The following is a 249,412-nucleotide window of genomic DNA, read 5'->3' as shown; positions in this document are numbered from 1 at the left end:
TAAATTGTGTCATATATTCCATGCTCTGAGAATGGAAATCCTACCACTTAATGCTAAGAAACATGTCCACAACCTTGACCACTTGACTCGCACATTAATTGACCTTATAATTGCAAATCAGCCCCAGTCATTAAGCACGGTCAGATTCCAGCTTCTGGGATTTCAACTTGTGACTTACTGTACTTATGTTATTCTATCCAAGGACCAAAGTATAAAGCACGGTATGTTATTTTAAGAGATATAAAACATACGGTATTGAATTAGATGACCTAAGCAATGACGCATATAACTTACCATGGGATGACTTACGTAATCTTCATGACATTGACTTAAAAGTTAACAGATTCAACTCATTAGTGCTGAACATGTATGACAAACATGCTTCGGAGAGGCGAAATAATAATTTTACCCAAACCTGGAAGAAGCTACGATCTTTGGGCATAGGCAAAGACGTAGAAGAGCACATTCCCATCATACCTCTAGATACGTTAAACAATTACTTTTCTCAGCAAAAAATGGGACCAGTTCCATTACAGCCTAATTCCAGAAACTCTGCATGCCGTTCCGAGCGTGACCAGTTCTCTTTCCGCACAGTTACCGCGAATACTATTAAATGTGTGCTGTACTCTATATCACTTCTGATGTGATAGGTAATGATGGTATCTCAATAAAATTTATTAAAAACATTGTCGGGGCTGTACTACCAATACTTACTCAACTACTGCCTGACCAATGGAGTATTCCTTAATGTCTGGAAAGACGCACTAATAAGGCCAATCCCAAAAAACACTACCTTGGATTCTCCATTAGATTACCACCCTGTGTCCATTCTACCACCCCTCGCAAAAGCATCTGAACGTTTGATTCATGCACAAATCACTGCATACCTGATACAGAGTTTCCTCCTTGACCGTTTTCAATCCGGCTTTATAAAAGGACACAGTACCGCGACAGCATTAGCGAGTTACGGACGATATCAGACATGCACTAGACCAACGATATGTGACTGTAGCAACACTACTAGACCTAAGCAATGCCTCTGACACAATTAGCCCTGGGTTACCACTACTCAAACCCGCGGTCTCAACTTTAATGGGACATCTCTTCAATTTTTTAGCTTCTACCAGACTGTTGGCAACAATTATCAATAGAAATGATGTACTCAGGATGGCATAACAAGTCTATAGGTGTCCTACAGGGGTATGTTTTTAGCCCATTTTTATTCGTTAGTGTGAACAACATAGGGGACGCACTGAAATATAGCAAGTACCACTCTATGCAGATGATCTTCAGATTTATTATCACTCATACCCACAAGACATAAATGTAGCCACTGACAGAGTAAATTTTGACTTACAATGACTGAATGACTATGCCAAAAATAACAGCTTGTTATTAAATCCTAACAAAACTCAGACTGTAATATTTGGTACCAAAAGAAACCTGAACTTGTTAAAACGTAGACATGTACCCCCAAATATTTTAAATAATATTGTCGTGCCCTATTTCACGTCAGTAAGAAACTTAGGTGTTATAATGACTGAGATGCTAAATTGGACCGAAAAAGTGACAAATATATGCTGTAAAGTTCAGAAATCCCCTTTTCCTCTCAGATGCTACTCTACTATATTTCCAAAACATCTTAAATACAATGGGTAAAATCCTTAATCTTACCTGTTCTAGACTACTGTGACACTCTTCTTACGGACATATCTCAGGACAGTAATAAGATGCTCAAATGGAGTTTAAATACCTGTATTTAATTTATATTTAAGCTGTGATACGATTCTCATATTTCACCTTATTATAGGGCTTCGTGTTCATGAGCGTCGCAGTTTCCACGTTATGCCTGTTGCAGGGAGTTCTAAACTCAGGTGTACAGGATTCTCTCTTATCAAACTTTAATACCTCTCCTCCTATCATAACCACGATACACGATCTGGCTCTTCTTTAACTATACCTCTCAATCACTCAAGGGATTACAAACGCTCCTTTGTAGTCACTCCCACTAGGCTGTGGAATACCCTCCCACTGCTACCATTAGGGATTTGCGTTCTCGTAGGAGATTTAAGATGGATTACTAAAATCACTTAATGCTTCTACCTTCTACTTTTACCTGCCCTGCTCCCTGCATGGTCATCCAATCATATCCTATTAGTTTCCAGTTTCTTTGACAAAGCCCAAATGGTGGACTTGGTCATCTGACACTGGCCTTTAAACTTTTTCATCAAGTGCTGTTGACATGATTTTATCGACTATGTTTTCAAATAAATGCAGGCAATAAACATTTGCTCCTCTAGAGTATACTGATTAATTTTCCAACTACCCTAACCATGCACATTGTACTGCACTAACACTCATGAACAACAGAGGCAGACTGCCTGGCAGCTACTGTGATGCAATAATAGGGAACATGCATGATCTGGGGTTTTAATTAAAAATATGCTAATCTGATTCAAAATTGCATGCAGAATTCAAAAATGTGATCAGAATGTACAAATAATAACTCCAAACATGATAAAAATCTACGAAAATGTCACGTCACGCAAGTACGCGATCTCAATGGCCTGACGTCATCGTACAGGTTGACTGAATTAGCAGACGAAATAACACATAGTGTGCTGTGAGAAGCAGGATACACTTTGCGTATTTCTACTTTACGTTAGTGTCTAGTATGGTTAAATTCGAGGTCTATACATTGGATAATAATTGGATAATAACAAATTGTTTATAAACATTCCAAAGACGCTAAAACTAGGGAGAAATGGATTTTGGCGAGCTGAAGAAATGCTGGTGATATATCGGAAAAGTCTACAGTTTATTTTTTTGAAGATTTTAACGTAAGATGAATTTGTTTGAATTTTCAAATCACTTTTCCATGTCAGCTGTTCTAGTGGTAAAACTTTAAATTTTAATGTATGATGCTTTATTTAAATGCTTCAATTACATCTTGGAATATGAAAGTAATAAACAGTGCATTAAATAATGCTGATTATTAAAGTATTCTCCAAACCTAACCTATGTTTTGGGTGATCCATGTCAAGATAATAAATCGAAGGGGTAATGAACCATTTTGACAGCTCTAATTCTACCAATATATCTTGGCATGGGACAGTTATGTATGTCTTTATTGAAGAGCTTAATTGGTAAAGAAATTTAGGCTATATCTAAATACTCTATAATGTAACAAAGAATAGGCGTGTACATCATGAAAGGAAACAATGTGAATTTAACAAATGTATAACTCTACACAAAACCAATGCTTGTCTGTTGGGGTCTTGTAAGTTAACAATGCTCAATTATAATAATTATCATAATATTAATGAAATAAATAACATAATTGCACACAGGTGAAAATAGTGATGTAGGTGTTTAAAATATTATCCAACTTAGCCTAAGTTTTAGGTTATACAAGCCAAGTCAATAAACCGAAGGGTAAAAATACTGCGCGAGTTGGCCGTGCGGTTAGGAGCGCGCAGCTGTGAGCTCACATCTGGGAGATAGTGGGTTTTGAACCGCACTACCGGCAGCCCTGAAGATGGTTTTCCATGGTTTCCCATTTTCACACCAGGCAAATGCTGAGGCTGTATCTAAGGCCACGGCCGCTTTGTTCCCATTCCTAGGCCTTTCCTGTCCCATCGTTGCCATAAGACCTATATGCGACGGTGTGACGTAAAGCAAACAGCAAAAAAAAGTCACAGCACCCAAAGACATTCCTGTATTGAGCGACTAAAATGTCACCAGGACACTTTTCTTTCCTAATATGCTCAGCTTGTTAAAAGCCAAATGTAATTAATGTTACTGGCTTCACGCCCCGCTAACTACTTCTACGATTTTCGGAGACGCCGATGTGCAGGAATTTAGTCCTGCAGGAGTTATTTTACGTGCCAGTAAATCTACCGACATGAGGCTGACGTATTTGAGCACCTTCAACTACCACCGGACTGAACCAGGATCGAACCTGCCAAGTTGGGGTCAGAAGGCCAGCACCTCAACAGTCTGAACCACTCAGCCCGACTTGTGAAAACTAGATGAAGTCACATTTATCTTTATCAAGTTTAACTTTTTCCCTCCACAAAGAAATTTAATTCTCTTTCATGGGCCCCGGAAGTGGGTAGGCCAGTTGTCCCAACCATAAATATATATTTTTTGGGGAATGATAGATTATAGCCCTATAGTACTATGATCTTTCTTTCTTTCTTAATCAGTTTATCCTTCAGGGTTGGTTTTATCTCGGACCCAGCGAGGGATTTCACCTCTACCACTTCAAGGGCAGTGTCCTGGAACGTGAGACTTTGAGTATGGTGATGAAACTGGTGAGGAGGGCCATTACCTCGCCCAGGCGGCCTCACCTGTTATGCTCAACAGGGGCCTTGTTGGAGGATGGGAGGATCGGAGGGGATAGACAAGGAAGAGAGAAGGAAACGGCCGTGGCCTTAGGTGCCTGGAGGAGAAGTAGGAAAATACGAAAAACCACTTCGAGGATGGCTGAGGTGGGATTCGAAACCCTTCTACTCAGTTGACCTCCCAAGGCTGAGTAGACCCCGTTCCAGCCCTCGTACTATTTGTTTTCAACTTTCATGGCAGAGCCGGGAATCGAAACCGGGCCTCCGGGAGTGGCACACATTAACCACTACACCACAGAAGTGGACTAGTACTATAATGCTACCTATATGTTTATGTTAGTGCTGAAATCCGATTTCTTACTTTACTAATGCTGAAAGCCCGAAAATGTAATGTTATTCTTTAATAGGGGAATCAGTCTAGAAGGAAATGTTGAAAGTGATGTGATATCTATCCAGGTTCGTTGTTATCCTAATACTATGGGTTACAGTACATCGCACGTATATAAAAGACACCACTTACAAACTTGCTTGTTATCCGCGAATTTCTGCGGCCATAAAAGTCACTATTTTTCAAGAATGATGACATTTACACATGATAGATTGTCTGATTGTGCTGTTTTGAACCTTTCTTCTGTCATTTTGAAGTTATTCACGATCATGAATAATAAACAATCGGCTTTTAGCAACGGCTGATAGAGCTCCATGCGGTACTGGATCGTGACGTCACAGCGCGCCGCTTACGTCAGAGGCCGTTTCACTCGCCTTGCGGAAAGACACTATTAAATATTTTTTTAATGGTAGAAAACAAGGCAACATACCACAATGTAATACGTTTACGTACTATTTCATTGGTGTACTTTTTTAAAAAAATATTTTTGAAAATGATGCATGTTCCCAATTAGGTGCAAGACACATTTTCACTGAATGTATTCTTGTTCAAATTTAGTTTCAATATTTTCATTGGTGCTGGAATTATTGAGAAAATGCTGGGTTTGTTAGCGAGTGCGACTCATACTATTTTCCTTTCTTAAATTCTGATAGAATATTTTGAAGTGTGTATTGATGCTAGTGATGGGCAACGCTCTCGCTCGATACTCTCGAGACTGACGTCATGGATCTCGAGTTTCTTGTCAGAATCTTGAGACCGATTCTCCTGTGTTGCAATCTGTACCACGTCCCAGCAACTACGAGTGTAAACTTTATAGTATACCATAAGCAGTTATTGCGTGAAATAACATTTCCATATGGAAACGTGTGAATCTATAATTTCTTTTCAAAAGCCTGGAAAAGTACTACATGTTCAGCTATGGCCCCCTTAATACCATTAACGAAAGTGAAAAGAGAATGTCAATATCTTAAACTGTTCACGACTTATTTGAGGTGGACATCGTAGCTGAATAATCCGGTATAATTTGTGAAAGATGTACACCTACCCGGATTACTCATGAGTGGAATGTATAATCTAAAATGCCCAATTTGCTCCAATTCTTTCGACAGGGGTAATGGGCAATGCTCTCGAGACCGATTCTTCTGTGCTGCAAGCTGTGTGACGTCCAAGTAACTACGAGCATAAGCTTGATAGTATATCATCAGCAGTTCTCATTTGGAAACGTGTGTGCCGATCAATTTTGTCAAAAGTCTGGAAAAACCGGGCGAGTTGGCCGTGCGATTAAGGGCCTGCAGCTGTGAGCTTGCATCCGGGAGATAGTGGGTTCGAATCCCACTGTCGGCAGCCCTGAAGATGGTTTTCCATGGTTTCCCATTTTCACACCAGGGAAATGCTGGGGCTGTACCTTAATTAAGGCCACGGCCGCTTCCAACGCCTAGCCCTTTCCTATCCTATCGTCGCCATAAGACCTATCTGTGTCGGTGCGACATAAAGCCACTAGCAACAACAAAAGCCTGGAAAAGTACTGCATGTTGAACAATAAGCCCCTTAATACCATTAACGAAAGTGAAAACAGAATGTCAGCATATTAAACGGTTCAAGAGTTTTTTCAGATGGACATCTTAGCTGAATAACCCTTACGTTATAATTTGTTAATAACTGTAGATAGGACGTACACATGCCTGGATACCTCGCAGTTGTTGTCGGCAGAGTAGCTTCTTGTGGTGCAGACCAAGCCGGAGGTGTTCTGTGACAACTGGTGGTGATGGTGATTATTTTTTAAAAGAGGAAGTACAACTAGGCAACTATCCCCAACTAGGCAACTATCCCCTATACAGCACTAATCAGAGAGAAAAAATGGAAGGGATCCGACATTCGACAGATGAAGATGTCGGCCAAAGGAAGACAAGGGCCACGAAGGGCGTGAAAATGAAAAACGCCCTAGTCCTCTAGTGCTGTAAAACCGTCGGGGTTGGAAAAGAACAAGAGTTGACCGAGGGAAGTCGGATAGGATAGATGAAAGTGAGGAGCCTGGCACAAGTAAGTGGAAGCAATATCATGACTCAACTGAGGGCCCCGTGGTCGCCAACCCACACTCCCAAGTTAAGAGCCACTTTTAGTCGCCTCTTACAACAGGCAGAAGATGCCGTGGGTATTACTGTACCACCCCCATCCACAGGAAGTTTCTGTGACAATTTCCCTTCATAGATATGAGTTTTTAAGCAGTAGCGGCGATTGGGAATTAGAAGTGAGGGGGCAAAAAGATGCACAGAGAACAAGAAGTACCCGGGATTGTGGGATAATGCCACGGGGGGTGTACATAAAAGTAAAAAAAATCTACCAAACGGTAAGTTTTTGAAGCTCTCTAAGCAAATTTCGACAAAGAGTTAACAGTTTACGAACTTAAGTGTGGTAATAAGAGTTTTGTTTTGTTTTGAGATTTTGATTCAATACTATAAAACTTTCATCAAAGGAACAATTACACATGTATTACAATTTAATAGAAGCAAGGCGTGATAATAAAATTAAAATCATTTATTAATTGACTACATACTAAGAAACTAACAGACACTAAAGTGACTGTCAGACTGATTAATGTGGACGGCAAGCGGGTGAATCATACCTCATTGTCCATAACTTTGTTAAATACAAGACTGCTACCCTTCCTGACAGCATATACAAATGCAAAGTCTTCATTACTTGCTGTGGCACTATACAAATCGGTTAGCCGCGACAAACAACATTTTGTGCGTATTTCTGCCAAAACGTTTGTAATAATTTAAGAAAATAGAGTAAGAGCTGAAAAGACAACAGGGCTTGAATAAATTGCTTAAAAAATAATTACCAGTTTCAGCCGGCTAAAATGGAATACAAATGCGATGTTTTCTCCACAAAGTGGGGGCAACTGCCTCCCCCCTATCACCGCTACTGTTTTTAAGTGCTGGATCATCCCAGAAGTATTTTTGCTGACGTATTTTACTCCTTTTGAATAAACAACACAGCTGGCTGTACTATGTGGCATCTCTTCAAAATAACGTACATTCATGACTTACGTTGCCTTTCGGACATCGTCTTAAAGTTGTCGCGTACAATTAGACACAATTACGCATTGCACCATCATATACCGAAGTACCTAATTATGACGCGAATATTCTATGACGTAAGGAATTATTTCCTTCGTCACCAAAATATCGGTAAACACAAACAGTAGTCATAAGATATTGAATGTGGGGTCTGATAACGATATACACCTACATCTTCTTATACACCTACCTGTCGAAAGAACTGGAGGAAACTCGGGCATTTTAGATTACACGTTCCACTCATGCGTAATGGTGGTTACATATGCAGAAAGGCGCATCTTGTCCCGTCTCGAGTTCGAATAATTCACGTCTCTAGTATCCAGGTAGGGGGTACCTACAGCAGCCGTCAGTTTCTGTACTTAGCCTGCTCATTCGTGTACTCACTGCTGCGTACAATGCCAGAATGCTTATCCTTTATAATTATGCTATACTGCATTGAAATAGACCTCAGTAGAAATGAAACAAATGAACGCCCTAGCCACTTTTTGAGACGTATTGACGGCATGGAGAAGGCCCGTGGTTGACTATTCGCATACTCGGCACAAACAACATTAAGCTCAGGCTACTCGTAGGCCTACGACACGCTGCTCGCCACACAATGCGGGGACAACGCTCTCGAGATCTCTAGAAATTTCTCGCGAGAAATAGTATCTGCGCTAGTCTCGAGAAATTTCGAGAAGTCTCGAGACCTCGTCTCAGACTGTCCATCACTAATTGATGCCGAAAATATGAAGGGATAAAAAATAATTGTGTACTTAAACATGTCTTGCCATGTATATATGAGTAGTTTTATTTCTGAAGCAACTTAAATATTACTGAAAACAGGATATAAGGGGACAATACTACATAATACACTAGTGTCCAAAAGTTAGGCATAAGTTACGAGTAGGCAGGGCATCAGAAAATAGACAGCAAATCACACGACATATGCACCTACTAACATTATGCGTTCGCTCTGTATAGGAAAGGAGTGTTCCCTGCTTTGACTAGTGGCATAACCACAAGGTAAACGCAGCCAGTTTCTTTACAAATAATGACTTATCTTCCACTGAAGATGGCCTTGAGATTAGGCTGAAACATGTATAGACATTGTCCCATGAAACAAATGGTTTGTTTTGTATTGAAAAGGAGGATCTTATAAATACTTTTTATATGTAAAGTGATAACCGTCAATACGGAATGAGATTTATAACATGCAACACAGCCAGTGCCTGCGCCTCACACTCCCCCAGTCGTGTTTGCCCTTTTATAGTGTGCGGAGTGTAGCCTCGCGGTGAACGCGACAACATAATGGCACAACGCCGCCATTTGGACCCCATTTTGCTGGGTAGAATATTCGACCACCTGGAAGCAGGCCAGACACAGACCGAAGTCGCCATATCCTTGAATGTGCCACAAAGTGTCATTTCTAGGCTTTGGAGACAATTTCCAGACACAGGAGATGTTAGTCGTAGGCCAGTACCAGGTTGACCAAGGGTAACAACCCCACAGCAGGACCAATATCTGGCCTTAAACGCCCAACAAAATCGGAGTGCACCTGCAAGACAATTGTCGGCGGAGCTTAAAGCCATCTCAGGGATTAGGCTCAGAACAGCAGGGCTGTTTGCCCGACGTCCAGCGGTGTGCGTCCCGCTCACTCCAGCACAGAGACAGGCCCGTTTACTGTGGAGCCGTCAACATCGGAACTGGACCATAAATGAATGGAGGCATGTGCTCTTCACAGATGAATCCCGCTTCAGTTTGCAGAACGATTCCCGTTGCACATTAATCTGGAGAGAACCGGGTAACCGATACAACCACAGGAACATCGTGGAACGGGACCTCTAAAGTGGTGGCGGAGTCATGGTGTGGAGCGGCATCAAGTTGAATGGCCGTACGGACCTGCACATCTTCACGGGTGGTCCGAGGAACACTGTTAACGCTCGGAGATACAGGGATGAGGTACCGAGACCACATGTTCGACTCTTCAGAGGTGCGGTTGGCCCAGGCTTCCTCTTAATGGACAATAATGCCCGACCACGCCACGCTGTTGTGATGGATGAATTTCTGGCTGGGGAAGACATTCATCGCATGGATTGGCCAGTGAGGTCCGCAGTTCTGAATCCTATTGTACATGTCTGGAATGCATTGGAGAGGCAAATTGCATCCCATCAGCCTCCACCAAGGACCCTCCAAGACCTTCGCATTGCCCTTTTGTAAGAATGGGATCGACTGCCACAAGAGCTCTTGGACCACTCGATAGAGAGCATGCCACATTGCTGTGAAGCACGTGTGGCCGTTAGGGGTAACCATACACCCCATTAACAGCATATTTTGTTGTGGAAGACACTGTCAAGTTTTGTTAGTTGTTGTCAACTTGTCAGAACCTTTCTACAACTGTTTTCTTTTTGGACACGTTGTGTGACATTATGGTGTGAGAGTCAGCTTCCGTTTGTTCAGCAATCCGTCTGACATTCCTATCAGGCGGTATGGCCTCGTTTAGTGATTATGCTTAACTTTTGGACACTAGTGTATAAAAGAACACACCAAACATTTTTTATAAAATTAATTATTACTGCAAAAAAGAAAAAAAGAAAACAATATTTAATAAAGGTTAAAACTTGTTTATGAATTATACAGTACATTCAATTTTTACAAAGGAAATTAGCCTATTCCTTCAAAAGGTTTTTCAAAGAAAGTTGTAAAAAGGTACAGATTTTAAAATTTGCATATAGACAACTACTTCCTTTCCATTTGAGCTTTGATAACAGCAGTTACATCTTCTAAGAAGTAGATATTGCACATACAGTTTGCCGATCTTGATTGTGCTAAGTCACAAACAGCAGCATATCACCAATCTCCAACTTTCCAAAGAGCACTGGAAACAGATTTCTGGTTGATGATTTAGCTTATGGAACACACATTTACATTGCAATTAAATGGAAGCAGCAACCATATTAAGTTAAAAAAAAAATACATACATACACTGATACATGAAAGAGTGGTGCAAAAGAAACTTTACACTTGGTGAAATTAACTTCTTCTTTATTTTAATTTGTGTTTATGCCTATGTTTCTATGTTGGTGATACATCATACTGTCAGCGAGAATAAATAGCAAATGGATCAGACCCATCAGCAACAATGAGAACTTTTACATTTGTTTTATTAAAGTTACTTTTGCATCATCTTGTATCTTTCAATTTTTGGTTTGCAAAGTGCCTACAGCAGATTTGCAATGAGGCTTCTTCTATGCCTCCTACCTTAAAATTGTTAGAAACGGAGTTTGCCCGTCATGTCTTCTCTTATCTTCCATGGTTTATTAACCTCCAAGGGAAACGTATCCTCATCCATTCCTATCACCTACACCAAAGCTGGTTCACAAACACAGCACCATCGAAAGAATTCATGGCTAACTTGGCTTTTATTTCTTTATAAAAAATACAATTCAATGATTTTTCCACCTGTTTGTATCAGAAATATTCCTTACTACCATTTGCCGATGATATCTTAATAACTTAAAAAGACTAAGTGAAACACAAATTATGGAAGATATACATTGTGACTTGAACAAGTTATCGGACTGGGCTTTATCTCAAAATATGATCATAAATGTGACTAACACAAAATACTTAATCTTTCATAAAACAGCCCATAAAATCACAGCGGCTAACACTGTTATCCTAAAGAACCAAGTAATACAGAGAGTCAACTCAGCTATGTAGCTTGGTACAGTAAAATGTCATTGTAACGAACGCCAGTTTAATGAAATGTTCAGAATAGCAAAATTATTTTTAGGCCTCTTCCCTTTTCTCTATTTAATGTCTGTTAAAATATTTCAGTGTATCAAATTTCGAACTTTCCATATAATGAACTAAAATGTAGCTACTTTCTTCAAAATATAATCGCCGGGTATTTCGTACAACATGTCTTTATACAGCTAATACCAGACGGCACACACTATACAACAAAGGCGAAACTACCCAATTACAAATCACAGGAAAGTAAGCAAGCACATCACAATTCTCATGAGCAGGTTGCCTTCCAAACAGCTCGTGAAGAATATCTTATTCAGTTATGGTGTACCAGTACTGAACGTCATTACAGTAAAACCTCGTTAATTCAAAGTCGTTGGGATGCAAAATTAGACTTTGAATTAACCGTCAACTTGTAATTCAGAAATGCCAACTCTTGCCGCACCACAAAATATTCGAAGACCCGTTATTGCATTCAATTAACCTCGATTCACAGTTTAAAAAAACTTTCGAATGTCATGAAAAATACTATTTCCAAAATGTACCGACAAGGTGCATTTACAGTATTCAGATAATGCACTCATATAATTCACTGACAAAAATAACCTCACACAATGAAAGAAAAACAAAGCATGATTCAAAGACGAGGAGAAATCTATGCTGGCTCTTGTTTGCAAGTGCTTTATTCATTGGATTACTGTAATGTATGCATTTTATATGCCCTGTACTTGCATGGAAAGTGCCTGACACCCTTAAAACATCGTGGTTTATCTAAGTTTCCTATGACGAGGGAATAAAGTCTCACACTTCTGTGTGCATTGTAACACAGTACAATGACCTCAACCCTTGTACGATTTCTCGACTGACACTTCTCTCTTTTAAAATCATAAGTCTGTTTGGGCTTGGCATAAAAAGAAACAACGCAGTTTCATCGGCAATGACAATATTGTTCGGTGCATACGAATTGATTATATGAGCCATGGTTTTTGCCTACTGTCAGCATCGCCAGTGTTCGCGGATTCTACTTCTCTGCACACTGCCTGCTATGTGATATTGTAGCATTCCTTGCAACCCTTAATACAAAAGAATTACAATTTCACTTGAACCTAGCAAACACGAAGCACACTGTAGACTCACCAAAGTCAGTGAAAGTGTGGAAGACGTGGATAAATTTTGAATTTAAGTTACTCTGTAAAATACAATCTTTTTAAAACGTAAAGGCAGTTTTGAATTAAAAGCCTGAATTTTGGCAATGGGCCTGACAGGTCGTAACCGGTACAGTATTAAGGTTTTTTAATGTGTAAACTCATGTTGAAATAACGAAGATTCTTCAAGAAGTTTAGCAATAGGTGAGTTCTTAAGAATTGACTTATTTCAGTATAACAAAATATCAATATAACAAATTAATTTCTGAGGTCCTCAAAATTTTGTTATACTGGTATTTTACTGTTTTTAGACTCAACAGTTTCCTGGGAAAACCATATTGATTATGCAATCAGCAACATTACACCTTTGATAGGAATAATGCACAGATTAAGATACAGGAATTTCTCTCACCAACAACTGAAGTGTATATATTAAGTAATGATCCACCCACATCTAACATACATAAGCTTCATTTGTGGAAGCTGTAGGAAAGATTATGTTAATAATTTGGAAATCCTACAAAAAAGAGCCATCAAAATCATGTATGGATTCCCCTTCCTGAAACTGCCACAAGAAGATTTTTCAGAAAGCAATTCCATAAGCAAATTGCATTTTCATCATCAGTCTTTATGTACAAGCAAGACAGGAAATTAACCCACTCTCCCATTTTAGTGAAATTCATAGATATAGAAACTAGAGGATCATTAAGGATATATCCCTCTCACTCCAATTCAGTAAAGTATGTAGTGAAAGGCATAGAATAATCAATATTTTGGGAATATAAATGCATTGCCTCCTATTATAAAGAACTCTAAATCGATTAAATGTTCTAAGAAAAAAGGAATATTACTCTTATACAGATATCTTAATATAAGCTCTATATAAACTTACTTTAATTATTACATAAATATATTGTCCATATTTAATATCTGAATATACTTCTGAGAAACTATGATGCTAACATGTTAAAACAACAACTATGTCTTAGTTATCCAAAAATGTACTTGTCACTTAACTGAAAGAAGAGTTATTAGAACTTGCATAAATAAAAAGTACCAGGTTGAAGGAGTCTGGAGAATCCTCCCCAATGAAACTGTCTATCGAGGGATTGACCCAGTTACCAGCACGATGAAGAAGAACAGAAACTCTTTTTCTTTCACATCTTACGATTACCAGAAAACAGGATTTTACGACAACTAGTGATCAGAAATCTGGGAACGAAGACAGGAGGGCATTGGATCAAAGAAATTCAAGAGGATCTCCGAACAGTTGGACTCAAAATTACAGATGCAGAGAACAAAAATAAAATTACCACCCTTCTTAAGAATCACAAATTTTCAACTGAAATGATGCACAGAAGGCCTATAGAGATTTCAGACGAATTAAGAACACTGCGATCAGAACGAATGAAGAAGTACTGGGCAGATAAGAAGAATCAAACAGTACAACCTTCAAAGAAAAAGTGTACATGGAAGACTCAAGTTGCCCAATGTGGCCAATAAAGTTAATAATAATTTGAAATGTAATTATTGTGTTGCCTGAAGAAGAGTATGTACTGCACTGTCCCTATCACGAGTCCAAGGCTCATGGGACCTTCTGTCACCAATAAATAAGTAATTAAATAAATATGTGAACGAGTCGTATCCATAAAATTTCATTGTATATTTTGTCCTAAATGGAGGGAAATAATTGCTTTCATGTAAATCAACAGTAAAATTAGCAATAAATTGATGAAAACCTACAATCTGTTTTCCAGTCAATGACCGGGTCAGGGATGGAATGAATGAAGCCGCCATCTTGCAGCGAGGACAGGAATTATGCCGGCTGCCGAAGCCTGTCACACTCCTCTGGGGCAATGATCAATGACTGACAGATGATTTGAAATGATATTGGAGAGTGTTGCTGGAATGAAAGATGACGGAAAACGGAGTACCCGGAGAAAAATCTGTCACGCCTCCACTTTGTCCAGCACAAATCTCACATGGAGCGATCGAGATTTGAACCACGGAACCCAGCGGTGAGAGGCCAACGCGCTGCCACCTGAGCCATGGAGGCTTAGCGGTAAATTGATAAATACCATTATTACTAGAGAAATATGCACACGTAATTACGGCAACTATTTTGCTGTAGGCACGACTCTCTTCTGTGGCATTCAGCTTGATCTTGCCGTCTTTTGTTTCCTTCCTGAGGTTCAGGGCTAACACCGATGAATGGAAGTGCTGTGTCTGTGAATTCTCAATATGTTTGTCCAGCGCGAGCAGTTCAAAGGGGAAAATAGAAGTGAAAAGTACACCGTAGATAGCACAAAAATGATATTTTTGGAAAGAAAAATAGCTTGATCCCTGGTCCAATAATTATATTAATTAATGAGTTATGTGCACATGCCAACAACTCGCTCCACTAAGTAACATCAAGCAAAACAAAAAAATCCAAAGAAGTGAGCAAAGACTTCACACACTAAAGTGTTACATGAACAAAAGACATACTGAAGCGCTGTGACGTAGTAGAATTCATAGTGGTAATGGAGCAATGTATGTATGCATATATTTCTATAGTAATAATGGTAGTGTATTTATTAATTTACTGCTAATTTTACACTTAATTTGCGTAAAAGAAATTATTATATTCTATTTAGGACAAAATTTATAATGAAATTTCATGGATACAATTCGTTTATGTACCCCTTACTACCTCTTCTGATTGCCTCCAGCAAAATTTTTCAAAATGAAGCCATACTTTCCAGTGTCGACTCAGTTAATGTAACTTTAATGCTTTTCAGTCTGTCAAACACTAATTATAACACCTACAACATTATAGCATACCTGTAAAAAAAAAAAACACTATTAATAAAGTTACATTGCCTCCACTTAATGTTGATGTAAGTTCACTTAATTTAATTTCTCTACACCAAAATCAGCCTTGAAATGGAATATCTGAAAATCTTGGTCTATAAACTTACTTCCTTTCTACAAAACATCAATAAATGCAAATTAATTCACTGTTAGCTTTGCTTTGTTCTGCCTTGATTTTGCCACTACACAACTATCCTGGCAGCATACATTTCCACATAACTGAATCCCAGCATGCCATTTTATGCCTTTCAGTAGATGTAAACTATGAAAAATAAATATGTGAATGAATCGTATCCATGAAATTTCATTGTATATTTTGTCCTAAATGGAGGAATGCACTTGAAGAAAATGTTAAAATATCAGCCTTTCATAACTCCCAATTTCCATTACAATTTTTCCATACAGGATGATTTTGTATCTAATTGCATGGATTCAGCATACTGTAAATGAATGATTATTTCTTAGAGATTCTTCTTAAGTTAGTCAGAAGGCTATATAATCACACAATGGCAATAAATTACCAACCATTCCTACTGAGTGTGTGTGCTTTGTACGGATACACATGATAATACAAGAATTGTAAGTAAAATAGTGGCAACATTGTCGGGACAATGTTACAATACCATGCATTCATTAATAGGAAAAGAAGGGCATGAGTTGGAACTTGGAATCATTGCATAGAACACCTGAAATAGGCAACGTGTTCTATATAACCCTAACACATCTTCACAAAGGTAGAACAGCGTGGCCCATGACAAAAATGCACGGGAATGTCATTAAAGGTTATATGAAACCTATAGCAACCATGTATTACCATAACGGACTGTTGCACGGTGGGTAATTGTGTTCAATGGAGATTGGGATGTGCCCATAGATTTACCCCACATAGACTTAGTGCAAGGCCTCATGTCTTCAGGCCACCAAACATTATCCTGGACATCCGCTCTGATTCACCCCTGGCACCAGAAGAGCGACTTGACCAACATCAATAATTATTACTGGTGGATTTCTTTCGTACCCATCACCTGCAAGATATTCTCAAAGTCCTTACTGAACAGAGCCGTACCTCAACTGAACCCCCAACAGGGAGAATGCTAAGGAGGATTCAGAAAAGGATATTCCTGTGCTGTACAGATCCTTAATCTGAAGTCAGTATTAACACAGGTTAAGTTACTGGACAAAAAGAATGTAGTTACCTTTATTGATTTTAAAAAGGCATGTAACTCAGTTGACAGGCCTACCCTTCCGAGAATTCTGCAGGAAGTGGGCCAGGACAGAAAACTCGCAGCCTTATCCAACAGACTTTGTGTAATACCAGATTACGGGAAGTTCAGAGGAACATTATTGGAAAGTTTTGGGATCAAAACGAGAGTTAGGCAAGGGGGCGGACTCTTCTCTCCTTTCTTCAACTGTGCACTAGAGGTCATCTGAGAGTGGTGAAAGGAATTAGATGGGCAGAAGCTCCAAAATGGTATTTACCTGGGACAACAGCATCAAGAATCAAGAATGCCATTGACCATATACAATGAAATAGGCTTCGTCAACTGATAATAATTTAGTACTTAATATTACTAAGGCTAAATGAACATACACCTTTTATTAAAACTTAATACTAACATTATGCATTTCTAAGAATTCAGAGGTATTATAAAATGGATTTTCTATTAACCAATCATACATTTCTTCTTCTTTCTTCTTTTCCTGCCGCTTTTCCCACACCTGTGGGGTCGCGGGTGCGAACTGCGTCGGACATGTGGATCTGGCCCTGTTTTACGGCCGGATGCCCTTCCTGACGCCAACCCTCTATGGAGGGATGTAAGCACTATTGCGTGTTTCTGTGGTGGTTGGTAGTGTAGTATGTTGTCTGAATATGATGAGGAGAGTGTTGGGACGGACATATACACCCAGTCCCCGACCCAGAAGAATTAATCAGAAGCGATTAAAATCCCCGACCCGGCCGGGAATCGAACCCGGGACCCTCTGAACCGAAGGCCAGGACGCTGACCATTCAGCCAACGAGTCGGACTAACTAATCATACATTTCTCTTTTAAAATTACTAGGAGGGGACTGTGCAGAATGTGGTAATTTATTAAATAATCTTAAACAACTGATTTTATGTGAGTGAGCAGTTTTTGACAGCCAGTGAAATGGGATGTCAATGTCTGCCTTGCCCCGAGTATCATGAAGGTGAATGTTTTCCCTAGTACTGAATTCATTTATGTTGTTTTTAACATATGTTAAAGATATATAAATTGTCACAGGTGAACATGTAGTGGAAGTGGAAAGTGTTTTTAGAAGACTTTATTTGTAAAGTATGATATAATGTTTTATTTGTAATGACCTAACCTGTACTGTGTAATATTTGTAACATATGTATTTGTAAATAGTAGATTTCAGTTCTGTACTTACTGGAAGTATCTAGAAAATTGTTGAACAGGGTGTGTTGCCCTTTGTGGGTTATGTGTTCTAGAAGGAATTTTCGAATTATTCTGGAAATGGAAGATTCGCGAACGTGTGTATTCGAGAATGTTAAAGTTCGCGACGGGAGTAGGAATTGTGATTGGTGAACCTAGGAGGGGATGGGCGGACTCATGCATTCTGATTGGCTACTCCAAAGCCAGGGTTTACCTATATATAGAGAGCGAGGCAGCGTTCGTGATAATTCGGTCTTGTCTTGGCCTGATCTGCCTTAGTCTGTGTTGGTCTGTCTGAAGTTTTGCGTCATGTGCGACGTCTCGCTACCGGGATGGCCCACCTTCGGGTAAGCATTCTTGAATTCCGTTCCGGCTAAAATTTCCGTAATGTTCGGTTGCTATTTCGTATAGGAGTCTGCCCTAGCCTAACCTAGATTCGTCAAATTAATTATTTATGCCTTAGCTTTTCAGCTGGGCTTGCCTGTTTGTTTTCGAGGCATTTCCATTTTTTGTTTCACTAAATATGCAGATTGTAGTTTAATATATTTACCTTGGGGTTTGCCTCTGGTAGTTCAGTGCCACTTGATGTACGCTGGAGTCTTGGAGAATACGTTTACTTCACTGTAAATTGCATTGTACAACTGGATTTGTAACTAGATGTATAGTTGGTTTGAAATTCGAACTTGTAGAAAGATATTTACAAAGAACCTCTAAGTTATGTGTATCACAGAGAATATAGTTCGTAAGTTGCAAGTTGGTGGATTTTGTTCGGAATGTACTTGTAAAATTTCACTTGTAAATAATATTTTTCAAATTTAAGGATCACGGCGAATTATTTCGGAAACCGCAACCTAAGCCATGTCCATGCCCTCGGTAGGTCGTAGTTCCTTCCACTTTCCTGGTTTATTGTCCACTAGTTGGCCCTACTGATATTTACGTACGTTTTGGTCGGCGGAGATCCGCGTAATCTCAGCTAATGTTTCTCTGAGTGTGTAGTTGCTCTTACCTTCCTCCCCTTTATTGTGTTTAGTGCTTTGTTTTGTGTAACAACTGTAGTAAAGGTTACATAAATATACAAATTTATAACTGTCAGTATTTTAAGCTTAATGAAGAGAGGTCGACAATGGTCTAATACAGAAAAAATATCTGCAGTTTCTCACGAAATGCTGTATTTTAAATGAGAAATAGCCGCAGCACATGGAATCAGTGTCTCGGATTTGAAGGTTAGCTGAGGCTCGATTAATTTTGTGAAGAGAAATGGACTTTCTCTTCGACGATGAACAACATTATGCCAAAAAATGACGAATGATTTCAACCACTTGCATCGTTTTGTGATTGAGAAGTGTCAAGTGAAGGAATATTTGATCTCCCTTATAGGAACCGCAGGTCAGATGCCAATCAGTTTGCATATGCCACAAAGTCAAACAACCGATAAGAAAGGAACATACAGTGTTATCGTATGCACTACCGGAGGCAAAAAACAACGATGTACTGCAATTCTTGCTGTAACAGCTGACGGCAGAAAGCTTGCACCTTACATTGCTCTAAAACGAGAAACAATGCCAAAAGCAAATTTTCCGCGAGTGATCCATGTTCGTATTCAAGAAAAAGTGGATGGACATGTCACTCGAACAAGATTGGATACGAACGGTTTGGGGTAATGTAGCAGGGTCCCTCCTTTGATGCCCGGCGCTTCTCATGTTGGATCGTTTTCTTTTTTTCCCGGTATATCATTGTTATGACATTACATGAATTGTACTTTTATTAGTTCATGTTTATTTCAGTTCAGGTCGTATTGTCAGCTCTTAATGGCAAGAATATTTTCCAGTGTCAGTACTTCAAACCCACGTCTCTAACTTACCTGATGTACCCTATTTGACTTTATAGAAAAAATCTCACACCAGAATTTCATGCCAAATGACGATAACCGCAAATAAGTTGAACCAGTTGTGTTTATATTACATTTGATGTATTTTAAATGTAAATGAATTGTAAATAATTTGTTAATATCTGAATTCCTTGAGTAATTTACGCATTTGAAGTTTTCTCCTGTATTTTTCCTCAAAAAGTGCATTAATTACGCGAGAAAATATGGTATTATGCATTTTGTTGCATTAATTTTATGAAGATAAATGTATGTGGCATAAATGAGAATGATGGGTACATTTTCTTGTAACCATTTTTATGTTTTCTTAGTTTAAGATTTTAAATTTAATGGTCAGTTCGCATTGTAACTGTAGATATGTATGCCTTTTATCCTGACCTTTTTTCACCTAGACCGTGGTGGAATATATGTGATGAAATCCAAGAATTAAAAAATCTTTCTATTTGTGGTTTGGTTGTCCGAACAATGCGTAGGGCTGGTGCAACTGACCAGATATTTTTGGACACACTGCTTTTGGATGAAAATTCCTGTAAGCCTCATGACAGCTAGGAATGAGGAAAGTGTCCCAATAGGATTGAACGAATAAAATAAATGCCACACCACTACAGTTCTAGAAATCCTAAACCAAGACAAGCTATTAAGGCAATTCCTGGAAATCCTTTCCACTAGTATGCTATGAACAGTAAGGAATGACCCCTTACACAACATTTCATGTCCTCATCTTGCAACACACCACAAGCTAAATGAACCTCACTATCAATACCATTACATGCTATGTGACAATATTTAATAATTATATACAAATTCTATCTATTAGTAATAATAATGATTAAAAACTTAGACACTATATAAATAATATACCGTATAATCTCGAATACCACCCGCCACCGAATAAGACCCGCACCCTTATTTTGAAAGAACAAAATTTTTAAAAAAAGTTAAGCCAAAATTATTTACAATCTTTACTAACCCACATCAAATGATTAGAAAATACAAATAAAACAAACATTTCCAGAATGATATACGAGTTCATTCATCATCATCATCATCATCATCATCATCATCAGTACCAACTTCGGAACTTTCATCACCATCACCTTCCCACAAAATATCGTCTGTCACATATTTATAAAGTTTTTTTTCGATTTCTGGAAACTGTACACTCAGTCTACGAAAAGTTCTACGATCACCACTACATGTTAATAGCACATTTTTCTTCTTTCTCCAATTGCGAATACACGACTCATCAATATCGTATTTCCTACTGGCGGCACGATTTTCAATAATTTCAGATTCCGGAACTACTTTCAGTTTCTCACTCGCAGAAAAAGATCGCAAACGCTTTGTGGAATTCAAGTTGATACTCTGAGAACGTGCGTGAGACTGACACCAAGCGTGGAAGTAGCGTATACTGAGAGCGGAGAGAGCACTGTTGCCAAGCTGCGTCAGCGGTGATGCCCAATTTACGCGCATTCAGAAAGATAAATTTCCCAAAATTTTAAATAAGACCCGTACCCAATTTTGCAAGCAATATTTTTGAAAAAACAGTGTGGGTGGTATTCGAGATTACATGGTATGTTAATGGCAGATAAATTATACCATTGCATACCATTCAGCCATGGAGAGGAGTGGTAAGAAACAGAGTAAGAGGGAGCCGAAGCAGTAGATCTCATCACACGAGTGTTAGCTTTCCAAGAGGTACACTTGCCAACACAGAAAGTGAGCACGCTGATAAATCTAAGCCCAACATGTACAGTAACGAGCAATGTCACATGAAACCCTCATGTTGTGGTTCCTAGTTCGATACTTAGGGGCAATGAAACATTATTCATACCGAAGTTGTCATCTTAACTGGAGTATCTACGGATGTGGGAAGCATTTAGATAGCACTGTTTCCTGTAAATGGCAGTATGGGCAAGGTGGAAGGTAGCAGGTAGACTAATGGGGAACGTGCAAGTCACTAGGTTCAGAGTGCTCTAGCAGTCTAGCGCTGCGAGGTATTAATGAAAATAATGAGCAAGGAGCTGTCATTGAGCGATATTTTAATTTGTGATGGATTTAACGCCGTCGGTAAACCTACCGACACAGGGTTGACGTGTTTGAGTACCTTCAAATACCACCAGGCTGAGCCAGGATCGAACCTGCCAAGTTGGGTTCTGAAGGCCAGCACCTCAACTGTCTGGGGCGAAGAAACGTTAGCCGGGCTGAGTGGCTCAGATGGTTGAAGCACTGGCCTTCTGACCCCAACATGGCGGGTTCGATCCTGGTTCAGTCCGGTGGTATTTGAAGGTGCTCAAATACGTCAGCCTCATGTTGGTAGATTTATTGGCATGTAAAAGAAATCTCATGGGACTGAATTCCAGCACCTCGGCGTCTCCGAAAGCCATAAAAGTAGTTCATGGGACAAAGCTAATAACATTATTATTATTATTATTATTATTATTATTATTATTATTAAAAAAGATTCATCCCTAAGGGTGTTAAATGGGGGTTAAGACCCGAAAACAAAAATACTCATTCCTCTGAAACTATTTATGCATGAAGACAAAATTCCAAATTGCGGTATATATTTTTAAATCCAAGCAGATGTAAAATAGGAAATATTTTAAAACATTCCACTCCTAAGTCATTCATTATATGCGATTAGCGCCGGAAACAAATTTATTCAACCCTCCAAAACTGTTTGACGTATAAAGTTCTAATTTTACAAGTAGGTTATTCATTTATGTCCTAGGTGTCAAATTTGATATACTTCAAAATGTTTTTAATAAAAACAATAATAATAATAATAATAATAATAATAATAATAATAATAATAATAATAATAATAATAATAATAATAATTTTATTGATTTTATGACCCACTAGCTACTTTTATGGTATTCGGAGATGCCGAGGTGTCGGAGTTTTGTCCCGCGGAAGTTCTTTTAGGTGCTGATAAATCTACCGACATGGGGTTGACGTGTTTGAGTACCTTCAAATACCACCGGGCTGAGCCAGGATCGAACCTGCCAAGTTGGGTTCTGAAGGCCAGCACCTCAACTGTCTGAGCAAAAATCACTAACTAGAATCAAAACTGAAAAAATTTAAAAATGCAGTCATAACTTCTCTTAATATTTTTTGCGGGAAGAATTCGGATTTATTTCCAGCAAGAGAGAAATCTGAAATCAGCACAAAATTAATTACTGGATTATATGAATTTAACATTGTAATAAACAAGGACAAGGAACTTATGAGATGTTATTGCTGTCTGCTGTCGGGCTCCATGGCTAAATGGTTAGCGTGCTGGCCTTTGGTCACAGGGGTCCTGGGTTCGATTCCCGGCAGGATTGGGAATTTTAACCATCATTGGTTAATTTCTCTGGCATGGGGGCTGGGTGTATGTGTTGTCCCCATCACCATTTAATCCTCACCACGACGTGCAGGTTGCCTACGGGCGTCAAATCAAAAGACCTGCACCTGGCGAGCCGAACATGTCCTCGGACACTCCCGGCACTAAAAGCCATACGCCATTTCATTTCAATGTCTGCTTTAATAATGACTTACACCACTGTCATTATCAAGGTGCCAAATAAATTTCAACTATACTTCGGGTATTATTTCATGATACTTATTTCATTCGATTCACTGCCAATATCCATTTTTGTCTTTTCTTTTTTTTTTTTTTTTTCATATTCAATGCAAAAAGCTTCACATTAGGATTGCTATAACGTTCTAAATTATAGCAGTTCACGACACAACAGTGTCGTTTAGCATGATGAGGACGTTCCATATTGCCTCTATATGTAAATTACATGTTATGGTATACTATTGTACAGACAAATATAAAATCTTCCCGTGAATCAACACCACAGTCATGCGTTAGTTAAATCAGCATGGCCTGCTCCATACCTCACTGTTTCACCACCTTTAGCGCTGATGGTCACTTGCACGCACTCCATAGGTGTGTTAAGCATACCTGTCCGTAAAGCATCGTAGTCCAGTGGGTATGGACTCAAGTTTACAGTGGGAAAGTGGCTGGTCTGAATCTGCTTGGGATTCTTTTTTTCACTCTGCCAGTGGCAACAGCAGGTAAACAAATCAGTCTGCAGGATGCCCCTGCTGTGCTTATTACACACAGGTAGCCATTCTACTGGCAACGATGGCACATGAGAACTAGGAGATGTAAGGTGGCTTGGGTTTGTGGTAGGTCTTGAACCGGAAACAGGACAATCGCTTGATTTCTGATGACTATTCAACCCCGTTTGTGAATGCCGTGCAGCTACACCAGGCCATACATTTCCTGGGAGCTTGAGGCAGCCATGAGGTGCCTGAATGAGGCAGGGTTACAGTCCCAGTGAGTGGCTAAGAAACAAAAGTTCACTGTTGAACAGGGTGTGTATCACCTTGCATTTGTTAAAGATGTATGAGATTCGTGAAGTGGCACATTTTATGATGAGAGGATGTTTTCCTTGGTGAAAACGGTACACAAGTTTCGCCCTTGAGGCATCTGACACAATCCAGCATATGTGACCAAGCATCGATGCTCTGGCCATGTATCTGTTGTGTGTTGGAGTTGGATGAGCCCGAGCCTTTGTGGGGTAGAAATGCCGCACAGAATTTAACAATGTCTCACCAACAGGCAATATGAGCATATTTTAGAGAATATTATGGTCCCTTCCATGTGGGTCCTTCATCCTACTAGTGTTATATACAATTTTAGCAGGACCTGTCTTTGATCCACACATCCTGATTAGTTCAGGAACAATTTGCAAGGCAAGGTCAGGTTGAGGTTATTGACTGACCTCCTTGTGGAAAAATGGGAATCCCAATCCCATCGAGAATGTGTGGGCTGAGACGAAGAGACTAATAGTGGAGACCTAGCTCAATCTTGTGCCAAATACAATCAATTTTCTCTGGGATGTTGTCAGTACAGCCTGGGATAAGGTGGCAGGTGATGACAATAACTATCCTTCTGAACTAATCGATTCCATGGTCACACGCGTGGAAGAGGTCATACACAATGAAGGTGCATGGTCCTCTTACTAAGAGGACCAGTCAATGGCCCGTTTCAGGGCTACAAATATGCCCATTCACTATCAATAATGGCATGATACAACAAAGGAAGTTATGTGATTCAACATATAAGTCAGTGTAGGAATAAAAATATACTAAAAATATTTTATTCTACCAAGACTCAAACTCTTGACACCAGAGCTAAACAGCAGAACTCATAAATTAGCACACATGGCTATCACCTAGACCGACAGAGCCTGCATGTTTGGAGGCATTTGAAAGTACCATAACATCACCATCAGGCAAAATAATAGTACATAAATTACAACATAATGCTAATGTGGCCACTGAGCGGATATATTATGTTTCAGGCTGAGAGATGTAACAAGCCATGTCCTGTGGCCAAATAAGAACAACGAAATAGAACATAACTCAGCACGGCCAGTTGCATATTCTATCCTGCTACCTGAATGTGTTGTGGCTATCATACCTTCATTGTCAGCAAATGTACCTAGGGTTTAAGGAGTATATTGTTCATTATCATTATTTTCTGACTTCAGTTTCTCAGTGTGGTGTATAAACATTCGCCATCTCCTCCTGTCTTCATACATCTGTTCCTGGACATCTTTCCATCTGCAACCTATCTTTTCAACATCTGCTTATACTGTCTCTATCCAGCATTTCCATGGCCTTCTCCTTGATCTTTTTCCTTGGACAGTAACATCAAAGTATTTTGTGGCAGGTGTTTTGCTGTTCATTCTCTTAATGTTCCCATACCACTGAAGTCTGCACTTCATTACTACACTGGTAATAGGGACCTCAATGTGGCTAACTACTTATTTACTTTATTCCTGATTTTCTTCCTTTATAGTAGTTTGATTCATAGTTCTAATGAATAACAAATAGGGACCTTGATGCTGGCTAACTTTTTATTTACTTCATTCCTGATTTGTCCTTTCTAGTACTGTAGTTTGATTCATAGCTCTAATGAATCTCATTTCTGTTGCCAGAATTCTGCTCTAGACATTGTTCAATAGAGTACATGCCTCTAAACAATACATGAGAACTGGACTGAAGTAGGAGTGGTACACGGCTGTTTTTGCGTTTTGTGGTATTTTACAGTTTCAGAGTAGGTTTCTGACTTGATTATGAAAGGTTTGATGCTCTCCGTTTCCTGTCTTCTACTGAGTATTTCCTGCTTTAGTGTTGTTTCTCGAGATGAGCTTCTGAGGTACCTGAAGTGAGAAACTGATTCTAAATTGGTCCCTTCCAAAAAGAGGTTTGAGTTTGTTCGTTCCATTCTGTTGAGGTTAATTTCTATGGTCTTTTCTCTACTTATCTTCAGCACTAAATTATTGAATATATCATTCCATTCATTCAGTATTTTAAGTATTTCAGCTTCTATTTCTCTTCAGAAAAGCACATCATCAGCAAATACCACGACATTTGGTTCACTGTCCATTTTCTTGATAGACTTTCTGATCTTGTCCGTTACTATTATGAACAAGAGTGGTGAAGGAACACTTCCTTGTTGGACATCTCCCTTTGTCTCAAATAATTTTGATTGTCTACTACACTAGCAACCACCACAGGAACACGCTATCGTGAATACATTTCCCAGAGGGATGATGTCAGGGTGCCTATCTGAACACTGCAGTAACAATTCTGGTATAGCTTTACTTTGTCAATCAGGTACTTTGGCACCTTGTGGCCTTCCAGACATTCCCAGATCTTGTTCTGAGGTACACTACAGTAGGCCTTATCAATGTAAAAAAATGTAATCAAAAAAATCTTTGATGTTCCCAGTACTTTTCTGTAAGCATTATTATGGTATAAATGAGATCCAGAGAACAATCTTTCTTGAATCTGTATTGTTCTTCATCAAACAAAGGTTTCACTATCTTCTTAAGTCTCAACATTTCCCAACAGCTTAAGGATGTATGACAGCGTGATACCCCTGTATTTTTCACATTTCCATCAGTTGCCCTTTTTGAACAATGGGATAATAGCTCTTAATCTCAGCAGTATATAAGAATAAAAAGAAATCAGGTGTATTACAGAGATAATGAATGAGAAATGTATCACTGAATCACTAATACCTGAACAAAGAGAGACACAAAACTTACCAACATAGAAGACTGACAAGAACTGTTACTCACTCCAACCACTCTTTCATATAAATACATTTCTTGGGATTTACGGCACCTATGTCATCACAGATTCTTAAAACCTGAAAGATAAAGCAATAACATGCAGAAATGGAACTCAATATTTTTTATACCATCTGTTTACTGTTCATAATTCACACAACATTGTTACAGAAAGGCTGCATACGAACATTATACTAAAACATAGGAAAGAAAAAGTAGAATGTTCTCTCGTTCTACCTGAACAACGTAAAATCAATCATGGAGGATAGTCATTTCTATTGAATAGCCGACATCTTAGCTTTACATTATTCTTCCCTATTAATAGTGGGGAGAATGATAATAAAGCAGCAACAGTGGATAAAATTTGACCAAAAATTGTTTTTCTTAATTTTTATAATTTGTTTTACATTGCACCGACACAGATAGGTCTTATGGCGAAAGTGGGATAGGAAAGGCCTAGGAGTGGGAAGGAAGCAGCCATGGCCTTAATTAAGGTACAGCCCCAGGATTTGCCTGGTGTGAAAATGGGAAACCATGGAAAACATCTTGAGGGCTGCCGACAGTGGGGTTCGAACCCACTATCTCCCTGTTGCAAGCTCATAGCTGCACACTCCTAACCGCACGGCCAACTCGCCAGGTAAAATGGTAAAATACAATGGCAAGGCATTTATAAAATGACCCCTTGGAGTAATAGAATTAGCATTAGGATTTGGGTACAGGAAAGTGGTGAAAGAAAAGAAGACAGCCTGGTGAGAATGGAACTGAGATCAAACAGAAGAAAGCAAAAGGAAGTATCTCAACAGCAAACGGAGATGTAAGAAGGTGGTAGGAGAAGAAAAGGAGTTGGGAAGAATTTGCACAAAAAATGGAAGTGGATGTAAGTGGCTGTAAAAGGCACTGTATGGACTTAGAAGAAGTAAGAGGACAGAAAGAGTTAGCACAAAGCTAATGAAAAAGGAGGATGGGGAATTGTTAACACACCCAGAAGAGATAAAGAGGAGATGGAAGAAGTAGCTTGATAAGCTATTGAATGTGAACAACTGTATAGGGAAGACAGAAGCAATACAGTGCGAGGACTCAGCAACAGAGGATGATATAACAATGCTGGAGGTGTAGTTAGCAGTACAAAAGATGAAGATGGGAAAAGCAACAGCGATGGATGAAATCAGTGTGGAGATGATAAAGGCTACTGGACCTGTTGGTATGCAATGGTTGTACCGACTACTAAAGTGTATATGGAAACACAAATGTGTATCAGAAGACTGGAAAAAAGGTATAATAATACCAGTGTTTAAGACAGGGGACAAGAAAGTTTGTGGTAACTATTAAAGGAATCACATTTATATCGCAGGTAGTTAAAATAATGGAAAGGATATTAGAAAGAAGAATGAGAGGAAAGATTGAAGGAGAGTTACAAGAGGATATGGCTTCAGGAGTGGAAGATGTACAGTGGACCCAATCTTTAACATGAGACAGCTGATGGAAAAGAACTAGATATATGGAAAGGATCTGGTCATGACTTTCATAGATACAGAAAACGTATATGATGGTGTCCCCAGAGAGAAGGTTTGGGAAATCATGGTTAAAAAGAGACGCAGAAGAGAAATGTTAGAAATGGTGCAAGCAATGTACAACAACTGTGTTAGCAGAGTACAGACCCCAGTTGGAAAGAATGGTTTAGGAATAAGACTGGACTAAGACAGGGGAGTATGCTGTCACTCTTTTGTTTATTATGGTCATGTACAAAATTATAAAGGAAACAAAGGAAGCATATGGAGATACGGCTATTTGCAGATGATGATGTGATCTGGGGAAAGAACAGCAAAGAAGTACAACAACAATTAGATGTACTGAATGAAAAAATTGAGAAGTATGGCATGGAAATCAGTACAGAGAAAAGCAAGACTATGGTGATGTTGAGAGGGGAAAGGCAAGGAAAGGGCACTGTGAAAATTGGAAGTCAGAGTCTGGAAATTGTGGACAGCTTTAAATACCTAGGAAGTGAATTAATGCAAAATGCTAAGGTGGATATGGAGATCAGCAAGAGGGTACAGCAGAGTAATGCATACTACTAAAGTGTAAGAAAACGTGTTTGGAGCAGAGAAGTACCACAAAAAAGTGAAAAGATAATGTACAAAATGTATTATGTACCCATACTGACTTATGCAGCTGAGACTTGGACTTTGAATAGCAGGCAAGAGAGTAGAATTCAAGCCAGTGGGATGAAATTCCTAACAAGTATGATAGGAAAGACAAGGAAAGACAGTGAGAAATGAAGATGTTAGGAAGGAAGTTGGGATAGGAAAGCTAAATGGGAGAGTTGAAAAAAATAAACTAAGGTGGTTTGGACATGCAAAGAGGATGGAGGAGAACAGAATTCCAAGACAGATGCCGGAGGCAAAGTACGAGGGCAAGAGAGCAAAAGGAAGACCTAGCACAAGGTGGATTGCATCAGTGAAGAGTGGCGTAAAAAGACAAAATTTAGACTGGGACAAGATTGTGGAAGAGGAATGGTGGAAGGAAAGAGGAAGATGGGGAAGTGTCATAAGTACCAAACTACAAGCAAGGAAAGGGAAAAAACTGCAATAACTGGAGAATGAGATGATGGAAACCAGGATGATTTTAGACCATAAAGTGGCCATCAGAACCAGATTTTTTTTTGGTATGTGGCCTCCAGAGAGGTTTCTGTAGGTCTTTCAAGCTGATACCCTATAGGCAACCTGCATGTCTGTGAGGATGGGTCCCTATCTACAATGAATTCTAATGCACAAACACCCAACTCCAGACCAAGAGGAATCAACCAATGAAAGGTGAACCAGCTAGGACCTCTTGGACCAACGACCAGCAAGCTAACAGAGAGGGCTTCTGCAGGTCTTTCAAGCTGATGCCCTATAGGCGACTTGCATGTCTGTGAGGATGGGGCCCTATCTAACCACAGAGCTGGACATTTTCAGTATGCTCCACGTAAATGAAGAATGCTATGGGAGGAATAGACAGTAATGCCACAGAGATCTAAAAAATTGTATTTTTTTGCTAGTGGTTTAAACGTTGCACTAACACATCAAAGATTTCTGGCGCCACAAGGGTAGGAAAAGGCTAAGATTGAGAAGGTAGTAGTCGTGGCCTTAATTAAGGTACAGCCGCAGCATTTACCTGGTGTGAAAATGGGGAAACCATGGAGAAACATCTTCAGGGCTGCTGACGGTGGGATTCAAATGCATCAACTCCCAAATGCAAGCTTACAGCTATGCGACCCTAACTGCAAAGCCAACTCGCTTGGTGAGATCTAAAAAAAGTGCATGTTAAACTAGTAAGAGTCGGCCCCGTGCTGTAGGGGTAGCGTGCTCACCTCTTACCCGGAGGCCCCGGGTTCGATTCCTGGCCAGGCCAGGGATTTTTACCTGGATCTGAGGGCTGGTTCGAGGTCCACTCAGCCTATGTTATTACAACTGAGGAGCCATCTGATGGCGAGATGGTGGCCCCGGTTTTGAAAGCCAAGAATAATGGCCGAAAGGATTCGTCATGCTGACCACACGGCACCTCATAATCTGGAAGCCTTCAGGCTGAGCAGCGGTCGCTTGGTAGACCAAGGCCCTTCCAGGGCTGTTGCACCATGGTTTTTTTTTTTTTTTTTTTTTTTTTTTAAGTAGTTGGAGAAAGGATGTTGGCCACACCAAGGGATCAAGGGTAGATTATTACAGGCAATCAAATATGTTTACAGTGAAAATCAGACTGCAGTGATAGTTGATGGATGAATGGATGGATGAACTGGCTGCTGGGATTATGCAAGGCTGTAAAGATTCATCATTTGCACAGATAATTACTGAAAGGCATTTACATGGCTAGAGGGGACAGAACTGGGTGAGAATATTAGTAAGCAGTTTGAGTCATGACTTAATGGTTCTGCTGAAATTTTGCTATTTAAATTCTTGGAATAATACAATAAATAAAAAATATGCAATGAGTATGATAGGAAAATGAGCATTTTCAAGACTAAAAGGACATTCTTTGGGAAAGAAACTATGAGCATTAAATGCTAGGCAGCAAATATAAAACTAGAACAGGCAGACCAGTTGAATAAGAACATCAAAAATACATTTTAAAAAGGATTCACAGTTCAAGAAAACAAAATCATAACTCTTTAAGATTTTTCAATGTCATATTTGTTTTATTGCTATTTGCTTTACGTCGCAGCAACATAGATAGGTCTTATGGCGATGATGGGAGAGGAAAGGCCTAGGAGTTGGAAGGAAGTGGCCGTGGCCTTAATTAGGGTACAGCCCCAGCATTTGCCTGGTGTGACAATGGAAAACCACGGAAAACCATCTTTAGGGCTGCCGACAGTGGGGTTTGAAACCATTATCTCCTGGATGCAAGCTCACAGCTGTGCGACCCTAACTGCACGGCCAACTCGCCCGGTAATGTCATATTTGTTATACTGTTCGATGATCAGGAGAAGTTTCTGAATTGTATGATCACAGCCTTGGAGAAGGTGTACAAGACGAAAATATATCTTGAATAAAAGTGTTAGAATACAGTTCAATGAAGTCAAGTAATGCAGGAAATATCAGATGAAGAAATGGTCTTAAAGGAAGTAGATCAATATTGGTATATCTGATGGAGAAAATAAATAATGGCAGTAATACAAGTCATTCATAAAATTATTTTTATGTATACATAGCTCAAGAACCTACTTTATTTACCTAAAACATAAAACAATATCATGGTGCATGATAGCTCACACTTGGATGTAAAGTACAATATACCAGAACAAAGCAGAGAGGAAAAACAAAGAAAAAAACAGTTGTGAGGACTTGAGTTACGGTAGAAAAATATGGCAATGGGAATTAGCAGTAGAACTGTTATTAACAAATCATTAGGTATATTAAAACACACTGACATGACGTGGCTGTTTTAGAAATGATTATTTTATAGTATATGTATTTTAATTAAATAAACAGCATGTCTCCATACCGGACAAACTCCACACGGCATGCAAACAAATCCCGGGGTGGGCAGAAGTGACTGTATAGCTCTGTATAAGTGACGGCCATCTGACGTAAGAATACGTTCAACTTTGCCATCGTACACTAAAGTGTCCAGAATTGTTTCCATATCTTCTGGTGATAACTGAACCTGAAACAGCACATTAAATAGAGATATAGCAGTAAGTTACAGAAATATAATTAGAATACATATTGCTTACTCCTACATCAAGACAGCAGATATTCTTACTAGGTGATAATGATTAAAAATAATTACAAGGTAAAAAATAATAGAATCTCAAGTAGCCACAAACAAGTCACGTAGAGAGAGGCACAGGAAAAGAAATACATAACAAGATACACAATGACGGTCAGTGTGAGAAGAGGGAAACAATGACAAACATGAAAACAGAAAAGGACAAGGACAATCTCCACATCTTCAAATAGACTGGTCCTCTTCTCATCAATCCCAGATAAGCTGTTTCCCAGCTTCAAGAGATATAAGATGTGGGTTGAGTTCTTATATTTAACTTTACTGGTGGTCTAACATTTGGGGAACATATATATGAAGAGAAAGGAAACCTTATGGTAGGGTGAAAAAACAGCTACATATAAACATGGCTTAAAACATGAGATTTATTGTACTAAGGCACTATACATATTAAAAAGAACTCAAATTATTCCAGTGTCTGAAGGGCATTGAAATGGCTGGCCACGCAACGATTTATTTAAACTTATTCGGCAAGTAAATTTCATCGCATTTTCGTGTCACACCATGGTGAGATCCTAACCACTGCTTGTCTAAGCACCTGGAAACTATCTACAGTATTTCTAATTCCTATCGCTAAGAGAGTGGGTCAATAAATTATGTTAACACTTAAAATACAGCTTGAATACAGAGGATAAATCACACACAACTTAGACTGAGGGATTCAAACCACTGACGCAACACTTAAATTCACAACAAAAATAAAACACTCAAATTCATAAAATATACAACTGCTGAAACATGTCACCAATATTAACATTTCATGTGAATGTCAACTGACACCCAAACATCTGATCAAAGTCGACAGCTATACTATGATCCATCGTTATATGACATAAGGAAACGTCTCCTTCACATTCACAATGTCCCAAGTGGGTTTGCACAACACCGTATCATTGCCATCTCTGCAATTCCATCAAATGGAACCAATCACAATGCAATTTTTCTCATGCTGAAGGAATATTTCACGATATGCAACACAGTCATAGGTGCTAAGCCTTTCTCTTGGGCAAACTCACGAACCATCTGGGTAGTATCTGTCCTCAGCAATCCTCTAACAAGCTACATATCTTCATCACTCACATCAGGGTGTCCTGGCCAAGGCATGTCAAACACGTGATGTCGTCTGTGATTGAAGGCTTTGACTCGCCGTGCTATGGTTCTGTAAGGCAATGCTGAATCCTTGCATGCCTCACGAAGACTGTCATGCCGCAAAGCCACAGGAACATTCAATTTTAATCCAGCTGTGGTGTTCCTGTTTTGAGTATATCTCTGATACTAACAGTTCGACTGGTCTCTCACAGATGAAGAAGCTATACTTCACACAGGGAGGTGCATGTGTAGAGATATGGTAGGTTGGGTATCACCCTAACGTGTGTATACAAGAGAAACACCGGTTCTGTTTTCTGGTGTAAATACACCAGTTTAGCCACTAATACAGAAACAGCCTTCGTAAATGAATTATACATTCAGAAAAGTGATAAAGTTTGCAATACATGCAGCACGAGGTCCCTGGGCCTATGTAGTTCTGTGATGTAATGCACGTCTTGTTTCCCCTCATCATTCTTATGTAACAGGCTGTACTCACTTATTTGTCATTTCACGGGATTTCTTGCTTTATCACAAACGCTTTCATTCATATCCATGTTGACATTAATAATGGCTGTTTTAACAAGTCAAACATCGAGATCACTGGTCTCATACTATATCTATATGCCTCTCTTGTATGTATTCAATCGCATGCTGCCCCAAATTGTCAAACTTTCCTTCTTTAGTTCTGATAAAAGATCTGCAATGATACAAATTTTCTACTCACTGTGAAGTTGTTTGAGATCTGTTTCATTGATAATCATTAACTTAAAATTTGTATCATAATGTCAGTGAACTTCCTGAGCTGCCTCTGTCAATAAACTCACGCCATCTAATATTAATTGGACTTAGTTTTGTAATACTGATTCCATCAAAAAATCCCATTCTTACTTCCTTTACGACTTTGATAATAAAAGCAAACTGACTGTTTAAATTAGTCATTATTTGATCTTCATTTTATCATTAACAGTTGGTTTTCATTTTCACTAAGCTGCATGTGTGAACATTATTGAGTTGGTTACCTTTATTGTGACAGACTTCTATGCAAAGCAGAGGCATAATCCTGACTGGGTATAATGGTATGCCTTAGCCTGTGGTTCTAGATGAACTTAGCAGCTGTAATTTCCCTAATTTTCCCCAGCTTTCTAAGCCAAAAGCAAGGATTGAGTTAGTTTGAAAGTTACTGTTTCATAGGTACACAGCATCAGCAGCAACAGCAGCAGCGGTGACAAGTAAAAGAATAACAGCAAACACTCAAACACGAGTAGGTTGATTTTTCAACTTCATCTGTTAATCTTCAGATGGCCGCATAGCCCAATCCAGGAAGCATACAATTTGTCACTATGAGTACAGGTACAATTGGGATGTTGAATGAGAAACTTTCCATTTACAAAATACTTTGTTAATTACCTGAATTTTTCAGGTATAACTCTGTTATCAAATGTTTTCTTTTTTTTTCCAGGTAGTTTCTAAATTTTGTATTGATTAGGTTGACCTTAATTAACAGAGTATTTTGTAGCCGGTAACTGTCAATATGGATCATAATGAAATTTGTAATGATTAAACCTTTCATTTCTTCTGAGAACTTCCTTTTCTTTCCTTCATTGCCTCCCATCAATCTCAGCCTGATGCCATATTTTTTCCAAATGGGAGTGTACCATCACATACCAATGCCCTCCAAGATGTACAGTCTAGGGCTGATGTCTCCCAGTTATTAATATTGATGTTGCAACTTTAAGCACATCTTTAAAGTCTTTCCTTGGAGCTCTGATAGCATGTTAACCCAGTGATAGCAACAGAATACAACATTTGTTCGGGAAGGTGGTCGTTAGGCATGCGGACCACATGCCCCAGCCAAAGTAATTATACTATTGGACAATCATACCTCCAATACTTGAGGAATTTGCCCCATCCAAGATACTGATTTTTGTATGCCTGTATTATAATAATAATAATAATAATAATAATAATAATAATAATAATAATAATAATAATAATAATAATAATAATAATAATAATAATAATAATAATAACAATAATAACAATAATAATAACAATAATAATAATAATAATAATAATAATAATAATAACAACAACAACAACAACAACATCTTCATCTACGCATGACTAGAAAACATCAAGGCTATAGAAGATCCTTTCACAGTCTAATCTTGTTGCAGCCCGACTTAGAATTTTGAAAACCACAAGGCAAGGAATTTCATCCACTAAATATCAGCAAGTTATGGCAATCTATGAGGAATGTAGGCTAGAAATACATACTTTACTAATTCCAAGATCACTGATGAACTTCCAAACATCATTGCACGAAGCAAATGACATAGTACGTGAAGCCATGGGTCCTCCTTTACAATCTTTCGCCGATTCTGATTTCTGTTCAAGATATCTAAAGCACTGTTGATTCAAGACATCAACAAACTCAACTTCAAAATCATGATCACAGTACCAGGCACCACCAGTCACTGAGGGATGAGCTTCCAAGTTATACAGCATGTACACCTTCTTCTTGCTGGCCTGAGAACAAAGTTTTGCAGTGAAAATCTATAGCAATTGCAGGGACAGTTAACACATCTTAATTAAGTTTAATTATTCTAAGTTTAATAGGTTTAAAGGCCATAAAAGATTGCTGTATATAAATATACATATAAGACTTGGAGCTATCAGAATATACAGGGTGTATAATAATTAATAGCACAAACTGAAATAGCTGTAAGTACACGATATTAGAAGCAAAAAAAAAAAAAAAGTAAACATGGGTCTCAAACGAGCCGTTTGTGAGATAATTTAGAATTTGTGGTTACCAGCCAACACTGACTTCATTGTGTGTAAACATTACCCTAGTCAGGAAAAGGTACCAATACAACATTAAGAAAAGTTATTTAAATATTTTGGTGGAAGTGCAGTTGTTTTTAATGAACAAGAAAACAGTCTTACTTAGTGTGTTACAATTACATGTTACAATGACTGTACAGTGTACTTACTCGTAGTAAATGAAAGTGTTAAAAGTGTCATCCTTGTACCTGGATGCAGGCAATCCTGGAAGATGATGCCGCAGAAACTGAAGGTAATTCCGTCCATTGAGTGTGTTTGGTAAAATGTACGGCCCAATAGGACGATACCCAGTTCCCCTAACCACACATTCAACGAGAAATGTCATTGATGTGGTGACACATGCATGCTTGTCAAGAATTTCAAAATGATCCAGGTGTGTTTGAAAGAATTTGAAACTTAACGCGGCAATGAGTACAGGCCTGCATTCGGGTACAAGGATGACACTTTGAACACTTCTTTTAATTACGAGTAAATACACAGTACAGTCATTGTAACTGTAACATACTATGTAAGACTGTTTTCTTGGTCATTGAAACAACTGCACTTCTACCAAAATATCTAATAACTTTTCTTAATGTTGTATTGGTACTCTTCCTAACTAGGTTAGGGTTTACACACAATCAAGTCAGTGGTGACTGGTAACCACAAATTCTAAATTATCTCGCAAACGGCTCATTTGCGGACCCATGTTTACTAAGACTTTTTTGCTTCTAGTATTGTGTACTTACAGCTCTTTCAATTTGTACTATTAATTATGATACAGTCTGTATCATACCTCATAATTTGACAGACATTCAGAAACCAGTCTTGGATTTTAAAAAAATAATTCAAGAGTAGACAGAATCTGATGACTACTGGTACCACAAAATGTTGACTGTAATGGAAGAAACTGAAGAAAGAAATGAAATTAAAGAGATGGCACGTAACTACAATGAAGGAAACCAAAGTAAGGGAAAGTTTCATCAAGAAATGTGGTATACCAAGAAAAATGAAAGAGAGTGATATAATCAGTCACTACAAATGGACAGGATAAGTAAGGCTAGAGATGAAAAAATAGAAAAGGAAATATCTAATACTAATCAATGAATTACTCTTTTGTTACTAGATCTGACTTGAATGACAGAGGTATATGAATGGGACAAGAAAAGAGTGAGGTAACATGAAGTGTACGAAGAGAGCAAAAGGGGAATGGCTAAGACTTAAGCATTAAAATATTAAAGATTGCATGGTTTACATACAAAGAAATAGGAGAAGTACTAACATGAATATTTGAAGCTCAGATGAGAAACCCCTTCTAGGAAAAGAAGGCAAGGCACATAGGTGGCAGGAATATACGGTATGGAGGCACAGCACTAGATTATTATGTACAGGAAAAAGAAGAGGTTATTAATGATCATAAGGTCAGAGTCTGAAAGAGCAGAGAAAAATTTAAGAAAGAACAAGGAGCTAGAATTGATGATAAACGCACATAATTACATGCTGCCATCATGTGATTGTGGAGCAGCTCAACAGACCACTCAGAACATCCTTGAGTGTCCTGTCAAAACCCATTTTAGGACAATTTGCAGAACTACATCTTGCTATTTCAAAATCTGAAGAATTCCTCAAACATCTAGATATTGTGCTTAGCCAAACCTCTCTGACTCTTATTGTATTCTTGTTTTTATGTTGTCGTCGTCGTCATCATCATCATCATCACTTTCCCATTTCCAGTTTCAGCCAGGTCAGGACTTTAATAGGTTTGTTCTAACATGCAGTTTGCATACTACTCATTTACCAATCCATGGATCACTGTAAGCGCAGCATGCTTTAACCAAGGACTAGTTTGCAACTGATCTGTATGTCATAATGTTGGAACAGTTCTGAGACCAGTCAGTCACTTGAATACTTGGAAGTTGGCACTCATCGATTACGATTATACTTTTCATCATACTGTCAATCAATCAATTTATCAATTTATACTGATCTGCATTTAAGGCAGTCGCTCAGGTGCAGGATTCCCTATTTGTTGTTTTCCTAGCCTTTTCGTAAATGATTTCAATGACAATGGAAATTTATTGAACATCTCCCTTGGTAAGTTATTCCAATCCCTAACTCCCCTTCCTATAAATGAATATTTTCCCCAATTTATCCTCTTGTATTCCACCTTTATCTTCATATTGTGATCTTTCATAGTTTTAAAGATGCCACTCAAACTTATTTGTCCACTAATGTCATTCCACGCCATCTCTCCAGTGACAGCTCGGAACATACCATTCATTACACGTAACTAATTTCATGTTTAGACCCGTATTGAAATTTGCTATAATTTAAATTGTTAAACGGTCCATTGTGTTTACAAATGCCTATGATTACGTATTTTACCACTTAGTTTTTAGAATCATAATTAAGTACAAATTAGTTATAAGCAAATTAACAATGGTGGGTCTTAATCTTGAGATAAATTACAAAGGCTGGGGATGCTTGAAACCAAGCGAAACATGTCCCTTTTAATGTAGTGTTGTAGCAATATGAATTTCTAACAACACAAAATCAATTGTATTGAAAAGGTGGAATAGAAAAAATAAAAAATACAAATTTGTATGCAAATTATATACATATCATTCAGTCGAGCAGCTCGTCTCCTTTCTCCCAGTTCATCCCAGCCCAAACTTTGCAACATTTTTGTAACGCTACTCTTTTGTCGGAAATCAAGCCAATTGCAAAAAAAAAAAAAAAGAGAAAAGAGAAATCACCCAGAACAAATCGAGCTGCTTTTCTTTGGATTTTTTTCCAGTTCTTGAATCAAGTAATCCTGGTGAGGGTCCCATACACTGGAACCATACTCTAGTTGGGGTCTTACCAGAGACTTATATGCCCTCTCCTTTACATCCTTACTACAACCCCTAAACACCCTCATAACCATGTGCAGAGATCTGTACCCTTTATTTACAATCCCATTTATGTGATTACCCCAATGAAGATCTTTCCTTATATTAACACCTAGATATTTACAATGATCCCCAAAAGGAACTTTCACCCCATCAACGCAGTAATTAAAACTGAGAGGACTTTTCCTATTTGTGAAACTCACAATCTGACTTTTAACCCCGCTTATCAACATACCATTGCCTGCTGTCCATCTCACAACATTTTCGAGGTCACGTTGCAGTTGCTCACAATCTTGTAACTTATTTATCACTCTATAGAGAATAACATCATCCGCAAAAAGCCTTACCTCCGATTCCACTCCTTTACTCATATCATTTATGTATATAAGAAAACATAAAGGTCCGATAATACTGCCTTGAGGAATTCCCCTCTTAATTATTACAGGGTCAGATAAAGCTTCACCTACTCTAATTCTCTGAGATCTATTTTCTAGAAATATAGCAACCCATTCAGTCACTCTTTTTCTAGTCCAATTTCACTAATTTTTGCCAGTAGTCTCCCATGATCCACCCTATCAAATGCTTTAGACAGGTCAATCGCGATACAGTCCATTTGACCTCCAGAATCCAAAATATCTGCTATATCTTGCTGGAATCCTAGAAATTGAGCTTCAGTGAAATAAACTTTCCTAAAACCGAATTGCCTTCTATCAAACCAGTGATTAATTTTGCAAACATGTCTAATATAATCAGAAAGAATGCCTTCCCAAAGCTTACATACAACACATGTCAAACTTACTGGCCTGTAATTTTCAGCTTTATGTTTATCACCCCTTCCTTTATGCACAGGGTCTACTATAGCAACTCTCCATTCATCTGGTATAGCTCCTTCGACCAAACAATAATCAAATAAGTACTTCAGATATGGTACTATATCCCAATCCATTGTGTTTAGTACATCCCCAGAAATCTTATCAATTCCAGCTGCTTTTCTAGTTTTCAACTTTTGTATCTTATTGTAAATATCATTGATATCATATGTAAATTTGAATACTTCTTTAGCATTAGTCACCTCCTCTATCTGGACATTTTCCTTGTAACCAACAATCTTTACATATTGCTGACTGAATACTTCTGCCTTTTGAAGATCCTCACATACACACTCTCCTTGTTCATTAATTATTCCTGGAATGTCCTTCTTGGAACCTGTTTCTGCCTTAGAGTACCTATACATACCCTTCGCTTGTGTTTATTTAACTGTATTTATAAACCACAGATCTCTTCATAATAATTCTCACTTGATTTACTTTCAACACTATGTTAATACCATAAACATAGGCCTATTATTGAAATGTACTATTTTTATTTTTGGACTGTAGTCACGTCCTAGTTCGTGAACCATGGGCAACGGCTGAGTGGCCTAGTAAGTGGTCCTGAGAGTCGGGATACCAGTTGCTATGGAATGGGAGTGGGCATCTCGGACATATTCTGAGTCGTGGCCCTCCTTGTGCTCAGGCGGCTAGGACTATACAATTCACCGGTGGTCCATAACCCGTTAGAGGAGAGATCCTCACTTGGACTATGTGCAAGTAGGGCAGCATCCTGCTTCATGAATTAACCGAGCTCAGAACACTTTAAGCAAGCCTCGGACCTATGGGAGTAATGGAGCCCCACTCCCATTTGACAGGCGAGGGACTCCTTGGAAACAACTTGGCGAACGAAATGGAATTCGATGGGGAGCTATCAATATTAATGGGGCTTATGGAAGAAAGAAGGTAGAACTGGCTGAGTCAGCAAAGAGGATGCATCTGGATGTGCTAGGAGTAAGTGATATTCGGGTAAGGGGAGATAATGAGGAAGAGATAGGAGATTATAAAGCGTACTTGACGGGTGTTAGAAAGGGAAGGGCAGAGTCTGGGGTAGGGCTCTTTATCAGGAATACCATTGCACGCAACATAGTTTCTGTTAGGCACGTAAATGAGCGAATGATGTGGGTAGATTTGTCAGTGGGAGGAATCAGGACAAGAATTGTGTCCGTGTATTCACCATGTGAGGATGCAGATGAGGATGCAGTTGACAAGTTTTATGAAGCATTGAGTGACATCGTGGTCAGGGTGAACAGCAAGGATAGAATAGTGCTAATGGGCGATTTCAATGCGAGAGTTGGGAATAGAACTGAAGGATACGAAAGGGTGACTGGTAAATGTGGGGAAGATATGGAAGCTAATGGGAATGGGAAGCGTTTGCTGGACTTCTGTGCTAGTATGGGTTTAGCTGTTACGAATACATTCTTCAAGCATAATCTTGTCAATCTTATGTTAATTTTAAGGACACTTCCTCTAAAGCATTACTTTGTCAATTTTATATATTTTTCATCTAAACAGTGTTATGTGGCTGAAGATGTTGATAATATACGAAACATGTACCACTTTTGACCATTAAAAATTGCCTTAAGCAATCATTGTATCGACTAGGTGGAAAATAAATAAATACTTAATTGTGAACACATGGGAGGCTCGGGGCACCAGATCCATAATAGACTATATCTTAACGGACTTTGGATTCAGGAAATCTGTTAGGAATGTAAGAGTTTTTCGCGGATTTTTCGATGATACAGACCACTATCTGATCTGTAGTGAACTAAGTATCTCTAGGCCTAGGGTAGAGAAAGTGAAATCTGTCTGCAAACGAATAAGAGTAGAAAATCTCCAGGACGAGGGAATTAGACAGAAGTACATGGATATGATTAGTGAGAAGTTTCGAACAGTTGACAGTAAGCAGGTTCAGGATATAGAAAGTGAATGGGTGGCATACAGGGATGCTGTAGTAGAAACAGCAAGGGAATGCCTAGGAACAACTGTGTGTAAAGATGGGAAAAGGCAAACATCTTGGTGGAATGATGAAGTGAGAGCAGCCTGTAAACGTAAAAAGAACGTTTATCAGAAATGGCTCCAAACAAGGGCCGAGGCAGACAGGGATTTGTACGTAGATGAAAGAAACAGAGCGAAACAAATAGTTGTTGAATCCAAAAAGAAGTCATGGGAAGATTTTGTTAATAACCTGGAAAGGCTAGGTCAAGCAGCAGGGAAACCTTTCTGGACAGTAATAAAGAATCTTAGGAAGGGAGGGAAAAAGGAAATGAACAGTGTTTTGAGTAATTCAGGTGAACTCATAATAGATCCCAGGGAATCACTGGAGAGGTGAAGGGAATATTTTGAACATCTTCTCAATGTAAAAGGAAATCATCCTGGTGGTGTTGCAAACAGCCAAGCTCATGGGGAGGAGGAAAATGATGTTGGTGAAATTATGCTTGAGGAAGTGGAAAGGATAGTAAATAAACTCCATTGTCATAAGGCAGCAGGAATAGATGAAATTAGACCTGAAATGGTGAAGTATAGTGGGAAGGCAGGGATGAAATGGCTTCATAGAGTAGTAAAATTAGCGTGGAGTGTTGGTAAGGTACCTTCAGATTGGACAAAAGTAGTAATTGCACCTATCTATAAGCAAGGAAACAGGAAGGATTGCAACAACTATCGAGGTATCTCATTGATTAGTATACCAGGCAAAGTATTCACTGGCATCTTGGAAGGGAGGGTGCGATCAGTCGTTGAGAGGAAGTTGGATGAAAACCAGTGTGGTTTCAGACCACAGAGAGGCTGTCAGAATCAATTTTCAGTATGCGCCAGGTAATTGAAAAATGCTACGAGAGGAATAGGAAGTTGTGTTTATGTTTCGTACATCTAGAGAAAGCATATGACAGGGTACCGAGGGAAGAGATGTTCGCCATACTGGGGGACTATGGAATTAAAGGTAGATTATTAAAATCAATCAAAGGCATTTATGTTGACAATTGGGCTTCAGTGAGAATTGATGGTAGAATGAGTTCTTGGTTCAGGGTACTTACAGGAGTTAGACAAGGCTGTAATCTTTCACCTTTGCTGTTCGTAGTTTACATGGATCATCTGCTGAAAGGTATAAAATGGCAGGGAGGGATTTAGTTAGGTGGAAATGTAGTAAGCAGTTTAGCCTATGCTGACGACTTGGTCTTAATGGCAGACTGTGCCGAAAGCCTGCAGTCTAATATCTTGGAACTTGAAAATAGGTGCAATGAGTATGGTATGAAAATTAGCCTCTCGAAGACTAAATTGATGTCAGTAGGTAAGAAATTCAACAGAACTGAATGTCAGATTGGTGATACAAAGCTAGAACAGGTCGATAATTTCAAGTATTTAGGTTGTGTGTTCTCCCAGGATGGTAATATATTAAGTGAGATTGAATCAAGGTGTAGTAAAGCTAATGCAGTGAGCTCGCAGTTGCGATCAACAGTATTCTGTAAGAAGGAAGTCAGCTCCCAGACGAAACTATCTTTACATCGGTCTGTTTTCAGACCAACTTTGCTTTACGGGAGCGAAAGCTGGGTGGACTCAGGATATCTTATTCATAAGTTAGAAGTAACAGATATGAAAGTAGCGAGAATGATTGCTGGTACAAACAGGTGGGAACAATGGCAGGAGGGTACTTGGAATAAGGAGATAAAGGCTAATTTAGGAATGAACTCGATGGATGAAGCTGTACGCATAAACCGGCTACGGTGGTGGGGTCATGTGAGGCGAATGGAGGAGGATAGGTTACTTAGGAGAATAATGGACTCTGTTATGGAGGGTAAGAGAAGTAGAGGGAGACCAAGACGACGATAATTAGACTCGGTTTCTAACGATTTAAAGATAAGAGGTATAGAACTAAATGAGGCCACAACACTAGTTGCAAATCGAGGATTGTGGCGACGTTTAGTAAATTCTCAGAGGTTTGCAGACTGAACGCTGAAAGGCATAACAGTCTATAATGATGATGTATGTATAAGAACAATTGCAGCAGGAATACTTTCTCAAACTCTCCTTGTATCCCTGTCTACTTCTTCCAGAAAACCATGTTATCCTGTGGAGGTATCACGTCAGCCATCAAATTAACGGGCTCACTGAAAACAAACTCATCACTGATAGATATTGTACCAGGAAAAATTATGGATATGGGCATGAGAATCTTGCAAAGGGGTGTATGGTCCTTACAGATCCAGTACAGAGAGAGGTAGATGCAGAGCAAAATAATGGATAGATTTTAAAACTTAATTTATTCAGCTTGAGAATTAGATTAATAAGTTCCCTATTATTTCTGACTTGTAGCATTAAATCAAATTAAAATACTTTCTGAACAAGTTAACGTCGCCTGGCTAATTGAAATAAAATCATTTCTTATCATTGTCCATCTTGTAACATGAAACAATTATCTTTTGTTGAAAATCAATTTCTTTCCTGATAAAGTTCATAAAGTTCTTCAAGTATTTGTTTAAATGACAAAAAATGAAATTCAAAATAACATATTTTCACTTGAAAAATTAATTTCCCTAGTCTTTTTAATATTTTAACACTTCAAAATATCGTAAATTTTATCTTCTTCTCAAGTTCTGTGATATAGTCTATTTTAGAATTGTCATTCAACACTTATAAAATGTAAATGTGAATTCCAATGAACAAAATAGTTTGTTGAATTATGAATGAAATCAGTGATTCTAAAGTTCAACTTGTAATAAAGTTAGTCTGTTTAAATCTCAAGGTTGTTTAGAGAGGCACTCATATCACCTGAATTATCTGGATATCAGGACTGGAAATGTAGAGGAATGCGTTCAACGAACAGCATATGAAGTCCTTGGCAGGGTGTTGTGATGCCATCACCATGTTCTTCTTCTTCTTTTCTTCATGGGGCCTTCAAATATTAGTTCCTAATTAGCGTCGACCTCTAAGATCTTTTGCTACTATTATTTTCCTTCATTCCCACCTAGATATACCTGCTCCCTTCACAAAGTTGCAGGTTGTTCTTATTGGGTCTTCTTGGATTTTTTCTCTCTCTTCACCTGGTAGTCTTAGAGTGGGAGTCTGATTCTACCCAGCACCTCACATTCGAAAAGTATGTGTTCAGCTGATTCCTCTTCTTCATTGCATTTCCTACATATGTTGTCTCTTATTACTCCAATTCATGTAGGTGTTTTTTCAGATGGCAGTGTCCTGTCAACAGTCCTACTACCCATCTTATATTTTCTCTGCTGAGTTTCAACAGTTCTTTAGAATGCTTCTTGTTTGGTCCTTTTATCAGTTCCTTTGCAAGCCTGCGTCCTGGAGTATTTTTCCAGTTTTCCATTTGTTTCTTTTGTACCCATTTTCGTATGTAGTGTCGGGCTTGTCCATAGGAAATCCCGCATACCAGTTCTGGGCCTACAAAATGTGTTTCTGCCCCTTTCCTGGCCAGTTTATCTACCTTTTCATTTCCTTCTATACCTGCATGCCCTGGTACCCATATTATTTTGACAATGTTGTACTTTGAGAGCTTCAGGAGAAGTGAGTGGCAATACCAGACAATTCTGGATATTACCGGACTGCCTCTGGTGCCTTAAAGGACGCTTGGCTGTCTGTAAATTAAAAAAATTTAAAAAAAAGTTCTTATTCCTATACTTCATTTTCAAATTTTCTTGAAGACATGTTGTGACAGCTATCATTTCAGCTTGAAAGACTGTAGTGTGTCTGCCCAGGCTCATCTGGATTGATCTCTCAAGTCTTCCCCCGTTGATCCTTCCTCCTGTGCCATCCACAGTCTTTGAGCCATCAGTCCACCACACTATATCTTCTTTTTCAGTATTCCATTTGTTGCTATCCCAGTCTTCTTTTTTTATTATCTGGGTCTCAAATGGTTTTTCAAAGCTGTACTTTGGTATCAGATAATCAGAAGGCATATGTAGAACTTCCTCTGTTATTACTCTGTTAATTTTACAGTGTCCTAGATTGGGTCTTTGTGCATTCCAGCACTCTGATTGTGCCAGTCTATATGAACTCATTCTAGCCTGTCCTTTTATGAAACTGCATAGTGATGGGAGGTCTAGTAAAGAATTCAAGGCTTCTGTCGGCATAGTTCTCATAGCCCCAGTTATGGCTATGCATGCCATTCTCTGTAGGCTATCCAATCTACTACCGACTTTTCCTTGAATGGTACCACGTTTGATTCCCGCATAGTAACCACGTTCCAAATCCAGCGTCGAACCACGTTCCATTTCCCGCGTAGCAACCACGTTTAAATTCCATGGAGTCACTACGTTCCAACTCCCACGTAGTCGAAATGATAGCAGGTTGATAAGACAAAATAGGCACTCGGTCAGGGTTTCAACGTGTCACTTATAAACTATATAAACACGAGAAAGTTCAACTGACCAGATTAACTTGTAAGTGTCTTATGCTTGTAAACTGGAAAATTGGCACTGTATATTACTAGGTGCATTTCCTTTAATGTTTAATCACTGGTAGAAAATTGTTATTGCTCATTAGATTGGATTCATTGTTCATGTTGAAGCACAGTAATAACATATTTAAACACAAAAATCAAAGTCTTATTCACCATAACAAAATACTTAATTTGCGGATATTTACAAGTTCCTATGATGGCAATGTCATACAATGTCAAATACTGTTCACGTTTGATGAAGGTTTAGCCTTATTATAACTTCAACCAATAGTTATTACACACGTATTTAAGGTAATATCATGAAATAGATTAGTTTGACAGATTAAGGGCTGGTATTATAATAGAGGTTTAAACTTTAGGTTGAGTTTAAACTTCGGTTTATCTCTTAGTTGCGTATTATAAAATTTAATCTTAAGTTTAACTAGAGATTAATTTTACTGCCACTCATCTACCATTTAAACTGAAGTTTACAAATACATAACCTTACAACATGGCAGAACGAATGGATCTAGAAGATATTTTTGAGGTGTTTGAAGAAATACTAAGCGATGATGAAGAAGTGGTTCAAATCATTGAATGACCACGGGCACCACGAGTTTTTCGAGCAAGGGCACGTCACTTTCAAATAAGGAATGAAACAGAGTTTTTAAATAGGTTTAGGCTTACAAAACAGACTGTCATAACCCTATTTCAGCAAACTGGTGCTAGAATAAAACATGCAATGAAAAGGTAAGAATGTAAAAATGACTTTTTCGACTGTTTGAATATCAAAAGTGTAAATTTTAGAAAATAATGTAACTTCCTTCTATTTCAGAAATCATGCTGTAGAACCCCTCAGTCAGCTACTAATAGCATTGCAGTTTTATGCCACCGGTAGTATGTTTATTATAATGTTTATTGTTTTTATCCGCCATTTTACCTACAAGAAGTAAACAAAACATTATCGATAGTCATCTTTTCTTGCAAGTCACTGCAAAACATTATCGACAGTCTTCTTTTCTCATAAGTCACTGCTACCAAGATCGTATATTTCCTTCTTCATCTCTGTTTAACTTAGGCCGGCCATTATAAGACTCAACATTGGTTTAAATTCAAGTTACAGTTTAACTCAATCTTCAGTTTAAACCTTCATTATAATACCGGCCCTAAATGTTCAATTATTTCATTTGAAAATCGTCTTAATATTCACACGCTTATTTCTCATAAATGTTTGAAGTCGGTTTAATTTAAATATGAATACAAGTTTAAATCAATTCAATTTGTTCGATTTTCAGTTGAAAATACTGAGGGCCGGTATTATAATGAGGGTTTAAACTGAAGATTGAGTTAAACTGTAACCTGAGTTTAAACCAATGTTGAGTCTTATAACTGCCGGCCTAAGTTAAACTGAGGTGAAGAAGGAAATATACAATCTTGGTAGCAATAACTTCCGAAAAAAGCTGACTGTCGATAATGTTTTGCAGTGACTTGCAAGAAAAGATGACTATCGATAATGTTTTGTTTACTCCTTGTAGGTAAAATGGCAGATAAAAGCAACAAACGTTGTCCTAATTTTACCTGTAAGGAAATAGAATTGCTTGTGCAATTAGTACATAAATAATTATGTAGTTCGTGAAACAGTGGCCTCCGAAATCTCCCATTTTAATAAACATACTATGGGAGGCATAAGACCGCAATGTTAGTAGTAGCTGACTGAGGGGTTCTACAGCATGATTTCTGAAATAGAAGGAAGTTACTTCGTTTTGTTTTTTTGTTATTTGTTTTACGTCGCACTGACACGGATAGGTCTTATGGCGACGATGAGGGAGGAAGGGGCCGTGGCCTTAATTAAGGTACAGCCCCAGCATTTGCTTGATGTGAAAATGGGAAACCACGGAAAACCATCTTCAGGGCTGCCGACAGTGGGGTTCGAACCCACGATGTCCTGAATACTGGATACTGGCCGCACTTAAGCGACTGCAGCTATCGAGCTCGGTACTTTATTTTCTAAAGTTTACACTTTTGACATTCAAACAGTTCAAAAGTAATTTTTATATTCTTACCTTTTCCTTGCATGTTTTATTCTAGCACCAATTTGCTGAAATAGGGTTATGACAGTCTGTTTTGTAAGCCTAAACCTATTTAAAAACTATTTTTAATTCCATATATGAAGGTGACGTCCCTTGCTTGGAAAACTCGCAGTGCCCATGGTCTTCAATAATTTGAACCACTTCTTCGTCATAGCTTAGTATTTCTTGAAACACCTCAAAAATATCTTCGAGATCTATTCGCACAGCCATATTGTAAGGTTATGTATTCTTAAGCTTCAGTTTAAACGGTAGATGAGTGGCAGTAAAATTAATAATAATAATAATGCTATTTGCTTTACGTCCCACTAACTACTTTTACGGTCTTCGGAGACGAGGCAGTAAAATTAATGTCTAGTTAAACTAAGATTAAGTTTTATAATACACAACTAACAGATAAACCGAAGTTTAAACTGAACCAACAGTTTAAACCTTTATTATAATACCAGCCCTGAGTCTGTAAAATGATTGAATATCTTGCTGATGATCATGCTTGTTGTTTAAAGGGGCCTAACATCTGATGACCTAGATGTTTATCAGGGCCCTGATTAAATATCATAAGTCTTTGACAACACTTTGAAATTATTAAGTTAGTATCATATCACTCAAAAAGTTTCTAAGTTCCAACACAATTATAGTTTTATAAGTCTTGTCTAAAACTTTACCATAGAGTTCGTACGATGTGATGTCTTGAGTTCGAACCTCGCAGACCCGTTTACGTGAGACAGCATGACTACAGGATGGCAGTGGGTTGAGAATTGAACTGACTTGACCTAGCAGAACCCCATTCCTTTATACCAATCTGTCGAAGTTAGTTTCCTCCCCTCGTGGAAAAATCAAGTTTCTTTACGTCTGAATTACTCTTAAGTCCATAAGCCGATATCAATGAAATTGCAGTTTGTCTTTAAATAATGGGGGATACGATGGCGTATCTCATTAATTGATATCTCAATGGGTTCCAAAGTTAGTAAAATTTATTCTAGTATGTTCGACAATATCAGGTGGTGTTCACGTAATAATTGCATCAGCCTTCTTTCAAAATGGCGCCCGGTAATGACGACGTAGTGTTTTATTCTCCGAGTAAATTAACCGTAAAATGTGACGAAAAGTGCGGAAAATGTCGAAAATTAGTGAAAAATGGTATGTTGTGTGATTCATGTGATCGATGGTGGCATTATAAGTGCGGAAATTGCCCTAGAGACGTAAAAACTAATGAAAATGTTGACTGGATTTGTGAGCAGTGTGTTCGGAATGTTGTTGTTGGGGACGGCGTTGACGAAGCACCGAAAACAGTCGATGAGGAATATAAAAGTGCATTAGAAATTATAAACATTCTAAAAAAGGACAATGAGACTCTTAAAGTTGAAAATCAAGAATTAAAAGAAAGACTGCGATCGCTAGAATTTGGGACTGACCATTCTTCGAGTGATATACCGGTACAAGTAACAAACTCGAGCACGTGGTGTCAAGTAGTTCGTGGATGGCCGGCTAAGAAGAAATCTACAACTGAATTTCCGGAAATAAACATTAGAAATAGGTTTTCTGCCCTAAATAATTTAATCCTGGAAGAAAGTGATCGCGCGCGTGAAACCAAATCATCGCGATCCGTTGCCGTGCCGAGTTTAAAATTTAGGCCTAGAATTCAGATTCAAGACCCAGTTAGGCCTAAATCAGCGAAGGTAGCTGTGTTTGGTGATAGCCAAGGAAGGGGAATTGCGGGAGTGATTAACGACGAGAATATAGCAGCAACCGGAGAAATATATCCAGGAGCTTCTATCAGCAGTGTTGTGGAAAACGTAGAAGCAGCACCTAGAAACTTCGGGAGCGGCGATGCAGTGCTTATCATCGGTGGGACGAACGACGTAGCTCGCGACGACGCCAAGAATGTAAGATCACAACTTAAACATACACTAGGGAAGCTGACCCACACTAACGTTTTTGTAGTGAACGTGCCCCACAGGCATGATTTGAGTAGAGACTCGTGTGTGAATATTGAAGTGGACAAGGTCAATACAGATATTGTTAAAATTTGTAAACATTTTCGGAATACTCAGGTTATTGAATGCAGCAGTTTTGAGAGATACTGTTATACAAAACATGGCCTCCATCTAAACAATTCAGGTAAACGAAAGATAGCAAATATTGTTCTAGATTTTATTAATCTTAAGATATGTACTGTAAAACAGGCAACTCCCTTGAGTTATAATACTGACCAGGAAAACTAGTAGAAAGAGCCAGCTGTACTTCAAGCTGGCTCAGTCAACTAGAAAAAGAAACTCAGGATAGTAAGGAATTTCAAGTTACCCAATTGCAACAGTCATGTTTTAGGGAGGAAGGGGGTCTGAGACTGCTCTTGGTAAACTGTCAAAGTGTAGTAAATAAACAATTAAAATTCGGTACATTGATGGAATCTTATGAGACTGATGTGGTGATAGGAGTGGAATCGTGGTTGAAAGAAGGGGTGGGTAATAGAGAAGTATTTCCAGAAGGGTACACAGTCTATCGTAGAGACCGAGGAGATAAAAAGGGAGGGGGGGTGTTTATTCTGGTGAAGGAAACTTACTGTTCACATGAATGGTTTACCGATGAAAGGGATGAAATATTAGGGATAAAATTAGTTTGTGATAATATGAAGGAGGTGGGAATTATAGGAACATACAGGCCTGGAAGAGAGGAAAGAGACATGGAAATCTTTGAAAAAATAATAGATTATACTCATAAAAACAATAATAATGATATGGTAATAATTGGGGGAGATCTAAATTTGCCTGAAGTTGAATGGAAAGGAGCTGCAAGTGAAGCCCATGAACAGAAACTGGCAAATAAGTTAATTTGGGAGGGAGGATTTACACAAGTAGTACAAGAACCGACTCGTCTCAATAACTTACTAGATGTATTCTTGGTTAAACCATGGGAAATTGTTGATAAAACTGAGGTAATTGAAGGAATAGGAGACCATAAGGCTGTAATAATGGATGTAGGACTCGTACCAAAAAGGCTTAATAAGAGGGTTACACAAGACAAGAAATTGTACAGAAAAACTAAAGTTGATAAATTTGGGACTTACCTTAAATCACAATTCAGTTGTTGGATAAGTGAAGGGAGTAACGTGGATACACTTTGGGCTAAATTTAAAGGAATTATTTGGGAAGGAGAGAAGAGATTTGTACCTGTTAAGAAGGGTAAAATGACCTCAGACCCTGTTTATTATACAAGGGAAATAAGAAAATTAAAAAGAAAATGTAGAATAGTAAACAGGAAAATCAAAGAGGGTAGGGAGAGTAGAGAAACTAGAAAACAGCTAATGAGGGAACTGAATAGAGTGAAAAAGGAAGCAAAAGAGAATTATATGAATGGCATACTTCAAGAGGGTAATGACCACAAAGGGAAATGGAAAAAGCTGTATTCATATATCAGGAATCAAAAAGGAAAAGGAGTCCAAATTCCTACAATGGTGGGAGAAGGGGGTGAACACTATTTAACAGATACTGAGAAAGCAAACCTATTTAGTAGGGAATTTAGAGATTCAGTAGATGATTGTCAAGAGTTGGAAACCGAAACAGAAGATAGAGAGGGAGAGAGACAGAGGGAAACAAGAAGCTTCTCATTCACAAACGAAGATATTTTCAGAGAAATCCAACTGCTTCAGCAAGGAAAAGCTGCAGGAAGTGATCAAATTACTGGGGAGGTATTAAAGACAATGGGGTGGTACATAGTGCCTTATTTAAAATTTCTCTTTGACTATGTCATAAATAATAGTGTAATACCAAAGGAATGGAAGGAATCTATAATAATACCAATTTATAAAGGAAAGGGTGATAAAAGGAAACCAGAGAACTACAGACCAATCACCCTGACCAGTATAGTTTGTAAAATTCTGGAGAGTTTAATATCGAAGTACATCAGAGGGATATGTGATGATAAAAATTGGTTCATGAGGAGCCAGTATGGATTTAGAAAGAAATTTTCTTGTGAGGCACAACTGGTGGGATTTCAGCAGGACATATCAGATCAGTTGGATTCAGGAGGTCAGTTAGATTGCATAGCCATAGATCTTTCCAAAGCCTTTGATAGAGTGGAACATGGAATATTATTAAAGAAATTGGAGGGAATAGGATTGGACGTAAGGGTTACACGTTGGATAAAAGCATTTCTAAATTCAAGGGTTCAGAAAGTCAAAGTAGGAAATAATGTATCGCAGGAAGAGAAAGTTTGGAAGGGAATTGCACAGGGTAGTATAATCGGTCCGTTACTTTTCTTAATATACGCAAATGATTTAGGGAACAATATAACATCAAAAATAAGATTGTATGCAGATGACATAATCTATATATATAAAATAGCTTGTCCTGACTGACTGACTGACTGATTCATCATCGCCGAGCCAAAACTACTGGACATAATGAAATGAAATTTTGGGGATACATTCATATTGAGATGTAGGTGCTCGCTAAGAGAGGATATTTGGATATTCCGTTGCTAAGGGGGTGAAAAGGGGGGTGAAATTTTAAAATGTGTGTATCTATATCTCAAAACTTTAAAAGTTTACAAATGTAAAAATTGGTATTTAGAGTCTTCTTTGAAAATAAGGAAACACGTATTTTTTTGTTTTCAGAAAATCCCAACACGACGGGTGAAAAAGGGTGAAAAAAGGGTTGAATGCCTTTAATCAGGATACCAGTACTTACATCTCAGAAACTGAAGATATTACAGACCTGAAAATTGGTACTTTTGATCTCTTTTAAAAATAAAGAAACACGTATTTTTTTGTTTTTGGAGAATCCAATTAATGGGGGGGGGGGGGGGGGGGAAAGGGGGGTGAATTTTTAAAATGAGGGTATGTATATCTCAAAACTTTGAAAGTTTACACATGTAAACATTGGTATTTAGAATCTCCATTAAGAATAAACAAACACGTATTTTTTTGTTTTCGGAAAATCCCAATAGGAGGGGTGGAGAGGGCTGAAAAAGGGGTTGAATGCATTTAATGAGGATACTTATATCTCAGAAACTGAAGATATTATAAACATGAAAATTGGTGTTTTGGATCTCCTTTAAAAATAAAGAAACATGTATTTTTATTGTTTTTGGAAAATCCAATTAATCCGGGGGTGAAAAGGGGTGAATTTTGAAAATGAGTGTATCTATATCTCAAAACTTTGAAAGTTTACAGATGTAAAAATTGGTATTTAGAATCATCATTAAAAATAAAGAAACACGTATTTTTTTGTTTGCAGAAAATCCCTATAGGACGGGTTTAAAAGGCTGAAAAAGGGGGTTGAATGCCTTTAATCGGGATACCGGTACTTATATCTCAGAAACTGAAGATATTACAGACCTGAAAATTGGTACTTTTGATCTCTTTTAAAAATAAAGGAAAACGTATTTTTTTGTTTTTGGAAAATCCAATTAATGGGAGGGGGATAAAGGGGGTGAATTTTTAAAATGAGTGTATCTATATCTCAAAACTTTAAAAGTTTGCACATGTAAAAATTGATATTTAGAATCTCATTTAAAAATAAAGGAACACGTATTTTTTGTTTTCTGTAAATCCGAATAGGAGGGGTGTAAAAGGGTGAATAATGGGTTGAATGCTTTTAATTATGATACATATATCTCAGAAACTGAAGATATTACAGAACTGAAAATTTGTACATGGGATCTCCTTTGAGAATAAAGAAACACGTATTTTTTAATTTTTTTTTTTGGAAATTCCAATTAATGGCGGTTAAACAGGAGTGACATATTGGGGTGAATTTTTTGAAAGACTATATCTACAGAATATCTGAGAAACATAGAATGATACAGACGTAAAAAGTGGTATTTGGAATCTCCTGTAAATGTAAAGAAACATAGGTGATTTGATTTTGGAAACTCCTCTTAAGGGGAACTAAAAAGGGGGTGAAATTTTAAAATGAGAATTTATACAGTATATCTTAAAAAAAAAATGAACATGTTACAGAAGTGAAAAATGGTATTTTTTATCTGTATTAAAAATAAAGTTTTCAGAAATACGCCTTGGGTAGAGGGGGGAGGGGGTAAAGCGACTGAAAATGGTGTTGAATTCTTTTCATTAGGCTACTGTTATCTCAAAAATGAAGACGTTACAGACGTGAAATTTGATATTTGGAATCTGCTTTAAAAGTAAAGAAACACGTATTCTCGGAAAATACAATTAACGGGCGGGGGGGGGGGGGAGGTGAAAGAATTGAAAAATTAATTGACTTAATTGTATGAGAATACTTACATCTATTAAAAGCTAAAGTTGTTAGGGCCTACTGACGTGAAAATTGGTATTTGGAACTCCTTTAAAAACAAAGATAAACGCGTTGGGGGGGGCAAATCATCTTGGTGGCGGGAGTGAAAAGGAGATGAATTCCTTTCATGTGGACACATAAATCAGAAACTGAAGAAGTTACAGTCGTGATAATTGGTATTTAGAGGATCCTTTACTATTAAAGAAACAAGTACTTTTTGCCGGAAATTTACTTTGGGGGGGGGGAGGAGTGTGAAAGTGAAAAAAAGTGAATTATTTTAATCTCATAACTGAAGGTAATAGACCTGAACATTAGTGTTTGGAATCTCCTTTAACATAAAGAAACACGCCATCTTTTGTTTTTCTTTTGTGGGGGGGGGGGGGTTGGCTAAATAAACTTAACGGCGGTGGGGTGTAAAAGGAGGTGAGACCAATTGATTTTACTGTTCATAATGTATTTATAAGGAGCCTCCGTTGCTCAGCGGCAGCGCGCTGGCCTCTCACAGCTGGGTTCCGTGGTTCAAATCCCGGTCTCTCCATGTGACATTCGTGCTGGACAAAACAAAGGCGGGATAGGTTTTTCTCCGGATACTCCGGTTTTCCCTGTCATCATTCACTCCAACAACACTGTCCAATATAATTTCATTTCATTTGTCATCCATTAATGATTGCCCCAGAGTGCGACAGGTTTCGGCTGCCGGCACAATTCCTATTGTCGCCGCTATATGGGGGCTTTATTCATTCCATTCCTGACCCTGTCGAATGACTGGAAACAGGCTGTAGATTTTCGATGTACTTATTCTGATCATAAACCGATCATTTTTAATATTTCCTGGGATCGTTTTCAAGAGCCATCTTTTCCTTCGGAGAACGTTCTTAGATTACAGTAGATTCTCCTGGCATATAAATAAAAATTTAAACACATTTGAAATAAATGATAGGAATGAGATTGACCGTCCAATTTTTCACCTCCATAATAAGGTCAATAATTCACGGAAGTATGTCGTTCGTATGGCCAGAAATCCAGCACTCTTGCCTACGCGCGACAATGGTGTTGGTCACATTTTCAACAATGACAACGACAGCAGATGTAATTTACCGCCAAGTAGCGGTCTTGCATCTTGCTGTGGGGTCCAGAACATCTATAATAATAATAATAATAATAATAATAATAATAATAATAATAATAATCATGTTCTGGACCGTCGTCAAATGTGCGGACCGCGCTGAAAACGGTTCCTGGACGGGTAATGACTAAGAATGCAGTCCCGCCGCGGGGTCAGTATCGCCAAGGCACCCAAGACGACACCACGCTGGATCTCCTGAAGGATTTGACCCATATTATAAATGCTTATAGGAAAAGATGGCAAAGATTATAGACCCAACTGACCGGGTGGAATACCTGGACTTAGCACGGGAAGTACGAAATCGATTGCTGGAAAGAAAGATTGAAAAATGGGAGGAAACTTGCCATAATCTATTAGAAAACGAGTCAGATCGCGAATTTCAGCGGATTATATATAAAACAATAAGCATTCAATTCTAAATTTCAGTATAATACCGTAGCGAAGCACGGGTATCTTGCTAGTTGTTTATAGAGAAATAAACAACATTGAGGATTGTTCAGAATTACAAAGGGACCTTGAAAGTATTCAACAATGGGTTGAAGAAAATAATATGAAGGTTAATGGAGGCAAATCAACTGTTACAACTTTTACAAACAGGAGCTTTAAAACTGAATTTGAATATACTTTGGATGAGGTAGTTATCCCAAAAGAAGGCAAGTGCAAATACTTAGGTGTGAGATTTGAAAGTAATTTGCACTGGAAGGGTCATATTGATGACATTGTTGGGAAAGCATACAGATCATTACATGTCATAATGAGGCTACTTAAAGGATGCAACAAAGAATTAAAAGAAAAAAGTTACTTGAGTATGGTTCGTCCATTATTGGAATATGCAAACAGTGTTTGGGATCCTCACCAAGAATACCTAATAAAAGAAATAGATAGTGTGCAGAGGAAAGCAGCAAGATTTGTAACAGGGGATTTCAGGAGAAAGAGTAGTGTATCAGAAATGTTAAAGGAACTTGGGTGGGAAACTTTAAGTAAGAGAAGGGAGAAAACTAGACTTACAGGATTATATAGAGCCTATACAGGAGAAGAAGCATGGGGAGATATCCGTGAGAGGCTTCAGTTGGAAAATAATTATATCGGCAGGACTGACCACAAATATAAAATTAGAAGGAATTTTAGCAGAAGCGATTGGGGTAAATTTTCATTCATTGGGAAGGGTGTGAAGGAGTGGAACAGTTTACCAGCGGTAGTGTTTGATCCTTTTCCAAAATCTGTACAGATATTCAAGAAGAGAATAAACAGCAACAGAGAAAATAAATGAAGTGTTAGAGGGCATTCGACCGGTGCAGGTTATTGTAAATAAAAAAAATGTGTGTGAATAAATTAATTCCATCCCCTGCTCTAAGGAGTTTGGACAGCCAAAGTAGGAGACTGCCTGTAGGGGTGAAGTACAGTGGGGACTTCGAGGGCCCTGGGACCGCTACGGTAGCTGTGAAGGCCCTTCAGGAACTCTGAAAAGTGGTGGCAAAAGGGGCTCTGGTTAAGACGCAGCAGGTCGTTATGCTACTTAGGTGGTGGTGGTGATTATTGTTTCAAGAGGAAGTACAACTAGGCAACCATCCTCTATATAACACTAATCAGAGTGAAAAAAGGAAGGGGTCCGACACTTCGAAAAATGAAGATATCGGCCAAAGGAAGACAAGGGCCACGAAGGGCATGAAAATGAAAGACTCCCTAGCCCTCGCAAACCTAATAGCGTCGGGGTCGGAAAAGAACAAGAGTTGACCAAGAGAGGTCGGATAGGATAGATGAAAGTGAGGAGCCTGGCACAAGTAAGTGGAAGCAATGCCAGGACTCAGCTAAGGGCCCCGTGGTCGCCAACCCACGCTCCAAAGTTCAGAGCCCCTGGGGCCCCTTTTAGTCGCCTCTTACGACAGGCAGAGGATACCGTGGGTGTTATTCTACCGCCCCCACCCACAGGGGGATATGCTACTTAGGATCCAGAACGGGTAAAAAAAAAAAAAAAAAAAAAAATATATAGTAAATAAATAAATGCAATGTAAATATTAATGTTATACCAGTTTTATAGTATCATTTGAAGCAATTCCACATACTGTATATCAGTTGACTATATTTGTAAGTAGTACAGGAGATATTATAATTAGAATTTTGTAAACAATATAAATTTATTAAGGATGAGCTGTGTGTTAATAGAAAACATTGTTAGCGTAAATTGTATAATATTGTATTATAGGAAAAATTTTCTTCTCTTGTTAATTTAATATTTAGTGCTTGACAATAATGTATTTTAGTGTACCATTTGCCACCGAGGTAGACACCTCATTTGCAAATAAAGAGATTTTGATTTGATTTGATGTAGCTTGCCTGCTGTATGCACGCCCGAGCCGTTCTGTTGCACTACTTTGCATGCTAGGGTCATCCCGCTGCGCTGACTTCCATTAAATAAAATTATGTCCCAGGCCATACATGGTTCCTGGTACAATATGTTATGCAACATGCAGGGTGCTCTGATCAAATGAGCAACGTATGATATATCTCGCAATTTAATATGGTATAGCTGCTGAAATTTTGTTTTAGTATACCAAAATAATGTTCAATAATGCAGCGACTTTGTGATAGTTTCACACTGTAGTTCAATTGCCTACACGTGAGTTGGCCTCTGTCTTTAAATGGTGTAAGTAAATTCTACCTAAGAAGGTACCTACTATCTCTAAGTAAATAATAATGTCCACATTTCTGCTCCAAATTAGTGGACAGTGGAGAATTCCTGGACACTCTACTCTCATGAACAGTATATGGATAGCCCACAAATATGTCTCGAATGTTTGTTGTATGGTCACATACAACTTGCACCTGGAAAGAGAAAAAGAAATATGTATATGTATCTAATAATTGAATCATGGAAATAAAAAAACCACCTAACTCCACTTTTTGTCATTTTCGTGGTTATGAAGGAAGATATTGCAAGAGTAGCCTACTATCCATGTAGAGCAAATACCGCCTAAATCCGAATGTAACCAGTCAGCTATACGCTGTTTATTATTTTGTGGAAATCACAAACCAAGTTATTCCATGGAGTTAGTGAATTTCCACTTTCCATAAATATTCTACCATTAGCTGTCAGCAATACTGCATATCGATGGAAGATGAGAACGACACAGAAACCATAAATTTTGACTTCCAGCGAAATCTCCCTGTTCCCTTCACAAACGTTTGTGATGAATTCTACCTCAGGTACATCGAATGTCAGACAATAAACAATTAATGTATATGTACAGTGAAGCAGATGGCCACAAAGGGTGTTGTGATGTTTGCAGTTTGTTAAGGCACTATGGAAATCAAAAACCACCCAATTCCAGGCCTGTATAACTTTTTAAAAACAAAAACCTACCCAAATATTGTTATTTTGATATTCATAGTTTGTTTATATTAAGGTAATACTGCAATTTTAAAAATATCAAGATGATTTAATGGGGAACATGGCCATAAAATAGTTTTTTGTCCATCCTGCAAAATTTGCTTTTACTGGAGTTGGTGGGTTTTGGATTTCCATGATTCAATTATTAAACTAATTATATGTGTCCATTGATAATCACACATAAATATGCCTAACCTGTATTGAATAAAAACCTTTCCTGTTTATGTATGAATCTGGATCATAATCCAATTTATCAATCCTTACATGGCATCCGTCAATACTTCCAATTACTCCTGGAAATCCATTTCCTCTGAAATGGTTTTCTATAGTCATCTTTTTGCCTACTGTAGGCCATGTGATAAACTGAGGTGAAAGGTTGCTTACAAATATGACCACCCTTCTAATAATTCTACACAAGGTGCTCAAAAAGATGTCAAACCTATCTGCGACATTGCAAAAGCTTGAGGTCTGATGGTCAATACACCACAGAAATACTAGAACCTACAAACATAAGACTTACTGTTAAAAGTGAACAAAATATAGACCTATATTATTATACTGCAATCAAAATGCTAAATCTTGGTGCAACTACCCTGGCTCAAAGTGGGAAACCACTCTTATATTGCTCACTTTGTTCATATCTAACAGCAATAATTGCTGTTAACTAGCTATTTTGCTGATGCAAAAATTTTCTATGAATTGGTTCTCATCGTAACTGGGTACTGTCTCATCTGAAATGTATCTTTAAAATAGAATGGATGCCAGGTAATGAAGACTTCCACGACCACTAAACATAATCTAAAACGCATTTGGAGGTTATTAGTGTTGAAAATACTAGCCTTAAGATACCATACACCTTAAATTTAAAGTGAATTAATATTTGCTGTGCAACAATTATGCAATCACATATTACCTAAGTAATTCTCATTGCTCTTCCTTGGCATATTAATTTGCATTTCCAGATCATCACTTGAGTCTGAAGTCATGAAATCCGAGTCATCCCCCAAATCACTGAGTTTAATATGAAATATTTTACTTCCGAGTGCAATCAATTGTGTAAAACATGGTCTTCATGTCTGACAAATAGTTCAATCAGCTGTGTAAAACTTGGCCTTCATTACACATGCTTCTGACAAATAGTTCACGCTTTGATTTGTGGACTGTTCCGACCATACGCAAAGCAGTTCACGCACCAGTCCTCAGTTTGTTGGAACAGTCAACTAGCAGTACCGATTTGCATTCGGAGCACGTTCGAATGCTATGGTTGTACTGCACAGACTCCTGACAGTACATGAACCTGTCAGGGAGTGTGTTGGAACAAAGCTAATCATACCTTTCCATCTTCCTCTATAAAACCATCGTTGCTGTTCCCCTCAACTGTGTTTCAATCCGGGTTCCTTCTTATTATGCTGTTCATGATCGATTCCAACCAATTTAGTCTGGGATCTCCTTCTTCCAGTCTTAGCCTCCCTAATTTGCTTTGGTATCCTTCCATTTTCCAAACCAAACCAAACCAAACCATCTTAGTTTATTTCTGTCCATTTTCCCTGAAAGATTTTCTACTCCAAACCACCTGGCCAACTCGCTGAGTTAACCTGTATTCTAAGTAGGGTGATATCTACTAATGATGATTACAATGTTGTTACTTGGGTTATCCGACCATAAATCAGTATGATACAATTCCCGATGATGAAACTCTGTTCTATGCTTATCTTGCATCTATACGTAAATACTGCAGACCTACATTTACTTTAATCTGCTTGTTATATTCTAGTTTTGGCCTCCTACTGTCACACTGTCTACTTCCATACCATAAGAGCACTATTAACTGCCACCCTCGGGGGATGGGGTTTGATTCCCAGTACTGCAAGAGATTTCAGGAGGGCAGGTATGTGGTTAAAACAGTACATGCAGCTCACCTCCACTGGGGGTGTGTCTAAAAAGAGCTGCACAATTTAGGTGTGAGGACATGCTTTTTACTACCATACTTGCCACTTCAGTATCTTTTACTGCCTAAAAGATGGAGAAACACAGTTTGCTATAAACCTGCCTCACTCCTTTCTGGATAATTAGTTCTTTTTTATATCCCTCTGTAGTTTGATTCTTGTACAAAACATGGAAAACCATCTTCAGGGCTGCCAACAGTGGGGTTCGAACCCATTATCTCCTGAATAGTGGCAGCATTTAAGCGACTGCAGCTATCGAGTTTGGTACCCTTCTTTATAATTGATTTGCTTTGGTGACTTAAATTGAAGCAGGGTGATTGAGGACTTGGTTCTTGGACAAGGTGGTCATTTGTGCGTAGTGAAGCATTCCACATTTCCTTCCATTGGTCTTTGATTTGGAAAAAAACACCCGACATGGCAGGATCTGCTCACCATGGTAGTCTTCCTGAACATAGTCTGAGAGATGGAAGAACTACTAGTTCTTCCAATAATAATGAATTTCTAGACAATCATTTTACTTCTACAATCACTGCTGGAAAGACACACAGATTTAGCTATACAGTAGTACAGTATCCAGCTGTTGAGGTATTCCAGATGTTTGAGACACTCTTCATCTTCAAGTGGTGAAAGAAATTGCTAAACTTTAATTAACTTTAATTCAGGTGATACATATTTATATACTAAGCAAATGATGATTCCCATCTATATAATTTAATCATCTTAATTCAGTCAGGAGACCATGCATACTGTAGTTAGTTTTATTTCTGACATGGCTTTCCAATCTGGCAACTATTTTACTGAGGTATTTTGCCTCTTAGGACAATAATCACTATTTACCGTGATTTATACCATCTGCTGAGAGCAATATAACAAATTCATTTTTCAATATATTAACCATGAAGAAGGTTCAGCAAGGTAGAAATATTAATAATTAAGGCATGATCTACTACTCCTAGATTATATTTATGGACTTTAAGGCTGCGAAAGTTTGGAGAATAAAATTATATGTGAATTATCAAGGGTTTACAATACGGATAGAAATGAAAATATTGCAATTAATTAATTTTCAATCAAGCAATTATCATAAACATTGCTGTTTTATTCAACACTACTTAAAAAAGACTCACTCAGTAAATATACAACCTGGGTTAAAAAAGGAAAAATACTTACTGCAACAGATTTAACTGCTTTGATGAGTTTCTTATTTTCAAGTACTTTTATGATCTTGTTAAGCTGTGTAGGAATCAGGTTGGACTTATTCCTAATGTCACGTATCCATATGCCCATATTTCCAGCCTCCTCAATAATACGATACACAATCTTTTCTTCATTATCAGCGCCTTCAACCTTCTGAGTCTTTGAAGGATCTCTCACTCTGTAGATCAGGGTTCCTGCTTGATTAAACAAATCGATCAGTCCCTATAACAAAGGTAAATTTGCACAGTTAAATGTAGAAAGGAATTTAACAAAAAGAAACCACAATCTCTCATGGTGTATCTCAACTAAATTTATATTTTCTTTGTTCCTCTTACTTGCTAGGATATATTGTCCTTGGGATAATAGTTTTATAAAATAGTTTTGATGCTTGTTGTTTAAAGGGGCCTAAAATCTAAGGTCATCGGCCCAGAAAAACAGTTTTCATAGTAATAATAATTATACTGATGTTATTGGTTTTATGTCCCACTAACTACTTTTACGGTTTTTGGAGATGCTGGGGTGCCGGAATTTAGCCCTGCAGGAGTTCTTTTATGTGCAGTAAATCTGTCAACACAAGGCTGACACATTTGAGCATCTTAGGACTGAGCCAGGATCGAACCTGCCAAGTTGGGTTCAGAAGGCCAGCGCCTCAACCATCTGAGCCACTCAGCCCAGCTAAAACAATAGTAAACATGTAACAAAATGTTATTAACATGCCTGTTACAGTTTCTTATTTTTCTTATTCACTGAGGACCTGCTCCTCTGTCCAACAATGTTCAGGAAGTACAACAAGTTAAATCACTACAGGAAATAGTGCAGAAAACTGGACAGGATATCCTTCAAAAAGACAGAAATCATGTTAACTGATCCACCACTCATAAATAAAATCACGGTTGTTGACAAATTTAAATACAGTATTTAGGAGAAATAATAACATTTAACCTCAATGAAAAGCAGACATGGTATGACAGAATAAATAAACTGATCAGAGAACAAAAAAATCACCAAGAACACATACAATAGCCACAACATTAAACCACTATAAAACAGTTACAAAAGAAAGAAAGAAAGAAAGAAAGAAAGAAAGAAAGAAAGAAAGAAAGAAAGAAAAAGTTGTCTACCTTCACTTTATTTAAAGTGCTACTACCTAGTTTTTTTAAATAGTGAACTTGCTGGCAATAGTGTATTTCAGTTTTTCAGATTTGGTAGACAGGAAAAGGAAACAGGAAGGTCTCCAAAGAAAACTTATCACAAATTGTTACTGATAAACAATTGAAAATCCTCTACTGTGTACAGAATTTATATCTCTTGGATGTTTCTTATTTGACATTTAATGGTGGAATAAAATAATGCTTTTTGTTGTTAAACATGAACATGCAAAGGAGTTACTGTATTTTCTAGTGTATAAGACAGTCATGCTTTTTTTTTTTTTTACCCTTAAAAATAGAACTTTGAAATGGGATATGTCTTATATAACGAAGGTACATATTTATTGTTCTTTATATTTTCTTTTCTTTCAAAACTTTACAAATCTGAAATGGGACAGATAATGAATAAGGATGAAATGCTGCTCATCTTTAATGTACCCTCAAATACGATTGCTGCTCAGGAAGGTGAAAAAAGCATTACAGTGAAAACAAGCAGGCAGGACAATACAATACAATACAATAATCAATATACGTATTGATTAGGCTGACTTAATTAATATTTTATTTCTTAAATGAGAAAGCACACTTCACTGTACTACTTGGCTGCTGTGACTTATATTACATGCAATGTTGTGTTCATGGTACTAAGCTGTCACCAATGATAATCTTCAAGCAAAAGACTCAGCCTAAGGAAAAGATACCAGCAAGCGTGAGGATGCATATAGGCCTACACGGAAAGTGTTGGATGAATGAAAATGGTATGAAAGTATGTATTGATAATGTGGGGATGGAATCCAGTTACTCACTTAACATAACAACTGCTCCTCATTCATATTCTGGTGGGACACTAGTGACAGCCACCACCAGTGTCACCCTCAGTCCAGCCATCAAACCTCAACACACCGAGTCCAGCTCCGACTCCAACTTTGAGTCCCACATTGACCGACTGTTTGGGGCTAGCCTCCTTTTTATAGCTCGGGCGATGAGTACCAGAATGTTCACGACGTGGCTAGAGATGGAACATTCAGGAACACATGGGGAAACCAGACGAAGAGAACAAATAAATGGAAAGGCTGGCCATGCCCTCCAAGCTGGCTGGAAGCTCCCAGGTCATCTGAATCACTAGTTCCTTCCAGGAAGTACTGAAAGGGGCCACGACAGGGCTCGCACGTAACAATATGTGGAAATATTTGAACAACAGAAGCACATCACCGAACAATGTTGTATGGCACTTTCATCAAAATGTACAGGAACAAAGAAAAACGTTTCTTCATTGCACAAAATTTTCGACTTTAAAACAATTAAACGTACGGTAATTGGTGAATAACAAATCAAGTTCAACCATGAGATACCATAATGCTGATCCAACGACAGTGCGGCACCTATTTGAAATCTCAATATAGTGGAACAATGCTGTATACAATTGCCCATACAGCGTAGTTCCATAGCAAACACAACACGTGTGAACATGATATCAGAAATCGTTTTCTAATGTACTTCAATACACATAAAATACATTTATTACATGGACATAACACACACTGCACTATATTTCCCAGTTAATATATCTAGTAAAATTATTGACATTACTTTGAAAATAATTGAAAATATCATCATACTTCAACCAGACAGTCTGACTAAAATTGAAAAAACAGATAAACCATTAAAAATTGACAAGAAAATCAAATAAAAATGAAAGAATGCAACTATGTCAAGGTATACAATACTTCACAAAGTCAAAACAGCAATGCTAGTCTTCAGAGAGGAGATTTTCATGAAAATTCCTGTATTCTGTGCTCAGATACTTGCACATGTCTAGTAAACAAATTTTCTTCTCTCTGGTGATGGGAAGTGGACTTACATATAAGGCAGGAAGATTCTGTGACAGAGTACCTGCTGAAACACTGTTCCATGATGTTGCTTTGTTCTTGATTAATATAGTGTATCTCATCCATGGTCGAAGAATGTTACAGGACTCACGAGCACTCAGTGCAATTGGATCATCTCTGGTCAATTTTAACCACATAACCTTCATTATTTTTACGCTACAGTTTCTGTTTATGGATGCTTCGACCTCATTTAAATCCTTAAAATCAGTTTGTTCAAGTTCAGTCATTGTGAAGGGTTTGTTTCCAGCACGTTTCGTATTCGACTGCATAGGAATCATCACTTGAGAAACCATACAGTGTTGTTCCATTTACTTGGTTGAGACGCTGTTTAGCAGCGATATTTCTTCCATGTTGATTTATATATGCCTTCCCCTGATCCCTCAATGTTTTGCGCGTAATATCCTTCCACTCACTTTACGTTTTCTTGATCTGTTCAGTCGCTTTACACTACTAGGACACAACACAGCATCTCCTGCGTTCGCCATGTTACAGACTCCACTATGCCATACAGGGGTGTTCCATCTAGCACCAAACTTGTAGACTCACAACAAAGTGCTTGTAAATAACATCCTACCTTGTTTCATGTATCAGCATGCACATAATGCTCTATATATCAGTGTTCGGCCTTAAACTCAACTTGACCAAAAATGTGCTATATGGCGTTGTTCAGAGGTGTATTTCAATTTAGAGATGGTGAGATTGTTGAACATTCACATGATGAGACCAGGAAATATATCTCAGGCACTATCTCGTCAGGATCCTTTTCGCATGTTGTATTTGTCCTGTGTTTTTAATCTTTTGCCACCTGTATTCATCTTTACATTTTTCCTATATTTATCTGGTTTTCTTCTTATTCTATGATCTGTGAAGATGGGCCCTCACAGAGTATTAATGCCCACCCTCCTGAAGAAGCTAGGAAGCAGAAACAAGCTCATCAGAGGCTGAGAAGAGATGGATGTAAAAGAAGCGGGACTGATGAGTAGAAAATTTATCTACAGATGGTTGATTAATTTATACCCAACTGATTTTCAAGAGTACTCACCTTACGAGATACTTCGCAAACACCACCAGTCGCATATTCTATTGGACCCCCAGCCCTGTGGACTATAGCCCGATATCAAAGTTTCCAATGAAGCAAACTCTGGCGGAGCACAGGCACTGAAATTTTGTCACATTCTTCTTTGCAAGCTTTCCACAGACCAAATGCTCAGAAATTCCATGGACTGGCAACAGGGCTCTTTACAGGAATGTCTTGAAATGGAATTACACAATTCCTATATCTATATCAATCTGCACCTTGTTTGGATCTGCTTCATATAAGTGTGGAATATTTGCCTAATAGATAGGTGTCATACTGGATTTCTGGAAGTATCTTATATTCACAATAAATAATATCATTTGCTTTACGTCCCACTAACTATTTTAATGGTTTTCAGAGATGCTGAGGTGCGGGAATTTAGTCCCACAGGAGCTCTTTCACGTGCCAGTCAATTTACTGAGGACCTTCAAATACCACCGGACTGAACCAGGATCGAACCTGCCACGTTGGGGTCAGAAGGCCAGCGCCTCAACCGTTTGAGCCACTCAACCCAGCTCTTGTATTCACTTTCAGGTTTCTTTCAGCCTTGCATATCATCAACTTACCATGCTGGGTCGACAAATTTTCTTGGCACGTCAATCAGTGAATCCTCCGAAGCACTACAGACAACAATTTTTTTGGATCTCTCTTCCTAGTGATCATCATGGGCAAATGTTTCACAAAGACTTCTGTTGTTCGTAATAGGCCACAATAGCTTACGTAATAGACACCCTGAGTGTTAACCCATTTTCTCAATGGTGTTTCACTACGTGTGTGTACAAAAAAAATGAGCATGGAAAGGGGCCATAATATACCCGTCCCAATAACTGGTGATTTTTGGTGCCATTTCATAACACTCAGACACCTACAAGATCAGACACAACACACTTATGACAGTAGATTTGTAGGTCCAACGGTCACTTGCTACATGGCAGCAAGCTAGTGTTACACAAACAGTTGGATATAAACTGAATGGTCTTCTGTATTTGAAGACACCAGAGTATAAAGATATGGAGATTTTCCTTGGCCTTTTGTGTTTCATGTTTGTCCTTGTCTCCTCTTTATTGTTCCCTCTTCCCACAGTGAACAGTTATTGCGTTCATCCTATTACATGTTCCTTTTCATGTTTCTATCTCTCCATGGCATGACTTAAAACTAGAAGATGAGGTATGTTTTTGAACAAGCAGGATCACTGTGGAAGAAACCTGTTCTTTCATTGCAATTTTTTTTTTTTTTCTTTCTGCTAGTTGCTTTACGTCGCACCGACACAGATAGATCTTATGGCGACGATGGGACAGGGAAGGGCTAGGAGTGGGAAGGAAGCGGCCATGGCCTTAATGAAGGTACAGCCCCAGCATTTGCCTGGTGTGAAAATGGGAAACCACGGAAAACCATTTTCAGGGCTGCCGACAGTGGGGTTCAAACCTACTATCTCCCGAATACTGGATACTGGCCGCACTTAAGCGACTGCAGCTATCGAGCTCGGTGCAGTATTTTTAGTAGGTACAATAATATGCCATCTAAGCAGAACTAATGAGTCTCAAAAGAAAACATAAAGAATTTGGCCATGTCACAAGGTAGACTTCTTCAGATCTGTTGTTTCCTACACTGTGCAGACAATCCAGGAGGGTAAGTGATAATGATCTAATTACAAGATAAATTTGGTCCCCAAAGACCATCTGGCATTTGATGAAAGCAGGGTGAAGTATTTTCAGCAGTATGGCTGCAAACATTTCATCTGCAGCAAGCCAGTTTGATTTGATACAAGATCTGGAACCTCAACATCAAAAATGTTGACATTAAATTTTTAACTTTTTTTAGGGCACAGGACCTTAGTGTAATGCAGGTTATGAGAAGTCATTAGACAAGGGAGCTTTCCCATTACTAGAGCTATTGGATTAGTTTCCAGATGAAAAGAAGAGCTTCTATTAACATTTCTACATGGATTATTTATTTTCCTGCCCTCCACTATTCTGGTACTTCATATTCTGTGGCCATTCAAACATTATAAGCATCAGAGAAAACAGAATTTCAAAAAGATGTCCCTTTTCAAAGGAAGCGGTGTTCTTCAAGCATTTGAGACTGTAATTGAGGTGAACTGAGGACATCCATATGCGAGATGGATGAACAATGGTTCTTTGAGTAGCTGTGAGCTTGCAATCAGGATATGGTAGATTTGAATCTCACTGTCAGCAACCCTGAATGTATTTTTCCATGGTTTCCCCTTTTTTAAAGTTTTCTTATATATTTTTCGTTTTACAATTTTGCTTTACGTCGCACTGCCATAGATAGTACTAGTTTCGGCCCTGAAATCTTGGGCCATCTTCAGCCATGACTTATTTCCTTTAATTCCAGGTGGAACATAGGGCCTCGACGAAATTTCTCCAGCTTGTTCTATCTACCGCCAATGCTTTCACCTCCCTTCATGTCTTGTTAACTGCAGCAATCTCCCTATCTATGGTTCTCTTCGAGGTAATCATCAGTCTGCCTTGCCTGCGACTACCTTGAGGATTCCAGCTCAATGCCTGGCTTGTGATACTTTCTTGATCTTCAGCCATACAACCATAATAATATTGAAAACTACTTAGCCTATACAAATATCTTACAATATCAATTGTTCTTTGAGTGCACTGATACCCACATCACAGTTGGTTTCTTGCAGAAATGCAGATAACAGCAGATCATTGGACGTATCTTCAGTTCTGGCAGCATTTATTTCTTCTATTGATGAGATTCTGGCATGGTGGAAACAGTCCTGGATCGTTTTGGTAGTGACCCATTTCAATGCTTTTGTAACGCATCCGATTGCATCTATCAGTGTTATAATAGAATAATCCTGCTTTTCCTCGAGTCATTATCATTTTCATCAATATCAGCTTACAACAGCGATATTTAAGACTCATAATTACCCCTTGATCCATAGGCTGCAATATGCTTGTCTTTTTTGCAGGAAGAAAAACAAGCTTCATGTTCTCCAGATCTGAGATTACAGGGTGTGCTGGACAGTTGTCAATAAGAACCAGGATCTTTCTTTTCTGAATTCCAAGCCCCCAACTCCAACACTTCATTTCAGCTTCAAACAATTCAGAAGTCATCCAAGATTTTTTATTAGCACTGTAGTGTATCTGTAGATTTTTTACATGCCTAAGGAATCTAGGATTTTTTTATTTGCCAATCACGAACAGTTTTCTCTTTTCAGTTCTGTCTGCATTAGCACAAACCAGAACTGTTATTCACTCCTTAGATAACTTGCCACCAACACATTTGAATTTCAGAGTTTTGTCTGGTGTCAATCTAAAGAAATTGCCAGTCTCGTCTGCATTAAACATGTCACAATCAGCATTTCCTTCATGCATATTAGGTCACACGGTAGTAAGCCATTCTGGGGTTGTTTCGGCATTCACACTATATGCTTCGCCGCTCACTTTGCCAAAACTAATATTGTGACACTGCTTGATCCAGCCACTGCTGCACACAAATTCTTCATCTTTTAATTTCCTGGCTAGTTCTGCTTTCACCATAAGGAGAGGTCCGCTAATGGGTACATTGTAGCTTCTCTGTCATTTGAACCACTTAAGTAGAACTTCATCCATGTCAGTAATGAACGTAGGTTTTTGTGGCCCATAGTATTAATGTAAATAAATAAATGATTACTGGATTAAAGCCACTATGTTTATTTAATGAAGCCGAGCTTTCAGCCAAATTGCATTGGCCTTCATCACGGCAAGTTAAATTCTGCTTCCGACAGTGAGCAAAGAAATTCAAAGAAACATGGAAGTCATGGCCATACTATCCACAGCCTACCCCACTAATAGGTCTCAAGGATCTTCATGCTATAATTCACCGCCTTCTGTCGATGGTTTCGTGAGCGTGTCCCGCTGTTCCATGGTGGTGTTATACAATGGGTTCACCTCTGTCACCAGTGGCTGCTAATATTTTTATGGAACACTTTGAGTCTGCTGCATTAACTACAGTGCCATTGAAACCTAAGTACTTCTATCGTTACGTGGATGACACATTTTCGGTCTGGCCACATGGAAGTGAAACATTAAGTGAATTTTTGGAACACCTAAATTCCATTAACAGTAAGATCAAATTCACGATGGAAGTAGAAAATGAAGGTAAATTACCTTTTCTTGATGTGCTAGTATACGAGAAGAATGATTGTAATGTACAGGAAACCTACACATTCTGAAAGATACCTTCATAAGTCCTCACATCACCACCCGTGCAAAAAAGCAGCTCTCCTTCGAACGTTATTTACTAGAGTGAATAACGTTGCAGATGCTGATAACTGCTCAAGTGCATTAAGAGAACTGACAACATCCATGAAGGAAAACAGCTATACGTCAGGAGACATCGCACGAGCTGTGAAGATCAGGGAACCTAACAGGGATAGTACCAACCAGGACTACAGTAAAAAGAAGAAAGTATTCCTTCCTTATGTGGCAGGTATAACTTACAGAATAGGGCGCATTCTTAGGAAGCACAATATAATTCCAGTTTTCACCATAGACCGGAAGCTCAAATCCCTGTTTTGACCATTCAAAGAAAAACCACATCTTGAAACACTGGGCGTGTATGAAGTTCCATGTGGTTGTGGTTGCTCATATATAGGCACGACAAAAAGGCTTGTCAGTTCCAGGGTGAAAGAACACATTAGATTGGTAAAGAATGTCGCTCTTTCATTCTCCACAGAGAATGCCATAAGCCAGTCTGCCACAGCAAAACATTTCTACAGCACAGACCATGAAATCCTCTTTGACCAGGCGAAGGTCATCACGTCTGTAAAAGACTATGCTCGACTGGTAAGAGAAGCCATAGAGATAGAGCTGTGCCCAAATAACATCAACAGGGAAGATGGCTTCAAGTTATCAAATACATGGAGACCTGTACTGCAGAAATACATGCATAACACCACCATGGAACAGCGGGAGACGCTCATGAAACCGTCGACAGAGGGCGGTGAATTACAGCACGAAGATCCTTGAGATCTATTAGTGGGGTAGGCCATGGATAGTACGGCCGTGACTTCCACGTTTCTTTGAATTTCTTTGCTCACTGTCAGAAGCAGAATTTAACTTGCCCTGATGAAGGCCAATGCAATTTGGCTGAAAGCTCAGCTTCATTAAATAAACATAGTGGCTTTAATCCAGTAATCATTTATTTATTCATCCATGTCACTCCGTTCAGGTTTTTTTGTTGCCGCTTAATTTTCGAACCATTCTGATCAAATGCAGCAACAATTTTATCCTTGCTCTTCCAAATTTTATGGACTGTACAATTAACAAGGCCAAAATCATGACACACTCAGCTTTTTAAATTCTATTCTCAATTTGGTGAATTACGTTAACTTTTTTTTCCAACGTCATAACTTTTCTTTTAGCAGTCATACTGCGTTAAAATGCGTGCACCTTGAGGAAACTTCCAGTCGAAGCTGACAGCAAGTAGGTACCGTTAATATTGTACCACAAGAATTTGGGTGGGTTGCAATGGGGTTGGGAATCTGCCTGCATTCCCGAGGTCTATGACAAAAGGAGACTGGAAAGAATTTGCCAGGCTGTCCGATTTCCACAAAATATTTCTTAAAATACTTTAGTTCTTAGAAAATTTTATTTGAAACTGAGGTTGAAAATGACGTTATATGCGAGGTAGACGCATATACATTTGTTGTAAAAAGCAAGGCTGAAAAACACATTTCCTATGAGGAATATGTCCATACCACAGAAAACATGATGTTATAGACGAGTTGTTGCTGAAAACAATGTCATTATAACAAAGGTCAACTGTAGTTTTATAAAACTTTAATGTGCACACATTATTTTAATACTATCAAGTACAGACTTATGCAATAGTCAATATGTATTAATGCAACAGACTGACAGGATAATTTATATGGTTATATTGAGAGACATGTGTTTGTATGGTGAAATCAAAAGACCCCATCTTACTTCTTATAAACAACAACGATCAAGAAGTGTCATCAACATGATGTACAATACTGTAACCAACTTACATTAGTTTTATAAGAATTTTAATGTGCGCAAGTTATTTTAATACATCAAGTTGTAGACTTGATTTATACAACATGCATCAATGATGAACTCAAAGAACAACTGACAAGATGATTATGTGTATAATTTGTAAGATATTTGTATAGGCTACTTCGTTCTTAATATTATTATGGTTGTATGGCTGAAGATGGCCCATAATTTCAGGGCTGAAACTTGTACCATGTGTATATTTAACATATAACTGTGTCCCAATTTGAATTGTATTGATTACAAGGAATAACCTCTAATACTATATTCGTTAACAAATTACATCAACATGGATCATAAAGCTCATAAATTATGAGAGACCAGGTAAGTTGGCTGTGTGGATAGGGATGCGCAGCTGTGAGCTTGCATCCGGAAGATGGTGGATTCAAACCCTACTGTCGGCAGCTCTGAAGATGGTTTTCCGTGGTTTCCCATTTTCACACCAGGCGAATGCTGCGGCTGTACCTTAATTAAGACCATGGCCACTTTCTTCCCACTCCTAGGCCTCCCCTATCCCATTGTCACCATAAGACCTATCTGTGTCGGTGCGACGTAAAGCAAATAGAAAAAAAAAAAAAAAAAAAAAGACAGTTTGGTGTTACGGCGACAATGTGACAGGCAAAGGTTAGGAGTGGGAAGGAAGTGACCGTTGCCTTAATTAACGTACAGCCCCCAGTATTTGCCTGGCGTGAAGATGGGAAACCATGGAAAACCATCTTCGAGGCTACCGACAGTGGGGTTCGAACCCACTATCTCCCGAATGCATGCTCATAGCTGCGCGCCCCTAACTGCATGGCCAACTTACCTGGTTTTCCCATTTTCACACCAAGCAAATGTTGGGGCTGTACCTTAATTAAGGCCACGGCCGCTTCCTTCCCACTCCTAGGCCTTTTGTATTCCATCATTACCTATCCGTGTTGGTGCGACATAAAGCAAATTATAAAATTAAAAAAAAAAAAAAAAAAAAAAAACTCTAGGGCACAAGAGGAAAGCGTCTTACCAGCAGCACCCCATAGTCAATTCATTCTTCTCTGATTTAACTATTTTGTGCTGTGTGAAGTGGTATATTATTAAGAATTTTCAGATGCAATTAGAAAAGTAAGCACGAATTAGTAACAATACAGCATTTTGAGTAACAACTGTCAGACTCCAATACCATTCCAGTTGATTGGTGAAACTTACTATTTTTAACAGCATATCACCACTAAATAAATCTGTATATTCATTCAGATACTCATTAAGCAACAACCAATCAGAGATGAGATGAAAATATTAGCAACTGTACCTGTGCCAATAATGTGTTGATTGCCTTAGCTCTTTCAGCTGGCAGTAGATCAGGAATTTCTGCTGTAATATCCTTGTCTGTAATGCCTTTCGCTGCTGCTTGTGCAAGGGCTATGATCCTGAAAACAACGTTTGGATGTAATTTAATAAAACTCAGTGAACATAAATATTACTATAATGAAAAGAGTTAGTCCCACTTCATATATGAAATGCAACAGGGACACTTTAATAGAATTAAGATAAATTAATTATTGAATATGGACTAACAAAAGCACAATAACAAAAGTTCATGTAAATTGGATCAGCATTTTCACATGTTGGTATGGTCGCAGTTGTTGTAGAATGATACAAAACGTTTAGAAAGGCAAATTTCTGGTGAAAATAACCAACAGACAGACAGATGCTTCAATTTTTTTTATACAGTGTATGGAGAGAGATCAGTTGTTAAATTACTGATTTGTGAAATTCATATCATAGATTGCTCTGAAAGGCATTCAACAATCTCATAAAAGTGTAGGCCTATATGAAGACCAACTCAAAACTAGCTCAGTTACTGAAGTATTCTTTGAATTAATAATCATTTGGTGATTTCAATACTACTGATGTCTTACAACTTCAGGCCAGCCTAGTTTTATGCAGATGGAATTCTAAAAATTGCCAGAAAGATGGACTGAAGTACTTGAAAAAAAAAAAAAGAGAGGATAATTTAAAGAAGAATGATTCTTAAATATATAAAAATGTAATTTCTGTCAATAAAACCTACCCAATAAAACATGCTCAGATTGTTTTGAATAACCTATAAAATGGTGTACCACTCCTAATTGATTTTAAATCCCTCTATAGGTCTACCTCAATACATTTTCTGAGTTTTAAAGTTAGTGACAGATATACATAGACATACATAGAGCTGCATGCTACTGTTGCATCCCTGATGGGTGACGAAGTGTTCGCCGTGCAATGTTTATTCTCCTTTTACTCACGTTATATCCACTAGATCAAGCTGAAATTTTGAAGACAAGCTCTGCCTTGTACTGCCAACTCATGGGTATACACTGAATACCACAGTCAAACCCCAGACTTTTTGAAGCAGTATTTGCTACATGTGCTTACTGTAAGCACAGTTGTGCCAGTCGAGTGTTTGTGAATGTTTGGATGTGTGACATTTTCTTGGTCAGATATGTTGCTCTCGTGCTATTTGGAGGAGCATAAAAACTTGAAAGACAAAATTAATATGGCATATACTAAGACATCACAGCTTGCTTAAACTGTTATTAGAAGGAATGATTGAAGGGGAGAGGTACCAAGGGAGACCCCATATCTAGTATATTGAGCAGATAATGGGAGACGTTAAATGTGGAAGCTATACTGAACTCAAGCAATACTGACAGTCCCAAAATTGAAACATCTAACGATAGGTGGAGACCTGAACTCTATGATCGACTGTCTACAAGAAAATCCAATGCTGTTATTAAATACTTGGAAAGACAAGGACTCTCCCTGCTCAGCACCAAATAGGACAAAACCTATAGCCTACAGTATCATCCACAATGGCAGTTGCACCACCAACATCTTCACTGACCTGAAAAATACCAAGGCCTCTCTCCTGCCAGTCACTAGTAGGAAACATGTACCAACAGAACTGATTTAGACCCTATGCACTGACATTCCACATAATACCCCTCGTAACTCAACCAAGTCTAGAAATCTGGATCTCGACAAGCTCCAAACACATATGCATGAGATAACAGGGATTCTAAGAAGCATCTAATAAGATAATATGAACAAAGTAGAAGAGGGATTAGAGGCAGTCGTGAAGGAATCTGCCATACCTAGAAGGGAACGCCTTAAGAAAGCACAATTCGACATGTTACATAGCCTAGAAAGAAGGTCTTGAGGAGCTCTGAACAAAGCAAAACAATCGAAGTCTGATGAAGCATTACTGAAGTATTTGAATAAGAGAAGGCAGTACAAGACTATAACAAAGGAGTAAACCCTGTGTTTTATCAGGATGAAGAAAAGAATCCTCAAACTTTCAGAAATAGAACCGTCTTCCATTATAAAACCAAGACCCCTGAAATCCTGAAAGACATCTCAATGGACGAGAGAGACATTTCATATCAGTTCTGCAAAACAAACAGACCAGAATATCATCAAATCCTGTTGAATCAGAAGAATATTCCCTGTTCTCAACGGAAGAAGTTGAAGGAGTCATTCGAAATTGCTATTACAGGAAAGCTAGTATATCTGACAAGATCTTGTACGAACACATAAAAAAGGAGTTAGTACTGGAAAATATTACCTTCCTTTTCAAGCAATGTTTTTAGCAAGGCACTGCCCCAGGCTGATGGAGTGAGGCCACACATTCAATATCTTATACAAAGGAAATCATGATTCTAGAATTCTTACAGCAGAACTGCTCTTGAATGTGTACTCTTCAAAATAACAAAGCTACTAACAAACAGACTCATGGCTGGCTTCAGTAAATAAGATTATCCCTGACAAATAATTTGGCTTCCGACCAGGAAGGTTCACAATTCAGGCTGCCAGAAGCTTGCAGAGAATATACTGGAAGCAACAAAAGTTTTCTGCGGGAAATTGTATACCATCTTTGGTGATTTTACCAAAGTGCCTGGTTCTTTTAACAGGTCGTACCTACCCTCCAAGCTACAAGACTCGGGGACACATCCCCATTTACTAATAGAATTCTTGCACAATATTGTGTGTTCCAGACCAATAATCCAAACACTGGGGATACTATAGGGAAATCCCATAAGTCAATTATTATTCAATATTGCAACATATGATCATATCAAGATTTACTGTCTTTGCATTATATCTCTGCTGCTGAGTGACCATTGCATTTCTAAGGAAGCGAAAGATCTAGTTACTATCTGTACAACTTCTATTCCTATTCCCGAGCCCCACAATGTGGAGAAATGTCAGCGCTGACAGTACTGTAAGGCAGAAACAGGTTCGAGGAAGGATATTCCACCTAATCCAAGGAAGATACAAGTTTCTGCTTACCATCTTTGCACAGGGAGGCCCAATGAAAGTTGAACATCATTTGGAGAAGATTCACCCTTGCCTACTGACATGCCCTGGTATCTGGGCATCAAACTCGATCACACACTGACTTTCAGGAAGCACGGCCAAGAACTGAAGGGCAAGATCAGTTCAAGAGATTCTCCCGTAAGTCCAATATTGTTCAACATTGCAATAAGGAGTGTTGCTGAATCAGTCATCAGGAAGGAAGTTTCCACTGACAATATAGCTTTAGTATTAACAGCTTCAAGATTTCTCCTATCATTACATACACATTAGACATTATCTGGGAGCACCTGTTGAAGGATAACCTAGCTACACTAAGAAGAGTGAAGGCCACGTACATCAAAAAGCTCTCTTTGGCAAGAAACACCTCTGCGAGATTAACCAATGAGCTCATATGGCAGCCATTCTACAGAGGAAATGTGATTAAGAAGACCATTGTCCTCCACGACACAATACTAAGCTTTACTTTAGCAACTAAAGGAAAAGAAAGCGAATATTATTATTAAATGAAAAGCGCACAATGTGCAAAAACAGTTTTTGTACAGATGGTCAACTATGCTAATGCCATTCTTATTTCTGAGGTTGTCCTCATTTTGCAGTTTTGTGCATGGTATCTTTCACAATGATCGTTGCACAGGTTACATATACAGTCTTCGTTCGACTGGCGGAAGTTTTTGGTTTGGCAGAATCTGTGGTGAAATCCATGAGTGGCGTAACATGTAATTACGTCAAAAACATATCAGATGTAAGGCTTTTCAGGCATTTGCTCTATTAACCAGCGTTTCGTCTTAGGTCTGACACTAGACTCATCAGAGTGGGATGTGTCAGACCCTACCCACTGAAGCTGGGGTGTATGCAGGTGAACTTATCAGAAGCCCTTATAAGAGGCACAGTCTGATAACTGCATACGGGAGATAAATCTCCACAATGGAATTATTGCCTGCCTAGCAATTCCGAATGGAAAATTCTAAATTCCCATGGAGGGAATTAGATACTTTTCACCAATAGAGCATGTCAAAAATGTCAAAACTATATCAGATATAAGGCTTTTCAGGCGTTTGCTCTATTTGTCAATGGTGCCATGCAAATTATGTGTCAAAAGAACAGTGTCCTTAGTTCAACTGTGTACTTCAGTTTTTATGTATGCACACTATGCGATATTCCATTATTAAAGTAAGTAAGATCAATGAAGCACAATCAACAGTTGAAACGCTGGTTAATAGAGCAAACGCCTGAAAAGCCTTACATCTGATATGTTTTTGACATTTTTGACATGCTCTATTGGTGAAAAATATCTAATTCCCTCCATGGGAATTTAGAATTTTACATGTGTAATTACATGCCATAGCTCGTAATTTGCTTGCTTCCACTCTTCTGTTATTATGGTGTCCATGGAATAAAAGTCGGACCAAATAGCATTTCTTTTCTCGTTTAAAGTTTGGCGTGCATTGAAAGAAAGTGAATATATGGATAGATTTCTATTGAACTGACGCCACGATGATGTCAGAATGGGTGAATCTGGCTATGAACTGCGGCATACCATAACCCGCTTAGCAGTCCATGGGTTTCATTACAAGCTGTGCTTCAGATAGTACTTCCACGAACCAGATGCAGATTGTTTGCAAACTGTATGGGAAAATTTGTCAATGGTGCCATGCATATTATGTGCCAAAAGAACAGTGTCCTTAGTTCAACTGTGTACTTCAGTTTTTATGTATGCACACTGTGCGATATTCCATTATTAAAGTAAGTAAGATCAATGAAGCACAATCAACAGTTGACGCCGTGCTACCCAATAATAACTACATTCAGCTGCACGGGAATGACTGTCATTTGTTTACTTTTCATGGTCTTCTCGCTGAGGACATGAGTACGTGCTTGAGCGGTCAGCAATGCTGCCAACTTGTTTAGTTGGAAACTAAGACTAGTGACAAAACCATTGGACTGTGACCAAGCAAAGGGGGTGGCTTTTAGGTCTCTAGCATTCTGTAGGGCGATAAGAGCAGATTCTATTTCGCCGAAGACGAAAGGCGAATCCCTATTTAAGAATTCCTTATGGGGTGCATGAATTCTTTAAGGCTGTCGCAGCCCTGTATCCGCCACTGCATTAAGGTAAGTTTCATATAAAATTATTGCTGTTATGTATTTCACATTGTTTCCTTTACATGGTGTTTTTATTTGTGCTTTTATTCAGCCGACGATTGGTAACGCAATCTAGTTATCATCATTGATGGCAATGATGTTACATTCTTTTCACGTTGGCCAATAGGATTGCAAGTAGCAACTTTAGCAACGGACAATGGTGGGTGCTGCTCTTTATAAGGTTATAAAAGTGAATGTACTTCTGGGGGGCGGGATGGTGGGTTCCTAGACATTGCATAGAACACATCTCTTCTCTAAAAGCAATTTCAAGTAAGATTTGCATAATTTCCACTTCCTTCAACTTCAACTTCGGGTTGCTTGGTGTCAATATTTGCCAAAGCACATAAATTAATATGACTTCAAACAAGACCAGATTCCTCGCACAATTTTGCCTTAGCAGACATTAACACTACAACTTTTAGTTGTCTAATGATATATTTGAGATACATTCTGACAGTAACCAGAACTTTATTAGGACTTCCCACCTAATCAACACTGTACAAATATAATTGAATTTTTATTCTACCTCATTAAAAGTAGGACTAGTCTTGGTCCACTATTGGATCATCCTCATCTACAATATAATAATCTTAAAAACTATGCACACAACACGTAAACTGTGATATAAAATTCTTGTTGAAATTACATTCCTCTTTGGTAATGTCCTTATGAGTTATGAAGTTCAACTAAAAATGTCAACACTTTATTACAGTAAAAGCTTCTTTAAGATTTGTCCTGCAAATTTTGGTGAAACACTTTGAAATACCATATTTAAAAGAGTCTTTAGCGTAACATTTTAAAATAAAGACTTGAAAAAGTCATATGATTATCACAAAAATTTACACCGTCCTAATATTAACTGAGGGAAATTAGTGCTGCATGTTTATGACTTAAAATAGAAACGAACACCTTATTTACATACAATACTGCCAGTGAGTCACTGGATTTATAATATAGCCTACCTTATTATGTATTATGTGAAAAGCAGTTATCTCTGATTGTTACTTGCTTTTTGAAGCATATGCATTCAGCATAAAAAAAGGTGGACTGAATGTTTTTTTTTTTGTATTGGCTTTATGTCTCACCAACACAGATAGGTCTTATGGCGACGATGGGACAGGGAAGGGCTATGAATGGGAAGGAAGTGGCCGTGGCCTTAATTAAGGTACAGCCCCAGCATTTGCCTGGTGTGAAAATGGAAAACCACGAAAAACCATCTTCAGGGCTGCCGACAGTGGGGTTCAAACCCACTATCTCCCAAATACTGGTTACTGGCCGCACTTAAGCGACTGCAGCTATCAAGCTCGGTGGACTGAATGTTGTGAGAGGGAGATATCCTAAATCGTCACTGTTTGTTGCCACTGATGCTTTCACAGCCCGTACTTATAGACATGTCCCTGCTTGTTGTTTACGGAAGTCAAATGAACTGGTGTGAAACTGGGAAATCAATTCAGTTTCAACTCGTTAAAAGTACTGGTTTGAAGAAGTCCTAATACAGTTCTGGTTACTGAAACTCGAAAATCAACACGGTAAATGAAAATAATAAATTATGATACATTAAAACTAAATTGGCAAACCTAATTCGTGAAACCCGTAGAGACACTATCTCGAAAGTAAAATTTAAGGGTGAAATATCTCGACCTTTCAAAATAAATAGGCCTACAGGTGTCAGGCAGAGGATGGTGTATCCCCACTCCTTTTCAGCTGTGTCATGGAGAAAATTGTAAGAATTTGGAATGAAAAACTGAAAGAATCCAAAATATTGCCACTCGTACAGGGGAAAAAGAACAAAGGTGTTGCAATAAATTGCCTAGCATTTGCAGATGACTTTGCCATACTTTCAGAAAGCCTTACAGATGCAGCAATGCAAGTTAATCTCCTTGAAAAGATAGGCAACATGACAGGCTTGAGAATCTCTGCCGAGAAAACAACATTTTTGACGAATATAAAAAGTGCCCGTAAGTTTTTAGTAACAGATATTGGTCAAATAGAAAAGGTAAATAAATTCAAATATTTGGGTGAGACAATTCAAGAAAATGGTTTAGAAAAATCTGCTATAGAGGAAAGGATACAAAAGATGGAAAGATTTTACGGTATAACTAAGAATACTTACAACAAAAAGTGCTTATCAACAAAAGTTAAAATAAAGCACTACATACAACACAGCAGTGAAACCAGAATGCCTGTATGCCAGTGAATGTCTAGCACTGCACTACAAGCTTGATCACTATCATAAGTCGTGTAACTCATTGCTGAGCTTCGTGACCCCATTTGACTTCACACAATATTCTGGATTAAGCGGCGCCAACTTTGACGATGTTAGCTTCTCTTAAAGCCTGCTGAAGAGTCAGACCGGTGGTATGCAGAACCTGATCAATCCACCTACTCGATGTCCTTCCTCGTGGTCTTCTGCCGAAAATTTGCCCTCCATGATACATTTCTCCAGATTTTCACTATCACGTCTTACAATATGTCCGAAGAATTGGACGATTCTCTTTATGACACGAGAGGAAAGACGTTCGGAGATATTCAGTTCTTGAATAATAGATGCATTAGTTCTTCTTTCCGTCCAAGGTACACGGAGCATCCTTCTCCAACACCACATCTGAAAGGTGTCGATACGGTAGTTATCTCTTGCCTTGAGGGTCCAGGTCTCGGAACCATAAAGGAAGACAGAGAACACAAGAGAATCAACTAGTCTAATCTTTGTACTGTTTGTAATTGCTCTGCTCTGCCATATTTTTGTGAGTTTGCTCATGGCAACGCGCCCTAAGGTGATACGTCTCCTAATCTCTTTGTCAGAACTTCCAGTATCACAGATGGTCGACCCAAGGTATATAAAGTCATTTACCATTTCCAGTTCCCTGAATCGACCTGTCAGCTGGATATGTGCCACTCTGATAATTATTAGAAATTATTAGAATTATTAGAAAGAATAATATTAAGTTCTCTAAGAATTGCAGAGTTCTGGAAATTAAGAAGTAACAATGAAATTTACCAGAACATAGAAAACATATCAGAAACAATAAGAAAAAGGAGATTGCTATTTCTTGGACACATTTACAGAATGGATGACAATAGACTAACTAAACGAATCTTCGAGTACGGTACCTTTGGGAAAAGAAATCAACCATCACCTGGATTCAAGAAGTCAAGAAAGACCTGGAAAGGAACAACATACAAGAAGAATAATTATTGGAAAGAAAGATTTTTAGAAGAAAGTCTTACAAATGGAAGGATTCCAAGGGAGGAAAGAACTGAAGTTGTAATGTGGTCCTTAGAAGGCCGGAACGCAAGAAGAAGAAATTATGATACATTCTGACAGTTGCACCTAGAATTAAGGTTAGGCCTAATATCTAAACATTAACTTAACATTGTTTCCTGTTTCCTAAACTAATCTCTCTGACAAAAGCTTCTCATCATAGGATCCTATAATCTGGGCACACTATTTAATTAGGCCTTCTGTAGGCCTACTGATGGTGATAACATATTATCAAGGCCTATAACAAAAGAACTAACCTGTGTTCAATTTCTACACTAGCAACATCAGCCGAGGAGGACTCGTTATCTGTACCAGACATTATGAAATTGGAAACGTAAACCAAAGTCCACACATGATTTCAAATTAAATGCTCACTGGAAGAAATACTGAACCACGGCAACCACACTTTAATAAAATTTATCATTATAGCAATACACTGTGTCCACTTATAACTACTGTAAAATGGCTATGAAGCACTATAGAATAATCAGTATCGCTTAGTACATCGAGTACTTTATCAACAAACTAACACTACCCTCAGAAGTGTACTTCTATTCATCTTGTTCAGAAGTTAGAAAAATATTTATTTTTTTGATTGTTTTTGTTTACATTGGTTTGACAATACCAATATCACGAGTTGAGTTATCCTTGGAATGATAATGTTTGGCAATGTTGTTGGTACCACTTCGTATTTTTCTTGCTCACAAAAAAGAAAAAAAGAAAAAACCAAGCTCTTTAGTCTGTTTTAAAAAAATTTCGTAGAGTTTACTTTTCTCTTCTTTTCTGGGAACATAACAACATACTGAAAAATTGACATGAATTAATTTTTGTTACCCTTTAAGTAAATAATGTGTTTTAATGTGCATTTGATTTGATTTTCATGTCAACTTCATTATTCTCACGTTGGGTAACTTGCATTTCACGCATGCGCCTGGACTACCGGCCACGTCCATTCTGTAACATCAACATTGTGCTACGTATTGGTTGCTGTCAGCTAACTTGTCTTAAAATTCTGTAACTTGACATTTCAGAATGGTAGGTAGAAGCAGTCTCAAAATATTTATATCTTAACAATTTCCTTATAGCTTTCTTCACATCGTATTCGCTAAGAATACGTTTGACAACCTCAAAGGCAATACCTAACCTAACATGTTTTATTATACAGGGGCGTGTTAACATTTATTGATTCAAGTGTTTGAAGTACTCTATGTTGCTCTAGCTTAGTCACTTGCCAGGAAATGTTAAATGATAGGTGTAGTTGCAGTTTCTGGTCCTCTTTTGTTGTTTACTTGTCATTAATCGTTGAAGTTTTAAGCAAATACAGTGATGTTCTTTTAGTGCAGTCTGATCATCGTTTCTAGTTTCCCCTCTACACTCTGTTTCAGTGCAACTGAATTAACAATATAACAGAATATGTCAGCGTGTATTTTATTTGAATGTTTCTGACTTGATTTAGGCTACTAATATTCAGTAGTTTTGATGGTGGTGACTGATGACATTTAGGGGGAATGCTTCCGGAATCTGTGAGAGGGTACCTATTTGTACTTTTTGGTACCGGTATGTCGTTTTTGCTATTAGTCAATATTGCAATGTCGTCATCAAATTGGTATGACTTCCATTTGTTGTGTCTGTCTGGCTATTTGGGTGGATGGTTAACATGGAGGCCTTCAGTTTGGAGCATCTCAGAATTTTAATTACATCTAGTTAATAAATAATAAATGAAATGCGCACAAATGTGCAAAGAGTTTAATAGTTATTTGTTTTTATTGTACTTGTTGATTGACCTTGTTCTTTTTTTTGCACTTGAGTATGTGGTAGCGATCACACACTTCCTCACACAGAGAGCACACACACTCGTCGTTCACCTCATGGAATCGCTTAGTGGCACACAGCTTATGGTGGAAGCCATGGACTGCCATCCTTGTAACTACATGTCACTGTTTGTAGTTCGCTTCTGTCCATTTTCGCACCAGCATGGCGTCGGTGGCATAGAATTAGAGCTCGATTTGGGCTCATTTCATTCTTCTCTCTTCAATTATCTTTGCACTTTGTTTTGTGAATGTCAGAACTAGATTGATTCTTAGATCCTCAATATAAAATGGCTCTTTACAAAGTTCGTACACTAATCTGGACTTCGTGTACGTAGGCACACCTAATACTCGCTTTAGAAATCTGGCTTTTAGTTTCTCTAGAGCCCTAAGGTCAGCCACGGATAACTTTTCCCACATGATTTCGATGCCATAGGTGGCAATTGGGCTCTGTCTTGGGGACGTGTATCACAGAATGTTCAAGATTCCATGGGTAGACCATGTCACCAAATGATGAGGTACTCCGTCATGCTGGAAAATTGTGTGAAATCTTAACACTTGCAAAATGCAGAAAAACAGCCTATTTTGGTCACATCTTCAGAAATGCCAAATACAGCTTGATATTACTGACCATAGAAGGCAAGATAGAAGGAAAATGAGAAAATTATCCTGGATGCAGAACCTCTTATGGTGGCTCAGCTTCCACAGGATGACAACTCTGGTGTGGGTTGTACAGTATAGGAAAAATTACTCCATGATAGTTTCCATATCTTGCAAGCCTGCATGGCTCAGGTGGCAGCGTGTCGGCCTCTCACCGCTAGGTTCCGTTGTTCAAATCCCGGTCTCTCCATGTGACATTTGTGCTGGACAAAGTGGAGGCAGGACAGGGTTTTCTCTGGGTATTCCGGTTTTATAATACCAATATAAATGGTCCGTAATTGGACATTATAAATTTTCCAGCGAACTCATTCCTGGTTGCCAGCGTTTTACCCCTGTTTTCTAATTTGGGCTCATCAGTTAGTAAATAGCACACCCACCAAGATGCATGGCTAGTGCATACCGTGGAAGCTACTGCATAGGCTACTTGAAGCCACCGGCAATGCCAATGCACTATGAGAGACTTGGTTTCATTATCAAAAATTGATGCCTGCCTGGCCATGAGATGATATAGATGTTAATTCCCATAGGGAACCTGAAATATTTGTCCCAAATGAGTAAATTTATAATAAATGGTCCGTTATCGGACATTATAAATTTTTCAGCTAACTCATTCCCCAACTCTACTTAGCACACTGGGGCGAAATGCTGGCAACCGGGAATGAGTTGGCTGGAAAATTTATAATGTCCAATAATGGACCATTTATATTGGTATTATAAATTTTCTCATTCGGGACAAATATTTCAGGTTTCCTATGGGAATCAACATCTTATATCATACTCCGGTTTTCCCTGTCATCTTTTATTCCAGCAACACTCTCCAATATCATTTCATTTCATCTGTCGGTCATTAATCATTGCCCCAGAGGAGTGTGACAGGCTTTGGCAGCTGGCACAATTCCTGTCCTCGCCGCAAGATTGGGGCTTCATTCGTTCCATGCCTGATCCAGTCAATGACTGGAAAACAGGTTGTAGGTTTTCATTTTCAGTTGCCATCCTCCTCTGATGATATGACACTATAATAATAATAATAATAATAATAATAATAATAATAATAATAATAATAATAATAATGCTGTACTGTCATAATAATGATTAGAGTCAGCTGCAGTGTTGCAGTGCTTGGAATATGATTACAAATATTTCAGTTTTGCCTCCGGAATCACAGTCCAAGGAGAGGAAATCAAAACCTTGAGATTTGCCGATGATATTGTTATTTTATCTGAGACTGCAGAAGATCTCAAGAAGTTGCTGAATGGTATGGATAAAGTCTTGGGTAAGGAGTACAAGATGAAAATCAATAAGTCCAAAACAAAAGTAATGGAGTGCAGTCGAACGAAGGCAGGTGATGTAGGAAATATTAGATTAGGAAATGAAGTCTTAAAAGGAAGTAGATGAATATTGTTACTTGGGTAATAAAATAACTAACGATGGCAGAAGTAAGGAGGACATAAAATGCAGACTAGCACAAGCAAGGAAGAGCTTTCTTTAAAAAAAAAGAAATTTGCTCACTTCAAACATTGATATCGGAATTAGAAAGATGTTTTTGAAGACTTTCGTGTGGAGCGTGGCATTGTATGTAAGTGAAACATGGACGATAACTAGCTCAGAAAGAAAGAGAATAGAAGGTTTTGAAATGTGGTGTTACAGAAGAATGCTGAAGGTGAGATGGATAGATCGAATCACGAATGAAGAGATACTGAATCGAATTGGTGAGAGGAGATCGATTTGGCTAAATTTTCACAATTAAGTATTTATTTATTTGTGAATCTATTGAAGTGCGATACGGACCATGAAGCTGATTTTATTGGCTAAATTTGACGAGAAGAAGAGATAGAATGATAGGACACATATTAAAACACCCAGGACTTGTTCAGTTGGTTTTTGAAGGAAGTGTAGGTGGTAAGAACTGTAGGGGTAGACCAAGGTATGAATATGACAAGCAGATTAGAGCAGATGTAGGATGCAATAGTTACATAGAAATGAAAAGGTTAGCACAGGATAGGGTGGCATGGAGAGCTGCATCAAACCAGTCTATGGACTGATGACTCAAACAACAACATTTGAACTCTGATAACATTACTGATGAGTAGTTGACTTTGCTTCATGTTTATTATACTTTTTGTTTTTGCAGCCTCTTCGTTTGGACATCAAGCGTAAACTGACAGCTCGGTCAGACAGAGTAAAATGTGTTGACCTTCATCCGACCGAACCTTGGATGTTGGCATCTCTGTACAATGGCAATGTTCATGTTTGGAATCATGAAAGTCAACAGCTTGTCAAGTCATTTGAGGTTTGTAATTGACTGTTTATATGTTTAAAAATTAAGTTATATAACATAATTTGTTATTTGTACATGTAGTGTGAAATTTTTCAGAGAAATGACCAAATATTCAATTACAGACAGTGTAAGTTTGTAGAAAACACTGGAGAAGCGACAGTGGCTAAGAGTTAACCTACTTAGTAACTACAGGGTGGTACAAAAAAATAAAATAAAAACTACTGGTACTTAATTATGTTAATTTTATACTCTCTACTGTAGAAGTTAAGACTCTCTATCATACAGTTACATGTTCTAATATCTTCTTTCATTGTGAAGAACAAATTTCATGCAATCCTTTATTTTGGAAACCATATCTGTGCTCTGCTCGGGTGCTATCTCGGAGACAACTGATTCATTGTTCATGCGAAGATCATATAGAGTTTGTGGGGTTGGTCTAAGAGAGCTCTCTTTTAACAACCCCCTCAGAAATGCATCAGGTGTTTGAGGACTGGACTTTGAGATGGAAAAGGAAATTCACAACCTCTTGACATAAGCCGGTGTGCAAACAGTTCTTTTAAAAGCACCCAGTTTCCTTGGCCTAAGAGTGTGCTGGCTCCATCCTGCTGGAACATTTGCTTGTCAAAATGCAAAGTTTTTGTGTATCATAGTTTTACATTTATACCATATGTATCCTCTATAAAATAGGGGTCAGTAAAACCAAAGCTTGAAACTGTTACCCACATTGTTACCTTCTCTGAGTGAAGTGGTTTTTGTGTGTACTCATCTGACTCTTTCCAGCACGTTTTGTTTGTTCACATGTCCACAGAGGAGAACATTACATTCATCAGACCACCATCAATTGTTGATGTAATGTTGGTCTTCTTAAAGATTCACCATCACATGTCCACAAGCAAGTGTGGAAATCCTGAGGCCCCAACTTATGAAGCACCTGTATGAGATAGGAGTGTTCTCCAATGTCCTTTGCCATATGTGTGAAACTGGTTCTTCCTATAGACGACACTTTTGACATGCTGTACCATAAATTCAGAAATAATGTTCCACTTTCCAAGTGCAATGTTCTACCGTATACCATGCCATGATTAGTAATGATTAGGCATGAATTAATATTATTAATGACAAAACTTCCCTCACTTGAAGGTTGCCACAATGGACAAAATATAACTAAACAATAAAATGTATAATTTTGGCTTATAATGATCATTTTTTTGGTTACATTACTCTTATAATGTTGTTAAATTACAAAATTTATAGCTCACAGCAACGATTTCTGCTACCACCTGGTGGCCATGATTGTTGAGGCAAGGAGTAAATAACCGAAGATGGTGTGCTAATAAATGAGGATTGCAAACTGCCCATCATGAATTAGAATTTTGGTTACCTCTTTTTACACCACTCTGTACAGTCTAAATCAGTATCGTGAGAAACAACACAAGATATTTTGAAAGTGCAAGTATGTCATAACTAACATCTATTGTAGAGTTGCAAGAAATTCCTTTATTTTTATTCTTGCCTGATTCCTCCCATCTGAGTTATTTCAGACATGTTTCTAGCTTTCGTGAATGTAGCATTACTGTTTTTATTTGTCATATAAATGTATAATTTGGCCATATTTTAACCAAAGCATGATATAAATGCATAATGTTGGTAATATCAATGTTACTTGTAACATTTCCCTAAAAAATCTTTGTAAGACATAATTTGGTAAATAATTTTCATACTGCAATATCACACAGATATCAGACTGGATTCACATTTCAGTGGTGAAGAACTCGTGTATAAATTTTGTATTGAAAACTATATTTTTTGACTGAACTGTACTTGCAGTTACAAAAGTGAAAATTTGAGGAATGTATGATAACTGGCAGGTATTTTTCCCGTGAGGATGTAGCAGTGGGCTTCGTAATATTTAGTAATCCTACTGAGTAGTCTTGGACTGATTTGTAGTACATTCCATTCTTTTTGGATGTGTAGTGCAGGTTATTGCATTTGCAACTTTGTTGTTTGATTTCAAAATGCCTTAAGTGCAAAACTTGAAAAGCAAGAAACTGTATAAGTTAGTTTTCTTGTGAAAATCGATCACCATTGACCTGTATTCGGGGCTATTGCCCAGATGGCAGATTCCCCAACAGTCATTTACCTAGTATTTTCCCAAATAATTTCAAAGGAGTTGGAAATTTATTGAAGATCTCCCAGGGTAAATTACTCCAACCCCTAATATCCCTTCCTTTAAATGAGTTTGTTTGTTTATCCAATTCTTGTTCCGTTTCTCTACGAGATCGAGTATGAGGTGAGATGGATCTCTCGTGGCGGTTTTTTGTAACGACCGGATGCCCTTCCTGACGTCAACTTCATCAGTGGAATTAATGAGATGAAATGAATGATGTGATACATGATAAAGGGAGGGGGGGGGGGGGAACCCGGTGCCGGCATGTAGCCAAGGGGTCCACTCATGGCTTAACGTCCCCATCCGACGGATGAATCACCATCAATAGTGTCATATGCCTTCACTCCATATGAGCACTGCGGAAGGTTTGGAATTTAATCCCCAGGCTTTTGGCACTCAATCTAGTGATTAGAAATTGTATACCACCACCACCCCTACCCTGCCGGCCAACATTCTGATGGTGACATTTTTTCGACCAACGGGACTCGAACCGGCTAACCACGGTGTCAGACCGTTCAGACTCCAATACCTTAACGATCATGGCCACCAGGCTTGCTCCTTCCTTTAAATGAGTCTTTGCCCTATTTGACCTATTGAATTCCAACTTCATGTGACTATCCTACTTTAAAAAACTCCATTCAAACTTATTCATTTACTGTCATTCTACGCCATCTCTCTGTTGACAGCTTGTAACATACTGGTTAGTTGAGTAGCTCATCTCTTTATTCCCAAACCTTCCTCGACCAAAGTTTGCAACATTTTCATAATGCTACTCTTTTGTTGAAAATCACCAAGGGGCCGATGATTTGAATGTTAGGCCCCTTTAAACAACAACAGCAACATTCATTATATAAAATCACGAAGAACAAAATCTTGTTGCTTTCCTTTGGATCATTTCTAGTATCAAGTAATCCTGGTGAGGGTCCCATGCACTACAACCATACTGTAATTGGGGTCTTACCAATGACTTGTTTACCCTCTCCTTTACATCCTTACTAACAAACAAAAATCCCATGGCAGTACAGTCCTGAAGGGCCTTGGCCTACCAAGTGACTGCTGTTCAGCCTGAAGGCCTGCAGATTACAAGATGTTATGTGGTCAGCATGACAAATCCTCTCGGCCGTTATTCTTGGCTTTCTAGACCGGGGAGGCTATCTTACCGTCAGAGAGCTCCTCAGTTGTAATCACGTAGGCTGAGTGGACCTCGAACCAGACCTCAGATCCAGGTAAAAATCCCTGACCTAGCTGGGATTCAAACGCTACCCCTACACACGGGGCCAGTTTTACATCCTTATTACAGCCCCTAAATACCCTCATAGCCATATGAAGAGATCTGTAACCTTTATGTATAACCTTGTTAATGTGGTTACCCCAATTAAGATCCTTCCTTATATTAACATCTACCTGTAGGTTCTTACAATGGTCTTCATGAAGTCCTTTACTCCTTCAACACAGTAATTAAAACTGTTTGTACCGGGCGAGTTGGCTGTGTGCGTAGTGGCACGCGGCTGTGAGCTTGCATCCGGTAGATAGTAGGTTCGAATCCCACTATCGGCAGCCCTGAAGATGGTTTTCCGTGGTTTCCCATTTTCACACCAGGCAAATGCTGGGACTGTACCTTAATTAAGGCCACGGCCGCTTCCTTCCAATCCTAGGCCTTTCCTATCCCATCGTCGCCATAAGACCTATCTGTGTCGGTGCGACGTAAAGCCCCTAGCAAAAAAAACAAAACAAAAAAACAAAACTGTTTGTGAAACTTACAGGCTGACTTTTCACTCAATTTATCATCATACCATTGTCTGCTGTCCATCTTGCAGTATTGTTGAGGTCCTTTTAGTCATTCACAATCCTGCAACTTATTTATTACTATATCTATATAATATTATTTGCAAAAAGCCTTATCTGTAATTCCAGTTCTTTACTCATATAGAAAACATAAAGGTACAATAGTACTACCTTGCAGAACCCCTCCCCCCCCTTCTCATTACATGATCAGATAGTGCTTCACCTACTCTGATTCTCTGAGTTTTACTTTTTAGGAATTTAAACACTCATTCAGTCAAGCTTTTGTCTAGTCCAGTAGCCATCATTTTGGTCAGTAATCTCCCATGATCTGCCCTGTTAAAAGCCTTCAATAGGTTAGTAGCAATAGAGTCCACTTGACCACCTGAGTCTAAAATATTTGTTATATCTTACTGGAATCCTACAAGTTGAGCTTCAGCGGAATAACTTTTTCTGAACCTGTATTGTCTTCTCAGTATTTTAACAAATGTGTCTAATATAATTAGAAGGAATACTTTCCCAGAGCTTAGGAGCAACACTAAAGCTGGCTCTCCTGTAATTATCCGCGTTATGTTTATTACCCTTTCCTTTGTACACTGGTTCTGCTATAGCAATTTTCAATTCATTTCGTATAACTCCTTCATGCAAACAGTGATCAAATAAGTGCTTCAGATATCTTACTATATCCCAACTGATTGCCTTTAGTATATCCCCAGAAATATTTTCAAATCCAGCTGCTTTTCTAGTTTTCAACTTTTGCATCATTTTATAAATATCCTTGTTATTATAAGTAAATTTTAGTATTGTGCTAGTATTAGCCACCTCATATACCCAAACATTGTCCTTGTATCCAGCTGTCTTTCATAATGCTGACTATATACTTCTGCCTTCTGTGAATCCTCACATATACACTCCACTTTTTTTAATTAATTCTGCTGTAATAGTTTGAAGAATTTTTAGAAAACCATTGTATTTTCTGAACCTAACAGTACTAGTGTTATTTTATGATGTATTTTATCAATATCATTAAGAATAATACCTATCGAAGACTGTCATTTAAATTAACGTGTTGGAAAGCCTTACATCTAGTTATTAATAATATCCATCAAAGACTTTAGAATTTGCTTTACGTCGCACCGACACAGAGAGGTCTTATGGCGACAATGGGATAGGAAAAGGCTAGGAGTGGGAAGGAAGCGGCCATGGTCTTCATTAAGGTACAGCCCCAGCATTTGTCTTGTGTGAAAATGGGAAACCACGGAAAACCATCTTCAGGGCTCCCAACAGTAGGGTTCAAACCTACTATCTCCCGGATGCAAGCTCACAGCTCCGGGCCCCTAACCGCACAGCCAACTAGCACGATCCATCAAAGACTACCAATTAAAAGAACATATTGATGACCTGGAACACACCAGTTATCTGTTAATGGTGGTGCTAGTGCTGCTTCTACTACTGCAGTGGGGTTGAACATTAAAAATGTTTCCTTCTATAGTAAATCTAGATATTGATAATATTCTAGCTGAAGTAGGGAACTAATACTGAATATTTTTACTAAGTATTATGTCTCTTTAAGGTATGTGACCTGCCTGTTCGTGCTGCAAAGTTTGTTCCTCGCAAAAATTGGATAGTAACTGGTTCCGATGATATGCAAGTGCGAGTTTTCAACTACAACACATTGGAAAGGGCTCATGCGTTTGAAGCTCATTCAGATTATGTCCGTTGTATTGCGGTACATCCAACACAGCCATATCTACTGACAAGTAGTGGTAAGTATGCCAACATAGTTATACTGCAGACCCTACTGTTTTATTTTGTTTCCATCTTTGAAAGCTAAACACCTGTTGTATTTCATAGTTCAAGGGTTTATTTCCTAAAATATTTCTGTATTAGACATACACTAAATAAATAAGTAAATAACTAAATTTATTTATTAATTAATTTAAACATTAAGTCTGGAAATGTGAATAATAGTGGGGAAACTAAATGAGTACACATGAGAGATATAGACAAAGGTGGAACAAAACAGGATACTTAATGTTTGGACATACTGTAACTATCTTCTTCTTCTTCTTCTTCTTCTTATTAATATTATTATAAAGCCTGAGGCTTTAGAAGTGGAAGATCAACAGTGGACCCAATCTTCAACATGAGGCAATAAATGGAAAAGAATTGAGAATATAGAAAAGACATTCATAGACCTAACAAAGGTATATGATAGCATTCCCATGGAGGAGATTTGGGAAACCATGGTCACAATAGAGACTGGGTACACAAACTGTAGAAGTGTCCGGCCCCGCGGTGTAGGGGACAACGCGTCTGCCTGTCACCTGGCGGCCCCACGTTCGATTCCCGGCTGGGTCAGGGGTTTTTAATTGTAAATGATTAATATCCCTGGCCTGGGGACTAGGTGTTTGTGTCATCCTTAATGTGCCTTTCCTCACATTCAACACTTTACACTTCCGCAATTACAATTACACGCAGGTTCATATATGGTGCAAGTAGTGGCAAAAGATCTACAGAGGTCCACGCCACAAACAAATATAATTTTTTTTTTAACCTGTAGAAATGTGGCGAGCAATGTACAACTGCATCAACAGTGTTCAGACTCCAGTTTGAAAAATAGAATGGTTTAGAAATGAAACTAGACTAAGATAGGGGAGTGTGCTGTCATGTCTTTTGTTACTAATGGTTATATCACAAAATATAAATTTCATGTTTCTGTATTGACAGCTAAACTAATATTCTTTAAATCACTATAACAGTGATTTATTGTTGAACAGTATTCTCCTTATTCAATACATTATGGTTAATGTGAATTTCACATTTGTCACATCTGTATTTGTTTCAATCCTAATTTCATCATCTTCAGCAGATTGCTAAAATTGACATTACATATTGTAGTTAAAAGGATTTAAAATTGAAGCAAGAATGATAAATGTTCTTATTAAATTAAAGTTCATGCTCTTATAAGAGGATATCACAACAAGTGGATAACAGTGCACACTAAGGCCCGGTTTCATCAACGAATGTTAAATATATACCAACAAGTAGTTAATACTGAGTTAAAAATTTAACATCTTGTTAGGTTTCTTGCGTTTCATCAAACTTTTCCTGTGAAATGTTAACTAATCGACTGTTAACTCTCCCAACATTGCGAACTGGTGCGAATCAAAGAGGCAGTGGTATGAACATGCTGTTTTAGAGCGCACTCCGATGTGCTTTTCTTTGAGTACAGCTGTTAAATATGGTATGTGAAGTGAAACGGAGTCGTAGTTCTAATTTTTCCTCCTTCGAAAAGGAGTTGTATTGAATTTGTTAGTAAATATAGAGAAGTCATTGAGTGCAAGCGCACAGATGGATTGACGATAAAAGAAAAGGACGAGGCTTGGGAGAAAGTCCGTGAGGGTTTCAATGAGGTTAACAGATACTTTGTTAGCGGGTATCCACTATCACCTAACAAAGTCCCTTCGTTAATTGTCCCCACTTTAAACTGTGCTGTGACATGGAAGTTATTAAATATTGTACTGTCGTGTACAGAACCAAGCCACCTAGCAACCATGTCCCTGATTTGGAGGTTAGGATCACTAATCACCTGATCATTAACATTAACAGAGAAATTTCCCTTCCGATTACGATATGAACTCTTCTTCGATCAGGATTATTGTGTAAAAGATCTAAATAGAGCAATTCCGCATCTAAAGGGAGATTCACAGCAGCCATTTTGGAACAGGTTGCTAAATGCTAATGTTAGCCATTTAACATGGGAAATGGCTGATGTTAACTTTAATACTCAGTTTAACATATGTTAACGTTAACAGTTGTTGATGAAACTTAAATTTTCTTAAATTGTATGTTAAAATGATTTAACATCTTGTTAAGTACTAACATGTGTTGATGAAACCGGGCCTAAAGATTTTAACGCTATCGGAATTATTTTCCTCATTTTCATTATTTGAGAAAGCATGATTTCAAACTGAACTTTATTATTTCCTATAAATATGGTAAGCTCATTAGCATGATATCAATCTTATCCTCCAGCTGAACACTCTTACTCTGAATTACCTATATTAACTAACTTTTAATATGGCAGAACTAGTGCGGTAGATTTCCTTGTAAGAGCATGAACTTTTTCTTAATAAGAACATTTTAACATTCATAACATCATTCTTCCTTCAGTTTTAAATGTTTTTAACTACAATATGTAATGCAAATTTTAGCAATCTACTGAAGATGATCCAGTTAGGATCAAAACATGTACAGATGTGACAAATGTGCAATTTTAAGTTTTTAAAATTCACATTAACCATAATGTATCGAATAAGGAGGATACTGTTCAGTAATAACTCTGCTATGCTGGTTGCAAGCCCGGTGCCTCATCTCGCAAGTGATGAGGAAGGAGGGGCAGGAGGAGTCTAGAAAACCAGGGTCCATCAGACTCCGGATGGTAGCACGCTGTTATAGGGCCCCTACCTAGGGTTACAGGTGAAGAGGACCAACGGCTTGATGGTTGGATAAGGATATGTCCCATCAGCTGGAAAGCCGGAGGAGTCTCTCTTCCTGGTAGTGGAAGCAGTGTTATCAGTATCAGCACAGTGCAGGGCTAAAGGTGTCTACTGGACTGTTGCTAAAAATTTACTGGCATGGTCAGGAAGACTTGAATGGCAGTAAAACTGCAATGTAGAAGGCAACGGGAAACCACCACATTATTTTTCCTAGTATAGCAACCATGGATAGTAGGAATTGTAACTTAGATACTACTGATCATGGGACTCGGACACCAAGGTCCGGCAGGGGAGTAACTGAGGTATCCCAGGTCGTCAGCAAGCGAAAACCTCAGAGTTTTGGAAAAGAGATTAAAATAGGGACATGGAATACAAGTACAGTGCTAAGAACAGGAAGACTAGATGAATTCAAATGACTTATGGATGAAAACAAAATAGACATCCTGGGATTATGTGAAAGTAGATGGCCTGGTAAAGGTGATTTCCACAGTGACTCATTCAGAATTGTGTACAATGGAAATGAAAATGTGGACAATATGGAGTAGCTGTAATATTAGGAAAGAAGTGGGCTAGCAACGTGCTAAATACATATCATGCCGATGATAGAATGATAATAGCGAAAATAGCTGCCATACAACAGATATAGTAATAATACAGGTATACTTCCCTACTACTGGACATGACGACGATGAAGTTGAGGAAATGTATAATAAAATAGAAGATATAATTAAACTAAACATTGACAAAGATAACATAATGATAATGGGAGACTTCAATGCTGTGGTTGGCAGCAATATTACTAGAAAAGTTGCTCCAGATTCGGTCTAGAATGAACATATGATAGAGGAGAACGTATGATGGACTTTTGTGAAGAACAGGACATGATCATAATGAACACTGTATTTGACATGCCTAATAGAAGACATTACACATGGAAGGATTTCGGAGATAACAGGTACTGAATTGACTACATTCTAGTTAAGAGAAAGTACATAAATCGGGTAATGTCACGCCATAGTTATCCTGGCTTAGACATCGACAGGGACCATATCCCAGTATTAGCCAAATGTCGAATTAGGCTGAAGAAGTTAAGGAAACCAAGAAGCAAGAAATGGAATCTAGAAAAGTTAAATGATCCATTAACACAAGTAGTATTCGAAGAAAAGACAGACACGATCATGTACAACAACTGCAACAAAACAGACTGGGACACTGTCAAAGCTTCACTTACAACGGCAGCAGACAAAGTGCTAGGAAAAGAGACGCTTGAACCTAAGAAGAACTGGATGACTGAAGAAATACTAAATCTCATTCAGGAAAGAAATAAAAAACACTGGAAAAATACTCCAGAAGGTATGATAAACTATAAGAAACTAAAAAACTTAGTTACACAGAAGTGCCGAGAGGCAAAAGATGGCAAAAGTAGTAGTAGTAGTAGTAGTTTTGATAGAAATATTTGAGAAATTACTGTAGACAACCTCGTATTTTTCAGTAGGCCTAATTAAGGACACTTTTATTCTCCGTCCCGTGGAGTAGGGAAAATAATAGTAATCCACCAGCTGTAATAATCACATAACCACATTTCAGTAGAATTGTAGTGAAGATAAGGTATAATATATTAGATAGTATCTTGCCAGTTATATTCGTGTTTTTCTTCGTGTATGGCAATCTTTTCGATACTTAAGCATTTAACCAAACGCAGGGTAGTGTAGTGTAGATACATTATAGTATAGATACAGTACATTTAGATAGTGCCGTATCTTGCCTGCTATATTCGTGTGTTATTTTTCGTGTGTATCTATTAGACCGTAATACTAATAATAATTTGTCTAAGCATTTAGCTTCGTTGGTAATCTTTGACTACAGTAGTTCTTGCAAATTTCATTTCTGTTGTGCTTAGTTTAGTGACATACGGTACGGTTCCGTAATTAGGATACGTCTGAAAGTAGTTTAACATTACTGTAGTGTACTGTAGATAGATAGATAGATATGATTTATTTTAACTGGCAAAGTTAGGGACACGTGTCCCTGTCTTACACTTAACCAGTGAAATACATAATTAACATAAAAATATATAACTGAATAAATGAAAAAAAGAGACTGAAACAAATTACTACGGTACTATGCTATCCTGCTGTACATAAAAATAACTATTATAATACACAATATAAATTAACATTTTGCTTCGTACGAAGAAATTAACATACAACAAAGAACGAATTACAATTTTAATAATAATAATAATAATAATAATAATAATAATAATATAGATAAACCTACTAATATTTACAATTAATTTGTCCAATTCCAGAAGTATAACACATTGACGAATGTTCAGTTTTCATGTGTTTACTGTGGGTGAAAAACATTGCCAAATGGGGATAGGGATAAGGATAACTATGCAGGAAACCACAGCTGAGTACTTTCTAACACTATTGATGAATAATAATAATAATAATAATAATAATAATAGTCTAATAATGATAATAAGAAGAGGAAGAAGAAGGACCATGGAGAGAAGAATGACCATGAGAAGAAGTAGAAGAAGAAGAATGACCATGAGGAGAAGAAGAAGGAAAAGAAGAAGAAGACTGTCGCACTACAAGCTCGTTTCATAGAGATATTTTGAACACATACTTTTAAATCTTCCGTGGTTTGATATCCCTCTGACCTCCTGCGGAAGGAAGTTCCATTCACGGCTGGCCACAACAGTGAAGGAATTGTTCTAGGTTGAGGATTTATGCTTAGGAATAGCGAGCAATGTCGAGCTCAGCGCTCTGGTGTTTTTATCATGGTGTTCAGAAAGGCTATGAAATCGTTCATACAGGTAAGATGGGGATTGTAAGGTAAGGATTCGGTGCAATGAAGTCAGGGTATGCAGCTTGCGTCTGTCTTCAAGGCGTAGCCATCCGAGGTCGACGTAAGACTGGGTAACATGATCTGAAAATTTCAGATTACATATAAATCTTACACAGGCATTCTGTGCACGTTGTAGTTTATCTCGAAGCTCGGTTTTCACATCTTTGTAAACTACGTCACAATAATCGAATATTGGAAGAACGAATATTTGTGTAGTACTGGTGTAGTAGAGGTATCCGTAGAAACTCGTACTAAAATACTGTTGTTGTAATTAGAATAGAACTGCTTAATTGCAGTTTGGAATTGTGTAGTTCTTGTGTAGGCTATTACTTTTGCAACCTCTCCAAAGGGTAAGGTTACAATTAATAGGTTTAATGAAGAGAAAATGTTTGCTACCGTAATGCTTTCACCCAAAGTACTGTACACTAGGCATGTAAACATGTACGAAATTAAATTTGCAAGCACATTAATCACAGGAAATAAACAAACAGTTTAACCAACATGACTATAAAGAAAGGATAACCGGGAAACGGCTGGGAACCATATCCAGGCGGTGGAAGGTATTGGTAATACTGAAGAAGCGAAGTCAATGTAATCCTAAACTTTACTTAACAAGTTAGATTCGATTTCATATATAAAGCAACAACCAAGATACAATTAAAATAATGACGGCATAATTTCAACAACCATTACAATTTACATGAGGGTAGCATTTAGTAATTAAATTTATTTTACACCGGAACATCACACATGACGTTCCACTGTCGTGGCGTTACCTTTAAAAACCCAAAACAGTTCGAAATAAATAAAGGAAGGTAACGTTATACTAAACTGAAGAGATACATCAAAGGAGGAAAAATAATTTACGTGTAATCATGGAGCAGAGCATCTTCGGTGGGTAGCCCCCTCAAAAACACTTCTGAGAAAGGGTACCCGACCTAAAGATGAATAATCCACGATGAAGCGGAATGAATGAGATAGTCCCGAGAAAAATATTACTGATAAGGATTACTTCGAAAGGCGTATAACAATTAATTTACAAAACAACAAACGGGAACTATCTCTTAACAAAGTGAGGTGACTTACCGAAACGGCTAAGTCGTAATTATAACATTTGGAAGCAGAAGGAAATACGGGTACGCTCCGGCAAGATAAATAAAATGAAACACTACATCTGAAACTGAATACCAGAAAAGTTAAAAAATATTAATCAGTGCTTACCGGATGGCGGGGCCAAGAAGACCCGTACCTTGGAAGGTGACCGTTCCCTTCAGTGGTCAAACAGAAAGACGCCCTCGCAGAGCAAAGCTCCAGCGACAACGCTTCTCCCCGGAAATTATGAAATCTTACCACGGCCAATGAGCGTACGATGATTTCCTTCACCTACCAATCACATTTCCTTTTATTTTCTCCAATAGGAGCGCAGAAAAAATAGTGCTGACAAGGAACATTTAGGAAGCCTCTAGAAAAATTACGAAATTTGTGCAACTTTACGAAACCGGAAATCTCCCACGCCGATGTGGCGCGTGTGGTACAGGATGCACCAGAATTACCATGACAATCAAATAATTTCAAAATCATATCGACTTCAAACAAATTAAACAATTCCAAAATTCACATACTGAGGAAAACCAAAACCAACAAAAACCAAAACAAACAATTGAACAAACACTTTACATACACAACCGATCGCCGTCTTCCGAGTCCAAATAATCAAATCCCAATAATCACAACATACTCCCCCCCTTTAATTTGGAGCACCGCTCCAAAAATAAAAAAATTGATCACAATTTTAGCAGTTCAGTTACAGCATAGTTTAGAAAATAACAAAACACCCAAAAAAACACACTGAAAAACAAAGGAAAAATGTCACTGAAAACAAAGGACATATAACAATGTTCATTGAAACAGAAAGCACATAAAATATACACTGAAGAGATTTATTTTTAAATTTCTTTTTTCTGTCCTTATGTTCATAAAACACCACACTGAAATTATTTTCTATAAAAAAAATGAAACGTTCACTGAAAAAAAAATTTACACAAAATAAGAGACATCTTTTGGATTGAATTCTTGGTTTTTCCAGTTTATTTACACTGTAGCACCACGAGTTCTTGCTGTTGATGTGACTGACGACGCGGCCATTGTCTTCAGCCTCAACATTACAGTTCAAACTGGGTGACTGCGCACAGCCTAGCACGACTGGCGTCATTGGCACATCTGGTTACAGCGCTGTAAATTGACATGTCCAAGTATAGGTGATATCACGTGGCACTAATGGCCACGTCAGAGTATGTCTGGTAATTATTCAGAATCTTGGCATGGGATGATGGTCACCACCATGCAGACGGTTCCCTCTTGGATTAGGGACGTCAAGTTGTCAGGCAAGAACAGTAATTGTCATCTGTGCCTCAGGTCACTGGAATGCAGTGCAGAACGGCAGGGCCCAAGACATAATGTACCTCTCCACTAGGCACGACAGCAGAAATGGGGATGGTATCCCCCTCCGGCCACTGCAACAGAAATTTACCCGCAGCAGACAGGGAATATGAAGCTAAAGCCACCCTGGTGGACAAGAGCTTGGAGGCACCTAACCGGTGTCTCCTCGACCTTCATTTGGGAGGTTCCCCCACAGGTTTGGGACTATCTTAGCCCCCCCATTCCGGCAAGCACTATGGATAACTTAAGATGAAATTTAAGAAATAGTTTAAAGAAACTCAAAAACTCTACCGGAGTTTACCCTGATTCCACAATTTGACAATAATCCCTAGTTACGAAGATCTTAATTCTACCCCACAATACATACTAAATTATATCTAATGTGATCATAAATGACCTTTCCATTACAACTAAAGAGACTTAACTAAATAATAAACTATAAAACCCGAAAAATTGTGCGCACTAATTAAAAATTTGCTTACAACTAATTCCTTATCACTACCCCAAAACAAAATAGTTTCTAAAGTATTATCTCATAACTAGGGAATTTTTATCTGAGATAAATGCACACGGCTGATCCTCTTTCTTTCAGGATCACTGACTAACAATGATACAGGGGTTAAAAATTTCAAAATTGTGCAGGGACCTCGAAATCTGGGGGATAACTTGCTTATTACATGGTCCGCAGCACTACTAATGGGATGAGTCTTTACATAGACCTGGTCACCCACAGACAGATTGTGCGGTCTTCGCCCGTGATTATAGTTACGTTGAACTTTAGCGTAATAAACCTTCAAATTTTTACGCGCACGATGCCAAGCAGCACGGATCGTTTCTGGATTAGCGACATCAGGCAGGAGATCGTTAATGGACCACAGATTAGAAAGTGGAGAATTAGGGGTGAACGCTAGCATCAATGAAGCAGGAGTTTGCTTGTGACTTTCATGAATAGCAGTATTGAAAGCAAATGATAGCCAATTAAGTGAAGAATCCCACTTTGAGTGGTCAGAAGAATGGTATGCAATAAGAGCAGATCTTAGGTTCCGATTAACTCTTTCAGCATAATTAGGCCTGGGATAATAAGGTGTGGTAGTCACATGAGAGATAGATAGATCAAAACAGAAATTACGGAATTGCACAGATGTAAAAGCTCTAGCATTATCACTCACCAAAAATTGACAGGGTCCAAATGAAGCAAAGATCTGTTTTAAGCAAGAAATAGTAGTACTAGCATTAGCCATGCGAGTAGGGAACAGCCATGTAAAACGCGAGAACGCATCAACACACACAAGTATGAAACGATGGCCGGTCCGTGAACGCGGGAATGGTCCAATGTAGTCGATAAATAGTCTCTCCATTGGGCGAGAAGCTTGCTCAGATGACAACAGACCAAGGCGGGTATTAGGAGCGGGTTTACTGATGTTACAGGTTTTGCAAGATTTAACCATAGTGCGAATTTCACCATCCATGGATTTCCAAATAAAATGCTTATGAATTTTCTCCCTGGTTTTAAATACACCAAGGTGTCCGCCAACAGGGGATTCATGGAAATATTTGAAAAGAGCAGGGACTAGATTAGAAGGTACAACAATTTTGAGGTCTCTGCGCCCACGAGCAGGACAACATAAAACACCATTTTTGAGGGCATACGGTTTGACCTGTTCACCAGATTTAATCCTGTCAATAATACCCTTCAATTCAGGATCGTCTTCCTGATGTTTAGAAATATCTTTGAAAAGGACAGGGGAATTGGTCAAAACCACATTAACAAAGGCCGAAACTTGTTCAGGAGAGGGATCAGCGGATTCTAATTGAGGATCAGAACTGCCAGGGTAGAACATTCTACTAAGAGTGTCGGCAATGACATTTTGAGTTCCACGAATGTGACGAGCTTCAAATTGAAAAGCTGAGATGCGTACTGCCCAACGCGCAAGGCGACCAGTTCTTCTTGGCTTGGCCAGTACCCAACTCAATGCCTGATTGTCTGTTTCAAGATCAAAAGGTAGATGTTCAAGATACATTCTAAATTTCTCCAAGGAGAAAACAACAGCTAAGGCTTCCAACTCATATATAGAATAGTTGCGTTCAGCAGGATTTAGACTACGTGAAGCATAAGAGATAGGACGACGTCCCTCTTCAAATTCCTGAAGGAGAACACCAGATATACCTGTAGATGAGGCGTCGGTTTGGAGAATGAAACGTTTAGAAAAATCTGGCATCGCCAGCACAGGAGCATTACATAAAGCAGATTTCAGATCATAGAAAGCTTCAAGTTGGGCATCACCCCACTCAAATTTAGCATCTTTTCTCCTCAAGGCATTTAATGGGGCTGCTCTTTCAGCGAAATTAGGGATAAATTTACGGAAGAAATTGACCATACCAACGAACCTAGCGACAGCTTTGACATCTTTAGGAGTAGGAAAATTTTGGATAGCTGCAGTACGAGATTGGTCAACCGAAACGCCTTTCTCGGACACGATATGCCCTAGGAAGGACATCTGAGGCTGTGCGAAAGTCACTTTGCTAGCCTTAAGGGTTAGTCCTGCTTTACGGAGTCTTTCAAGGACTTCATTGATATGAGCAAGGTGTTCTTCAAAGGTTTCGCTAAAAATTACCAAATCATCAAGATAATTATAAACGAATTTGAATTTAATGTCCGACAACACGTTATCCAGCAGCCGAGTCAAAACAGCAGCTCCCGTTGCCAGTCCGAACGGCACGCGCTCAAATTCATAGAGGTTCCAGTCAGTAGCAAAAGCTGTAAGATGCTTGGATTCCTCAGCAAGAGGTATCTGATAGTACGCCTGATTCAGATCAAAAGTGGTAAAAATTTTGGCATTAGCAAACCAAGAGAAACAAGAGTGCAAGTCAGGAAGTGGAACAGATTGAAGCACAACTCGCTTATTCAACATTCGATAGTCTATTACAGGCCGAAAACCACCCTGTGGTTTAGGGACTAGGAATATGGGAGAAGAGTACGCAGATTTAGAAGGACGTATTACACCATCAGCAAGCATTTGGTCAATGATAGCCTTAAGGGCTTTCATCTTAGGAGGCGACAACCGGTACGGAGGAGAACGAACAGGTACATTGTCAGTTACTTCAATTTTATATTCCAAAACATTGGTCACACCTAACTTGTCAGTGAACACATCAGGAAATTTATCGCAAAGATTCCTAAGCTGGTTGGCCTGATCATCAGGCAAATGATCAAAGTCGAAAGCTTTTGGTTCACTTGTGTCCTCAGACACAGCACTGACATAAGGAAGGATAGGAGAACGGTTACACAATGTAAAGATCCTCATAGAAAACTTAAACTGGAATTTATTATATTGAAGATCCAAAACCATACCAGTTTTGGCAATAAAATTTGCACCGAGAATGAAAGGACAAGATAAATCTTTCACCACTACCACGGGCATTTTCCATGTGAAATTACGTATCCTAATTTTGAGATTCAGACTTCCAATCAAATTCAAGGAATTAGAATTAGCCGTATGGCAGGTTAAAGACACAGGTGTTAAATCAGGGAACTTACAAACAGATTTCACAGAGTTATACAAATTTTCACTCATCAAGGTGAGGCTACTTCCAGAATCAACTAGAGCACAAACTGGTTCATTGTTCACTTCTAGGCAAATGTAAGGTAATTTACATGGAGGAATAGCAGAAATACCACAAGATTTTGGAAAATTGACACTAGGGTCAGACTGAAGCTTATAATCGACTACAGGGTCGGGTAAATCATCAACTAATTGACAGCGATAACAGACGAAACATGAAGGTACACTATAAGTTTTGGCACCAGGATCGGCGGCTAGTCATCTGGGATTACTATTACCAGAACGCCCAGAGCCGGAAGAATTGCGAGGACACTGTCTTGAGAAGTGTCTATTTGACCCACAATATCTGCAAGAACTAGTGGAGGGAGAAACTCTATTCTCATTCGGAATTGAATTGCCTAAGGGCTCAATCTTAGGACAGTTCCTTTGGAAATTTTGAAGTTGACCACCCATGACAGGTTTTGAATTGCCTAAGGGCCCAATCTTAGGACAATTCCGCTGGAAGTGATCCGTAGAACCACAACTATAACATGCACGTGAATTACGTGGCTTGGAAGAAGTAGAAACGGTACTAGTGACCTGAGAAGACATGCTCATAGGAGGAGGAGCTAAGGCGACTCGTAACTGGTCGGCATACCTAATGCCTTCAGCAGAAACAGTAATAGCTTCCAACTGAGCGAATGTAGCGGGTCGAGGTGACAGAGCAAGATACGACCGGTAATTTGGTGCAAGACCCTCAATAATGCTAGCAACCATTTGAGACTCAGAATAGTTTAGCATGAAGATCCGAGCATTGAACTTAATGTCCTGGATGTATTCCGACAATGTTTCATTCAAATACTGTACTCGAAAATAATGCTTCTGAACCAAAGAAGACAAAGCACGGGAAGGAATAAAAAACTCAAGCACATGTGCATGAAATTGGTCAACTGTCCACTTTTCTGAAATGGCTCTTATGACATGCTCAGAAAGAGCTCCAGATACATGTGGATATAAGACTTGGAAGAAATTGTCACGACTTAAGGAATACACTATACTCTGATCTTTAAATTCAACCAAAAAACGTAGAAATACTATGACTTCGTCAATCGAATTAGCGGTGAACTTAGATACACCCTTAAATATAGCAGTTAATGGGTGAGGTAAGTTTGAAAAAATTTGAGAAGCAGCAGGAGTAGTAGGTACCTGAACAGCACTGGATTGGTTACAAGAAGGCAATACAGTAGTAAAGAAATCTTGATTTGAACGCTCCTGGGATAGGGTAGGAGTACTAAAAGTGAGGTTAGGACTGAGGTTAGATTGCATAGAAACCGGCACAGATATTCGCATTTGCGACACATTTTCACACATCTGTGACACCCCAGAAGAATTTATTACAGGTGACACTTGGACATGGGGATATCTTTGTACAATAGGAAGAGAAACAACTTGGGTCGCAACCGGAGCATGAGATAAAGACACGGTAGAATTAACAGTTCCCATAGGAACAGTTGACATAGTAACTTGCGTACAAGAAGCACCACTATAATTATTCACGGGCAGAGAAGCACTGGTAACTACAGCAGGAAAAGATTGCAGGGAAACATCATTACAAGTGACGGGTACATTAACTACTGAACTTGAGCTAGGCAAAGAATTACCTTCCAGCAATCCAACAATTTTATCAGAAATATCACAAAACTGCAATAACAACGATTCGCACTCACATCGCTCATCTTCAGATAAATTATGCGCCAACAGATCGCGAATCCTGTCCACGTAATGCTGCACTTGGCCTTTCGCACGTGCTAACTGTGCATCGGACGGTTTAGAAGAACAAAATGACATAATAATGGCTTTATATTCTACAATTTTATCTCTAACAATCGACAAAGATGCGCACACTTCATCTGTTGATAACCCTGGGACGAAAACAGGTTCATTTAGCGATTGTTTCAACAAGCTCGTGTCATCCTTAACCTTTCCTGTCGAATTCAACTTACGAATACGAAGTTCGTAAGCTAATTCCTCCTTCCTCAAATGGAACGGACCTGGGATAGCACGAGACATGTTGATAAAAAAAAGGAAACTACGAGATAATACTTGAATTAAATTTTAGGTTATAATCACCGAATTACCGTCAACTTTGCTTCTTCAGCAACCACGCTCTGCTACCATACTGCAACCTCTCCAAAGGGTAAGGTTACAATTAATAGGTTTAATGAAGAGAAAATGTTTGCTACCGTAATGCTTTCACCCAAAGTACTGTACACTAGGCATGTAAACATGTACGAAATTAAATTTGCAAGCACATTAATCACAGGAAATAAACAAACAGTTTAACCAACATGACTATAAAGAAAGGATAACCGGGAAACGGCTGGGAACCATATCCAGGCGGTGGAAGGTATTGGTAATACTGAAGAAGCGAAGTCAATGTAATCCTAAACTTTACTTAACAAGTTAGATTCGATTTCATATATAAAGCAACAACCAAGATACAATTAAAATAATGACGGCATAATTTCAACAACCATTACAATTTACATGAGGGTAGCATTTAGTAATTAAATTTATTTTACACCGGAACATCACACATGACGTTCCACTGTCGTGGCGTTACCTTTAAAAACCCAAAACAGTTCGAAATAAATAAAGGAAGGTAACGTTATACTAAACTGAAGAGATACATCAAAGGAGGAAAAATAATTTACGTGTAATCATGGAGCAGAGCATCTTCGGTGGGTAGCCCCCTCAAAAACACTTCTGAGAAAGGGTACCCGACCTAAAGATGAATAATCCACGATGAAGCGGAATGAATGAGATAGTCCCGAGAAAAATATTACTGATAAGGATTACTTCGAAAGGCGTATAACAATTAATTTACAAAACAACAAACGGGAACTATCTCTTAACAAAGTGAGGTGACTTACCGAAACGGCTAAGTCATAATTATAACATTTGGAAGCAGAAGGAAATACGGGTACGCTCCGGCAAGATAAATAAAATGAAACACTACATCTGAAACTGAATACCAGAAAAGTTAAAAAATATTAATCAGTGCTTACCGGATGGCGGGGCCAAACGGCTAAGTCATAATTATAACATTTGGAAGCAGAAGGAAATACGGGTACGCTCCGGCAAGATAAATAAAATGAAACACTACATCTGAAACTGAATACCAGAAAAGTTAAAAAATATTAATCAGTGCTTACCGGATGGCGGGGCCAAGAAGACCCGTACCTTGGAAGGTGACCGTTCCCTTCAGTGGTCAAACAGAAAGACGCCCTCGCAGAGCAAAGCTCCAGCGACAACGCTTCTCCCCGGAAATTATGAAATCTTACCACGGCCAATGAGCGTACGATGATTTCCTTCACCTACCAATCACATTTCCTTTTATTTTCTCCAATAGGAGCGCAGAAAAAATAGTGCTGACAAGGAACATTTAGGAAGCCTCTAGAAAAATTACGAAATTTGTGCAACTTTACGAAACCGGAAATCTCCCACGCCGATGTGGCGCGTGTGGTACAGGATGCACCAGAATTACCATGACAATCAAATAATTTCAAAATCATATCGACTTCAAACAAATTAAACAATTCCAAAATTCACATACTGAGGAAAACCAAAACCAACAAAAACCAAAACAAACAATTGAACAAACACTTTACATACACAACCGATCGCCGTCTTCCGAGTCCAAATAATCAAATCCCAATAATCACAACAACTTTCGATATTCAGTAATTAACAGCAGTTTTTATCCTGTCAGGGGTTGTAGGATTAAAAAAATAGAGCACGACTAAGTAGTATTGTAGTGTAGTCGTATATTAATTACCTTATTGTTGTGTACTATCCCAGACAATATATCCCTCCATTCATTTATTTTTTGCAAATAAGTTATTTTATTTTTAATTTCATTTTCCCCCCGTAAAGAATGGCTAAGGAGCGCGAGTGTAGTTTCTGTGGGTGTGGCAAGGCATTGAGGGGTATGAGGGAGGAGTTGGAAAGTTTGAGGGAGATAATTACGATTCTCACAGAAGACAGGAAGGAAGATAGGACTCCCTCAAACAACGTACAGGTTACAGTAGGTGTACAAGAGGGAGGGGAAGGAAAGGGAGGAGTTGTAGAAGACAGGTGGTCTAATGTTCTAAGGGGAAGGAGATTGCAGGCTAAGAGCTCTATTCAGGATCAGAATTCAGGACAGGTGTCTGTGCGAAATCGGTACGAGTCACTCCAGGTAGAACAACAGAGGGAAGATGAGGGACAGGGAACTGTTGCTGAGATGTGTGGGAGTAGGAGGAAGGGAAAAGGTAGGAAAGGAAAATGTAGAGTAGATGATAGGAAAAGACAGGTGGAACAGGGTCATGGGAAGGAGAAAAGGGAGGAGGAAGTAGCTTCTGCAGTTATCAGGAAAGATAGGGCTGACCAGGAGGGGAGGGGATCAAACGAGGTGGGTAGGGTTGATGCTCTGGTCATGGGAGATTCCATCGTTAGGCACGTGGGGAAAGTGTGTGGAGGAAAGGGTACCAGGGTAGTGTTATCCAGGAATTAGGTTGAGGCAGATGTTGAGGAAAGTAGAAGAGAGGGAGGAGGGGAAGGAGAAGGTGGTAATGTTTCACGTTGGTACCAACAACGTAAGGCAAGCTGATATAAGTACCAACATAGTTGGAGATGTGTGGGATCTGGTAAATGCAGCACGGGTGAAGTTTAAGAAAGCGGAGATTGTTATTAGTGGAATACTGTGTAGAAGGGATACTGATTGGAGGGTGATTGGGGATTTAAATGAGACTATGGAGTGGGTATGTGGGAAACTGGGAGTGAAATTTCTAGATCCAAATGGGTGGGTAGGAGATAGGGATCTGCGCTCAGATGGCCTTCATTTAAACCGCAGTGGTACGTATAAGTTAGGAAATTTGTTTGGAAGGGTAATAGGGAGGTACATTCAGGGAAACGGGATGGCCTAGGGAGCGGTGATCAGGGAACAGGGAACTGGAAATCAAGTAGGGATGACATAAAATTGTTAGTGTTGAACTGTAGAAGTATTGTAAGGAAAGGAATAGAATTAAGTAATTTAATAGATATATATTCACCAGATATTGTAATAGGAGTTGAATCATGGCTGAGAAATGATATAATGGATGCAGAAATTTTCTCACGGCACTGGAGTGTGTATCGTAGAGATAGGATAGGAAAGGTGGGAGGCGGAGTGTTCATTCTGGTGAAAGAAGAATTTGTAAGCTACGAAAAAGTTAAAGATGAGACACATGAAATTCTAGGTGTAAAGCTCATTTCTAAAGATAATAGGCAACTTGATAGATTTGGAGTGTACAGATCGGGAAAGGGTAGCACTGACGCGGATTCAGAATTATTTGATAGGATAGTCAGCTATGTGGGAAACGACATGGAAAGAAATGTGATTGTAGCGGGAGATCTGAATTTGCCAGATGTCAATTGGGAAGGAAATGTGAACGACAGAAAGCATGACCAACAAATGGCAAATAAGTTAATATGGGAAGGACAGCTGATTCAGAAAGTGATGGAACCAACCAGAGGGAAAAATATCCTGGATGTCGTGCTGATAAAACCAGATGAGCTCTATAGGGAAACTGAAGTAATAGATGGTATTAGTGATCATGAAGCTGTTTTTGTCGTAGTTCAAAATAAATGTGATAGAAAGGAAGGTCTTAAAAGTAGGACTGTTAGGCAGTACCACATGGCTGATAAAGCAGGCATGAGGCAGTTTCTAAAAAGTAGTTATGATCGGTGGAAAACGGTAAATATAAATGTAAACAGACTCTGGGATGGGTTTAAAAAAATTGTTGAGGAATGCGAAAACAGGTTTGTACCATTAAGGGTGGTAAGGAATGGTAAAGACCCACCTTATTATAATAGAGAAATAAAGAGACTAAGAAGGAGGTACAGACTGGAAAGAAATAGAGTTAGAAATAGCTGTGGAAGTAAGGAGAAATTGAAGGAACTTACTAGAAAATTGAATCTAGCAAAGAAGGCAACTAAGGATAACATGATGGCAAGCATAATTGGCAGTCATACGAATTTTAGTGAAAAATGGAAGGGTATGTATAGGTATTTTAAGGCAGAAACAGGTTCCAAGAAGGACATTCCAGGAATAATTAATGAACAAGGGGAGTGTGTATGTGAGGATCTTCAAAAGGCAGAAGTATTCAGTCAGCAGTATGTAAAGATTGTCGGTTACAAGGATAATGTCGAGATAGAGGAGGAGACTAAGGCCAAAGAAGTAATAAAATTTACATTTGATAACAATGACATTTACAATAAGATACAAAAGTTAAAAACTAGAAAAGCGACTGGAATTGATCAGATTTCTGGGGATATACTAAAGACAATGGGTTGGGATATAGTACCATATCTGAAGTACTTATTTGATTATTGTTTGGTCGGAGGAGCTATACCAGATGAATGGAGAGTTGCTATAGTAGCCCCTGTGTATAAACGAAAGGGTGATAGACATAAAGCTGAAAATTACAGGCCAGTAAGTTTCACATGCATTGTATGTAAGCTTTGGGAAGGCATTCTTTCTGATTATATTAGACATGTTCGTGAAATTAATAACTGGTTCGATAGAAGGCAATTCGGTTTTAGGAGAGGTTATTCCACTGAAGCTCAACTTGTAGGATTCCAGCAAGATATAGCAGATATCTTGGATTCAGGAGGTCAAATGGACTGTATCGCGATTGACCTGTCTAAAGCATTTGATAGGGTGGATCATGGGAGACTACTGGCAAAAATGAGTGCAATTGGACTAGACAAAAGAGTGACTGAATGGGTTGCTATATTTCTAGAAAATAGATCTCAGAGAATTAGAGTAGGTGAAGCTTTATCCGACCCTGTAATAATTAAGAGGGGAATTCCTCAAGGCAGTATTATCGGACCTTTATGTTTTCTTATATATATAAATGATATGAGTAAAGGAGTGGAATCGGAGGTAAGGCTTTTTGCGGATGATGTTATTCTCTATAGAGTGATAAATAAGTTACAAGATTGTGAGCAACTGCAACGTGACCTCGAAAATGTTGTGAGATGGACAGCAGGCAATGGTATGTTGATAAACGGGGTTAAAAGTCAGGTTGTGAGTTTTACAAGTAGGAAAAGTCCTCTCAGTTTTAATTACTGCGTTGATGGGGTGAAAGTTCCTTTTGGGGATCATTGTAAGTATCTAGGTGTTAATATAAGGAAAGATCTTCATTGGGGTAATCACATAAATGGGATTGTAAATAAAGGGTACAGATCTCTGCACATGGTTATGAGGGTGTTTAGGGGTTGTAGTAAGGATGTAAAGGAGAGGGCATATAAGTCTCTGGTAAGACCCCAACTAGAGTATGGTTCCAGTGTATGGGACCCTCACCAGGATTATCTCATTCAAGAACTGGAAAAAATCCAAAGAAAAGCAGCTCGATTTGTTCTGGGCGATTTCCGACAAAAGAGTAGCGTTACAAAAATGTTGCAATGTTTGGGTTGGGAAGAGCTGCTCGACTAAGTGGTATGTTCCGGGCTGTCAGCGGAGAGATGGCGTGGAATGACATTAGTAGACGAATAAGTTTGGATGGCGTTTATAAAAGTAGGAAAGATCACAATATGAAGATAAAGTTGGAATTCAAGAGGACAAACTGGGGCAAATATTCATTTATAAGAAGGGGAGTTAGGGATTGGAATAACTTACCAAGAGAGATGTTCAATAAATTTCCAATTTCTTTGAAATCATTTAGGAAAAGGCTAGGAAAACAACAAATAGGGAATCTGCCACCTGGGCGACTGCCCTAAATGCAGATCAGTATTGATTGATTGATTGATTGATTGATTGATTGATTGATTGATTGATTGATTGATTGATTGATTGATTGATTGTCATTTGTAAAAGCATAGAACATGATATAAAAATTGGAACTGCTGACAGAGCATACAATCAAGTAAAAAGAATGCAATTCAAGGCTAAAATGAAATCCAGAGTAATAAAAGATAAGGAAGGAAATCTGTTAACAGATGATGAGGAGGTAATGAAGAGATGGAAGGAGTATTTGGAGGATCTATATAATGGAGAGGAAATTGACAATTTAGATGAGTACATCATAAAACAAGAGCAGGTTTCACAAGATGAACTAGGTCCTCCCATAGTGAGAAGTGAATTCGAAACAGCTGCAACAGCTGAAAAAGAAAAAGGCTCCTGGATCAGACAAGCTGCCTGCTGAACTGTGGAAAAACTCTGGGAATAAGCTGAAAGTTGAACTCTTCAAAATCACCAAGTACTGCTATGAAAACTGAGATATGCCAGAGGATTTTGTAGAAAGCAAAGAAGTACTTCTGCACAAAAAAGGAGATATTACAGAATACTAAGCCTTGTTTCACATGCAGCAAAAATATTCAAATGCATATTAAAAAACAGAATCAAAATGAAAATTGAGCAGAATCTAGATGGTGATTAGTTTGGGTTCAGGAAAGGAATAGGAACGAGAGAAGCTATTGTAGGAATTAAAACCATATTGAAGAGAAGACTAGAGCTTAACAGAAATACATGTATAGCTTTTGTAGACCTGGAAAAAGCTTTTGACAATATTCAGTGGAAAAGACTGTTCAAAATTATGAAGGATATTCATTTGGACTGGGAAGACAGAAAAGCAATACTAAACCTCTACATCAATCAAAGAATAAACATTGAAAGTAATGAAAAAGTATGCAAGGTGAGGATCAGGAAAGGAGTAAGACAGGGGTGTTCCTTATCACTAGGGCTCGGATGTTTAAGACCTAAAAATAGCCCAAATAAGCAAGCAAATATGACCTCAAAAGTGATGAAATATGACGTAAAAATGACAAAATATGACCCAAAAAGGATTAATCAAAATATGGGCATTTTAAAATAAATTATAAATCGGAACGGTAATTTCTCTGATACATATTGGTTAACTAAATTCTTTATTCTTTCTTTAATATTAGTTTTCTGAATATACATGTGCAGCAATTATTCACAATTTATTACCCTTGATTCACTTATCAAACGTTTGTGAACTAAGTTCGCTAAGATTATCAGATCACACAACATTGTAAAAGTCCATGTTTGCACCCTGCATTGGTGGTTTGAAATATGAGAAAACTAGAAATCAATCTATTTAAAAAATATATTTTGGAACGTTTAAGCCCAGATTTCATTAACATTATTCAAATGCGTTAAAGTTTAAACTGAGCACCAAGAAACGAATTAAATAGATGTCTTTCAGTACATTATGGTAGGGCGTCAGAGCCTATAGCCTATAATGCAAACTCACATACCTTTTTCATTCTTCTCCGCGGGTGGAATTGAAGTGTATGACAAGATTCATCTTCAAAGCATCAGGCGCGAAAGACCTCCGATTATCACTTAACACATTCTTGTAAGAGGAGAAGCTCCTTTCTACATCACAAGATGTTATTGGTGCATATTTAAATAATGTTAAATCACTGCTGTCCAGTATGCACTCGTCTTGAAGTATACTGGTACCTTCTCCTCTAAGAACATAATTTATCTTGCACACACGGTGAAAACCATCATTTCGATTAAGCCCATTTTGAAGTTTCCGTTTTACACTGTCGCCAACTATTCCATGTGATTGTTGTACTGAAAGTTCAACATTTCTCACAATGCCAATACTTGCATGAATTTCTAAGCCAGCAGATTCTAAACGAGTAATTGCACTCGATATATTTCCAAAGTTCGACTTAATATATGCCAAACTATCTGACAAACTGTTGGAAAACAATTCCTGAGCAATCTTGGTAGAAGAGGCATCATCTTTGTTGAAGCCGTTAACAATGTTTTTGATAGTGGAGTAGTTTACGCAATAATACGCGGCAGCATCGAGCCACGTCCCCCACCTAGTAAGAACTGGCTGTGGAGGGAGTGGCGTCAAAGGAGCTAACTCCTTGAAAGTCGCAACCCGCAGTGGTGCTTTCAAAAAATTTTTTTTGACGTTAGATATTAATTTGATATAGATGTTGATTCACATATGGAATCTGAAATATTTGTCCTGAATGAGTAAATTTATAATACCAATATAAATGGTCCGTTATTGGACATTATAAATTTTCCAGCTAACTCATTCCTGTCTGCCAGCGTTTCGCCCCCGTGTACTAGGTTGGGCTCGTCAGTTGGTACCTAGCAAGTAGCCTACGCAGTGGCCTCCACGGTATGCGCTAGCCATGCGTCTTGGTAGGTGTGCTAGGTACCAACTGACGAGCCCAATTTAGTACACGGGGGCGAAATGCTGGCAGACAAGAATGAGTTACGTGGAAAATTTATAATGTCCAATGACGGACCATTTATATTGGTATTAGATATTAATTTATCAACTTCAGGAAAATGTCCACGAATTTCTTCTGCCACCCTATGCAGAGCATGCGCAAGGCAAGTAACGTGAATCATTCTTGGATAAAATAGCTTGAGGCCTTCAGCAGCTTTCACCGTGTACGGAGCAGCATCGGTAACAAAGAGAAAAACGTTTTCCCGCTTAATTTCATCCTTCCACAAAATTTTTAGTGCATTATCAAAAAGAATTGCAATCGTTGAATGATTTGCTCTCTCTAAAACTTCTGAGGTTAGTATAAAGATATCCCCAGGGCGATCAGCATGGAGTGTTTCAGTAATTACATTCCCTATATATTTGCCTGCAGTGTCCGTCGTCTCATCAGTAGATATCCATATCTTATTGTCTGCTACACTGTGTCGTATTTGATTTAGAGTATCTTCATAGCAATGCGATAAATAGTTTTTTCGCAGTGTTGATTCTGTAGGAACAGATTTTTTAGTGTATTTCTCCAGAAAATTCTTGAAATGGGTATTGTTCACCTTATTTAGAGGAATGTTTGCAGACACCATCATCTCACAATGTTCCTTTGAAAAATCCGAACATCTGTCCATTGCTGAAGATGTAACAGCCTTATCGAATATCAATTGCTGCCTCTTCTTATCGACATGTTGTTGTTTGACATTGTTGCTGTGTTTCGCCATGTTACAATGTTGTTGCACATTAAAATGTTTTTCAGCCACAACTTTCACTTCACACAACTTGCAAAATAGAACTAAACCGTCTGTACAGAAATATTCTTCTCCACATTCCTCACCAAAGCTTCGTAACTTAACACTAGTAGAAGACTTTTCCTTAGGCATACTGGAATGTGTGCTGGGATACGATTTAGTGTAAACTAACGCTTGTGTATGTGAAAGGAGGTTGAGGTTCTAATATCTGAACTAAGACAAGGGAACGATTACCAGAAGTAATTAGCTCACTGTTGGGACGGGATTTTCCGAATTATTTCTGTCTCTACCTGGGAGACCGGGTTGCCGAGTACAGCGGGTTGGTTATTCCACTATTTGACTTGTATCAACAGCGAGATAAACTTACCGAGAAGCAGTTTTGTAAACACTAGTTCGCATTCGGTAAGTTGAAGATGATTTCGCACACCTACAGTTGTCGTCAAACTGCCGAAATATAACCGAAATATGACGTTTCTACTAAAATAGCTCAAAATATGACCTTATGGCAAAAAATAGCCAAAATATGCATTTATATGACAAATTAAAATCACTTAATTGTGATGATAAACACCTGATTTGCACCGAAATCCAATCAGACAAGAAAATAGAGACAAAGAAAAAAATATGACTTTTCCTAAACATCCGAGCCCACTTATCACCATGTCTGTTTAATCTGTACATTGAAGAGGCCATGAACATTTTAAAATCAAAAACACCTGGCATTAAAATAAATGGAACAACTGTACACTGTATTAGATTTGCCGACGACATTGCACTTCTGGCTGACAATGAGAAGAACATCCAGATCATGTTGAACAGATTAACATCCATCTTAAAAGATTTCCAACTGAACATTAAGGTAAATAAAACTAATGTTATGGTTGTAAGCAAATCTAAAATGAAGCCAGAGGCATATCTCAGAATTGGAAATATTTTAATAAAACAGGTGCAAAAGTTCTGCTACTTAAGATCAGTTATTACTGATGACAATAGATGCACTGTGAAAATAAAAAGAAGAATTTCCCTGTGTAAGAAAGTCTTTGAGGAGAGGAAGCAGCTCTTAATTAATAAATCCTTAGATACTGAACAAAAGAAATTGTTTATCAAAACATTCATTTGGAGTGTGCTGCTATGTGGCTGTGAAGGATGGACTCTCTTAAAGGAGGACATGAAACGACTAGAGGCAGTGGAAATGTGGCTATGGAGGAAGATGACAAGAACTAGCTGGATTGAGAAGAAAACTAATGAAGCAGTGCTTAGAGAAATAAATACCCCGAGACATTTAATAACAAAAATAAAAAGGAGAAAAGCGTCAGTTTGTTGTCACATTCTCCGGCATAATGACTTCATAAAGAACTTGTTCGATGGCAAGGTGATGGGAAAGAAAGGCAGAGGGAAACCACGGAAGAAGATCATTGAAGAGGTAGTTGAGAAGATGGCATGCCAAGGTTATGGGAGAGATGAAAAGGATCGCAGAGAGAAAACATCAATGGTTGCACCGACAAGGCAAAGCTTTTAGATGATGATGATGATGATCAGCAATAGTGTTATAGTGATTTAAATAATATTAGTTATCTAAAGGTTATGGTTGAAATTGTAAAGGTAGCAATGTTAAATTTTGGACAATCTATACGTTTCCTATTTTATGGACACCTACACTTTCAGAGAACTGTGGTTGATTGTAAACGAAATTAAGAAATAATGAACTGTACACATACATGGTCATTAATATGTTCTATCAAGAAGCATACTGTTGTGATAGATTACCTTAGAACTGTGTAGGAATTTATTGTTTCTTTTTTCCCATTTCTGCTTAATGAAATATTTTATTAATTTCAGATGATATGCTCATCAAGCTTTGGAACTGGGAGAAGCAGTGGTCATGTCAGCAAGTATTCGAAGGTCATACTCACTATGTGATGCAGATTGTTATTAATCCCAAAGACAATAATACATTTGCAAGTGCCTCCCTGGATCGTACTGTGAAGGTATGAAATGCCCACTGAGGAAATATTTATTATCACCATTCACTGTCCATGTAACCAGTAATTTAAAATGCTTGAAAGTATGAGTTGTAATCATTGCTCCAGGGTCTTTTTTATTCATCATCATCATCATCAACATTGTTTATCCACTCCAGCAAGCCGTATAGGTTATAAATTAGCCTCTCCTCTTTGTTCTCTCCAATTATAGTTGCTAGTCTGGTTGTTGTTGCCTTCTTGCATCTCAGATGGCCAAATCTCTCCATACTTGTTTTATCCAGTGTCTTGAGGCCTTCCTCGTGGTCTTCTGCCTGGACAATCTGATTAGTGTATATTCTTGGACTCCTATCAGGAGCCATTCTTTTCATGTGGCTATTCCACTTTAGTCTCTTCAGGTCTGTTACTAGCAAGCTCCTTTCTAACCCAAGCTGTTGCCAAATTTCATAATTTTCTTATTTTGTCTCCTGAGGCCAGGAGTGGAGAAGCTTCATTTCTATGGTTTGAAGTCCATTATTATTTTGATCCTGTCAAGGTAGCTACTTCAGGTCCATAGGTCATGTTTTGTACCATTATGTTTTATAGAGTGCAACATTCAAGGAGTGGGGAAAAGATCCCTCCCATAGAAGGTGATGTACTGACCAGTAGAATTGTGAAGCTGTTTGTATTTGACTGCTGATATCCTCCTCCTCTTCCAGTTTTCAGCCAGTCATTCTTTTTACTAGGGACTAAATTAATGGAGAATACTGTACCTGTCCAGGGCTTCAGTACATAAACAAGTTACTGTGGTTCATGAATATGATATTAGAATGGAGCACCTCCGATGAGCTTCGAACTCAGCCCAGTTATCAAAGTCTCACCTTCCCCTACTAGATTGATTCACTAGCTGAGTCGGTATAGCATTCGGGTCTGACTGGAGCTTCCGATGGGGCTATAATTTTCTAATAATCTCTATAGTAGGGGAATATTAATTATGAGAGGAACCTTAGTTCATTACTAATGAGAAGAGAAACAATTTTACTATACTAGTGAAACACATCTTAACATGGATATGCCATACAGTGCACTTCACAAACATTCTTTAGATTGATCTTGACGTCGTGAATGTTCGTTAGTCTCTCTCTACACCTCATTCGACATTAAATTATTTCAAATTCAAAGAAGCCTTTCATCCTGAATTATTTACACTATTTCAAACTTAGAGAGGCATTTCCTCTCGAATCATTTACACTTATAACTTTGCGCACACGTTTAATTAGTATGGACATACCCTGCTGTAATTCTGTTTACCTGTTGAGTATTAATATATTCAAATTATATCAAGTTACGATATCCTATGAACTGAAGTGAACGTATAAATACATTTTTGAACCTTTGAAAGTCGCATCACAACACTTCCCTAAATTAATCATTGCTGAATATGCAATATAATACACACGCTCGTTTCATTAGGATTTTTATCAATACACATAACACGACATTATCAACATTATTTACACAACGTTGCTACCTGCAGACAAACATAAAGCAACTTAAATACCCTAACATCATAAACAGAGTATCATAGCACTTCCTGCAAGAGATGGGCAAGAACAAATACAGTTCAAACACACACGATGAGTCACAGATGGTACAAATCATCTGTTGCTGGTGGCAGTGAGTAGAAGCTTTCACTGTCTCCTGGAATGAACTCAGGATCTTTTGAGACGGGGTATATTTAACCTGGAATTCCCTGCACGCTGTAAATAATTAAGGAAAGAAATCGGAGGGACCTTACCTTTAATGCACAGTGGAATCTATGCGACATTGGTAATATTTAAATTGACGCATGTAATCGCTGTGGCGAGAGGAATGAACCAACTACTTGTATTCTTTTCCCTTTCAATGGAGCAAACACCTTACATCATCCCTTTTGACGGGATCGTAAATCACCCAGCTGTGAGTTGCCCACGACCCACTTCCAAATAGCGGTCACTGGGTCCTCTCATACAGTTGCTTCGTGGCAAATAATCTCACTTCTTTCTTTTCTGGCCACAATGGCAGCACATTAAATATTGGCTCTAAATCCGGCCGTAATCGTCATCTTCATAGCACGGTATCTACTTCGCGCATATTAATAACAGACTCCAGGGGAAACTTTACATTTCTACTTCACAGTATACATTAGGGCTACAGCCTGCCTGGTTACCTCGTTCCTCCTATTGGTACCTCAAATACAATGCTATTTAATGATGAACCCCTGCCACACGGGTCCGAATTACATCACGCACTCACGAGCTAAATAATTTGACGATATATATACCCCAATGTCATGTCTCCATCCGTTGTTTCAGCAGCCTTAATTACTAGTTAGGAGGACTCCCTACCAGGTGTGAAGTGCAAACAAAAAAAATCAATTACTGAGAGATCTTTTATGACTCATATTTGTTCTAGAGAAGATGATAACTGGAGTCATTTTTACAGAATATTTAAGCCCTCTGAACTCGACAGCGCTTCACACTTAATTAATCTAAGGTCCTTAGAATTACGTCGTGCATTACCAAAAACCCTTATAAAAGTGGAAGTAAAATATGGTTATTCCAAACCATGATGAAGGTATTCCATTAAAAAAAAAAAATTTTTTTTATCCCTTTGAAATAGCATATAGGCGATCTACGTTACAACTACATACAAATTACAATAGGAAACGACTTTCAAAGCTACAAATATTTGGAAATGTACTCATCCTTCGGGAAAAACCACGAACACAGCATTACAGCAGGGCACATCCATGTGTTTATTCGATCTACATGATGCCTTCAGCTATGTGAAGTCCTTTAGTGACCAACTGGCAAGTCACAAACATGACGGCTTGATCTCGTGCGAAGTTCCAGACGATCTCTGCTACACCAGGTGAAATTCCGGCAGGCAGCTAGATGTCTCGTTCTCTCTGCTATACAAGGCGAAATTCCGGCAGGCAGCTAGATGTCTCGTTCACTCTGACGTTCTGGTAGACTCCTTATGTAAATGAGGGGAAGTTATCTCATGTGAATGCATTAGTTTATATTACACATCACAGATTAAACGTATGGTTGGATCTGCTTAATGACACAAGCATCCCAACCTAACGTCGGTTGTGTCCCTGAAGCCCGACATTATTCCCTTCTCATCCACCTATCCTTTTAATGGACAGCTACTCTACGTCCTGAAGCTCCACTGGTTCACTTTGGTTAGGGCACTAATGTGTTAGCACTCTCTTATTAAACAACAATAATTCAGGCATACTCTACTGCACTTAGTCATACGTAAGTCAAGCTCTCTACTGCGTTAGGGATCGATCTAACGTGGCACTGCCCTGAATCATGCCGTCAATGAACCGTTCATTTCCTTTCCTTATATTTCACATTCATATTGAGTACATTCGCTCCACGCACTTAGTTAAATATCTGCCTATTTATGTTAATTGAGCCGTATTAGTTTAGGCATATATGAGGCTCGATGCACGACCTCTTCGACACACGGACAGCGGTCATCTTGGTTTCGTACCATTCCTACTATATTTGTCGGCGGTATACTGTATGCACAAACAACTTACTCAGATTGTGGGTATTTCCACATACATTCACAGACTTTAATAAATCACTGCATTACACTGCTCACGTTACAGAATGATTTCTTCAGAAAAGACTCGCACACAAATCACGACGAACTGGTAACGAACTGGCGTCGAACTGAAAATGAACTGGTGGTGTCCGTTCCTCAGCCCCTTACTATATAGGCGAGATGCCCTGGTGCTAGCAGTGGGGGTAAAACACACCCCCTTCTCAAAATGTGCTCCGGTAATACGCAACGTAGAGTGACGAACAGGATATCAAATTGTAGCTCCTGTATTCCCATTTTAACTGAGTGAATATTATTAAAATAGCTTCGAAGATTCTCAAACAATCTTAAAAGTGTCCTTTTGTCTCTGTCGGTGAATGATGACGAGCACCAAGGGAATCCTTGAGCTGGCTGCCACGATTGGGACCCAACATCTGGTAACCGTTAAGACGGGCCCTTGTTACAGCGTAGCTACCGTTCTTTCAATTATGTAGAGCACTTCTCGGTCTCATAATTATGTGTAATATTCCCTGATTCAAATGAATGTTTGCACGTGACTATCCGTTAAGTATTTCACGATTTATAATAATAATCCGGAGGAAAAACAATTGAACTCAATGAGTTGGCAGTGGTGAATGAATGAGGGAAATAGGCTATAATGTTAGTTCTCACTTGGATGTGCTCCCTGAGCTGTGCTAGTGACCTAGATTCTCTGTCACGTGATAACGCGTCTCTTTCCTTCTCGCTCGAGGTTGGAGTGAGAAAACTTCGAGTACCAGCGCTCCTGCAATGCCTCGCTGCTAATTACCGACAACTAGAGTTGGTAATCTATAATTTTCATTTCCGTATTGACAATTGTGCACAATTAAAAATAGGAGAGGATTTCCACCAATCAATACTTATTTATTGTATATATTAAATTACAGGACCGGTTTCGACCTCATATTCAAGGTCATCTTCAGCTGAACCATACATACATATTTATATAATGAAGCTTTGATTAAGATTGTGGTGTTGAAGGAATGCCATATGATGATGATGTACATTTAGTTACATACAAATGGGGCACGTCTTAGCGTGAACTGGCGTATATGTCATTCTGTACAATATTGCAACTGTATGTCTAAAATGTTGAAGGTCTTAAAACTAGTGTATAAAACACGTCTTTTCCTAAACTAACTTATATATATGTACAAGATAAAAACAATATATAAAAACACTTCATGCATATGAACATTCGTTCTTGCTTGGTGGTCAATACATCGACTAACTTCCGTATTTAAGTCTTATTCACAGTTGTGCACTTCAGCTGCTATTCTTAGAGTTTGTAAAATTGCATGGATAAAAGTTTTGTCTTCCTGTGCGTATGTGAGGTAAAACACTTTCAATTTAAAATAGGTGCCAAATGTATGGATGAAATTCAAGTAAAATATGTTCAGCTCTGCTGTGTGTGTTGCCCTTTTATTAGAACCAATTCATGTTGTCTTTTTGGCGTCCGTAAATTTGGATGACATTGGTTTCAAAGTAGTGGCTCCTTTCCCATTTGTAGCTGTGCAATGATGTTATGTTTATCTGTGGAAGATAAGATTGAGTTATAAGTGATATTGTGTGGAGGAATGTCTAAGGGTTATGTGTGTGAATTGGAATATGTACTTACTGTTGTTGGTGTAGCTGAGTTGTGTTTGACGTGCGAGCTTGTAATGTACTACTTCGTGTTCTTCTTGGGCTTATACTAGCTGCTGTGAGGGGAAGGGAAGGAGGGGTAGGGAGAGTTGTTGTTGTGGGGGTAGGGATGGAGCTGGGTGTGTTGTTAGGTGTTTTTCTGTTGCTTGTTGCGTTCTGTTTATTGATTAACTTAAGGTAAGGGTTTTTTAGGGCGGGGATAACTGTATTGAAGATGATGTTAGTTTTTTCTGTGATTTCATTTATGTTGTAATTTGGATTGGTATACTGATCTAAAGTGATGTAAAATTCTTCTGTTATGTTGAGCAGGGGGCCTTTGGGGTTTATGTTTAGGATTTGCATATCGTTATCGATGTTTGTGAAACTGTGTTTATAGTCTGCGACATGTTGTCCTATTGAGGAAAAATGATTGTGTTTCACTGCGTTTATGTGTTCGTTATATCGGGTTAGGAAGTTTCTACCGGTACGTCCGATATAGCTGGTCTCGCAGTTATTACATTTGATGCGGTATACCCCTGAGTGGTTGTATTTGTTGTTGCTGTTGATTGTCCTGACATTGTGTATGATGTTGGTACTATTGTGTGTAGTTCTGAATGCTATTCTTAGGTTATGTTTTTTAAAAATATTAGTTATGGGGTATATGTGTACATTATTGAAAGTGAATAGTGCATAGTCTTTCTTGGGTTCGTTTGCTTTTGTTAGTTTGGTTTTGGGTTGGGATTTTATTTTATGAATGATTTTGTTAACCATGTCTTTCTTGAATCCATTGTTTTTAGCTATGTCATGAATTAATTGTAATTCTTTGTTTAGATCTTCTTTTGTTAACGGTATATTGATGATACACAGAGCATTCAATATACCGTTAACAAAAGAAGATCTAAACAAAGAATTACAATTAATTCATGACATAGCTAAAAACAATGGATTCAAGAAAGACATGGTTAACAAAATCATTCATAAAATAAAATCCCAACCCAAAACCAAACTAACAAAAGCAAACGAACCCAAGAAAGACTATGCACTATTCACTTTCAATAATGTACACATATACCCCATAACTAATATTTTTAAAAAACATAACCTAAGAATAGCATTCAGAACTACACACAATAGTACCAACATCATACACAATGTCAGGACAATCAACAGCAACAACAAATACAACCACTCAGGGGTATACCGCATCAAATGTAATAACTGCGAGACCAGCTATATCGGACGTACCGGTAGAAACTTCCTAACCCGATATAACGAACACATAAACGCAGTGAAACACAATCATTTTTCCTCAATAGGACAACATGTCGCAGACTATAAACACAGTTTCACAAACATCGATAACGATATGCAAATCCTAAACATAAACCCCAAAGGCCCCCTGCTCAACATAACAGAAGAATTTTACATCACTTTAGATCAGTATACCAATCCAAATTACAACATAAATGAAATCACAGAAAAAACTAACATCATCTTCAATACAGTTATCCCCGCCCTAAAAAACCCTTACCTTAAGTTAATCAATAAACAGAACGCAACAAGCAACAGAAAAACACCTAACAACACACCCAGCTCCATCCCTACCCCCACAACAACAACTCTCCCTACCCCTCCTTCCCTTCCCCTCACAGCAGCTAGTATAAGCCCAAGAAGAACACGAAGTAGTACATTACAAGCTCGCACGTCAAACACAACTCAGCTACACCAACAACAGTAAGTACATATTCCAATTCACACACATAACCCTTAGACATTCCTCCACACAATATCACTTATAACTCAATCTTATCTTCCACAGATAAACATAACATCATTGCACAGCTACAAATGGGAAAGGAGCCACTACTTTGAAACCAATGTCATCCAAATTTACGGACGCCAAAAAGACAACATGAATTGGTTCTAATAAAAGGGCAACACACACAGCAGAGCTGAACATATTTTACTTGAATTTCATCCATACATTTGGCACCTATTTTAAATTGAAAGTGTTTTACCTCACATACGCACAGGAAGACAAAACTTTTATCCATGCAATTTTACAAACTCTAAGAATAGCAGCTGAAGTGCACAACTGTGAATAAGACTTAAATACGGAAGTTAGTCGATGTATTGACCACCAAGCAAGAACGAATGTTCATATGCATGAAGTGTTTTTATATATTGTTTTTATCTTGTACATATATATAAGTTAGTTTAGGAAAAGACGTGTTTTATACACTAGTTTTAAGACCTTCAACATTTTAGACATACAGTTGCAATATTGTACAGAATGACATATACGCCAGTTCACGCTAAGACGTGCCCCATTTGTATGTAACTAAATGTACATCATCATCATATGGCATTCCTTCAACACCACAATCTTAATCAAAGCTTCATTATATAAATATGTATGTATGGTTCAGCTGAAGATGACCTTGAATATGAGGTCGAAACCGGTCCTGTAATTTAATATATACAATAAATAAGTATTGATTGGTGGAAAACTAGAGTTGGGTCGCGCAAGCCGGCACACTGCAAATCGCATCCCGGAGCGGGTGAATAAGTCCTAACTTGGACAGTTTTTACCACAGAATGACGCGGAAAATGCCATAATTTCATTTCCTAGGTATCATGACATACTATAGGTGACGTTGTGAACGGTCACAATACAAAGCTAGGCATGGAGTTTAGCAAGAGGATGCAACAGGGCAATGCATTCTACTAGAGTGTGAGAAACCGTATCTGGAATAAGGAATTGCCAAGGAAGTGTAAAGAGGTAATGTACAAAATGTATTAATCATTCACAGTGACTTTTGCGGTTGAGACTCGCGGATACACATTTGTTGTCCATAACCATGTGTTTAACATGCTGCACTTTGTCAGATATTTGTGAAATATTCCACTGTGAGGACAATCTTGAATCTTAACATGCCTATTATTTCCAATAATCTCTGTGCCCAGTGACATACTGTACTGTGATTGACAGTCATCTCCATGTTCTTGTTTCAATTTCATGTAAATAATTGCCGTAGTTCATCCTCACAACTCAGGAACCCTATAACAACACATTGCTTTTATGGATATCAGGTGCAACAGCTATCTTGAATGAGTGCTGCAACTGCATCACACATAGGAACAGGTTGAACTAAATTCAAATACAACAGCAAAGGTGCTTCTGTCATCATCGTTCATTTCCACTTTTCTAGTTCCAGCTAGGTTGGGGCATTTATTGTACTTCACCACATTCCTGTCTCCTTGCACCATTCTTCTTCTGCAATTCTGTTCCATTCCATGTTCATTCTTCTTAAACTGGTCGTGATCAAGTCTGTTCGTCGTGTTCTAGGTCTGTTTCTTGCTCTCTTTCCCTCAAATCATCTGTTCCAGTATCCTTCCTTTCAAAGGAAAGTAAAGACAATAAATTTATGAGAATAGTCACTTGCAATCCTTCCTTTCTCCATTCTCTTTACAGTTCCAAACCTGCTAAGTCTATTCGTGTCATGGCTGTAATTCAGCTTTTCTACTCCAGTTTCCTTCCTGACATCTTCATTTCTCATTGTGTCTTCTCTTGTCTTTCCTATCATACTTGTTAGGAATTTCATTTCACTGGTTTGAATTTTACTCACCTCTCTTCTTCTTACTGCCCTGGTCTCTGCTGTGTATGTCAGTACATCTTGTATGTCATTTCCTTACACTTCTTTGGTAACTCCTCCTTCCAAACTAGACTTTGTACTTTCTGGTAGTATGCATTTGCTTGTTGTACCCTTTCGCTAATCTCTATATACAGCCTTGCATTTTGCATTAGTTCGCTTTCTAGGTATTTGAAGCTGTCCACAATTTCAAGGTTCTGACCTCTAATATTTATGATTCCTTTCCATACTCTTGTTACCTCTTGCTATTGCCATCATTTTACTCTTCTCCACACTGAATTTCATACTGTACTTTACAACTTTCTCATTCAATATATCCAGTTTTTGTATTTCCTTAGTGTCAATATCCCATACCACAATATTGTCATCTCTCATCTTCTGATCCACCATAGTAGAGAGTCTTTTCTGTATTTCCTGTTCTCTGATTATCGAATCACTCATCCTTTTCTCCACCTATTGAATCTGAAGTGCAGTACTGCCCCAGCTATTATTATAGTTAATCATGCAATTATTGGTGTATTTTCAGAATTTTGAAAGAGTATCTTCTTAAGATAGTTATGTGATGCTTATTTTGCATATTACATACCGGTTATGATTTTAAATTTTTTTGGTTAATTTCATTTGGAAGGTATTGATTTCAGGTATGGCAGCTAGGCTCCTCTACCCCTAACTTCACCTTGGAAGGCCATGAGAAGGGAGTGAACTGTGTGGATTATTACCATGGAGGAGACAAGCCTTACCTTATCTCTGGTGCTGATGATCGTTTAGTGAAGATTTGGGATTATCAGAACAAGACATGTGTTCAGACATTGGAAGGGCATGCACAGAACATTTCAGCAGGTCAGTCTTCCGTGCTCTAGAGCTGGATGTCAGTATTTTTGTTGAATCTGTTATGTATAGTAATTTTAATTTATATGATGATTCCTAACCTCTGTTCTGTTTATAATCCATGGAAAAAAGCTAGAGGCTCCATTGGTATTATAACAAGATCAGCAGTTATGTAAAACTACAAGCTTGCTTGCTTCCTTTTCAATAAAGGATGTTTTTTTCATGTGTGTAGCTTGAACTAATCATTTTAATTTTTGGCTGCAGTATGTTTCCACCCAGAGCTACCTATAGTTCTGACAGGCTCAGAAGATGGCACAGTTCGCATCTGGCATGCAGGTACCTACAGGCTAGAGTCTTCTCTGAATTATGGTCTAGAGCGTGTATGGACTATTGCTTGCATGAGAGGCTCCAACAATGTTGCTCTAGGGTAAGTTTAGCTTATAATGTTACGCGTGAGAATTTTTCTGTCTTGGTATTGACTTGTGTACATTTTCCTTTTCCTCACGTCTGAATTCTATTTTTCTTAATAAAATACAAGCAAGGTAATGCTTTATTTTAATTACTTTTGTGGATCGTTGCAGGTACGATGAAGGTAGTATTATGGTGAAGGTTGGTCGTGAAGAGCCTGCTGTTTCCATGGATGTTAATGGCGGGAAGATCATTTGGGCTAGGCATTCAGAGATTCAGCAAGCTAACCTTAAAGCAATGGGGGAAGGGAGTGAAATCAAGGATGGTGAGAGGTTACCCTTGGCTGTCAAGGATATGGGCAGTTGTGATATCTATCCTCAGACTATTGCTCACAACCCAAATGGAAGGTTTGTAACTTTTGTTTGTTACTTTTTTCCTGCTTTAATTATTCTTACCGAGCTCAATAGCTGCAGTCGCTTAAGTGTGGCCAGTATCCAGTATTCGGGAGATAGTAGGTTCGAACCCCACTGTCGGCAGCCCTGAAGATGGTTTTCCGTGGTTTCCCATTTTCACACCAGGCAAATGTCTTGTCTCCTCCATGGTAATAATCCACACAGTTCACTCCTTTCTCGTGGCTTTCCAAGGTGAAGTTAGGGGTAGAGGAGCTTAGCTGCCAAACCTGTACCTTAATTAAGGCCACGGCCGCTTCCTTCCCACTCCTAGACCTTTCCTGTCCCATCGTCGCCATAAGACCTATCTGTATCGGTGCGACGTAAAGCAAGTAGCAAAAAAAGAAAGTTATTCTTTGCTGCCATTATGTATAATCTAGCCAACCTAATTCTAGGATAAAATTAAGCTTCTTATTCTCAATTTCTAGAATCCTGATTTATGGAGATTATGGTTTATTTTCATTCTGTTCACTCCCTTCAGCGTTATGTTTTCTCTGTAAGCATGCAGAAAATAGGTTTTATGATTTGATGGGTACCGTATTTACTCCCATAATTCACACACTAAACCTTCTGGTGCCTTCTTGTCATAGAAGTTCGGCAACCGTCATGGAGTAATTTTTCCTGTTTTGTGTTTACCGCACTAGAGTTGCCGTATCGTGGATGTCAAATCACTGTCAGAGGTTCTGCACCCAGGATAATCTTTTCCACCCACATCCACTATTCCCTTATATCTTACTTTCTATGATGATTTTTCATTTCAGAAGATGTGCCCAAAATAGGTTGCTTTCCTTCGTTTTGTGAGGGTTGAGACTTCATATGATTTCCTGGCATAATGGACTATCTGCTTTTTGGTAACAGCCTACAGATAGGATCTTGAACTTTCTGGAATGCATTTGCATTTCAAAGGCATGTAGTCACTTCATTGATGAAGCCTTTAATGTCCATCCTTCGTTAGCGTAAAGGAACACTGATAACTTTCAACGCTTCACATCATGCCATCGAGTTTTGATTCGAAGGTCAACGTTTACACAAGTTGTTCTGCATACTTCTTCCAGTGCTGATTCTACGTATGATTTCTGGATCTAAATCCCTTTCGTATGTTTGCTGGCATCAATGGTGTTTCTGTCAAGAATAATAACAGCGTTGGTGAATTCTTTTATTATTATTATTATTAGAATCTAGGTTCCATTGTTTTAAGTTGTTTTTAAGCAAGTTCATGAATTGTTATCCAGTTTCCTTGTTTTTCTCTTTCTTTGATTTATTATGTGGCAGAAGGGACTTGTTTTTTAGCACGATTTTAATTCAGCCTCAGAGAATTGAAATCTGTGATACTAACCACCAACTACAATTCACCAAGCTGATTCAAGAATTCGTTGCTGACTACAGTTAAATATAATATTCATAATTACAGGTTGTACTTGGGTTTGTGAATTCATCACATTAGTAATAGGCATTTGAAAATGAATTCTCGTACAACTTGTATCATGTTCCACAACTGTGTTCAATTGAATAGAGCAGGGCCTCTCAAACGCCCAAAATCTCATGTGTGCAAATCGAGGTGCAAGAGCTCCGTGCACTGTGCATCGTTCCCGCTCGGCTCGACTCGGACCAACGCATCGTCTCTGGGCTACTCGGCTAAGCTCGCCTAAGCTCAGCTCTACTCGGCGCAACTCAGCTTGGATTTGGAGCGCTACGTAGCAAGTGTGGAAGAGGGAGACAGGGGGAGCGAGCGAGATAGGCATGAGGAAAGAGAGAGTAAGCGCTATTGCTCCAAATCGAGGAGTGGCGGGTCTGCACTCTGGTCAACCAAGCAAAGTCCTCTTTTGCACCGTGCACAGTGCATGCACCAGGCGCATGCACTCTGAGAGGCCCTGGAATAGAGCATTACCAGTTGTGAAGAAGAAAAATGCTTGACAAACATGGTGATGGGTTGTCCGCATTATTGTTTAATCTTGTTTTGGAAAAATTGATTAGGACTTGGGAAAATAAGTTAAAGGAATAACCCTTGGTAGATAACATGAAAACAAAATTAATTTACAGTTGCCATTGATGCTTTCATGGCCCGTACTTATAGACATGATACTGTATAGGTAGAGTTCGTGTTTTATAGCATTTAAAAGTCAGAGATTTAGCGTTTTGTAGCAAATTGGTTAAAAATAGGCATAATTTGCTAAACTGCACACACAACAGTTGGGAGTAAAATCATACTGTGTAATCACACATTGCTCGTCATGCAGTTTCGAATTCACTGTGGAAAATAAGACAAACATCAACATAAAACTGCAAGAAGTATTAACGCGCACACAGGAATATGCTTATTTTCAAATTTACAAACACAATTTCAAAGTGAAAAATACTATTCTGAACGTATTTATTTATCACAGTACAACACACCTACAAGGAAGAGGAATTCCAATGATGATTAAAGTACAACATGCCAATTGCTTAAGAGGTGTCCTCCTTAATTTGAGACTGCTTATCAGTTACAATTATGTTGTAGTTGCTAAAAAACAACTCTACAGCAACACTTTTATAGAGGCCCAAATGGACAGAAGTGTTGCCAAGGCAAAGGAAGGACTGCAAAACATTTTTTTTCTTCAAGTCTTTGATTGCAGAGTCGGCACATCAATATAGGCTATCTGTATCGCTTACATAAAAATGTCCCGATTTGTGACTTTCGGCATGCTGTTTGATCGGCTACCAGACAATAAACTAAATCGCTACCGTACTTTTAAATGGAACTACTACTCAACACCAATGTTAAGAATAACCGATTATGATCAAGGATCAACACACACAGAGAATGAACGTGGTGCTTGAAAGTATATTTGCTGTTTGATTGATTGTTCCTTGCAGTGCTCTTTAGCCAGTGAAAGAAATTCCACACATTGAATGATTTAACCCTTTGGCCTACCATTACTTGTGAAAGGAAATATTCCCTTACATACCATTTATTTTTTTGTCACTTTTTAACATACATTTGATTAATCACATAGGCTACATAAGAATACACAGAGCAAAGTGAGCTTTTAGCTCGCCTATAGTAACAGGAAACCAATGTTTTTGTTCGTAAGTATTACTGGTTTCAAGGGAAGCAGATAAATTAGCAAGAATCATAGTCCTGGCTTTGTCTGGGAATGAGTTCAGAATGTGTCATAATTTCACAGCGCATAGGGCCAAAGTATGCACTTAATGAAGTGAAATGGCGTATGGCTTTTAGTGCCAGGAGTGTCCGAGGACATGCAATAATATAATTTGGTATGGATTTAGTAAGAATCTATTTGGTATTCTTGGATTCATTGTTTACTTATATTGAATCTCTGAATTCAATTTTGTATTGATATAAAATATTTTTGCAGGTTTGTAGTAGTATGTGGTGATGGAGAATATATCATTTACACAGCCATGGCCCTGCGCAATAAGGCTTATGGCTCAGCTCAGGAATTTGTATGGGCCCAAGATTCATCAGAATATGCCACACGAGAGGGCAGCTCTACAGTTAAAGTCTTCAAAAATTTCAAGGAGAAGAAGTCTTTCAAGCCAGAATTTGGAGCTGAAGGTAATAATTTTGTTGTTGTTGTTACTTTCCCTTTTCTTTTAATCTTCCCTTAGTGAAAATGATGCAAGGTGGTACCCAGAAGGGGATCATGGAGGTTTCCCCCACACACCCCTTCTAAACTTCTCTGTTCTCTGAACATTTTTAACAAATTTACAGGTAAAAAATAAACACAAATTTTAATTTTGGTGGCATTTACTTATTAGGATGGTTTGTTTTTAATAAATTTTGCACCATCACTGATATTTACCCTCTAGGCCAAGTTATTCAATTCTAGGTTATAATCAGTATTTGGCATCTTCCTTTCAAGAAAAACCATGCTAGATAGAGTAGACAACACTTTCATTTTAGCTTGTCTTATTTGTTGGTTCCACATTCCATTTCTTGTTCTTATACGGTAATTCCTAAGTATTCTGTTTTATTGACCACTTCAAGTTTTATTCCTTCTGACCTTCATATTTAATTTTTCTTTAATTTATTTCTTTTTTTTTTACAAGCCATTACTTTTGTTTTTTTAATTGTTAATTTTCAAATTCCATTTCCTGCAATATTCAGCAGCTTTCTTGATACTGTTTTGCACACCAACTGGTGTCAGATACAGCAGAAGGATGTTGTTTGGGAAAAGCAGACTAGAAGTTTCTCTTTTATTCAGACATGGGCTTGTCCTATCCTCCCTCCCTTCATTTCCAAAATATTGTTAATAAAGGGTATGAATAATATTGATGATACCAGCAGAATGGATTAGAAAAGGAAGCAATCAATGTCAGGATGAGGAAGTTAGACCAGGCATACCAAATGACAAAGAATATCTACAATAAAAAGTCTATGAGTATAGGGGCCAAGTTCCGACACTATAACACAGTTGTAAAACCTGAGGGATTATATGCATCTGAAACTTTGACCTTAAGTGCTAAAGGTCAAGCTGACTGGCTGGAAAAAAAGAGAGCGCAGGATAATAAGAAAAATCCTATGTAATAGGTGGGTTGATGGACAGTGGCGAATGAGACCAAATGAAATTTTGTACAGCAAGACAGAACCTCTCACAGCGTCAAGTAAGAAGAGACGGCTATTATTTTACGGTCATCTCTTGAGGATGACTGATGATCGACTAACAAAAAGAATATGGAATTTTATTCAATCTAAGGCAACAAGGCCGAGATGGTTCCAGGAGTGTGAAAAAGACCTGAGGTAGATTGGTATTTCAGACCAAGAAATTCATGACAGGAACGCATTCAGAAGATTGGTGAACAGCTATCAAGGTTTCAAAATGGCATCAACTTCCAGAAGACGGAAAGGACCTTTGTCTGAAGAGCATAAACAGGCACTCGTCGCTGGGCTCAGAGGATACTGGCAGGAAGTCAAAGCCGGAACAAGAACAAGACCTAGACACTAAAATGAAGTTGGATGTTACCCCGCAGTCCATAGAGGCTTAACTTGATGTATTAAAAAAAAAAAAATGATGATAATTCACATCCCTGCTTAAGTCCAGTGTTTGAATGTATTTCTCTCGCCGTTAAGTCTTCCTTAACTTTAATTGTGCATATCACTTCCACATACAGATCAAGCATATCACTTCCGTGTACAGATCAAAAATAGCTTTAATAATTTTGACAGGTCTATTCTAGCGAGCTTGCAGCCTGTCTACTGACCAAATCAAAAGCTGTATAGCTGTAATATACAATCTACCATTATTTTTATGTATTTATCAATTATTGTTATAATTATAAATATATTTTCTGTATTTGTTATTCCTTTTCTGAATCCCAACTGTTATATAGAGAGTCTAGAGTGATCCTCTGCCCATTTTATAATTCTTTTTGCTACAATCCCGGTATATATCTAAGTGTATCCAACAAAGTAATACCGCTGTAACTATATGTATTCGATCTATCTCCCTTCCTTTTATATATACGGTTTATGCAGTGGTTTATAGGGAAAGTGAATCTATAATAGATACGATGAGAAAAAGAAGGATTGCCTTTTTCTGCCATCTTTCTAGATTAAATGATAATAGGATAATAAAACAACTGTTTAATTACTTTTGGAAAAGTAAAACAAAAAATAATTGGTTTAAAGAAGTTCAGAATGATTTAGTAGAGCTGAATATTACAATGAACCAAATTAAAAATAGAGAAGAAAAAAGGATTCTCAAGAACAAACAAATAAGATTGTCATTAAAAACTGTACAACACAAACAATGTCATATCTGATGAAGAAAGGTCAGCCAGAATGAAGAAGTTTTGGGAAGGAAGAAGATGATGCAAGCTAAATCTTCAGTTAATTCTTTGTTAACGTAAATGTATTTGGATTTGATTTAAGTGCTCCAATGTGGGCGTAAACTATGTAAATAAATAAATATAGGGCGTAATATTCCTTCTTGCCAAAATTTTTTAGTTACTTCCAGCATCTGTTTGTTATTGCCTAGCTCTTTCCAGAATTCATAAGTAATTTCACTAATAGCACCTGATTTATTCCCCTTTCCTTTTTTCGTTATCTCTAATACTTCATCGCGTAGATTTGAATCTTCTAGTATAAGCATCATGTTCTCCATAAATACGTTTTTGTTTTGCAATTTGCTTTACGCCGCACAGACACAGATAGGTCTTACAGCGACATAAGACCTGTCTGAGTTTTATTCATTTTCTATTCACGCTTTCCCACTAGCAGACCCTTAAAATACATTATCCACTTCTCCTCGCTTATATTTACTTGATTGCTACTTTTGTTTTCTTTACAAATTATATTATTTTATTCTCTTCCATACTTTCTTAGTTTCGTTTTCTTTACAATACCTATTTAGTAATTGTACCTTTATTCTCATCATCATCATCATCATCATCATTTCCCTTTATCCAGCTGTAGCCGGGTAGGGGCAAATATAGTTCCTCTCCACTTTCTTCAGTCTTTCCACCACTCCTCCTCCAACACTGTGTCCCAGTCCAGGTTTCTTTCTATAATGCTGCGTTGGATGGTATCCTTCCATCTCAATCGTGGTCGCCCACGGCCTCTCCTTCCTTGAATTTGCATTTCCATCACCTTTTTTTTTGGCATTCTTTCATCGCTCATTCGCTTTATGTGCCCAAATCATCTTAGTCGGCTCTTCTCTATTCTATCATTCATTTTTTCCACTCCAATTTCTTCCCGGATTTTCTCATTCCTTATTTAGTCTCTTCTACTCTTCTGTATCATACTCCTCAAGAATTTCATTTCGGCTGCCTGTATTCGACTCTCATCCTTCTTTGTCATTGTCCAAGTTTTTGCTCCGTAAGTTGTTATGGGTACGTAATACATCTTGTACATAGTATCCTTTGCTTCCATTGGCACATCTTTGTCCCATAACATATTTCTTACACTATGATAGAAACAACTTCCAGCTTGAATCCTTTTACTAATCTCAGCATCCAGTCGAGCATTCTCCATTAATTCACTCCCCAGGTATTTAAACGTTTCCACTACTTCCAGGGACTTGTCTGCAAGTCTAATCTGACCTTTCCCTTCTTTCTCCCCTCTAGTCATAACAAGAGTTTTACTCTTTTCTACACTTATTTTCAATCCACATTCTTCAATCTTCCCATTCACCACATTCAACTGTTCTTGAACCTTCCTGTCGTCTTCTCCCCAAATCACAATATCATCTGCAAATAACATCATGTTCATTTCTCTTCTTCCATATGCTGCTTTTGCCATTCTCATGATGTCATCCATTACTATTGTAAACAGGATTGGTGATAGAACACTTCCCTGTCTCAGCCCACTAGTTATTTTGAACCAACTTGTCCTGCCAACTTGTGTTTGCACGCAACTACAACATTCCTTATACAATGCCATGATCATTTTTATTAATCCCTGTCCAATTCCTTTTTGCACCAGACTGTCCCAAACTTTCGTCCTAGGGACACTGTCATATGCCTTTTCAATATCAATGAATGTCATCACCATATCATTCCCGTACTCCCAATGCTTTTCCATTAGTTGTCTCATAATGAAAATGGGCTCTATTGTTGACCTTCCACTTCTGAAACCAAACTGATTTTCCTGTATCTGCTTCTCAACCCTCAACCTTATTCTACTTTCCAGTATCCTTTCCATTATCTTAGCAACATGGGATATTAGAATAATTCCCCTGTAGTTCTTCAAAACTTTCTTATCACCTTTCTTGAAAATTGGGATGATTATTCCTTTTTGCCAATCCTCAGGGACCTCCTTATTCTCCCAGACATTCCTGAGAATCCGATATGTCCACTGCAGGCCTACAGCTCCAGCTGCCTTTATCATCTCCACTGAAATTTCATCTATTCCAGCAGTTTTTCCATTTTTCATCTTTCTTACTGCCATTTCAATTTCATTCATTGTAATTTCTTTATCCATTTCTTCGTCAACTAATTGCCTTTCCTGGTCGTCCATTGAATGACTGTCATCCGTTCTTATGTTCAGCAGCTTCTGAAAATACTCTTTATTCTATTTTCAATTAATCTTTGTATTCCTTCCTTAATCTACAGAAATCTAACTGTAGCTCGTGAAATTTCACATTTCTGTACACTTTCAGTTCCCTTATCACTTCAGTTTTCTTTTTCTTACATCATCATTCCACAAGTTTTGTGTGTTTTCCCTTCTCTTTCTTACAGCCATTCTTCTACCAGATATTACTATCGATCTTTCAATCATTCTTATTGCTTCTTCTGTGTTATTATTCTCTCATCATATTTTCAATACCTATCTTCGGAATTGTGAGTTTTCCCCCTCTATAATATTCCCTATATATTCATCTCTATGTTCCTTTAGATGCCGTAACTAAATCTATGGTGTTCCCTCTTGTATCGACTATAAATGTTAAATTCCCTATTACCACCACCACCACCACCACCACCACTCTTGTCTACATTCTGTATCTTTACTTCTTCTTTCTATTAGTATTTTTTTTCTTTCTGATTTTCTGTTGTATACTGGATTTTTTTTTTCATCCACCCTTGCTTTAACATCTCCCATTATCATTATTCTTATTTCTTCATTCTTTAATTTAATCTGGTTTACTACTCCAGAGAACAATGGTTTTTTCTTCTTCCGAAAAGGAGATCCTATGGATGGTTGCAGCCAAAACCCATGAAAAATTCTCTCTCCCCCACTCTTCTTTTCCGTATCTTCAAATCAGATAATCCAGACCTGACTCCACATGCTCTACTTGGTTACATATTTCATCCTTTATCAAGACTGATATACCTCCCAGATGGTGCCCTTTTCTTATTCTCCTACTGTATGTTTTGATTTATTTCAAATTTTATAACCTGGCATTTGTAATTCACAACCTACAGGTATCCATATATTGATCATTCCCCACATTAATTTCCTGACCCCAACATTTCCCAGTTTAACTCTGTATTCCTTCGATATTTATTAATCCTATGTTTCATCCTAGTTATTTACTTGTGGGCACATCTACTAAACTGGCTGATATGCTATGTTTAATCCATGATTTCTCTAATTGTATGATGGATCCACTTGGTGAACTAATTATTTCCTCTTCCAAATACCTCTCATCCTCTGCACTCTTCATCCCGTTTTAGCCCACATGCCCTTTAAATTTAATGCTACCTTATGTTTTTTTCTTCTTTTCTTCCCGAGATGTCCTCCCTCCTGGAAACTGCCTCCTCTTCCTGTGCAGCTGCCTGGGATGAAGATGTCTGGAGCTCTTCATTGCCTCTAATTTCGCCTTGCTCATCAACCGCTCCTGCTGTTGCTATTGATTCAGCACTACTGTGGTTGCCCATTGTGACATTGACCTTTCACACTACTGACTCATCTGGCCATTGCTCCATCTCCCACAGTTGACTAGCAGACCAATTTCTTGACTAAGAATCACCTAGCAGCACAAGCCTGTTTCCACTGATACGTGCTTTTAGTCCAGCTTTCTTTGCTTTGCCTAAATGGAAACGTAATATTTTCATATTTTTCATTTCTTCAAGTTCGTTCCTAATCCAAATTTTGGTTCCTTTCAAGTATTTTGCATTATCCAAAATTTTCTGAATCTTTAGACTTGACACCAGACACTTCAACTAGTCTTCTTCCCGTATTTTTCCCTATTTTGAAAGCACTGTCAGTGTCACTCCCACTACACTTAACTTTCACTTTCTTCCTTATTGAGGAACATATCATTAAAATTCTCCTTCAGCCAGTCCATTTGTAATTATATTTCTCCTCTTCTCTCTCCTCTCTCATGCCAGTTCCTGTAATTGCAGTAATTGCAGTTCAAGTCCCTGGAGTAGTAGTAGTAGTTTTGATAGAAATATTTGAGAAATTATTGTAGACAACCTCGTATTTTTCAGTAGGCCTAATTCAGGACACTTTTATTCTCCATCCCGTGGAGTAGGGAAAATAATAGTAATCCACCAGCTGTAATAATCACATAACCACATTTCAGTAGAATTGTAGTGAAGATAAGGTATAATATATTAGATAGTATCTTGCCAGTTATATTCGTGTTTTTCTTCGTGTACGGCAATCCTTTCGATACTTAAGCATTTAACCAAACGCAGTGTAGTGTAGTGTAGATACATTGTAGTGTAGATACAGTACATTTAGATAGTGCCGTATCTTGCCTGCTATATTCGTGTATTATCTTTCGTGTGTATCTATTAGACCCTAATACTAATAGTAATTTGTCTAAGCATTTAGCTTCGTTGGTAATCTTTGAGTACAGTAGTTCTTGCAAATTTCATTTCTGTTGTGCTTAGTAGTGACATACGGTACGGTACCGGTATCGTAATTAGGATACGTCTGAAAGTAGTTTAAAAATTACTGTAGTGTACTGTACAGTAGTATACGAGTAATATCCTATTAGAAATTAGTGTGCTTATTTTGTTATTGTAAAATATTTGTGTAGTACTGGTGTAGTAGAGGTATCCATAGAAACTCTTACTAAAATATTGTTGAAATTAGGATAGGCTTAATTGCAGTTTGGAATTGTGTAGTTCTTGTGTATTACTTTCGATATTCAGTAATTAACAGCAGTTTTTATCCTGTTAGGGGTTGTAGGATTAAAAAAAAAAATAGAGCACGAGTAAGTAGTATTGTAGTGTAGTCGTATATTAATTACCTTATTGTTGTGTAGTATCCCAGACAATATATCCCTCCGTTCATTTATTTTTTTTGCAAATAAGTTACTTTATTTTTTAATTTAAAATTTTCCCCCCGTAAAGAATGGCTAAGGAGCGCGAGTGTACTTATTGTGGGTGTGGTGAGGGATTGAGGGGTATGAGGGAGGAGTTGGAAAGTTTGAGGGAGATAATTAGGATTCTCACAGAAGACAGGAAGGAAGATAGGACTCCCTCAAACAATGTACAGGTTACAGTAGGTGTACAAGAGGGAGGGGAAGGAAAGGGAGGAGTTGTAGAAGACAGGTGGTCTAATGTTCTAAGGGGAAGGAGATTGCAGGCCAAGTGCTCTACTCAGGATCAGAATTCAGGACAGGTGTCTGTGCGAAATCGGTACGAGTCACTCCAGGTAGAACAACAGAGGGAAGATGAGGGACAGGGAACTGTTGCTGAGATGCATGGAAGTAGGAGGAAGGGAAAAGGTAGGAAAGGGAAATGTAGAGTAGAGGATAGGAAAAGACAGGTGGAACAGGGTCATGGGAAGGAGAAAAGGGAGGAGGAAGTAGCTTCTGCAGCTATCAGGAAAGATAGGGCTGACCAGGAGGGGAGGGGATCAAATGAGGTGGGTAGGGTTGAGGCTCTGGTCATGGGGGATTCCATCGTTAGACACGCGGGGAAAGTGTGTGGAGGAAAGGGAACCAGGGTAGAATGTTATCCAGGAATTAGGTTGAGGAAGATGTTGAGGAAAGTAGAAGAGAGGGAGGAGGGGAAGGAGAAGGTGGTAGTGTTTCATGTTGGTACCAACAACGTAAGGCAAGCTGATATAAGTACCAACATAGTTGGAGATGTGTGGGATCTGGTAAATGCAGCACGGGTGAAGTTTAAGAAAGCGGAGATTGTTATTAGTGGAATACTGTGTAGGAGGGATACTGACTGGAGGGTGATTGGGGATTTAAATGAGACTATGGAGTGGGTATGTGGGAAACTGGGAGTGAGATTTCTAGATCCTAATGGGTGGGTAGGAGATAGGGATCTGCACTCGGATGGCCTTCATTTAAACCGCAGTGGTACGTATAAGTTAGGAAATTTGTTTGGAAGGGTAATAGGGAGGTACATTCAGGGAAACGGGATGGCCTAGGGAGCGGTGATAAGGGAACAGGGAACTGGAAATCAAGTAGGGATGACATAAAATTGTTAGTGTTGAACTGTAGAAGTATTGTAAAGAAAGGAATAGAATTAAGTAATTTAATAGATATATATTTACCAGATATTGTAATAGGAGTTGAATCATGGCTGAGAAATGATATAATGGATGCAGAAATTTTCTCACGGCACTGGAGTGTGTATCGTAGAGATAGGATAGGAAAGGTGGGAGGGGGAGTTTTCATTCTGGTGAAAGAAGAATTTGTAAGCTACGAAAAAGTTAAAGATGAGACACATGAAATTCTAGGTGTAAGGCTGATTTCTAAAGATAATAGGCAACTTGATATATTTGGAGTGTACAGATCGGGAAAGGGTAGCACTGATGCGGATTCGGAATTATTTGATAGGATAGTCAGCTATGTGGGAAACGACATGGAAAGAAATGTGATTGTAGCGGGAGATCTGAATTTGCCAGATGTAAATTGGGAAGGAAATGCGAACGACAGGAAGCATGACCAACAGATGGCAAATAAGTTAATATGGGAAGGACAGCTGATTCAGAAAGTGATGGAACCAACCAGAGGGAAAAATATCCTGGATGTGGTGCTGATAAAACCAGATGAGCTCTATAGGGAAACTGAAGTAATAGATGGTATTAGTGATCATGAAGCTGTTTTTGTGGTAGTTAAAAATAAATGCGATAGAAAGGAAGGTCTTAAAAGTAGGACTGTTAGGCAGTACCATATGGCTGATAAAGCAGGTATGAGGCAGTTTCTAAAAAGTAACTATGATCGGTGGAAAACGGTAAATAAAAATGTAAACAGACTCTGGGATGGGTTTAAAGAAATTGTTGAGGAATGCAAAAACAGGTTTGTACCTTTAAGGGTGGTAAGGAATGGTAAAGACCCACCTTATTATAATAGAGAAATAAAGAGACTAAGAAGGAGGTGCAGACTGGAAAGAAATAGAGTTAGAAATGGCTGTGGAAGTAAGGAGAAATTGAAGGAACTTACTAGAAAATTGAATCTAGCAAAGAAGGCAGCTAAGGATAACATGATGGCAAGCATAATTGGCAGTCATACAAATTTTAGTGAAAAATGGAAGGGTATATATAGGTATTTTAAGGCAGAAACAGGTTCCAAGAAGGACATTCCAGGAATAATTAATGAACAAGGGGAGTGTGTATGTGAGGATCTTCAAAAGGCGGAAGTATTCAGTCAGCAGTATCTAAAGATTGTTGGTTACAAGGATAATGTCGAGATAGAGGAAGAGACTAAGGCCACAGAAGTAATAAAATTTACATATGATAACAATGACATTTACAATAAGATACAAAAGTTGAAAACTAGAAAAGCGGCTGGAATTGATCAGATTTCTGGGGATATACTAAAGACAATGAGTTGGAATATAGTACCATATCTGAAGTACTTATTTGATTATTGTTTGGTCGAAGGAGCTATACCAGATGATTGGAGAGTTGCTATAGTAGCCCCTGTGTATAAAGGAAAGGGTGATAGACATAAAGCTGAAAATTACAGGCCAGTAAGTTTGACATGCATTGTATGTAAGCTTTGGGAAGGCATTCTTTCTGATTATATTAGACATGTTTGTGAAATTAATAACTGGTTCGATAGAAGGCAATTCGGTTTTAGGAAAGGTTATTCCACTGAAGCTCAACTTGTAGGATTCCAGCAAGATATAGCAGATATCTTGGATTCTGGAGGTCAAATGGACTGTATCGCGATTGACATGTCTAAAGCATTTGATAGGGTGGATCATGGGAGACTACTGGCAAAAATGAGTGCAATTGGACTAGACAAAAGAGTGACTGAATGGGTTGCTATATTTCTAGAAAATAGATCTCAGAGAGTTAGAGTAGGTGAAGCTTTGTCTGACCCTGTAATAGTTGAGAGGGGAGTTCCTCAGGGCAGTGTTATCGGACCTTTATGTTTTCTTATATATATAAATGATATGAGTAAAGGAGTGGAATCAGAGGTAAGGCTTTTTGCGGATGATGTTATTCTCTATAGAGTGATAAATAAGTTACAAGATTGTGAGCAACTGCAACGTGACCTCGAAAATGTTGTGAGATGGACAGCAGACAATGGTATGTTGATAAACGGGGCTAAAAGTCAGGTTGTGAGTTTCACAAATAGGAAAAGTCCTCTCAGTTTTAATTACTGCATTGATGGGGTGAAAGTTCCTTTTGGGGATCATTGTAAGTATCTAGGTGTTAATATAAGGAAAGATCTTCACTGGGGTAATCACATAAATGGGATTGTAAATAAAGGGTACCGATCTCTGCACATGGTTATGAGGGTGTTCAGGGGTTGTAGTAAGGATGTAAAGGAGAGTGCATATAAGTCTCTGGTAAGACCCCAACTAGAGTATGGTTCCAGTGTATGGGACCCTCACCAGGATTACCTGATTCAAGAACTGGAAAAAATCCAAAGAAAAGCAGCTCGATTTGTTCTGGGTGATTTCCGACAAAAGAGTAGCGTTAAAAAAATGTTGCAATGTTTGGGTTGGGAAGAATTGAGAGAAAGAAGAAGAGCTGCTCGACTAAGTGGTATGTTCCGAGCTGTCAGCGGAGAGATGGCGTGGAATGACATTAGTAGACGAATAGGTTTGAATGGCGTTTATAAAAGTAGGAAAGATCACAATATGAAGATAAAGTTGGAATTCAAGAGGACAAACTGGGGCAAATATTCATTTATAGGAAGGGGAGTTAGGGATTGGAATAACTTACCAAGGCAGATGTTCAATAAATTTCCAATTTCTTTGAAATCATTTCGGAAAGGGCTAGGAAAGCAACAGATAGGGAATCTGCCACCTGGGCGACTGCCCTAAATGCAGATCAGTATTGATTGATTGATTGATTGATTGATTGATTGAGCCTTCAGGTAAAGCTTCATTACCCTTTCTTCTCAATCCAAAACTTGATTCTTAACTTCATCCAACTTGAGGTTATTTTGAACCAAGCTCTCCTTGTTTTCACAGATTTCTGTTTTTAAATAAGTCTTCAGCTCATGGAAATCCTTAGTTTGGTCCATCAGATGTTCCCTAGTCTTATCTTCTCGACATGCCTCTTTCATAACGTCCTTCAGCTTCTCGCTATCCTCCCAAGATAGTCCAAGGCCCGGGTTCAAATTAACACCACCGATCAACAATAACACCATCACAACAAATTATGTTAACACCATTTTCATAATATTACTGGGACTGTTGACTGTATGTATTTCACTTTCATCCTGCACTGTCATCTCCCTACAGTGGATTGGTATTGTTCAATTGAAACTCCCATGTTATGTTTACGCACTCATAGTTGTACTCTCAGCACACACTCAGTACTTCACGTCTCTTCACCTCGCAGTTCGAATTGCGACTTTTATAGTGTAATTGAAGGCTTAATCACAATCCGGCACAAATGTTGTTATCCATTTTGGGAGGTTTTTCAACACCCAAGGAGTACAGAAAGAACTGTTATATAAATTTTAAGTTTTGTTTTCAATGCACACATGGTTTTTTAGACATTATACAGAGTATTCAGAATATTTGTTATATAATTTTAAAGATTTTATTTAAGATTGAATATTCTTGTATTTTTATTTATAACTTATTTGGTAGTATATTTTGAGTACATAATTGAATCAAGTCCGCAGATTATTTTATGAACTTATGGTTGTTGATGAAGAGAACGAATGTGGTTCTCGAAATATGTACGACAGATTGATTAATATGGATTAAACAGTTTTTTATTAATACTGACAAGGCGGGCACACATCATCACCAGTGATTTTTCAGTGTTGTAATTTAACACAGTGCGGACCGGTCCCGAGAAAACTCTTGTTTGCCTGGCTGACCGTTGTGGACTAGTCCCGAGTTATCTCGTGTTAGCAGCAGACCCAGCAAACTGAAGTTTAATGCTATCTTTTGAGATATAACGGAACTATTTGGAGGTAAGGGTGATAGAACTCTGTTATGTATGGCTCTACACAATCGATAGTCGCATTTCTTTTCGATTATTCTTCATATCATAGATTTTCTTTGCATTTGCTGACAACATGTTTACGAAGTTCAAAGAGTCATGCAAGATGGCAGCGCCCAGGGATCGCATGTTGTTTGTTTTTGATTTTGAAGTAAAGGAACTTGGTGCCTTCTATACTTTATTGCATTTGATATGTCTTAATGATGCGACATCACAACTTGATGACGGACATGACTGTTGCATGCGTAACCATTTTCAACAATACAAAATCATCTGACCAATCGGAAATAGGCTTAGAAAGTGCCAACTTCAGTTAATGAAATAATTTTACAAAAATGAAAAGTCTCTTCATAACATCTTGCCCCCCTTGAAAGGAGTTCTTTCAACTAAACTATTGTAACATTGTAATCTTATACCTATTGTAAAAACACTTATTCTGAACATATGCATTAATACAAAACTCTATACATACATATTTTTATCATTAAAAGAAAATAATATTGAAATTATATCTTTGATGAAAAATAACACAAAGTTAAAGATATCACAGGAAATCTTGAATTCAGTTCTCCTTGTCATCCCCTTCAATGGGAAGAGGGCATATTTTCTTGATGCTTCGGCTAAAAGTTCCACCAGCCGTCCGAACGGTGACAACCCTCACCTCACCATCTTGTCCAGGATGAACTTGAACTATCCCACCTCTGGGCCACTCTAGAGGAGGGATGTTGTCCTCAATTAATAGCACCAAAGAATCAACATCAATACGTCGATTAGTATCATGCCACTTGACGCGTTTTTGCAATTCCTGCAAGTATTCTCGCTGCCATCTCTGCCACAACCGCTGCCGAATTTTCTGCAAGTGCTGCCAACGTGACAAGCAGTTATCAGGTTCTCTCAACAAATCCCTTTGCACGGGTTGCACGATCGAGTCACTTAGAAGAAAATGTGCTGGTGTTAAGACTTCTAAATCATTTGGATCATTTGGCAAGGGAGTAAGGGGACGTGAATTTAATACTGCCTCTATATCGCAAAGAATAGTGTAGGTTTCTTCGAAAGTTAGCACACGTCCCTGTGTTTCAGTCAGCAAATGTCTTTTCATCATCTTTACAGCTGCTTCCCACAATCCCCCAAAGTGGGGTGACCGGGGAGGAATGAAACTCCACTGTATCTGCTGCTGTGCGAGTGAGGAGGTAATGGTCGTTGACCCCTTTTCCAAAAAGGATTGGATATCTTGTAGTGCGTTCGCTGCTCCAATGAAATTCTTCCCATTATCAGAGAAAAGCTGCTTGCACAAACCTCTTCTCTCCATAAAGCGTTGCAATGCAGCTACGAAAGCTTCGGTCGTTAGCTCCGACACCAACTCCAAATGCACTGCCTTGGTACTGAAGCATGTAAATACAGCTACGTAACTCTTGTAAGTATGAATGCGGCCCCTTCTGTGGCTTTCTCTTACAGATATTGGACCTGCATAGTCCACTCCTGTGGTAACAAACGGTCGAACAACTAACGTAACCCTTTCTTTTGGTAAATCTGCCATGCGTATCTCTGGAACTGTAGGATGGTAACAAAAGCACTTCAGACACCTCTTGACAATCCTTTTCGCTTCTCTTCTGCCACTGATAGGCCAATATCGTTGTCGAGTTGCATGTAGCAGTTGCTCTGGGGGACAATGCTTCAGACGACGATGTTCATTTTCCATGATCATTCTGGTGATGTGATGATTTGCTGGTAACAGCACAGGATGTCTCTGTTCTGATGTTAGCTCAGAAAAACGAAGCCTTCCTCCAACCTTAATCAATCCGTCACTATCCAGAAACGGACTGAGTGACTTTAGAGAACTCTTCTTTGGGAGGTCTTGATTATTAATTAAGCAATGTAGTACTTGAGGGAATGCTTCTAATTGTGTCCATTTGACTACCTGCTTCTCTGCTTTACAAGTTTCTTGTATTTCTAGTGAACCTTTTTTCCTTTCCGATGGTTTGAGTTTGCAGTTATAAATGAATCTTTGACAATATGCTACTATACGACATAATTTCGGAAATGACGAGAATTTATTCAGTAGAATGCTGGTTGATGTTGCTGTCAACGTAACTGCTGTGACCTTCAGCTCTGGTAGTTCTGTTTCAAATTCTTCTGAATGCTCTGGTTGTTGACGTTGTGTGCGAAGCCAAGAAGGTCCACTCCACCACAGCTTTTTATCTTCGAGTTCTGCTGAAGTAATTCCTCTTGAGAGAAGATCAGCTGGATTTTCAGTCGAAGGAACATGCTTCCAGGTGGTTGCATCAGTGGCTTCTTGAATCTTTGCAATCCTGTTTGCCACAAATGTCTTCAGCAGCCTTGGCTCAGTGTTGATCCATCCCAAAACAATTGTACTGTCACTCCATAATCTGATCTGACCAATTTTTTCTTTCAAAGCACTCACTGTTGTTTTGACAAGTTGTGCAAGAAGAAGGGCTGCCTCCAATTCGAGTCTTGGCAACGAAATGGTTTTTAAAGGAGCTACTTTCGTCTTCGCACAAAGTAAATTGGAAATGTAGAGACCACTTTGCGTTTGACAAACTGCATAAATGCATGCTCCAAAAGCCTTCTCTGAAGCATCACTAAATCCAAACAAATCAAAAGAGCCAGAGCAATTCCCAGGATTTATGTTTCTCATAATTCTGATGTTGTTCAGTCTTTCTAATGACGTATAGTACTCGTTCCAAATCTGAAGGTGCTCTCGAGACAATGGCTGATCCCATTCAAATCCATCTACCCATAAGTGTTGCATCAACAACTTCCCTTTGATCAGTACTGGACCCACGAGTCCTAGTGGATCAAAAATCTGTGCGATTTTGGAGGCGACTTCTCTTTTGGATCTTGGTGACTGCTTTGTCAGCTCAACTCGAAACTGAAGGCAATCTTGTGCTGAGTCCCAGAGGAGTCCAAGAGTCTTACTAGCTTCACCTTTGTCTAAAACCAGTAAAGTCCCTTCGTCGCTTTTGCTCTCCAAATCCTGCAAGATCTCTTTGCTGTTGGACCTCCATTTCCTCAAATGCATTCCACCACTCTTGAGTATATTTTGTATTTGCCGCCGTAGCCCGATCACGTCTTCTAGAATGTCTCCACCACTTAAGCAGTCATCCATATAAAAATCATCACGAATAGCCTTTGCTGCTGCTGGAAATTCATTTTCATGAAGAGTAGCCAATTCATTTAAGCATCTCATGGCATGATAAGGTGCTGATGCTGTTCCATATGTTACTGTATTCAACTGATAAATCCTCACAGGGGCTGAAGATTCCTCTTTCCACAAAATCTGCTGGAATGCTTGATCTTCAGGATGGATGAGGATTTGCCGAAACATCTTTTCCACATCTGCCGTCATGACGTACTTATGGCTGCGAAATCTAAGTACAATGTGAAAAAGATCTCGCTGTAAATTAGGTCCTGTCATGAGCTTGTCATTGAGTGATGTCCCGAGTGATGTTTTTGCCGAGGCATCAAATACCACTCTGACCTTTGTGGTGTCACTATCTGGACGTACCACTGGTTGATGGGGTATGAAGTATGAATTTGGTACATCTTGATTTTGGTTTGTTTCAATCAAGCTCATATGCCCTAGTTTTTCATATTCATCCATGAAATCTGCATAAGCTGTCTTGAGTTCGGGGTGTCTGCTTAACCTCTTGACTAATGATTCTAGTCTGTTTAGTGCGTGCTTTCTTGATTCTCCGAGGATGACATTGGCTTGATAGGGAGCCTTACGATGAATCTACCTGTTGTATCTCTTGCAGCGGTGTCCGTGAACTGTCTTTCACATATTCTTTCTTCTGATGTGTAATGTTGAATCTCCGGAATTGCTTCTTGTTTCCAAAATTTCTCCATCTGATCTGATAATTGTTGATTGCTAATTTTCATGCATGTTGTTGTTGATCCTTGTTTGTTCTCAAAAACTTCACCACCTATAATCCAGCCTAATCGGGTGTTTTGCAGAGCTGGTTGTCCTTCAGCTTCATTCTTGGGTGGACCAATGACTATTTTCCAATAAAGTCCAGCACCAATTAACATGTCGATGTCTCCAGGCTTGTTGAATGTGGGGTCTGCCAAGCGAATATCCTTTGGAATAATAATCTTGTCCTTCTTGATCTCCAACTGTGGCAATCGTCCTGTTATAGTTGGCAAAACTAGAAATTCTGCTTCCACCTCAAATCCGTCATTCCTTGAAGCGAGATGTACTCTCGTGATCCTTTTTGTTTCCACTTTGGAACAATCTACTCCAATGATCTGTGTGTTTGTCTTGACATTCGGTAAACCAAGTTTCTTATACAGACCTTCCTTTATTAGATTCGACTGAGATCCCGGATCCAGTAAGGCTCGGCATGTCATTCTTCTTCCGTGAACATCTTTCACATCAATTAAAGCTGTTGACAAAAGTATTTGTGATGTTATTCCTTTCGCCAAGTTCACATTGAGTGAAGCAAGTGAATGCTGAGATTCGACACACAGGTTTATGGGCACTTGAACTTCTTTGAGATTTTGTTTCTGTTTGTCATCTTCCTCAGCATGTAAAAGTGTGTTGTGAGGAAGTCCGCATTTTTTGCATTTCGATCCTCTGCAATTTTTTGCAATATGTCCTGGTTTCAAACAGTTATGACACTGTCCTTTTTCTCGAAGCAGTTTTCTTCTGTCTTCAACTGATCGTTTAATTAATTCTTCACATGTAAAAATGGGGTGACTTCCACCACACAGATTACAGCTTCCCTGAGTCGTCGTCATAACAACTTTCTTGCTAGGTTGTTTGTCCTTCGGATTTGCCTTTGTGTTCAATGCCTTGGTTTTGTTATGATTTAAAAGCATGTATGATTGGGAACGCTCAGTTAAAAATTTCAAGAAATCATCCAATGTTGACATCTTCTCTGGAGTGTTGCCTTTCACCCTTTCCTGCCAGTCTCTTTGCTCAATGAAATCCAGCTGCTTCTTTGCTAGATGAATAACCAATGTGTCCCAATATTGTACCGGTTGCTTCATTGCTTTTAATGAAGCCATGTGAGTTTGAATATGAAATTGTAACTGCCTGAGTGATTCAGATTTGTTCTCCTTAAAAATTGTAGGAAACTTGAAAAGTTCATCTAGATGTGTCTCGATTATCATCATTTGATCATCATATGTATCTACAAGCAAGTTCCACGCACTTGTGTAGTTTTCTTCTGAAATGGTAAAACCTTCAATGACTTTGCGTGCCTCGCCCTGCAGAAGACCGATCAGATACTGATATTTTTGGATATTTGTTAGTTGAGTATCATTATGAATGGTTGACTCAAAACTGTTCTTAAAAAGCAACCATTTTGTGAATTCGCCGTTAAATTCCGGTAATTTAATTTCTGGTAATTTATGTATTCTTCTGTTATGATGTTGTGGAACTTCCCGTTGATGAACGGCGTTGTTTACTGCCGTGTTCATTTGAGCTAGTAAATTATTTTGAACATCCTCTGCTTCATCTAATATCGTTTGCAGTTGTGTAACTGCGCGGAAATAAATAGATTCAAAAAGCTCTCGCTCTCCCTCACATTCCTCTTGAAACTGTAGTGCAGCTGTTTCATCAGTGATCTCTGTTTCCTCTATTTTCATCTGTACTTCTTCAAAAGAATTCCATAGCTCTTCACATTTTTTAATTCTAACCTTCGCCTCTGATTTTGACGTGTCATCTGTAACCGACTTTATTATTCTTGTTAACGTGCCTTTTACTCGACTACGCGATTGTTTCAATTTCGTTAGTTGCGACATATTTAAATTAAGGTTATGCTGTGAAAGTTCGAAGGGATTGCGTGAAGGTTATGTATAAATTTAAAGGAATCGTGTTGCTGAATTGAGGTTATATGACAAAAGAATATGGATCTTTTATATTTATGACAACAGGAGGATCAAAGGACTTCAATTATCATTTTCTTATTATGTTGATCTAAGAGTCTAAGAGTACCATATGTATAGCAAGGATGGTGTCTATGTCAAAGAGACTCACGCTCTCACGGAGATTCTTGCCTTGAGCGGCTAAGAGAATGTAAAACTTGAAATCTTGTCGCTACTTCTTTGGATGTACTAAGTACGAAAACTCGAATCGTACTTGCCTGATTACTGATTTATGGTGCAATCCGTTGAAGTTGTTGGCCTCAGCGGTCTGATCTTCGTTATGAACGAGAATGCAATATCCGTGAATGATTCCACGAATTCGAGATGTGTTGTATTTTTGCTCCGATGCTTAACCTCAATTGCGACGCATTGTTTTCACTTCTGGATTTCACTTTTCATTATCTTGCTTGTATTGAACATCTCAGGTTATCGAGAGCCGTGCTGTTGGGCGCCAATGTTTGTTTTTGATTTTGAAGTAAAGGAACTTGGTGCCTTCTATACTTTATTGCATTTGATATGTCTTAATGATGCGACATCACAACTTGATGACGGACATGACTGTTGCATGCGTAACCATTTTCAACAATACAAAATCATCTGACCAATCGGAAATAGGCTTAGAAAGTGCCAACTTCAGTTAATGAAATAATTTTACAAAAATGAAAAGTCTCTTCATAACACATGTGTTTGGACAAGGATAAAATTATTCGTGAATTATTTGCTGATACAGGCTCCGGATATCCAAGTGATGCTGAATATTTAGAGTTCGATGATGAAATATCTTCTAACGGAAATGTTTCAAGTGATGATGAGGATATAGCTTTATATTCAAGGTGTTGAACTCATGTAGCACAGAACGAGTCTGATAATTGTGTTACGGGTGTAAATATTCTAAATATTGTAAATAATGTAATGTTTTCTGACAACTCGGTTATGGACAACAGTGAACTTAGGCTAGAGGATTTTGAAGGTGTTCCTACTATGAGCAGAATTCACGTTCTAATAACGTATCCCCTAAAACACTAAATTGGACTAATGTCAATGGCAGGGAAATCTTAAAAATATTGCTAATTGTATATTGATAGGGCAGGTGAACAAATAATGTCTGAAAGATTACTGCCCAACCGATCCCCTAATAGAAAACCCCATATTTCCGAAAACTATAAGCCGAAATTGATTTCAACAAATGCGTACCTACCTGCATTTCAACAACTATTCAGGAAGGCCACCAGAAAAAGAAAAAAAACCCACAAAAAACAGTATTCCTTGAAAAGCTAGTGAAGTTCTGACAGTTTTATTTGAATGCATCCACTCCAGCATTGAGGTAATTAGAAAGTGGCCAGGAACAGGGCTGTGCATGGGGTGAAGGGCACTCGGTCTGCAGTGTGTTAATTATTATGAATCTTCGTAGCAAATTTTTGGACTGGATGGCCTTCCTGATGTCAGCATCATCAAAGGAGTTAATGAGATGAAATGAATTATGTGATATATGATAGGAAGGAAGAAGGTGAAACCCAGTGTCGGCACATAGCTTACTCCTGTTGAATAGCGCCAAGGGGTCTGCTCAAAGCTTTACGTCTCCATCAGACGGATGAATCGCTACCAACCGTGACGTATGCCCTCACTCCATAAGAATACTGCGGAGAAGTTTGGATTTGAATCCAGGCTTTTGGCACGCAGTCTAATTATTAGAAATTGTATACTACCACTTCTCCTACCCTGCTGGCCAACATTGTGATGGTGAAATTTGTTTGACCAACGGAAGTCGAACTGGTTACCCGTGGTGTCAGACCATACAGACTTGATGCCTTAATGATTGTGGCCTATATCAGATGTAAGGCTTTTCAGGCGTTTGCTCTATTAACCAGCGTTTTGTCTTAGGTCTGACACTACTCGTCAGTGGGATGTGTCGGACCCTACCCACTGATGCTGGGTGTATGCCGCCACCAGGTGGGCTTTGTGATATTTTTGATTTATTTTCTTCTTAAAAATTAAATAACTGGAAAGGAGGTTCAACCTATTCAATACTCAAAAGAAAGAAACGTAGCAATCACATTTCTATTTAAATGGGACCGGTTTCGACCTTAGTCTAGGTCATCATCAGCCATAAAAAACATTCATAAACATTTTACATGTTTTTTATGGCTGATGATGACCTAGACTAAGGTCGAAACCGGTCCCATTTAAATAGAAATGTGATTGCTACGTTTCTTTCTTTTGAGTATTGAATAGGTTGAACCTCCTTTCCAGTTATTTAATTTTTAACATCAATAATTTCAATACGGAACAATGAAATTTTTATCTTTATTTTCTTCTGTCGAGACTGGTTTGAAACAAAGAGAGGAGTGCAGCAGGGCAGCTCATTGTCACCACTTCTATTTATTATTGTGATGGATGTAGTAATGAAATTTATGGAAAGGAAAGAACATGGAGATATCAAAGCCTTCACATTTGCAGATGATGTTGCGATCTGGAGTGACTTGGAAGAGGAATTGGGAGAGATAATGCAAAGCTGGAATGAGGAGTTTAAGAAACATGGTTTAAACATCAGTAAGACCAAGACGGTGGTGACGAAAGTGTATGGGGAAGGAGCAAAACCAATAGACATGTTAAATGAAGCCCAACTGGACAGCATTCCAGTTTTCAAATACTTGCGTTGTATTTTATCAAATGACGATCTATCAAAACATGAGGTGAACAATCGAATCAATAAGGCAACACAATTTTACCACCAGGTAAGACACCTGCTGTGGGATGAGCAAATACCTATGAAAACAAAAATGATATTGTACAAGTCCTATTATACACCAGTTCTTACATACAGTCTTGAAACCACAACACTGACCAATAGAGATAATTCCAAACTCCAGGCAGCTGAAATGAAATTCCTACACACTATGTCCAGAAAACCAGGAAAGACAAAATTAGGAATGAGAAAATTAGAGAAGAAGTAGGAATAGATGATTCTCTCCTCAATAAGATTCAGATATCAAGACTGAAGTGGTTTGGTCACATGAAGAGGATGTCAGTAAACAGAACTGCAAGGAAGAAATTTTTACAGAAAGGAGAAGGAAGATGATCCATGGGACGGCCACGAAGGAAATGGATAGATTTAGTTAAGAACGATGTACTGCTGAGAGGTCATGATTGGGACAAGTTGGTGGAGGAGGGATGGTACAAGGACATGATGAGATGGAGGAGGCTCATATACCACACCCGAGAAACTGGAGATGGTTTAGGATGATGATGATGATGATGTTGGGTAAGAGGGCCCATGCAACTTCTGTCAGAATGTTCACAAGGGGCCACATCCTCACTCTACATTGAAAAATGCCATTAGTTGTAAGCCCAGTACGGCTGACAAGGAGTCACAATTCAGTGCCAGAAGTATCCAAGGACATGTTCGGCTTGCCTATTGCAGGTCATGCTATGTAATGACCATCGACAACTTGCAGTTCTGGGTATGAGATGATAGGCCTAATGATGTAGGGAGAGGGTAAAATGTAGTGTCGGCACATAGCCGACTCCTGTCGAATAACACAAAGAGTTCTGCTCTAGATTTAACGTCCTCATCTGAAGGATGAATCACCATCAACAGGTCAACTGCCATCACTCCATATGAACACTACAGAGGGGTTTGTATTGTATTGAATCTAGGCTTTTGGCATGTATCACAAATTGTAGCAGAACAACATATAGTGCCGTGACCTGAGGGATGACATACAGACATGGTTAGCACAGTTGCCTTTAGTCTGTTTTCTTGGTTAGTACATCATTTTTCTCAGTCCCTCAGTCTCAGTTAATAACTTGTTATAATTTGTTGTTTTTGTCAGTGCAGTATGTGCAGGTTAGTGTTAGTTATACAGTAGTACACTGTTTCTACTCAATAAACTCTGTTTAGAAAACATTGCCACCAGGTAAAGTCCTTTGATTCTTGTGCAGATTCTCAAGTAACTAATGGTTTCTTTTCTCAGTGAAGCTCCATTTGCAATAAGTTCCTATTAGAATTTTTGTTATATTTCATTTAGGACCTTGTTCGATCCTGATTTTTTCTGCTGTTAAATAAGAATATTGTCTTTGCTCTGGCAGGTATTTTTGGTGGCTTCATGTTGGGCGTGCGTTCTGTCACCGGATTAGCTTTTTACGATTGGGAAAGTCTGGACTTGGTGCGGCGCATTGAGATTCAACCCCGGCATGTGTTCTGGTCTGAGAGCGGTGAACTTGTATGCTTAGCAACAGAAGAGAGTTACTTCATCCTGAAGTATGATGCTGCAGTTGTGACCCGTGCTCAGGAAACAAGAGAAGGGCTCACTGAAGATGGAGTGGAAGATGCTTTTGAAGTGAGTAATCTTCATTCGTACTCTACTTACATCTCATATTTGTTTAAGTATTTACGTTTTTGTGTGTGTGTGTGTGTGTGTGTATAATATGAGTTTTAACCTTTTCACTGCCAAGTTTTTATGACCAGCGGAGCCCTCTGGGCCTTTTTTTTTTTTTTTAAAGGAAGAAGCACTTTCACAGATACATGTTTACTGATACAATTAATGGAATGCATATCGTCCCCTTAGCTCCGCAGCCCAATATGAGGTTGGGGATGAAGTGAGGTTATATTTTACACCATATTTTTACGGCCGGATGCCCTTCCCATTGCAAATCTCAGTTGAGAAGATAATGAATATGAAATAAATGATGGTGAATGGTGGCGACTTGGTGAATGGTGGTGAATTGTACTTACAATTCAATACGGATCAGAACCATGAAGTTCATAACCTATGAATGAAACTGGGTAAGGAAGTGGAAGGAATCAGCTGTGGTTTATGAATAGGAACTGTCCCGACATTTGCAAAAAAAAAATCTTAGGACAGCTGACGGTGGAGTTAGAACCCATTCGCTTGCCGAGTGCAGAGCTTGGCTACTCCGCTCGGTGATACTATTACTGAAATATAATATGAAATTTTTGATCCAAGAACTCGTATTATCGAAATCATTTACATTTGGGGAAAAATAATTTATCTGAGGAAGGGTTGACAATTCTGCATGAGATTCATCATTACTACTTTGTCTTGTACTTTCTTGTAGTTCAGTATCGCCAATTAGATATTCTCCATCTTCATTATCAAAATATAGTACTCCAGAATCGCTATTTATGAGGAAACATTCAATTTCTTCATCAACAAGAGATGAATGTATACTTCAAGACACCATGATGGCTACACGTAAGCGGGAAAGATGTTCCATTCCAACAAAGCTGAAATAATGCCAGATCGCTTTCAAAACACACGAAATGGAGTGGTATATCTGCTGTACAGAACTTCCTTGAGCATTTTCACGGAATCTCAAAGCATGACACGATATTATGTACATTTGTAAGATCGGTGAATTACACACTGCACCAAAACACACACATATATATACACGAGGCATGGCGTTCAATAACGTATATATACGGGTTTGGCAGTGAATGGGTTAAATATAAAGAATACTTTTTTTGTATAATTTAATGCTTTGACTCGACAAGTGATTGAAGGTGATCAAAGTATTGTGCAAATATACACTCAGCGGGACAGAAGTCGCAGAATATTCTCCCAGTATCATGTGGAACTCCCTCTGGGTTAGTGAAGTATTGCAACTCAACATGCAGTGATTCAAGAAGTGCATGGAAGACCTCTGGAGTGAAATCAAGTCCTGCTGTTTCAATAACTGCCATACCTCACTAGTATTTGTGGATGGGGAATCATGGACACAAACAAACCTTTCTATGATGTCCCGTACACGCTGTGTTGGGACAAGAAGAAACCCATAACAACCTGATTGACTTTGAATAAGTTGTACCCTATTCCAGTACAATCTAGAAACATTCACTTCACAAATGAAGGAGCTTGTTAAACTACAGACTTGTGAAATGAAATTCCTCAGAAATACGATGCAAAAGGAACAACAAGATCATACAAGGAGTCAAAATATATACTGGGGAACTGGGAAATCTCTGGATGAAAGTTTAAAATGATCACATATTCAGTGGTTTGGGCGTGTGAAAAGATTGCTAAACACAAGAGTGGTACATGCATTTATGGGAAGGACCTTAGGAGAAAGGAGGCCAATGGGAAGACCCAGAAAGAGATACCAGTAGCTGGTGAAAGACAATGTGAAGTGAAGAGAATTGGATCATCACTATGCAGATGGAGGCATACTTAGACAAGTACTATGAAAGACTGCATGTGGAGGCTGAACTAAGGATAATACTGATCAAAATTCAGCTTGATTTAAATAAACTGGTTTCAGCGATGTAAGCTCAAGTGAAACCTTATTAGTACGTTCTTCATTAAGGTATTTTCTCAATTAGCAAGTCGTAATTTGAGTTATTGGTATCCTCATGTGGGAAAAAAATTCATCTTTCAATGTGCATGATATCAAACACATCTGTAGCCTTCTTCGCTCCCTTTTTTTAAAGAAGATACTGTATAATATCAATATAAATGGTCCGTTATTGGACATTATAATACCAATATAATGTGAATTGCTCTTCTCACATTTGTACTATGAGACATTGAGCTTTGCCAAGCAGATAGAATCATTCATGATGTACGCTGCCTAATGGCTATGCAAGCTGGCCAATAGCTGCACTTGTTCTCAAGACGTGTTAGTTGTGTTCAACATGATGGACGGTGGAGAAGAAATAACAGTGAGTAGTTGTGAAAAAAGGAGTTAGAAATTATGATTAGTGGAAAAGAAAAAATGCTCAAGTGTGTAGAAACTTAGGATTAGAGGATATCAGTGATAAAATGAACGAGGTGGTTCTTGCAAAGTGGCATAGTGTTGTATCTAAGTGCAGCTTGCAATGAGTGACAGCTAATGTGAGCATGCCTCACTCACTTTGTCACTTATAAATTAGAGTGGTGTGTGTGGGACGTAGTTTGAGTCATGTAGCTGTTAGCTTGCATTGGGTTGATAGTCGGTTCAGACCCCACGATTGGCAGCCCTGAAAATGGTTTTCCCAGTTTTCAAACTAGGCACATGCTGAGGCTGAACCTTAATTAAAGCCTCAGCCGCTTCCTTCCCAAAAGACCTGTCTGAGTCGGTGCAATATTAAAACACTTGTAGAATATCTGAACAGCATGAAAGTTTATAGCCAGTTTTGTTCATTGTTTGGTCAAAATTTTGTTGTTATTCTTTGCAGATTTATTCTTGTTACTACTTGAGTTCTCTTTTGTTCCTTACTATAGTTGATTGTTATATTTGGTTATAACTTATTGGAAGACTTGCTGTTACTGTGTTTTTGTTTATTTTACTCATGTATAAGACTTCATCTTGTTTTTCTAGTTCCTTGGTGAAATCCATGAGACAGTTCGCACTGGCCTCTGGGTTGGTGACTGCTTCATTTACACCAATGGCGTGAATCGTATCAACTATTACGTTGGTGGCGAGATCGTTACCATTTCACACCTCGACCGCACCATGTATCTTCTGGGCTATGTGCCACGTGACAATCGGCTCTACTTGGGAGATAAGGAATTGAATGTGGTGTCTTATTCATTGCTATTGTCAGTACTTGAGTATCAGACAGCTGTCATGAGAGGTGATTTTGAGACAGCTGACAGAGTGCTTCCCACAATTCCCAAGAGTCAGCGCACTCGAGTGGCTCACTTTCTTGAGAAGCAGGTGAGTTAAATTTAATGAAAGACTATTCTAAACATTTTAAATTAGATTTTATAGAATTTATTTTATTTTTCTAGATTTAAGTACTACTATTAACACCATATTAAGTTGTGACTAACAGGTAATTACTTCTCATCTTAAATCATGTTCTTATTTCCTTTGTTATAAGAACTTGTTTTGTATAAACTTTTTCTCTTGACACCTTTAGTGCTTTCCTTGTAGTGTCGCCAAACTGAGTATACAGTAAAACCTCTCGTTTACAGATATTGAAGGGCTGTAACAATTTTTCTGCATCTCAGAGGTGTCCTTTTTTAGGAGGGAAGTTGCAATCGAACTGATAGAAATTGATTACAGTATAAATACTCTAAAATTGAATTGGAAAGGGTCAAAAAGCAAGTAAAAAAAATCATGCAACTTATTTTTACCAGGTGCATAATACAGAATCTTAGATCTCTAAATCCCAGTTGTCTGTAGTCAGAAGATAAAGCAAGCTTAAGGACCAACAAACATCTATTCATGTCCGTATGTGAGTGTGTCCATAAATGAGAGTTGATTTTGTAATTATTTCAGTCTGGACATGCAAATCTGTCCACATTTGAAGAATTGTGGAAGTGTCCGTAAGGAGGGATTTCATTGTATAACATTTCCAGTTCTGTGGATATCTTGGACATATTCCAAGATGTGATCCTCCTCATGCTAGTGCAGCTAGGACTGTGTGATCCACTAGGGGTCTCTAAACTGTTGGAGTAAAAAATTCGTACTGTGACTATGCATAATAAGGTCAGAACACTGCTTCAGAGATTATCTTTACATTGGTCTAGTTTCAGACCTACTTGGCTGGAACAGGGGAATCCTTTCCAGTGCTTAGGTGTGTATTCTCCCAGGATGGTAGTATACTAATTGAAATTGAATCAAGTTGGAACAAAGTTAATGTAGTAAGCTCACAGTCGCGATCAACAGTATTCTGTAAGAAAGAAATCAGTTACTGGCCAAAACTTTTTTACATTGGTCTGTTTTCTGACTGACTTTACCATCAGGGAGTACAGTCTGGGTGGACTCAGGATATTCTGTTCTTATGCTGGAAGTACGGACATGAAGGTAGAAAGAATGATTATTGGTGCAAACAGGTGGGAACATTGAGGAGATATAGGCTAAATTAGAAATAGCCTTGATTGATGAAACTGTGCATATAAATCAGCTTTGGTGGTGGGGTCATGCGAGGTGAACGGAGGATAGGTTACCTAGGAGAATAATGGACTCGGCCATTGAGAGTAGGAGAAGTTGAAGGAGACCAAGGCGACTATGGTTGTAGTCGGTTCTTAATGATTTAATAAGTGATGTGGAACTAAATGAGGCCAGATAGCTAGCTGCAAATAAAAGATTGCAGAGAGACTTACAAATTCGTTCAAAACTGGGGGTTTCATTCGGGTTGCACAGGTTGCTGGCTGAGGTGGTGTGCTTCTCAGAAATTGAAACTGTTTAGCCTAAAGTGATATTTAGGGCAGTTTTCCAGCATTAAAGTTTGTAATGGTCAACTTTGTACTTACAGTAATATTAAATTCTTTCAAGGCCCACCTATTCAATACAATGAAGTTTTATTGTGATTCAATCACATGTTAAATGGTACTAGTTTCGGCATCTATGTGCCATTATCAGCCTTAAGTACAAATTAAACAATATATATATTCCTAAAACATCTAAAACACATTTTAACACATTATAAAATACAATTACTGTAGTGATACATGAGATAAGTTAAAATTATGATACAGTTGATTAATGTGATATAAAATTCTTAAAATTCCGGCTCTTCGTTACATAGTTCAGTCTGTGTACGTCCGGGATAAGTGAATTTGTGCTGTTGTATGCTATCTATGTGAATGACATTTATTCCTTTGATATTAGGTGGTTCTGGAGAAGTTTACTTTGATCATGTAAGATCGTGATATAAATAAAGATGAATTCCCACTTCAATTTAAACCTGAAGGAGAACGGAGTATCCTAATGATTCTAGTAACTTCCATATATTGCTTCCAACGTCTAACTTGGCTATTTTCTCCTCCAGGTTTAAATTGAAGTGGGAATTCATCTTTATTTATATCACGATCTTACATGATCAAAGTAAACTTCTCCAGAACCACCTAATATCAAAGGAATAAATGTCATTCACATAGATAGCATACAACAGCACAAATTCACTTATCCCGGATGTACACAGACTGAACTATGTAACGAACAGTCGGAATTTTAACAATTTTATATCACAGTAATCAATTGTATCATAATTTTAACTTATCTCATGTATCACTACAGTAATTGTATTTTATAATGTGTTAAAATGTGTTTTAGATGTTTTAGGAATATATATATTGTTTAATTTGTACTTAAGGCTGATAATGGCACATAGATGCCGAAACTAGTACCATTTGACCATTTGACATGTGATTGAATCACAATAAAACGTTATTGTATTGAATAGGTGGACCTTGAAAGAATTTAATTTTACTGTAATCCCACTTCAATACGGAACCAATGAAATTCATAACTATAAGCAACTTTGTACTTGGTGGTTTTACTGCTGCCACTATGGCTGCATCTGTCAGTGAGCGATAAGCCGCTGTTCAATGGCACTCCCTAGCAAGACTACATAGACAACAGAATGGAAGAAAAATGCGATAGTGGTATGTTTAACGGCATAATTTTGTTTTAATTGCGTAGAAGTGAAAATCGATTGCCACAGTAACACTGCGTATTCAATCATTTACACACAACCAGCTGTCTTATCCTAGGTTTAACCCCATGAGTGCTACGCCCGCCTATAGACGGGCTGACGCGGCCGGTCCACCAGTGCTACGCCCGTCTATAGACGGTGCGCGAGAATTTTAATTTTTTTTAAGTTTCCGGCTCACTTTCGAGTGCGAATTTAATCTCTAACATGTTCTGCCATCTGTTGAGCATTATGTAGAACTAAATGATCAGAGATTATAGCTTCAGGAAGTAACTTACAGAGCTTTTTGTAGATGTCTGTGGAGTTCATCTGTGATGTAAACAAACATGGCGGAACAACAATTTAGTTGATCTTGCGGCAATGTTATTTCAGATCACAGAATCTTTCCGTTATTAACCACAGCGGAAAGTGATGATGGAGATAATCATTTTAAGGAATTGTTAAGCGATTTTGAAAGTGAGAGTGATAGAGTGCCAAAAATATTGTATGTGAAAGAGAAACAGAGCCTCCTTCTAAATGAAAGAAGGAAAGCACAGTGAGTACAAAAGCCATTTTATCACTAATTTTGTGGCGGACGGATTACTTTTCTTCAGCAGAGTTTCAGGTAGCTGTGACAGGCTCTGAGGGCCAAGTAGTGTTTGATGACTACCCGAAAATCATTGATATTTTACAAACTTTTGTGCCAGTGGTGTTGGTGCAGATAGTTGAACAAATCGGCATCACAAACAACCAGTAGAAAACATTTAATTATCACCACATTCCAGGTTTGGAAAGTACTTCAAAAAATATCAACTTGTATACTTCTAAGAAGTTACATGTATTTGTTTCCTGCAGATTTTAGGAAATAATATTTTGGCCTCTTTACTTTGTATAAAGATAATGCACTAATGGGCACATAAGATTAATTTTGTTTTCTCTCAATATAATATTGAAAATAAGTGTAGGATTTTCCATTTGCATTTAGATTTATAAACAACCAACATTTGTAAAGATTTTAAGATAATCACCCCACTGATAAGTTACAAATTGAGGCTTCTACAATTTTTTTTACATTTGAATGAAAAAACTCGGCACTGAGGTACCAAACAGTCAACTGGTAACTCAGCACTTAAAAGCTTAAGTGCATATGGAAGTACAACTTGTACAATCCAGGTATGTTTATGAACATGTTCAAAAACCCTGCACAGTTTTCTTTTAAATCCAGTGATTTTGGTACAGTCTGTGCACTAATGTAAATTCTTATCTTTGTTCTGAGGTGGTACAGTTCTTTTCAGGCACATTCCCAAAGGAGCTGAGCTGCACATACCAGCCCTTCTGCCAATTTTACATTTCTGGCAGTACCAGCAATCAAATCTGGGCCTAATAGTGCTATACATTACACTACGGAATTGGACATTTGGTACACTATACGAAGGGACATCACTAGCAAAATATATGTGGGGTAAAAATGTCTTGTGCATTGAACATTTCTTCAGTAATATTGCTTAACAGCTTTTAAGAATAGATGGAATTGAAAGGTACAAAATTTTATGCACATTGATCATTTTCTTAATAATAAAGTTCATGTCTGTGCCAAGTACCTCCAGTAGGCATAAGAAAAGGAAATGAAGTATGAACACCATGTGAAGTATGTGACTTGCTTTTGCTGCATTGTCACATTTTCTGATATTAATTTCGTGATTAACTGTGCATTTAGGTATACATTAATATATATATATATATGGTACTCTATACTGGGTGGTCCACCAGCCCCTTGCGATCCAGTTTTATGCATCCCTTCATATTTACTATAATTCTGAAAGACATCGGTCCCTCTCCCCAAACCGGGGTAATATAACAAGATGTGTGTTTACAGGCTAGAAGACAACAGGAATTGTGAGCGCCACTATTAATTCATTATGGGTAACTCGAATTAACCTGTAAAACGAGTACAGATACGCAGATCACGTACTTTTAAACAGGAGGTGGACGCACAAGCCGGGAGCACAGTACTGTATAGGCTGGGAAGTGGGAGCCGTACTTCAAGTGTCGCAGTAGCTCGCATGGCAAGCGGGCAGGGAGATATGTGATGGTGGACAGTGCTCGAGGTAAAAGGTTCGAATCCCACATAAGAATTTTTTTTAACAGCCATTTGCCTGGGATGTGGTAAGGTTGCATACTTGATAGCTTCCAAGGACTGATTTGTTTGTTTGACCCTGTAAAAGACCATATGTATCGTTACATTGGGTATGGTGTTGGGTTGGACGAGGTTGTGGGGATGATGATCTGTGGCCAGTATAGGCTGGTAAGTGGGCGCTGCAAGTCAAGTGGTGGGATGTGTGGTAGTTGACTGTGCTTGAGGGTTAGAAGGTTCAAGTCCCATGCAAGTATTTTTTTTTTTAAAGCCAGTTGCCTGCGATGTGGCAAGGTTGTATACTTAATATCAGTATTTTTCACAGACTGATTTGTTTATTTAGCCCTGAAAAGGGCCGTTGGTATGGAGTTGGATTGATAGAGCTTAGGAAACATGTGACAGGATTTAAGTTATCCACGTCGTTCAACGCAGTACCTTCACGGTCCATACAGAGCTGCACACGATGGGACCGTCTGGCCCATTGCAACATCTCTGGTGCGGCATGCGTCGGTGATGAGCTGTCTAAGGTGACTAGGACTGGCCGGCTCGTATGCATACACCAGATGTTTTACATGGCCCCACAGAAAAAGTCCAGGGGTGTAAGATCGGGTGATCTAGTGGGCCAGTGGACAGGTCTTCCCATTCCCGTTCATTTATCAGGATACGTCGCATAGAGATGGTTCCGGATGACCACCACCGCGTGTGATGGAGCTCCATCATGTTGAAACCACATCCTGCAGCAGTCAAGGAGTGGCACATGTTAAAACGGTGGTCGTTCATCTTGGAGAAACCGCAGATAGCGTTGACTGGTCAGATGGTCCTCAAAGAAATGGTGACCGATGAGGTGATCGCCCATGATTCCACACCATACATTCACGCCACTGTACCTGAAAAGCCGTCTGTTGCACGCAATGGGGATTGTCCAGACTCCAGTAATGCATATTATGGCGATTAACACGTTGGAGACCGTGTCTTAAGGTGGCATATGGGCAGGCAGACCACCATATTTTGAAGGTTTTTAAAAAAATTGTAGGAAATAGTAGGTATGTTGCAATTGTAATACATATAATATCATCAAAAAATTTGTTTATTCTACAGATTAAAAAGTTGCATTAAGATATATTGAATACTTTTCACATTACATATTTTCCAACAGTATGCCTTTTTCAACAACAAAAAAAAGTCTGACAACAAAGTCTTACACATTATGAGCTTGAGTGTGGAATAGTTTGAAGCATTCAGGGACACAAAGTGCTACAGAACACATTGGATACCACCAGCCTGTCTCTTTTCTCGATACTTCACCATTTTTCTGCTTTTCCTTTATCTGCACAGGCTTTGCAAGTGCATTCAAATCACCAAAAGTACTCGGTGAATGTGAATCTGTCCCTGCCTTTGAATTTTCATCGCTTGCGTTACTTCGTTCTAAATGAGTCTCCAGTCATATGAAGATAATGAAACATTAGCTAAATAAGCTACAAAGTGCAAAATCACACCTGGGTGGAATATGACAGAATAGGTTATAAATACCTTCATCACTAACATGAAGTTCGAAATAAGGGTCCAGATCTCAATCATCTACCTCTTCTTCTGAACCACTGCCATCAAAATTTTTTTCAAAAATCTCTACAATTCCACTTTCATTCTATGATCCAATAATGATAGCAGAAACAAAACACAGTCTAAACACTTCGCACGATGTAAACAAACCTCTGAAAGCGCGCGCCTTGAGCAGCTGGAAGCAAGGCTGCGTGGAAGCATGGAGTGTAGAAGTGAACTCGAGCAAAAATAAGCTGCTATAAGTTTGGGAAAACAACAGAGGGCATGAACGCTCGATATAGCTGTTATAAAAGTTCTTTAAAGTGGTGGGTATAGTTTCCGCCCGATTCTCGCTGTGGCTGTGTTGACAATATAACAAATACGCGGGCCCGAGTTAGCCTCAGGCGTGGTCAGTCTGAGCTGTTACCCCATCCCGATACACACTCAGGCTCGGTCTCCAATGTGTTAACGGTTCCATTGTTGTGGAATCGTGCTTTGTCCATAAATAAGACAGTCGCTAGAAAGGCAGGATCAGTGTCCACATGCTGCAGGATCCATTAACAGAATGCCACCCAGGCATCAAAATCATGGCCATGGAGCTCCTGGTGTAAGTGCAGATGATATGGGTGAAACCGGTAGATATGCAAATCAGCGGAACCTTGATTCTCCGTTTTTGGACGGACCATGGTAAAAAAAACTTACTACACGGGAAAACTGAGAATCTAGGAACGAATGAACCATCAACAATTTGGCTAAACATCACAAAAATGAAATATGGATACTTATAGTCTTACAAACACCCCCTAAACCAAATCAAACTACAGCCCCAATGGGCTTTCCGCCTACTAAGCGACTGCTGCTCGGTCCAAAGGCCTGCAGATTATGAGGTGACGCATGGTCAGTGTGACGAATCCTCCTGGCCGTTATTTCTGGCTCTCTGGACTGTGGTCGCCATCTCACCATTAGATAGCTCCTCAATATTGAAGGTAATCGTAGAATGAGTGAAGCTGGAACTAGCCCTCATATCTAGGTAAAAGTGCCTGACCTGGCCGGCAATCAAACCCAGGCCCTCCGGGTGAGAGGCAGGCAAGTTAGACAGCAGGGCTGGCTTTAAAGATTAATTACCGGTACGCGACTTAAAAATCTCGAAACTTTACATTCAGTTTTACCGGGAAAAACTTTGTCAGTTTCCTCTGAAAACTTCTTTCAGTTCAGCAACTTTGATCAGTCAAACTCTTCGAAAAATCTAATACCCGTAACACCAAGCCAAACAGCAATCGACCACAAGTAGTTTTTAATTCTCTGATCTAATAAAATAAAGCACATTAGGTACAAAAGCGCCCAACATGATGGCAAAATCCCTTTTTTTTCCCTTATCTTCCTTTGTAATTTGGTGACCGGTATACTGTTCGTAGTCAGTTTATGGAAATCTTGTCATCATCATCATCATCATCATCATCATCATCTGTTTACCCTCCAGGTTCGGTTTTTCCCTCGGACTCAGCAAGGGATCCCACCTCTACCGCCTCAAGGGCAGTGTCCTGGAGCTTCAGACTCTTGGTCGGGGGATACAGCTGGGGAGAATGACCAGTATCTCACCCAGGCGGCCTCACCTGCTATGCTGAACAGGGGCCTTGCGGGGGATGGGGAAGATCGGAAGGGATAGACAAGGAAGAGGGAAGGAAGCGGCCGTGGCCTTAAGTTAGGTACCATCCCGGCATTTGCCTGGAGGAGAAGTGGGGAAACCACGGAAAACCACTTCCAGGATGGCTGAGGTGGGAATCGAACCCACCTCTACTCAGTTGACCTCCCGAGGCTGAGTGGACCCCGTTCCAGCCCTCGTACCACTTTTCAAATTTCGTGGCAGAGCCGGGAATCGAACCCGGACCTCCAGGGGTGGCAGCTAATCACGCTAACCACTACACCACAGAGGCAGACATGGAAATCTTGTACCACATAAATTAGGCCTACATTGACTTTTAAATGTTATGCTGAACTCGAGAATATGGTTTTGAATGTAAGTATCGATTCTCAAGTTCTCAAATGCATTATATTCAATTCTGTCCATCACTAATTACAATCAAATTGGAAAGAGAAAAGATATCAGTAACACTTCCAAAATTACAGTTATTCGCGACCTTGAGCTCAGCTGGAAAGCGCGCTCGCTGTACAAGTCTGTATGAGTGCAAAATGATGCAAAGTTTTTAAATGTAACGTGCGCAAATAAAACGACTGCAGTTTTTATAATATTTTAACACAAAAACATGAAATTCCCAGTCGTATATTAGGACCAAAACAGCAATAGGCAATCCCAAAACCTCCCATGGCTTTATGTATGTAAGGTCCAACAACTGTTCTGGTCTCGATAACATAATCGTATACAGTAATATTGAAATACTAAAATTGTGTTGCTTAAGAAGGAGCAGTTTCGATTCCTGCCTGAAAGCCCAGTGACTATAGAGTGCCCCGAGGGAAGTGCCGAAAACCTGTTCGGTGATACACTCGAAAAAAGTAAAAATAAAATAAACATTAACCCTGGACATAATGTAGACGTTTTGCAAGTACGAATATTTGGAGAAACTCGTTCAGTCTTCAAGTAGAGCTGCCAAAATGCGCTCTTTTTCGTTCCAATTGTTGTGGACACACTCTGCTTTATGATTTCCGAGGATTCTCTAAATAATACCATCCAAATGCGATGCTAAGATGGTCCGTCATGCACGTTCACCGACGATCGCTTTTCCAGTACAGTAGGCTACTTCCTCAAATTACCGCATTGACGGAATGTTAACAACATGATCAGTAAGTATGCCGTAGCTGTCCTTTCGTGAGATACAGTTTCTCGAAAAACGCGTGATTGAGCATTTAGCGTTGATGGGACTGAAATTTCTGGACGGTTGATCCGAGGAATGGATAATGCAGGACTTTTACAACATGATTTAATTATAATGCTCACGGGACCACGTAATTTGAACGAATAATACGGGAAAACGTAGTTTCCGGGAACGTATAATTGAGGTTCTACTGTATCCTCATAATGGATGCTCGGCTTATATTCATTTCCTGTGTAATGGTCCGTGTGCTAGTATGAGGTCAAACACGACCTCTTCATTGTCGGCAGACGTCATGAGATGATCTTGAAAAGGCCGTGTCCTTCCCAGGGATGCAGTATACCGCAGGCATCTTTCCACACTCCGAAATGTCATGCCCGTCAGTTGTTGTCTATCCGGATAGCGTTCTTGGTACAGGCATTGTGCCTGGTATGCATTCTGTGTAGCTTCTCCATAGATAAGTAACATATCCACATACTCGTCGCTGGAATACATCTCGAGGCAGTGAATAACTTTGTGTTGTGAATTGCTTCGAAGGAGTGGAGTTCGTGGAGCTACATACTTACCTGCCATCGCATGTTGCTATCATTCCAATGGGGGCATACTTTGGCCTATCTGTGATCTATGAAGCTTGGAACATGTACAACATAGTTAACTGGCCACAGACCATCATCTCCTCATCTTCATCCAACCCAGCACCATACCCATTGAAACAATACATGTGGTATATTACAGGATCAAATAAACAAATCAGTCCTTGGAAGCTATAAAGTATGCAGCCTTACCACATCCCAGGCAACTGGCTGTTAAAAAAAATTCTTATGCGGGATTCGAACCTCCTACCTCAAGCACTGTCCACTATCGCATATCTCTCCGCCCACTTGCTACTACGACACTTGGCCTATACAGGACCGTGCTCCCTGTCTGTGCATCCACCTCCTGTTTTAAAGTACATGTTTTGTGTATCTGTACTCGTTTTACGGGTTCATTCAAAGTACTCATAGTGGTGCTCACGATTCCTGCTGTCTTCTAGCCCGTAAACACACATCTTGTTATATTACTCCGGTTTAGGGAGAGGGGCCAATGTCTTTCAGAATTGTAGTAAATGTGAAGGGATGCGTAAAACTGGATCGCAAGGGGCTGGTGGACCACCCGATATATAGGTGAAACTACTACATTCTTCTTCTTCTTCTTCTTGTTTACATGGACTTGCCAGAAAGGTCCTCTTGACAGCAGCTTGTCACTTGCTGAATGCTGCTGCCATAACAGCAGTGGTCAGACCCCCACGCACTGAGGACAAAGCTGGCTGCACCAAACTCTAACGCTAAAAAAACTGCCCTAAATATCACTTTGCGCCAAAACCGCTTCCCAGTTTTGAACTAATTGAGTGTGCCTTATTATTCAATTCACAGAAGCTTGGAGACTGGATGTTCAAAGGCATAACAGTGTATAGTGAAGTATGTATATATGATCTGGTAAAAAGACAATTTTTTTTTTCATACTTTACTGTTAATTCTCGCTTGTAGGGTTTCAAACAGCAGGCTCTGGCAGTGTCGACAGATCCTGAACACAGGTTTGAACTGGCATTGCAACTTGGGGAGCTAGAAATAGCTCACACTCTGGCAAAAGAGGCTGCTTCTCAACAAAAGTGGCGCCAGCTGGCTGAACTGGCTACATCGAAGGGGCAACTTGACTTGGCTCAGGAATGCTTACATAATGCTCAGGACTTTGGTGGATTGCTACTGCTAGCCACATCATCAGGTAACTTCTAGACTTATGGCATAGAATTTTTTAAATAAAATAACAGGGATAAGACATCTTTTGGTTTGTGACTGAAAAATTAACTGAACATGCAGGTTGATGTATGTTTTGGTACGTCTCTTTTATGTCCCAAAACTAAGCTAACTTTGGAAATTTAGTGTATACTTCAGAATGTTCTCATCAAATGAGCTATGAGTGTACCGATCTGAAAGTCATATTCCTCCTTTGTGTGGTGACAGCAGTGCACGAAGGGAGTAACTGAAGTTGAACAGTGCTTTTATGTTAAGCTGTTTGCCACAGTCACATTGCTCGCGTGTGTTGTTTAGAGTGCAGTTTTGGTGCACCCTATCGTATTATGGCAAGGTGGATAGAGACCTTCAAATGGGGAACAGGGATAACTGCTGACTTTCCTCTCAATGAACATTCTGTGTCAGTTTACAAATAATTTTTAAGTAACTGTCAGGTTCTTCCGTCTGCCGAAACTAATTTTGATTAATAAATTTATAAACTACTAGAGGACCTGTTATAAATAGGTCAGATAACTCGTCTTGATGTGCCTGTTGTAGTCATATTGTTTTGCCTGCCCTTTTCAAAGGTTTTATGAACGTTTGGTAGAAGTACTTTATGGTATGCCGCAGTTTGTAGCCAGAATTCATCCATTCTGATGTCATCTTGCCGTCTGTTTGGTAAAAATCTATCCATATATTCGCTTTTTTATCCTTCACTTCTTGATGTAAAGCTTGGTATTGTGTCAGAAGACAGTGGTATTTTTAACTGCAGTTCTTCTATTTAGAATGGTTGTCTTGTGAAAAATGAAATGGCGTATGGCTTTTACTGCTGGGAGTGTCCGAGGACATGTTTGGCTCGCCAGGTGCAGGTCTTTCGATTTTACGCCCGTAGGTGACCTGCGTGTTGTGATGAGGATGAAATGATGATGAAGACAACACATACACCCAGCCCCCGTGCTGGCGAAATTAACCAATGATGGTTGAAATTCCCGACCCTGTCGGAAATCGAACCTGGGTCCCCTGTGACCAAAGGCCAGCATGCTAACCATTTAGCCATGGAGCCGGACAGGTTGTCTTGCGAGCTCGTGGTTCAGTCTTGGAGCGTTTTTTGCCAGGCAGACTTTTTTAAGATACATAGCCTTTACTCTTTCTAGTGTAGCTAGGTTATCCTTCGATGGGTGTTCCCAGATAACGTCTAAGGCATATATCATGATTGGGTCTGTACATAGGTTTTTTCTCTTAGCAGCATGTACGTTATTAGGAATGCTCTGCCATCTGTTGTACGGTAGAAGTCCGTTATAGCGAGAATTCATAACAGCGAAAAATTTACCCGCTATAACGGATTGTCGTTATATCCGATTTTTAAATAAAAGTCGGAAACTCCTTCATGTACTTTAAAATCGGTATGAAACGGCAGTCAGTTTGTTCAAAACTTGCATTTCCACAGATGATATCCACACTATGGCTTTCTTGTTTGTTATTTTTCGTAATCCGATACTACGTGAAAGTGTATGTTAAATTTCATTCTGAAAAAAATATAGTTCCGTATTTCTCCGAATCCAAGATGAACCTTACTTTTTCCTTCAAGAAATTTTAATCAGGCTCAAAAAAAAGTTTGTAAAATCATACAGGCCTACGCATTTTTAGACTATTTTTAGACGCCGAACATTGACTTTCGTCACGCCGCTTTTTTTTTTTTTTTTTTGCGGCTGCACAATTATTCTTTATTTCCGCGGGTTTAAGGGCCATTAACTTAACATTGGCATCATAATACCGAAGAGAACTCGTTGAAAATTTTCCGGCAATATCTATTCCATGCGTCTCTATAATACAACGATCCATCAGGAAATTATTCTTGCTGTCTATAAAACTGTTACTTTTACGCAGCGTCAGATATACGGTAACCGGCTACCGCTACACGCACATCTCGCTTGTCGGGTGCGGCCAAATTCAACGGCTGGCGATGTATAGGCCTAATCGCGAACGTTGAAAGTCAACGAACGAGTTTATTGTGCCACGGTCTGGCCAACCGCCTTTGCGTTTTTCGTGCACACAATTTCATCATCGACTTCTTTAAAGCATCCTTGTTGCGGACCACTGAATGCATTTTTTGTACAGTACGCATTTTTTTACCTCTTTGTCTTCACGCTAACGCCAAATATTGGCTTTAGTTGGGCCTATGCCGTATTTTCTTGCGGCTGCACAATTATTCTACGTTTCCGAGTGTTTAATAAACATTAACTTAAAATTGGCATCATATTATCAACTAGAACCCATTTAAAATTTGCCGGCAATACCTTTTCCACATATCTTTACAATATGACTATCCGTCACGAAAATATTCCTGCTGTCTATAAACCTTAATTTTACTAAGCGTCAAGTACAATAGACGCGTTATGACTCTGCCACTCAGTAGCCATGGCTTTTCTAAGAATTCGAAGGGCCGCATGTTTTGATGCCATTCTGCAGATTTGAGAAACTCACAGGCACTGTACACTGTACAACCGGTAGCGATGTGTAGTAAAGAGGCGGTCATTTATTGTCAATGAGTTCTGTGCGCGTGTGAAAAGAAGCAGCGTGGTTACCTCGGTAGTTGCCAGTGGTATCTATTAACTTACTGTTAGGCCGCGAATGCTACAACCCTGAGTTTTCACATGAGATTCTGAAAAAAAAAAAGTCTTGGATTCGGAGAAATACGGTATCATTCCAGAGATTTCTGTGGCAAACACCTCAGCTTTCTTCTTCAAACAGCGTCACCTAACCTAACCGTATATGTAGCCTATCATGAAAACATATTTGATACACATGTAGAGAGATAACCTCCTCGCGAAAAATTTACATGTAAATAGCCGTAACTAGACGCGAGAAGATATGAAATATCCTCTGAAATTAGTGATGTACTCTGCCATATCTTGAGGTGTACGACATTCTTACGTAATTTCCGTATATAACACTAAAATTAAGATAGGCCTATTGTTTATTCAGTCTTTATTTTTACGAGTTAACAACTGCAATCGGCCACGTTATTTACGCATTTATTACGAAAATGTGTTATACTCTTTCATTTTGAATTTTCTTTAGAGAACAGCAGTCGATGGGTATTACTAATCAACTCCAACACATCGTCTTTGAATGTCAACGAGAGAGATCGCAAATGCACAGAGTGAGAAAACTATACCGTACCGAAGATGATCGATCACATTTTGTTGCAAACGTTTCAGTTTTCTTATTCAAACAGCGTCACATATCCTAACTTAAACGTACTATACGTATGATGAAAACACACTTCAAGCGCCAGTAGAGAAATTCTACCTTTCTTGCTATAAATTTTCATAATAGCCTTTCCGTAATTTAATCAGACGCGACAAAATACAAACTAACCTATGAAATCAATTAAGCACTCTGCCATATCTCGAGGTGTATCCCATTCTTACTTAATTGCAGTATTTAGCCTCAAAATTAAAATTAACCGTTATCGGACACGTTATTTACACATTTATTACGAAAATATGTTCTCTTTCATATTTAATGTTAAAAACTTCATAATTGGTCCGTATTGAAAAAAGATTTACAAATAAGAGATGAGAGTATATGATTGAACAGGTGGAAAATCATATACTTTCATCTCTTAATTGTTCTCTTTCATTTCGAATTTTCTTTACAGAACAGCTGTCGACGGATATTACTAATCGACTCCGACATCGCCTTCGAATGTCGACGAGAGAAATCGCTTGTGCACATAACGAGGAAAAGATGCCGAAGGTAATCGATCGCATGCAATATCATCGCTGGGGTGCCTAAATGTCGGTAACGGAAAAAAAATCGCGCGCGCTTAATCGCTCGTAACAACGGATGCGCCAGTGTTAGGGTTCTCGCTGTAACCGAAGGGCGATACACAGTTTAATATAGGAATTTTGAAGGGACAGAAAAAAGTCGTCGCTATAGCGGAGTTCTCGTTATATGCCATACTCGCTATAGCGGACTTCTACTCTATTTGTTTGGAAGCTGGAAAGGTTAGAGAATCAAAGAGTATCTAGCAGGGAATAGTATTCTTCTGTGATCAGAGGAAGTGTATACTCTATGGCTTGACATGTAGTATACAAACATGGCTGCATGCAGTGACATTACTAAGCATCAGAATATTAATGAAAGTGTTTGTCGCTTAGCAACCTGCTAAGTACAGAATGTGTTGTGGGTTAGGGTAAGCCTTTGCCTGCAATTATTGGAGCAATCATTTAATAATTTGATTTTATGATTACTCAAAGTTGGCTAAACTTTAAAGACCTATCAGTGCCTCATGATTCACTGGCAAGTACCCTAATTCCAGCGAGAATAAAACAAACATGAAGCATATTAGTCCAGTAGAACACACGGATGGATTTGTCAAAGCTGTTTTTAGTAAACTCTTTTAATATATAGATCTGAAAATGAAAATGTGTGGAACATTATTATACTTGAAAAAAGAAAATCAAAATAGAATGACAGGTTTCGTTCTTAAAAGAACATCATCAGATTCTATCAAATCACTTTCAAATATTTTTGCTTATTTCAGTTTAAATACAGTAAAACCTCGTTAATTCAAAGTCATTGGGACTCAAAAATCGGACTTCGAATTACGTGATTTCGAATTAACCGCCAATTCGCAATTCAGAAGTACCAACCCTTGGCGCGTTACAAAATATTCTAAGGCCCGTTACTGCATGCATTTAACCTTGATTCACACTTTATACCTTTCAAATGCCATGAAAAAAGAACTATTTCCAAAATGTATCCAAGAAGGTGCATTTACAGTATTAAACAATACACTCGGATATCTCACTGATAAACATAACCTCACGCAATGAAAGAAAGAAAAAAAAAAGCACGATTCAAAGACGAGGAGAAATCTATGCTCTCTCCCATGTGCAAGTGCTTTATTAATTGGATTACTATACTGTATGCATTTTAGATGCCTTGTATTTACACAGAAAGTACCCGATGCCCTTAAAATCGAACTTTCTTATGACTCTATCCTTGTACGATTTCCCGCCATGGCACTTTTCTCATACTTCAGAAATGTAAACACTTGCCGCGTCACGAAGTATTCTAAGACCCATTAATACATGCAATCACCTCGATTCACAGTTTAAACCTTTCAAATACCATTGAAAAAACTATTTCCGAAATGTACCCAAGAAGGTGCATTTACAATGTTCAAATAATGCACTTGAATAAATCACTGACAAACATAACCTCACGCAACGAAAGAAAAAAAATCGCACAATTCAAAGACGAGGATAAATTATGCCGGTTCCCCTGTGCAAATGCATTATTTTTTGGATTTCTTTACTGTTTGTATTTTTATTATAGATGCCTTGTACTGGCATGGAAAGTGCCCGACGCTCTTAAAACATTGTGGCTTATTGAAGTTTCCTGTGACGGGGGAATAAAGTATCCCGCTTCCATGTGCATTGCAATGCACTACTATGACCCCCATCCCTCACGCTGTACGATTTCCCGGCTGGCAATTTCTCCTTTAAAACAATAAAACCGTTTGGGCTCGCATTAAAATAAAGCAATGTAGTTTCACCGGCAATGTCAATATTGTTCGGTGCCTACGAATTTATTATATTTGCCACGTTTTTTCGTCAACTGTCGGCATCGCCAGTGTTCACGGATTCTGTTTTCCCGCACACTGCACGTTGCAGGTTGAACACACAAGAATTCCGATTTCATTCAACTTAGCAATCATGAAGCGCACTGTAGACCCACCGAAGTGAGTGTAAGTGCGGAAAGCTACCCCTCCACGTTCCGGAACGCGTGTTCTATTATGACGCGGAGCGGATAAATTTCGAGTTGAAATTACTCTGTAACATACTATCGTTTTAAAATGTAAAGGCAGTTTCGAATTAAAAGTCTGAATTTCGGTAATGGAGCCGACATTGTACTTCGAATTACGAATTATCCGTATTTCGAATTAAACAACTGAAATAACATGCAAAACTGTATCTCATGTTTCCGGGAACAAGAGCTTCTTCAAATTAGGCAGGATTTTGAATTAACCGATTTCGAATTATCGAGGTTCTACTGTACTTAGGGACTTCAAATTTGGAACTTATCTTAATGAAGTTCTGCTTTGTCTCCACTCCAGCATATAATAAAACACCTCACATTATATGCTTTTCCCATTACCACCTTTGCAGCAGAAACCTTTGCCTTAGGAATGACAGAAGATCGACTCTTTGGAAATGTGGTGCTACAGAAAAATATTAAGAATACCTTGGATGTCACTCTGAACCAACAAGCCCATCCTGAAGTAGCTCTGCATCAAAATAAAGTTATCGACCCTTATCAACCAGCTAAAACTTAGGTACTTTGGTCATATTGTCAGAAGACCCAGGGGACTGGAAAAAATAATCATTGAAGAAAACATTGCTGGCCAAAGGCCCAGAGGACATGCTCCATTGAGATAAGTGGATCAGCTAAGGCACCTAAGTGGAGAGAACCTGCAGTAAGCAGTTTACTTTGTCCAGAAGAAAGACTCATGTAGACCAGTCGTCGAGGGCCTCTCGAGGTGATGCCACTACGCCCTTACAGAGGGTTAGAATATGAAAAGAGAGAGATCTTGATTTAATTTATAACCAGACATTTTTGATCAAATATCTAGATTTTTCGTAATGATTTCCTTCTTCTTTTCCCACTGCAAGTATTATATCTACTTAGCTAATTATAGAGACTAGTTCTAGTGCCATTATCATCCAACTATCTATCATTTTAATTCATATTGAATCTTCAGTAAATCTGCTATTTTCAGTGTGATAAATTTGTAAATTTAAAGCTGATGAGAGGTTTTACCAGTATTTTCTTATAAATGTTACTTGTACCTGTACTTGTGTTGTAATAGATTGAAAAGGGGTCAAAAATTTAATACAAGATTGGACATAAGAGCATATCATGTGGAGAGTTAGTTTCATTGCATAGAGTTTATTTGCCCACAGGTAATCTACCCATGGTACAGAAGTTAGCGGATACATGTGATAAGGTGGGACGAAACAACGTAGCCTTCCTGTCGCATTTCATTCTGGGAGATTTGGAGAAATGTCTTCAGATTCTAGTCGAAACTGACAGGCTTCCCGAAGCAGCATTCTTTTCCAGGTATGCTATTTTATACAGTGTAAACCAAAGATAGAAAGCTAAGAACAATTTATTATTGATGGTACATGACAAGCCATGCACATATTGTGGATAAGAGAACATGGAAAATTTATGTGTCTTGAAGAGTAAATGACCTCCATATAGAAACCTAAAAGCAGTTGTAAATGATGCATATTAGATAGTAATAACAAAACGTTACCATGCCTGGCCGAGTGGGTCAGGTGGCTGAGGCACTGGACTTGTGACCCTAACTTGGTAGGTTCGGTCCTGGCTCAGTCCGGTGGTATTTGAAGGTGGTCAGATATGTTAGCTTTGTGTTGGTAGATTTACTGGCACATGAAAGAACTCCTGCGGGACAACATTTGAGTATCTCCGAAAACCATCAAAAGCAGTTATGTAAAACCAATAACACCATTATTATTATTATTATTATTATTATTATTATTATTATTATTATTATTATTATTATTAGTGAATCGTCTTTCTTTCCCCTTATCCAGCTGCTGTTGGGTCAGGGGATTTATTTCACTTTACCTTCCTCTCTCTTTCCACCATTCCTCCTCCATTTTGTTCCAGTTCAGGTTTCTTCTTCTTGCACTCCTCTTTATTGAATCGATCCACCTTGTTCTAGGTCTCCCTCTCGCTCTGTCTCCCTCGAACTTCATCTCCATCATCTGGTTTCGTATTCTTTCCTCCTCAATCCTCTTTGCATGCCCAAACCATCTTAGTTTACTCCTATCATTTCTCTCATTTAGCTTTTCCATTCTGACCTCCTTTCTCACATCATCGTTTCTCAGTCTGTCCTTCCTTGTCTTATCATACTTCTTAGGTATTTCATTTCACGGGCTTGAATTCTACTCTCCTCCCAACTTGTCATTGTCCAGGTCTCAGCCGCAGAGGTCAGTATGGCTGCATAATAGATTTTGGACATGAACTCTTTACACTTCGTTGGTACTTATTCCAGACAAGGTTTCTTACACTCTGCTAAAATGCATTGCCCTGTTGCACCCTCTTGCGAATCTAGCCTTATATTTTGCATTATTTCACTCCCTAGGTGTTTGAAACTGTCAACAATTTCAAGGCTTTTTCCACCAATTTTCACAAATGCCTTTCCCTTGTCTTTCGATATCACCATGGTCTTGCTTTTCTCTGTGCTGATTTTCATACCACAATTTTCTTATTCAGTGCATTAAATTGTTCTTGTACTTCTTTGCTGTTTGTTCTCAAGACCACAATAGTAATAACTTCATCTCCCTATTTGTATGTGCTTACTTTGTCTCCTTTACAATTTCATCCATAACCATTAGAAACAGAAAAGGCAACAGCACAATCCGCCAAGTGTAACAACCCTATTTGCCATAAACTTCTTTCAGTGAAGGAGGGGTTGAAATAAGTGAACACATGTTTCGGCTTATCCGGAGACATTTGACTGTTTCCGAGAAAATGACGGTCGAATTGTCCAGTGTGCTTTACGTGTTTATTAGCACGTAGCAAGTTCAACTGACGTGGTGCAGTGGCTTTTGCCGCGACCTCACACTTTTGAGCTCCGTGTTCAAATCCCACTGAATTGCTTTTTTGGACTCCGTTGTCACGGGTGATGAAACTTTGGTGTTCCTCTTCACACCTGAGATCAAACAACAGTCACACGAGTGGTGGCATTCCTCTTCGCCCAAGCTGCGAAAATTCAAATAAACACCGACGATGAGGTGAAGGATGAAGTTCCAACGCTTCCTCAATGGCATGGCAATGAGCTGGTATGACATGAGCATACAAAAACTGACACAGCATCTAAAAGTGCATCGACTGAAATGGTGATTATGTAGAAAAATAGGAAAATGTTCGACATTTAAATAATATAAAAATTATACAAATAAATGGTTCTTTGTATCTATAAAAAAATAAGAGTCCTTAGTTTTGCGATTACCCTCTTAATAATAATAATAATAATAATAATAATAGTAATGTCAAATATCAAAGATGATACGGCACAACTAAACACCAAATATGGAATGATAAACCGTGTTAGTAAATTTAAATACCTTGGGGAATGGATTCAGCAAAATGGACTTGACAAAGAGGCCATAGCAGCAAGAATCAAGAAAATGGAAGTCACTTTCCAAACCACCCGCAACATTTACAACAAAAAGTGCTTTTCCCTGAACACAAAAATTCGTCACTACAACACTGTCATCAAACCAGTATCACTGTATGCATCTGAATGCCTTATCCTGTCCGAGAAATGTTTGCTTGCGGATTTAGAGAGGAAAGAAAGAAAGATCTTACACACCATACTGGGTCCAAACTACAAAAATGGCATCTACATTAGAAAATCCAGGCAAGAAATATACTCTAAGATAGAGAAGATCACGGACACAATGCGTAAAGGCAGAGTTCGCTTCTACGGTCATATACGACGGATGATCGACTCTCGATGGACGAAACGTATCTTCAGTATATTTGACGCAAAACCAAAAACGGCAATGCCATGGTACGTTAATGTCAAGAAAGATCTTAAAGAACTGGGCCTACAAGCAGAAGATGCACAAGACCGAAATCTTTTCAGAGCAGCCATCAAGACTTTTGGGACTTTCCGGGACGAAAAACGGGCAACTGGTGCTAAATGGACAGAAGAACGTCGTGCTAAACACAGTGAGCTAATGAAGACGATGTGGATCAAGCGAAAGATGAACAAATGCCAGAATGTAAAGTGAGGCTTATCGTGGTCCCTAGTTGGCCGATTAGCGAAGTTGAATGAATGAATGAATAATAATATTTGCTTTACGTCCCACTAACTACTTTTATGGTTTTCAGAGATGCCGAGTTGCTGGAATTTAGTCCCGCGGGAGTTCTTTTACGTGCCAGTAAATCTACCGACACGAGGCTGACGTATTTGAGCACCTTCAAATACCACCGGACTGAGCCAGGATCGAACCTGCCACGTTGGGGACAGAAGGTCAGCACCTTAACCGTCTGAGCCACTCAGCCCGGCGATTACCCTCTTACGTACCTTTAAAGGTAGTAAGGAATTATATCACCCACTACGTATATTATAACAGAAGTAATGAGTTTTAGGGGGAGATGCAGGTTAGAAGGAAATAGAGATAGGAACGGCTGTAGAAATAAGAAACTGAAGGTACTTAATAGAAAATGAACTTTGGCAGAATAGTCAGTTAAGGATAATGTGTTTTCAGGCATTACTAACTGTAATATGAATTTTAGTGAAAAATGGAAGGGTATGTGTAGGTTCTCTAAGGCAGAAACAGGTTCCAGGGACGACATTCCAGGAATCATAAATGACTAAGGAGAACATATATGTGGGGATTTACTGAAGACTTAGATATTTAGCCAGCAGTGTGTTAAGGTAGTTGGAAATAATGTTAACATACAGGTTGAGGAGGTGACTAATACTAGCAAAGTACTGAAATTTGCCTATGCCAGCCTGAGTGGCTCAGACAGTCAACGCGCTGGCTTTCTGACCCAAGTTGGCAGGTTTGATCTTGGCTCAGTTCAGTGGTATTTGAAGCTGCTTAATTACGTCTGTTCCATATCGGTAGATTTATAGGCATGTAAAGGAACTCCTGCAGAACAAAATTCCAGCATCTCAGCATTTCTGAAAGCCGTAAAAGTAGTTGGTGTGATGTAAAATTATAATTCACCTATGCATTCTTTGTGGTTATATTGCACATGTTTATGAAATTACTAAATTGTTTGATAGTGGCGGTGGTGGAGATTATTGTTTTAAGAGGAAACACAACCCCTGTGGTGTAGGGGTAGCGTGCCTTCCTCTTACCCGGAGGCCCCGGGTTCGATACCCGGCCCGGTCAGGGATTTTTATCTGGACCTGAGAGCTGGTTCGAGGTCCACTCAGCCTACGTGATTAGAATTGAGGAGCTATCTGACGGTGAGATGGTGGCCCTGGTCTAGAAAGCCAAGAATAACAGCCGAGAGGATTCGTTGTGCTGACCACACGACACCTCGTAATCTGCAGGCCTTCAGACTGAACAGCGGTCGCTTGGTAGGCCAAGGCCCTTCAAGGGCTGTAGTGCCATGGGGTTTGGTTTGGTTTATGATAATAAAGATATTTAAAAAAGATACAAAAACCGGAAGCCACAAAAGCAGCTGGAATTGATAAGATTTCTGGGGATATACTAAAGACAATAGGTTGGGGTGAAGTACCCAATATCTAAAGTACTTATTTGATTACATTGTTTGCATGAACGAGCTATACCAAATGAATGGACAGTTGCTATAGTTGCCCTAGTATACAAAGGAAAGGGTGATAAATTATAAATTGGATAACTACAGGTCAGTGGTTTGGCATGTGTTGCTGTTAAGCTCGGGGAAAGCATTATTTGTGATTCTATTGCACATGTTTATGAAATTACTAAATTGTTTGATAGTGGCGGTGGTTGAGATTATTGTTTTAAGAGGAAGCACAACTAGGGAACCATTCTCTATTATCATCATTATCATTAATCATAGGGAAAAAATGGAAGGGGTCCGATACTTCTAAAAATTAAGGTATCAGCCTAAGAAAGACAAGGGCCATGGATGGCACGAAAATGAAAGACTCCTGAGGCCTCGAAAACTGGTTGGATAAAAGGAAATTTGTGCTTAGGTAAGGTTATTCCATTAAGGCTCAACTTGCAGGATTCCAACAATATAGCAGATATTTTAGAATCATCTGTCAAATGGACTGTGCTGCTATTGACCTATCCAAGACTTTTGATAGGGTAGATCAGTGGAGAGTACTGAAGAAAATGAGGGCTATTGGACTAGACAAAAGAGTAATGGAATGGATGGCTAAATTTCTAGGAAATGGACTTAGATAAATTACGAGTAAGTGAAACGTTATGTGGTCCTGTAGTAATTTAGAGGAGGAATGCACAAGGTTGTATTATTGGACCTTTATATGAGTAAATAATTGGAATCACAGATAAGGCATTTTTCAGATGACATTGTACTGTGTGGAGTAATAAATAAATTACAGGGTTGTGTGCAACTCCAAAAGGATTTCATTGTGAGATGGACAGTAAACAATGCTAAATGAGGTGAAAAGGTGAAGTCCTCTCATTTTTAATTATAGTCTTAATGGGGTTAGAGTACTTCATGGGATTACTGTAAGTACCTAGGCCTTAATACAAGGAAAGATATTCGCTATTTGCTTTACGTCGCACCGACACAGATAGGTCTTAAGGCAACGATGCGACAGGAAAGGCCTAAGAATGGAAGGGAAATGGCCGTAGCCGTAATTAACGTACAGCCCCAGCATTTGCCTGGTGTGAAAATGGAAAGCCATCTTCAGGGCTGCCGACAGTGGGGTTCGAACCCACTATCTTCTGGATGCGAACTCACAGCTGCGTGTCGTTAACTGCATGGCCAACTTGTCCGGTGGAAAGATCTTCATTGGGGTAATCACATTAATAAGGTTGTAAATAAAGGTTACAGATTTCTTCATATGGTTAGGGGTTGCAGTAAGGATGTACTGGGTGTCACTAAATATGTAGGAAAGCTCCAGGGATTCGCTAGAGGACCTGACAACAAGCAGAACATTTCTTGTAAATATATGGTTTATTTGTTTCGTTTCTGTGTTACAGGCATTGTTTATGGTGTACATAACACAGACCACTTAACTATGCAAGGGTGGTCATTTGTGTTGATAAAGTGTAATTTACTATTAACAGTTCTCTATAGAAGGTGCTCAAAATGGATATCACGAGCTGTAGTGCTGGCGTCTATTCGCCGCATCATTGACTGTCTTACTCATTCCCATATTCCAGGCATCTGTCATATCTGCTGACACCCTTGCTCTATTCGCTGATGCAGCATTTCCAAGTTATGGATAGGTGTGGCATACACAAGGGCTTTCAAATGACCCTATAAGTAAATTACTAAGAGTGTATTTTGGTTGCTAACCTTGCCCTGACAACCACCCACTTGCTAAATTTTCTTGGTCTCCATAGATACTACCAACTAGATACATAACTCCACTCTTCCATTGAGGCGTTTCTAAGGCAACAGATCTTTGCCTACTGCTGGGTGCCATCTTGGTGGTCTGCGATAATACAATAATGGGAGTAAGATGCGTCGTTGCAGTCCATCTAGCAACAATAATATAAGAACTCGGCAAGTTTGAGTTCTCTAGCTTCTCTTACTCCAACTCCAACAAATACATACAGATACTCAGACTGCTACATGACGGCATGTTTGCTACTGTTCTTTCTAATACAAAACCAGGAGATCCTTTCCGTATTTCTACTGGAGTCAAGCAAGGTTGCTGTTCTCACTATTTGTTGGAACTATACTACACCTTGTGGATGATAAACTGCCATCAGGAGTAGAACTTCTGTATAGAACTGATGGAAATCTGTTTAATATTAACAGACTGCGAGCTAAGACCAAGGTGTCCTCAGTGTCAGTTATAGAGCTTCAGTATGCAGATAACAATGTTATCTTAGCCAACACAGAGGAAGATCTGTAATCAATCCTCAATGCTTTTAATCAAGCATATGAAAGTATCAGACTGGAAATTAATGTTGATAAGATTAAGATCCTTCACCACACGGCGCCGAATTCCAATAAGAGAATTCCGACTATTACAATCAATGACCAGTCTCTGCAAAACATAAATCATTTTCCTTACCTTGGAAGCCATCTCTTGACATGTGCAAACATTGATACAGAAATCCAATATCGTTTAAGATGCGCTAGTGCGGCTTTCGGTCGTCTCCTAAGAAGAGTGTTTGACAATCATGCTATCAGTGTGAGAACCAAACTGTACGTTTAAAATGCTGTTGTAATTCCTACTCTTATCTATGGTTGCGAGACCTGGACAACGTACAGGAGAAACCTAAAATGCCTGGAAAAATACCATCAACGATGCTTGCGGAGAATACTGAAAGTTAAATGGCAAGATCGTCGAACGAACATTAGCATCCTCGAGGAAGCCAACACTACAAGCATAGAGGCAAAGATAGCCAGGCATCAGCTACGCTGGGCTGGTCATATCGTCCGCATGCCAGATCCACGCCTCCCAAAGAAAATCTTGTACTCCCAACTAAAGAATGGCCAGCATAACCATGGATCGCAGCTTAAACGATATAAGGATGTTCTAAAGTATAATCTTAAAAGATTTCATATTGATACGATCAACTGGGAAACTACAGCCGAGGATAGGCCCAAATGGCGTAGCATTGTATACAATGGAGTTGAACATCTAGAAAAAGATAGGAGAAGATTAGAAGCTGAGAGGAGGAATCGCAGGAAAGAACGAGCGAATGCGAGGGATGGCATTCTTGCACAACCATCTGCTGCAACTACTAGTGTGTGCTGTCACTGCAATAAAATCTGTTCATCCAGAATTGGACTGTTCAGCCATCTGAAACGACACAATTAATATGTCCAAATGACATTGTATTTATATACTACATATTCTTTGACGAATAAATGCCTATGATGATGAAGTAGAAGTCTAATGGATTGAGATCGGGAGAACGAGCAGGCCACGGTGTCGGTCCCTGACGCCTATCCATTTGTTTGGGAATCGCTGGTGTAAAATTGCTCTAGCAGCAAGAGCAAAATGAGGCGGTGCTCCATCATTCATAAACCGCATGCGCTGAATTAAATCCAGTGGAACGTCTTTCAACAAACCATGTAAATCATTTGTTAAGAAGGCGCAGTATGACGCTCCTGTCAATGTTGCTGGGAAAATGAAAGGACCAATTAATGTGTCGCCTATTATTCCAGCCCAAACATTAATACTGAATGTCTGATTTGCACAACTTCTCTGGGATTTTCATACATCCAGACATGCGTTTGAGAATGTTCTGCACTCCATTTCTGGTAACGTTTGCTTCATCGGTAAACAGAATAGCAGAAAGGAAATGTTGCTCCTGAACACACATCTCAAGGCAGTAGTATTGGACCTTTGTTTTCTTATATATATATCAATGATATGTGTAAAGAAGTGGAATCAGATATAAGGCTATTTGCAGATGATGTTATTCTGTACAGAGTAATAAATAAGTTACAAGATTGTGAGCTGCTGCAGGGTGACCTCGATAGTGTTGTGAGATGGACGGTGGGCAATGGTATGATGATAAACGGGGTTAAAAGTCAGGTTGTGAGTTTCACAAATAGGAAAAGTCCTCTCAGTTTTAATTACTGCATTGATGGGGTGAAAGTTCCTTTTGGGGATCATTGTAAGTTTATTTATTTATTTATTTATTTATTTATATATTTATTTATTTATTAATGCCTTTTTTCAGTGGCGAAGTTAGGGCTTGAGGCCCTCTCTTCCACTTAACCACATACTAATCAAAATCATAAATAAAATTATGAGATATTTAAAATAGTTAAAACCAAGCAAAAAATTAATAGAATTGAGAACAAATTTAAATACATTACTAAGTTTTAATAATAAAACTAATTAATAGTAAGAACTCTTAATAATGACTAATCCTCAGGCGTGCACACATTCATACTTCAGCTATTCAGTTAGCTGTCCTCAGCAGGTAGTCTCGGCAGGTGACCTTAAATCTTTGTAAAGAGCTAGTTTCTCTGACCTGAGCTGGCAGGGAATTCCATAATCTGGCGCCGGTCACTACAAACGATCTATTAATTTTATTTGTGCGGTGCACTGGAATAGAAAGAGTGAATCTGGAACGTGTATTTAAGTTGTGAAATGATGATAAAAAGGTGAATTTAGAAGAAATATACAGTGGCTGACTTTCCGCTAGTACTCTAAACACCATCGTTAAAATGTGTAGCTGCTGACGTTTTATCAGGCTTCAGCCATGTGAGAGCCTTATATTATGGGGTAATGTGAACATCGTATCCAATATTGTAAATAAATCACAGGCAGGAATTCAGTGCTTGTTGAAGTTTAACTGTTTCTTCTCTTGTCATAATATGTCATAATATTATATATCATATTATATGTCATAATATTATCAACTAGAACAACGTTACAATAATCAAGAATAGGGAGAATCGGTGTCAGTATTAGTTTGGCCTTAAGCTCTAATGGAAATACATCCCTTTGCTGTTTAAGAGGGTGAAGCGCTCCAAAAATCTTTTTACAGATGATTTTCGTGTGATCAGACCAATCAAGTGTTTCATTCATAATTACGCCGAGATTTTTAACTGTTTTATTGTAGGGAATACTGTCACCATTCAGTAGGATAGGCGGGATTGCAATATTGTTTGAGCAGTTCAGTAATTTTCGTGTTCCAATTATGATTGTCTGAGATTTTGTGGAGTTTAGTATAAGAGAATTTCGTTGTGCATATATACTGAGTCGTCGGAGGTCATTGTTAATATCTTGTATTGTTTCATCTAAGTCTGAAGTCTTGCAGTGTCGATAAATCTGAAGATCATCAGCATAGAGGTGGTGTGTGTTATTTCCTGCCACAGATGATATGTCATTGATATAAATACAGAAAAGTAAGGGCCCTAGAATACTGCCCTGTGGGGCACCACTAAGTTTCATTTTCCATTTAGAGACCTTGTCGTTTACTGTTACACGCTGTTGACGGTTACTCAAATAAGAACTAAAAAACTTAAGCCCTGCCAGGTCAGAATTTAGTAGTTCCATTTTCTGTATCATAGTCTGAATGTCTATAGTGTCAAAGGCGCTACTGAAGTCAAGAAGGCTAAGTATAGTAAGCAGTCGTTTGTCCATAGCATTTCTGTCTTCAGTAACCTTCAAAAGTGCTGTCGCGGTACTGTGTCCCTTCTGAAATCCAGACTGCAAAGGGTCCAAAAGAACATTTTTATTTAGGTACTCCAGAACCTGCTCGTATACTAAACGTTCGAAGGCTTTAGAAAGAGCGGGGGGTATGGACACCGGACGATAGTCAGAGGGTGATTGTGGGTCTAAACTCTTAGGTACCGGTATAATATTGGCTGTTTTCCAGACAGTTGGGAAAGTTCCGTTTAGTAAACAAAAGTTCAGTATGTGCGTCAGTATAGGCAGGACAGCACCCATAATGTTATGTATAAAAGTAATAGGAATATCTTCTACACCTGTGGCCTTTGATTTAATCGAGTGCAAAGCCTTTTTAACCTGATTTTCTGTGACACTGTGAAATGTGAATGGTGAATTGGCTGGAGGGGAGGGCGGTGAGTCGGTGCAGTTAATTGGGGTAGGTTGAATATTTATTCTACTAAAGTAATCATTCAGTTCGTCAAGTGGAATGTCGGGAGTTGTCTGTCTCTGTTGATGTTTTCCTATTCCCAGAGCTCTAAGTTGGTACCATGCACGATTAGAATTTATGTTAGCTAAATTCCGGAAATATGCACATTTTTTATTTCTGATTAATTGCTTTATGCGATTTCTTAAGATGCGGTAAGATTCGAAGTCTGCGTCATCTAGTGTTTGCTTATAATCTATATATATAAAATAACTTGTCCTGACTGACTGACTGACTGACTGACTGACTGATTCATCATCGCCGAGCCAAAACTACTGGGCATAAAGAAATGAAATTTTGGGGATATATTCATATTAAGATGTAGGTGCTCGCTAAGGGAGGATTTTTGGATATTCCTTCGCTAAGGGGGTGAAAATGGGGGTGAAATTTTAAAATGAGTGTATCTATATCTCAAAACTTTAAAAGTTTACAGATGTAAAAGTTGGTATTTAGAATCTCCCTTAAAAATAAGGAAACACGTATTTTTTTGTTTTCAGAAAATCCCAATAGGAGGGGTGAAAAAGGGTGAAAAATGGGGGAAAATGGGTTGAATGCCTTTAACCAGGATACCGGTACTTATATCTCAGAAACTGATGATATTACAGACCTGAAAATTGGTACTTTTGATCTCTTTTAAAAATAAAGAAACATGTAGTTTTTGTTTTTGGAAAATCCAATTAATGGGAGGGTGAAAAGGGGGTTAATTTTTAAAATGAGTGAATCTATATCTCCAAACTTTTAAAGTTTGCAGGTGTAAAAATTGGTATTTAGAATCTTCATTAAAAATGAAGAAACACGTTTTTTTTTGTTTTCAAAAATCGCTATAGGAGGGGCGAAAAGGGGTGAAAATAGGTTGAATGCCTTGAATGAGGCTACTTACATCTCAGAAACTGAAGATATTACAGACCTGAAAATTGGTGTTTGGGATCTCCTTTAAAAATAAAGAAACACGTACTTTTTGTTTCCGAAAAATCCAATTAAGGGGGGTGAAAAGGGGGGTTAAATTTTAAAATGAGTGTATCTATATCTCAAAACTTTTAAAGCTTATAGATGTGAAAACTGGTATTTAGAATCTCCTTTAAAAATAAATAAACACGTAGTTTTTGTTTTTGGAAAATCATATTAATAGGGGGTGAAAAGGGGGGTGACTTTTAAAAATGAGTGTATCTCTATCTCAAAACTTTTAAAGGTTATAGGTGTGAAAATTGGTATTTAGAATCTCCTTTAAAAATAAAGAAACACGTATTCTTTTGTTTTCGGAAAATCCCAATAGGAAGGGTGTAAAAGAGTGAATAATGGGTTGAATGCCTTTAATGAGGTTACTTATATTTCAGAACCTGAAGAGATTATAGACCTGAAAATTGGAATTTTGGATCTACTTTAAAAGTAAAGAAACACGATTTTTTTCGTTTTTGGAAAACCCAAATATTGGGGGGTGAAAAGGGGGGGGGGTGAATTTTTTAAAATGAGTGTGTCTATATCTTAAAACCTTAAAATTTACAGATGTAAACATTGGTAGTTAGAATCTCCTCTAAAAATAAAGGAACACGTATTTTTTTGTTTCCTGTAAATCCCAATAGGAGGGGTGTAAAAGGGTGAAAAATGGGTTGAATGCCTTTAATGAGGATACATATATCTCAGAAACGGAAGATATTACAGAACTGAAAATTTGTATATGGGGATCTCCTTTAAAAATAAGGAAACAAGTATTTTTTTAAATTTTTGGAAAATCCAATTAATGGCGGTTAAACAGGAGTGACAAATTGGGGTTAATTTTTTGAAAGGATATATCTACAGAATATCTTGGAAACGTAAAATGTTACAGACGGAAAAAGTGGGTGTTTGGAATCTCCTGTAAATGTAAAGAAATGTAGGTGATTTGTTTTTGGAAACTCCTCTTAACGGGAACTGAAAAGGGGTGAAATTTTAAAATGAGAATTTTTACAGTATATCTGAAAAAACTTCACATGTTACAGAAGTGAAAAATGGTATTTTTTAACGCTATTAAACATAAAGAAACGTGTATTTTTAGTTTTCGGAAATACCACTTGGGTGGAGGGGGGGAGTAAAAGTGACTGAAAATGGTGTTGAATTCTTTTAATTAGGCTACTGATATCTCAAAAATGAAGATGTTACAGACGTGAAATTTGATATTTGCAATCTGCTTTAAAAGTAAAGGAACACGTATTCTCGGAAAATCCAATGAAAGGGTGGGGGGGTGAAAGAATTGTAGAATAAATTGACTTAATTGTATGAGAATACATACATCTAATAAAACCTAAAGTTGTTACAGATGTGAAAATTCGTATGTGGATCTCCTTTAAAAACAAAGAAAAACGCGTTTTGGGGGGAAACCATCTTGGGGGGCGGGAGTGTAAAGGAACTGAATTCCTTTCATGAGGACACATAAATCAAAAACTGAAGAAGTTAGAGTCGTGATAATTGGTATTTAGAAGATCCCTTACTATTAGAGAAACAAGTATTTTTTGCAGGAAAATTCACTTGGGGGGGGGGGGGGAGTAGTGTGAAATGAAGTGAAAAAATTAAATTATTTTTATGGGGATACTTATATCTCAAAACTGAAGGTAATAGACGTGAACATTGGTGTTTGGAATCTCCTTTAAACATAAAGAAACACGCCTTCTTTTAATTTTTTTGGGGGGGTGGCGGTAAATATACTTAACGGCGGTGGAGTGTAAAAGGAGGTGAGACCAATTGATTTTACTGTTCTGAATGTACTTATAAGGATCCTCCGTTGGTCAGGTGGCAGCACGCCCGCCTCTCACAGCTGGGTTCCGTGGTTCAAATCCCGGTCACTCCATGTGACATTCGTGCTGGACGAAATGGAGGCGGGACAGGTTCTTCTCCGGATACTCCGGTTTTCCCTGTCATCAGTCATTCCAGAAACACATAATAGTAATAATAATAATAATAATAATAATAATAATGTTCCGGACCGTCGTCAAATGTGCGGACCACGTTGGGAACGGCTCCTGGACGGGTAATGACTAAGAATGCAGTCCGGGCGCGGGTTCAGTGCCGCCAAGGCACCCAATATGACACCACACCGGATCTCCTGAAGGATTTTATCCATATTAAAAATGATTATAGGAAAAGATGGCAAAGATTTACGGACCCAACTGACTGGGAGGAATACCTGAGCCTAGCCCGGTAAGTACGAAATCGATTGCTGGAAAGGAAGATTGAAAAATGTGAGGAAACCTGCCGTAATCTAATAGAAAACGAGTCAGATCGGGAATTTTGGTGGATACTCGCAGAAAACGAGGCAGATCGCGAATTTCGGCGGATTATATATCTAAAACAATAAGCATTCAATTATAAATTTCAGTATAATACCGTAGCGAAGCACGGGTATCTTGCTAGTGTCGAAATAAAGAGTCGCAGTGGGCCATCATTCTCTTGGTTTCATCATCTAGCCATGGACAAGAAGGGCGAGAAACCTTTATTCGACGTTTGGGGGCATGTCTGTCATATAAGTTCTTTACCGTCGTATTAAACAAGTTAACTTTAGCGTCAGTATCATTTAGACTCCGTATATCGTCCCACGGTAGTTGATAAGCATCATATTTCAAGTAATCCAAGTTTAAGTCCTTTGTATTTCTGACAGTTATGTACTTGGGTTTGTATTTAGGCACTTTGAGGGAATACTATAAATATATAAGGTCGTGGGTCGAAATGGATGGTACAGGGATTTGTCCATGGGTTATTACTTTACTTGGGTTGTTCGTTATAATGAGATCTATGAGTGTGTGACAAACGGTTTGTTGCATACACGTGGTTCGTGGGTTGTAGCGGGAGAATAGTCATGTTACAAGTTGTAAACAAATCTACTAATCGTTTTCTGTCATGAGTCGTATTAAGTAGGTTACAGTTAAAGTCACCCATAATGATTATGTGTTCATAAATAGCCTGGAAGTCTAGTAAAGACGTTTCGAATTTGGTCATATCAGTATATGACAAAAAATATCACTTTTTGTCTGTTGATACTTACTTCAACGAACATGAATTCCGGCCGTGTTCGTACACCCTGGGAAGAAGTACATATCACTCGGCTCTTTAGATCGTTTCTACAGTAAATCGCTGTCCTGCCACCACGCCTTCCATCCGACCGATCGAAGCGTATTAGATCATATCGATCGATATCAACCATGGAGGAAGGGATGCTAGGAGTCAGCCAGGTTTCAGAGATGCAAAGTATATGTAAATTATTTTCCATTAGTATTGCTTGAATTTCGTCATAATGCGCCGGAAGAGAAAGAGCATTTACATGGCAACACTGTAGGCTGTAAGAAGAGGACGACAATGCTTATTTCAACAGAGTACCAGTACTTGCTGAGAAGGGAGAGAACGGGCGTGAGGGATTATTGATACTGACACTGCCAAGGTCAGGTCCAGGTGCACAATAACTGTCTAGCTGAATACTAAGATTTCCAGCAAGTAGATTATAAGATAACAATACATGCTATTTAGAAGAAGGAAACTCACCTCGACTTCCTGGAGAATGAGACAGCTAACAATCACTTGCAGGCACATTCACACATTCTTAAAAACACTGTAATAATAACAATAATAATAATTACAAGAAACATAGTTGTTAACGTTTATCCCACTAAAACTTTAAAGATTTCAAATCCGCATTCGTGGTAATAATCTTCTTAGTGCCGTCTGGAAGCAGAACTACAATACGACCATCTAGTGTCCACACATTTCTCATGCCGAATCTGTCCCATGCAGAATTTAAAATTGCCTTACGTGTTCTTGTCAGCGATTCAGTGATCAGGATTTTCATGCCTTTTAGCTTGCGCTTAGCACCCCACACGCGTTCACGTTCCCAGTAGCGAATGAATTGATGATAATCGGCCGCTTACCCGCTGTTAATACCTCTGTTGCTGTCCTCTGAGGCTTTCCAATTCGGTGGATTCTATCGATCCCTTCCATGGGCACTTCCAACTCTAGATGTTTGGAGAATACGTCCTTCACTTTTCTATAAATGTCTTCATTTGGTTCCTCGGCGATACCATGTATGAGCAAGCAGTTTCTTCTACTGTACTGCTCTGCCTCATCCAGTAGCTTGTCTTGTTCCTCCAGTTTATGTTGAAGACCATTTAGTTCATCTCTAAGCGACTTGAGTTCACTGGTTATCGCTGACCTAAATTCCATGAATTCCTGCCTCAAGGAAGCTAGGGAATTACCAGCAGGGTTGGTTGTGCTGGAGCCTTGGGAGCCATCAACAAGTTCTAGGCGTGCCTTGAACCTGTTCATAGCTGCTTCAAATTTATCCAGTCTTTCGTGTGCACCTTTGACTGAAGGCATCTTCCAACATACACTAGTTACAACTTAACACCACTTTTCACACAACTTACGGACTATATATGCTGTTTTAAATGTAGTTAGTACGGGATAAACACGGAGCACACTCACAGTGTCACCTCAAAGTCCGCCATCTTGTTTCATCACTGTACCTAGGTGTTAATAGGTGTTAATATAAGAAAAGACCTTAATTGGGGTAAGCACATAAATATGATTGTTAATAAAGGCTACAGATCTCTGCACATGGTTATGAAGGTATATAGGGGTTGTATAGGAGGGCGTATAAGTCTCTGGTAAGACCAAAACTAGAGTATGGTTCCAGTGTATGGAACCCCCACCAGGATTACTTGATTCAAGAACTGGAAAAAATGCAAAGAAAAACAGCTCGATTTGTTCTGGGTGATTTCCAACAAAAGAGTAGCGTTACAAAAATGTTGCAAAGTTTGGGTTGGGAAGACTTGGGAGAAAGGAGACGAGCTGCTCGATTAAGTGGTATGTTCTGAGCTGTCAGTGGAGAGATGGCATGGGAGGACATCAGTGTTAGATATAACCTCAAAAAGAGGACATCAGTAGACGAATGTTTGAGTAGTGTCTTTAAAAGTAGGAAAGATCACAATATGAAGATAAAGTTGGAATTCAAAAGGACAAATTGGGGCAAATATTCGTTTATGAGAAGGGGAGTTAGGGATTGGAATAACTTACCAAGGGAGATGTTCAATAATTTTCCAATTTCTTTGCGATCACTCGAGAAAAGGCTAGGAAAACAACAGATAGGGAATCTGCCACCTGGGCGACTGCCCTAAATGCAGATCAATAGTGATTGATTGAAATCTGTCGTAACCGGGTACAAAATGCTGCTCTGGGTGAAAAGTCAGCTGCACTAAGACCTTGGACTCTTTGAAGGTGATATTGATAAAGGAGCTATTCTCATAGAATCCTCCACACTGTCATATTACTCACATCAACCTTTGCTGCTAATTCCCTGTTGCTTCTGCTATTTTTCTCAATATTGTTGAGAACTAGTTCCTCTGTGTCAGGTGTTCTTTTGTGCTCCTAGGTCGTCCATTTTCAGCAACACGTCTGCTAAACGAGCCTGTTTTGCAAAGACGCTCATGTATTCCTTGAAACGTCTTGTTGTTCGGCAAACGTATATTAAGAAAGTGTTCCGCATTCAAATGCCGTGCTTTATTTGCGTTGCACTGAGCCCTTCCATACAGAAGGTGCATTTCTGCCATTTTCTGATTCGAGTACCCCATTGTATCACGACTTGTACTGTACGTGCACTCAGTAACAACTGACAACACGTATCACTCCACTCTAGCTTATGACCTATGTGGAAGTGTTTATTTTGCTAAGCAACTGACATCACGTGGCTTTAAATGCGGGCCAGCCATTTTCACACCAGGCAAATGCTGGGGCTGTACCTTAATTAAGGCCACGGCTGCTTCCTTCCCACTCCTAGCCCCTTCCTGTCCCATCGTCGCCATAAGACGTATCTGTGTCGGTGCGACATAAAGCAACTAGCAAAAAAAAAAAAAAAAAAAAAAAAAAAAAAAAAAAAAAAAAAAAAAAAAAAAAGAGCTTTGAATGCAATCAAATGCACACGACTCGAATAGCGACGAAACGTACAAGTTTGCTGTGTGCCCTACACAAATGATGAGCCTGCGTAGTGAAGTGGTATGTGTTATGTACACCAAAACAATGTCTGTAACACGGAAACGAAAGCAAATAAACCATATGTTTACGGGACATGTTCTGCTTGTTGTCAGGTCCTCTATTTAATCCCCGGAGTTTTCCCACATATTTAGTTGCACCTGTATAAGAGGGGGTGTATAATTAGAATATGGTTCCAGTGCATGGGACTCTTACCAGGATTACTGGATTTAAGAATTGGAAATGATCCAAAGGAAAGCAGCATGATTTTTTCTGAGTTGTTTCTGACAAAAGAGAAGTGTTACAAAATTATTGCAGACCTTGGCTGAGAAGACTTGGAGGAAGATGCCGTTTGAATGACATAAGTAGATGAGCATGCTTGAATGGAGTAGTTTTAAAAGTAGGAAGGACAATAACATGAAGATATAGTTGGAATTCAAGAGGACAAATTTTTACTTATAGGAAAAGGAATTAGAGATTGGAAGGATTTTACCAGGGGAGATATTCGATAGATTTCAAACTTCCTTGAAATTGTTTGAGAAAAGATTAAATAAACAGTTTGATAGTGAATCTGCCACTGGGGTGAAAGCCCTAAGTGCAGATCAGTATTGATTGATTGATTGAGTGAGTGAGTGAGTGAGACAGAAATCTTGCAGAGCAACAGGTTTCATGATATCCTACCAAGGACTCTTGTTCAAAAGATGAAACCAATAATTCATTACTTTTTTTTAGAAAAAGTGCATAAATATAAGACTTGATCATCCCTGGAATACAGAACTTGTTTTTGTAGCTCCTTTTTAGACATTGGAATTTTGTAGCATAATATTTATGTGAAAGCATTTTTTAACAAATCATATTACTGTTGAAGCAATATGTTCTTCAGGAATGAAATTTTTCCAACACATCTCAAGAGAATTTTACTCCATTGTTTGTTTTAGGACATACTTGCCTAGCAAGATTTCCTATGTGGTGGGGCTCTGGCGAGAAGCCCTGTCGAAAGTGAGCGAAAAGGCTGGCCAGTCATTGGCAGATCCCAAAGATTATGAAAATCTGTTCCCTGGTTTGGTTGATGCTCTCAAAACAGAACAGTATTTGAGACGAGAACGACAAATAAGGATACCAGCAAAGTCTTACCCGCAGATACCGGTATGTTGTACTCATATTTTTATTATATTGGGAAAGAAATGTGATAATCTTTCATTCAGATGTATTTGCAAATTATGATTCATCATCATTATCGTTGACCAACTCCAGTTTCCCAGGTGTGGTATTCGAGCTCCTTCCACTTTGTTCGGTCCATGAACCATTCTTCGTTCACAATCCACTCCCAATCCTGACCTCTCTTCTCTACATCCTTCTTCACTAAGTCTGTCCATTTTTCTCAAGGTCTGCCCACTGGTCTCTTTCCCCTTATTTCTCTTTCATACTCCTTTCTTGCAGACCTATTGGCACTCATTCTTTTCACGTGACCAAACCACTTTAGTCTTGCCTTTTGGATCTTCTGGAGTAAGGAGTCTTCTAGTCGTATGTCTTCTCTGACTCTTTCATTTCTGATTTTATCCATCCTGGTCTTCTGGATCATTGTGCGTAGGAACTTCATTTCTGCTGCTTGGAGTTTTGAGTTGTCCTTCCTTATTACATAAAATCAACTTCATGGTCCGTATCACACTGTAACAGATTCACAACTATTTTTTTTATTTTCTACTTCTATCCGATGAGGCCTGCTAAGGACCATGTGCCAATTTCAATTCAGTTCTTCATACTTTGTTGTTTTCTCTTCCGTTCCTTCCAATATTCTTTCATCCTTTCAGTATGCTGTTTCCTTCTGTCCTCGGACCACTTCACACCAGACTTCTTGTTCAATCTTCCATGGAATCCTTTCATACTTACTACCCTCTTTCTAAAATTTTCTCTGTCCATAGTTTCTTCTTCTCTTATATTATTTCTTTCTAAATCTTTCTTTACTTGAATCCAGCTAGTTGTTTGTCTGTTTGTCCCAAAGGTACTTGAAAATCCTTTTTGTTAATCTGGAATCATCCATTCTGTAAATATGTCCAAAAAATTGCAATCTTCTTTTTCTTATGGTTTCTGTTATGTTTTCTATGTTCCTGTATATTTCACCATTAGATCTTAATTTCCATACTTCTGTTGTTTTCACAGGACCTAAGATTTTTCTCATGATTCTCCTTTCTGTAGTTTAGTACCAAGCATTCACATGCATATAAGCATTCCGGTTTCACCACTGTAGTGTAATGCCTTATTTTAAGATTTTTAGATAGACACGTTTTGTTACAAAAATTCTTTGTGATACCATATGCTCTTTCCATCTTGTGTACCCTTTCTTCTACTGCAGATTTGTCTAAACTATTTTCTTGAATTATTTCTCCCAGATATTTGAATTTCATTACTCTTTCCACCAATATCTGTTGTCGAAAATTTTGGAGCATTCTTGATGTTTGTAATAAATTTTGTTTTTTCTACAGAGATTCTCAAACCTGTCTTGTTGGCTATTTACTCTAAGAGATTGATTTGTGTTGTTGCACTTGTTAGGTTTTCTGACAATATAACGAAATCTTCTGCAAATGCTAGGCAATTTATTTCAATGCCTTTGTCTTTTCTCTCCAAAGTTACCGGCAAGATGTTATGCTCTTTAAGCTTTATGTCAGTAAGGGTTTCACGTATTAGGTTTGCCATTTAGTTTTCACTCCAAATTCACGAATTGTTTTGTCTATGGTTTCTCTATCAACCGAGTCAAAGGCCTTTTTAAAATCTACAAAAGTCACAACAATGTCTTTTGAATTCAATATCTTGTGGCGAATTGTGGAATTTAAGTTAAATATTTGTTCTGAAGAAGATCTACCTTTTCAAAATCCAGCTTGATACTCACCCAGTTCTACTCTATTCAGCAAAATTTTTGAGAATACTTTGTATGCAATTTGCAGAAGTGAGATGCCTCTGTAGTTATCAAACTTTTGTTTGTCCCCTTTTTTATGCATTGTGTGTGATAAAGCCACTTTCCATTCTTCTGGAATCCTCTCAGTTCTCCAAATATCTTCAAAGATTAACTGCAGCTCTTCAATTATTTTTTACTGAGACCATTTCAAACGTTAAGCTGTTATAGAGTCTTCTCCACTAGCTTTATTATTTTTCAGATTGTTAATTACTTCTTTAATTTCTTCAGCAGTGGATGGTATATCTTCTTCCAGATTTTCAGTTGTTTGAGAGAATTCCAACTTATGTTCGGGTTCAAGGCAGTTTAAAAGTTGATCAAAGTGCTTCTCAAGTATTTCACAATTCTCAGCATTGCTTAGGCCAAGTCTATCCTTTTCATCTTTGAAGCATATGCTAGACCATCGCCCTCTACTATGACTGCGCTAATACGCCTTCTCATTCGCCCAGTCACACATGTAAACGAGCGAACACGGCGTAGTTACCAGTTCGGGCGCTTGGAGTGCTGAGAAGCTGGCATTAGTCTGCTTGACGAGACACATTCGGTGATCATTGCTAAGAGTGCTGGTGTAATTTGAGCCTGTGTTTACCTTGTTTGGATTGTTTCTTTGGTCATGAACCATTGTAATGTTTGTGTGCATAATATTTTTTACTGCTGTGTGTCTTAATGTAAGATGAAAAGCAGATCGGGAAGTGGGATTTCGTTTCATGAATTTCCTCTCAGTGAACAAGAACGTCATAAATGGCTAAATGTTATTTCAAGAAATGATTTCTTGCCGAATTTCAATTCAAGATCATCGAAACGGTATGTTTGCCACACCGAATAAATCCACACTTTCACGCTACGTAGGAGATATAAACTGCGAGACTGGAGTAATGCTCTTAGTAAAGGAGCGCCTCTTAGCAGAAAGTCATTGTCTAAATTAAGTATAGAGATTGTTGGTAGTCCATCGAACAGATGTTATATGACAAGAAACTCGACACTTTCTTTCAACAGACAGATGCTTCATTCCATGTTGTGCTAATTAAAACTACTCAAGATGACTGTCATGCAAGCGAAAGTAGAAATCGAATGATCCTAGTCAATAACGTTTTCTGTTTTATAATTTCTGCTGTGACTACAAAATGAAGGTTACGGCAGCATTTTTCTTCTTTAAGAGGCTTTTAGGTACAGAGCTACATACTTTAACACTCAAAACAATAAAGGAAGTCAAAGCTTGTGGTTTTTTTCGTGTTGCGCATTGTGAGTGATAATCATAAGACTAATGTTAGCATGATAAGAAGAATGTCTTCTTCAAAACACATTAAACGTAAGATCTGTCATCCTGTTGATAGTGAAATGCCTCTTCTTGCTTTCGACAAATGGCACATTCTGAAAAGTAAGAAATTCTTTACTAAAAAAAAGTCTGTTTGATGGTTCTCAGGATATAAATGGTGATTTTATCAAGAAACTGTATCAGATGCAATCAAATGAAACTGTGAAACCGGTTCATTTTTCTTACATGCAAAAACATCGAACCGTCTAAGTTTAAGAAAATGAATGTGCGGCGCGAGTAAGATATTTTCGCGACTGAAGCAATAACAGTCCTATACTATTTAAAAGATCATTCTTATACAGATATGCACGATTGTTTAATGCAGGTACCACTGTCAAATACATGTTATCGATAAAAAGTGGATTCGACATACGTGTCAGTAGCATATATGTAGCAACATTGCAGCCGGACAAGATGCTCGATTCTTTTGACAAGACCAAGGTGTTCAACTGTGCTAATGGGCTTGATTTATAAAAGATATTAAAACAGAAGGCTGCAGTACCCATCTGATTTGCCACTGTGGGTTTTGAAAGTTATTCATGATTTTGTATTGAAAGCACAACCATTTGTGCATAAAAATCCTGTTGCGTCTATGAGTGACTGTTTAGTGCCTGTGTTGCGGGATTTTCCGCACTTCAGTTGTCCTGAAATAGGACATTCATAGTTATTGAATGAAGTTATTTGCGAGTGTGTTATTCCTGTATTCTTAAATAACATAGCCACATAAATAACAGAGATCTTTGAAAGATTTGAACACAAGAACGCAAAACACTTAAACAGAAAAGTGTGTGAAATTACTTTTCTACAGTATTTACTGCCTACCGTTAACATTATTTTGTACGGTTTTCCGCTGAAGAAGGGTACGTTCTTCACTGAATTTCTTTATTAACGTGTAAGGTGTGATTCAAATATGTTTGAGTGATTGACTATATATTCAAACATAAATATACAAAACACTTATCGTGTGCTGTAATGAACAATCGTGTTTCAGTGCCAGCAAAGCAGCGCTCGGTGGTAAAAATGGGAACTAGGCCCATATCTCTCATATTGCTGTATTGGGAAGGCGTATTAGCGCAATCATAGTAGAGGGCGATGGCTAGACGCTTGATACCCTGTTAATTGTCTCTTAAAAGTCTGGTAGAAGTTTCGAGAGTTATTTTAACAAAACTGTCTTGCAGGTCAATAAGTTGTGATTTTTCAAAAGTTCTTTTAACTCCCCTTATTATTCTAGCAGTGTCTTTCCTTTGTTGTTTGAATTGGTCATAGTGCTCAGTCTTTCCAGAGGATTCAAACTTTTTCCATTGTTTTTTTTCTCTCTTGTAGTGCATCTTCACATATTTGATTCCACCAAGGTTTCTTTTTAGGTTTGACTAGCCCAAATATTTTCTGGGCTGCATTGGTTATTTCTTTAGACAAATCTTGCCACTTCCCATGATGAGATACTTTTATTTCTTCCTGAAATGTTTACAATGTTTCTTGTGAAATTTGAAGTCTATTTGTGTTATATTTGTTTACTCTTTCCCTTCTGCTGTGGTTTCTGTTAGGTAAGAATTTTAGTTTGATTTTAGACAAGTAGTGATCGGAATCAAATTCATAATTTCTTTCATGTTTCTTAAGGATATAGCTACAGGATCCAGTTGAAATTCACCTAGTAATGGATTTGGAGAAATTCATGTTTTAGCTTTCCTTGGCAATTTCTTGAAGAAAGTTGACATTAACTTCAGCTGAAAATTTTTACAGATGGTAATTAATCTCATTCTATTGATGTTTGTTCTTTGGTGTGCAGCATTTTCTCCCACTATTGGTCTATAAATTCTCTGTCTTCCTACTTGGGCATTGAAATTGCCAAGTAATATCACCACATTTGATTTTTGAATTTTAGATAATTCATCATCCAGGAGTGTGTCCAGAATTCCTCTACTTTATTTGGGTTCTTTTTGTTGTCTTCATTTATTGGTGCATGACAGTTAATAAAAGTATATTTTTTATTTTTGCTGTTCATTGATTCAGAGATCCGTTCTGAATAGGATTTCAATTCAGTTACATTGTCTGATCATCTTTTATGGAGATAAAAGGCTATTCCCAAGAGTGGCATTCCTTTCATAATTTTAATTGCAGGTTTACCTTTAAAGATTTGATAATCTTTTGTTTCTATCACATTCTCCTCCAAAAATCTCGTTTCTTGTACTGCTAAGATTTGAATTTTGTTTCTCTCTAGTAGTAGTTCTAATTCCTTCTGTTTACCAACCTTCAACAAAGAATTTACATTCAAAGTGCCTGCAAAAAACTTCTGTTTAAACTTAAGTCTGGACGGATTCCAAGGATGCTCTCACTCATCCTTACTGCAGAGGTTGGGGCTTCCCGGAACCCTAGGTCCCAATGCATTGCATAACGCAATGGTGGATTTCTCTTCCGAGCTGCCACCTGGGGTATTGCTTTCTTTAAGCGGCTTTTCCATTCTGTAATCGAAATTGTATGTTTCAAGGGTAGGAATAATATTCCAAAGTAAGATCAGATTGTTTGTTTGAAATTGTTTTTCGTGATTGACTCCACAAGGTTCTTCCGCCCTCTCAGCCGTTGAGAAATGATATTCTTCTTCCGCCTTTGAGACCATTGACCATTTTTCTCTTGACCTCAGTTGATCCGCGGGTGTTTATTTGGCATTACCTTATTCACTCCTGTCCTGCATATCTACAGGAAGTTCCCTATCAGCCATTGGGATGCGCCGTGTCGGGGTTGAGGTCCCCCCACCCCAGTGTCTTATGCAGGGTTACATTTAGCCCCTACTCAATTCAGAGCCAAATGCCCACACAAGCTAACCAGGCATGATTTTTTTATTTTTAAAATTTTTATTTAATATACGAAACATGTACCACTTTTAACCAGTAAGTTGCCTTAAGCAACTAATGTATTGACAAGGTGAAAAATAAAAAAAATATTTAGTTGTGAATTTGTCCTTTTTTGTTAATGTAGCGGTTTCCAGGCTGTATATGAGGATAGAGGTGTAGTATGATTTATACAGTGTCATCGTGGTTTTGAGTGGTACTTGTTTATCCTATAGTAGCTGTCTTACTTGGAGGTAAAAATGTATTGCTTCGCTGATTCGACTGTTTACTTCTTCCGCCCTCTCAGCCGTTGAGAAATATCCTAGGACATTATACTACCCAAGTACTTAAATTCTGTGACACTGTCCAGCTTAGTGCCATTTAGCATGATTTCTGGCTGTTTGTCACCTTTCTGTACCTTCAACACCACTGTTTTAGCATTGTTGATGTTTAATCCGTATCTCTCAAACTCCTGACTCCACCCCTGCATACTCTCTTCCACATCTTTCTCTGCGTTGCCCCAAATTACTACATCATCTGCAAATGCAAATGCTTTTAAGTCTTGTTGCCCCTTTTCTTTTAGCGTCTTTAATATGGTATCCATTACAATGATAAATAATTCCCCTTTTTGTCTCAAACCAGTCTGACATTCCAGAACCAACTTGTACACAGCTTCTGGTTTTCTCATAAATCACTTTAACTTTTGAAATTAGACTGACTTGAACTTTGAGACTCCCAAATAAGCTCCCTTGGTATGCTGTCATAGGTCTTTTCGATGTCAAGGAACAGTAGATATAAAGGCTTCTCTTTTTCCATTAGCCTCCTGACAGCAAATATAAGATCTGTTGTTGATTTTCCAGGTCTAAAGCTATATTGTTCCTCTTCTAAAAATGGTTCTACAATTTCTCGTAATCTATCCTGTATAATTTTTTCCAGAACTTTTAGTCCATGAGAAAGTAGAATGATGCCACGGTAGTTGGTACATTTCCATCTGCTGCCTTTCTTGAATATAGGTACAATTATGCCTTTCTTCCAGTCTTGTGGGATGGTATTTTACTGCCATACTACATTTAGGAATCTAGATAGCCATTGGATCGCTGGGGTTCCTCCTACTCTCAACATGTCTACACTTAACTCATCTATTCCTGCAGCTTTTCCTTTCTTCATACTTTTAAGGCTCTTCTCTATCTTCAGCCATGGAATTGGTGGCTCCATTAAAATTATGGCAAATTATGATTATATTTAATATTTTTTGTCTTATATCTGTATGATCACTATATTGCACAACATGTAGATACTGTACTTTTGCACACAATTTTATATATTTTTACATGTTGGCAGGGTAGTTAAATAAATAAATAAATAAATAAATAAATAAATAAATAAATAAATAAATAAACAAATAAATAAATCAACAACATCATCAACAACAACAACAACAACAACAACAACAACTGGTAGCGCTTAACTTCTAAAATATATTAACATACCTGCCAACCTTCCGAACTGAAAATCAGGAGATTTGACTGTGGGGTGGGAATGGGGGGCGTTCAGTTATCGATTACATCTGGATTTTTCTCACCAACATGATGCATACACAGGCTGAGAAGTTACCGCAAACATTTATACAATTAGAAAATATCTATTAAATATTCATGTACTTTAATAGGCAGCTAAATTTATTAAATGACAAGGCATCCTACAATTAAAAAGATTTCCCTTCTCAACAGCCCTGCTACACCCATCTTTAGAATCTGGAACATCTTCCTAAATAAAGGATCAGCTTGATCGGAACAATTAACATGGAGGTTATGTTCAATAATAAACTACATGAACAATACTTCTACAAGTGTTAAACTGTCAGTGTTGTCATCCTTACACTTGAAGTCAAGTTTCTTGATTTTTCAACACATTGGGCATTGTCTTTGTTTCTTTCTGAGCACATGTTTCAAAATGTCTCCTTTTCCCCACCCCGCACCCCATCCCCACCTGGAATCACCCTTACAAAACACTTAAAAAAAGCAAATGTTGAGCCTCTTCTTGACTGAATTATATACGGAAAGTTATCCCTGTACACACTTTAAAACGTCATGTCATATTTCTTTGCCATATTAACGAGAAACGGACTAAAATTTCACTCAGGCTGAAAATCACAACAGCCTATCGGCCAGTTAGTGCTCACACCATGTTAATTCTACACAAATAATATAATTTCACATGTGAAATGGAAGATACAATATTTCCTAGCCTACACTTACCTCTCACCCACAGGTTATTACACGAAATATGCGACAACTCACGCTAAATTAACCATCAATGATTTCAAAGATATTTCTAAGATTTTTTGATATGGCCAAAGGCAGGCATTTATACAAGTGCAGGCACATGCTTCCCCTAGTGCACTGTCACTGCACTGTCCTACATAGGAGGCTTGCAGTGGTGTCTCAACGGCGCACTAGCGCCAGCGTCTTGGAAAGGTGTAGCATTCCAACTGATGAGCCCACTGCTACACTGGGGCGAAACACTGGTAATTTTATGATTGAAAAAGCCTAAAGACGTAAAGAGCTTAAATGTTTTTAACATTTGCAGTCGATAAAATTAAATGATGGTTTCCTTCTAGGAACCTAATTTTTTTATTTCAGAGATGTTAGACGCCAACTAAACGCAACGTGGGAGATGGTTACAGAGAATTATCAATAAATTATCAATACATTGCACAACTGCAATATCAAAACATACTTCAAAACATGTAAAATCAATTTCTGATCGATCTGTTTGAAGTACGACTGGTATTTGTTATCTCGGACATTGAATCTGAAATTATGCACAGGGTTTTTGAACAATCGGGAGAATTAATATGTTAAGTAGGAGGGCGGGAGAAATGGTGTTAAATCGGGAGTCTCCCGCCTAAGTTGGAAGAGTTGCAGGTATATATTAACTGTCGTATTTACTTGTGTATTAGCCCTCCTCGCGTATTAGACCTCCCTGGCTGTTTGAGACGAAGAAAATTAAAATAAATCTCGCATAAAAACCCCTCCCCATCCAGCATAATTTGTCGGAGAAGAACAACGATTCCACTTTGAAGCAGGTTCAAGCCTTACTGCAGCTCTGATTGCATCGCACAAATTTGTGAATAGTTTTGTCCATACAACCCACGCAATTAAAACACTCACAACTATTTTTTATTTTCCATCTTGTCGATACATTAGTTGCTTAAGGCACATAACACTGTTTAGTTGAAAAATGTAAATCGATTTTATTTTGCCACAAGGGCGAATAGACCAATTTTTGCTATTTTCACTTTTTGCAATTTCTAATATCGATAGGTTGAAATGCACCTACTGCCACAAGGGCGAACGTCTAGTATTAGAAATAACGGCGGGAAAGGAGCTTGTTTTAGAAGTTATGCGGCCGAATGTGATAAATTTTTGTCACCAAAGAGACGAATCTCACACCTAGAAAGGTGAACGTAAGAATTGCTTAGCACCAGAAGGGTGGAATTACTGTATGTTGAAATAAGAGTTTAAATTTATTGTTTTCGTTCTTACCTCGTCCGCTTTCTTGTACACAGGCACGTTATCTGCATTGTTGATGAGCGTGAAAGTGGAATGGATACACTGTTGAAAATTCAACAGATTTAATTGTTGGCTAAGCCAGATATGCGTGGTTGCCATGAGCCACATAACAAAAGCAAGAATAGCAATGTTAAATACCGAGCTTGATAGCTGTAGTCGCTTAAGTGCCTCATCATATTCTTCTTTAGTTCCCTATCTTATCCTTTCCCATCATCTTTTAACTTCAAATCCTTTTAATCTTCTTTTATCTACTAATCCTCTTCCTTTATTAACTTATTCTACCTTTTCTTTTTGTGGGGACTTGATCGTTTATTTTCTTTCTTACCTATGCATTGTTTTTTGCATTTTATTCGGCTGATGATGACCCGGATTGGGGTCGAAACCGGTACCGATTCCACTTATAATTAAATAGGAATGTAACACTACATTTCGTATTTATTTGTACTGAATAGGTTGAACTACCTTATTTATTATTTCAATTTAATTGTTATCATTTTGTGTCTCCAACTTCCCTGCTAGCTGCATGTCATCATTTCAACAGTTACTTTCTTTTCTTCTCTCCTTAAAAAAAAAAACTACTTCCCGAATTGAACTGTATACTAATATACTATAGTGCCACCTGCATATTAGGTCTTCACATTCAAATTTAAACTCATGCCTTACGCTGACTTTGACTACTTCAATTACGACCTGAATTCCTGAGGCTAACGGCTTCCTTCCCGAAGGTGTAATTTAACCTGTCAAGTTCAGCAATTCAAGTCCTTTTCTCGTTTTTGCGCAACTTTCTCAGAGCGGCCTTCTGTCTTGAGGGATCTAATCTGTGTTGGAAATCTGTTCCCTACACAAGGGATGACAAAGAACATTTTCATGGCTAGGAAAAATGTGATCGTATTACGCAGTAGTAGTGAGAATTTGCGACGCGATAAGTGGGGTATTTTTATATAGATTCAATACGCCGTGAATAATCGGAACTTCGAATTTATGCCGTGCAAGGCAAGAAATCATATTAATGAGGAAATCCCTCACAAAGTTTCACTGTATTTTCTCACATTTGGTTAAATTTCGGAAAGGCTATTCCGTTGTAAATTTATAGCGGTTGTCATTACTGGCGCTTGAAATATATTTTTATGATGCATATAAGATTAAGTTAGGTTAAGTGATGCTGTTTGAAGAAGAAAGTGAAACGTTTGCACAGAAGCCACTGGAGTGATACTACTCCAGTTTTTCAGAATGAAATTGAACATAGGCATTCATGTTGCCTCGGAATTAGAAAAATAACTAACGAGTAAGCCATAGTATGGACATTTGCAAAAACGCAAGTTTGAACAAACTGATTGCTGTTTCATACTGATTTTAATGTGAGTGGAGGTCCACCCGACTTTTTATTTTTATAAAAGATGGATATAACGACAATCTGCTAAAGCGGTGAATTTTTCGCCATTGTGAGTTCTTGCTATAATGGACTTCTACTGTATTTAGGCTTTTGAACATTTGTAGCAAAATATACTGAAGCAAATAAAAGCAATATGTATAATTTAAGACATATTACTGTACATTTTTATTATTATTATTATTATTATTATTATTATTATTACTATTATTATTATTACTACTATTGTTATCGCATATCGATTGGTTCCGTTAGTAATTTCATTGAACAAAATATCGGTAAAAAACAATTGAAAATCTCTAATTCAGTCTCTGATATGAAACCTTGCGGTGGTTTGTAGCCTGAAACCACTATAAACTCCAATTTCTTGAAGTCGGAATCTGTTGATTTTTAACTGCACCAGCCGTCAGCATCAACTACGTGTTGGGTTACGGTACAGAAGCCGACCATCGCCAGTTCACTTGTAGGCACCGTCAGATGCTATTAGATATATTCATTAGGGTACAAGTAAGGAGTAGAGGTACCAAAATACTGGGGTTTTGTACAATTACATGGCATATGCAACACTGAACAGTACACCGCACATGACTAAGAGAGCACATGGCAACCATGTTTGTTTACTATTGCTTGAGCCTTCGCATGCGTGAGTGGACTGGGCACAGCTGACGGTTTACACTGCCATCTAAATAATAGATTTTCGAGTGACTGTCAAATAGTATCTTGCTTTTATAAAGTTCCACGCTGAACCAAAAGATGCCAGTACAGTATAGCATCATGTATTTTGTTGGCTAAGAGACGACAGACGAACGGTGGGCAATACAATGTCATGTCGGGCCTCACCCAATACGCGACTGCAAGCTAATTACATTAGCATCCAATTCATCCCTCCATATAGGGTTGGCTTCAGGAAGGGCATCCGGCCATAAAACAGGGCCAAATCCACATGTGCGACACAGTTCGCACCCGCAACCCCACAGGTGTAGGAAAAGCGGTAGGAAAAGAAGAAGACATTAGCATCCAATTACTGGGTGAGCTGGCCGTGCGGTTAGGGCCGCGCAGTTTTGAGCTTGTAGCCAGGAGATAGTGGGTTTGAACCCCACTCTCGGCAGCCCTGAAGATGGTTTTCATTGGTTTCCCAATTTTACACCAGGCAAATGCTGGGGCTGTACTTTAATTAAGCCCACGAACACATCCTCCCCACTCCTAGGCCTTTCGTATCCCATTGTTGCCATAAGAACTTTCTGTATCGGTGCGACGTAAAGCAAATTGTAAGCTTAAGAGAAAAAGAACATCCAATTGGTCCTGCCTATTTGTGACCACTGAGCTCTTATGTGTATTTTAATCATTTGGCAAGGATAGACCAGTACTTTTCCCAGTTAATCCATTGGTTGTTTCTGTCCATACGGTGTTCCTGACCCCAGAAATTTTTTTAGTGTATGAAGTGTGAAGTCCATTCTATGATTATTTTGATCTTGTTGTGCAGGGCATGATAGTAAGAGAAGGAGCTTACTTCTTTTGTATTCATAACATCAAAAACTATTCCCAAAGTCTTCCACAAACACAAAATTTTGTTTTTAGACCTGTTTTAAAAGATTGGAAAACAGTTCGTTCTTATCATGTCGACATGCATGTTTTATTAACCCATCCGCATCCTCCTATAACAGAAAGGGCTTGGAAACCATAGATTTTCACACAATTTGTTTAGTTTGTAGACATCTGAGTAAATCTGCATGAATTCCATATTTATTGACATAATTCAAGATTCGTTACAGAAAATATATATATATAATTTTTGCACTTACACGGAATAGGTTCCTTGTTGCTTGGAGTCTGGAATTCGAAAGTGAGTAGGCCTTTTTTTGTGTGGTATGGCTGGAAATGCTCCAGACATAATGGAATGTTGCAGGAGTCACATTGCCATGTACTTTCCCGTCTGGTCTCCTTTTGCTGACATGCATCACAGCATTTTGCAGTTTTAGTTCCTTTGGGTTTTGTTGGGAGGATCTTGATGGGAAAATGTTGGGCGGTCAGTTGTGACGGTAATTGTGCAACACCTTCTTTGAAGTGATTAGCAATCATTTCCTCAGCAAGTTTCTCTTTGAACACTTGAAACGTTCTGTTTGTATTCCCGTTCACTAGTCTGTGCAACTGTAACCAGTGTCGTGCATAATTTCATCTGCCGCTGACATAGTGTTGTCAAGTTCCATTTCACTTTCACTTGCTGTTAAATCGCAATGATTCAAACGTATATGCCTATCATCACCAGGATCTTCCTCATCATCACTACTACTATAATCAAAGCCTAGAAGTTCAATATAACGCATTAATTCTTCATCATTCTTGCCACTAACAGACACGTGCTTCTGTTCATCAGCCATTGTTTCTAAACAACCTGGTTCGGAGATCGCAAGTACTTTTACAAATACAACTCCAATGAAATAGTTCTTAAATCTGCCCTCAGGGTACAGGCTATCTCATCTCTTGTAAATAGCTATTAAGAACTATCATGTAGTTGAACAGGTCTACTGACAGAAAGCAGCATATTTCGTTTTTGGCGGACGAATGAGTGCTACGTACCAGTACACTTTTGGCTATAGAGCCCTTTATCATGTCAGCGTACTAGCACGCTTACGGATGCTGTTGGGTTAATTTGTATGCATTGAAAATATTAATTTTGGCATCGTGAATTGAATTGTAAGTTTTAGAGGTAACTGATCTCAGATTTTGTCTTGAATTTATTTAGATGAATCATGAACGGGTCCCTATTGAGGAAATGAAAGCTGCCGAAGCTGCTGGTCGTTTCCATTACATTCCTGAAACACCAGAAAAAGATGCTGATGGAAAAGGGGAAGGAGATATTGTTCTTGTTGATATCACATCACAACAAGGTAAGAGTATCACTTACTTTTAACCAATTCCTTAATCACTAAATCACTTTATTTTTATTTTGTATTTTTTGTGGATAAAAAGAATTTCTTTGTTTATAAAAATCAGGAAAGTTCTCTGTTTTGATCTTCATCAATCTAGGAATGATCTAGTTATAGATTGTGTGTACAAGATGGCATCTAGACCAGAGAGTAATTGATTTCTGGAAGTTGATGATATTATGTATGTGTGCACAGTACTCAACTTTTTCTAATCGGATGTAGTAGCTCATCCAGTAAAGCGCTGGCCTTCTGAGCACAATTTGACAGGTTCAATCTCGGTTCATTTCAGGTGCTCAGAAATGCTAGCCTTGTATTGGTAGATTGACTGCTACAATAAGGAACTCCTGCAGGACAAAACTCCCACACTTCAGCATCTCTAAAAATTGTAAAAAAATTATTGGGACATAAACCAGTAACTTCATTTATTTCTTATTTGTGCTCAGGATTGAGGTTACAAACGAGCTTTATTGTTTTTCATCACATATTAATGAAACATACATTTCAAAGATCATGCTGCAAGCCATGGGAAAAATACAAGCTGCTATAAAGGAAGACAGTTTTTGTTGTGCAGGCTCAGTGTGAAGCGAATCAGAAAAGATAATTACAATAAATACTACTGGTTACGACTTCTGGAATGCTTATGGTATGAAAAGGCAGAAAACATCACAGTTGTTGAGTGATGAACTGTCAGTTCACTTGTCTAGTCCTGTATGTTCCTCGAACAGCAATCCTGTAATGTAATGGGAAAATTTTAAAACCATCTTCCCAGGACTCCACAAGCAAGCTCGTAAGCGTCTTGTTCAGATGGCTACGTCAGTACCATGTGAACACCTGTTCTCGAAGGCTGGTGCTGCGATCACTCCATTGCAAAAGTCTCTCCTCAGAATACTTGGACAAGATTATTTTTCTAAACAGTGTACTGGGCAAAAATGGTTCTTAGTATTTTAGTTACCTCATGTTTCGTATATCGAAGGTCTACTAATGTATTTTATTCAAGAGGAAAACCTACCATCATTATGCTTGATTTTCTATTTAATTATATTATATTAGATTAGATTAGATTAGATTATTACTTGGAAAGAGACAGCTAATGGCCTGAAAAAATGAAAAGTCAGTGGGAGGAGATGAACTAACAGCAGACATGATTAAGGCAGCTGGAATCCCTGGAATACAGTGGCTACATTGAACACAGGGAGTTATATGGAAAGAGAAAAAATTGCCAGATGACTGGAAAAAAGGAATTATAATACCATTGTTTAAGAAAGGAATTAGAGGGAAGTGCACCAATTATAGAAGCATCACCTTTTTGTTACATTGCCGTAAGATAATGGAGACAATTACAGAACAGAGACTGAGAGAAATAATGGAAGACCTAATTTTTTCACTCAGGCAGTTAATGGAAATGTTTTGGAAAAAAGGGAAGGGCTTGATAAGAGTGTTTTTGGATTTGGAAAAAGCATATGACAGGGTGGAGAGAGGAAAAGTATGGAAATGTTTAGAAAAGCATAACATTCCAGAAGCTCTAATTAAGAAAATTCAGATGTATGATGGTTATGAAAGTAGTGTGCAATAGGAGATTGAAGATCTCAGTGGTTTAAAGCAAGAAGAGGTGTCCAACAAGGGAGTTCTCTTTCCCCATTGCTCTTCATTTCACTCATGGATACTATTATAAAGGAACTCAAGGCAATATATAAGAAAGATCTTAATGCATTTGTTTTTGCTGATAATGATGCCATTTGAGGAGAAACTGAGAGAGTTGTCAGAGGAGATTGGATCCTTGGAACATGAATGTGTGTATGTTGGGTATTCAGCCCGAAGGCTAGTTTGATCCTCCACAGCTATGCCAACAGCTGTCATAGATGTCCTAGGCATCACTGAAGAGGCGTACTAGGGAAATGAGGAGCGAGGTAGTCCTTGGAACATAAAGTTTAAAAAATATAAATCAGTTGTGAGTAAGAGCAAAACAGTGGTAATGAAAGTTAGCAGGGCAAATACACCTTGTAACTTCACCCTCGAGGGAGAGAATATTAAATGTATGAATACCTTGAAATATTTGGGGAGTACAATATCAAATGATGGAAGTGCCAAGAACAAAGTGTTGAACACGGTGCAAAAAGGATCCAATTTCTTCCATCAAGTATGGGACAAGGGAGTTCCTCAGAGGGCTAAACAGACTATGTTTAAGACTTATCTCCTGCCCATCATGACGTATAGTCTGGAGCGTTGCATCATACATAAAAGAGAAGTGATTCAAATGCAAGCTTGTGAAATGAAATTCCTTAGATCAGCTGTATAGAAACAAGAAAGGGCAGAATTAGGAATGATCAAATACAAAGAGACCTGCAGGTCAGCCTGAGCATGGAAGAAAGCCTGAGTGTTGCAAGGCTGAAGTGGCTAGGACATGTTAAGCTGATGCAGGTCACTCGAACTCCAAGGAAGTATTTTGAAAAGTTTGTTCTGGGGGCGGGGGAAGACCGATTGGACCGCGTAGAAAAAGATGATTAGACCAGATAAGAGAAGACCTAGAGAAGAGAGGAGAAACATGGGATGCCCTAGAGAGTGAGAAGCATACCAAGACCGTAATAAATGGAGGCACAACATTCTTAAACATCCTACCTGGCTCGCTGGAAGAAATTCATGATGATAATGAATGGTTTTCATACTGTATTTTGATCTTTATATCTAATTATCTTCATTAATTAAGCTCATTTTTTGTAATACTTCACCCAGGAAACTGGAATTGGAAAATGATGATGAGTACAGTAAATTGTTCTCATGTTTTGCATGCCGAAAGTCTATTTATATTTTTAAATCAGGATGAAAACATAACCTCAGTAAGCTTGATTTTGTATTTTATTATAATTTATCATGATTTCCACATTACATTTTGATTGCTAGATCCAAGTTATCTTCATTATTTTGTATTTCTTGGAATACCTATTTTTACAAATTTAACATACTTTATAATTTCAAATATTTGTATTTTTGGAAAAGTATCATATGATATTGAAAGATATCGATATTTTATTTTGATAATTTCTGCAAATTAACTTTTTTTCAATATCGATATCAAATGAAATATTGATATTCCAGTAATCGGAATGTCCCTGGCATCAGCCTCTGTATTCTAAGATTATGGAGTCATTCTTGACAGATCATGTATCCCAACAGCAGTGGCATTTTTCAGCAAGATAATGTGCCATGTCACAAGGCCAGGAATGTGATAGAGTGGTTTGAGGAACACAGTGGTGAGTTGCAATTGATGTGCTGGCCCCCCAACTCGCCAGATGTATCGATGCTAACGGAGGGCATTTTGTACGTTTCATGTAAGAAAGAGTTTCATGTCATATGCTGGTATGTACTGTTCCTGTGTGTTTCCCATGATGAGTGTACCATGTAGAGTTGTAGAAAATGAGTTCTACGAAGGTGGCCCAGAAAATAATGCACCACAATTTTTTTCTCAGCCCCCAACAATGGTATGAATGCAAAATTTTAGATACAAATTTTTTAAAGTTTTTGGAGTGCGTGTGCAAAGTTTCTTCCGACAGATAGCGAACTTGCAGCGATGGTTCAACATGGTGTCTGTAAGTGATGCATGTTACAAGCAGCGTATCGTCATTGAACTTCTCACTGTGGAGCAAGAAACATTTAGGAACATTCACAAACATTAATGTGCGGTTTATGGAGTATCAGCATTCGACAGAAGTACACTTAATTGCTAGGCACAGAGGTTGAGACCATTTGAAAGTGGTTCGGCAGAGCTCCAAGATTTGCAGCGGTCGGGGAGACCAGCCACGGCTGTCACACCTGACAAGATGCAGCGTGCTGATGTGCTCATTCGCGAGGATCGACGCAGAGCGACTCGGCATTTGGCGTGGATGCTGCCAATCAGGAAAGGAAATGTAAGTGTAATCATCAGTGCTCTTGATTGCGCAAAAAAGTGTTCATGATGGGTTCTGCACCGTCTTACAGGGGAACACAAAACTCTCAAAAAAAACATTTTTTTTTAAGTTACTGCAAAGTTTTGAAGCTGAGGGGGAAGCCTTCTTGTCCTGGATTGTGATGGGTTATGAAACCTGGTTTCACCATTTTAAGCCTGAAACAAAACTGGAATGGCACCATCCTGACTCTCCACAAAAGGAAAAATTTAAAGCAACTGTTTCCGCTGGTAAGGTCATGATGACGAAAAGGCTGGTAAGGTCATAATGACAAAGAGGTGATTCGCACAGTGAAGAAATGGCTTCATGAACAGAACAAGGAGTGGTACCGACAGGGCATACACGCCCTTGTGCCTCGCTGGAGGAGATTTCGTGGCAAAATGGGGAGTGTAGAAGAAACATAATTCTTTCTAGTGTATGTTTCATTGTGTTCAATACATAATTGTTGAAGAAAAATACAATGTGGTGCATTAGTTTCTGGGCTACCCTCGTAACATGGAAATAAAGCATTTTCAAACCCATGCCTGTATAACATAATTTCTTCTCCTATGTGTAAGAATGTGTCCTGAAAGTTTGGCCATACCCTGTATGACACATTGCCATATATAGAAATCATTGAGCAGTCAAGTGGTGTCAAGCTAGAGCCAAAGTAACTGTAATTGTCAAAATGGGATTCCGTTAAATGTTAAATCTTGTGCATGAACTGCCCGATTTTCCAAATCAAATTGACAACATCCTGTTCTAACAAGGAGCAATGGATGTTGATGGCAGCTGTACAACAATTGTTGGCAACTATGTCATTTCAAGCAACGGTGAAATCGTATGCCCCTCAAGGTCACCTGACTTTGCGCCATGTGATTTCTTCTTATGAGATCACCGTAAGAGCAAGGTTTACCATACTCGGCCTGCTGTGATGGAAGAACTGAAAGCAAGAATACAAGTGAAAATTGCCAGGATTCCTGTTGAAATGTTAACTTGTTTCATGCACAGTGTCTGCGCTGAGAAAGTGGTCATCTCTCTGATGTTATCTACAAGAAATTATCTGTGAAATTCAACAGTGGCATATACTGTACTACTGTATTACCTGGCTTAAATAAATGTTTATTCTCTTCCATTGACCATTCTAAATTTTTTTCTTCTTTTGAGTCTCCATGTATAAGAACTGTGAGGTGTCATTAATAAACTTGGAACAGTATCATATTTTGAACTTGTGCAGAATTAGAGTACCAAAATTGTGGGACAATTAGCTGGCTGGTAAATAAGGAAGGAATAGTCTAAGAGGTCCACAACCTCACTATTCCACATTTTGTTTCATTTCTGTTATATTTTATTTTATTTTATTTTATTTTATTTTATTTTATTTTCTTCTTAGGTTTAGCACATTTTTTTTATTCAATCATGTTTTATATTAACCTTTTTTTTTCACTGAATTTGTCTCAGCGAATTATTTATTGTTCCATCTAGTGATGTAAATGTTGTATATTATTATTTTTATTTCCGTCTGTCTCTTTTGTTTTTCATTTGTTCCTTCATTATGTTTTAGCACATTTTTAGCTTGTATTATTTAGATTATTTTAACCTCCCCTTATTTCACTGAAGATGGCTCAAACGAGTCGAAACATGTTTGAATTTTATTGCCCCATCTAATGATGGAATTATGTTTTGTATTGAATTAGGAGGATACATTTTTTTCCTTTGTAAAGTGAAAACTGTCAATACAGAATGATTCTAATATCTTGTAATGTAAATAAGGAAGAACACGCATGAGGTGATGTAATTTCAGTTAGAGCCAAAGTAACTGTAATTGTCAAAATGGGATTCCGTTAAATGTTAAATCTTTGTGACTTAATGATTGTAGAACTGTTCATTGCTGCATTATCCCTTATCTATAGAACAAATTCTAATAATTATCTTGAATAGTAAGCATTCCAATATTGCTAGAAACTTGCAGGACAGTACTGTGGTGTCTGTAATGTACTACAACCTATCCAATCCAAACCAACCCAAACTGACCCATCTTCAACACTATCCAGCCTAAACCAAGCTCATCCTACCATAATTCCCCTCTCATCTTATCCAGTTGTACCTGTCGATTTCTGCTCAACTCTGGTCAGAAAGTATCATGATGAAAACTTCAAGAGTAATTCCCTTAAATGATGAACATGAAATCTGTATTGGTTCTGTGCCTCACCAATGGATTACATCATTATATCTATTTGGCATTTCAAATTGTTTCAGTTGCTTCTCAACCTAAGGTAGAAACTCCTGAAATTAGCATTCCAGTACCAACACAACACAAAGATCCAGCTCCCTCTGTAATGAAACAAGAGCCTCCTGTAATTGATACCTCTACTTTAGAAGATGAGTTGGATTTGGATATTGATAATCTGAATCTAGATGACAACATAGACACATTGGTGAGTTAAGTGATTTAAATTTGCACATCTCTCCCCCCCCCCCCTCCCACCCTCCTTTCTTCACCTCTTTACATTGCCATTGATAACACACTATACTTCAGTTAGCTGAAATGATGCTACTTACTTGACTAACATAGGCATAAACTAGGTCCTGCATTATCTTGATGAATCCCTACATTTGCTCAGGTAAGAAAGTTGGTAGGAGCAAAATATAGCCTACATGAATAGGGAAGAAACGAAGAACAATGACTTGCGATGTAAGCATGCACTGATCAGCCAGAACATTATGACCATCTATCTACTATTGATATAAACCCGTCCAGGCGATAGCAGCGTCACCTAACGAGGAATGACTGCTAGTCAGACACACACAGTGCATGTAGTATCAGTGAGCGTGCTGTCCGTGTGTAGAATGGGGAAGGTGCGTGATCTATCTGAGTTTGACCGAAGGCAAATTGTGATGGCCCAGAGGCTCGGCATGAGCACTTCAGAAACTGCACGACTTGTTGGGTGTTCGAAGAGTGCTGTGGTGAGTGTCTTCAACAAATGGCGAAACCAAGGTGAAATTGCGTCCCAAGTGTCAAGGGTTGGGTGGCCACCCCTCATTACAGATGTCTGATGTCCTAGACTGAGCAGAATGGTAAAACAGGACAGGCGGAACTAACATCAGACTTTTAATGCTGGGCAGAGTACAAGTGTGTCTGAACGCACAGTGCACCGAACACTCCTAAGGATGAACCTCCTCAGCTGACGACCCATGTATGTGCCACTGTTAACACCACAACATAGGCAACTACGACTGAAATGGGCACGTGACTGTCGTCAGTGGACGTTGGTGCAGTGGCATTGCATTTCATGGTCTGATAAATCCTGATACCTTCATCATGCCAATGGGAGTGTGCAAATACGTCGTTTTCCAGGGCAGTAGCTTCTTGACATCTGTACTGCAGGATGGAGACAAGCTGGCGGCAGCTCTATTATGCTCTGGGGAACATTTACGTGGGCATCCATGGGTCCGGTGGAGCTCGTTCAAGGCACCATGACAGCCGAGAAGTATCGTACACTGGTTGCAGACCACGTACATCCCTTCATGACGATCATGTTTCCCAACGGCAGTGGCATTTTTCAACAAGGTAATGCGCCATGTCACAAGGCTAGGAGTGTGATGGAGTGGTTCGAGAAACACAGTGGCGAGTTGCAGTTGATGTTCCGGTCGCCCAACTCGCCAGATCTTAACCCTGTCAAACACATCTGGGATGTGATTGAACATGGTGTCAGAGCTCATCACCCCCTCCCTGGAATTTATGGGAATTAGGTGACTTGTGTGTGCAGATATGGTGCCAACTTCCTCCAGCGACTTATCAAGGCCTCATTGCTTCCATACTAAGACGCGTCGCCGCTGTTATCCGTGCCAAAGGTGGACATACCGGCTATTAGGTGGGTTTCCACCCCCTACATAGGATCATCTTCAGCTGAACAATACATTCACATCTATGTCATAAAACTAAGATTAAGATTACATTGTCTAGGGAATGTCATATGATAATAAACATTTGGTCACATCCAAATGGGGCATGTCGAAACGGGAACTGGCGTGTATGTTATTATGTGCGACAATGCAATTGTATGTCTATAATGATATGCTTTAGGTCTTAAAATTAGTTTATAAAACACATCTCTACTTAAAATGAACTTATTTCTTCTTCTTCTTCTTCTTCTTCTTATTTTATGACCACATAGGATCACTTTAGTCAGTCCGTCGTTCAGGTCTTTTTGAAGGGATTGTTCGGGCTTTGTGGTCTTCCCAGTACTTCCAGTACTTCCCAGGGTAAAGCGGAGGTTTGTATTCCTGAGTTTTGTATTCAATTTTATCTTATTTGTGGTGTCTTCTGTTGTAAGGCCTATTTCCTTCAGATCCTCTCTTACTTCTCTGATCCATTTACATCCTGTTGTGGTCATTTTTGAGACGAGATTGTGTTATACTAGTTGTTTCAGAAGCCTCGAATCCTGCATCCTCATGATATGTCCAAAGAATCCCAGTCTCCTCTTACGCATAGTATCTGTAATGGGTTCTAGCTCTTTGTACACGACTTTGTTAGGTATTAACCGCCACTGTCCATCCTTCTGGTATTTTTTGTTGATGCAGGTTCTTCCAATCCTCCTTTCAATTTTCTGAAGTCTGTCAGTCGTTGATTGTTTATTCAGGTGAAAATGTGTTTCTGCTGCATATGTAGCTTCAACTGTGTTGTAGTGTTGTATTTATGCATTTATTGATAGACATTTCTTTTTGTAGATATCCCATGTTAATTTTTGTGCTTTAGCTAATCTATTTGTTCTTGTTTGGATTGAGATTTTTTCATTTAGGTTATGTGTTATTACTTCTCCAAGATATTTAAATTGAGTTACTATTTTGATTTTATTACCATTTATGGTAACTTGTTTTAGTTGTGTTGGTTTTTGGGGCATAATTTCTGTTTTTTCAAATGATATTTTGAGGCCAATTTTATTTGCAATGTTTTGAAGTTCTGGTATCTGGGTTTTTGCTTCTTTTATGTCCACTGCTAGTAATGCTAAATCGTCAGCGAAACTCGGGCAATTTGTTCTGATTTTTCGGCCAATCTTTATTTTGGGGGGACATTTCCTAAACCATTCCCTCATTACCATTTCTAGAACACAATTAAATAATAGTGGTGAGAGCCCATCTCTCTGCCGTAGTCCAGTTTTAATTCCAAATGTCTCTGATGTTTCATCCCTAAACTTCACTTTTGATTTGGTGTTAGTGAGAGTCAATTTTATCATGTTTATTAATTTGGGGTGTAGTCCAAGGTGTCTTAAAATTTTGAACAGAGATTCTCTATGGACGCAATCATAAGCTTTCTTGAAATCTACAAATGTTATCAGCATATCTCTATTTCTTCTCCTGTTATAGTCCATTATCAACTTAAGACTCATGATCTGATCAGGACAGCTCCTCCAGGGTCTGAAACCTCCTTGATATTCTCCTAGCTCTTTCTCAAGCTGTAAACTTATCCTATTAAGGATGATTATTGAAAATATTTTGTATGTTATGTCTAGCAGCAAGATTCCCCTGTAGTTATTAGGGTCGGTTTTGTCTCCTTTTTTGTGCACTGGGAGAATGAGGGCTGTTGTCCAGTGTTCTGGTAGTTCTTCTTTAATCCAGATAGAGACAAGTTGTTGATGGAGGGCAACTTTTGCTGATGTTCCTGCATATTTCCAGATTTCCGCAAAGGACTGATCTTCTCCTGGCGCTTTGTAGTTTTTTAATTTATTCAGAGCTTGGTAGACCTCCTTTATTTACACAATTAAAAATAGGAAAGGATTTCCACCTATCAATACTTATTTATTGCACTTATTATGCTAAGTAGTTTGTCAATACGGAGATGAAGATTATAGATTACGATACCGTAGCCAACCAGGCAAAACGGAACGCATATATATATCGAAACTTAAAGATCAAACTAACGAACGCGATTAAAAGCTTTGCTTTTCTGAAGGAATGTCTAAAAAATGACCTAACACCTAAATTTTTGAGAAAATATAATAATAAACACAGGCACACCATACAAACTCATAATAGACACAAAAGAACAAACAAAATCTGGCTGAAAGAAGAAATAAAGTTTTTATACCGTAAAAAACAACATCTCAACAACAAACTATACCAAATACATTTAAAAACATCCAATGAGCTACCACACAGCTACTGGGATGATTTTCAACCGATCACGACGGAAAAAATAAAAAACTTAGCCACTAACAAACAGAATACACTAAATAAGAAATTAGAAGCACTTAAACAACCATCCAAACTAAACCCACAAACCGAAATTCCGAACACGAACTCTCCAACCCTTCCCAATGAAATCACTGAACACAAATTCCACCCACCCATAAAAAATCTCACAAACACGACTTTTAACAAAATGGAAACTGTTATCTTGAGCAAGGGACCCAAGCACAATTGGGGCAACACATCAACCTTCCAGAACATCACAACCACCATCACTGAAATAGAAAACGCCATACAGAAAATCCTACACGAGCTACGAGATGAAGTCAGATATGATATTTAAAAAAGGCTCCCACAATATATCGACAAAATTCACAGTAACTTCCAAAACAATAACTCAGCCAATAAAACACACATAAACAAACTCAGAGATAAAATAAAACTGAATAATCTACTTATAACAAAAGCCGACAAAGGCAACACCACAGTTATCATCGACAAAGACCAATACATATCTTGAAAACATTCTTTAGTTTTCGATAACACTTTCCTCGTTGCAAGTGATAAAAATCATTGTTATCCGTATTGAAGATACTGAACCTTTTAACATCCTACAAACACTTTCCTCATCAAACGTAAAGATCCAACTAATAACATACAAAGAAACTTCAAAGCCTTATTAAAAAATACACACTTTCTTTTAACTGAAGTAGAATCCTGTAAACTTATAGTATTGAATCCTCAAATACCAACTGCTAAAGCTTATCCCAATATACATAGAGAACACATACCAATGAGACCTATTATTAACTACAGAGCAAGCCCAACCTATAAACTCTCGCAATTTATTCAAAGATTCCTCAAAAAGCACTACGTATTCTCAGTTAATAAAACAGTACGGAATTCAATAGATTTTTGTAATAGAAACCAGACATGAAGACTACCTTTCTTACAAAATATTTAGAAAACCCACGCATACGTCAAATACAATCAAAATAGTTTCCGTTCACCCCAACACACACAAAAGAGCAGCTTACTACAGCATGATACACAGAGCATTCAATATACCGTTAACAAAAGAAGATTTAAACAAAGAATATTAACTAATTCATGACATAGATAAAAACAATGGATACAAGGGAGAAATGGTCAACAAAATCATTCACAAAATAAAATCCCAACCCAAAACCAAATTAACAAAAGCAGACAAATCCAAGAAAGATTACGCACTATTCACCTTCAATAATGTACACATATACCCCAAACTAACGTTTTTAAAAAACATAACTTAAGAATAGCATTTAAAACTACACACAACAGTACCAACATCATACACAACGTCAGGACAATCAACAGCAACAACAAATATAATCACTCAGGGGTATACCATATCAAATGCAATAACTGTGAGACAAGGTATGTCGGATGCACCGGTAGAAACTTTCTAACCCGATATAATGAACACATAAATGCGGTAAACACAATAATTTTTCCTCAATAGGCCAACATGTCGAAGATTATAAACACAGTTTCACAAACATCGAGAACGACATGCAAATCCTGAACATAAACCCCAAGGGCCCCCACTCTAGATCAGTATACCAATCCAAATTACAACATAAATAACTTACAGAAAAAACTATCATCATCGTCAATACAGTTATCCCTGCCCTAAAAAACTGTTACCTTAAGATAATCAAGAAACAGAAGACGACACGCGACAGAGAAACATCAAACAACACACCTAGCTCCACCCCTACCCCCACAACAGCAACTCTCCCTACCCCTCCTTCCCTTCCCCTCACAGCAGCTAGTATGAGCCCAAGAAGAACATGAAGTAGTACACAACAAGCTCGCATATCAAACACAACTCAGCCACACCAATAACAGTAAGTACATATTCAAATTAGCATACACAACCCTTAGACATTCCTCCAACATAAAATATCACTCACAGTTCAATCATCTTCCGCAGATAATATAACATCACTGCACAGCTACAAATGGGAAAGGAGCCACTACTTTGAACCCAATGCCACTCAAATTTTATGGACGTCACAGGACAACATGATTCGATTTTAACATAAAGCAATAAGATTCAACACACAGCAGAGCTGAATATACGTATTTTAACCTAATTCTATCCATACGTCTGGCACCCTTTTTTAAAATTGGGAAAGTGTTTTATTCTATGTATATACATGAAGACAAAATCTTTTATACATACAACCTGACAATTTTACAAGCAAATCATATCATTCAAACTCCAGAAACAGCAACCAAGTGTACAACTATGTAAATAAGACTTGAACACAGAAGTCAACTGATGAACTGAACAACACACAAGACACGAACGTTCATGTGCATGAAGTGTTCCTATATATATTGTATTTATCTTATATATATATATATATATATATATATATATGTTAGTTTTAAGTAGAGATTGTTTTATAAACTAATTTTAAGACCTAAAGCATATCATTATAGACATACAATTGCATTGTTGCACATAGTAACATACACGCCAGTTCCTGTTTCGACATGCCCCATTTGGATGTGACCAAATGTTTATCATCATATGACATTCCCTAGACAATGTAATCTTAATCATAGCTTCATGACATAGATGTGAAAGTATTGTTCAGCTGGAGATGACCCTATGTAGGGGGTCGAAACCGGTACTGTAGCATAATAAGTGCAATAAATAAGTATTGATAGGTGGAAATTCTTTCCTATTTCTAATTGTGTCGTTCGTCAATACGGAGATGAAGATTATAGATTGCAATATTAGGTGGGTGGTCATAATGTTCTGACTGATCATTGTATATGGATAGAGTACTCATAAAAGAAATGCATGGGTCCAAAAATTTTGGCTGCGGCCTTCATCAATGGAGGATAGAGAGTAAGAATCGTGATGTTCTTTGTTGACAAGTAGATGCTGTTGTGGGTGAATGGAAGGGAGAGGTAGACATGATTTATTATTGATTTAGCTTACAGCTAGTACAGTGTTATACATATATAAAACAAATAACAAAGAAGTAATTTAAAAAGAAAACGAATCAAAGACACTAAACAATCAACCAAGCTCATGGAGAGTTCATAAATTTAAATCTAAATTATCTAACCATTTAATAGTGGCCTGGTTTATTCAACCTCAGTTAACATTTAACTACATGTTAAAATAATTTAACAGTGAACATAACCAAATTAGCATTTAATGAACTTTGGTTAAGACTAACAATCTGTTAAACTTTCAGTTAGCTGCCTCAAGCAGTTAAATTGTCTGTTAGCTCAAAATATGGCAGGTGCATTAGATGCAGAACTTCTGTAATTGGCATATGATAGGCCTTTTCCAGAAAGAGTTAGAAACAGAAGAGATGATTTTTATACAGTTGTTTCAGTTAGTGAGATTTCGAGATTTCTCGAAAGATTTCTAGAGACTAGCGCAGGTACTGTTTCTCGCAAGAAATTTCTAGAGATCTCAAGAGCGGTGTCCCTGCATTGTGTGGCGAGCAGCGTGCCGTAGGCCTACAGGTAGATGGAGCTGAATGCCGTTTGTGCCGAATATGCGAATAGCCAACCTTCTCCATTCCGTAAATACATTTCAGTAAGTGACTAGAGTGTTCATTTCTACCGAGATCTATTTTGACGAACATAATTATAAAGGATACACATTCTGGCATTGTATGTAGTGGTAAGTACGTGAATGAGTAGGCTGAGTACAGAAATTGACGGCTACGGTAGGTACACCTTACCTGGATACTAGAGGCATGCGTTATTCGAACTCGCGAAGGGGAAAGATATGCAACCATCATTACACATGAGTGGAACGTGTAATCTAAAATGCCTGAGTTTGTTCCAATTCTTTTTAGACAGGTTGGTGTACATAGTTATCAGACCCCATATTCAGTTCACGTGACCACTGCTTGTGTTTACCGATATTTTGGTGACGAAGGAAATAATTCCTTACAGTGTTATAGAGTATTCGCGTCATAATTAGGTACTTCGGTATATGATGGTGCAATGTGTAATTGTGTCTAATTGTACGTGACAACTTTTAAGACAATGTCCGAAACACAACGTAAGTCTGGATGTTGGTTATTTTGAAGAGTTGCCACATACATAGCACATCTCGCTGTGTTATTTGTTCAAAAGAAGTCAAATACATCAGCAGAAATACTTCTGGGATGATTCAGCGCTTTAAAACATATAATATCAGTTAAGGGGAATTGTCACAGAACACCTCCGGCCCAGTCTGCATAACAAGAAGCTATCCTTTCGACAACAATTGTGAGGTGTCCAGGTAGATGTACAGCCCATCTACAGTTATTAACAAATTATAAGGGTTTTTTGGCTAAGATGTCAACCTGAAATAACTCTTGAACTGTTTAAGATACTGGCATTTTGTTTTCACTTTCGTTAATGGTATTAAGGAGCTCATAGTTCAACATACAATGCTTTCCTAGGCTTTTGACAGAAGGTATTGGCACACACGTTTCCACATGAGAACTGCTGATGATACACAGCATTACCCCGCATTTACGTTCCTGGCTTTTACGTTTTCATGTTTTTTGCAACATTTTTTGTTAGTCCACTGAGATTTCCTATGCTCACAATCTATTAAAATCCTCAAATGTACGTTTGCGACATTTCATGCTTACCGCCATTTGCACCACTACAGGCCATTCGAGAGGAAAAAATTTGAGGTAAAATGGCGTCGCAACTAACCTAAAATGCTTTGAGTAACCATGGCATGATATAGATTTTGATTCCCATAGGGAATCTGAAATACTTGTCCCATATGAGTAAAGTGGCCTCCACGGTATGCACTAGCCAGCGTATTGGTAGGTGTGCTAGGTAACGAACTGATGAGCCCACCCTAGCACGTGAGGGCGAAATGCTGGCAACCAAGAATGAGTTAGCTGGAAAAATTATAATGTCCAATAACGGACCATATACATTGGTATTAACCATGGCATGATGACCAAATCAAACCACCATGGTCAATAACTCTTAGAACTCTCAGTATTGAACTTCCGCTCAACCAACGCAGCACATTCTTTGATATCAGGTGTTTTCCACAACGTCCTAAACCTTATTTTCAATTTCGACGAATTGAATTAACTCTCTAAATCTCGCATACACACAAACTTTCCACCATAATCCTATGAATTTTGAATGCAAGTAAACAAACACCCAATAGAAATCAAAAACATGTATAATACTGCACATACAGTATCTGCGTAATGGCAAAATGCCGAGCCCAACAAAACTGCAGAGGAGGAGGAGATATCGGGTGTTTGCTTTATTGCTAAGTACAGCAGAAACCACAAGAAGGAGACGTTATCAAGTGATTCAGTGTCTGTCTTGCCCGGGTTCGTTATTTCACGGTTATTGTTTTACACTTGCGTTTCTTGTTGGAGGTGTTAAAGTTATTGTCGCTGATTCGTCACATTTACTTTTGTTATTTGTTATTACATTTTTTGTTGTTGTTACGTGAGTGTGCGGTCAGTGTGAATTGCCATGATCTTCCTTTCCCGTCATGTGTATTTGTTAATCCTTCTTTATTATTGTTTTATTGTTTTCCTGCTAATAATGGAGAAAAAAGAAGGAAAGAAAAACTTTCACTATGGATGAGAAAGTTCGAATATTAGAAAAGGTTAATTCGTACTGCGGAACACGTGTTTCATTGGCACACGAATTGCAGCTTCCTGTATCCATGCTGAATACAACTGTGAAAAACAGAGGAAGCATTACATCAAGTGCTTCAGAATGCTGACCAAACTCCAAGAAAAGTATGCGCCATACTGCAAATACGAGAAAAAAGTTGGTTTGAAACTTCAAGAGCTGCACGCTTTCCAATTGATGGTGTGCTCTTAAGGGAAAAGGCGCTTCAAGTGGCAAACATTCTTGGCATTGAAAATTTCAGCGCTTCCAATGGCTGGATCGACCGATTTAGGAAAAAGTATAACCTAACCTATAAAACTGTTTGTGGGGAATCTGATGCAGTTAGTGATGAAACTGTGGGAGAATGGATCATTAGAAGATTGCAGGAGCTGACCAAGGATTACGAACCCACAAATATGTTTAACCTAGATGAAACTGGTCTGTTTTTCAGTGTGTTGCACAGCAAGACTTTGGCATTCAAAGGAGATAAATGCCGTGGTGGGAAACACAGCAAGATGAGGCTCACAGTGATGTTGGAAGCCAATACTGATGGCTCTGAGAAGCTCCACCCCTATGTGATAAGGAAATCTAAAAAGCCTCGCTGCTTCAAGAATGTGCGATCATTACCTGTTGCCTATGATGCCAACCATAAAACCTCCTGTGGGTGGGGGATACACATTTAAAATACACCCGCGGTATCCCCTGCCTGTCGTAAGAGGCGACTAAAAGGGGCGACCTAGGCGCGGACATGCATTGTAGTTTGGTACAATGGGTTGGACCTCCTGTGGATGGGAGGGGCTGAATACATTCACAGGTAATCCCTGCCTGTCGTAGAAGGTGACTAAAAGGGTCATGTGGCCTTGGTCCCCTCTATTTTTTATTGCTTTTTTGAGGGTTAGTTGTAGAACATTTCAAAATTTTTGATTGTGTGCTGCTCGGAGATGGGCCTCTTACGTGTATGGTAACGCCTAAAAGCCCACATTTCTGACCAGCCAGGAATCTTGCGGGTGGGAGCATCATGTACCCTTGCAGTAGTATCCGCCCGACAACACAGGTCCCCGCACAGCCTAATGCCAAAAGGACATATTATTTATTATTTTTTTCTCTATATTTATTGCTCTGTACACGCTATGGAGTACATGCTATTGCAGGTGACTGGAGGAAGAGAGTCCTAGTGCCCATCGCCTCAGTCATCCTGTATTAGGCATCGTCCAACATCGAACCCCGGGCAGTACCGGCTATGACCAGGTGGGTATTGCCTTGGCAGCTTGGTTCGGCTACAGAGACCCCTGATCAGAGTGGGTGGCATTCGGGGAGGATGATTTCGGGCATGGCTTCGAAATGAAGTCGCCCATCCCAAGGTGGTCCCCCCCCCCTCCCGAAATCTTTAACTTTTGCTTCCCTGAGAGGTTCAACTCTGTGGGAACATGCACAGCGTGAAGGAATGGGATCCAGCTTCCCTAGGTTTCTGGTTGCAACCAGAACCGATGGGCATGATTTTAAGCTGGTAAAATCAATCCTTTTTAGTAGACACATTGAAGGCGTCTATGGCGAACTTGAGGATCTCAAGAAAATGTGCAACGGTTGTTTGCTTTTGAAGACTCGTACAGCACTGCAAGCCGATCAGTTGCTTAAGTGCAACCACTTTGGCGAAATCCCCATCAAAGGGGAGGAGTACAAATTCTTGAATCTGGTTTGTGGAGTCATCTTTCACCACGACCTTATTTTGAACACTGATGAAGATTTGATGGAAGGCATGAGGAACCGTGGCATGACACACGTCCGGCGCATTATGCGCAAGGTCAACGGTGAAGATGTTGCCACTGGTGCCTTCGTTGTCTCTTTCAAGTTGTCAGTGTTACCAGAGAAGGTCAAGGTAACAACTTATCGTTGCGATGTGAGGCCGAACATCCCGCCTCCTATGCGATGCTATCAATGTCAGAGATTCAGACATATCGTATCTCGTTGTTCGTATCAGTCTGTGTGTGGTACATGTGGAAGAGTAGCTCACAGCGCGGAGGAGTGCACAACTCTGTACAAATGCACTAACTGCTCTGGTCTTCATTCTCCTCGGAATCAGAACTGTCCGACATATCTGAGTGAGAAGAAGTTCCAGGAGAACAAGACCCTGGATGGTCTTTCCTACCAGGAAGCACGCCGTAAGTTTAATTCCACGAATACACCTGCCCATACACTCGACTACAGCATGATAGCTCAGAGTCTCCCAGGTTCATCTTTCACGACATCGTTACCCGTGATGATCGCTGTGCTCAAGGCAACTGCTGCTTCTCAGAGCAAAGTCACAGAGAGTAAAAGCTCGAAGGGGGGACCATCCCACCTTCGACCAACCAGAATTCTGTGCCGGCTGGCAGTTTTAAGCTGGCACAGAAAGGGTGGGAGGCTAAGTCTTTTTCCTAAGAGGTCGGTGAAAGCCATGCCCCAGCCGGCAGAGGCGACATCGTCGACCAAGGCTGGGAAAAGAAGAATGCCTCTACCAGGGGCTCCTGCACTTCCCCTGCAAAAGGGAAATCATGCCCTCCATCTGGAGGGTATGAGTCTGCACCAGCAGGTACTCCTGCTCCAAAACCTGCATGCTCCCATCGTAGGGGAAGTTCCTGCCCCCTGAAAGCGTTGAAGTTCTGGGAGTCAACTCTGTCGTCTGTCGATGGCGGGATGGACGTTGAGCTGTCATCTACATCTACGGATGTAGATGTTGATAGTGTTTAGGTTCACGAGCATCTTTTCGCTCGCAACCTAACACTCTTTTTATAGTACACACTATGGCACTGTTACAGTGGAATTGTAACGGTTATGACAGGCATCTTGCTGAGCTGCATCAACTCATTAGTCAGTTCGCGGCGAGTATAGTCTGTATTCAGGAGACAAACTTCAGACAGGTCATCATACGGTCTTAAGAAATTTCAGGTTATACTCGACAGAACGATATTATGCTTACCAGGCGTCCGGTGGTGTGGGTAATTTTGTTCGTTCTGATACCTGTAGCGAAGAGGTTCCTCTAAGAAATCCCCATCAAAGGGGAGGAGTACAAATTCTTGAATCTGGTTTGTGGAGTCATCTTTCACCACGACCTTATTTTGAACACTGACGAAGATTTGATGGAAGACATGAGGAACCGTGGCATGACACACGTCCGGCGCATTATGCACTGGAAGCAGTTACGGTGTGGATACCGCTGCCTGTATAACAACATTGTGTAACGTTTATTTTCCACCAGACCAGCCTCTGAACATAAATGATGTCTCTGATCTTATAGATCAGCTTCCTCCTCCCTTTTATTGGGCGATTTTAACGCTCATCCCCCCACCCACCCATATGGGGCTCTGAAACACCTTGTCCCAGAGGAAGGGAGTTGGAAACATTAGTAACAGAGCTGGATTTATGTATTTAAACATTTGGATCATAGGTCTAGTTCTTGTACAGGCAACCACTATGTGTAAGACGATGAGTAAATGAATATAATATTACTCTTCGGAGAAACAAGACTTAATGTAAGAGATGCATGGTGCTTATGCCTACAGCCTTTTTGTGGCGAAGACTGCCTGTTTCCGATACGTTCCGAAGGGAGGGTTGAAAGACGGCTGCGTGAAACATGTCCTTTGGAAGGGACATCTTCAGGATGCACTAGTGATTGATGATAACGATGAAGCTATGCATAGACCCTAATGTAGTTGAGAACAACCCGTACACCAGCTCGTGAGCCATAACACTTGATCTGAGTGTCAGCCTGGCAGTGGCGGCGATAAGGACACCGCAGACACCGCGGGGTGGGAGGCATGGCTTGTGAGGGGCCCATGACTGTTTCTTAATTCAGTAGCTGAAGGGTAATTTTACATATTGATAAAGCTACAGCACACAACACAGTATTATTTGTATTACAGAGGGTTATTCCGAACTTGCCGTCGTAGTGCAGAGCTTCTTTCGTCAATAGGAGTACAGTAGTTATTTCTGAAAGAATGTGGGCTTCTCCATAGAGTTAGTAAATAATACACTAGAGGTAGTAGCGGCACCACAGTCTGCGAGAGAATTACTGTAGCCAGTGGAGCATGTTGAAATCGCAACTGTTTGTCAAAAAACTCACTCCGCTGTACTTATCAGTGTAAATAGGGGACTTCTAAAACTGAGTGGATATAGGTATGGTTTAAAATTCTTACATGTAAACATTCTCAGATACTACAGTATTCTTGCGACGGTTCTCTCCAATAAAAAAGAAAGCCCAAAAAAGCATAAATACAGGAGAAATGCATGATAAAAGACGATGGTGTTCAGGTGCAGTTAAGTAACACAAAATCAATATACTGTTCATATTAAGTCTTCTAACAACATACGTTTAGAAGGAGGGCACGTATATTTTGCCATCTTTTTTGTAAATTATCAGAACTATGGTATAATTCTGCCCAAAGACCGAAAATGTCCTCTCTTGTACGAAGCGAATGTGCGAGGTTTTAGGCCTAAAAGCGTTGGCAAGATTTTGGGGTAAAGTAGACAAAATATTGTGTGTCATCGCCGGTTTAGACGCTGGCTTTTTGAGCCCAAGTTGGCAGGTTTGAGCCTGGCTCAGTCCGGTGATACTTGAAGGTGCTCAGATATGTCAGCCTCTTGTATACTCCGTACGGCTCTACTTCTAAATTGACGTTTTAGCAGATTTTGGCTCTGTCTGGTGGTTATGCGCTGAAGCATAGACATCCAACCAATCCCAAGCTGCCACTCATATCGATTTATATCGGCAGAGCACGATCTCGAAACCCAGTTGCCAACTCTAATATTTACATTCGCCACGTGGTTAACCTATCTCGCTCAGCGTGTGTGGTATTCGGTACGGTTCGCGATCTTTTGCATTTTCCTTCAATATTTAGTGTGTTTTTCATATTGTTGGAGGGTTCCAGTGACTCTGAGATCAGTAGAGTGTTCCCTTTGTAGGCCATAACCTCCTTTCTGTGCCAGCCATTAGCCGTTAGTGATGTATTATTCCTTCATTCTCTTTTGTTAATAATATATTCTCTTTTAGTGCCAGATATTGTTAGAAAGTGTAGTTCTTGTGAATTTGTTTACAATCCATATTCATTCGTTTCTCTGAGTATGTATTACAATTTAAAAGAGCTGTATACCGCGGTCATATTGCATCAGCTGTTCTCGCAGGCGTAGCGCGCTGGCAACAGAGGGAAGGCGATGCTCATTTGTTTTGCGAAACTTCAATTTAGAAGTAAGGCCGTGCGGAGTATAGATAGATTTACCAGCACATGAAAGAACTCACGCGGGAAAGAATTCTGATACCTCAGCGTCTCCGAAAACCGTATAAGCAGTTAGTGGGATGTAAAGCCATTATTATTATTATTATTATTATTATTATTATTATTATTATTATTATTATTATTATTATTATTCTGGGGATTCCGTGGAGCAGAAAGAGGTGAAAGAAGGTGCTGGTGTTGAATGGGTCTAACTACAATATCAAAAAATAATTTTAAACTTTAAATAAAGGTTATATTTCTTTTAGAATCTCAAACTAAACAAACAATATTTTCAGGTACTGGTAATCAGGTACAAAATAGCAATAGAGATACAAAAATTGGAAAACCCAACATTAGGGAATTTAACAGATTTGGGCTTCAAGTCCCTAATTTTCGACTTTACAATATCACCAATTAGTGTTTACATAGACAAGGAGAAAACTCCCAAAACAAGAGCACTTTGCTCCAAAGGTTACAAATCTATAGCCTTCCAGAGGCAACCCTCAGTGTTACAAAATGCTCTCCAACATTAATCATGGAGACTGCACTCCCAATTTCTTACAGCCTACTCAAGGCAACATTACACAAAATCATACGGTTTCCGGCCTCTCTAGGCCCAACCTACAAGTTACTATTTTACACAGGGATAACTAGTACCCAATCTACTGGGCCTTCGTGGAAAAAGAACAGGTTAAATTACTGGCCCGAACACAAAATGAATGGAGGCGTACACTGTCGCTCCTAGAAAAATTAAGTATAAAATCCTAATTGGGCTCTCGGCCCGATGATACTGAGGTGACTCGAATGAAGGTTAATTTAATGCATTACAGGAAAGAAAAACAGTTACGAAATTGTAGTCACCTCAAACCAAGTTAAATTGGAATTCAAGAGGGTAATGCACTCTCTATCCCTGATTTACAGTTACAGACTTTATAAAATTTTATATTAGCTGAAAGAAAATTTACATTTTAGAAAAGGTTGGTTTCGTAGTTAGAAATTTGAACCTTCTCCTCGGATAAGTTTGCGGAGACAGCTAGAATATAGGTGGCCATTACCTGGGCTGTTGGTCTGCCTGCCTCTTGTCTTAACACACACACACTCTCAGAAAGACGACGATCAATGATACATGGTAGCGAGAAAAGCCTCAGCTTATATACCCGAGGGGATTGTTCGAGAGGATTCTGGACTAATCCGGACGCGCCCTCTCATTTTTATTGGCAAATTAAAAATGAACAAGAAATGGGTGATTGGTTGAAAATTACAGAAAATTCCTGATTGGCCAGATTCAAAACTGGAGGAATGAGAAGGAAGTGTTGCAAACCTTGAAATAACAAAATGAATGAAAGTTAATTTAGTTGAGAAAACATAACAACACAAAATTCTTTAAACCATTAATTCTTTCGTCTTACACCGGAGGGCATTACCACAGCTTTTGTTAAGACATCTATGGAGAAAAGTTCAAACTTCTTGAAGTAATCCAACACCAAGCAAATAAATCCAGTCATTTTAGGCAACTTCACAATAACACAGTTACTCAATACTTCCATGGTGACATCTTCTGATTAATGTCCCAACTTCACGCAGTAGCTGCCTCACCTTTTGTTTGCTAGATAGAGTTTTTTAAGGCGCTTCTTTTGAATATTCGGAGTTGAGGTGTACCTCCTGGTACGGACCTCCCCTATCCCCCCCCTCCCGAAGGTCGTTCTTTGGGGTGACACAGAGGAAATTTGACAGAAGAAATTTGCACATAGAAATTTTTATAGGAGAGAGAAAAAAAATTCTTGAAGTCCGTTCTTAGGAAATAAATTTGGAAAACCAGATTTGAAGTCTTCTGGGCATCGTAGAATTCTTGGATATGCCGATTGAAATACAGTAGAGTAAAATAATATATTATTATTGGTCCACCTTTTCAATACAAAATGAAAATTACATAGGGACTAGTTTCGACCTAGTAATAGGTCATCATCAGCCTGAAGTAAATTAAAGCGTAAATATCGAAGAAAACATAAACAATGTAAACACAAGTAGTCTTTTTAAAGGTACATACCATGTGGGAAATTGAGTAGTGATATATTAAAAATATTAACTCTTCCAATTGACGAAGCACTGAGCGGAGCCTCACATCAAATTGGAAAGCAGAAATCCTGATGGCCCAGCGGGCTATACGACCAGAACGACGAGGCCTAGCTAATATCCAACTTAAGGCTTGGTTATCTGTTTCTAGGTCGAGGTCCAGATAGAGGCGGAACTTCTCTAGTGCAAACAAAACTGCCAAACCCTCAAGTTCATAGATGGAATATTTGGCCTCTTGAACCGATAAGGTCCTAGACGCATAGGCAATAGGTCGCCATCCGAGTTCCGTTTCCTGAAGGAGGACAGCAGCAACCGCCGATGACGAGGCGTCAGTTTGGACAATGAATTTCTTCGAAAAATCTGACATTGCTAATACGGGGGCATTGCAAAGAGCCAATTTCTGATCTTCAAAAGCGGCTTGTTGAGACGGCCCCCATTCAAATTTGACACCTTTCCTACGCAGAAAGTTCAAGGGTGCCGCTCTGTTGGCAAAGTTAGGAATAAATTTCCTGAAGAAATTTACCATACCTATAAAACTGGCAATACCTTTGATGTCCTTAGGAGGTTTGAAATTACGGATGGCCTGTGTTCCGGAATGATCAGTTGAGATACCATCGGGCGACACAATATGCCCTAGCAAAAGCTGCCTTGGATAACTTCACAGTCAACCCAGCCTTACGAAAGCGATTTAGTACTTCCTTTAGATGATCTAGGTGTTTTTCAAAGGCCTCAGAAAATACATCATCATCGAGGTAATGGTACAGGTATTCAAATTTGAGAAGACCCTATCTAGCAATCTAGTAAGAACTGCTGCCCCCGTGGAGTGCACGAAAGGCACGCGGTTGTACTCATACAAGTTCCAATCCGTGGCAAAAGCAGTTGGATGTTTCGATTCTTCAGCTAGAGGTATCTGGTTGTACGCTTGATTAAGATCCAGGATGGTAAAGAATTTGGCTTTCCGAAACCATGAAAAACAAGAGTGAAGATCAGGAAGGAGCTCTGATTGTAACATCACCTTACGGTTCAAATCCCTGTAATCAATCACAGGCCTGAAGCCACCTTGCGGTTTCGACACAAAAAAGGGGCGATGAATATGCCGACTTAGAAGGTCGAATTATACTTTCCTTCAACATTTGATGGATGATATCCTTAAGAGCCTTCATTTTAGGTGGGGACAGTCTATAAGGCGGAAACCTAACTGGAATCGAATCCGTAACCTCAATCTTATATTCGATAAGGTCAGTAACACCAAGAGTATCAGAAAATACATCAGGAAACGACTGACACAATTTACGAATACATTCAGCCTGTTCCTCAGGTAGATGTCTAAGATCTAACATCTCATTCCGGGTTGGCAAAACAGATGAACATGACACAGAATTACATTTTAAAAGAGGGATCTTACAAGTATTAGCAAATTTGCAGATGCACGACATGCTGTGAATGTCGAGCACCAGACCCATATAAGACATGAAATCGGCCCCCAATATTACAGGGCAAGACAAGTATTTAGCAAGAAATAATTTCACTTTCCAGGTAAACTTTGCAATATGAATTTTAACAAAAATGAAACCTAAAATTTCTAATGGAGATGAGTTAGCCGAAATGCATTTAACAGAAGAGGAATAGTAGTCCTGAAACTTACAAACGGTTTTTAATTTAGAATACCATTCAACCGAAATAATGGAAATCACACTCCCTGAGTCTAATAGAGCAGTGACGGGTTCAGTATTCACTTCAATTTTAAGGAATGGCACACATGTGGGGGTCTCTACCGCAATTCTGAGGCATTCTTTGGGGCCTTCGAATGATAGATTATAAATAACCTCACCCTTACCAGAGCTTTTACTGGGTTTAACAAGGGCTGATCCTCGGGACGGTGAACATGCCGACTCAGCCGATGACACTAGTCACTCTCTATTATCGGAGTTCGCGGGGGTTGCACCAGAAGTTGAGCAGAAGGGGGGTATTATTGCCTTTAGTGCAATTCTTGCCGAGGTGAGTAAACGAGCCACATTTGAAACAACCTTGAGATGACCCTGCTCCATTCTTTGTCGCACTCGATTTTATCAATGGGCATTTATTGCACAGATGTTCCGTTGAACCAGAAGCATAACATTTGCGAGTGGTGAAAGTTCGGCGAGGTGGAGGCCGAGAATTATTAGAAGACAGAGGGGGCTCCTTAGCGCCTCGTAAGGTGTCGGCTCCTTCGGCTGAAACAGCCATGGCCTCTAACTCTGAAAACGTTTGAGGACGAGATGCATAACATAGGTAAGACCTATAAGGCGGAGAGATGCCTTCGACAATAGTTTGCACTATTTGATCTTCAGAAAATTAAGGGCGAACACTCTGGTGTAGAATTTAATGTCTTGGATAAAATCCGCAAGATTCTCAGCCAATCGCTGTACTCTGAAATAAAACTTTTGTATCAAAGATGACATGGCTCTGGCCGGAATGAAATTTGCCAGGTGGTGGGCATGGAAGTCTTCTACGGATGATCTATCCGCTATAGCTTTGACTATTTTGTCCGATAGGACGTTACGGAATATGGATACATAATTTGAAGTATTTGAGCATTCTTTGAGTGAATTATTCAAGAACTGGGCCTACTTAGGTGAGGTTAATATCGTTATTCGGTTATAAAGATTATATTTTTGCAATCAAAAACGTGAAAGTTCTCGAATGCATTGTATCAATTTAAAACAAAAATCTGATTCTGCCCGTCACTGCCAGTAGTGACCCTCTTGATCGCAAAGAACTTGTTGTCAGGGCTGTAGTCGAGGGTGTACGCGGGTATATGTCGTATGTCCTCTGCTTAACTCAACTTGTGGAAGTAGCCTATGCCTTCTGATTTCTTGCGTATACCTCTTCCTGTAGCTTTTATTTTTATTTTCGCCATTCCATCAGTGAGTTTTAACTCGTATCGCCAATATTGAAAGTGTAACTTGATGACAAACATAATCAGTCATTACTGATTTAAAGTCATCCCTGTTCGTTGCATACGTCTAAAGCATTATGGTCGTTCGTTCAAATGCCCCAAACGTTGACCGATTTAAACCTGAGAAAATGTGCAGATGTGGTTACCAAACCACCGTACTAAAACATTTACCAGTTCAAGAGTTTGTTCCAGTGAAAATAAACAGAACTTAAAAGGAGCACTTTTTGGAGTGCTTTTCTAAGAAATGATTGGAAGTAAGTCCAGTAGAATACTATTGTGGAAGTAAAATAAGTTTCTCAAACTAGTGCATTAAATATGAGTTTCTTCTTTTTATCCCAACTTGTCTTGTATATGCCTCATTTGCTCACTTCGAAGATTGATATAGGAATTAGGAAGCTTTTTGAAGACTTTCGTATGGAGCGCGGCGTTGCATGGAAGTGAAACATGGACGATAACTTGCCCAGAAAGAAAGAGAATAGAAGATTTTGAAATGCCCCACACGTTGACCGATTTAAACCTGAGAAATGTGTGAAGACGTGGTTACCAAACCACCGTTTGAGATGGGTGGATCAATCAATACTGATCTGCATTTAGGGCAGTCGCCCAGGTGGCAGATTCCCTATCTGTTGCTTTCCTAGCCTTTTCCGAAATGATTTCAAAGAAATTGGAAATTTATTGAACATCTCCCTTGGTAAGTTATTCCAATCCCTAACTCCCCTTCCTATAAATGAATATTTGCCCCAGTTTGTCCTCTTGAATTCCAACTTTATCTTCATATCGTGATCTTTCCTACTTTTATAAACGCCTTATCTGTTGTTTTCCTAGCCGTTTCTTAAATGATTTCAAAGAAATTGGAAATTCAGTGAACATCTCTCTTGGTAAGTTATTCCAATCCCAACTCCCGTTCCTATAAACAAATATTTCCCCCAATTTGTCCTCTTGAATTCCAACTTTACTTTTTAAAGACACCGCTCATACTTATTCGTCTACTATTGTCATTCCACACTATCTCTCCGCTGACAGGTCGGAACATACCACTTATAATGCCAATATAAATGGTCCGTTATTGGACATAAATTTTCCAGCTAACTCATTCCTGGTTGCCAGCGTTTCTCCCGAGTGTGCTAAGTTGGGCTCATCAGTTGGTAAATATCAATCGAATCGAATATCAAATATCAAATCAATCGAATATCAATCGATCGAATCACGAATGAAGAGATACTGAATCAATCGAATTGGTGAGAGGATATCGATTTAGCTTTATTTGACGAGAAAAAGGGACAGAATGATAGGTCAAACATTAAGACACCTAGGACTTGTTCAGTTGGTTTTGGGGGGAAGTGTGGGCGGAAAGAACGGTAGGGGTAGACCAAGGTATGAATATGACAAACAGATTAGAGTAGATGTAGGATGGAATAGTTTAAATGTTGTTTGTTCGGGGCGTCGATCTAGAAAGATCTTTTGCTCCTACTTGCACCAGATGTGAGGATCCTGCGTGTATTTTGTAAATGGTGGAAGCGTAAAGTGTTGAATGTGAGGAAAGGAACGTAAAGGAGGGCACAAACACCCAGTCCCCAGGCCAGGGATATTAATCATTTACAATCAAAAAACCCTTACCAGGCCGGGAATCGAACCCGGGCCGCCGGCTGACAGGCGGACGCGTTGTCCCCTACACCGCGGGGCCGGACAGGATGTAATAGTTACGTAGAAGTGAAAAGATTAGTACAGGATGGGGTGGCATGGAGTGCTACATCTCACCAGTCTATGGACTGATGACTCAAACAAAAACCAATAACAACAATGCTGAATTGAGGGAAGTTTGTTGTAACTGGCTGAAACACACTAATTTTAGACGGCAAGTTGGTCTAGCATCCGGAATTTGGCATGCACTGGCTTAGAGTATCTTCTTCTTCTTCCACCGCTTTTACCATACCTGTGGGGTCTCGGGTGCGAACTGGGTTGCACATATGGATTTGGCCCTGTTGTATGGCCAGATGCCCTTCCTGACGCAACCCTATGTGGAGGGATGTAATTACCATGCATGTTTTTGTGATGTTTGGTAGTGTGGTGTGTTGTGTGAATATGAAGCGGAGAGTGTTGGGACAAACACAAACGTACAGTCTGTGAGCCAGAAGAATTAATCAGACACGATTAAAATCCCCGACCCGACCGGGAATCGAACCCGAGAGAACCAAAGGCCTCAACGCTGACCATTCAGCCAAGGAGTCGGACCACTGACTTAGAGTGAAAAATTTGAGAATACTGCACTGCTTGTTGTCGTCAACGATATCAAATGTCCTATGCAGATCTACTGTACTATATTCTAGGACTAGTTCTTCTTTATTCGGTCTTAAAAGGTTAGACGAAGAGTCGTTATTACGTCACGTGTTCTTACATTTGTTCGGAAACCACTTTCTCCTCCCAACCCGGTTCCTAGTACCATAATCATCATAGTGCTTTAAATTTGCTATTTACTCCACCTTGAAGAGATTTACATTATTTAATCCGTAGCAGAAGAGTTCTGTTCTTGTTGGCGAACTTGATTACTTGATCTCTAATTAAGCGAACACCAGTGTTTGGCCGTGAGGCGCAATATAAGAATCCAGCCTCTCCATTAGCAGCTCATTAGTGGAGGGGCGCGTGGTATCGAGTGTCGCTCTCTCCCTCTCGTCTGTCAGTGAGGATTCCCTTTAGGGTACCTGGATTGAGTGGGATTTCCTCCTCCCCTTCCCTACTAGCAGTTGTACTGTGGAATCATTCCGTGTCATAACTCATATGGACGAAACGAGCAAGTTCTTCTGAATGGTCGGCCTTTAAAAAGAAATATGCCGAATGAGGGAACATTTATTTAATTCCACCACTATTGATTATTAATTGCTTAGCTATAGCCCGTTCTGATTTCATAAATCATGCGTTCCGTGTAATGGGAGAAGTTCTGGTAATACCGGACACACTTACCTGTTTCCGACCTGAATCTTTCCACACAGATAAGAAAAAAAGAATAAATAAATTTAGCCTCCCGCGATGACACAAAATAGCATTCTCTGTACAGAAGACATTTACTTAATTTCATTGTCATTTATAGTTTATCCATGTTCACGCACGAGTGCTGTGAAACCATTGCGTATTTTAACTTCTTATAACTATGTGAAAATGAAAATCCACAGCCTGTTTCCAGTTATTTGACCGTGTCAGGAATGAAATGAATGAAGCCCCCAATGTAGCGGCGAAGATAGGAACTGTGCCGGCTGCCGAAGCCTAACACACACCCCTGTGGCAGTGATTAATTTCATTAATGCTGGAATGAAAGATGACAGGGAAAACCGGAGTTCCCGGAGTAAAACCTGCCCCGCCTCCGCTTTGTCCAGCACAAATCTCATATTTCCTTTGCAGGTGTATGTTCAACCATGTTTGTGTGTTTATTTATTGTTCTACTTTCACCAAGTTCCGTTAGAATGGCACAGAAGCAGGGAAGTCCATCAACACGTAAGTCACATCAAAAGTTGTAAGTAAGACCGGGCGAGTTAGCCGGGCGCGTAGAGGCGCGCGGCTGTGAGCTTGCATCCGGGAGATAGGGGGTTCGAATCCCACTGTCGACAGCCCTGAAAATGGTTTTCCGTGGTTTCCCATTTTCACACCAGGCAAATGCTGGGGCTGTACCTTAATCAAGGCCACGGCCGCTTCCTTCCAACTCCTAGGCCTATCCTATCCCATCGTCGCCATAAGACCTATCTGTGTCGGTGCGACGTAAAACCCCTAGCAAAAAAAAAAAAAAAAAAAAGTTGTAAGCTGAAGGGAGGCACTAGAAAAATGTACAATAGTCTGTGAACGTCAGGGGTAGCTTCTCAAGGGGGTTGTAGGTTTGCCGATTCTGTTACTTTTTTGCTTTACGTCGCACCGACACAGGTTTTATGGCGACTATGGGATAGGATAGGAGTTGGAAGGAAGCGGCCGGGGCCTTAATTAAGGTACAGCCCCAGCATTTGCGTGGTGTGAAAATGGGAAACCACGGAAAACCATCTCCAGGGCTGCCGACATTCGAACCCACTATCTCCCGGATGCAAGCGCCCCTAACCGCACGGCCAACTCGCCTGGTGATTCTGTTACTAGCAGGGTGATTAGACGCCCTCTTTCTCCCAAACGTGTCCTATGTAACCTCCTGTCCGGGGTCCGGGAAGAACTTTTAATAATTCTGTATCTAGCCTAAGTGTGTATTTAGACTGCCTAATTCTGGAGAATGCCTGCAGTTGTAATGACTTCGTCTTTCGTTTGAAATGATGATGCTGATTGGTGTTTCGTGGGATAAATTTCACCAAGCTACTTGACTGCACGGTTCGCGTCAGGCAGCTGTGAGTTTGCATACGGGAGATAATGCATTCGAAACCCACTGTTAGGAGCCCTGAAAATAGTATTCCGTTGTATTCCCCATTTTTAAACCAAACACACGCTGGTGCTGCATCATAATTGAGGTCGAAGTCGCTTTCTTCCCTATCTTAGCGTTGTTCTATCCCATCGTCGTGGTGAGACCAATCTTAGTTGGTGCGACGTGAAACTAATAACAAAGAAAAATATTCGGAGGTGAATAAGAGGACCAGCCTTCCTAAGAACAAAGATATCGACCAAGGAAAGAAAAGTGAAGATGATGATTATTAGAGACCGGACTTTAGGTAGGACTATTACAAATTGCAAAATAGCTACTCAGATAGCCTTTTTCAATATCTTGAAAACGGGTAGGCCCTACTATCAAGGTAGTAGAAATTTGTAACATGATCATTGAAAGTAAGTACTGGACTTAAATACAGCAGACTCTCGATTATCCGCGTTAATTTGGACCCGAAACTGCGCGGATAACCGGAAAACACAGATAATCCAAAAATATACGTGTTTTTACTGGACACTGCATATTTTCTTAGTTTCAAAAGCTGCTACATATCACATTTAAAAGGCCGCTGTATTACTCGTACTTCCGTGTAGCTCGCCGGAATATGACAACTTATTTACAAAATTACGTTTAAAATCTCGCGGTATTTCGTGTGACTTGCTTTCAGTTCACTTCCAGGAAATAATCGCCCAACTTGTTTCTGTTTTTTTTTTTCATTCACACTTTTTCTGACGACAGCCCTCATTTTGTGTGAAGTCAAACCTTCGGTATAGTCAAACGAATTTTGTCGTGCGTACTCTAGTAACAGATTAACGCATTTCAGTGCCTTGGTGTGCGTGATAACGGGTTCGCTCTTCTCCTCTACCGAACATACTTTATTCAGTATATCCCAGTAACTTAGTTGCTCTAATTCCGGTTGATAGGGCTATTTAACTACTCGCGGATGTTCTCGTAATCTACGTCTTTACAAACCCCCCCCCCCAAAATGTAGGCAGGAAACCGGCCGCGGACATGTTACGAGGTTAAGAGTCGTGCCATTCACCTGAAGATAAAATGAGAAACAACGGAAGCATATTTGAAGGACGAGTGGCGGTAGGAATGATGCCCGTGGCGTCTTCCGAAGGTAAAACTTGTCACATGCACACTAGTGCATTCTAAACCAAAACATTAATTCTATTTACACTGGCGGAAAAAAATATCCAAACACCAAGGAGGAGTTGTGCTAGTAGTTGGTAGGCGTGTTTATACATCTGAAAGATGACGTTGATTCAAATTTCCCGCAAATCGCATTAGCGTGGTGCTCGTAGCGGCCCTATGACGTTGCACATCAGGTTTGCTCTAAATACGGGCTGTACTGTGCAAGAGCGTTAAAGTTACCTGTTAGACAGGACGGAGTGACTGTCGGTGGGTCAAGAATGCCTTTACGACGACGAAGAGGCCAATATCAACAGCTCACTGTGGTTGAACGAGGCCGTATAATACGGCTTCGTGAAGGTGGGTTTTTCTTCTGCGCTATTGCAGAACGACTTGGCAGGAATGTCTCCACTGTACATGCGAGCTGACAGCAGTGGTCACGAGAAGGTACGCTGGCAAGAAGACCGGGCTCCGGACGTCCCCGTGGCACCATCGAGAGGGAGGACCGCCTTATTCGGCGTATGGCTGTGGCGCAGCGGACTGCGTCTGCAGCAGCAATTCGAGCAGCAGTTGGCACCACGGTGACTCAACGAAAGAAATGTGTTACTTGAAGGACAGCTCCGTGGCAGACGCCCCTCGGCGTGCATTTCACTTACCCCAAATCACCGCCGTCTGCGACTTCAGTGGTGCCAAACGAGATCTCATTGGAGGATGGAGTGGAGGTCCGTCGTGTTTTCCGATGAAAGCCGGTTCTGCTTTGGTGCCAGTGATGGCCGTGTGTTGGTTAGGAGGAGGCCTGGTGAGCGTCTGAATTCCACCTGTCTTCGGCGTCGACACACTGGACCTAGACCGGGAGTAATTTCCTATGACAGCAGGAGCATTCTCGTGGTTATCCCACGCACCCTGACTGCCGATGTGTACGCCCGTCTGGTGATTCGACCTGTTGTGCTGCCATTCATGAACAGCATTCCCGAGGGTGTTTTCCAACAGAATAATGCACGCCCCCATGCCGCTGTTGTAACCCAACATGCTCTACAGAGTGTCGACATATTGCCTTGGCCTGCTCGATCCCCGATCTGTCCCCAGTCGAGCACGTATGGGATCATTGGACGACAACTCCAGCGTAATCCACACCCGGCATTAACCGTCCATGTATTGACCGACCAAGTGCAACAGGCATGGAACTCCATCCCACAAGCTGACTGACATCCGGCACCTGTACGACACAATGTTTGCACGTTTGCATGCCTGCATTCAACAGTTCGGCGATTACACCGGTTATTACTGGACCAGCATGGCACATTTGTGATGGCTTTTCTCGCTCGGATATTAACCTGTAGTCTTGTACCTTTAATCAATGAAATATGTTACCTCGACAAATATATTGCCAAAATTTCTGTATTCTAAATTCCTTATTCCATGGTGTTTGGATCTTTTTTTTCCGCCACTGTATAACAACCGTAAAACTTATCTGTGTCGGCGCGACGTAAAGCAAATTGTAATAATATTTTTTACAGAATACAGTACTTCCAGGCTGCGTTTATATTTTTTTTAATCGCCGAATATGCGGAAACCGGATAATCCGCACCCGGATAATCGGCAGTTTGCTGTTTAATAGTGGAGTTTAATAGTTCGTACATTTTTATTCTAATTCTTTCAAATTTAATGCGACAGTACTCGATTAAATGCCTTTTTTTAACGTTAATATATAGCTATAATTGGCTAATACAAATCAGTATTTATAGATGTAAATTGTAGGAGTAATACATAAATATACGTGAAAAATAAAATTTGCGTATAAATTTTAAACACAAAAGGGATTGCAGGTCAGTATCACCCGACCGTCCCTAGTAAGTACGCAGTGGGAGTGTCACGTAATTTCAAAATTAACACTGTAGCTGTGTTGAATGCAATGCTAATTTCGTAAGCGAAACGAGCCAAATAGACATTTATAGGCATTATGCATTAAAATAGGCAAACATAGGCAAATTATCTCTGCTCCATACGACTCTAAAGACCCCGAAGTGATGAATTTATATGAAATAGTTCGAGGTGTATTTGAAAGTACATACGAATAAGTATAGGCATTTTGCCTAACGTCCGGACCCTGGTAATTGATTTAAAGAGGAAGTACAACTTGGCAACCACTAATCAGAAGGGAAATGGAAGAGGTCCGACCCTTCGAAAAATGAACGTATTGGCAAAAAAGAGGGAAAGGCCACGAAGGGCGTGAAAACCATACGCCTCACAAGCCTAATACCGTCGGGATCGGAAAAGAACGAGCGTTCACCAAGGGACGTCGAATTGGAAGGGTGAAGGCGAGGAGCCTGACACAAGTGAATAGAAGCAGTGCCAGATTCGGCCAAGGTGCCCTTGGTCGCCAACCCACACTTCCAAGTTAAGAGCCCATGGGGGCCCTTTTAGTCGCCTCTTCCGATAGGCAGAGGATACCGTGGAAGGGGCACGAAGGACGTGAAAATGAAAGACTCCCTAGACCCCGCATACCTAATACCGTCCAGGTCGGAAGAGAACAAGAGTTGAGCAAGGAGGTTGAGATATGCACGGCAAAAGTGAGGAACCGGACACAGCTATGGGACCCGTGGTCGCTACCTACGCTGTCAACCTGAGAGCTCCTGGTTCCCTCCATTAGTCGCCTCTTATGACAGGCGGGATTTACTATTAGGAGGAAATTAATTCTTTTTACGTTTGAGGTGCTTGTGGTGGTGTTTCTAGGAACAAAGTAATCGTATTATCAGCCCAGCAGAATCCTCGTGGCTCAGGCGGCAGTGTTCCGCTAGGGAGCCTATCACCGCTTGATACTGTGGTTCAAATCCCAGTCATTCCATTTGAGATTTGTGCTGGACAAAGCGGAGGCAGGACAGGTTTGTTTCCGGGTACTGCGGTTTTCCCCGTCATCTTTCATTCCAGCAACACTCTCCATTAACATTTCATCTGCCAGTCATTTATCATTGCCCCAGAGGAGTGCGACAGGCTTCGGCAGCCGGCACATTTCCTATTCTTGCCACTAGATGGCGGCTTCATTCATTCCATTCCTGACCCGGTCGAATGACTGGAAACAGGCTGTGGATTTTCATTTTCATTGTCTTCCCTGAGAACGAAGATGTCGGCTAAAGAAAGGGAGAATCGTAAATAACGTAACGGAAAACTTAGGTTCGTACCAAGAGAGTACGAATAGGGAACGTGAAGGAGAGGAACTTGGCATTAGTAAGTGGGAGTATTGTTTGACTGAGTTGAGATTCCGTGGCATTCGGCAAGGTTACCTACCCTGGGAGTATTCTTATTCATTACTCGTGATAACCTACCTTATGACATTATTTCTTACTGTTCCTTTTATTTTAACCTTGGCCAATAAATCTCTTATTTTTTTCCTCTAAGTATTATTTTGTAAGCTTTGTTTACTTCGCAACAGCTCGATTTTCTTGTCGTGAAGCCGCTTTGTTTTCTGTTGTGGTGTTGCTAAGGTTACGCTGTATTTGTCCCGCGGCTAATAGAAGCTCTTATTTACGACTTCTGTTCCTTGTCCATCTTTAGAGTATCATGTGACGTTGTTTCCGGTGGCAGCAGCTGTCGAATTTTCGAGCACCCTTGGGACCATACACATGTGCAAAGAGGTAGATAGTGGTTGTCTTCCTAAGTGGTACACTTCGCAGTATAGATAGGCCTACTTTCTTGGAGATCATCTCATCTCACCTTGTATCTGCAATTTTCCTGAAATATTGTTTTATTTCGTGGTGGTTGTACGAACCCTCCGATCGTGGAGAACACGTAACAAAATATCCAATAGAATTTTTTTACAATGAACGAACACCACCTCGTACATTATTACTAAACCTGGGATTTTAGGCTCTAAAAATTAGATTAAGGCACTTAAAACATGCTTTAAAATGTGTAGAAAGACAGAAAATAGACCAAAATATTACAATATGCACTTAGAATATAATGTGATCTCTTTTCTTTTTACTTTAAGAAACGTGGCATACCTATTCTTAACAGAAATAACTACAACAATAAGACTGTATTAAAAATACATTTATCAAAAACACTTAACAATTATATGAAGAATTATAATCAGTACTGAACTAAAACCTTAATACTAAAATCACTGATCTCAATTGCAGTACTGTAGGCATCCCATAACGGTGTAAACGCGAATGGAGTGCACTTCCGTTCGTAGTTTGCTTTACATTACATAACAATAATCTTCTCCAAATTTTCCACAGGTAGGCTGTGCCTTTTGTCTGTAAAAATTATTTTGGAAGCAGAAAAACAATGCTCCACATTCACAGATGATAGAGGGGCATAGACAAATTTACTTATATTTTTCAGTTCAATTTTACTACGTAAGTCTACCTTTTCCCCATCAATTACCTGATGTACCCTTTCAAGACTGAATAACCTGGATTCTTTCGCAGTAGACTAGTGCCCTTGTCTCTTATTGTATCCCCTAAAATCCAACCTCTGCTATTCTGCTCTTTATTCAGGGATGCACATTATATGATTGTAAAAATTATGTTGAATGTTATTTTAAATGTAGAGTATAGGAACTTTAGGCACTAAAATAGTAAAACAGGCTCTAAAGGTCCAAATAGGCTTTCTAGGACATTATAAAACTGTATGAATCATGAAACGTCAACATACTTTTACATTTTCATATTATTTCTTAAGGAACAAAATAGGCATTTTCCTTAAAATCCCAGGTCTAATTATGAAACTTGTCCACAGAACAAAATGAAAATCTTATTAGGACAAAAATATTTTTGTTCTGATCATTATGATTATGTATTTTTCGCTCTCTTATAAAATGAGTTTCTTGTTGCATCCGATGTCTCCATTCTTAACTAACGTTTTACGTATTTTTTCTTCACACCGAACAAATGTTGCGGCTATACCTCATGGCCACGGACGCTTCCTATGCAGTCCTAGTTCTTTTCTGGGTCCGCTGACCTTAGATGTTAGACCCCTTTAAACAACAAACATCTTCATCAGTTCTTTTCTATCTCATCGTTGCCGTTAGCCTGAGTTACTGCGACGTTAAAAAAAGTAAAAGAGAACTTGGTTATAATACTTTCCAAGAGACAGACAGAGTGAAAGCCACAACGAGCGAGTTAACAGTATGCTTAGGGGCGTGCAGCTGTAAGCTAGCATGCGGGAGATACTGGGTTCGAACTCCACTGTTGGCAGCCCTGAAGATGGTTTTCCGTGCTTTCCCATTCACACCAGGCAAATGCTGAGGCTGCACCTTAATTAAGGCCACGGCCACTTCCTTCCAATTCCTAGCCCTTTCCTACCCCATCGTCGCCATAAGACCTATCTGTGTCGGTGCGACGTAAAGCAACTTGTAAAAAATAAAAAGTGAAAGCCAATGAATAAAATCTTGGACGAGCGTAATTCTCTTATTTGTTCTCTCGTCGTCCCAACCCCAAAAACTTCTCTCGAGGAATTTCCTTCAGTACACTTCCCTGTCCCCGACGTTCAGACATGTTTCAATCATCGCTTTGTTGTATCTTAATATATGTTTGATTTTATACCTGTTGTAACATTAGCATTGTTCTCACGAATCACAGTAGTTTTTATTGAATGTGTCTCTAAAATAAGTTCTTCTTTGTTCCAGGATGTTAATCTGGACGATGATCTATTGGAAGATTAAAAGACTCCTGCACTTAAGCGAATATTAAGTATTATCGTTTATCAATGTGTATGTTGTATTATTTTATATATTTTAAGGAAATAAAGTTAAACTGTATAGAATTATATAGGCTATCTTGTTTTCTATTATCTGTATGTTGTATTCCGTTCTTCTTCCAATTTTAGTAATAATAATAATAATAATAATAATAATAATAATAATAATAATAATACCTAACTTATCCTAGTACGCGTATTCAAATAATGTCTATGTTGTCCACATAGACGTCACCTGAAGGCCAAGTCATTCTGATAGTTTGATGCCTAGTACGAGGGGCTGTTACATGTAGCATGGTTTTATTTCCTGACATCGTAATACATTGTTTTAGTCATGTCCTTATTTATTTTGAGGCATTTTGAAGAATTAGAAATACTAGGATCTTGGATGAGCGTAATGTGACTGTATTCGTTTTCTATGCAGTTATTAATGATTGATTTAGATATTTGATGTAAATTACGGGCACTAAATATAATGTATGTTAACTTCCTAGTCTTGGGCCTGTTGTAAGTTCAGAGTCTTATGATATGCCATATTTTTATTTTGCTCTCTCTTTACAAACTTGTGTTAAATTAAATGCATTCCTAGCCTTTGTGAACACGGTTAAACGGTTTTTATTGGTTACATAGATGTATATTGTACTGTATTTGATCAAGTCATAGTTAAGAAACCCGGTATACAATCATATCTTTAATCATATTATAATAGTCATAGCCGGTCTTCAAGTATTAATTTGCATGATTTGTGTCGATAATGCCATGTGCTTTTGTTTGTGTTTGGTTATTTTGGATTTTCTTTCCTTCGAAATAATTCGTCAGCTAGAACGGGCGGTGAATATTACAACATCCGACTTGAGTATTGGTCAGTTAAAGTATTGCTTTTTGGTAGCAGGGGAGGTACTACAAAATATCTTGAAAGGGTTAGGTATCCCCAGAAATATGCTCAACAATATCATAATAGGTATTATCAGAGACTCGTTAAGCATTCTGCTCCACCACATGTATATCTCATAATTGTTAATCTAGGCCACTGCGTGTGATGATCCCCTATGAATGTGTTGCACTTCGTAAAGTCCAAAGGTTTTTTTTATTTGTGCATACGAATAGTTTATTTTTTTTCCAAATTGTAACATTACGATTACTCGCGTTTCTTGTAAAATTCAGGATCCCTGTGGTCACACGTAGTAGACCTACATGTCCTGATGTTCTTGTGAAATATATATACAGGGTGCGCACAAATATTTGAGCGGTTTCAAAAAAATCCTGGTTCTTTATTATTTGTTGTAACATTACAAAATTATATGGACAGAAAAACTCACAAAGTTTTTTATGAGCCTACAAGTGCTCGAAGTGTGCTCCGTGAGTGACTCTACACACATCAACTCTATAGCCAAGTTCGTCCCACACCCGACATAGTATGTCGCTTTCAATTTGACCAAAGGCGTTGATGATGCGGGCCCGCAGTTCTGCCACGCCCTCATGTCATGACCTCCACGCTCTCCTGACCTCGCCCCTTTGCGACTTCTTCGCATGGAGTTACGTGAAAGACGCAGTTTTTACGCCACCATTACCGGCTGATCTAACAGAACTGCGGGCCCGCATCATCAACGCCTTTGGTCAAATTGAAAGCGACATGCTACGTCGGGTGTGAGACGAACTTGACTATAGAGTTGATGTGTGTAGAGTCACTAATGGAGCACACTTCGAGCACTTGTAGGCTCATAAAAAACTTTGTGAGTTTTTCTGTCCATATAATTTTGTAATGTTACAACAAATAATAAAGAAACAGGAATTTTTTGAAACCGTTCAAATCATTTGTGCACACCTGTGTGTGTGTTTTTTTAAGTGTTTTTACGAAACTAACTTTAACGCTTATAGCAATGCGTAACTATTTATTTGTCTGCCTGAGCGGCTCAGATTTATCGGTTCGTAAACAAACTCGTGTGGACAAAATTTCGACGCCTCGGCGTCTCGGAAAATGGTAAAAGAAGATTGTGGGACGTAAAACTATTAATATTATTATAACTAGAGCTCCGATGTTTATAAAAAGCCGTATTATGTTCCCTTAATTTATTTTGATATCGGACCAGTTTTTTAATGCAAATCCGATGATCCTCGTCACATGAAATGGTGTATAGCTTTTAGTGCCGGGAGTGTCCGAGGACAAGTTCGGCTCGCCAGATGCAGGTCTTTAGATTTGACGTCCGTAGGCGACCTGTACGTCGTGATGAGGATGAAATGATGATGAAGACAACACATGCACCCAGCCCCCGTGCCAGTGAAATTAGCCAATGATGGTTAAAATTCCTGACCATGCCGGGAATCGAATCCGGGAGACCTGTGCCAAAGGCCAGCTCGCTAACCATTTAGCCTTGTAGTCGGACATCATCGTCATACATAAGTGGTTACTTATTTTAAATTAAATATTTCATTGTGAATAATTATGGCAGGACGTCACGCAAATCATCCATGTTTGACTCTTGCAGTGACGTTGTTTTGTTGTATGTTGCTAAGAAAGATACGATGTGTATACATGAAGTTGTGTGGTAACAGAACATCAAACTTCATGTTATTTCAAGCACTGAACAATCCAGTGAGCTACCAGAGTCGTAAACATGGTGCCCCGGTCCTGGATTACTGAAGGTAATTCGAAATTTATGATAAAGTGTAATCGATATTTATCTGTAGGAAATGCATTAACCTATACATTAGTCAGTATTGAGATGGCGGCAGATTACTCGAGCTGGGAATGCAGAGAAGCATTTAGCTGTAGATGAGTACGGAAACACGGTGCTGCAATCAGGCGGAGAAAGAATTCAACAAGGTTAAGTTAGGTGTTCTCTGATTCATAATCTCTCTGACTATCCTTGTGTACATCACTGTGAATCGGAGTTCAACCAATCAGAGACAAATTCTAATAAAACAGTGCAGTAAAAGTGTCGTTTTCCGTACTCTTTTGATTAGGTAAAGAAGGAAAGTATGTCATAGAATGAAATAAATGCATATTTCAATCCCTTTTTAAAAAAAAATCGTATTTTGAGCATTGTTTTGTAAAAGCTTCATACATTTTAGTCTCTCGAAATTGGCATACTTGAGCACCTGGAAATACCACCGGACTGATTCAGGATTGAACCCGCCAACTGGGACTTAGAAAGCTCATTTTGCTGAATCCAGTCAATCAAGTAATAAGTGCATACTCCACTCATTGTGAATGGTTACAAGTTTCTGGGCTTCAGAGGGGCATGATTTAATGCACTGTGGTACTTGTAGCAAGGCAAATCTGTCTACACATTCGATTAATAGTTCTTTTACAGGCAACGAATGTGTGTTCAGGGAATGATATTACTGTTCGAAGAATCACGGCACTTTTACCAAGAACAATTTCCTGGACAAAGACTACAACTGCAGAGGCGTTTCGAGGGGTTGCACATGTTCAAATGTGCATTAACGAAGGAGGAGGCCAGTTTGAACAGTTACTTCATTAATCTACTCTCTGTGGATCAAGGATTTGGATCTCCATCCTGATCCCATCGAGCCTCAGGTTGATCTCACTACAAATGGCTATCCAACGTACAAACATGGTAGAGGACGTCGAATATGATTTATGATCATAATTACACTCGTGTACATAAAAAACAGAACACCTTGAATGACTAGAGATAGGAAGTTCATATTCACAGTACATGTTTATTAGTATATTCTGTAGAAACAATTAGCATTTCAGTCACCTAAGTTCACCACCTGTCCTGTTGCCTAGTAGGCACTGGATCATCCATGAGCACTGATAACTTGATGGCATCGACGCGTATAAGGCGCTAATGGCGTCCTGGAGTATAGCCATCCATGCTGCATTCACCTAGTTCCACAGTCCATCTTTGGTGGTTGGCATTGGGTCTCAGCGCCGCACCCGTCGTTTCACCATATCCAACACATTTTCGATTGGCGACAAGTCGGGTGATCGGCCAGGGCAACAGTCTGACATCCTGTGACAACAAAAAGGCGCATGTTCGTGCAGCAACATGTGGTCGCGCATTGTCCTGCTGAAATATGGCGTCTGTGGAGTCGTGCAGAAAGGGTGTAGGTACGGGTCGCAGGATGTCATTCACGTAGGTCAAACTGGTCACAGTGCCCTGGACACGCACCAACTGCGATTTGTGGTTTACCCAATAGCACCCCACACCACGAGGCATTGAGTTGGCGCTGTATGTCTTGTGCGAACGCAGTCAAGGTGATGCCACTCCCGCTGTCTGCGGCAAATCTAAATGCGGCCATCACCGGGTGAGTTGGCCGTGCGCGTAGAGGCGCGCGGCTGTGAGCTTGCATCCGGGAGATAGTAGGTTCGAATCCCACTATCGGTAGCCCTGAAGATGGTTTTCCGTGGTTTCCCATTTTCACACCAGGCAAATGCTGGGGCTGTACCTTAATTAAGGCTACGGCCGCTTCCTTCCAACTCCTAGGCCTTTCCTATCCCATCGTCGCCATAAGACCTATCTGTGTCGGTGCGACGTAAAGCCCCTAGCAAAAAAAAAATGCGGCCATCATTTTAAACAAACATAACCTGGATTCGTCCGAAAACAATATCTGCTAGCATTCCTGTCCCCAGTGACGTCGTTCCATACACCATTGCAGTCTAGCATGTTTATGCACATTAGTCAAAGGTAGGCGGAGTAGACCACACGCCGGTAACTCAGACCGTAGTAAACGGCGACGGACTATCAC

At 38.9% G+C, this 249,412-nt stretch overlaps 2 protein-coding genes across 3 annotated transcripts; one reads left to right on the top strand and one right to left on the bottom strand.

The window, feature by feature from the left end:
* Window positions 1–10,347: 10,347 nt before the first annotated feature.
* LOC136876523 (DNA-directed RNA polymerase III subunit RPC6) lies at window positions 10,348–82,807 on the bottom strand. 2 transcript variants are annotated; one of them, XM_067150541.2, is made up of 7 exons: window positions 82,468–82,807; window positions 73,760–73,877; window positions 62,292–62,540; window positions 35,615–35,866; window positions 31,967–32,128; window positions 26,969–27,072; window positions 10,348–10,674 (listed from the first exon to the last, which is right to left on the bottom strand). In XM_067150541.2, the coding sequence occupies exons 1-6, from the start codon at window positions 82,527–82,529 to the stop codon at window positions 26,998–27,000; spliced, it is 918 nt and encodes a 305-aa protein (XP_067006642.1). In that variant the 5' UTR covers window positions 82,530–82,807; the 3' UTR covers window positions 10,348–10,674; window positions 26,969–26,997. The 2 variants fall into 2 exon arrangements, with proteins under 2 accessions (XP_067006642.1, XP_068084229.1); XM_068228128.1 differs by lacking the exon at window positions 82,468–82,807 and adding an exon at window positions 82,060–82,360.
* A 314-nt stretch (window positions 82,808–83,121) lies between these two features.
* Window positions 83,122–244,762, top strand: beta'COP (coatomer subunit beta'). The gene is made up of 16 exons (XM_067150540.2): window positions 83,122–83,245; window positions 86,810–86,968; window positions 92,479–92,671; window positions 117,131–117,279; window positions 126,806–127,004; window positions 127,257–127,419; window positions 127,574–127,807; window positions 131,209–131,408; window positions 153,603–153,853; window positions 156,834–157,172; window positions 167,904–168,138; window positions 175,124–175,280; window positions 193,396–193,603; window positions 207,256–207,400; window positions 213,616–213,794; window positions 244,623–244,762. Exons 1-16 carry the CDS (start codon window positions 83,243–83,245, stop codon window positions 244,656–244,658), a joined length of 2,850 nt encoding a protein of 949 aa, XP_067006641.2. The 5' UTR covers window positions 83,122–83,242; the 3' UTR covers window positions 244,659–244,762.
* Window positions 244,763–249,412: the final 4,650 nt, after the last annotated feature.

The sequence above is a fragment of the Anabrus simplex genome, chromosome 6 (genome assembly GCF_040414725.1).
Source record: "Anabrus simplex isolate iqAnaSimp1 chromosome 6, ASM4041472v1, whole genome shotgun sequence".
Classification (NCBI taxonomy): Eukaryota; Metazoa; Arthropoda; class Insecta; order Orthoptera; family Tettigoniidae; genus Anabrus; species Anabrus simplex.
Note: the sequence above shows the minus strand (reverse complement) of the source record. Positions and strands in the feature narration are given on the sequence as shown.

What these genes read in the sequence shown, in the direction of transcription:
- LOC136876523 (XM_067150541.2), bottom strand. Translation starts at nt 82,529, where the DNA reads ATGTCTGGTACAGATAACGAGTCCTCCTCGGCTGATGTTGCTAGTGTA. An exon ending in AGTGTAGAAATTGAACACAG is followed by an intron (nt 73,878 to 82,467) that starts GTTAGTTCTTTT and finishes CGTTGTTTTCAG; the next exon opens with GATCATAGCCCTTGCACAAG. An exon ending in GTGATCTTGGAATTAGTAAA is followed by an intron (nt 32,129 to 35,614) that starts GTATGTATTTCT and finishes GTGCTGTTTCAG; the next exon opens with GTTCAGTTATCACCAGAAGA.
- beta'COP (XM_067150540.2), top strand. An exon ending in CCCTGGATCGTACTGTGAAG is followed by an intron (nt 117,280 to 126,805) that starts GTATGAAATGCC and finishes TATTGATTTCAG; the next exon opens with GTATGGCAGCTAGGCTCCTC. An exon ending in TGCACAGAACATTTCAGCAG is followed by an intron (nt 127,005 to 127,256) that starts GTCAGTCTTCCG and finishes TTTTGGCTGCAG; the next exon opens with TATGTTTCCACCCAGAGCTA.